Raw genomic sequence first — 288,358 nt, forward strand, 5'->3', positions numbered from 1 at the left:
CTTGCACTCGCAATAAAACACACCAAACCTGGTAAGAGTCCAGGCCCAGATGGCCTGCCACTCTGCTACTATAAACGCTTCACGGACATACTATACCGACCACTGCTGGCCTCGTTTAATGCAGTGAGAGAAGGCCATCGCTTCCCCAAACAAGTGTTGACGGCACACATAACCATCATCCCAAAAGAGGGCAAGGACGCAGAGCATTGTGGGAACTACAGGCCCATCTCCCTTATCAACTGCGACCTCAAACTGATGGCAAAGATCTTGGCCATGCGCCTGCAGCCGCACATCCCCACGCTGGTCCATCCTGACCAGGTCGGGTTCGTAGCAAATCGCGAGGCGAGGGACAACACCATCAGAGACCTCACCCTCATGCACAACAAGAACAGGGACACCGAGGGCCTCCTTTTGCTGTCTACTGACGCAGAGAAGGCCTTCGACAGGGTGGGATGGGAATACCTGTTCCAGTTCCTTACCCATGTGGGACTCGGACCCCACATGCGCAGATGGGTCGAGGCCATGTACGACAGGCCCACGGCCCACGTGATAGTGAATGGAGCACTGACAGACGAGTTCCCCATACATAATGGCACCCGTCAGGGGTGCCCACTCTCTCCGTTGCTCTTCGTCCTTGACCTTGAACCCCTCTTGACAGCTATCAGACAACACCACGACATCACAGGCATACAAACAGGGGACACACACCACAAAGTGGCCGCCTACGCAGACGACCTCCTTTTTTTCGTTTCTCGACCAGAAATCTCCCTCCCCAACATACTCCAGGCCTTCAAATCATTTGGAGTCATCTCCAATCTAAAAATAAACTATTCTTAATCATACATCCTGAACGCCGACCTGCCCAGCGGCCGAGCCTCCCCTCTACGCGCTAGCTTCCCGTTCCAGTGGGCTGAACATAAATTTTGCTACCTGGGTACGTGGCTGACCAAACAGAAGGAGGATTTATAGAGGGAAAACTTTACCCCTATGCTAAACTTATTCAAGACAAAACTAGCAGAATGGTCCTACCCACACATATAGTGGCTGGGTAGGATCCAAGTTATTAAGATGAATCTCCTCCCACGCCTACTCTATCTGTTCCAGACACTCCCCATCACGGTCCCCAGAAGATTTTTTACCGCTCTACGATCAATGACAGGTAGCTACATATGGAATGGGAAAAGACCGCGGATTAAGTTTCAGGCCCTCACACAACCCAAGGAGAGGGGAGGGCTGGCCATACCCGATTTCCACTTATACTACACGGCAGGACACTTACAGAGAGTCATGGAATGGATCAAGACCAACGTCCACAAACTATGGAAAGTGGTGGAAGAAACGGAGATGGCAGGACCAGTTTCGGTCCTACCGTGGTGCTCTGGGGGTGGACTCAGCCGAGGCTGCTCCTCCTTAGGACACACGGACTAACCCAACACCCTTCACCTCTGCTGCCCTTAATTCACAACCATGACTTCCCCCCCTGGCCTCAACCCAGGTGCCTTCAGGGACATCATCCGCACACCCACCCCCAGATTACATCACATCTACACACACACGGGCCGAAAGACACTTCCTAACCTGACAGAGAACGCACCCCCTACATTCCTGCAAACCTTTAAATACAAACAACTGACAAATTACATAGACTCCCTCCCCGGGGGACGAGCCCATGCCAGAATCCCGACTACCTTCGAAGAGTGTTGTATGCACCCAGACCCTCTGCCCCATGGCATTTCATTCCTATACTCACTACTACAAAGGGACTCTGACAGAGACTCCTGCATTCAAGGGCACTGGGGAAGACATTTACCGAGACAGAGTGGGAAAAAATATGCTACCTCACGCACCACTGTTCTACCTTCACCAAGACACAAGAGACGGCATTTAAACTAATGAGCTACTGGTACCGAACCCCAGATAAACTTCACGCAATAGACCCCGCACACTCCGAATTATGCTGGATGTGTGGAGTGGCACAGGGCACTACACGACACCTATGGTGGGAATGCCATATAATCAAACCATTCTGGATGGGCATACACGCCATCCTTGAGAAATTCTCAGACGAACCAGCAGCAATGCTACTACACCACACGACCGTACCCAGATCCCGATACAAGAAGTCCTTGACCATTAGAATCCTTAATGTGGCCAAACAGGTAATACCCCAATACTGGAGACAAGATAAGCCCCCTCCCCTCAGGACATGGTTCAACCAAATGGAAGAGCTCAGGGCGATAGAAGAACTACACTCTGGGGCGACCAACACCACCGAGAAATACGCAGAGATCTGGACACACTGGATCATATCCACCACACAGGCAGACTTCACCGCCCGACTGGACGCAGAGGACCCACCCGACAGAACTGACGCCCACGACTGATCCCGCCACCCAGCCCACTCACTTCCCACACCGCCCGCGACCTCCCTCCCCCACCCTCTCGGCCTCCCCCACTCCCTCCTTTCCTTTTCTTCCCCGCAAACCTCATTTGGGCTACAGACCCATACTCCACAGAAACTAGGACATAATTAACCACTTAATAGAGGATTCATGAGTCCGATAGGCAAACATCACATGGTGGTGACTCACGAGCCACCGACGCAATACCCACCTGTCACCGCCCTGACTCAACAAGACAAGGCTGTACACACACTAGACCTACACGCCCTGATGGGCAATCGAGGGGAAGCAGTGTACACTCAAACCGGGGGGGACATGCCTAAATGACAATGGATGCCTAACCACTGTATTTCTGAACGGGGACCTGCGAGTCCGTCATTGCCACGGGCCTGTTGCCCGAATATCTACTTGTATTTTCATTCATGCCAAGGCACATGTAGTGCTTCAGTTACAATACACTCGAAGAGACCTGCGAGTCTCACTGTGGAAGTCAAATGTGCTTCAGTTACAAACCGCTCGAAGAGACCTGCGAGTCTCACTATGCATGACTATTATGCTTCAATTACAGTACTCATGAAGTGTGCTATAAAATATGTTTAACGTAAAATGATAATAAAAATAAATGTACAAAAAAAATAAAAATTAAAATTAATAATCTACAAATGCCCCTCCCTAGATCAGGCTCTGGATCCGCCACTACATGAGGGACATCTTTGTACTTGTGGGACATCACACCATACAAATATGTGTTTTGTTACAGTAAAAGCTAACAATATTATGACAGTTAAAATGCCATGCACAACTAATAACAACACTTTAAAGTTTTATTCATGTTAAATTTTGTTTCATACATTAATATTTGATGTGCAACAAAGGTTTCGGAAACAAACTTATGGTTAACCCTTTCAGGACCGCTGACGGTTCAGGACCGTCAGCGGTAAAACGTGCGTTTGGACCGCTGACGGTCCTGAACCGTCATAACGGTCTGGGGCTACTTACCTGATCGCCGTCGGTCCCACGGCGGCGATCAGTGCTCCACCCGGTCCAGGGGGGTTGCCTGTCTGCCCGGGCAGTCCCCCCTCGGCAGATTAGGACCCCACGGCCATGTGATCACTCGATCACATGACCGCAATAGGTGTCTGTGTATCTGCCTGCAGGGGGACTGTCTGTGCTGACAGGCAGTCTCCCTGCAAGTGAAAAATCAAAAAAATAAAGTAAAAAAAAAAACCCAGTGTAAAATCAGTGTAAAAAATAATAATAATATGTGTATATATATATATATATATATATGATATATGTACATGTATTATATCTATATATAATATATGTATATGTATCATATATATAATGTCATTAAGTGTATTTTTATATTTATATATACGTATATTAATATAAAAATACACTTATATTTAAATTACACACGAATATATACAATATATATAATTGCTATATATATGGTATATATATATATATTATTATAAAATACAAATAATATGTTAATAAAAATAAATAACAAAAAATAAAAATAATTTTTAATAATTATAAAAAAAATATTTATATATGCAATTTTATTCTAACAGTATTTTGATATATATATATATATATTTATATCAAAATATACTTAGAATGTAATGATATATATATCTATGTATAAATAAATAAATAAATAAAAACAATACGAAATATACATATGTCCATATACATAATTACATAAATAATTTCATAAATATACACGTAGACGTCAAATATATAAATATGTATATATATTAAAATTCTACATGTGTATTTATGTAATATTTTTACCTAATTAAGTAATTTTAATGATTGCAATTTGAGGGACCTGCCTGCCAACCCAGGCCGAAAGTCCAGATAATTTAATTTGCTAGCACTGTGTTTAACCCTGTAACTTTCTATGACACCCTAAAACCTGTACATGGGGGTACTGTTTTACTCGGGAGACTTCGCTGAACACAAATATTAGTGTTTCAAAACAGTAAAACATATCACAGCGATGATATTGTCAGTGAAACTGAAGTTTTTTGCATTTTTCACACACAAACAGCACTTTCACTGAGGATATTATTGCTGTGATACATTTTACTGTTCTGATACACTAATATTTGTGTTCAGCGAAGTCTCCTGAGTATAACAGTACCCCACATGTAGAGGTTTTATAGTGTTTGTGAAAGTTACAGGGTCAAATATAAGGCTTGATTTTACTTTTTTTTTATTGAAATTTGTCGGATTGGTTAGGTTACCTTTGAGAGCGTATGGTAGCCAAGGAATGAGAATTAGCCCCATGATGGCATACCATTTGCAAAAGAAGACAACCCAAGGTATTGCAAATGGGGTATGTTCAGCCTTTTTTAGTAGCCACTTAGTCACAAACACCGGCCAAAGTTAGCGTTTCTTGCATTTTTAACACACAAACAAATATAAACGCTAACTTTGGCCAGTGTTTGTGACTAAGTGGCTACTAAAAAAAACTGGACATACCCAATTTTGAATACCCTGGGTTGTCTACTTTAAAAAAATATGTACATGTTAGGTGTGTTTCGGGGATTTATGACAGATAACGGTGTTACAAGGTCACTATTGATACATTTAAAATATATATATATTGAAACAGCAATTTCCTACTTGTATTTATAGGCCTATAACTTGCAAAAAAAAGCAATAAAGCATGTAAACACTGGGTGTTTTTAAACTCGGGACAAAATTTTGAATCTATTTAGCAGTTTTTTTCATTAGCTTTTGTAGATAAGTAAAAGATTTTTCAAGTAAAAGTCCAAAAACATGTTTTTTTTTTACATTTTTCACCATATTTTTTTTTTTTTTTAAATACAATATATGACATAATACAAATAATGGTATGTAAAGAAAGCCCCTTTTGTCCTGAAAAAAACAATATATAACTTGTATGGGAACCGTAAATGAGAGAGCGGAAAATTTCAGCTAAACACAAACAACACAAAAGTGTTAAAACTGCTCTGGTCCTTAACGTACAAACATCACAAAAACAGGCCGGTCCTGAAGGGGTTAACCCTTTCAGGACCGCTGACGGTTCAGGACCGTCAGCGGTAAAACATGCGTTTGGACCGCTGACGGTCCTGAACCGTCATAACGGTCTGGGGCTACTTACCTGATCGCCGTCGGTCCCACGGCGGCGATCAGTGCTCCACCCGGTCCAGGGGGGTTGCCTGTCTGCCCGGGCAGTCCCCCCTCGGCAGATCAGGACCCCACGGCCATGTGATCACTCGATCACATGACCGCAATAGGGGTCTGTGTATCTGCCTGCAGGGGGACTGTCTGTGCTGACAGGCAGTCTCCCTGCAAGTGAAAAATCAAAAAAATAAAGTTAAAAAAAAACAGTGTAAAATCAGTGTAAAAAAAAAAATAATAATATGTGTATATATATATATGATATATATACATGTATTATATCTATATATAATATATGTATATGTATCATATATATAATGTCATATTAAGTGTATTTTTATATTTATATATACGTATATTAATATAAAAATACACTTATATTTAAATTACACACGAATATATACAATATATATAATTGCTATATATATGGTATATATATATTATTATAAAATACAAATAATATGTTAATAAAAATAAATAACAAAAAATAAAAATAATTTTTAATAATTATAAAAAAATATTTATATATGCAATTTTATTCTAACAGTATTTTGATATATATATAAATATATATTTATATCAAAATATATTTAGAATGTAATGATATATATATCTATGTATAAATAAATAAATAAAAACAATACGAAATATACATATGTCCATATACATAATTACATAAATAATTTCATAAATATACACGTAGACGTCAAATATATAAATATGTATATATATTAAAATTCTACATGTGTATTTATGTAATATTTTTACCTAATTAAGTAATTTTAATGATTGCAATTTGAGGGACCTGCCTGCCAACCCAGGCCGAAAGTCCAGATAATTTAATTTGCTAGCACTGTGTTTAACCCTGTAACTTTCTATGACACCCTAAAACCTGTACATGGGGGTACTGTTTTACTCGGGAGACTTCGCTGAACACAAATATTAGTGTTTCAAAACAGTAAAACATATCACAGCGATGATATTGTCAGTGAAAGTGAAGTTTTTTGCATTTTTCACACACAAACAGCACTTTCACTGAGGATATTATTGCTGTGATACATTTTACTGTTCTGATACACTAATATTTGTGTTCAGCGAAGTCTCCTGAGTATAACAGTACCCCACATGTAGAGGTTTTATAGTGTTTGTGAAAGTTACAGGGTCAAATATAAGGCTTGATTTTACTTTTTTTTTAATTGAAATTTGTCGGATTGGTTAGGTTGCCTTTGAGAGCGTATGGTAGCCAAGGAATGAGAATTAGCCCCATGATGGCATACCATTTGCAAAAGAAGACAACCCAAGGTATTGCAAATGGGGTATGTTCAGCCTTTTTTAGTAGCCACTTAGTCACAAACACCGGCCAAAGTTAGCGTTTCTTGCATTTTTAACACACAAACAAATATAAATGCTAACTTTGGCCAGTGTTTGTGACTAAGTGGCTACTAAAAAAAACTGGACATACCCAATTTTGAATACCCTGGGTTGTCTACTTTAAAAAAATATGTACATGTTAGGTGTGTTTCAGGGATTTATGACAGATAACGGTGTTACAAGGTCACTATTGATACATTTAAAATATATATATTGAAACAGCAATTTCCTACTTGTATTTATAGGCCTATAACTTGCAAAAAAAAGCAATAAAGCATGTAAACACTGGGTGTTTTTAAACTCGGGACAAAATTTTGAATCTATTTAGCAGTTTTTTTCATTAGCTTTTGTAGATAAGTAAAAGATTTTTCAAGTAAAAGTCCAAAAACATGTTTTTTTTTTTAATTTTTCACCATATTTTATTATTTTTTTTAAATACAATATTGGACATAATACAAATAATGGTATGTAAAGAAAGCCCCTTTTGTCCTGAAAAAAACAATATATAACTTGTATGGGAACCGTAAATGAGAGAGGGGAAAATTACAGCTAAACACAAACACCACAAAAGTGTTAAAACTGCTCTGGTCCTTAACGTACAAACATCGCAAAAACAGGCCGGTCCTGAAGGGGTTAAACAGATTCTAGGTATTGTTTTGGTTTTGTTTTGGTCAGAACTTGTGTAATTGCTTCAGTCCTTAACCCCTTCAGGACCGGCCTGTTTTTGCGATGTTTGTACGTTAAGGACCAGAGCAGTTTTAACACTTTTGTGGTGTTTGTGTTTAGCTGTAATTTTCCGCTCTCTCATTTACGGTTCCCATACAAGTTATATATTGTTTTTTTCAAGACAAGAAGGGCTTTCTTTACATACCAGTATTTATATTATGTCATATATTGTATTTAAAAAAAATAATGAAATATGGTGAAAAAAAAAAAAAAAACATGTTTTTGGACTTTTACTTGAAAAATCTTTTACTTATCTACAAAAGCTAATGAAAAAAACTGCTAAATAGATTCAAAATTTTGTCCCGAGTTTAAAAACACCCAGTGTTTACATGCTTTATTGCTTTTTTTTGCAAGTTATAGGCCTATAAATACAAGTAGGAAATTGCTGTTTCAATATATATATATTTTAAATGTATCAATAGTGACATTGTTACACCGTTATCTGTCATAAATCCCCGAAACACACCTAACATGTACATATTTTTTAAAGTAGACAACCCAGGGTATTTAAAATGGGGTATGTCCAGTCTTTTTTAGTAGCCACCTAGTCACAAACACTGGCCAAAGTTAGCATTTATATTTGTTTGTGTGTTAAAAATGCAAAAACCGCTAACTTTGGCCGGTGTTTGTGACTAAGTGGCTACTAAAAAAGGCTGAACATACCCCATTTGCAATACCTTGGGTTGTCTTCTTTTGTAAATGGTATGCCATCATGGGGCTAATTCTCATTCCTTGGCTACCATACGCTGTCAAAGGCAACCTAACCAATCTGACAAATTTCAATAAAAAAAAAAAAAGTAAAATCAAGCCTTATATTTGACCCTGTAACTTTCACAAACACTATAAAACCTCTACATGTGGGGTACTGTTATACTCAGGAGACTTCGCTGAACACAAATATTAGTGTATCAGAACAGTAAAATATATCACAGCAATAATATCCTCAGTGAAAGAGCTGTTTGTGTGTGAAAAATGCAAAAAACTTCACTTTCACTGACAATATCATCGCTGTGATATGTTTTACTGTTTTGAAACACTAATATTTGTGTTCAGCGAAGTCTCCCGAGTAAAACAGTACCCCCATGTACAGGATTTAGGGTGTCATAGAAAGTTACAGGGTTAAGCACAGTGCTAGCAAATTAAATTATCTGGACTTTTGGCCTGGGTTGGCAGGCAGGTCCCTCAAATTGCAATCATTAAAATTACTTAATTAGGTAAAAATATTACATAAATAGGCACGTAGAATTTTAATATATATACATATTTATATATTTGACGTCTACGTGTATATTTATGAAATTATTAATGTAATTTTGTATGTGGACATATGTATATTTCGTATTATTTTTATTTATTTATTTATACATAGATATATATATCATTACATTCTAAGTGTATTTTGATATAAATATATATATATCAATATCAAAATACTGTTAGAATAAAATTGAATATATATATATAATTTTTTTTTAATTACCGGTATTAAAAATTAATTTTATTTTTTGTTATTTATTTTTATTAACATATTATTTGTATTTTATAATAATATATATACCATATATATAGTTATTATATATATTGTATATATTCGTGTGTAATTTAAATATAAGTGTATTTTTATATTAATATACGTATATATAAATATAAAAATACACTTAGTGTGACATTATATATATGATACATATACATATATTATATATATATAGATATAATACATGTATATATATCATATATATATACACATATTATAATTTTTTTTACACTGATTGTTTTGTTTTTTTTTACTTTATTTTATGATTTTACACTTGCAGGGAGACTGCCTGTCAGCACAGACAGTCCCCCTGCAGGCAGATACAAAGACCCCTATTGCGGTCATGTGATCGAGTGATCACATGGCCGTGGGGTCCTGATCTGCCGAGGGGGGACTGCCCGGGCAGACAGGCAGTCCCCCTGGACCGGGAGGAGAGCTGATCGCCGCCGTGGGACCGACGGCGATCAGGTAAGTAGCCCAAAACCGTTATGACGGTTCAGGACCGTCAGCGGTCCAAACGCACGTTTTACCGCTGACGGTCCTGAACCGTCAGCGGTCCTGAAGGGGTTAAGGGGTTCATGGTTACTACCAGGACAGTTTTAATTACATTGCTTCAAACACAAAGATAACATACAAACACGTCCCTTTAATAAAATACCAAAACACACCCCTGCATTCACATGCGAACACGACACACTAAAGTACAACTGCAAATAAAAGCCAACACTACATGCAAATGCACCCCTGCATTCAAATGCAAAGACTACACACAAGTACACCATTGCTTTCCAATATTCCAGTATTAGGATCCAACGATCTCTAGGGACTGATCCTCTCTGGGATGGCACACCGGAGTGGTACTATAACCACTCCACAATTGTGAGTGGGTTTCTTGTGAGTTATCATATTTTGTATTTTATCATGACAATATTGCACTATATTTGTGTTTATACTTATGTATTATAGATTTCTGAGACCTGCTACATAAGGAAAGTTCAAGTATACAATTTTGGTTTACCACATAAGATTCTGCACAGTGTGATTGTAACAGAATTTTTTTGCTTACTAATAAATACTTATATATATATTGTACTGGAAATTCCAGATACATTGTCACTTTTCCTGCACTGCTACTTTTTAAAGAGATTGTTTGCGCACCTACATCTTTTATTTCATTTAACGTTTTGGGGATGTAATATATCAGGGGTCCTTGTAGGTTGCTGCATCTATATACAATTGTTCTGAGTTTGCCTTTGTAACTCTTGATTTTATAATTATTTGCGCTATTCTAATTGGTTGGTTTTTGGATTCATTGCTTTCCAATGACAACAGTACACACATACTCCATACAAAAACCATGCTTAAATTCAAACGCACAACCACTGCTCACAAATAAGTCTTTGCAGGGATGAGCAAATGGTAGATCCCTAACTCGCATAGAATCAAGGGGATTGTGCGACAGATGGGGATCTACCTTTTGGCCACCTTTGTGCTACAGGGGGCCCAACACAGTTTCTTGCACTAGCACCCTCTCTTCATTAATTCTGACACTGGCTTTAGGTCTTCAACACGATTTCAGTTGAGAATGATTTATTTAAAGAAATACTATAGAGAGATGATTTCGAAAATTGACTCATGTCGTGATTAACTCTAACTAGCAGGTCAACAAGCCTGTGACAGTGAATTGCATGCATGTTGTTTGGAGCAAGGGTTTGTTGAGTTATTGCAAAACGTTGTCCACACTGCAGCTTCCTAGAACAAAAAGCTATATTTACAGAGGAGCACATTTCCTGTCTTAGAATCATGTCTGTTTTTTAAGATATGTTAGCTGATGAGAGTTAGCAGATTCACCTCAGTTCAACTCATCCTTTCAAGGTTGATAATATGAGTACTAATATATAAATTCCTAAAATGTATATTTTTTGGGGTACAAACATTGATAATATTTTACGTAACATGATCAGAGTTTAATTACAAATAAGGCAATTTATGCAGCTGATTAGCACCCAGGTTCAGACAGGGGCCCAGTGGGCCCCAGGTTAGGCCTGAATCTCTAGTTCTGGCTGTGATTGGGCCCTTCTTGAGCTAGCAGGGAAACCAAAATTATCTCCCTGCTTGGCCCTGTGCCACCTAACCTGCTCGAGGGAGCCTTGCAGTCCGCACCTCTGGGTGCAAATAATTTTTTGTAGCCCCATGTAACAAAAGCACAGCTTAGTGGAAAGGGGTCTTGACAGGGCTGGAAGGCGGGCATAGGAGGAAGCTATGTAGGGATTGGTGGTTTAGAGGGTGAGGGGCTGGGCTATATAAATAGGCAGCCATCTTGGGAAAATTCACTTTTAACTTGCCTACCTGGCTAAGTTTGCCCCTCACGTCCTGGGTTTTTCTGGTTGGGTTGTCCCATTCTGTCACAACGGCAGGATAGGGAGCTGAAGGATAGGAAATAGGCTCTCCTTTTTGGATGGTTTGGAAATAGTTTAAGATGGTTCTTGGTAACTTTGGTAGTTTTCAAGCTGGTCCGTGGCTCAGAATCTGGTGGGGTAGGAGTATCCAGGTATACCCCTACCAGGGCCAGCCTTAGGGGTGTGCGAGCTGTGCGGCCGCACAGGGTGCCATGGCAGCAGGGAGCGCCATGTGGCCGAAACAGCTCGCACACTCCCTGCTCTCCCTATCCTCTACCAGGGCTTAGCAGAGAAAGAGAGAGAGAGACTGTAGGAGGCGGAGCCAAGCGGCCAGAGGGGGCAGAGCTAATGGAGACCCAAATCTGCTGCCTGGTAAGTGAGACCATAGTGCCCCTGCTCCCCCTATAGTACCCCTGTTCCCCATCTATCCCTATAGTGCCCCCTCTACCCCTATAGTGCTCCCCTCTACCCCTATAGTACCCCTGTTCCCCATCTATCCCTATAGTGCCCCCCTCTACCCCTATAGTGCCCCAATCTACCCCTATAGTGCCTCTGCTCCCCCTAGAGTACCCCTGTTCCCCATCTATCCCTAGAGTGCCCCCTCAACCCTTATAGTGCCCCTGCTCCCCCTATAGTACCCCTGTTCCCTATCTATCCAAATAATGCCCCTGTTATATGTTATGTGTTTATATATGGGTCATTGCCTTTTATATCTAACTGTGAGGATCAGAAGTGGGGTGTTGGGCAATGGCTTTTCAATGTTAAGTTATTACTAATAATATATTTATTTAATAAAAGTTCTGAAAATTTTGACCCATATACCCTAGTGTCTGTGTTTTATTGGGTTAGATATGTTAAGATTCCACCTGCCCATATGGGACTATGCACCTGTCAAGAACTTTCTAGCGGTCCCCAATGAGAAAGATCTTAGTATACCCGATATTGGTGCAGACTACAACACTTTCCCCACCAGATGACTAGTGAAAGTGGTGTGCGGGTGCAAAATCAGACATTCTACCCCTATAGTGCCCCTGCTCCCCTTATAGTACCCCTGTCCCCCATCTATCCCTATAGTGCCCCCTCTACCCCTGTTCCCCATCTATCCCTATAGTGCCCCCACTCTACCTCTATAGTGCCCCTGCTCCCCTATCTACCCATATAGTGCACCTGCTCCCCATCTACACTTATAGTGCCCCCTATCTACCCCTATAGTGCCCCTGCTGCCCCATCTACCCCTATAGTGCCCCTGCTCCCCATCTTCCCCTATAGTGCCCATGCTCCTCGTCTATCCCTATAGTGCCTATGCTCCCCCTATATTGCCATTGTTCCCCGTCTACCCTATTGCCACTGCTTCCCTTATCTACTGCTATAGTGCATTGCTCCCCCATCTACCCCATTGCACCCGCTCCCCCATATACGGCTATAGCGCCCCTGCTCCCCATCTAGCCTAGTGCCCCTGCTCCCCCTATCTACTGTTATAGTGCACTAAAATCACACACGGTCAATACACACACATATCAGACACAGTCAATACACCCATTACAAATATGGCACACAGCCATCACATCACACAATCACGTCTGACACACACACGATAAATGTAGCTGTCTTCTAAATTCCACCAATCAGAACGTTGCCACGGATTACCACAGGAAAGCTCTGATACTGTAAGTGCCTGAGCTCATGAGACAGTTGCTGATGGTCTGCACCCAGTAAAGGCACCGACCAGATTCCCAGCAAACTGGATCACCAGAGATCAACATGCCCCCCTCAATGCAAGGTAATGACAGGGAAGAGGGGGTAAATATTTGCTAATTTTTACATTTTCATTTAATAAATCCCCTATACACATGGATGGGGGGGAGGGGGGTGCTGTTTAGATTTTTCGCACAGGGTGCCTGAAGGCCTAAGGCCGGCCCTGACCCCTACCATGGTTAATAAAAATGTTGGCACTTTAATTTATGTTCATGTTCAAATGATGTTATATGTTATGTGTTTATATATGGGTCATTGCCTTTTAAATGTAACTGTGAGGATCAGAAGTGGGGTGTTGGGCAATGACTTTTCAATGTTAAGTTATTACTAATAATATATTTATTTAATAAAAGTTCTGAAAATTTTGACCCATATACCCTAGTGTCTGTGTTTTATTGGGTTAGATATGTGGGGATTTTTGTTAAGATTCCGCCTGCCCATATGGGGACTATGCACCTGTCAAGAACTTTCTAGCGGTCCCCAATGAGAGAGATCTTAGTATACCCGATATTGGTGCAGACTACAACACTTTCCCCACCAGATGACTAGTGAAAGTGGTGTGCGGGTGCAAAATCAGACACTTTTTTTTTTTTTTTTTTTTCAATCTTTATTTTATTTGTGCATTGAGATAACAAACATGCTTGCACTGCCACAACAGCAAATGTAAGCTAATATGCAGACAAGTATAACAGTGTGGTATTAAGAAACTTTGCACATTTTTGTTATGAGAATCCGATTATGGAACATGGTAAACATTAAACAGTGAGTATTACCAAGCTGCGCCGTGTTCCGCTCACATGTTAAAGAAAACTAGTTACAGGTTAAGGGTAGGTTACTCGTATATCAGCGGTACGCTTATTGTACATTATGCTTTTTCACGGGCTAGGTTGTCACTCGGAGCAATCATAGGCACGGATGAGTACATCCTGTCATATCATGAACATACCCATACATGTGGCAATTGTTAAACTCAGGCTGAAGACGGTGCTGCACTATATAAAAGTAAGGCACCATAGCAGAGTTACAGTAAGGGAGAGGAAGGAAATACCAAGAAATTGCCAGGCAGTATACATTGTTGAAACTAAGCAATGGATAACACAGGGTTTTCGTACATATAATAGTAGTTATTTATACAGGCTATCGCGTTTGAATTGTAAGTGGTTTACAGGCCAGGTCTTGTGAGTCATTGTAACACAAGTATCGGTCAAGTGTGTTTACGTTATAAGCGGGCCCTACTGCATAACATTGGTTGTGGCCGTATGTGTAAACTATATACAGGCTAGAAGGCTTTAGGTTAAGAACAGCTTGAGTATTACAGGTATCTGTTAAGTAAGCAGTCAAAGCTAGTGGTGTTGGGCTTTTTGTCAGCAGCCTTAAGTCAGAACATGTGAGATTTACCCCCCAGCTAGCCTACCCTGCACCACCGAGCATCTATAAATAATAAGCAATTCAGGCATGTAACCTCTATGAGGGAGTGCTGTGCTGATTCCGATGAATATGCCAGCTAGGCAGTGAGTCCTGTTTGTTTCATGTCGGGTCAGTCTGGTTACCACTAGCATAGAAGTGTTACAGTCCCATATCAATGAACCACTTGCGGAGACCTGTCTCGTTGTAAGCTTTGTCCTGCTGCTCGGTTTGGCCATGTATAGAGTGTCCTGGTGCCCAGTTCGTGCTGTAGGGCGTGTATCTCACCCTCATTCAACCGACCCCTCTTGCGGGCCATGCCGGTGTTGTTGCCGTGTGGCAGCCGTCGTCTATTTCAGAGCTTTTTGGACGATCGTATCCCGGGAGGTTGTTGCGTCGGGGCTGCACCCACTCAGATCCTCCAGCCCGGGGTGTTGCGGGAAGCACTTCCCTGTGTCCTCTGGACCCCATGCCGTACGTGGTGGGGCCATGGACCCTCCAGAACCTCGCTCTCCCGAAGCCCCTTTGGGTGTGTGGACTGTGGGTCGGATTTTGTTCTGGTATGCCTCCCTGCCCAGAAGGAGGTTTGTTGTACCGAGTGGGGAGGTGGAATCTTCGTCGGTTATGTTGGGTTGGGCGGTTTCGTTGGCCTCGCGTGCGTCGCTGTTGTTTCGCAGTGCCCATTTTGTGCCGTCCTCGTGGCTGTGGTTGTGAGGGGGTGCCATGCTTAATTTCTGCGTGTGGTTGCAGGCGCCTCTCCAGCCTGAGCCAGAATGCTGCGAATATTGCGTCCAGCCGTGTTTTGTAATCAGCTTCGTCGGTAAGGCTTGCGTTCATTAACTCCGTGCTATCCCTGGGTTGCTCGAGTGCTGTCATAGCGGCAGACCCAGGGGCACAACAAGACCGCTGGGTTTCAGGCTGTGTTGCGGGGGTGTTTGCCCCCAGCGAGGACCGGGATGACCCCCACCGGTCCAGAGGGGGGGGTAGCAGGGCTGTGTTATTTTCACGCTTGTGAGCGGCTCCCGCGCCAGGAGATCGGCCGCTTCCCCCAGGCTGCAGGCTCCGCTCCAGTGTAGGCCTCATGCCCGGAACAGATGGTTTCATTGCGCATCGGTGCCAGACGGGTATCTGTCTGTTCCTCTTGTGGACCTGCATCACTCTCTGGGCATCGTGTGCTGCTGGCATTATTATTTTCGATGAGATTCGCGTTTATGTGCCAGCTAGTGCAGGAGCACTCAGAGAGCACAACCGGCCATCTTGGCTGCCAGGCCCCGCCCCCAAATCAGACACTCTTTAATTACACATACAAACTCCCCTACACACACTATTAAGACTCCTCTGTACACAAAATGCATCTACCACACACACACAACCAGCACTCACAAGCGCCTCCATACAGAAAACTCAGCCACTACACACTGTCCGTCTTTCAGCGTCCTCCACACACAACACTCAAGTGGCCCCTGTTGTCATCCAACCTAGGGTCCTGGACAGCCTTAATATAGCTCTGAACATGATGCAGTGAACTACCCCGTTGCTATGGTATTAGCAGAAGACTCCAGAGTGCTTTGCTTTGTCAGTGCAGTAGAAGCAACAATAACAACATCAAAACATCACTTGCTCTGACAGTTGGAGTTCTACCATTTTCCCATACTGTGAGGGTTGTATCTTTCACTGAGCAGTGTTTGTGTGTTTGAATGTAAGCATGCATTTATAGTGTTTGTTTTTGAATGCAGGGTTGTGGTTATATATAATTTTGGTGTTTAACCCCTTAAGGACGAGTGACGGGGGCAGGATCACGCGGTAAAATTAACCCCAGATCGCCGCAATCGCACGATCGCGGGGTTAATGGTGCTCCGGTCTGCCTCTGTATTAGAGGCAGACCGGGAGCACCGGATCGGGCTGTCCCAGCACATGTGCCCGCTCTGACAGCATGTCAGAGCGGGCACATGTGCTCAGTATACTCACCTCCGCCTCCCTGCACTTCCGGGTTCACTGTGAAGTGCAGGGAGACGGATCAGTGCTGATCCTGCCCCCTGGTGTAAAAAAAAAAAAAAGTTAATTTAAAATCCCACCCCCCTTTACCCATTTTAATAAAAAAAATTAACCCCTTCCCTGCCAATTGATCACTGACTACAGTGATCAATTGACAGGGATTACATTTTACTATGATCTGATTTTTTTTTTGAACCCCTCAGGGGTTAAATTTATTTTATTAATTAATTTAAATATTTTAAAATTATAAATTTAGCTAGCTGGGGAGGGTGGAAGTTAGTGGGGAATTGGGGGATTTAGTGTTAGGCTAACTAGGGGTTAACGTTAAAAAAAGTTTTAAAATAAGCTTTAAAAAGTTAAAAAATGACGTTAAAAAAAGTTTTAATAACGTTTAAATAAAAAATTTAAAAAAATAAACCCTTTACCCAGTCCAAATAAAAATTAACCCCTTCCCTGCCAGTCGATCACTGCCTACAGTGATCAAAATACAGATCACAGTATTATACTGTGATCTAATTTTTTTTAACCCCTGACGATTAACTTTTATTTATTTTTTAATACTCAGGGGTTAAATTTATTTAATTAACTAATTTAAATATTGTATAATTAAATATTTTGCTGGCTGGGTGGGAGTTATAGGAAAATTGAGAATTTACTGTTAGTGCTGCTTACTGCTAGTTAGGGGTTAACGGTAAAAAAAAAGCTTAGAAAAATGTTAAATCTGTAAAAAAAAGTTTTACGAAAGTTTAGGAAACTTTAAAAAAATTAATAAGCAAAACAAAAGTTTAAAAAATAGTTTTAAAAAGTAAAAAAAGTTTTAAAAAGTTAGAAAATACACCAATGGTACAAGCTAGCGGAAAAATGATCCCACGCTAAGGTTCAAAATATGCCTTTTGAAATACCCTGGGATGTCTTCTTTAAGAAATGGTATGGCTTTATGGGGTATTTGGATTATATAGCCTGGTAAAATACTCTAAAATGGGACATGGGCACAGCGTAAAAATGTAAAGTTTGAAAAAAAGGGAATGGCTGTGTCCCAAATACCGGGCAAACAGAGGCGGCTCTCTAATTAGGCGGTTTAGGCGGCCGCCTAAGGCCTCGCGCTGGCGGGGGCCTCGCGGCCGCCTAAACCGCCTGTTGGCAGAGTGTGTCAGGTCCTCGGTCAGTGACCGAGGACCTGACATCAGGAGGGGGCCCGGCGGCTTGCCCGGTATGCCGCCGGGTGCGAGGCCCCTCCTGGCTGCCCGGCCAGCCACCGCAGACACTGGTCTGCAGCTCCGCAGTGTGCAGAGCTGCAGACCATGTGACTCGCGAGAATTGGCCAATCAGAGCGTTGCCGCGGGTTACCACGGCAACGCTCTGAAATCTCGCGAGATTACACAGTCTGCAGCTCTGAGGAGCTGCAGACCGTGAGCAGTGGCCACCGGACCACCAGGGAGCCCACTGGATCACCAGGGAAAGGTAGGCTCTCCCTCCCCATCACCCCCCACCCCCCTCAGGCTCACCCCCACCACCCTCAGCCTCACCCCCACTACCACCATCACCCCCCACCACCATCACCCCCACCACCCTCAGCCTCATCCCCACCACCCCTCCCCACCCTCACCATCACCCCCACCACCCTCAGGCTCACCCCCCACCACCACCATCACCCCCACCACCCTCAGCTTCACCCCCCACCACCATCACCCACCATCACCACCCTCAGCCTCACCACCATCACCCCCCACCCCCCACCACCCTCACCATCACCCCTCCCCACCATCACCCCTCCCCACCCTCACTCCCACCACCCTCAGCTTCACCCCTCCCCACCCTCACCCCCCACCACCCTCAGCCTCACCCCCCACCACCATCACCCAACATCACCACCCTCAGCCTCACCGCCATCACCCCCCACCACCCTCAGCTTCACCCCCACCACCATCACCCCTCCCCACCCTCAGCCTCACCCCCACCACCCTCACCATTACCCCTTCACCCTCAGCCTCACCCCCACCACCCTCAGCCTCACCATCCCCCATAAACCCCCGCCACCCTCAGCCTCACCTCCCTCCACCCTCAGCATCACCCCTCACCACCCTCAGCTTCACCACCCACCACCACCCTCAACATCACCCCCCTCACCCCCCTCAGCCTCACCCCCACCACTCTCAGCATCACCACCCTCAGCATCGCCCCTCACCACCCTCAGCATCGCCCCTCACCACCCTCAGCATCGCCCCTCACCACCCTCAGCATTACCCCCCACCACCCTCATCATCACCACCCTTAGCATAACCCTCCGTCACCACCCTCAGCCTCCCCCACTCACATTACCCCCCACTCTCACATTACCCCCCACTCTCACATTACCCCCCCACTCTCACATTACCCCCCCACTCTCACATTAGCCCCCCACTCTCACATTAGCCCCCCACTCTCACATTAGCCCCCCCACTCTCACATTAGCCCCCCCACTCTCACATTAGCCCCCCCCACTCTCACATTAGCCCCCCCACTCTCACATTAGCCCCCCACTCTCACATTAGCCCCCCACTCTCACATTAGCCCCCACTCTCACATTACCCCCCACTCTCGCATTACCCCCTCTCACTCTCGCATTACCCCCTCTCACTCTCGCATTACCCCCTCTCACTCTCGCATTGCCCCCTCTCACTCTCACATTACTCCCTCTCACATTACCATCACCCCCCGCTCCCTCTCACATTACCATCACCCCCCTGCTCCCTTTCACCATCACCCCCCGCTCCCTCTCACCATCACACCCCCCGCTCCCTCTCACCATCACACTCCCCGCTCCCTCTCACCATCACACTCCCCGCTCCCTCTCACCATCACCCCCCCGCTCCCTCTCACCATCACACCCCCCGCTCCCTCTCACCATCAGCTACCCCATACACATAGGGTCTCAGACAAAAACGCAAACATGCTCACAGAGACATACATTCGCACACACAAGGATACTCTCTGTCAGACACACTCTCAGGCACATACACAGGTAGACAGTGCATCAATGTGTATATGTGACACTTTTTTGTTAGTGGGGCCTCATGTTTGTGTTTCGCCTAAGGCCTCATAAAGTCTAGAGCCGCCTCTGCTGGCAAAGGTACATACAGGGGTATTTTTGTACTCAGCAGACATAGCTGAGCAACATATGAAGTATTATACAGTGGTAGTACACATAAGGTTTGCAAAATATACTGTGCAAACTCACTTTGTGTGTCAAAAAGGCAGAAAAAACGCTTATTACCACTACACCTGGTACAAGCTAGCGGAAAAATGATCCCACGCTAAGGTTCAAAATATACCTTTTGAAATACCCTGGGGTGTCTATTTTAAGAAATGGTATGGCTTTATGGGGTATTTGGATTATATAGCCTGGTAAAATAATCTAAAATGGGACAAGGGGCACAGCGTAAAAATTTAAAGTTTGAAAAAAATTGGAATGGCTATGTCCCAAATGTGCCCCTCCAATGTCCACATATACCTGGCAAAGGTACATACGGGGATATTTTTGTACTCAGCAGACATAGCTGAGCAACATATGAAGTATTATACAGTGGTAGTACACATATGGTTTGCAAAATATACTGTGCAAACTCACTTTGTGTGTCAAAAAGGCAGAAAAAAACGCTTATTACCACTAAACTTGGTACACGCTAGCGGAAAAATGATCCAACGCTAAGGTTCAAAATATACCTTTTGAAATACCCTGGGGTGTCTATTTTAAGAAATGGTAGGCCTTTGTGGGGTAGTTTGAATTTAAAACCTGCGAAGATGCTTGGAAATTGCACATAGGCCCAGCGTCAAAATTCAAAGTTCGGTAAAAACTGATATGGCTTGGTCTCCTATATGGCACTGTAGCTTCACGAAATAGTGCCAAAGACATTCATTGGGGGTGTCTTTTTACTCAGAAGACTTAGCTGAGCATAATTTGGGGGGTTTGAACTTAGTGGCACATATGAAATATACAAAATGCCCAGCAAAAATGCAATCTGTATGTAAAAAATGCACAAAATTATTTTTTACCACATACTTTGGCATGTAATGGTAAAAAAATGGGGGCATGTTAAGGCACAATATGCACCTTATGAGATACCCTGGAGTGTCTACTTTTACAAATGGTAGGCCTTTGTGGTTTTTTTTTTTTGAACAGTCAAACTGTTATAATACCCCAAATGGAAGCATAGGCTCATTAAATCCGTCTCTCAAAATTCGACTGTAAATACTGAAAAGGACAGGTCTCCTATATGGCACTGTAGCTTCACGAAATAGTGCCAAAGACATACAATGGGGGTACCGTTGTACTCAGCAGAAGTAACTGAACACATAATACAACAGGAATAGCACACACCAACTTTACAAAATACACATGAGAAGTTCTTTGTTATAAGTTTGTGTGCGAAAACCCCCAAAAAACTAAATTTTACTCCAATATTTAGCAGAGGTTGGCGGTAAAATGGCTATGTAGAAAGTGTCAAAACAACCGTAGGTAAATAGCCTGTGGTGTCTACTTTATATAAATATATACTTTTGTGTGGCAAATTCTAAAATCGCTCCACATTAAAAGTTTATTTTACTCCTTGTGCTTTGTGACCTGTAACTACGAAAAAAAATGTAAAATCCCAGACACATTATATATTCTGTAAATCAGAACAACTAAATTTATTTATTTTTAATTACTTTCCTTAACCTGCACTAATTGTGCACACATTATTATTGCAAAAACTGTAAAAAAAACAACATTTTTCTTTTTTTTTTGCATTTTTCTGTATTTTTTTATAATAAATAAGCATGTATATATATATATATGTTACATCAAATTAAAGCCCTTTCTGTCCTTTAAAAAACGGTATATAATATGCGTCGGTGCAATAAATAAGTCAAATGCAATTTGCAGTTGAACGCAAACAGCAAAAAATGCAAATAAATTCCTTTGTCATAAAGTGAAAGACAAGCTTCCGAAGCTCTGTCCTTAAGGGGTTAACACAGAGGTGTGTTTACATGTAACATGTTAACATTTGCAGGACTGTGCAATGCTAAAAATGCAGGACTGTGTTTTTATTTAGTGTCAAAGTTTGAATGCAGGGGTGTATTTGTGTGTAGTATTGGGTTTTGAATGTTGAGATGTATGCACATATGGACCTATACTCAGAGCAGCTGCCCCGTGGGCCCCGCGATTTGAGCAGCCCCCATGTACCCGGCGGTGCGGCTGCACAGAGCCGCACCGGCCCGCCAACTAAGGATCCCCCCTGGGTGGCCCATGCACTAAGGGCCACCCGGTAAGCATGTGTGAGCAGGGGCCCGGTCGGGCGCTGTGACGCTTAAACAGCGCGACCGGGCCCCTTCCTGTACCGGCTGGGAGGAAGTGAGTGCCGCGCGTCACTTCCTCCCACCGGAGATAATAGCCGCACGGGAGAAGAAAGGCAGGAGGAGGGGAGTTCCAGAGGAGAACTCCCATCTGCTTTAGCCTGCCACTGGACCCCAGGGAAACCACCCTCCAGGAAAAGGTAAGAACCTGGAGGGTGTGTGTGTGTGTGTGTCAGTAGTATGTTTGTGTGTGTCAGTATGTCTGTGTGTGTGTGTGTCAGTATGTCTGTGTGTGTATGTCAGTGTCTGTGTGTGTCAGTATGTTTGTGTGTGTCAGTATGTCTGTGTGTATGTCAGTATGTCTATGTGTGTATGTCAGTATGTCTGTGTGTGTATGTCAGTGTCTGTGTGTGTGTGTCAGTATGTTTGTGTGTGTTTGTCAGTATGCCTGTGTGTGTGTGTCAGTGTCTGTGTGTGTGTGTCAGTATGTTTGTGTGTGTGTGTGTCAGTATGTCTGTGTGTGTATGTCAGTATCTCTGTGTGTGTGTCAGTATGTCTGTGTGTGTGTGTGTGTATGTCAGTATGTCTGTGTGTGTGTGTGTGTGTGTCAGTATGTCTGTGTGTATGTCAGTCTGTGTGTGTGTGTCAGTATGTCTGTGTGTGTATGTCAGTATGTCTGTGTGTGTGTGTGTGTGTCAGTATGTCTATGTGTGTGTGTGTGTGTGTGTGTGTGTGTGTCAGTGTGTGTGTGTATGTCAGTATGTCTGTGTGTGTGTATGTCAGTATGTCTGTGTGTGTGTCAGTATGTTTGTGTGTATGTCAGTATGTCTGTGTGTGTGTCAGTATGTTTGTGTGTATGTCAGTATGTTTGTGTGTGTATGTCAGTATGTTTGTGTGTGTGTGTGTATGTCAGTATGTCAGTGTGTGTGTCAGTATGTCTGTGTGTGTGTCAGTATGTTTGTGTGTGTGTATGTCAGCATGCCTGTCGGTGTGTATGTTAGTATGCCTGTGTGTGTCAGTATCCCTGTGTGTGTGTCAGTATCCCTGTGTGTGTGTCAGAATGTCTGTGTGTGTGTCAGAATGTCTGTGTGTGTCAATACATCTGTCTGTGTGTGTTTCAGTATATCTGTCAGTGTATGTGTATGTGTGTGTCAGTATGTCCTTCCTGTACCGGCTGGGAGGAAGTGAGTGCCGCGCGTCACTTCCTCCCACCGGAGATAATAGTCGCGCGGGAGAAGAAAGGCAGGAGGAGGGGAGTTCCAGAGGAGAACTCCCATCTGCCTCAGCCTGCCACTGGACCCCAGGGAAACCACCCTCCAGGAAAAGGTAAGAACCTGGAGGGTGGCTAAATGTGTGTGTGTGTCAGTAGTATGTTTGTGTGTGTCAGTATGTCTGTGTGTGTATGTCAGTATGTCTGTGTGTGTGTCAGTATGTCTGTGTATGTCAGTATGTCTATGTGTATGTCAGTATGTATGTGTGTGTATGTCAGTGTCTGTGTGTGTGTCAGTATGTTTGTGTGTGTCAGTATGTCTATGTGTGTATGTCAGTATGTCTGTGTGTGTATGTCAGTGTCTGTGTGTGTGTCAGTATGTTTGTGTGTGCGTGTGTCAGTATGCCTGTGTGTGTATGTCAGTGTCTGTGTGTGTGTGTCAGTATGTTTGTGTGTGTGTGTGTGTGTCAGTATGTCTGTGTGTGTATGTCAGTATCTCTGTGTGTGTGTCAGTATGTCTGTGTGTGTGTATGTCAGTATGTCTGTGTGTGTGTGTCAGTATGTCTGTGTGTGTGTATGTCAGTCTGTGTGTGTGTGTCAGTATGTCTGTGTGTGTATGTCAGTATGTCTGTGTGTGTGTGTGTGTGTGTGTGTCAGTATGTCTATGTGTGTGTGTGTGTGTGTGTGTGTGTGTCAGTGTGTGTGTGTATGTCAGTATGTCTGTGTGTGTGTATGTCAGTATGTCTGTGTGTGTGTCAGTATGTTTGTGTGTATGTCAGTATGTCTGTGTGTGTGTCAGTATGTTTGTGTGTATGTCAGTATGTTTGTGTGTGTATGTCAGTGTCTGTGTGTGTGTCAGTATGTTTGTGTGTGTCAGTATGTCTATGTGTGTATGTCAGTATGTCTGTGTGTGTATGTCAGTGTCTGTGTGTGTGTGTCAGTATGTGTGTGTGTGTGTGTGTGTGTGTCAGTGTGTCTGTGTGTGTATGTCAGTATCTCTGTGTGTGTGTCAGTATGTCTGTGTGTGTGTCAGTATGTTTGTGTGTATGTCAGTATGTCTGTGTGTGTGTCAGTATGTTTGTGTGTATGTCAGTATGTTTGTGTGTGTATGTCAGTATGTTTGTGTGTGTGTGTGTGTGTATGCCAGTATGTCAGTGTGTGTGTCAGTATGTCTGTGTGTGTGTCAGTATGTTTGTGTGTGTGTATGTCAGCATGCCTGTCGGTGTGTATGTTAGTATGCCTGTGTGTGTCAGTATCCCTGTGTGTGTGTCAGTATCCCTGTGTGTGTGTCAGAATGTCTGTGTGTGTGTCAGAATGTCTGTGTGTGTCAATACATCTGTCTGTGTGTGTTTCAGTATATCTGTCAGTGTATGTGTATGTGTGTGTCAGTATGTCCTTCCTGTACCGGCTGGGAGGAAGTGAGTGCCACGCGTCACTTCCTCCCACCGGAGATAATAGCCGCGCGGGAGAAGAAAGGCAGGAGGAGGGGAGTTCCAGAGGAGAACTCCCATCTGCCTCAGCCTGCCACTGGACCCCAGGGAAACCACCCTCCAGGAAAAGGTAAGAACCTGGAGGGTGGCTAAATGTGTGTGTGTGTCAGTAGTATGTTTGTGTGTGTCAGTATGTCTGTGTGTGTATGTCAGTATGTCTGTGTGTGTGTCAGTATGTTTGTGTATGTCAGTATGTCTGTGTGTATGTCAGTATGTATGTGTGTGTATGTCAGTGTCTGTGTGTGTGTCAGTATGTTTGTGTGTGTCAGTATGTCTATGTGTGTATGTCAGTATGTCTGTGTGTGTATGTCAGTGTCTGTGTGTGTGTCAGTATGTCTGTGTGTGCGTGTGTCAGTATGCCTGTGTGTGTATGTCAGTGTCTGTGTGTGTGTGTCAGTATGTTTGTGTGTGTGTGTGTCAGTATGTCTGTGTGTGTATGTCAGTATCTCTGTGTGTGTGTCAGTATGTCTGTGTGTGTGTATGTCAGTATGTCTGTGTGTGTGTGTCAGTATGTCTGTGTGTGTGTATGTCAGTCTGTGTGTGTGTGTGTGTCAGTATGTCTGTGTGTGTATGTCGGTATGTCTGTGTGTGTGTGTGTGTGTCAGTATGTCTATGTGTGTGTGTGTGTGTGTGTCAGTGTGTGTGTGTATGTCAGTATGTCTGTGTGTGTGTATGTCAGTATGTCTGTGTGTGTGTCAGTATGTTTGTGTGTATGTCAGTATGTCTGTGTGTGTGTCAGTATGTTTGTGTTTATGTCAGTATGTTTGTGTGTGTATGTCAGTGTCTGTGTGTGTGTCAGTATGTTTGTGTGTGTCAGTATGTCTATGTGTGTATGTCAGTATGTCTGTGTGTGTATGTCAGTGTCTGTGTGTGTGTCAGTATGTTTGTGTGTGTGTGTGTGTCAGTATGCCTGTGTGTGTGTCAGTGTCTGTGTGTGTCAGTATGTTTGTGTGTGTGTGTGTGTGTCAGTATGTCTGTGTGTGTATGTCAGTATCTCTGTGTGTGTGTCAGTATGTCTGTGTGTGTATGTCAGTATGTCTGTGTGTGTGTGTCAGTATGTCTGTGTGTGTGTATGTCAGTCTGTGTGTGTGTGTCAGTATGTCTGTGTGTGTATGTCAGTATGTCTGTGTGTGTGTGTGTGTGTGTGTGTCAGTATGTCTATGTGTGTGTGTGTGTGTGTCAGTGTGTGTGTGTATGTCAGTATGTCTGTGTGTGTGTCAGTATGTTTGTGTGTATGTCAGTATGTCTGTGTGTGTGTCAGTATGTTTGTGTGTATGTCAGTATGTTTGTGTGTGTATGTCAGTATGTTTGTGTGTATGTCAGTATGTATGTGTGTGTGTCAGTATGTCTGTGTGTGTGTCAGTATGTTTGTGTGTGTGTATGTCAGCATGCCTGTCGGTGTGTATGTTAGTATGCCTGTGTGTGTCAGTATCCCTGTGTGTGTGTCAGAATGTCTGTGTGTGTGTCAGAATGTCTGTGTGTGTCAATACATCTGTCTGTGTGTGTTTCAGTATATCTGTCAGTGTATGTGTATGTGTGTGTCAGTATGTCTGAATGTATATAAGTATATATTTTTGTGTCAGTGTATGTGTGTCAGTATGTATCTGCGAATGTTTTAATATATCTGTCTGTGTGTGTGTATGTGTCAGAAGGTTTGTCAGTGTGAATGGGGGTTGGGCGTAATTGGGGGGGGAGGGGCAGGGCCTAGGGGGCCCAAGAAAATGCTTTGCCCAGGGTCCTATTCATATTATAGACGGCCCTGCCTACACTGCCTGCCACACACACTGTGATAAACACACACACACACATGCAGATATACAGACACTCAGGGCCGGTGCAAGGATTTTTGCCACCCTAGGCAAAAGTAAAGTTTGCCGCCCCCCCCCCATGTGACATCACAATGCCCCACCCATATGATCTGCCATGTTAACTAACGCCAGTGCTGCAGTGCCACTGTGTTTACATTAAAAGGCCTGCAGGGACAGGCTATAGACACCAGAACCACTACATTAAGCTGCAGTGGTTCTGGGGACTATAGTGTTTCTTTAATGTGAGGTAAACTAGAGATTAGTGCCACGAATAATATACTAGATTGCCTACTTACAATCAGATGAGGATGGTGATGGGCTCTGGCTGCAGTCTGGCTCCACTGGTCTGTTGTAGAACAGGCTCTCTGGAGGCTGTTTGTAACTGTGGTCACAAAAATCAATGTTCTGGGAGAACGGGAAGCAGCTCCATTTTTTGGGGGCCCTTTACACCGCTCAAGGTCTGTGTCCCAGGGTCCATCTTCATGTTCCACCAATGAGTTTGTTCACAGGGGGTGGAGTGTGTAGGGGATGTCCTGATATGTGTAAGGAATGCATTGTGTGAATCTGTGTTTGTATGTGTAAGGGCTGCAAGGTGTGTCTCTGTGTATGTACGGGATGCAGTGTGTGCGTCTGTAAGGGGTGCATTGAGTGTGTGTAAGGAATGCATTGTGTGTTTCTGTGTGTGTAAGGGATGCATTGCTTGTGTGTGTGTGTCTGTGTGTGTAATGCATTGTGTGTTTTTCTGTGTGTAAGGGGTGCATTGTGTGTGTGTGTGATGGGTGTCAATCTCTCCCCCCTCCCTTGTCACTCTCTTCTCCCCCCTCTCCCTCCCTTGTCACTCTCTTCTCCCCCCCTCCTTTGTCACTCTCTTCTCCCCCTCCCTTGTCCCTCTCTTCTCCCCCCTCCCTTGTCACTCTCTTGTCCCCCGTTGTCACTCTCCTCTCCCCTCCCCGCTCTCATTCTCCCTCCCCCATCAATCCCCTCCCTGTCAATTTCTCCCCCCCTCCCTTTTAATTGCTTCCCCCCTCCCTTTCAATTTATCCCTCCCCTCCCTTTCAATTTATCCCCCCACCATCCCTGTCAATTTATCCCCCCCTCCCTTTCAATTCCCCCCTCGCTTTCAATTTATCCCCCCTCCCTTTTAATTTATCCCCCCTCCCTTTCAATTTATCCCCCCACCCTCCCTTTCAATTTATCCCCCCACCCTCCCTTTCAATTTATCCCCCCACCCTCCCTGTCAATTTATTTCCTCCCTTTCAATTTATCCCCCCCACTTTCAATTTATCCCGCCACCCTCCCTGTCACTTTATTCCCCCTTTCAATTCTCCCCTCCCTGTCAATTAATCCCCCTCCCTTACAATTTATCCCCCCCTCCTCCCTGCCACTTTATTTCCCCCCCTTTCAATTCCCCCCTCCCTGTCAATTAATCCCCCCCTCCCTTACAATTTATCCCCCCACCCACCCCTACCTCTATTGTAGTGTGGCCGAGCTCTGTATGGTCCGCGGGTACAGGGAGATTTTGTTTCCTGTACCCGGCCGGACTAACAGGAAGTGCACACTCAGTGCGCACTTCCTGTTAGTCCGGCTGGGTACAGGAGACAGATGCTCCCTGTACCCGCGGACTATACAGGGCTCGGCCACGCTACAGTGAGGGAGTGACAGGAGGGAGCGCTGAGCGCTTCCCTAGTGTCAGCCACTCTCCTCATGCTGTGCCCGGGCGGTGCGCCCTCATGGACGCACCAGCCCGGACAAAGCTGCAGCCGCCTGAGGCTCTCAGCAGAGCGCTCGGGCGGCTGCAGCATCAGGGGGGCCGGCACTCCTGTCGGCGCCCCTTCCCAAGGGGCGCCCTAGGCGGCTGCCTAGTCCGCCTGTCAGGTAGCGCCGGCCCTGCAGACACTTATACACACAATGACACACATACAGATGCAGACACACAGATTCGCACACTGACTACTTACAGATACAGAGATACACACAGATATGTACACTGACACATACATACAAATATACACATACTGACAACATACAGATACAAAGATACATGCAGTGACAAAATAAAAATACAAACATTGGCAACATACAGATACACAGATACACACATTGACAACATACAGATACACCCAATGATAACATACAGATACACAGACATATACACTGACAGATATACTAACACAGACAAACACACAGACAGACATACTGACATACACACTTAGACGCACACAGAAAAACATACACATACACTGATAGGCATGCTGACACATACAGGCACACTGACAGACATACTGATACACACACAGACACACACACTGACAGACATACTGATACACACACTCATATAGACACATACACTGACACAGACACACACTCATATAGACACACACACTTGGACACATGCACTTACACTGATAGATATACAGAAAGGCAGCATCCATGTTAACCACAAGTGCCCTACAAATTAAACACTAATTGGATGAGAAGTAACAAGTACATTTACTGGAATATTCCCAGAAAAGCAGGTTCTACAGTGGCATAATAAGCAGTGTGTGAAACAGGGGCACAAGTGACAGCAGGATGTAGGTTTCCTGACAGATCACGGCGTCCCCCTGGGTACCATTTACTGGCACTCTCCTTCCAACATTCTCAGGGCATCAGCCTGCATGCAACATGGTGGGATATCTCCTGGTTACGGGGGCCTTTCTTCAATGTCCCAGATGGTCAGAGGCATATTTTCCCATTGTCACGGCCCCCTCCTGTACAACAAAAGGCAGAGGGAGGGTGGTGATGTCAGGGGAGGTTCTGGACCTGTACAGGGGGTGGACCATGGACTTTTCTGCCAACCAAAAATAATAAAAGCAGAAATATAAAAGGAGAGGCTGGGGAGTTGTTCTAAAGGGTGCCCTGTTTAAAACTTCAACTGACTATATAGGTTTGCTAAGTTGTCTTGTTTGCTTCAGATACTTTGTTTTTGTTTCCCTTATATTCAGTTATTCATTTACTGGTATTGACCCATACTGTCTAAACGTCAAAATTGCCGTCAAAATTGATAAAAGGAATGGAGCATTTTAGTTATGAAGAAAGGTTAAAAAAATTAAATCTGTTTAGTTTGGAAAAACAGCACCTGAGAGGGGATATGATAACTTTATACAAATATATTCGGGGCCAGTACAAACCTTTATCTGGAAATCTATTCATAAACAGGGCTATACATAGGACATGAGGTCACACATTTAGATTGGAAGAAAGGAGATTTCATCTAAGGCAAAGAAAATGTTTTTTTACAGTAAGAGCAATAAGGATATGGAATTCTCTGCCTGAAGAGGTGGTTTTGTCAGAGTCACTACAGATGTTTAAACTGCAATTGGATAAATACTTACAAAAACATAACATACAGGGATATAATTTCTAATTAAGGGAGTAATAGCTGCTTGATCCAAGGAGACAATGACTGTTATTTTGGGGTCAATAAATAATTTTTTCCTAGTTTGTGGCAAAATTTGAAACGCTTCAGACTAGGTTTTTTGCCTTCTTTTGGATCAACAGCAACAACATATGTGAGGAAGGCTGAACTTGATGGACGCAAGTCTCTTTTCAGCTATGTAACTATGTAACTATGTAACTTGTCCGGAATATTGGCCTTAGGAGAGTGAATGGGATTTCTGACCATGGCACTCCTGGTACCATAACCACTACAGTGAGTTGTATTGATTATGGCGCTTGGAGTATTCCTTCAATAAGATATTCTTTATGTAACTTTTAGATAGCTAATGGATTGCTCAAAATGTATATTTCTTCTATATATTACAGTTCCACTTTAAGTGCCTTGTATCTGGGTTCATTCAAAGGTTGTAACTGGTTTTGCAATACATTAACCAAGAAAACGAAACACAATAAAGAATTGTTTCTTAATCCTAGTGAGGACAAACAGAGGATCAGCTTTTAAATAGCAACTGTCACTTGAGACACAATGGCATATTGACATAGCTAACAAGAAGTAAACTGTTTGCCATTATATATATATATATTTAGATATATACAAACAATCCATTTTGTGACACTTGGTTTTATTTTCAACATAAACAAGAACAAAAGAGAATATAGAAATAACATTTGGTATAGATAGCAAACGAAAAAATGACTGAGCGTGGCATATACTGTCCTATAACAGGAAACTGTAAATGCCAATGTCTCCTATGAAGAAGAAGGAAAAGAAAGAAGAGTAACTACAAATATTGCTGGAAGGATTTTGAGGGGAAACTGTGTTATAGAGAGAGAGATTGGGTTGGTGGTGGAAAATGCGGATCCAGAACCTGGATTCTGGTGGCGCTGTTGGATTTAGTTTCATATTTTGTCTTTAGAAAATTGACACATACCTGTACATTTGCACAGACACTTAGAAACATAGATTCAGTGACAAATACTTACATCTACACTCACACAGAGTTCCAAACGTAGATACCTATACCTACATACAGGCAGACGTCAACAGTCATACAAAGATAGATACACAGATTCATATATGCAATTTCACTGCAGACATTTGGTAAAATTACCCTTACTGCATGCCAGACATAAATGACCCTAACTTCTTAGAGTGAGAATTTGCCCTGGTGCTCGCCCCATGTACCCGCCAGTGGTGATGGAAAGAATTGGTGAAAAGATTTTAACATGCCTCATCGCTATTTCCCCCCCCCACCCCCCCCCCGTCTGTTTCAACCTTATAGTTGAAGCAAGTAGATATGGATCTGTGTTTCTAAGTAGATAATATGGATCTGTGTATATAGTCACCCACTTCTATAAAGCTATAATCTCTAAGTATTATCTTAATCTTATCTACCCATTGTTTGAAAAAACAAGCCGTCTATTTACTGATTTGCATCAAATGTAAGCCTAGTATGGCACAACCTACCATTCAATACAACTATCAAATGCCCTATAATTCTCTGTGCATAGATGAGTGCAGAATTTTTCAGATTATGCTGACTGTAATCTTTCTCTGACTGTCTGGGATTAATGCTTACACTCTGTAAATTGTTATTGGACCAAAATTAAGCATGAACGGCAGAACTTTCTTTATGGCCACATTATTATTTTTTTGTCAAATATGATCCTTAAATGTGTATCCTTAAATGTGTGCCAAACCTCTATATGTGACTTTTTTCGTCTTCTTAAAGGAAGGTGATTTATGTTGACAACCCTCGAATTGAAAATAAAAACTAATCCCAAGCTTCTGTTTCAAAAATTACTTATGACTTTTATATTGCATATATACCGTTCCAGATAATATTTTAATAATTATTACTGTACTTCAAGCAGCACTGTCACCATCTGGGGACTTTGCAAAATTTGCAAAGACCCTCAACTGTGACATCACCGCTGGGGATCCAGTGGCCAGAGAGACATGAAAAGATGAGTTCTACTTGCCTGAACATGTCCCTTACAGACACTGCCATCTTGTTCCAGGTGGTCCTTACCACATCCTGGCACTTCAGCGCCAGGAGTCGACGTCACTGCTGTACTCTTGCACATACGCGAGAGTACAGCATACAGTTCTATGGAAGATCCCGCGAGACTCTCCAAAGATAAAGTTAATTCCCTGCAGTCGTCACTAGTGAAGGCGGGGGAGAGGTTGTCCACTTTTAGACAGTGGTAGCTTCGCCCATAAAGTCCTTGGTAAAGACCGTTGCAAATGTGGAAACGGTGCTGTTTTACACTTTAGGCACCTGAATAAAGGGACACTACTTTCAATATTTTCAAAAGGAAGTGCTGGAATTTATTCTTATACTTTCCTGAAATTACACTGGTTTGGGTGGAACCAGATTCCTTGCACCCTTGTGTGGTTTGTAGGTGCTGTTCCTATTTCTTATTTTGCAGTGTCTAGAATTGTCAGGCATGGGAAATCAAAGTAGTCCCTTCTTTGTCTCCGTATATCTTTTGACTGGATTGGAATTTCAGTGAAATTCCAATACGAGTATAAAATGTTTATGAAACACTCCTATTTCAGGGAGGCGTGGCAGTATAAAGGGACACTATAGGCACCAAATCAGCTTTAGCTTACTGAAGCAGTATGGTCTATAGAGCATGTCCCTGCCGTCTCACTGTAGAACCCTCTAACATTTAGGAGTTAAATCACCTTGCTTATACAGTCCTAGTCACACCTCTTTGTACTTGATTTGCAAAACCTTCCTAAACACTTACTGAAAAATAACCTACATATTTTAGGTTTGTGTATTGCACAGTTTGTTTAATCTATCATTTCTTATGTCTTGCTCTGTGAATAGCCTTATAGACCCAGCTGGAGCATCCTGCGTGTGATTAAAGTTCAATTTAGAGAGCAGGATATAAAAACTTCTAAAGCAAGTTAACGTCTGATTGAACTTGAAACACATTTTTAATGCAAGATGCCTGATTCCCAGACAGGTGAGGTGTGGATAGAGCTGCACAAATGGAAACAACATTAATTTTAGCTTATAAATGGCAAATATGTAAGCAGTGGGACTGCAGTGGCATAATATATATATATATATATATATATATATATATATATATATATATATATATATATATATATATAAAAACTGCTTTATTAAGCTATTGTTTTGATACCTGTAGTATCCCTTTATTAAACTCACATAGACAATGTAAATGACAGATCATTTAACTAAAACAATGTCTCTGATTATTTATCTGAACATGTTAATAACACATTTAACCAAAATAATTCTCAGTCACTTGAAGGCCATATTGCTGGATGTGACCAAGTCATCTGCATGATCATAAAACTCATCAATATATCTAAACAGTAATTAGAGTCTGTAGTTTGAGTTATTCTGGAGTGTGAAGACAGGGTTGTGTTCGTATGTAATGCTTGTGTTTCATTGCATGTTGTCTTGGTGTTTGATTGCTGGGATGTTTGCACATACACTGCCACATACATACATACTTACACAGATACGTAAACATTAACACACATATAAAAACACTGACACACATACACACACACACATTCAAATACACAGTGACACATACTCTCACATACGCACACTGAAACATGCACACACACACTCACTGACAAATACACACACCCTACCACATAGATGCACACACTGATACATTGGCACTCTTTGACACACAGATACACACACTGATACATACAATCACACTCAGATAGACACAGTGACACATACACACACCTTAACACACAGACACATATATATACTGACACAAATACATGGCCGACATATTTACACTGATACACAGACTGGCTTATACACAGTGACACACAGATACACAGACTGACATACACACAAACACTGGCACACAGATAGACTGATACAGAGACTGACATATACAAACTAACACATAAATACAGACCAATTGACACACATACTTTTCATAAAGTTTTATATTTTGTGCAGGAGGATGACTTGCTTGGGGTCCTTCTGTTGGCTTTACTAAAGCTGACGGGAGTGTGGGACTGAAGCAGCTTTCTTTTTGCTCCTCTCTCAACTGCTGCCTGTGCTGTCTTCTCCTCCTCTACCTCCTATGTAGCACTCTCCCCATAGCTGATAGAAAGTGACAGGCTCTCTTCCTGCGGGCATCACCGATGTGAAAGGGACCCAGTCGTGTTGTTAAAGGGCCACGCGAAGGACCCTCTGAGCAGGTTGGCCCCGGTGTAGCGACACCGACTCCACCAGCTGTAATTCTGCATTGTATCGGGGGAACGGCGGTGATCGGTAAGTACATGGGAGAGGGAGGGAAGGGGATAATTTCTCACTGTTGGGCGCCACATGGGGCAACCCAGAAGTGATCGTTCCAGGGGAGCGATCACCCGGTGGGCCGGCAGTGAGAGGGGGTAACGCACGATTGCATCGTTAGAGCGTCTGGAAGCGATCATGATCCTTTCCAGCGCTCTAATTAGCTGCGGACGTTTCAGGTACGTCCGCGGTCTTTAAGGAAGGTTTTTTTCGGACGTACCTGATACGTCCGCAGTCGGGAAGGGGTTAAAGACACATTGTTATAACTATTATGGCTGTGCCGCTTTATTAACTCAGAAACTCCAAATGTGGAACTTTTAGGAAAGAGTTACATTGGGACAGAAAAGAGGGACAGAGGGTCTTGGGCCCAAAATAGGAACTCCCCCGCCCCCTAAACAGGCACACTTGGGAGGTATAGAGAATGCAGGATGCAGCCCTGCTTTAAAGTGCTTTGTTAGCTTGAGAACCACTGTGCCCAACCAGCTTGGCAACATTTGAACCACCTAATCACTGCTCTACACTATACAGCCTTTTATCACAGCTTAGTGTGTCGGAGAAACCAGAGTATCTCTGCTACATTCTCGTGGTGAGCACATCTGACAGATGTTGTGTCCTAGATGTCACAAACAAGCACCCACACAGATTTTCAATAGAAATGTTCCAGAAATACATGGCTTGAAAACATAAACCGTAAATCCCATGTAAAGTCCATGTTGACTTTACAAACAACTTCAAAAGGAATGTAAGGTCTGTGTCAATCTAGGCAGACTTCCAAATACTCACAGGGTTATTAACTAATGTGAGAATTGTTTAGAATTCAAAATTAATTTCAACTTTAAGGCCAATGTAGGCCTGTGACCATCTCTTTTATTTGAAGGCTGCATAGATGTGTACAGCACAATATATTATATGTTATATACAAACATAAACTGGGATAGAGGGACTAGTAGGTCAGCAAGGAGAATCCGGTATTTTAATCTGTTAAATGACATCTTTGTGTCACAACAACTGGTACAAGCACCAACTAGAAAGGATACTTGTCTGGTAGGGATGTGCATGGGCAAAAAATTTTGTTCGGTTTGTAAATTTGGGTAAGTAAAAAAATGTCTCTGCTTCGGCAATTTGGACCAATGGCATTTGGTTCGGCACCTCCAAACTACCGTACTTCGGCAATTTGGGACTTCGGCAATTTGGGATTTTGGCGATTCGTGACTTTGACACTTCGGAACTTCGTTAGCATCCAAATGTTCGAATGCATGAAACAAATTGCACATGTCTAGAGTGGTTGTGGTAACAGTCCGGGTACTGGGAGTCCTATAGATGTGTAAGTGGTTGTGGTGGCAATCCTGGCACTGGGTGCCCTACTGATGTGTAAGTGGTTGTGGTGGCAGTCCGGGCACTAGGAGCCCTATAGATATGTAAGTGGTTGTGGTAGCAGTCCTAGCACTGAGAGCCCTAGAGATGTGTAAGTGGTTGTGGTGGCAATCCTGGCACTGGGAGCCCTACGGATGTGTAAGTGGTTGTGCTGGCAGTCAGAACTACTGAACTTCGGCACTTCGGAGCTTCGGCACTTCGGACATTCGTAAGCATTCGAATGTCCAAATTTCACTAAATTCGCCAGAATGTACATTCGTACCAAACAAATTGCACATCTATTGTCTGGATCTGGTTATAACAAGCAATGTTGATCTTTTGACCAACATTCAAAGCACTTGGGACATAGTGATCACAATATGGTGTCTTTTTAAAATAAACTCAAAAAAGCAAAACCACATGGGGTATACCAAAACATATCATTTTAAAGGGGCCAATTCCAATAAGATAGGGGCTGTTATGAGAAAGCTAAGGTGCCTTACTAATAGGAATTTACAACATGTACAAAATGTAATTTACAACAAGAACAATGTATATCGTATATGAACAGACTGATTTCTAAACATATATATTGTAGTTTAAATATATATTACTGAGAGTATTATTGCTGTGGAACTCTGCTATACACTCGAACACACCAACAATATAGACAGGATAGAAAAGAGGGACATCAAGATAAAAAAGGGACAGAGGAATTTGGGCTTGAAATATGGCCTGTCTCTTCAAAATAGGGACACTTGGGAATATAACAAGCTAACCCAATCAGACTTACACAGGAAACAGGGAGGACAATTTTGCCCTACGTTAGAGTATAGCTGAGCACACCTCTTGCGCACATCCATGTAATACTGGAATGTACAGTGATCTAGTACAGTGGTTCCCAAACTAGTTCTCCTGCATCCATAATAGTTTAGTTCATAGTGGTTTCAATATTATTATTGCAGCAGAACTTAGAAATATGTACATAATTAAAGACACAGAACTGCTGGACCCACTGTTAATACAGTCTACGATGTAATTGCACCTCCGTACAAACCCTAATATTATGCAACTTATTTTTTTAAACTAGTGTGTTTCATGACCTAGGGAACACTTTCCTATTTGTTTTGGCACTTGGAGGCTATTTACTTTAACTTCTTTAGAATTGGACAGTCAATTGACTATGTTGCAAAAGGATGGAGGGAGTGGACAACAGATTTTAAAACTATTAGCAGACAAGCTTTGGTGTCATTGACTGAGAGTGAGTGGCTGATCTATTAGCGTTCCTTCCATTGCCCGAGGTAACAACTTCATATACTTTATGTTGAATGTCAATTTTTCGAATATGTTTATTTCGCTACTGAATTTTATTTCATTTAATAATTGATACAGTAAGGTGCATTTATTAGTAATGTTTCCTGCAGTAATGATTCCTGTTGGGCTTTGCATTGTCCCTGAGAATACAGTCTGCCTTGCTACTATTTTTTTTAGATTCAGAATGCATAGATTTTGTGTAACATCAGAACGTATTGAGTCTAACTTTACAATGCATGTAGTATATCTAACTTCAGAATTATAAATCCAGTTAACCTCAGAATAAACAAAGTATGTCTAATCTCAGAATAATGAATCTAGCTAACCTCAGAATGAATAGAGTCTAATCTCAGAATAATGAATCTAGCTAACCTCAGAATGAATAGAGTCTATCTAACATCATAATGCTGAGTATACCTAACTTCAGAATGATTCATCTATCTGTCCTTAGAATGCCTAAAGTCTATCAAGCCTAAAAATGCAGTGTCAATCTAACTTTAGAATGCTTCATTTATCTAACCTCAGAATGCATAGTGTATATCTAACTTTAGAATGCTTCTTTTATCTACCCTCAGAATGCATAGTGTATATCTAACTGTAGAATGCTTAGTTTATCTAGCCTCAGAATGCATAGTGTATATCTAACTGTAGAATGCTTAGTCTATCTAACCTCACAATGCATAGTGTATATCTAACTTTAGAATGCTTAGTTTATCTAGCCTCAGAATGCATAGTGTATATCTAACTTTAGAATGCTTCATTTATCTAGCCTCACAATGCATAGTGTATATCTAACTGTAGAATGCTTAGTCTATCTAACCTCAGAATGCATAGTGTATATCTAACTTTAGAATGCTTAGTTTATCTAACCTCAGAATGCATAGTGTATATCTAACTTTAGAATGCTTAGTTTATCTAACCTCAGAATGCATAGTGTATATGTAACTTTAGAATGCTTAGTTTATCTAACCTCACAATGCATAGTGTATATCTAACTTTAGAATGCTTCTTTTATCTAACCTCAGAATGCATAGTGTATATCTAACTTTAGAATGCTTAGTCTATCTAACCTCAGGATGCATAGTGTATATCTAACTTTAGAATGCTTTGTTTATCTAACCTCAGAATGCATAGTGTATATCTAACTTTAGAATACTTAGTTTATATAGCCTCACAATGCATAGTGTATATCTAACTTTAGAATGCTTAGTTTATCTAACCTCACAATGCTTAGTGTATATCTAACTTAAGAATGCTTAGTTTTTCTACCCTCACAATGCATAGTGTATATCTAACTTTAGAATGCTTAGTCTATCTAGCCTATATCTAACATCAGAAAGCATAGTGTATATCTAACTTTAGAATGCTTAGTCTATCTAACCTCTATCTAACATCAGAATGCATAGTGTATATCTAACTTTAGAATAGTCTCTATAGTATTTAAGTATCGTAGACTAGATGCTTAGAGTACTTAGAGTACTGTCAGGGTACCTGAGGTCTCTACCTCTGGGAGAGGTAGAGACTTAGACGTCTATCCATCCGGATGGTCTGTTTCCCATGTTCCTCGCGGTCCACCCGGTCACATAAACGCCGGCCGCGAGGGAGTCACTTCCTTTTGTAGCATGACGTCCGGAGACTAATCAGGACTCGTCAGAGGCGTGTCTACCCCTCTGAGCCAGGGTATTTAACAGTGCTTCTCTCATTTGCTCATTGCCCTGTCGTGGTTCTAGCCTGCCTAGTCACACAGTGCTCTGGTATTTTCTGTTATCCCTTTGGTTCCGACCCGGCTTGTTTGACTTACTCTGTTTACCTCTGTTATCCTTGACCCGGCTTGTTCCTCGCTTACCTGTCCTCTCGTTCCCTCGACCTCGGCTTGTCTCTGACCATTCTCTATATTCTCTGTACGTTAGTCCGGCCATTCTAAGGTCCGGTATACGTATCCTGTCCTGTTTGTACTCTGCGTGTTGGATCCCTGTCCCGATCCTGACATTACGACAGGGCCAATGGATCCTGCAAGTACAAACCGTCAGCTTGGTCTCTCTGATCCTAGGTTCGAAGCCATGGAACACAGAATGGATCAAATGGCCCTAGCGCTACAGGCGTTATTATCTCGTGCCAATAATCCACCAGAGGAGACACGTACTACTTCTATCTCCCCTGTAAGTTCTGGCCTAGAGGTAGCCACGGTAGGTGCCTCCTCCCGCATTACCCCACCAGTACGTTATGGTGGTTCACCTGAGAAGTGTCGTGGTTTTTTAAACCAGATTAGTATCCACTTTGAATTGCAACCCCGTTCCTATCCTACAGATAGGGCAAAGGTTGGATTTATTATCACCTTACTCATTGAGAAAGCTCTGAGATGGGCCAACCCACTATGGGAGAACGATAACCCGTTAGTATATAATTATAATGCCTTTGTAGCTGCCTTTAGAAGAACTTTTGACCCCCCTGGTAGAAAGGTCAATGCAGCCAGATTACTGTTGCGCCTGAGACAGGAGAACCGAACACTTGTGGATTATGCACTAGAGTTCAGGTCTCTGGCGTCAGAAGTTAAGTGGAATGAGCAGGCTTATATAGATGTATTTTTGAACGGGCTATCAGACGTAATCCTTGATGAGGTTGCTACTAGAGAACTCCCTGAAAATTTGGAGGATTTAATTTCGTTCATTTCTCGTATTGATGAGCGTTTAAGAGAGAGACAAAACACTCGAGAGAGGAACCTTAGACCTTCCTTTAAATTAGCTCCCGCATTTCAAAGTCCTGATTCCACTACCTCACTGTTTCCTGAACCTATGCAGATAGGCAATACTCGCCTCTCAGAAGAAGAGAGACAGTACAGGAGAAGAGAGGGATTATGCATGTATTGTGGAGTCAGAGGTCACTTACGCCTGAATTGTCCTAATCGCTCGGGAAACGCTCGCACCTAAGTTTCTCTAGAGGACAGGCCTTGGGTGTTTCTATTTTGTCCTCTACTCATAATTATAAAGATCACAGGCTTCTGCTACCAGTTTCTTTAACTTGGGAGAAGGGAGTACTAAAGACTATGGCTTTGATAGATTCCGGAGCTGCTGAGAATTTTATCGACCAAGCCTTTGCTACTAAACACACTATCCCATCCCAGTTAAGGGATACACCCTTGGCCGTTGAGGCCATAGATGGTAGACCTTTACTTGAGCCTGTTATCTCCCGTGAGACCATACCCGTTAACTTAACTGTTGGTATCTTACACGAGGAGGAGTTATCACTTATGCTCATTTCGTCCCCTTCTGTCCCCATAGTCCTGGGGTATCCTTGGTTAAAAAGACATAACCCTATTATCGATTGGGAGTTAGGGGAGATACTCTCATGGGGCCAGGGCTGCCAGGAGAGGTGTTTACGCAGGGTTTCTCCATTGGCTGTAATAAACACACCAGGTACTTACACTCAGTCTACAGAGAGACAGATACCGTCTCTCTACCAGGACTTACAAGCAGTATTCGACAAGAAGAAGGCTGATACCTTACCTCCACACAGGTCATTTGATTGTAAAATTAAGCTTCTACCTGGTACTATGCCTCCGAGGGGCAATGTATATCCTCTATCCACTCAAGAGAACTCAGTTCTAGAGGAATATATTCGTGAGAATCTAGAAAAAGGATTCATTAGGAGATCCTCTTCTCCCGCCGGGGCTGGTTTTTTTTTCGTTAAAAAGAAGGATGGCACGCTGAGACCTTGTATTGATTACCGAGGTTTGAATAAGATAACCATCAGAAATGCCTATCCGATTCCTTTGATTACCGAGCTGTTTGATCGTTTAAAGGGCTCTAAAATTTTCACCAAGTTAGATCTCAGAGGGGCGTATAACTTGGTGAGAATCCAGCATGGACACGAGTGGATGACAGCGTTCAATACCCGTTATGGTCACTATGAATACACGGTTATGCCATTTGGTCTTTGTAATGCTCCGGCAGTATTTCAGGATTTGATTAATGAAGTTCTTAGGGAGTTTCAACATGATTGTGTTATTGTATACCTGGATGACATACTTATACACTCTAGGGACATTGAGTCCCACCACAGACAAGTCAGAAAGGTATTGCACAAACTTCTGCAACATGGCTTATACTGTAAATTGGAGAAATGCAGTTTTGACCAGTCTCAGATAAACTTTCTTGGTTACGTGATTTCTGGGGAAGGCTTTAAGATGGATCCTGACAAACTCCAATCTATTTTAGATTGGCCATTGCCTAAGGGACTCAAGGCGATTCAGAGGTTTATTGGTTTCTCTAATTATTATAGGCGCTTTATTAAGGGATACTCTTCTATTAGTGCGCCTATTACCAATATGACCAAACAAGGGGCTGATACTAAGACCTGGTCTACTGAGGCCCTTGTTGCTTTCAAGACTCTCAAGGAACTTTTTGCTTCTGCCCCAATTTTAGTCCATCCTGATACGACTCTGCCGTTCCTACTCGAGGTCGATGCCTCTGAGACGGGAGTAGGTGCTGTTCTGTCACAAAGGTTAGGGGTGGACAAACCGTTACATCCTTGTGGTTTTTTCTCTAAGAAACTATTTGGTCCTGAAAGCAGATATGACATCGGTGACAGGGAACTGTTAGCGGTCATTATGGCCCTAAAGGAGTGGAGACATTTATTAGAAGGGACCTTACATCCTGTTACGATTCTAACGGACCACAAGAACTTGTCCTATATTGGGGAGGCTAAGCGCCTATCCGCCAGGCAAGCTCGTTGGTCCTTATTCCTGACTCACTTCAATTATGTGCTTACTTATAGACCTGGTTCTAAGAACTCTAAAGCCGATGCTTTATCTCGCCAATATGAACCGTCCACTATAGCTGAGCCAGTTCTTTCCTCGATAGTTCCTAAATGTAATATCATCGCTAACACGAATCTCAGGATTCATTCTCCGTTGCTTGCTGAGATCATGAAGTTACAACATCTAGCTCCTAAACAGACTCCTGGGGATAGACACTTCGTTCCCCCTGCTCTCCAACTGGAGGTGTTAAGGTGTTTCCACAACAGCAAGGTAGCTGGGCATCCTGGCATTCGCAAGACGTATGCTTTAATCTCCAAAGATTTCTGGTGGCCTGCTTTACGTAAGGATGTTAAGGATTTCATCGGTACGTGTGAGGTCTGTACTAAGACTAAGCAACCTCATACACTCCCATGTGGATTTCTGCATCCCTTAGAGGTTCCAGAGAAACCATGGTCCTGTTTAGCTATGGACTTCATTGTCGATTTACCTATCTCTAAAAAACAGACTGTTATCCTCACCGTGGTTGACAGATTCACCAAGATGGCTCACTTCGTTCCTCTGCCTAAACTCCCGTCTTCCCCCGAATTGGCAGAGATATTCGCAAGGGAGATTTTTCGTTTACATGGGATACCCTCCCAAATTGTGTCTGACAGAGGTTCCCAATTTGTTTCCCGTTTTTGGAGGTCCTTCTGCTCTCAACTGGGTATCAAATTGAATTTCTCTTCTGCCTATCATCCTCAGTCTAACGGAGCTGCTGAACGCACCAACCAAAAGATTGAACAATATTTACGTTGTTTTGTTTCTGAACACCAGGACGATTGGGTTGGTTTGATTCCTTGGGCGGAGTTTGCACACAACAATCTCGTTTGTGATTCTACTCATTCAAGCCCCTTCTTCATGAATTATGGCTTTCATCCATCTATTCTTCCCTCGGCTTCTCCTTCCCAAGGGTTACCGTCGGTTGATGTTCATGTTGCCAATTTGAGGAAGTTGTGGGATCAGACTCGACAAATTCTTCTGCACAATTCTATGCTGGTTAAGAAACACGCTGATAAATGTAGAAGGGCGGCTCCGGTGTTTGTTCCAGGTGATAGAGTATGGTTGAGTACAAGAAACATTCGTTTAAAAGTGCCTTCCATGAAGTTCGCTCCTCGTTATATTGGACCTTACAGGGTGCTGACTCGAATTAACCCAGTTGCGTATCGTCTAGCTCTTCCATCTGCCTTACGCATCCCTAACTCATTTCATGTTTCATTGCTGAAACCACTAGTCTGTAACAGATTTTCTTCCACGGTCTCCTCCCCTCGCCCTGTTCAGGTGGAGGGTCAGGAGGAGTATGAGGTTAACGCTATCATCGATTCTCGAATCTCCCGGGGGAGAGTACAATATCTGGTCGATTGGAAGGGATATGGTCCTGAGGAGAGGAGTTGGGTGCCTCAAGAGGCTGTTCATGCTCCTCGTCTCCGCAGGGCGTTTCACTTCCGCTTCCCATCTCGTCCCGGTTCATTCCGCCCGGTGGGCGTATCTGAGAGGGGGGGTACTGTCAGGGTACCTGAGGTCTCTACCTCTGGGAGAGGTAGAGACTTAGACGTCTATCCATCCGGACGGTCTGTTTCCCATGTTCCTCGCGGTCCACCCGGTCACATAAACGCCGGCCGCGAGGGAGTCACTTCCTTTTGTAGCATGACGTCCGGAAGTCGACGTCATGACGCCAACCTGGAACGACCTGTCACTCAATTGTTTGGAGACTAATCAGGACTCGTCGGAGGCGTGTCTACCCCTCTGAGCCAGGGTATTTAACAGTGCTTCTCTCATTTGCTCATTGCCCTGTCGTGGTTCTAGCTTGCCTAGTCACACAGTGCTCTGGTATTTTCTGTTATCCCTTTGGTTCCGACCCGGCTTGTTTGACTTACTCTGTTTACCTCTGTTATCCTTGACCCGGCTTGTTCCTCGCTTACCTGTCCTCTCGTTCCCTCGACCTCGGCTTGTCTCTGACCATTCTCTATATTCTCTGTACGTTAGTCCGGCCATTCTAAGGTCCGGTATACGTATCCTGTCCTGTTTGTACTCTGCGTGTTGGATCCCTGTCCCGATCCTGACAAGTACTTAAGTTAGCCATATGACCTATTATGCATTGTATAGTGTAGGCTAGGCAGTCCAGTGCCCACCATCTTTTTTTAAAGTGCTCAGTCACTCTGTAGCTGACACCTGAGACACTCATGGTGTCACTAGTTAAAAACTTGTGAAGCTGTGCACTGCAGAGCAAGCTCACAGTGCACAGTGTTAACACGGTTAAGAGCAGCAGGATACTGGTAGACTCTTTATTGTCCCTGCAGCTGTCAATATGATCTATCTGCAGTGGTAATAACGAATAAGAAGCAGCTAACATGTTTCATAGCACAAATTATCATACAAAAAAGTCCTCCACAGTGGGAGGGAGAGTACTTGAAAGGAATCCCTAACATTAAAAAAGTCTTTATTATTATTTATATACGATTTAAAATATTACCATGTGTATATGTGAACATCCACAATTATTCTCTCCACAAGATACAGAGGGAACCCACCTAAATATCCCAGTACACAATAGACATTGATCTTTATTGCTATACTTGTATGGTGAAGAAAATTCCACATTTACAACATATAACTTGGTGAATCAAATCTAAAGTAAAGAAAAAAACAAATTATGGGATAAGTTATCCCATAAAAAAAGGTATTTATCTCAATTGAAACAGGAGGGAGACTATGATTATCTGGACAGGTGATGCCCCTGGGGGAACGGGAGAAAAAGTTGTTACTATGTGTGTAACAATGATACACTATGTCTGTAAAAACATCCCAAAGATCCCCCCCCTCTTATTTCTATTTAGGACCCCCACCCGCCGCTCAGGGGTGGAGGCCAGGGGGGAGGACATTAGGTCCCCCCCCTTATTTTACTGTAGGGACCCCACCCACCGCTCAGGGGTGGGGGCCAGGGGGGAGGACATTAGGTCCCCCCCCTTATTAGTATTTAGGGCCCCCACCCACCGCTCAGGGGTGGCGGCCAGGGGGAGGATATTAGGCCCCCCTTATTCTGATTTAGGGCCCCCACCCGTCGCTGAGGGGTGGGGGCCAGGGGGGAGGACAATACATCCCCCCCATCATTTTACGTTAGGGCCCCCACCCACCACTCAGGGGTGGGAGCCGGGGGGGTGCTATTTTTTTTTTTTTAAACAGTGAGCGTCCACAGGCTGCTCACTGTTTACTAGACATGCCCCTACTCGCGGTATAGCTAGTAGGGGCAAAATTTTACTAATACTAAGAAATTTTTACTTAGTATTAGTAAATTTGTCTGAAAGACCAATTTAGGTCTTTCAGCCTTTTGGTAGATAACTCCCTAATACCGTGGGAATTAGGGAGTTATCTACCAAGCGGCTGCAAGAGAAGTCCCGAGGTGCCGAAGTCCCGAAATGTCGAGGTGCCGAAATTCCGAAATGTCGAAGTGCCGAAGTTGCCGAATTTCCGAAGTTTCGAAGTGCTGAAGTGCCGAAGTTCCGAAGTTGCCGAATTTCCAAAGTGTCGAAGTGCCGAAGTTCTGAAGTGCTGAAGTGCCGAAGTTCCGAAGTCTTGAATTGCCGAAGTCCCGAATAGCGAAAATCCCGAACCAAACCAAAAATTTTCCCCATGCACATGCCTAATGCTTGTGCCTGAGAAGAAATGGGGAACTTGAAAAAGAGGATGTTGGAGGAGGAAAAGAGTTAGATATAGGATAAAGGGGGATTATGCAAGTGAAAGGGATGAAGTAAGTATGACTAAGGAGAAAGGGTCTACTATAAATATGGGGTCAGAATAAGGAAATGAGGATTTGTTAAGGGAAAGTAGCGTCTAAGAAGAGATGGGATTGGGGTAAGCAAATGTATTTATTTATAAAATATTTTACCAGGAAGGATAAATGGAGATTAGGTGTGTGATGTAATTACACTGACTTGTCCTTAAAGGAACATTAAAGCATTATGAATACAAAAGTATATTCATAATGCTATAGTGTCCCGCTGCCTATTTCTGTAGGACCCTTTTTACACTTACCTCTTTCCAGCACCAAGATCCCTGAGTGCTGGATCGGTCTCCTTCTCCAGCAACGTCACACCAACAGGGTAACCTAAGGTGCATGCAGGGTGAGCACCCCACACGCATTAGAGCTTCCCCATTGGAAAGCATTGGATCAATGCTTTCCTATGGGGATTTTCAAGACGTTCGATGGCCTCATGCAAAGTTTCCTTTAGAATCCAGGAAACTAATTATGTCATGATGTATAATCTTAGATAGAAACATCATTATATTACACTTACTTAAAATAGCATTTGCACAAATTCATATCATGTTGCAACTTAGGTAATTAAAATGTAGAAAAGAGCAACTGCCTGTACAAACATCAAGTTTGTTATACACACACATTGTTTACAATTAAGTTTGTTGTCCCAATGAAAAAGACAATAGTTATCACAGCACACCCAGTAGGAATTCCTAGAGATAATTTGATAAACCTAGATAAAAGTGCTGAACACAATGGATGGGAAAAGCCTGAAGGGAAACACCTACCTCACACAGAGAGGGGATATTGAACCAGACAGGCAACCATCTTTTGCTGAGACAACGTAACGGATGCATTCATACTGAGGTAATTTATCTAGCTATCCTTCAGAGTGTCCAGTGTGCTTGAAAGGGGACCAAAGATATTATTGTTTCTCCTGAAGCATTCAAGTTGATTGCACATGGTGACTATGATAATCAGTGTATTTTGTTTTGTTTTTTGTTTATACAAAATGCAAGAACTTGTTGGCTCAAGCAATGTCTCTATATTGTCTTCTCCCACCAATCGATCCACTGAAAAAAAAAGTGGAAAAAAATAAGCTTTAAAGTAGTTTATATTTTCATGTATTAGCATATTGGTATGTTAACTTGTTTTAGAAAGAAAACAGATAATTGGCAGATAATTTTAGAATTCTAGAAATGCAGCCCTCAGCTCATTTTAAAATTTCACTTCACTTTTCTTCTTTAACTGTCCAAACAAACATTAAAACAAGTGTTCTCAAACCGATACTTCCCTTAATTGGAAAAACTTGGCTGAATAGTTGCAGTTTAAGGTGTTGCAAGTGTTGCATTATGCTTACTAAGTACAAGATATAAATACAGAAAAATTATGAACATTATCCTGACACAGATATTTTTAAAATCACAACACATATACAGCATTAAATTTAAAAGCAGTTAACCTTCTACTTCTCAAAAGCAATTAGATAGATCGATTCTGTAAAAAGGCAGTGTTTACATTGAGCTGTAAGACTGGCTGCAATATTTGCAGGGCTGACGTTTGGCAACCTCACGGATAGCATGATGATGCTGAATGTTCCCCATAGAGATGCATTTAATGTTGTTAAGGTCAGAATTGCATTCCGACTTTAAGGCCCCTAAGGCAGAGTAGGCACCTGCTTACCTGGACTGCAGGTGCCTACTCTGCTGAAGTATACAATGTCCAGGAGAGAGAGAATGGAGGCAGGCAGCCAGGAATCGCTCATGTTCCTGCTCTCTCTCATTGTCCCCTCGTGCAATGTGCTGTGATGACAGGATGTGATGTCACTCCGGCCTTTGCAACACTAAATGGCGCTCGAGGAAGGGCATAAAGATTAGAGCAGTCACTGGATCCCAGGGAGAGGACTTTCAGCAGCTGGATGGGCCTAGAAAAACTGCCCAAAAAAAAACAGCATAACAAATAAAATAAATTTTTGACTGTGTGTAAGAGAATGTGTTTATATGTGAGTGTGTCAGTATCAGTGAGTCTGTGTGTCTGTCAATGAGTGTGTTTCAAATCAGTCTAAATGCGCGTGCCAGTGAGTGTATGTCAGTGTTTGTTTGGAGGTGAGAATGTGCATGCCTAGCAGTGAAAGTGTATGTTGCTTAAACAGTGTATGTGCCATGTCTAAATTCCCTTTAAAATTCAGTGGATTATCACATCAAATTCCATTTTAAATCGCACACAGAGGGGACTGCAGCATACAGAAAATATTTGCTAAATTCGGAATATCAATAAATGTAAGTAATTAAAAATATTGTTTGCAGGACAGTAAGCTAGGGGCTGAGTTATATAGTTCTTAAAGATCTCACTAGTATTTGTTTTGTTTTTTTACTTTAAATGTTTTGCTTGGCACACTGAGTAAATTAGATTAATCCATACACTGCTGTAACCTCTCACCCTCCAGCTGTTAGGTATGTTGGTAGGAAGGGATCTGACATTCTAGCAACACTGCCATTCAGTCATTAAAAGAGGACAGTCAGTGTATATATATATGTATTTGTGGTCAGGGACAATAAGCAGAGTTATGTTAGTGGTGCACAAGTCGGTTGTGGTGTGCCAAAACCGACATTCATGTAGGCCTGTAAAAAGAGGGCAAAAAGTTAAAAGTTTAACACATTAATACGTGTCTACATTACGCCATCAACACTTTACATTTTATCAGCATTTATAACATACCAATTAGATGTCAAGAAAAAGAAAAACAAGCAGATATACAATGCAGGAATAAAATTACTCCATATTCAAATTATGTTAAAATGTGGTCATTCTAGGTAATCATTATTTGGGCATAACATTTCTTTATTTTACAGGTTCTAGGCTATTGTGCTATTCTGTTATAATTTAGCACAAAAGGAGTTGCAACTTGCCCTGAGTGCCAGAGACTTGCTGGCACTATTCATAAATTATTTATTATATTCTGTGCAGATACGTGCATGAGGGACCTAACGGAAATCAGTCCTAGAGAGACTGATGGAACTTAATAGATTTGAGGCCTTGTATTTTTATGCCCAAAGATATAAATAAGTAACTCATGATACCAAAACTGGACTTACTTGTGACCCATTGGCACCACATGAGTGCCCTATGAAGAAGGGGCACAAGAATGTAATCTTGCAACTCAAGCAGCATTTGTTCTCCACTCGAGAGTTGCCATGGCAACATTCCATGTGGCACGTAATGCATGCTGGGAGCATTGCCATGGCAGCCTATGGCAGCGCTCTCCAGGCTTGCGAGAGGAGCTGATGCTGCTCTAGGTGAAAGATTACACTCCCTTTGCATTGTGTAAGCCAGCATGGGCCCGGACCTGCATATATATATATATATATATATATATATATATATATATATATATATTGATATTCGCTATATGTATATGCAGATAGGTGGCCGGGCCCTTACAGTTGATTTCTTAGTGTACAGTGTTGGCAAAATGCCGCCCCTGTCACAGTGGCGCCTGGAGCCATGGCCCCACAGGGACCTATGGACGGGACGGCCCTGCTTAAGCTCCACACTTCGCCAAATATAGGAAAAATGCACAATGGCTTTGTCTCATGTTTAAAGAGAAATTGATAAGAAATTGATCCCCTGATGGCAGCCCTGCTGATGCATCAAGAAGTAGTGAAGTTAGTAAGTGCATTTTTTGATAAATGACCATAGCACTGTGCTTCCTAGTAAAAACTCTTACACTCTAACTTTGAGAAAACACAAGAAATTGTGTACAAAACAATAAAAAATGTATGATACATAAAATCCAATATTCCACAGATCAATTTAGGATATAATCTTAAAAGATAAATACTCGAGTATAAGCCGACCCGAATATAAGCCGAGGCCCCTAATTTTACCACAAAAATCTGGGAAAACTTATTGACTCGAGTATAAGACTAGGGTGGGAAATGCAGCAGCTACTGGTAAATTTCTAAATAAAATTAGATCCTAAAAAAAATATATTAATTGAATATTTATTTACAGTGTGTGTATGAATGCAGTGTGTGCGTATGAGTGCAGCGTGTGTGTATGAGTGCAGTGTGTGTGTGTGTGTGTGTATGAGTGCAGTGTGTGTGTATGAGTGCAGTGTGTGTATGAGTGCAGTGTGTGTGTATGAATGCAGTGTGTGTGTATGAGTGCAGTGTGTGTGTATGAGTGCAGTGTGTGTATGAATGCAGTGTGTGTGTATGAATGCAGTGTGTGTGTATGAGTGCAGTGTGTGTGTATGAGTGCAGTGTGTGTGTATGAATGCAGTGTGTGTGTATGAGTGCAGTGTGTGTGTATGGGTGCAGTGTGTATGAATGCAGTGTGTGTGTATGAATGCAGTGTGTGTGTATGAGTGCAGTGTGTATGTATGAGTGCAGTGTGTGTGTGTGTGTATGTGTGTTGCAGAGCCTTGGTGGGGGGTGGGCAATTTCATAATTTTTTTTAAATTATTTTAATATTTTTTTTAATTATTATTTTGTATTATTAATTTTTATTTAATTTAATTATTTTTTTTATTTTATTATTATTCATTATTTTTTTTCGTCCCCCCTCCCTGCTTGCTAGCGTGCCAGGGAGGGGGGCTCCTTCCCTGGTGGTCCAGTGGGATTGGCAGTTCAGTGGGGGGGAGAGGGGGGCTGTCAGAGCTGTAACTTACCTGTCCTGCAGCTCCTGTCAGCTCTCTCCTCCTCCGCGCCGTCCGGTCAGCTCTTCTGTCAGCTCACACTGTAAGTCTCGCGAGAGACTTACACTGGGAGCTGACCGAGGTGCTGAACGGACGGCACGGAGGAGGAGGGAGCTGACAGGAGCTGCAGGACAGGTAAGTTACAGCTCTGCCAGCCCCCTCTCCCCCAGTTTGTATTATGGCAATGCAAATTGCCATAATACAGACTATTGACTCGAGTATAAGCCGAGTTGGGGTTTTTCAGCACAAAAAATGTGCTGAAAAACTCGGCTTATACTCGAGTATATACGGTAATACAAATATAGTTCAGACCATCTGTATGTACAAACAATTTAACTATAAAATATGAGTTAGAAATCTTATGTATGACAACTCACAAGGAATGATCGTAAAGTGGAGGGATCAATCTCCTCGTAAGCATTGGTTCTTATAGTGACAGGTTAAGACCAGCTTCAGACCACAGACTTCTGGCTCAGTGAATAACGGTATACAGGGCCGCCATCAGGGGGTGACAACCATGATGGTTGTCACGGACCCGGTGGACCGGTCCCCATGTGCAGCTGCACTGGAGCCCGCACGCTGATGGGGCCCATCAGATGGCCCAAGCATTTAGAACCACCCGATGGGACCTATATCTTTGTCATGCAATTATACGGCCGCAGTGCTGACCGGGCCCCTTTAAAAATGTCAGCCGCAACTATTGTTTGGAGGAAGCCACTTCCTCCAAGCAATAGTCACTTCCTCCCAGCTCACTCTGCGCGGGAGGGAGAGCCACACCAACTCCCATCAGCCCCAACCACCCTCCTGCAATGAAAAGGTAAGAAACAGAAGGGAGCTGTGTGTGTCAGTATGTATGTGTGTCTGTATGTATGTATGTCAGTATGTATGTGTCTGTGTTTCTGTATGTATGTATGTCAGTATGTATGTATGTATGTGTATGTATGTGTATGTATGTACGCCTGTGTGTCTGTATATGTGTATATGTCTGTTTCGGTATGCATGTGTGTGTGTCAGTATGTGTGTATCTTTGTGTGTGTGTGTGTGTGTATCTGTGTCCTTTTGTATCAGTGCGTGTGTCTGTGTGTGTATTCTGTATTAATGTTTGAGTGTCTATGTATGCGTGTGTCTGTGTGGGTATATATGTGTGTATGTATCTGAGTATCCGTGTGAGTGGAAGTGTTTACACTACACACAAATGCACACCTGCATTTAAACACCAACATTCACACACATACTCCATACAAAAATATGCTTACATTCAAACACAAATTGTGTGCGTGTGTATATATATATATATATATATATATATATACGCACACACATGCACACACACAATATACACACATTGCATCCACTACACATGCATTAACACACACTGCAGCCAATACACAAATACACACTGCATCCACAAAACACACACCCTGTATCCACTCTAAAAACACTGCTTCCTTTTGGGTGGATTTGGAGGTGGGTCCTGTATGCGGGATTTGGAGGTGGGCCTTGGGGGCAGGCTTGGAGGCGGGCCCCCAGGGGGCCAAGACATGAGCTGTGTTAGGGACCCCAAAATTTCTAATGGCGGCCCTGATGGTATATCTTTATGCCATAATCTTTCTAAACAGAATATGTGGACAGTCTATTTGCGCTAATATTCGTGTAGTTTTCTGTACAGTTCTCTAAAGCATTGCCATAAATCAAATCGTATGTAGTTTGGGTTACTTCCTTCAGTGTAGTCTCATTCGCAGTCATTAAAAAGGTACTCTGTTTTAACATTATTTGCACATATTTGATCAGCAGCTTTGCACTGATATTTGAGAATCAAACTTGATGAAGACATTTCTACTCTGAACATCAAAACTCACATTCTGGGACACGTCAGGGTTGTCCGCTCTCACCAATACTGTACCTGCTTTCCATCGAACCACTGGCTGAGACCATAAGAAATAATAAAGAAATTAATGGTTATAAAGTACTTGATAGGGATCAGAAGATCAGTCTGTATGCAGACGACATTTTAATCAAGCTAACTAAACCTAGTGTCTCATTAGATACCCTTATGTTAGAAATAGCACGATATAGTCAGATATCTAATTATAAACTAAATACCAACAAGTCTATGATTTTAGATATCAATTGAGATAGAGCAACACAAAAGAAAATTAAAGATAAATATGACTTTTTATGGGTAGAAGATAAAATGGATAATTTGGGTGTTAAGTTAACTAGAGATGTAAATAAACTCATGGAGACACATTTTTTAGACTTATTACAAAATATTAATAGATGGCTAAAAGATCGCAGAAACCTAGAGATAACCTTTTAGAGAAGGATAAATGTAATCAACGCGTATGTCATCCCAAAGTGGAACTACATGTCTTTAAATGCTACCATTACATATTTCTAATTATTGGCTGGAACTGATTCAGAGAAGCTTTATGCAATACATATGGAAAGGCAAAAAAAAAGATTAAGCCAGAAAACGTTGGCACAAAAACTGAGTAGGGGAAGACTGGTTTATCTCCTTATACAAAATAATTACAAAGCAGCAATAATTTTAGATATATATAGGATGCAAATATCTGAGAATAGAAATGAAGGATGGTATATGATCGAAACTAAAGCTGGAGAGGTTCCTAGTTTGGAATCTTTAATCTGGAACACTATATAAACAGATAATAAAGCATATCCCAACATAATTCTAACACACTTGTTAAACAGTTGGAAAAAAAATAAAAAAAAAGCGTTAAATATCAATAACAAAGCTCCAAACTATTTAGAGCTGAAATTTATTGAACAGCAGGTTTGTGACATCAACTTGAACAAGTGGATACATTGGAATTATTAATATATCTCAGCTAGTAACAAAGGAAGTAATTAAACCCTTTGTTCAATTAACGCAGGAATATAATTTACCATCAAAAGAATTGTTTAATTTCTAAAGAATTAAAATTTAATGGAATCAGAGTCCAGTTTGTACAAATATATGAATACATTATTTAATTTACAAAAGCCTTATCTTTAAGCAGACTCTGTAACAAAGAAAAAATATCGACGGCTCTAGATGTTTGGAAGAGAGAACTGAATATTGATATAGATATTAAATATTGGGTCTCCTCTGTAGTAGAAGTTTCAAAAATCACACACTCATTGAATTTACTGGAATCCCATTTTTAAGTGTTATACAGATGGTACCTGGTTCCAGAAAAACTGAATAAAATGTACCCCACAATAGACCATTTATGTTGGAGATATGCACTAACCACTGGAACATACAAACACATATGGTGGGAGTGCAATAAACTGAACAATCTGAGGGATGCAATCCAAACTTTTATTTTAAAAAATCTAAACCTTGAGTTAAGGCTTTCCCCAGAAGTTGTTTTGCTTCATCTAAATTTGCCTAATTTATTTTTGGCAGCTAAAATTGTTGTTGCGAGAAATTGGAAAAATGGTAATTACATTCCTTGGGAGAAGGTCAAAGCTCAACTTACTTTTCAGATTAAAATGGAACTAGTGCTAAGTAAATATAATTTAAGTAAAAAAGCAAGTGTGTGGAACAAATGTTGGTGAACAGACTATCTGTCAATCTTATTCTTTATGAGGTTCTGAAAGAATTTTAAATATTGTTCATACTCTGGATAAATTAGGAATCATGAAATCTCTCATTTCTTCTTGGCAATTTGGTTTTCTTATTATTTTTGGGTGCATTGTATTGTATTTGCAACAAAGTACTGTAATATATTGTTAATGTCAAATGTTTGTGAATGAGGGATATATTATTATTATATTATATGGTTGTATATAGAAGGAATTAATCCCTGAGGATTGGTGTCTATGTATGTGTTGGTGTTATATATAAAATGCTTAATAAATATCATTATTAAAAAAAAAAAAAAACAACTCACATTCTAGTGAGCAGACCCCATAGTGGCAACATGTTTTTTCAAGACTGTGTTACAACACAGAATTGCATAACATGAGAGTGTTTTCACTTTTATTAGAAGTTTCAATATATTAAAAAAAATAATGTATTTCTGCAAAATTAATCATTTTAGAAATGAGAAATGCTTGAAATGCAGAAACGAAAAAAGAGAAGTGTTAAAAGTTCCTGAAAACAAGCTTATGTTTTGTGTGTTTAAACTATTTACTTCCATTGTGACTTTAGTTGCTCCTGATTAGACCCTAACTATTCTGTCTTTGACTGTCTGCCTGTCTATTTGTCTGTCAATTACCTTTATGTCTTTTAAGGTGAATGAGTTTGCTTCTTGAAACATCCCATAGCTCTGTTCTTTCACAGCATTGTAGAAGAATGCTATATTGTAAATAATCTGATCAACACTTAAAAGTAATTTATATGCCAGAAAAAACAGAGTTATATATATATATTTTTTATATATATTTGAAGGATTATACTTACCTCTTCCTCGATAATAAAAAAAAAAAAATGCAAAGCAGAAAAATAATAATTTAATGTTAGTTATCTATCTGTTTGTTCTACAGAATTCCCTTCTATTTTGAACACTTCACCATGATGCTGAGGTCCAAACTAAACTACTTTATCTTACTTAATTTTTACCTTACAATCGTGGTATTTGGCTATCAAGGTAAGTACTTTTTACTGTCAAATTATTAGCATTCTGCTTTTCTTCCATGTGTGTCTTTAACTTCTGGCTGGGGATACATGTAAATCGACAAAATGCTTTTTCCTAATTTTTTTTTACTGTGGCTAGTTGAAACAATTTAAACCTTGAGTGTTTTTTGTCATTTTATTAATTACTATTATTCATCATTTGTTATTGCTTTCACTAAATTGTGGCATTTCTGATAAGCAGGGATCAATAAAACCTTTTTTTTTGTTTTTCCCAAAGGGATAAATGCTCACAGAGGGTTAGCCCCCAAAACCACTAAAGATTGAACTTTTTTTTTTCAAAATTTCATCATTTTTATTTTGGCATTTTAACATTTTTGCCAATACATTTTCAATTTAAATTCTTTATTTGGGATTTTTTTTTTTTAAATTCGATTGTAAGTTTCCTTGCAAAGAATCCTCATCAACTTCTTGCTGTAGTTTGTCTTATTTGTTGTTAAGTTCCCACCCTCATAATGATGTAAAGCATTGCGTTACAAGCTGGTGCTATATAAATAATAATTAATCATGTTAGCGACGGTAAATATTTTTTGCAAATTTTTTTCTTAATGCAATGTAATCGGTACATGTAGGCGAAAAAATCCTCATAGCTACCATCATGTTGTCATCCTGGTCACCATCACTCTCAGCTGTGGGCAATTAATAAAAACATATTGAATTCATGTGAATATATACAACTGTATCACTTGAAGTAAAAGTTCATAACAATCCGTGAATAATGTAAGCTATGATAGCCTGTACCAGCTATAGATAAAACTGGATTGTGTAAAGCTGATTTAGCTAAAATAATCTAGTACAATAATGTATCAATCTGCATTAATAGCAGTAATGATTTATCATATAACTCTGTACTAAAATAAATGAATAGATAATAAAATAGCTAGCAGGTCATGAGTAATGGCCTGCAGTTTGATGGGAAATAAAACCCCTCCGTTCTTGCAGAGACTGATGGGAAAAATTCAATAGTGCTTTCTTTGTTAAAATGAATTGTATGAATGAATGAATGTTAAAATGAAAATTCATTTTAACAAAGAAAGCACTATTGAATTTTTCCCATCAGTCTCTGCAAGAACGGAGGGGTTTTATTTCCCATCAAACTGCAGGTCATTACTCATGACCTGCTAGCTATTTTATTATCTATTCATTTATTTTAGTACAGAGTTATATGATAAATCATTACTGCTATTAATGCAGATTGATACATTATTGGACTAGATTATTTTAGCTAAATCAGCTTTACACAATCCAGTTTTATCTATAGCTGGTACAGGCTATTATAGCTTACATTATTCACGGATTGTTATGAACTTTTACTTCAAGTGATACAGTTGTATCAATATAGAGACATTCCTTATACTATTTGACTCATTTTTATCAAGCACACTTATATTGTATTTATTTTGAAAATACAAGACATATTATGTTATTTTAGCATTGTTGCATGTTATTTGAATATTTAAAGGTATATACCACTCCTGAAATCACATTGGATTATTTATCTAATACAGTTTTTTTTCATTGCATCTATAAGGATTTTTTAGTGGAGTCCTTTCCTTCAGTTGAGAGGTTAACCTTTAATTGTGTTTTATTCTCTTCTTTTGGACCTTACTCTTCCACTTCTATGTGAATATATACACCTGCCTATTGCCTTCATTCTATTCTTCCCTGTCCTAATGGTAAATAATTTTATTATATGGCTCACCGCTTGTGTTTTTCTGTCTGCAGATCGTGGTTCTTTATTTTCTCAAATATCCCAACAACCAACCACTAGTTTTCCAGTTACTGAAAATGTAGATCATGCAAAATTATCTGAAATAGGTATGTGGTGTATAAGAGTATGCTTTTATTAAACTGTTACTAATGTATACCACGATTAAGGGCACAATATAGTGAAGTGGTTTTGGAAGATTGCATTTTTTGCCTGGTAAACTCCTTATATTCCCCTAGCATTTTGGTAAGCTAGATTCTAAACTTGCCAGTATTCTTACAAATTTCCAGGGTATTTGGCAATCTCTAAATATATTTAAAGCTCTAAACTGTCTATCCTACATAATATAAAAGTATGTTCCGTCTAGGCCCCTATGCTCTGCCGAAGACCTACGTCTATCCTCTGTCCGTACTCCCACCTCTGATGCTAACCTTTAACCCCTTAAGGACCAAACTTCTGGAATAAAAGGGAATCATGACGTGTCAGACACGTCATGTGTCCTTAAGGGGTTAAGACTTCTCTAGGGCAGCCCCATTCCTGTGGCACTCCCTTCCCTTCTCCGTTACACTTTCTCCAAGTCTCCACTCCTTCAAAAAATCATTAAAAACTAACTTTTTCATAAAAGCGTTTAAATTAAACTGATACTAGCTCCCCATTGATTCCTCTCCTGCAACTGACACACTAAGTCTTCAGTGAACACTAGTCTACCTATCCAGTTCTCTACTCCTACACTTACATTTTATGTCACTAGACCAGCTCATTGAGCAGGTCCCACAATTCCTCAGGCCCTGTGCGTCCAACTTGTCTGGTTACAATTACATGTTTGTTAGTCCACCCATTGTAAAGCGATGCAGGATTTGTTGGCGCTATATAAATAATAATAATACAGAAATTTATTTAATTATCAATGTATATCTAATTTGTCACAACCATCCCCTTGAGTGCTAACAAATAGACACTTGTGCATGCCTGTCAACATTTCAAATTGACAAAGAGGGACACTTTAATTTTAGGGGTGTGAGTGGGGGTTTGGCCAGGGGCAGGGCCGTTCTGGGAAATTTGAAATGACTTACTAAGAATTTATGTAGCTAAAATGTAATTTAGAAAAGAGCAATGTTTTTTTCGCTCTAACAGAGCGGTCACATGGCCACAATAGGTGTCCAAGTGTCTGCCTGCAAGGGGACTCCCTGTGCTGACAGGCAGTCTCCCTGCTAGTGTAAAATAAAAAAAAATGATTAAAAAAAGCAATCAGTGTTAAAAAATATATATATATATATATATATGTATATATATATACAAATATTTACAAATTCTGGCACTCTTCCCACAAATAAACTCTCAGAAGACTTCAGACCAAGGGGCTTCTCAGTGCAAAATATAAAATCCAAAAAAATGAGAGCACTCACTGGTTTTGAAAAACTGTATATTCAAATGCTAGGCAAACAAATCAACGTTTCGACCGTCAAGCGGTCTTTATCAAGATCTTGATAAAGACCGCTTGACGGTCAAAACGTTGATTTGTTTGCCTAGCATTTGAATATACAGTTTTTCAAAACCAGTGAGTGCTCTCATTTGTTTGGATTTTATGTGTATATATATACATGTATTATATCTTTATATAATGTGTATATATATCTCATATACATAATGTCATACTAAGTGTATTTTTATATTAATATATATATATATATACATATATTAATATAAAAATACACTTAGAATTAAATTACACACGTATATATATAATATATAATAACTATATATATTGTATATATATATTATTATAAAATACAAATAATAAGTAAATTAACCCCTTAAGGACGGCGGGCGTTCTATGCCATCCTTAGGGAATAGGCTCTAAACGCCAGAGGGCAGCATAGAACCCCCAAACCGTCCTTTCTACTTACCCGGTCGGGGCGATCCCATTCCGGCGATCGCGGTATGGGGACTTACCTGGGAGCCCAGGGAGTCCCCCTCCGTCCTCTTCGGCCCCACTGGGCTATGTGATAGCGAGGTCCTTGCGATCACATGGACGGCATAGCCGTCCAAGGCATTGCCAGCAAGGGGAGTGCCTGTAATGACAGGTACTACCCCTGCTGCCTGAAAAAAAAATAAAGGTTTAAAACAGTGTAAAATTAAATAATATATACTTAGATCATATATATATCTATTATATATATGATCTAAGTATGATCTATTATATATATGATCTAAGTATATATATATATATACACATATACACACATACACATAAATATACATACACTGTCTAAGTGTATTTTAATATTATATATATATATATATATATATATATATATATATATATATATATATAATTATATAAAAATCCAGACTCTGGCACTCAACCCAAAATAAGAATCAAACAATATTACCCGGGTGCCTCCAGGCCAATAGATAAACAAACTCAGACAGGAGCACTCGCTTGGATTTTCCTATAATGTATTATAAAGTGTTCATCAATCTACATCAACGTTTCGACCCTTCAGAGTCCTTATCAAGATCATTGATGTAGATTGATGAACACTTTATAATACATTATTGGAAAATCCAAGCGAGTGTTCCTGTCTGAGTTTGTTTATATAATTTAAATATATATATATATGTATATATATATATATATATATGTATATATATATACATATTAATATCAAAGTACACGTACAATGATATTGATTTTATATATATATATATAATTATATATATATATTTATATATAATATAAAATAAAAAATATGTGAATACGTTAAAAAATAAAATTAAAAAAATTAAAATTAAATAAATATTTATGTGTAATTTCGTTCTAACTGTATTTTAAAATTAATATATATAGATATCAAAATACACGTAGAACGAAATAATATATATATCTATATACATAAGTAAAGAAAAAATCCTTGCACTCACGCTGAAAGTTATCCCTTGTATGCCGGGTGCTAAAGCCAGGGCTTGGTTATGCAGGTATCCATTATTAAAAATTGCTATCAACGTTTCAGTCCTCTAAATTGGACTTTCCTCAGAATCAATAGGAATATGATCCTGAGGAAAGTCCAATTTAGAGGACTGAAACGACGTCGCAATTTTTAAATGACTAAATAAAGAATAGAACGTTTAAACTCCGTGAGTGCTGCTACCTCTTTGGATACCTATATACATAAGTATATACGTATATATCACTATATACATACTTATATATACATATAATAAAAATCATTTAAAAAAATTATATACATATATATATTATATTCGATATATATATATATATATATATATATTTTATATATATATATATATATATTCTACGTATATATTTATGTAATAATTTTACATAATAAGGTCATTTTATTAATTATAATTTGCGGGACCTGCCTGAAAACCCAGGCGGAGAGTCCAGGGTATTATATTTGCTAGCACTATATTTAACCTTGTAACTTTCCAAGACACCATACAACCTGTACATGGGAGTACTGTTTTACTCGGGAGACTTCGCTGAACACAAATATTAGTGTTTCAAAACAGTAACATATATCACAGCAATGATATTGTCAGTGAAAGTGACTTTTTTTGCATTTTTCACACACAAACGGCACTTTCACTGGTGATATTATTGTTGTGATACGTTTTACTGTTTTGAAAAGCTAATATTTGTGTTCAGCGAAGTCTCCTGATTATTAAAGTACCCCCAATGCAGAGGTTTTATAGTGTTTGTGAAAGTTACAGGGTCAAATATAAGGCTTGATTTTCCCTTTTTTTTTTTTACAAAGTAAATTATATGACATGATACAAATAATGGTATGTAAAGAAAGCCCTTTTTGTCCCGAAAAAAACAATATATCATTTGTATGGGAACCATAAATGAGAGAGAAGAAAATTACAGCTAAACACAAACACCACAAAGGGTGTTAAAACAGCTCTGGTCCTTAACGTACAACATGGCCAAAACAGTCCGGTCCTGAAGGGGTTAAACAACAATATACACACTAAACTACAGCATCCACTAGTTCATATTTTCAAAAACTGTTACTTTTTTTCCTCAAAAACAACTGCGTATTGAAGGGTAATTATACAAAATAGTGGCAACTGCTTGAAGCTATGTAATGAAGAAATAATTAATGGTGACAGACCATCAAGTCTTCAAGCCCCAGCTCAGATCTTGTGGGGAAATTATCCTTCAAAGTTGGATGGGTCTGAACAACTTTGGCCTAGTGGGCCCAGTGGGGAATCTCCCTATCAACACCATGGCCTGGCGTCCAAGGGTCCCAGAACCCAATTCTGTATGGCAATATGTGGGAGATTCATGTTCAGTAGAAAACTAGGTACCTCCCAAGGCAACCTCAGCTGGATCCACTAGTTATTATTGTTCTTGGCTTGGAGACTGACTGCGTACCCAAACTTGTACTGAATATGCCTTTCCTTTAGTGCGGCTGTGATCTATCCTTCTTTATTTATCATATTTGTCTTCCATTTGGCATGTTTTGTATACTGGTGTGACAAAGTTCAATGTCCAGTATATCAACATTTTTTCGTAAAAAATGTTTAAATATCTTTCTCTCCTGTTTTGCCTTAGATGACTGTGGCCCTCCTCCTGATCTTCAATATGGAGAGCTAAGAGAATTTTATATGGACACCAACAAATTCTCAAAAGACAACATAGTGTATTACAAATGCCGTCCTGGCTATGCACCTGTTCCCAACACCAAAACCTATATTACCTGCTTGGGAGCATCGCAGTGGTCTTCACCAGACGTATTCTGCAATCGTAAGTGTCCTCTATTATAAGATGTCGCAAACGTGTCCATTTCATGTTATGTGCTGGATACAATCATTGGTAATTTAGTAGCCATGTTAGCAGATGTTTTTAGAGAGTGTGGTAGTATGCTACTTCACATGCTGTGAATTTATACATTTGAATTAGTGCAAGATATATGTGCATATCATATGCATAATTAGTAATTATATTATTTAAGTGCAATTTAAACAGTAAAACTTTTGTGCTGCTGAAATTACCAAACGGTATACACAATACTACTGGAATCAATCTACCACTCTTCAGAGAGTATAAAAACATATATTTCAGCTGTATATACCATCACCTGTGTAATGTTCATGTCATGCCTAGCGAGATCAAAATATGTACATTCTGGTAATTTTCTGTCTCAATATCTGGGAAAGAGCCTGTTTTATACCTTTGTGCACGAGATGCCTCTTGCGCCTTGTTTTTTGCTCTCCCTAAGTTTAAAGGATAATTCAGATGTGGACCCCTTGCTCACGGTGCCTAGAGGGATATGGGCTATACCTCACTGACGATGCTTAACAAGGTTGAAACAATCGTCTGGGGTTGCTGTATCTCTCGTGCAGAGAGAGCCGGCCTGCATTTTGGATCTGTTCCGCCCTTTTGGTTGGGATCAGTCCAATATGCCAATGATATAAAACCAGCTAAAACCAGTTTGAGATCTGAGCGGGGACCCACCAAAGGGTGGGCTATTTGAGCTGTTGCCCGTTCTCAGAACTCTCTTGCGCCTTACTTTTTGCTCTCCCGAGATGCCACAGCTAATTTCAGCCTGTGCAATATTATGATTTACCTTTTCTGATGAAGGTTACTGCTGCCAAATACTGAACTGCATATCCTACAAAACTATACAGAGCACAGATTTTTTTTTTACAATATGTCAACCACTGTCTGTCATGATTATATGGGTTAGTTAAAACTGTCAGCTAGTCCTTAGCTTGAGCACAGCACCGGGAAATTTCCCGGTATCCCGGTGGGCCAGTCCGGCCCTGCTCACACACACACACTGCACTCATACACACACACTGCACTCATACACACACACACTGCATTCATACACACTGCATTCATACACACACACTGCATCCATTATATACACACACTGTAAATAAATATTTTTTTTAGGATCTAATTTTATTTAGAAATTTACCAGTAGCTGCTGCATTTCCCACCCTAGTCTTATACTCGAGTCAATAAGTTTTTAAATCCCAATATCTCCACTGGTAAAATAAGGTAATCCAAGGAAAGTGCTGAAAATTAAGACAATATCCCAAATCGCCCCAGTAACCGGACGAAACACAGTTCTGGGAGTCAACTGACGATTTTATTCACAAGCTCCAGTAATTATGTGGTTCCCCATGCAAGGGGTTTCCTTACTGACTTTAAAGGGGTTGTACATGGGGACTTAACATACAGAACATTTCTCCCACCATGCACTTCTGTACGAGAGGGATACTCCCACTAGAATATCCTGTTAAGTAGATATTCCCTCCATACAGCAGAACTGGCTTTTCACATAAAAATCCGTAACTTACATATTATTCGTGCCGAATAGCTGGGGTCTGAGCGCACACTTCGTGAAAGTACCGCTCAGATCCCAGCACAATCAGCCGAACGCCGCACGAAATACACTTCAGTATACATACCTCATAAAAGTCACGAATACACAAGTGGGGAAAAAGTACCACAAGACCGGCGCTCCCTAACGGTCTGGAAGTCCAGCGGTGTTCGTGCCGTCGAGTAGCTGATTTTAATTCCAGGCACTCGACGACCAAACACCGCTGGGCAAAAAGGGAATTCAAGATGGCCGCCGCCTTTTGGTCAGTAGCCGAACGACGGCCACCCTGTGAATCAATTAACAGCCGATGGATACATTGTTGCAATCGGTTAATGGGAGCCACACAACCCCCTGTGTGTGGGCTCCCATTCGGTACTTTGTTCGTTTCACGAGCAGTGTTGAAAATCACTGTTCGTGAAACTACCATATGAATGCTAGCGGCTTTCGTGCCACTAGCATACGAATTCCCTCTTTCACATTTTAAGCAAACACATCAAACATCATATATAAACCAGCCTTTCTAGGGCAACCCTCAAAGATAAACAAAATAGTCTGAAGTGGCTAGGTTTGCCACAAATTCACTTTGATTTTATTTTTCCTCCAGCTGCATGTGGACAACCCCCTGTATTGGAATACGGCGACCTTCAGGAAAACTTTGTGGAAGTAGCTTACTTTCCTGTGGGTGACAAGGTTTATTATAAATGCAAGCCTGATTACGTATATGTTCAAGGTGCCAAAACAGATATAACATGCTTGGAGGAATTAGAGTGGTCTGTTCCTGACATATTCTGCAAATCCGCACGTAAGTTTTAACTCCTTGTAATGTCTTTTTCAAGTTGGAGTAAACTGGAAGCCCTAGGACTGAATGATCATTACATTTAAGTCACTATGCTGCCATATCAGTTGAAGGGACACTGAACTGTAACTGCTTCATCTCACTGATGTGGTTTTAGTGTCTGGGATCCCCTGGCTCCATCCTTTGGTTCAGCGTTACACTGTTTGTAATAGTTTAATGATAAAAGAGGGTCCTCAGCTGTCCATCCCCTCTGTGCTGCTCAGGCTAATGAGGAAGCATTAAAAGAACACTATAGTCACCAGAAGCACTACAGCTCATTGGGTTACACTCACATAGCTTAGACGGCCTCCACCTCTTGGTTTCCAGTGCCATGCAATGTTTCAACATCTTAGAGGTATTTGTCAGACCTAAGATCAGAAATACACAGTGAACATGTTTAAAGTGAGCACACAGGTGCAACAAATTTCAAGTAAGTTAGTCAGGGCCGGCCCGTCCATATACCGCGCGGGAGCCACGGCTCCAGGCGGCACTCTGACAAAATGTCGCCCCTGTCATAATCTTAAACAGGGTTTCCCAACCCTTGGCAGCGGTGCAGCAGCACCACATGGGATGGGAACCTGTGTGAGGGTCCATCAGGTGGCCCATGCCCTTAGGGCCACCTGATGAACATGTGCAATGAGGGGCCCAGTTGTGAGCTGCGGCACTTTGACAGAGCGACCGGGCCCCTTCCTATCCGCATGGAGAGCTGGAGGAAGTGACAGCGTATTGCTGTCACTTCCTCCTAGCTGACACAGAGTCATCCGCACAGGAGGAGGAGGGAGCAGCAAGGATGGTGCCGGATTGGCAGAGCAGGCCCCCAACTCCCACCAGCCACAGCCAGCAGAAGGTAAGAACCTGCTGGGTGGCTTAATTTTTTTAATGTGTATGTGTGTGTGTGTATCTGTTTGTATGTGTGTAACGTGTGTGTATATGTATGTAGTGTGGGTATGTGTGTGTATCTGTGTGTTTGTATGTGTTGTGTGTGTATGTAGTGTATGTAGTGTATGTATCTGTGTGTTTTGTATGTGTGTATCTGTGTATGTGTAGTGTGTATCTGTTTGTATGAGTATAATGTGTGTGTATCTGTGTGTAGTGTGTGTGTATCTGTATTTGTATCTGTGTAGTGTGGGTATCTGTATGTAGTGTGGGTATCTGTGTTTGTATGTGTGCAATGTCTGTAGTGTGTGTTTGTATGTGTGTTTGTGTGTGTAGTGTGTATGTTTAGTGTGTGCCTGTATGTGTGTAGTGTGAGGTTAGTGTATACTTTATGTGTGTAATGTGTATCTGTGTGTAGTGTGTGTATCTGTATGTCTGTGTATCTGCATGCGTGGCAATGTGTGTATCTGTATGTGTCAGCGTCTTTATGTGTCTGTGTGTATGTCTGTATGTATGTGTATCTGCAAGCATATCAGTGTGTCTGTACATCTCTGTGTGTGTGTGTCAGTATCTGCATGTGTGTCCGTTTTTTGATACATATACTGACACATATACAGTTGCACAGACACACTGATACACATGCAGATATACAGACACACAAACACTGCCACACATGCATATACATAGACAAACAGATACAATCACTGACTCACATACAGATACAGACACACAAATACAAACACTGACACACATGCATATACACAGACACAGTGTATAGGTAAGTTTATTGGCTGCAGTGCATACACAGACACAAGCTACATCCCCAGCATACACACAGACACACGTACAACCCCAGCACACACACATAGACACATACTAGATTCCCCAGCACACACACTTCATCCCCAGCACACCCACATAGAGACACTACCATTGCAGAAGCATTTATGTTGAAGGGGGGAGAGGAGGGGGCAGCATTTCATACTTGGATCCAGGCAGCACAATGTTTTGGGCTGGCCCTGAAGTAAGTCATAACAAAAGTGTGAGCATGATTATTTTGGATTAATTACCAGACATCTGTTTAACCTGCATACACTACATCAACATATAGCAACAAAATGAACATACACATTCTAACAATATATTCAGTATCTGAATATTGATTCTGTGATAGATAATCAGGGCCGGATAGGCCCACCTGGAAAATATGAAATTCCATGGTGGGTTGTTGTAACATGGGACCAGTGAATACACACTACACAAAATGCACAAAACGTAGCTGAAGAGGGCTGCCAGTGATGGGGAGGTGTGAGGATGCACAAAGATTGTGGCCGCCAGGAAACATCATGACATGATATACCGGCGACTGACACTTGTACATCAGGAGAAAGAAGGGGAACAGGTTGTAGAGTTAGTGTTAGCCCATGAAGGCATCCAGACAGCTGCTTGTAAGGTCCCCCTCTCTGTTTAGTAGACATGCCCCTACCCGTGGCATGTCGGGTAGGGGCATGAGTGAGGGATTATTTATTTACTAATTCTAAGTATTTTTTACTTAGTATTATTAAAGTTGTCTGAAAGGCCAAAATTAAGAAAAGGAAGAGCTTTTTGTAACATTTGGTCTTTCAGCTTCTTACAAGATAGCTCCCTAAGCCTTGTGTGGGATTGCCAAGGCTACTAAAGATACCAAATAGGAGCTATGTACTAAACAGCTCCCTGATTTGTTACACTTAAATATGGTATTCCCACAAGGGTACCAATTTCGGGCGTTTTGTGCTAAACGACTGCAAGATGCAGCTGTAGCAGAGATTGCGGAATTTCATTTGTCCGAATGAAATTTCAAAATGAGAATAATAGAGAATTTCATCTGAACAAATGTATTTGGTGGAAACGAAAATTTCAACAGTGCCCAAGTCTAATTAGTTAAGTAAAAGGGGCTCAAACATTGGCTCTATTTTATACACATCTGCTTAAAAGAAAATGACATTAAAGTCCCATGATCTCTGTGCTGTTTGAATTTATGAAAATACAACATTATCCCAAGCAGCAACAGTCAGTGGAATTTGGGTGCCATAGTCAGCTGACCGTTATCAGCCTATTACATCTGCCCATTGCTATTACTGAATCTTCACAGTTTATATCTAGGATTGATACCCCCAGGTTATTAATTTGGTGCTTATCTGCTATACATTGGAGAACCCATATGGCACCATTTAATCATCCCGTATCATCATAGGGGTTGGGAACAAGTTCACTGACATGGTGTAATAGTGTTGATATGTTTGGATGTTACCTTCACTCGCCACATCTGGATTAATGCATTTTCGATGTTTCCTGAGAGATATGTTTAACTGTATTCATCAATCTGTAAAGCAATCTCTGACATATATTATTTTAATACTAATAGTAAAAATACAAATATGAATTCAACAAGACACTTTCTGCTATGGTATGCCCCTTATTGTGGCCTTCTGCATGGTGCCTGATGTTTGAATATGATGTGCATGTCCAAACTCATGGGGAGTTGGGAACCCATCTTTTGGGTCCTGACCTAAAAGAACCATTGTCTCAAAACATGTTTTATTATTTTTCACTCACAAGGATTATCTTAACGAAACAAAAATAATAAAGAACTATGCACGAGAATAATAATTAATATTCTGTTATTTTTCTTATTTGTACTTTAACAGCCATAAAACACAATAAAACACAATAGAAAGTTAAAGTCAATTGCCATTAAAATGTATTAAAATCTGTAAGGAAAATAGCATTCACCATAATTATATACACAATATCACTCACTAACAATTTATTAACAGTTAATTATTTTAAAAAAATATTAAATTGGTTATTGCTAATCCAAAGTGGATATTTTGTTTGTATAACAACGTAGGACAACAAATGAATTGCTGTTTCAATCTTTTATTTTTTTCAATTTTGTTCTCTTTGTACAGCTACCTGTGGGCCTCCTCCTAGGCTACAAGATTTAGAACCTAAGGAAGCGTACTTGAGTAGGACTTCATTTGCCGTAAAGGAAAAAGTGGAATTCCAGTGCCGCCCAGGCTACACTTTTTCTTTTTCTCGTTTTAGAAATATTGCTGCATCTTGCGAATCTAATCTTGAATGGTCTTTTTCTCATCCTAGTTCCAACACGTTTTGCAAACGTAAGTACAATTCTTGTTCCACAGTACTTGGATTGCATTTATTTTATGTGTATGAAAACTTTTCAAGAATATAAATACAAGTCATTTGTGATATTGGTAAGCAGGTTGTATTTACACTAACTTACCCATAGTTTGTCTTTCTATTTAACTTAAAGACACAATAAACATTTAATCTCCTTAAATTGGTTAAAGCACCTGGAGTCCCCTGGCACTGTCGCTCTAATCAGTGTTAAATTACATCATGCTGTGTCCCCCCTTGTGCCCCCCCAAATGCCAGCAACTTGCTGGCCAATTGGCCATGTGCTTGGATTCTATTCCCTCAGGCTGTAACAGTCTGTTACAGCCTGAGGGAATGCAGGGCAGAGCAGCTGGAACGGACAGACAGGCTCCCCGGCATAGGCCCCGCCCCCAAGTGAAGCCCTGCCTCCCGCACATAAGCCCCGCCCCCGCCGTTAAGCAGCAGACCATGCTCCTGCTGGAAAGGCAAGAAGATGGCTGTGTGACCCCCAGCAACAGGTAGGCGTGATATGCTCAGGTGTGTGTCTGTCTGTCTGTCTGCTAGTGAGGAAGCTTGTGTGTCTGTGTATGGACTCAGCAGTTTGTATGTGTGTGTGTGTGTGTGTGTATGGACTCAGCAGCGTTTGTGTATGGATTCAGCAGTCTGTGTGTGTGTATGGATTCAGCAGTGTGTGTGTGTGTGTGTATGGACTCAGCAGTCTGTATGTGTTTATGGACTCAGCAGTCTGTGTGTGTGTGTGTGTGTGGACTCAGCAGTCTGTGAGTGTGTGGACTCAGCAGTGTGTGTGTGTGTGTGTGTGTATATCGACTCAGCCGTTGGTGTGTATGGATTCAGCAGTGTGTGTGTGTGTGTGTGGATTCAGCAGTGTGTGTGTGTATGGCCTCAGCAGTCTGTGTGTGTATGAACTCAGCAGTGTGTGTGTGTGTGTGTGTGTGGATTCAGCAGTGTGTATGTGTGTGTGTGTGGGTATGTGTGTATGGACTCAGCAGTCTGTGTGTGTGTATGGACTCAGCAGTCTGTGTGTGTGTCTGGACGCAGCAGTCTGTGTGTGTGTTTGTACTCAGCAGTCTGTGTGTGTGTGGACGCAGCAGTCTGTGTGTGTGTGGACTGAGCAGTCTGTGTGTGTGTGGACTGAGCAGTCTGTGTGTTGATGTTATTTTCTAAGTAAAGGTACCATTTTATGTTTTGCTGATTAATATGTATATGTGGCTTTTTATATTCTCTGTGTAAAGTGTGAAGGGTCTGTATTCTCCAAATGGCCACGTATATGTACAGTTTTGTAACGTATTATTTAAACAGTATTGGTCAGATATTTAGCGTGAACCGGAGCCCAATATTCCGAGGTCAGAGTGGGACATGGGATAATTGGAGTGAAAAAAAAAAATCTAAAATTGAGAGAAACTCATGGATACCTGGTGGAGATCTGGAAAATATGTACCTTTTAGATTTTGGGTATGGAGACAAAAGATATAGGAACCAGGAAAACAGTGTCTTGCATTGGGAATGTAGATACCGGTACATGGTGTGTATGACCTCAGCAGTCTGTATGTGTGTATGGACTCAGCAGTCTGTGTGTATGGACTCAGCAGTCTGTCTGTGTGTGTATGGACTCAGCAGTCTGTATGTGTGTATGGCCTCAGCAGTGTATGTGTGTGTGTGTGGATTCAGCAGTGTGTGTGTATGTCCTCAGCAGTCTGTATGTGTGTATGGACTCAGCAGTGTGTGTGTGGATTCAGCAGTGTGTGTGTATGGCCTCAGCAGTCTGTATGTGTGAATGGACTCAGCAGTCTGTCTGTGTGTGTGTGGACTCAGCAGTCTGTGTGTGTGTGTGTGTGTGTGTGGACTCAGCAGTGTGTGTATGGACTCAGCAGTCTGTATGTGTGTATAGACTCAGCAGTCTGTGTGTGTGTGTATGTGTGTATGGACTCAGCAGTCTGTGTGTGTATGAACTCAGCAGTCTGTGTGTGTGTGTGTGTGTGTGTGTGTGTGTGTGTGGACTCAGCAGTCTGTGTGTGTGTGTGTGTGTGGACTCAGCAGTCTGTATGTGTGCATGGACTCAGCAGTGTGTGTGTATGGACTCAGCAGTATGTGTGTGAGTGTGTGTGTGTGTGTGTATGTGTGTATGGACTCAGCAGTCTGTGTGTGTATGGACTCAGCAGTCTGTGTGAATAGACTCAGCAGTCTGTGTGTGTGTGTATGGACTCAGCAGTCTGTATGTGTGTATGGACTCAGCAGTCTGTGTGTGTGTGTGTGTGTGGACTCAGCAGTGTGTGTGTATGGACTCAGCAGTCTGTGTGTGAGTGTGTGTGGACTCAGCAGTCTGTGTGTGTGTGTGGACTCAGCAGTCTGTGTGTGTGTGTATGGACTCAGCAGTCTGTCCGTGTGAATAGACTCAGCAGTCTGTGTGTGTGTGTGTGTGTGTATGGACTCAGCAGTCTGTATGTGTGTATTGACTCAGCAGTCTGTGTGTGTGTGTGGACTCAGCAGTGTGTGTGTATGGACTCAGCAGTCCGTATGTGTGTATGGACTCAGCAGTCTGTGTGTGTATGTGTGTATGGACTCAGCAGTCTGTGTGTGGACTCAGCAGTGTGTGTGTATGGACTCAGCAGTGTGTGTGTGTGTGTGGACTCAGCAGTCTGTATGTGTACATGGACTCAGCAGTGTGTGTGTTTGGACTCAGCAGTCTGTGTGTGAGTGTGTGTGGACTCAGCAGTCTGTGTGTGTGTGGACTCAGCAGTGTGTGTGTGTGTGTGTATGGACTCAGCAGTCTGTCTGTGTGTATGGACTCAGCAGTCTGTGTGTGTGTGTATGGACTCAGCAGTGTGTGTATGGACTCAGCAGTCTGTGTGTGTGTGGACTCAGCGGTCTGCGTGTGTGTATGGACTCAGCAGTCTGTCTGTGTGTATGGACTCAGCAGTCTGTGTGTGTGTGTGTGTGTGTGTGTGTATGGACTCAGCAGTCTGTGTGTGTGTGTGTGTGTGTGTATGGACTCAGCAGTCTGTGTGTATGTGTATGGACCCAGCAGTCTATGTGACTGTGTTTGTATGGACTCAGCAGTCTATGTGTCTGTGTTTGTATGGACTCAGCAGTCTCTGTGTGTGTGTGTGTGTGTGTGTGTATGGACTCAGCAGTCTGGGTGTGTATATGTGTATGGACTCAGCAGTCTGTGTTTGTGTGTGTGGACTCAGAAGTCTGTGTGTGTGTGTGTATGGTCAGCAGTCTGTGTGTCTGTGTGTGTATGGACTCAGCAGTCTCTGTGTGTGTGTGTATGGACTCAGCAGTCTCTCTCTGTGTGTGTGTAAGGACTCAGCAGTCTGTGTGTGTGTGTGTGTGTGTATGGACTCAGCAGTCTGTGTGTATGTGTATGGACCCAGCAGTCTATGTGACTGTGTTTGTATGGACTCAGCAGTCTATGTGTCTGTGTTTGTATGGACTCAGCAGTCTCTGTGTGTGTGTGTGTGTATGGACTCAGCAGTCTATGTGTCTGTGTTTGTATGGACTCAGCAGTCTCTGTGTGTATATGTGTATGGACTCAGCAGTCTGTGTTTGTGTGTGGACTCAGAAGTCTGTGTGTGTGTGTTTATGGTCAGCAGTCTGTGTGTCTGTGTGTGTATGGACTCAGCAGTCTGTGTGTCTGTGTGTGTATGGACTCAGCAGTCTCTGTGTGTGTGTGTATGGACTCAGCAGTCTCTCTCTCTGTGTGTGTAAGGACTCAGCAGTCTGTGTGTGTGTGTGTGTATGGACTGTATCAAGGGAAATGTGTTTGTTTTTTTAATAATCCTTGGTGGAAAATAATGAATTCTCCACCAGGGATTATTTAAAAAAAAAGAGGAAAAAAACACATTGTGTCGGGGCGGGGCTTAACATGAGACAGGGGCGGGGTCAAACTGCAGTGACGGCGCGGTTAAATGTGCCCCCCTACTTTTGTCCCTGGCCCCCCTAAAAATGAATCCTAGAGACGCCACTGGTGTTAATGCATTTTCAAACAGGCTGATCAGATGGCTTAATAGTGAATGGTTGTATAACGTGTCTCTTTAATAATGTAGTCTCCAGTTTTGCATACACTAGCTGATTGAAGCTTGCATAAAAAAGAAAGAAGTGAAAACTCCTTCTTTGCTAAATCAAAGCCAGGGTTGCTAACTTGTAGCTACAGAGAATGTTATATATTGCTCTCTCAACAGAGAGAGTCAATGCAGGGTATTTTTGCAGTATAACCTTTGCATTAATACACAGTAATGTGGTACTTGGAGCAATTGGTCTTTTTTCAATATGATTAACGGGCACGCTGCCTGATTTCCCTACACAAAGTTTGCAGCTGCTGGCCTCAACAAACCTCAGATGTACATTGCATGCTTGTCAGTGTGTATGGCTGTCTTTGTCTGTGCCTGCATGTGTCTGTCTAGTCCTGTGTGTACCTGTCTATTCCTGTGTTTACTAGTCTGCACCTGTCTGTGTCAGCTTGTCTGTGCCTGTGTATGGGTATTTGTGCCTGTCTATATTTGCATCAGTCGTGGATGGTGACTTATCAATTTGGTGGGGAACCAGACTGGATACGTGGATTTGACTCTGTCCCTAAATCTTTTTCATTACGGGTAGGAATATATCTATATGGAACAACTATGATTGCATTATGTATGGATATATGTATGTATGCCAGTATGAATGTATGTATGTCTGTATGTCATTATGAATGTATGTCTGTGTGTATGTATATCAGTGTGTATGTATGTATGTGTCTGTATGTCCTCATGCATCTGTGTCTGTATGTATGTTAGTATGTGTCTGTCTGTCACTATGTATGCCTGTGTGTCTGTATATGTGTGTATGTCTCAGTATGTTTGTGTATGCCTATATGCGTGCAGGGCCGGATTAAGAGCCCAGTGGGCCTGGTGCTGACAATTATGATGGGCCTATTTACAGAATCTTATCGGCCCAAAACACTAAAACGGTCATACCTCCCAAGCGTCATGTATCTGATGGAGATGGTGTTGGAGGGAAACTCATAGGATGCAGCCATAAGAAAACACATACTCTATGCTAATCTCTCTCTAATTTATGCTTTCATCTTTCAAGTAAATCCATACCCCCTAACAGCAGTGTCCAGTGAAGCAGGAAGTCAATGGGCGGGGTAAAAGGGTGGGCCACTGGTGCGAATCACGTCATCAGACCTGCCAAAAGGGGAGAACATGCCCAAAAAGGGGGCATGTCTGTCCAAAGAATTTGAAGGACAGCCTGGCATGAATGCATGTCAGGCTGCCCGCCAATCCTGCAGGCTGGCCAACTAAGGGCATACTATGCAGGCAGCATTCTGAGCTTGACATAAATGCGTCTAATGATGCGCTCACTCCATGCTTTCTAAGGACTGTCCCCTAGCACTCGCTGGTCCACTTGTCTCCTTATCTTCTTACTAGCAGGCAGAAATTCCTGGTATACAGTCTGAGACAGAGAAAATGTGTATGTAGTGAGTGTAGAAGAAAGGAGGGGACATACCACAGTGTTAGAGAGACCAACAGCATTACCTAAACTAATTTTATTGTCAGCCAGTCCACACAAGTTTTGTTCCCATACATCCCTCTTAAGCTTCCAAACTTAAAGGGACACTATAGTCACCAGAACAACTACAGCTTATTGTATTTGTTCTGGTAAGTAGAATCATTCCATTCAGGCCTTTTGCAGTAAACACTGTCTTTTCAGAGAAAATAACTCCACTGGCCACTCCTTAGATGGCTGCTAGAGGTGCTTCCTGGGGCAGTACTGCCTAGTGTGCAGCACTGCCATTCAGTGTCTCCACCCTCTGCATGCAGACACTGAACTTTCCTCATTGAGATGCATTGATTCAATTTATCTTTATGAGGAGATGCTGATTGGCCTTGTGCTGGCTCTGCCCCTGATCTGCCTAGTTAACAGTCTAGTTAACAGTCTCAGCCAATCCCATGGGCAAGTATTGTAATTTGCTCAGACCACCACTTCTGATGATGTCAGCAGACAGTCAGTTCAGAGGCAGAGCCAGCAGCTGCAGACTTGAACACACGTTATATTTTACTATACTTAGGGAGGCAAGAAGGGGCCAGGGTGATGGTTTTAACATAATAGGGTCAGAAATACATGATTGTGTTCCTGACCTTGTAGTGCTCCTTTAAGCAAGAGTATGTGAAGAGTAGTTAGGGTTGCCACCTTTCTTGGGAAAAAATACCAGCCTTAATCATTTGTATAATCACAAGGAGTGACATCAGAGAAAATTCTGTAAAATCACCAACAAACTACTCACAGTTTGATTCTGCTGTATAGATGGATTGCTCCCAATGTCTCCCTGTCTCCCAGTGTCTCAGTCTCGCAAGTCACCCAGTGTCTCAGTGTCCCTATGTATCACAGTGTCAGTGTCCCCATGTCGCCCAGTCCCCTAGTCTCCCAGTGTCTCAGTGTCGCCATTTCTCCCAGTGTCCAAATGTCTCTAGGATACTGGGGACATAGTGAGACCCGGGGACACTGAGAGACATGGAGACACTGAGAGACCCGGGAACACACAGACATGGGGACATTGAGACATTTAGGGAAACTGGGAGAAATGGGGACACTGAGACACTAGGGACACAGACACTGAGACATGGGGACACTGAAACATTTGGGGACACTAAGACACTAGGGACACAGAGACATGGGAACACAGACACTGGGAGACTAGGGGACACTGGCTGGGAGACAGACACTTGGGGACACTGGGAGACATGGGGACAGTTGTGGACATAGACATGGGTACACTGGGACATATAGGGACACTGGGAGACATTGGGACACTAGGCACACTGAGACACTAGGAACACAGACACTGGGAGACATGGGGACACTGCAACATTTGGGGACACTTAGACACTAGGGACACAGAGACATGGGAACACAGACACTGGGAGACTAGGGGACACTGGCTGGGAGATAGACACTTGGGGACACTGGGAGACATGGGGACATAGACATGGGGACACTGGGACATATAGGGACACATGGGGACACTAGGCACACTGAGAGACATGGGACACAGACACTGGGAGACTTGGGGACAGTGAGACACTAGGGACACTGGCTGGGGGACATGGGGACACTGAGAGAAATGGGGACATAGTGTCTCCGTGTCCCAATGTCTCAGTGTCTCCCAATGTCCCTATGTCTCACAGCATCTGCATGTGTCTCAGCATCCCCATGTGTCCCAGTGTCCCCTAGTGTCTCAGTGTCCCCATGTTTTCCAGTGTCCCCAAGTGTCTGTGTTCCCAGGTCTCCCAGTGTCTGTGTCCCCATTTGTCCTAGTGTCTCAGTGTCCCCTAGTGTCTGTGTCCCCTAGTGTCTGTGTCCCCTAGTGTCTGTGTGTCCCCATATGTCCCTTAGTGTCCCCTAGTGTCTCAGTGTCCCCATGTGTCCCCTAGTGTCTCAGTGTCCCCATGTGTCCCTACTATCTTTCCCCCATCCCTCACTTACTGTAGAGCTGTTGTCTGGACTCTGTGCTGTGTTGCTGCTCCCTCATGGGTCAGTGAGTAGTAGAGAGAGGCAGGGATATGCTGTAACTTCCTATACCTGCCTCTCTCCACACACAGTGACCCCTACTGGCTGGTGCTGGTATTGCAGAGTAATCTCCATTTATTCTGAGAAATATACCTGCATTTGTATTTCTGGTATTACTGCAATACCGGCACGGCCAGACAGCCTCAAATACCAGCTGTGCCAGTAAAATACCAGTCAGGTGGCAAACCTAAGAGTAGTGTGTAAAAAAAAAAAAAAAAAAAATTTTTTTTTTTTTAAATGGGCCTATTCCATGGGCCTGGGCCTGGAGCTGCAGCTCCATCAGCCCCTATGTTAATCCGGCCCTGTATGCGTGTATGTTTGTTTCAGTATGTGTGTCTGTTAGTATGTATCTGTGTCCTTTTGTATCAGTGTGTGTGTTTGTGTGTGTGTATTACTGTGGGCGGGATTTGGAGGCAGACCCTGTGGGCGGGATTGGAGGCAGGCCCCAGGGGGCCCAGACCCTGAGCTGAGTTAGGGGCCCCAAAATTTCTGGTGGCAGCCCTGATCGCATATATAGGGAATAAACCATACAGACATATTCATATTAATGAGTGAAACGAATAGGTTATTTTGAGGCAAAACTCAAATTACAAGTGCAACACAGAGTATAGTCACAAGATGCCGCCAAAAGATTACTTTAAAACGTAATTTCACAGTAAAATTAAATAGAACTTTTTTTAATAAGAAAAAAATATATTTTTATATATATTTTTTCGTGTATACGATGCCCTCATGTATAAGACGACCCCTATTTTTTTAGCCCAAAATTAAGAAATCAATATTTTAAACATCAAATGGAACAACTTTGATATTTTAGAGGAGAACAACACACTTCTGATTCTCATGCCCCCCTTGTGCTACGGTTCTCTGTCTTTTTTTTTTTAAACATTCTTTATTTTATCGTGCAAGAGTGTACAAGCATACTTATGATGCCACGACAGCATGGACAAGCGCAAACGTTACGTACGTACATGAAAATACAGTGCCATGGCTTGACATAATGCTTGGCTTGACATTTTAAGAGAACAGTAAACATAAGAGACAAAGGAGTAGACACAGGCTAAACTAACATGTCTGTACAATAATCAGGTGCTTTGCGTTTTAACAGAGCAAGCTAGCCAGTCATGGATATCATACTATGGCATGCATATAGATAAAAATATCAGAAGATAAAACAATGGTGTAAAGATGAAATGAAAAGAGTTAGTTGCTGGGCTATATAGCTAAACATGCTATTATTTGTGGTAGACAAAGTAAACTGGCTTAAGACTTGCTATCTAGTCTTAGAAATTGCTAATAAATCGACATGTTGCTGAAAAAAGGAACTACTGTATCTAGAGCGCTGTCACAACACCTCAACAAAAAAGTAGTTCTACACAGCTTATAATAACAGTACAGGTGCCTGGAACTACGTGACCCCTTCCTCAGTATAACTTCAAAGCAAGCAAATTGTGAGCGTTGTATTAAAAAAAATAGAAAGCACGTTATAAGAAAAGGCAAATACAAAGAAATACTTTATCAATCAACATTAGCTTTTTCTGGTAACAGAAAGACTCTCATGGCTAGCTGTAGAGTTGGAGAGAGATGCTTGAGAGCGTTCAGTCGATTCCCCTGCGTGGAATGCTGGATGGTATTCTTTGGGGGCTAGTGAAGGTATAGGCACAATGGAGACAGGCAAAAGCCCCAGGCTCCTGTGAAGGCTTGTATTTTCGAGCCGCAGATAGGGAGACTTTGTAAGTCCCAGTCCTTCCCTTTCAAGGAGACATAAAATGCCCTGATGGTTTTGCACAGCCAGCGGCATGTGGCCTTCTGTCTGTGTGGGCCACCCTTGGGGGTCTTTAGCCCAGGTGGAATATTGGGAGTGGGGTCAGGATCTGTACAGGGCCGGACTGGGGATACAAAGCAGCCCTGGAAAAAAAAATCTATGCCAGCCCCATAAGTCATTGCGCCATATATTGTCGCAATATATATATATATATATATATATATATATATATATATTGCTTTTTCTAATATAATATATTGGTCCTTTCAGAGTAAAACATTTAATTATACAGTAAGCATACTCACATGCAGACACAGACAATCTCACTGACACACACAAGCTCATTGATACACAGCCTCATAGACAAACAATTTCACTAATATACATAAGCTCATTGACATAAAAACACAAGCTCACTCACTAGCAGGCACACACACACACACATACACATGCAAGCAAGCTCACTAGCAGGCGCACACACACACAGCTTAATGTAGTGGTTCTGGTGTCTATTGCCTGTCCCTGCAGGCTTTTGAATGTAAACACTGACTTTGCAGAGAAAAGGCAGTGTTTACATTGCTTCCTAGTGACACCTCTAGTGACAGACACTCAGACGGTCACTAGAGGTGCTTCCTGTGTCAGTGCGGATTGGCTGAGATCATCAAGCTTGATGATAGAGGCAGAGAGGCAGAGACCAGCACGACGTTGGAAAAAAAAAAAAGGTGAGTAAAACATTATTTTTAAAAACACACACAGACACCACGACTGACACACACACACACACACACACACCACGACTGACACACACACACACCATGACAGACAAAGACACACACACACACCATGACAGACACACACACATACCATGACAGACACACACACCATGATACAGACACACCGTGACACAGACGACACAGCATGACACGCAGCATGACACATACAGACACACACACACAGCGTAACACAGACAGACACACACACAGCATGACACAGACCGACACACAGCATGACACAGACAGACACACACACACAGCATGACACAGACAGACACACAGCATGACACAGACACACCGCATGACACAGACAGACACACACACCACATGACACAGACACACACACAGCATGACAGACAGACACACACACACCATGACAGACACACACACACACACCATGACAGACACACACCATGATACAGACACAGCATGACACAGACAGACACACAGCATGATACAGACACACACACACAGCATGATACAGACACACACACAGCATGACACAGACAGATACACAGCATGACACAGACATACACACACAGCATGACGCAGACAGATACACAGCATGATACAGACAGACACACAGCATGATACAGACACACACAGCATGACACAGACAGACAGACAGACACACACACACAGCATGACACAGACACACACACACAGCATGACGCAGACACACACATCATGACACAGACAGACAGACACACACACACAGCATGATACAGACACACACACACACAGCATGACACAGACACATACACACACCATGACAGACAGACAGACACACACACAGCATGGAACACACACACACACACACAGCATGACACACACACACACACACTCCCACTGACATACATATTTTTTAGTACCTGTGGGTGGGCAGACTGGTAGCTGTGCTGGTGGCCGCAGGGAGAACTTGAAAGGCGGCCGCAGGGGAAGCTCTTCATGAGGCCGGGAGCAGGCTCTTCTGGGGGAGCAGGCTTTTCTGTATCTGCTCCCCCTCCCTCGCGCGCAGCTTAATGAGACCGGAGCCGGAATATGACGTCATATTCCGGCCCCGGTCTCTTTCTAGCGCGCGAGGGAGGGGGAGCAGAGACAGAACAGCCTGCTCCCCCAGAAGAGCCTGCTCCCGGCCTCATGAAGAGCTTCCCCTGCGGCCGCCTTTCAAGTTCTCCCTGCGGCCGCAGGTCACCCCGGCCCCAGGTGCCGACGGCCCACCGGGAAATTTCCCGGTATCCCGGTGGGCCAGTCCGGCCCTGGATCTGTATATGAGACTATGCCTGACGGAGTGCTGCTCACTTCCAGGCCACCTCCCTCCCAGCCACTCTCCTGTGATAGCTGCGGGATATTGCAATACTTTCCAGCATTGCCCAGAAATTGGTAAAAATATCAACCAGTCTTTGCAGGATTCGCTCCAAAGAGCCAGGCAGAACCCCATCTGGCTGTACAGAGAAGCTTGCAGAGAGGGTAGGCCAGGGCTTGACAAATTTGCTTGGAATCTAGGAGCCAACTAGAAAAATTAGGAGCCAGAGAAATCAACGCCAAAAATAAAATTATTAAAGGAACGCTGTAGTCACCAGAACCACTGCAGCTTAATGCAGTTGTTCTAAAGTCTATATCCTATCCCTGAACGCTTTTCAATGTGAACACTGACTTTTCAGAAGTGCTTCCTGGGTCAGTTTCCTATAGAGATGCATTGATTCAATGCACCTCTTTGAGAAGTTAAATTGGCGCAGTGGCATTTTACCGTGCATGTGCAATAGTCTTCCAATGCTTTCCTATGGGGAATCATCGGATTGGCTGAGATTGTCAAATTTGATAATCTCAGCCATGGAGGTGCGGCCAGGTGCAGTGTCATCAGCACGGTGTGGGAGAAAAAAGGTGAGTAAAAACACATTTCCCATGTGATTGGAGAGAAGACACACTCCCCGACACACACACACACTCACAGACATACACACATACACACACACACACACACACACACACACTCAGACATACAGACACACACACACACACAGGCATACAGACACATACTCGCAGGCACACTCACAGACAGAGACACACTCACAAGTAATTACTTTATTTAAATCCACCCAGCCTCCTTACTTCTGGAGAGCTGGAGTGGATAGGTATTCCTGGGCCTGGGGTCAAGTGGGGCTGTGGTCATCTCCCTACTCATCTCCCTCTCGCGCACTGTTTAGTGAGCCAGGGGCCGGAGTGACGTCATAACTCGGCATCACTTAAAGCTGCGCAAGGGAAGTGAGTAGGGAGATTACAGCTCTCTCGCCGTGGCATTAAGTCATGTTCTCTGCTCTCTTTATTATCCGGCCGCCCCCCCTCCCTCCGTCCCTCCCTCAGCAATACATGAGCCAGTCCACTCCCTCTGTCACCCGCTCCACTCCCTCACAGCTCTCCATGTGGGTCGCCCCTCTCCCTCCCTCAGCAATACATGAGTCGGCCTCCCTCCCTTACCTCTCAATGAGCCGTCCACGTCACTCAGTCAGCAGCCTGCCTCAGCCCTCCGTGATCCGACTGCCTGCCTCTGCTCTCAGGCAGACGGTGACATCGGGGGCTGAACAGGCTCACAAATCCCATGCGCCAGGACAAATTTCCAGGTCGCCATGGCAACCTGGTGCCTGGGATTTGTCGTGCCCTGGGGTGGGCGCATCCGCCATCTTAGCGGTACTTGTTGTGTGCCAGCTGTTTGTCCAAGATTCCGGAGGCAGCATAAGTAAGTGATAGTAGTGGGTTGAGCGTTGTGGCAGCATGGACCGGGATAATCCCCACCGGTCCAAGGGGGGAGGACAAAGGAATTGGCCGCGGATCAACCAGCAAGGGTACACCAGGGAGGTCAGCCGTAACTTCCAGCTTGTCCCACACTAGGCGCGGGGCCAAACAGCTCAGAGCACGGATGCAGCAAAAAGAGCACAACAGCTCCCTTACTCCGCCAGGTAACAGCTCAGCTCAGTTGAGTATTTACAGCAGCACGAAATGCAGAGTTTAAGGCAGTTAAATATGGAGCTCGTGCTTTCTGTAATTGCTCCACATGGCGGCCATTTCCTCCACCATAAACATAAATATAAAGCAAGACCTACCTGAGGTGGAGCAAACCTTAATATGGCTGCTCCATTTATAGTGTGGCAGGTCTCTGAGGCTCCATTGGTGGTAAGTGCTGATGTTTGCTGCAGCTCCCACGCATATAGGGACCTCTTCCTCCTTGCCACAGCATTCAGAAGTGGATCGGTGGGAGGGAGGCCAAGTATGTGTGTGGGCCGTGGCACACTGAAATGCAGCAGGCGCTATCTTAACTTAGGCCCCGTGCACAAATGTTTTTTGTTAACCCCTGCAGTAACATTCTGTGTATAAGACTATATATATATATATATACACACACACACTGAACAGAATTATAAACTGTGGCAAACCCACCCACTTATAGAATGTCCTTGTATATATCTTGCTATTACTGCATTGCTATTCCTATCTGTGGCCAAACCAGACACTTAAAGTGTAACCCCCCCGAATGTAATATGATGTAAAGTGTATTCCTGTGTACTGCTTGGTATCTCCTAAGGCGGGAGATTGCTATCTGTAACCCAACACCCTCCTGCCCAGAGACTAAGGGAAGTGTATTGTGTGGAATGCAGACCCTTCCGCGGAGGTCTGTACTTAAAGGAAGCTGTAATAATAAAGAGTGTGTCTCAGCCTGGTGAGATGCCAGTCTAAACCTCTAAGCTAAGGATTGTAACTACGCTACCTGCATTTTACCTACATGTTACCTGCTTCATCCTGTCTACCAGCGGAGATACCGTGGATAATACTACTACTCCGCTACATAAATGCAACACTTTTGTTTTTGCCCCCATTTTTCACGAGCTGAACTCAAAGATCTAAGACTTTTTCTATGTACACAAAAGGCCTATTTCTCTCAAATATTGTTCACAAATCTGTCATCTGTGTTAGTGAGCACTTCTCCTTTGACAAAATAATCCACCCACCTCACTGGTTTCGCATATCAAAATGCTGACTAGACAGCATGATTATCGCACAGGTGTGCCTTAGGCTGGCCACAATAAAAGGCCACTCTAAAATGTGCAGTTTTATCACACAGCACAATGCCACAGATGTCGCAAGTTTTGAGGGAGTGTGCAGTTGGCATGCTGACTGCAGGAATGTCCACCAGAGCTGTTGCCCGTTAAATGGATGTTTATTTCTATACCATAAGCAGTCTCCAAAGGCGTTTCAGAGAATTTGACAGTACATCCAACCAGCCTCACAACCACAGACCATGTGTAACCACATCAGCCCAGAACCTCCACATCCAGCATCTTCACCTCCAAGATCATCTGAGACCGGCCACCCGGACAGCTGCTGCAACAATCGGTTTGCATAACCAAAGAATTCCTGCACAAACTTTCAGAAACCGTCTCAGGGAAGATCATCTGCATGCTCGTCGTCCTCATCGGTGTCTCGACCTGACTGCAGTTAATCGTCGTAACCGACTTGAGTGGGCAAATGCTCACATTCTATTGCGTCTGGCACTTTGGAGAGGTATTCTCTTCACGGATGAATCCCGGTTTTCACTGTACAGGGCAGATGGCAGACAGCGTGTATGGTGTTGTGTGGATGAGCGGTTTGCTGATGTCAACGTTCTGGATCGGGTGACTGTGGGGTTATGGTATGGACAGGCGTATGCAAGGGCGTATTAGCCACGAGGCAAACAAGGCATTTGCCTTGGGCGGCATTTTCCAGGGGGCGGCAAAAAAAGCCACCCCCAAATGCCCAAGGCAAATGTCTTGTTAGCCTTGCGGCTAACAGACATGCTGGGCTGCCGGCGAGCTGCTGGGCGGTCGGGCGGCGCTGCTGGGCGGGCGGCGAGGGAGCACTTCCTCTGAGCTGTCTGCTCAGCTCCCTCGCGCGCCGCAGAGTGAGGCTGGGAGCCGGAATATGACGTCATATTCCGGCTCCGCCTCCCAGCCTCACTGTGCAGCGCGCGAGGGAGCTGAGCAGACAGCTCAGAGGAAGAGCTCCCTCGCCGCCCGCCCAGCAGACAGCCTAGCAGCGCCGCCCGACCGCCCAGCAGCCACTGGACCACCAGGGAAAAAAGATGACCCCCCCCAGCATTCCCAAAGGTAAGGAGGCTGGGGGGGGTTAAAGTAAAAAAAAAAAAAGTGTTAATGTGAGTGAGTGTGAGTGTCTGTTAGTGAGTGCGAGTGTGTGTGTGTCTGTTAGTGAGTGTGTGTGTGTCTGTTAGTGAGTGTGTGTGTGTCTGTTAGTGAGTGTGAGTGTGTGTGTGTCTGTTAGTGAGTGTGTGTGTGTCTGTTAGTGAGTGTGAGTGTGTGTCTGTTAGTGAGTGTGAGTGTGTGTGTGTCTGTTAGTGAGTGTGAGTGTGTGTGTCTGTTAGTGAGTGCGAGTGTGTGTGTCTGTTAGTGAGTGCGAGTGTGTGTGTCTGTTAGTGAGTGTGAGTGTGTGTGTCTGTTAGTGAGTGTGAGTGTGTGTGTGTCTGTTAGTGAGTGTGAGTGTGTGTGTCTGTTAGTGAGTGTGTGTGTGTATGTTAGTGAGTGTGTGTGAGTGTGTGTGTCAGTGAGTGAGTGTGTGTCTGTGAGTGTGTGTGTGTCAGTGAGTGTGTGTGTGTCAGTGAGTGTGTGTCTGTTAGTGAGTGTGTGTCTGTTAGTGAGTGTGTGTCTGTTAGTGTGTGTGTGTGTGTGTGTCTGTTAGTGAGTGTGTGTGTGTCTGTTAGTGAGTGTGTGTGTCTGTTAGTGAGTGTGTGAGTGTGTGTGTGTCTGTTAGTGAGTGTGAGTGTGTCTGTTAGTGAGTGTGAGTGTGTGTGTGTCTGTTAGTTAGTGAGTGTGAGTGTGTGTGTCTGTTAGTGAGTGTGAGTGTGTGTGTCAGTGAGTGAGTGTGTGTCTGTTAGTGAGTGTGTGTGTGTCTGTTAGTGAGTGTGTGTCTGTTAGTGAGTGTGTGTCTGTTAGTGAGTGTGTGTGTGTGTGTGTGTCTGTTAGTGTGTGTGTGTGTCTGTTAGTGTGTGTGTGTGTGTGTGTGTGTCTGTTAGTGTGTGTGTGTGTGTGTGTCTGTTAGTGAGTGTGAGTGTGTGTGTGTCTGTTAGTGTGTCTGTCTGTTAGTGTGTGTCTGTTAGTGTGTGTGTCTGTTAGTGTGTTTGCCTGTGAGTGTGTGTGTGTGTGTCTGACTGTGTGTGTCCGTTAGTGTGTGTGTTTGCCTGTGAGTGTGTGTGTATGTTAGTGAGTGTGTGTGTCTGCTAGTTTGTCTGTTAGTGAGTGAGTGTGTGTCTGTTAGTGAGTGTCTGTTAGTGAGTGTGTTTGTCTGTTACTGAGTGTGAGTTTGTCTGTTAGTGTGTGTGTTTCTGTTAGCTAGTGTATGCGTATCTGTCAGTGAATGTGTGTGTGTGTGTGTATTTAGAATGCGGGGTAAAGGTTGGGTGGGGGTGGCGCGCGGGGGGGGGGTGCGCGCCTGAGTTTTGTTCTGCCTAGGGCAGCACAAAACCAGGATACACCACTGGGCGTATGTTATGGACAACGAGCACAGGTGCATTTTATTGATGGCATTTTGAATGCAAAGAGTTACCATGACAAGATCCTGAGGCCCATTGTTGTGCCATTCATCAACGACCATCACCTCATGTTGCAGCATGATAATGCACGTCCCCATGTTGCAAGGATCTATACAGAATTCCTGGAAGCTGAAAACATCCCAGTTCTTGCATGGCCAGCATACTCATCGGACATATCACCCACTGAGCATGTTTGGGATGCTCTGGATCGGCGTATACGACAGCGTATTCCAGGTCCTGCCAATATCCAGCAACTTTGCACAGCCATCGAAGAGGAGTGCACCAACATTGACTATAATAATTATGCATCGCTGGTTAACTATTTTTATGACGTAGAAAATAAATTTAAAGAAAAAAAATACCCTTACAAGTGAGTAAAGACTGCTTCTATTTTCCCAATAATGAGAAGTCTAGTAAATTTTCCCAATCTCTTAATCCTCCTTAGTTCATCTCGTGCCCAATTTTTAAAAAGATTGAATGCAAAGGAGAGAAAGTAAAAAACAAAAAAATAAAAAATAGCCATAACATCAGATCCCTTATTTTCTTTCCACTCATTATATTTTTTCCAGTTTTGTTATACTTTCTTACTATATAACACTGTGTATTTTCTTTTCTTACTTCTTCCTTCCTCTATCTTTACTATATGTGGTTCATAATTGAATTATTATAATTGAATTATTTACCTAATGTCTAATATTGTGGTTATTTTCTTTTAGTGTTTAATTTGTGGTTTATATTCATTTCCTACCTTCATTCTTGCCGTATTTTAATATTTATGATATTTATCATTAATTGTGCATAAATAGCTATCTTTTTTCATTTAATCCTATGTAAATTAAACAAAAACAATAAGAAAAAAAAACAAGTGAACAACCACATTTTCCCAATATTATCCCTATAGGAACCTAATAAGTTTCCCGCTCTCTTTCCTCCTCTCCTCATTTATGCCCCCAAAAAAACAAAAAAAAACACAATAGTCATTATATAGCATAAGTACATATAGCTACTTGTAGTTTCCCATTACAGTTGCTATGGAGCATATATAATGTTATCTCTCATCCAGATTCTTAGTTTTTCAGGAGAGTCAAATGAGTATGTCTCATATTCGTATGTAACGATTATCTTTACTGGTGTCCCCCGTTTAAATCTGATGTTTTCCTTCCTGAATATGTCCGTCATTGTTGCATATATCCCTTTGATCTTGTATGAAATGATGAATCTGGAAATATTTTGATTTTGTCATATGGTTCTTGCAGTGCAATTGTCTTCATTGCTTTCATTACATTATCTTTCCTCCGTATGTTTGACAGGCTATCAGCACATCCCTTGATAGATCCCCTGCTGAGTCAGGAGGTTTTCCCGTTCTATGGCATCTGTCCCAGATATTTGTATGTCTTTCTTGTGTAATTTTCAAAATAGCCCATGCAGGAATTTTTCCAGATTTTCATTCATGATAAATTCAGGTATTGCTCTTAATCTTAAAATATTTTGTCTGGAACGATCTTCCAAATCCGCTATGTCTTGTTGCAGCAGCTCAATTTTTTTCTCGTTTTGTATATGGGATTCTCTATAAGTCAGGGCTTGCGGTTCAAGGTTTTGATTTTTTTTCTTAATTTTCTTTAATTCTGTTTCCAAGTATTGCAATATTTTTTTCAAATCTTGCATATTGGAATTAATTTCTCGTGTGATTTTCTCGAACTGAATATCAAGTGCAGTCATAAGATGTTCTTGTGATATAGATTGATTTATAGTAAGGGTTGTTCTTTCTTTCTCTGCTTCATCTAGCAACTGGGTTGGAATTTCTTCAGGTTCCTTTAAAATTGACTTTTTAAAACTTGTATTTTTATTTTGGGGAGAAAAGACAGATAAACGTTTTTCAGTTTTAGCTTCCTTTTGTTGTGTGTGGTTTGTTTTCAATTGGGTTTTTTCCCGCCATGTTGCATTTTTTTTCTTTACCCCTTAAGGACCAAACTTCTGGAATAAAAGGGATTCATGACATGTCACACATGTCATGTGTCTTTAAGGGGTTAAAAAACCCACTTTTTTTCTCTTCCTTTACTATTTTATTTTTGTATACTATTTGTATACAATAGTGGCAGTGAGTGGGATGTGCACATATAATCTTATATATGTAAGGCTGGGCCTGTAGTTGTGGGAGGGGATTGGTTTCCCTTTTTAAGGATACCAGACCTCTCCCCATTACCGTGTCTGTCTAGCGATTTGCATACCGTCACTTCCGGTCAGTGAAAATCGCCTTTACTTACCTTCAACTCGTGGGAATGCTTACCTGGTCTGGCAGCCCCTGGTCGTCTGTTTTGCTGTCTTCCAAACTCTCCAGAGTTTCAAACTCTCCAGAGGAACTCCCGTTCCTGCTCCAGTCACTTTGTTGACTGAATCGTCAAAACCATGAGTTGAGCCGCCTGTTGTGCCTCAGTCGCGGGCGCTCATTGTTATCCTGGGTCAGCTCTATACTTCACTCTCGTTCGGCTCAAACATACGAACACCAAGTTGTTGTATTTCTCATACTGTTATTTCGGGCAGTTTTTCATTAATCTCGGAACGTTTGGTTATATGCGAAAGTTAGCCCATCACAAGGGCCGTTCGCATATTTATAACCGAACACCCTATTTTCGCCGTAGGTTTCACACGATTTCATATGAATTGTTTTACTTCACTGTTTCAGTTAAATACTGTATGTTTTAAATGTCGGCATCTAGTGGTCAGTTTTGATATTGCACAGGAGTAAATTAGAAGTTTGTCTGTTATTTGAAATGATGATTTATGCAGGTCCAAGTTGTTATAGTTTTCTTACACTTATTTTGTGTAGTTTTTCAATATTCACGGAACGTTCGGTTATATACAAAACTTAACCCTATTTTAGCAGTAAGATTTACACGAAATCATACAAAATGTTTAAATTCATTGTTTCGGGTAATTACTGCATGTTTAATGTCGACCTCTAGTTATTTTAAAGTGATAATTAATTCAGGTCAAAGAAGCACTTGCTTGTTAATTATTTTTCACGTTTTATCAGTAAATCCTGACATTTCGCTTGTCTCTCTATATAGGGGGCTCATTTGTGTTATTCAGGTTAATTGCCAGTTCTTATTGTTCAAACCATAGGTGTGGTTATCGATCTTCTAACTTAAGTTACATTAAGGCCATTGGTCTTTCGGTCACGACTCTAAAGTTTTTGCTCTCTAGAAGCAATTAGGTGGGTTTATACGTATATATATTATATTCATATCATAGTGAGTGGATGCGGAATCACATGTATTATATTTGTTTCAGATCCACAGAGCACTCAGCATTTGAGCTCCGTCACTGCTACTATTCACAATTCACTGTGCATTTGGTTAGTGGTTACAGTTATTCCAGCCACATATGGCCCTCTTTCGTTTTTATAGTCCTTAATGTTTATTTTCTACATGTAATCTTATGGAATGTTTATAATTCTTTGTTTCGTGTAATAGTGAGTGTTAAATGACGTCCTCTGGTGGTCAGTGTTGATATTGCACGTGTCTATTTTAAGTTAGTCTAATGTTTTGTTGAATATAGGATTTAATTTAGGTAAGGCAAACACTTTGCTAGTTTTTTACAGGCTTTTTTCAGTAGATGCTGATTTTTTTTCACTCTACTAAGCCTCTAAATGTTCATCCGGTGCATTTCTATACTCATGTCACTAAGGTTTGATTCTTTAACCTATATCCAACATCACACCGTATAACCTGCACCTATGCTACTACTATTCCATTTCCAATGTAGAACTACGATTTCTTGTATCTGTTTCTATATTCAAGAGAGACACTTAACTGGGGATTAGATGTTATCACTTGTAATGTATAGTAAGTTACCTTAATTATTGCCTTGGTGCATAATTATTTTACTAAGTTTAGGATCCTTATCCTAATTCCCTTGTTGTGGTTTCTGACTACTCATTCTCAGATACGACAAATTACACGTACTTATTCGATACCCTGCCCTGCCTCCCTTAGTTAGTTTCATTACTGGCTAACAGGGCACCAGGAACCCGATAGCTTATACTTTCTCAGGCCTCTATGCCTTACGTTAGTGGTCCCGCGAGGCCAACACCCATCCTCATACTCTGAGGTATTACGCCCTGTGGCCCAACTCATAGTTAGTCGCCTTGCATGGTGGCATAGAGAGGGCCTCACCTGTCATTCCCATTCTATCTTATGCTTTAAAAGTGTCAGGGTACCTGTGGTCTCTACCTCCGAAAGAGGTAGAGACTTAGCTGTTCCTCCATCCAGACGGTCTGATGGCTCCCTTCCCCGCGGTCTATCCGGTCATGCTAGGCCGGCCGCGAGGGAGTGACTGCCTTTTACAGCATCTAGGCAGGAAGTAGTCATCAGGACACTCCCCCGGAACAACCTGTCAGTCAATGGCTGCAGGACCAATCAGGACGCCTTGGAGGTGTGGTTACTGCTCTGAACAGGGTATTTAACAGAGCTTCTTTCATTAGCTCATTGCCCTGTCGTGGTTCTAGCTTGTTCTAGTCACTCAGTGCTTGTGTATTCTATTATCCCTTTTGGTTTTGACCCGGCTTGTTTACCTCACTCTGCTTATCTCTGTTACCCTTGATTTGGCTTGTCTCTCGCTTACCTGTCTTCTGTTACCCTCGACCTCGGCTTGTCTTTGACCATTCTATACTGTACTACTTACGTTAGTCTGGCCATTCTAAGGTCCGGTATACGTATCTGGCTACTGTTTGTACTCTGCGTGTTGGATCCCTGTCCCGATCCTGACAAAAAGTCACTGAGAGGCAGACACCCCGCCACAACATTCAGTGGCCCCTCACACTAACGCATAGAGCCTCTCGAGCCGCTTGGCATCTAGCAGGGCCTCACCCATCAACAACCTTGTTTAATGGTTTCACCACTTGACAATAGCTAGTAAGCCAGTATGTTGCAAGGGTATACACAACTACTTCATGCTGTTTCACATATCTCAATGACAGAAAGGTGGAAAGTCCTGTCCCTGCCCAGTACTCCTACTAGGTCTGATACAATGTCACACAAGGGACATGGCTAGTCCTACTTCTATTTAATCTTGGCCTATACCTCGCATCATAGTAGAACCTTTGAATGGCACCTAAGGTACCAGCAACAGCTATTTTAATATATAAACCAATTTATCTAATCATATAAATACATATATATATATATATATATATTCGTATATATATATTCGTATATATATAGGTACTGCTAAACAGGCTTTTAGAAGGGAGGCAACTGCTTAGTATTAGAACTGTGTCTAGTATTGGAAACCTACCCTGTTGTATAATTATATTGAGCAGATTGAATTAACTTGGACGTAAATCTGTAAAGCCTGTAAAATTAAATGTGTTTAAAGTTATGTGGCTGGTACTATTAGGTAATGGTAAGTTCCTTCTGTTACAATAATAATGTATTAGAATATCACGTGATGATCTATATTAGGTACACACAGTAGTTTTGGCTATAAGTAACATGTATAGGCCTATCATTGCAAATATCAGTCAGGTAGAGGCTGTTAGCTGGTTAGATGCAGTATGATTAAAAAATAGGTTGTCCTATGAATTTGGGTTTCAGGTATTCAACATTACATTTCATTCAACTTCATATCAATTCAAGACGTCACTCCGTTCTCCTTTACGTCTTGTAAATACATTCGAACTCTGACTTTTACAAGGGGCTGTCTCCTTACGCTGACCATTGCAGGGTCCTTAATATGTATTCGAGCATACGTTACATAACTCAATATGCAGTGCATGTTTCGGTACGTTCGAGGTGTCCAACTGGTTATTGACTATCTGTCTACATCATAAGTAAATTAGGTTCCAGATAACATGCATTCCACTAATTCAGCTTCTCATCTAAACATAGTGTCACAGCATGCCTCATTTAGTATCAGGCCCCTTTCAGTATTAGGCCCCTTACGAAGACATATCGTTTTCTATATGGTAATTCACTCTAGCTCCCCTCAATAGCAGGTGTCACTACAGACTGAATCAGTTTTATGCCTGGCTCGCAAACTGTAGATAACCACGATATACATCCAGGGCCGGCCTTAGGCATTTAGACGCCCTGTGCGAAAAATCTTCACAGCGCCCCCCCCCCGTCATCCATGTATGCTGTTATGTTTGTGTTGTCTGTGTATGTAATAGTACGTGTGATGACTGTGTGTGATATGTATGCTATGTGTGATATTTGTAATGGGTATATTAACAGTGTGTGATATGCGTGTATTGGTTGTATGTGACACACACACACACACACAGAGTCAGACGGCCATACACACACAGGAAGACATCCACACACACACAAGCAGACAGTCATACACACACACACACAGACAGTCAGTCATACACACAGACACACACAGACATTAATACACACAGACACACACAGAGGCAGACAGTAATACACACAGACACACACACAGTCATACACACAGAGGCAGACAGTCATACACACACACACACACACACGCAGACAGTCATACACACAGACACACACAGGCAGACAGTCAGTCATACACACAGACACACACAGACAGTAATACACACAGACACACACAGAGGCAGACAGTAATACACACAGACACACACACAGTCATACACACAGAGGCAGACAGTCATACACACACACACGCAGACAGTTATACACACAGACACACACAGGCAGACAGTCATACACACAGACACACAGAGGCAGACAGTCATACACACAGACACACAGAGGCAGACAGTCATACACACAGAGGCAGTCATACACAGTCACACACACAGAGGCAGACAGTAATACACACAGACAAACACACAGAGGCAGACAGTAATACACACAGACACACAGTGGCAGACAGTCATACACACACACACACACACACACACACACACAGACACACACAGGCAGATAGTCATACACACAGACACACACACAGAGGCAGACAGTCATACACACAGACACACACACAGAGGCAGACAGTAATACACACAGACACAGTGGCAGACAGTCATATACACACACACACACACAGGCAGGCAGTCATACATACACACACACACACACACAGAGACACACACAGGCAGACAGTCATACACACACACACACAGGCAGACAGTCATACACACACAGACAGTAATACACACAGGCAGAGAGTCACACTCACCTGACAATCACACAGTTACCTGTGGAGTTCATTGTTGAGGCAGTGCAGCTCCTGGTGACTGTTTGGTGGGGAAGCAGGGACTCCTTCCTGCTTCCCCTGCAGCCGTTTTCCGGCGCTTTTAGCTCCGCCCCCGCCGCACGGTAAGCTCCGCCCCCGCTGCAAATTTTTTTTTACAAAAAAAAAAAATTTTTTTTTTTTAAGTGGCTGTGCGGCCGCACGGCGCCCCCTGCTCCATGGCGCCCTGTGCGGCCGCACAGCTCGCACACCCCTAAGGCCGGCCCTGTATACATCATACATATCTGTCTGTGGGTGGGGTTGTGTGTACGCAAATATTTATATTTTCATGTGCTCGCGTGTATTCACTCACACTCTGGTTCCATATTTCGAACTATTGTACTCACTGGTATGTTGGTAATATGCGATTAAGTTATCCTAGGTTCCTATGTCATAACTCTAGGGTCGTTTAATTATTTTGTCTCACCTATGGCATTTCTCATGTATCTCCATGTGCCTCGAACAGATCTTGTCATATGCACTTTGTGAGAATACTGACTTGGTCAGCTGCTAATTACTACTTTATCAATATTTATCTTGTTCTCTATTACAGGCTTCCCGCTGAGTGTCTACAGTTTAACAGGTTATGGCTAGAATTTTATGTTGTAATCAAGCTTCTTGAGTACAACAGTCGATTTTACTTCTTTTGCCACCTGTTACTTAAATATTTTAACACTACTAAATAATATTTTACAATTCTGTCACTAGTAATTCTGGATAATGACCTAACCTCTGTTCAAGGTTCCCTTGATCTGCTCTTTGTAGCCTTACACGGCAATACTCTAACGACAAGTAATTCAGTCTTTATCTCAGGATTTTACTGTATGGTCAGATAAGGTCTTAATTCAGGTAATTAAGCAGGTCACTCCTTCCACATTAGTGCTGACAACCATACCTCCAGGAATATTCGGTACATATTAATGGGACTTTGAGGCAATAGAGGCTTCCACTTACTCCAGATATATACATCAACCTGTTCTTAAATACTCCAAGTCTTCCATAACATGTATATGTAATATATAATAATATGCTTGATTTGTAGGCTGTATAATTTTGTATGGTATACTCCCCTCTTTTTTTTTTTTACAGGCCCACCGCATCGTCGGTTCCGGCACACCACAACCGACTTTTTCATATTACTATAGGTCTCATATAGGGACCTTACATACCTACTTCTAATATGCTATCATTAAGTTTTTTTGCCCCGTCCACAAATATGTATTTAAGATATTGGCTGTTCCCTGACTATACTGCTCTATGTTAAGTTCATCTCTTACAGCCAGTTGCAAAGAAATAAACCTGATTAGGTATTAATTTGTTTTGCACTTACACCTTTGATTGCATGTTGAGTGTGCCACCTATTGTTTTTCTGTGTTTTTATATGTACATGCACACCTACACATACATTCACACACAAGCACCAATACATGTACCTACACATATAGAAATGTGCCTACAGATACATAGACTCATATATCCTGTCTCGGTTGGAGTACCCCAAGGCTCTGTCCTTGGTCCCCTTCTATTTTCTCTTTATACAGCCTCTCTTGGCAAACTTATTTTGGATTCCACTACCACCTGTACGCTGATGACACCCAGATATAACTATCCTCCCTGGGCCTCTCCCCTGCCGTTGTGCAACTTGTCACTGCTTGCCTTTCTTCCACCTCTGACTGGATGTCCTCCCGCTTTCTGAAACTCAATCTCTCTAAAACTGAACTCCTTGTCTTTCCTCCTCCTAATACTGATCCTCCTCTCTTGCTCTCTCTTCATGTCAGTGGTATCCACATAAGTCCATCCTTGCAAGCTGGCTGTCTTGGCGTCATACTTGACTCTAGCCTCACCTTTGAGCCTCACATCCAGTTCGTTGCCAAATCCTGTAGATTCCAACTTAAAAATATAGCCTGCATCCACCCCTATCTTACAAAAGATGCTACCAAGGAGCTTGCCCATGCTCTAGTAATTTCCCGCATGGATTATTGTAACCCTCTCCTGACTGGTCTCTACAAAAGCCGTATTGCCCCACTACAGTGTGTAATGAATGCCGCCACCAGACTAATTTTCCTCTCTAGTCGGTCCTCTCACACCTCACCCCTCTGTCAGTCCTTACATTGGCTTCCTGTATCCTATAGGAGTCAATTCAAAGTGCTAATCCATACATATAAAGCACTGAACAATTCTATACCCTCTTATATCTCTTCACAAATCCACAGGTATGACCCTTCTCGGTCCCTCCGCTCTGCCCGTGACCTTCTCCTGTCTTTTGCTCGCACCCGTACGGCCAACTCTCGCTTGCAGGACTTCTCCCGGGCAGCTCCCTTCTTATGGAATAGCCTGCCTACCCCCATCAGACTCTCTCCTAGTCTTCAATCCTTTAAGAAAGCTTATGGCCTCCCAGAGTAACCTCTACCTTACACACTTGTCTCTTGCTCTCTCCTTTACTCTCTCCTCCAGCTCTGCTTCACTCCCATCTTATTTGATTGATATTTCCTGTCCTAATGTGTTTTATACCCCACCTCCTATAGACAGACTGTACGATCGTTTGAGCAGGGTCCTATTCAACCTATTGTTCCTGTAAGTTTTCTTGTAATTGTCCTATTTATAGTTAAATCCTCTCTCTCATATTATTGTAAAGCGCTACGGAATCTGTTGGCGCTATAGAAAAAGCGAAAATAATAATAATAATAATAATAATATTATGTATATATACACATACATCCAATATACATACAATATTATGTAATTCACATATACATCCATGCATGCATACATATACACACGTTATACCTACGCACACACAAATATATATATATATATATGTATACGCATACAAATAAACACATGAACACATATACATACATGCACATGAACTCATACACAAATATAAATGTAAAGTCACGTATTTAAGCATACAAGTGTTATGGTACTTTTTCAGTAAACCAAAATGTTTAAGTGTCTATCTGTTCCTGTCCAAATTAAAGAGAATTGAATTGCGTATATACGCTGAAGTAATTCAGTCTGACACACGGAGTTCAGGTTAAAATAACTTCGAGGAAATTTATTGGCAAGTGCAGAATCAGCGGGCGCGCAGGCCCTTTTAAGAGACATTTTCGTCATCATTGATTATCAAGATATCAGTGAATAAACATCATTAATTGGATTAATTGTTAAGTGTCTGGGTTAGTGTCCACCTATCAATATAATTAATTGGATCAAAAGCTAAGTGGTTAGTTCCGTGTCCACCCACCAAGAGGTGGTACTTTTCCGGACACGGGTGGGGGACAAGGGGTCTTGAGCGTCATTTTACTCGGTCGGTGATGTCAAATCTCGTGGTTAGGTGCAAGGTCTCTTATGAATAGAACATTTCATTACTACTGTGTTCTCATGGCCTTTAAATTATATTATGTTGCGAGTTAGGGGAAATTCAACAGTTCCTGGGTTAGTCATATCCTTATGGAGAATACTGTCCTTGTCTATTGTATTAGATGTGCTGAGAAATACTGTCATGTAATGTAGTTTTAAAATGAACAAGTCAGGTTAGGAGGACAAAATGGAGGATTGTCACAGTATAAGGTTAAAATGGAGTTAGTGCAATAATTGAATACAAGTACAATAAGGTTTTTTAATAATTCTACATCAGTCCCCCCTATGAAATGTTAGATTCTAAGAGATAAAACTTTATTAAGTTAGTACCAGGAAGACGTGTTAACCCAAAGGCACAGAAACCCTGTGGCCGCTAGCTAGGTGTTAATGCAAAGTGCAAGGCTGTCCCTAGTTCTGACCCTGATAGGCTAACTCATCCGTCAGTATGGCTCTCGAACACTTCACACCCATGGGTATCCCATGGCAGCTAATCCACCACTTCTCCAACACGGGGTCTTTACCATTCACTGACAGATGCTGTCCCTAAGTTAGTCCCTTCCTAGAATTCCTGCACTTTATCATCAAAAGGGATGGATTGCAGCGGCAAACAGGGTGAGTTGAGATCCTGGAAATCTTGGTCATAAACATCAAGTAGTGTGAAAGTGGGTGCCGCTTGGTCAATAGTCTTCGTGAGAGCTTTCCTTAGGCAGGGGAAGACACAACAAAAGAGAAGAGCAAAGATAAAAAAAGAAATTAGTATTGCCATACCAATATACATTAAAGCCTTCTTCCAACCTGTCATCCAACTAAACCATCTGTCCCAGGGATCTTTTATCCCAGAATTCCTTTTTAATTCTTCTGAGAGGTCATTTAATTTTGCTATGGCTAATGTAACTTTACCATTAGGACCTGTGTTTTCTGGGATGTAGGTACAACATGTCATGGTGTCGGGCAAAATTTTACATACCCCTCCTTTTTCGGCTAGGATCATATCCAGGGCTATTCTATTTTGGAAGGCCATTTGGGATGTTGCCTGCAATTGTTCGGCTAATCCCTGGAGGGCATCTCTGGTGTAATTAACAAAACGCTGTTGATTGTAATAAATGTAGTTTATCCAATTTAAGTTCTTGTTTGCAGTAACTATGGTAAAAATTGATTCAAATCCTGCAGCAACTTCATCTCTTGCTTTAAATTCATTGGGTACCCCCCTAGGCACCCCAATGGCATCAATGTAAATGTGAGGGTCAAAGCTTCCTTTTACTGGGGCTTCACGCTTGGCCTTAGTGTGGCTGGACTCATGGGTGTTGGTGTGTGTGTCAGAAATAATGTGTATAGGCATAATGGCCTTGGCCAATGTACACTCCCCCCACCACTCTGTGTCCATTCTGGATCTTAACTGTAAATCCCCACACAACCAGTAAATATCTCCCAGTGACCTAGTGTGCTGCTGCAGCAAACGTACAGGAACAGTTCTATATGTACTACAATAACCTGCGCGAAAGTTACCCACAAATTTACCAATCCCATCATGTTTGGCATAGCAAGTGTAATTACCTTTATATACAGTAACACCATGAGGAGGTCTTACATTTTTGGCTATAAGAGGATACTCCGTTGTCCATGCTTGACATTGAGACCTGTTGAAATTATATTGGTAGGCAAAAAGACTTAAAATGCAATTTTCTTCATTTACTGGCAGGGTTAAAGGTACAGTGCCCAGATGAGGCCGGGCACCACCACACACATAGCATGCGGTTCGGTTATGTTTGTTGGCATTATATTTCATCCATTCTAACCATAGGTTAACATCATTAAAACCTGTTTCAGCGGCCATAGTATCTTCAAAGGTGGGGTTAGCAATGGCCATCATGTCCTTAAAGGACTGGATGTGTGGTTTTAATGGGTTTGTGACCATATGAGTAGCTCCTCGCCACTCAGGGGAATTACACATATCTTTAAGGTAGAAATGCCCTAATTTAGTATAGTGGCCCTTTTTCCAGTACATTCCCAATACATACTGATCTGCATCTGTTGGGCTTGGATGTTCAACATTAAGAATTAATTTCATTGGTGTGCCTCCTCCAGGCTTTCTCAGAGTCATTCTTTGAAGGAGGGACCTACCATGATCATCTACTTTAGATAGGGCACTTTTTGGCTTGTAGCCCCAGGAAGGCCCGGCATTCCATCCCGCCGCCCCCCAATGGCCACAATCATGCCCCCATTGTTTGTCAACTACACAAACATATGGATCTTTTACATGAGGGATATCTCTATAGATATTCTGGATCTGTGTTGTAGTGAATGGGCATTCTACGATGTCACAATAATCAAAGGTATAGGTAGCCACACGGGTACATGATGAATTATACCAGAAGGTGTACCCACTAGCATCTTTAGTGATGGCTACTTGCTGGGCCTTAATTAAACTAACTAAGGAGACAATGTACCAGAGGTACATGGTTGTGCGGTATCTGCTTCCTCTGGGGCAGGAGACTTCTTGCAGTGGGAAGCGTGGATCCAATGTGGCCTGCCGGCCAATTTGACGGAGGTTGCGGTGATCAGGAGAACTTGAAATGGCCCGTCAAATCTTGGTTCCAGGGAGCTTTTCCGCACGAACTTCTTAACCAGAACCCAATCTCCGGGAAGCAGGTTATGGGTACCTGTGTTCAGATCAGGATCTGGAATTGAAGAGAAAACTTGGGCATGTATTTTGTTCAAGGCACTTGCAAGTTCAGTTACATAGTCTACTAAAACATCTGATTGAAGCTGTAACTGCTGTGGATAATAACAACCTAGCCTGGGTGCTGTCCCAAATAGAATTTCATATGGGGATAACGAGTGTTTCCCTCTAGGTGTGTGCCTAACGCTGAACAAAGCTATTGACAGACTTTCTGGCCAGGGCATTTTTGTTTCTTGTGACATTTTTAACATTCTGGCTTTTAGAGTGCCATTCATGCGCTCTACTTTACCACTACTTTGTGGGTGGTAAGGGGTGTGGAAGGCTAGGGTCACTCCCAGAGCAGTCCAAATTTCTTAAGTCACTGTTGCTGTAAAGGCTGGGCCTTGATCACTTTCAATGACTTCTGGAAGTCCAAATCTACATACAATGTCTGTAAGTAGGCGTCTTGCGGTTGTTTTTGCAGTGATATTGGCTACAGGGTAGGCTTCTGGCCAGCCTGAGAACATGTCCACTATTACTAGTGCATATTCATGAGACCCACTCTTGGGCATTTGGATATGATCAATTTGAATTCTCTGGAATGGGTACATGGGTTTTGCTAGGTGCTTTGCAGGCACCTTGATTGGTCTTCCTGGATTACATTTTGCACAAATGACACAGGCCCTGCAGAAGCTGTTGATCAGGGTTGTGATTCCAGGTGCTTCATAATATTTTTGAATGAGGGCGGCCATTAGGTCTTTTGACAGATGTGCAGGCCCATGGGCCCATTGGACAACTGCTGGGTATAAGCTTCTTGGAAGGCAAAATTTAGAATTGTTGTAGTAAATTCCGTCCCTTAGGACAGCTCCTTTCTTCTTCCATTTCTGGATTTCTTCAGGGGTAATTGCAGCTTGTTGTTCTCGCAAAATTCTTAGGTCAGTAGGAAGAGTTTGCAAGGTAAAGATAGGAACTTCTTCTTCTTGACCGGACACTTCTTCATCCACTTCCTGCAAATCTCTGGCCGCTTGCTTAGCAGCCTGGTCAGCTAAATGGTTGCCCTTTGCTTCATCTGAATCCAATTTCCCATGTGCCTTTACTTTCAAAACGGCCACTTCTTCAGGGAGTAGGAGGGCATCCATTAGTTCCTTGATTGCAGAGCTGTGTTTGACTGGTGTACCGGCAGTGGTAAGAAATCCTCTTGTCTTCCAAATGAGGCCGAAGTCATGTGCCACACCCAGAGCATATCTTGAATCTGTATAGATGTTGGCACGCTTTCCCTTGGAAATCTTGCATGCTGAAGTCAGGGCTTGCAATTCAGCTTCTTGCGCAGACATTGCTGGCGGTAGAGGTGATGACTTGAGAACTTCCTCTGTTGTGGTTACGGCATATCCTGTATGGTATTTTCCTTCTTCATCAGCATACCTTGAACCATCCACAAACAGAGTAAAATCCGGATCCGGTAATGGATTCTCATGCACAGTTGGTAAGTGTACTGTTTCCATTTTCATCTGTTCGAAACAGTCATGAGGAGTTTCTGGGTCATAGTCATTTGTTATAACTAGGTCTTTAAATTCTTTTTCTAGGAAGTGGCGTGGCCATGCTTCCAGAAGGTCAGTTGTTGGGTATTTGACAATACCATTTTCCTGTAGCTGTTCTTCATCCATGGTGGCCCATAACTTTGCCATGGGCCCAAGATCATTCCATGACTTTGTCTTCAATTTGGTAACAGGAATATGTGGGATAGCAGTATCCCTATGGCGGTAAAGGTAGTTAAGTTGTTGAGGTAATTGGACCAAGACCATGCTATTGCCTTCAGAGTCACAATAGAAATCTTGAGCAGTGAGCTTAACATCAGTCCAATGGTAGAGCTCATCTTCATAGCAAGGCTCGGGAGTAATGTCTGGTTTGTACCACATGGTACAGAAGGCGTAATCTGGGCCTTCACAGAGAGGCTTTTCATCTTCATAAAATGTCAAATGTGGATGCATGACTTTCTTGATACATCCACAAAGCAGGTAAATGTAGGTTTCATCTGTGATAAATCCATAATAGATACCCCCCTCAGGGAGTGGAAGAAGAGTGGAAGGGTTAAGAACTTGACATCTTTGGATGGAAATGTTGTCAGGTAGAAGAAGATGGCATTGCAGGCGTAGGTGTCTGGCTGGAGACACGTGCTTGAGCTGGACTTGGTTGATGATGGCAGAAATGTCATGAGGGGCCAAAACAACCAGGGGGTGGCCAAGGACCAGGTCTGAGGTTCTTTCTATGAGCTCTCTTGCAGCAAAAACAGCTCTGAGACAGGAAGGGGTCCCTCTGGCCACAATGTCCAGTTGACATGAGAAATATCCAATAGGCCTCTGGCGGCCTCTTAAGTCATTAGTTTGGGTGAGAACTCCTGTTGCGTGGCCTTGTCTTTCAGAGACAAATAATTTGAAAGGTTTTGAGTAGTCAGGTAGGCCCAAGGCAGGAGCAGAAGCAATGGCACGCTTAAGAGATTTGAAATTGTCCAGAGCTTCGTTGGTCAGGCCGAATGGATCTGACTTGAGTGCATCGTAGAGAGGTTGCATAAGCAGAGAGGCCTCTGGGATCCATGCTCTGCAGTAGGAAATGAGGCCTAAGAAGGCATGAAGAGATTTTGAAGTCCTTGGGGGTTGAATGTCCAGAATTGTTCTGACTCGGTCCCGAGTGAGATGTCTGGTACCTTGAGATAGACAATGTCCAAGGAAAATCACAGAAGGTTGACAGAATTGCAGCTTGAGAAGTGAAGCTTTGCATCCTTGTTCTGCCAAATAGCAAAGCAGACTGATTGAACATTTTTCAGTAGTGGGTATATCATCTCCACAGAGCAACAAATCATCCACATACTGGAGTAAAACAACTTCTGGATGTTCAGCTTGCCATGGGTCAAGAATAGTACACATGGCTTTGGCAAATTGACTTGGAGAATTTTGTGCCCCTTGGGGCATGACAGTCCATGTATATTGTTGCATTTCATGGGTGAAAGCGAACAGGTATTGACAGGATGGATCTAGTGGAACACTGAAAAAGGCATTAGCTAGATCAATGACTGTGAAGTATTTTGCAGAAGGTGGGACGCCAGAGAGCAGGGTATGGGGGTTTGGTACAAGAGGAGTGTCCAGGACAGTGGCTTCATTGACTGCACGGAGATCCTGAACCATCCTGTACTTTACTGGCTCACCTTTTAGAGTCTTTTTCTTCACAGGAAATAATGGAGTATTACATTCTGATTTACACTCCACTAAAGCACCCTTTTCCAGGAGCGCTTTGATGTGAATAGAAATGGCTGCAGCCTGTGCTGGTTTTAGAGGATATTGTGGTTTCCTTGGTAACTTAGCTCCTGGGATAAGCTTAACCACCACAGGTGGGACATTTAGATGACCTATATCCTCTGGACCTGAGGACCATAACTTAGCAGGCACCTGAGTTTTTAACTCATCTGGGAAATTGGACCTAGGTTCTGCTGCTTGCTCATTGGATATATCTAATTGCAGCATCAAAGGTATGGAGCACAGGGCTGAAGTGTCAGAAACAGATAGAGGTGTAGACATTTCTACCTGTCCATCTGGAGTGAAGGTTATAGACGCCTGTAGGCGTGAAAGGACATCAGCGCCTAACAGGTTAATTGGGCATGTGGAGGAAACTACAAAACGAGCAAGTAAGCTTGTGCCAACCCGCAGAGGGGTTGTTAGAGGACTGTGTCTCGGTTGGCCATCCACTCCAACACAGGAGACATCAATACTTGACAAGAAAGATGGGTCTGGCAGGTCTTGTTCTCTGAGAACACTTCGGGCTGCGCCTGTGTCAATAAGAAATGTGGTAGGTTGGCCTTCAATGGGTAAAGTTACTGTGGCAAGTGGCCCCCCTCCCTTATCCCCTGTAAACACTGCCATGACAGGGGTTAATGACACAGGTTTGCCAATTTCCTAATCATCATCTGGTTCCTCAACAATTGGAACCGTTTTCATGGTCTTAGGGGCCGGGGCAGGCTTGGGAAACTTTTTGGGCTCCCCTGTAGGAAACTTTTTGGGCTCCCCCGGTTCCCTTTTGGGTTCTGGACAGTCACTTCTGTAGTGTCCCTTAGCCCCACAATTAAAACATGATACGTCCTCTAACTTGACACCCTTGGTGCCAGGGGTGATGGGGGTGGCACGGGCCACCATGAGAGGAGCTGAATTGGGTCTTCTGGGGGTTTGGGCAGATTCCAAACCTCTAGCAACTAGGAGTAACGTATCTAGGGGAACAACCTTGTATTCAGGGCGTGCAGCAATGATTCCCTTGCGTATGGAATCTTTAACACCTTGGACAAACGCACCTGATAGCATTTGTGAATGAATTTTGTCAGTGAGATCAAATCCCAAATCTGTAAACATTTGATATAATCTTGCATGAAACCTTTCCACTGATTCTCCTTTGTCTTGCACAACATCAGTAAGGCCAGCAGCTTGATCTGCAAGTTTATCCTTAGCCCAATCTCTCAATTGATTGCAAAAGGTTACTCCGGAGGGATAATCAACATCACTTGTAAGCAGATCTGTACTGAGGTGGCGGGCCATGCTGGGCCAATATGCATCCCCTGCTTTAATAGCACAAATGCTCAGTAGGTCACGCCAGGCGGCGGAATAAGTCTTTTGTATCTGAACTATCCCTCGGTAAAAAGGCATAGGCTGTTTCTCTGGGTCAGGGAGAGATTTCATTAAAGCACTAGCTTGTGTGGGGTTAAAAGCGACATATTTAGGAGGGGCCTGTTCTCCCCGACCCTGATGGCCGAAGGGATCTTCAATAGAACGGTGGGCTCTCGCAGCCTCCATTGAAACCTGGGACAGCCTGTCATCCTCTCCCTCATCTAGCTCTATTATCTGGGACCTTCTGCGTGAGGGGATCACCTGAGGAGACAGGGCCGGGGGATAGGAGGGAGCTCCGGAGGCGGGAGTTGCCATTGGGTCATAATCTTGGGACCGGTAATCACCGGGAAGCACCGGCATCAGGGGTGCTGAATGGCTGGGGGCCGCCATATTGGAGGCGGGGAAGGAAGTTGCATTGGGGTTAAGGGAAGATGTGGCGGCCATGTTGGATGTGGGCACATCCGGGGCAGACTGAACCGGACTGGGCATGACCGGAACCTGGGGAGTGGCTTGGGGAAAGGGGTATGGCCAGTGAGGATAGGGGTATGGGAAGGGGTATGGCCAGGCCATTTGGGTGGGGGTTGGGGCGGAACCTGGAGTGGGCAGTGAGGTTGGGGAGGGATTAGCAGAGGGGGTGGGAACCTGGGCTGTGGTCGGGGCGGGCGAGGGAGAGGGTGGAGAAGAGTCAGTAGAGGCGGGTGAAGAAGGAGGAGCCGGAGTGGGATCAGCAAGATTGACAGTGGCAGGAGAGGAGGGGTTAGTGAACTGGGCAGATGCAGATGGGAGGGTAGGATTATCTACGGAGACAAAGTGTGAGGAAGGAATGGCAGATGAGATGTTAGCATTAGACTCAGAAGGTGGCTTGGGGATGGATGAGGATGATGGGAATGTTAGGGAAGGAGAAGGGGAAAAGTAGGATCCATCAGAATTTAGGACCGGGCAAACGGGAGAGGTGACGGGATGGGGATTGGGAGGATTGGGAGTGGGATACATAGTCAGCTGGCAATCTCCCATTGCTGACTGGACCTTTGGGATAGACATCCCCCGGGCGCCATTTTGGGGCGCTGGCTGAGGAAGAGCCCCAGCAACACAATTATTATGGTACACAAACAATTTCACACCCTTGTGAATTATTTCTTCCTCAACCCAACCTTCTTGCTGAATAGCCTTTGCTACTCTGTACCATGCTTCAGCTGTTTTTAATAAATTATAATTTGCAAGCTTGCCTTTCTTTTCCATCAACAATCTACGCCAACTTTCTGGTTGTAATCTACCACATGTCGGCACAGCAATTTTACAAACTTTTGCAATCTTTTCAACACCTTTAACCATCTCCTCACCCTCTCTGTCATCAACTAAATCACATGCTAACCAGCCCTTACTGGGCTTACCTAAATCCTGCCCCATAATCCCTTCTCCCCTACACCAGCGTCCCAGATATAGGGAAAGATAAGGAAAATTGAACCAGAACGTCTACAATGCTCGACTGCCACCTGAGAATCGTGGGTCTTTCTCAAGTGCGTCTTCCCAAAACGTAGACTAGTCACTGAATCCGCCTACCCGGGGTGGTAGACACGGATTGGAGCGAGGTGAGAAGTGTGTGACCAATCACTTCTCTATTAAGAGGAATGGGAGTGGATAGTACAATAGTACAGGAAGTGTAGAAAAGGTAAAGAGTAAGGGAAGGAAAATCCTTAGAGACAGATACAGGAGTTTAAATGACTCCACATTAAACAAACAAGACAACAGTACAGTTGAAATACAGTGCATGCATCACAGTTCAAATGAAATCAACAGTAATCCCTTTCTTTCTACATGTGCTTACTCCAAAGTCACCTTTCTCAACCTCGTAGTGTCCCCGCTCGGAGAATGACTTCCTCAAGTCTCACTACCAGCGGCCAAGGATAACAGCTAACACCGGTCCGAAATCCTTTCTAGCCTCCCTCGTTACAGCAGTCCACTTAAAGTGGCCACGCCACCCTCACTCCCGTAGTGCCCTTATAAAACCCACTCTATAAGTCTCACTACCACGTGATGCGGAAAACAAGCAATACCTGCCTGAATCCCCCCAGGAAACTGAGTCCCCTGCCACAAGGCTAAGTCTCCTATCACAGTTAAAATAATCAGTGGACCTTTCAACTCAACTAGAGCCGAAGGGTCCGGGTCAGGACGTCCCCAACTCAACTAGAGCTGGATGGTCCGAAAGCGCACAGTGAAGCTAGCTAGGCTATCAAAGTGACACAAAATTGGATCACAGGAAACTATGATTCTACACAGATCCCACAATTCCACAAACTCCTTTTTCCTTACAGCCACAGCCACGAGGCTCCTAAAAGAAGTAAACAGGCAAAGAAGACCCCCAGGAACACATCCACAGGTCAACCCCCCTTTTTCCCTACAGCCACAAACACGTGGCTCCTAAAAGGAGTAAAACAGGCAACAGGACTTCAGGCAAATCCCTCGGGTCCACCCCCCCCTTTATCCCAAAAAGGGGAAAACAGACACACACAGGACCCTCAAGCAAACTACCACTGGTCCACCACCCCCCCTTTATCCCAAAAAGGGGAAACAAATAAACATTCAGCCCGGGCAACCAAACTAGACACACCCAGGCAACAGATAGACTAAATGCAGGTAACAAATGGGTAATAAGACTCCGGGCAAGATATTACCTGTCTTTGATGTCCTCCCGGGAAGCAGTCACAGACACGTGGACGGGTCAATCAAAGGGGCCGGAACGTACCGGTGGCTCTGCAGAAGTCTCTACCGTGTAACTGGAGGTGATCAGTCTCCCTTTCCTTCCCCCTGGATTCCTCCGTCCACCCTTGTCTTCCTTAGGACGGCTCACCGGCCAGACATAGCCCGGAGTCCCTGTTCGGGCGCCAAAGTTGTTATGGTACTTTTTCAGTAAACCAAAATGTTTAAGTGTCTATCTGTTCCTGTCCAAATTAAAGAGAATTGAATTGCGTATATACGCTGAAGTAATTCAGTCTGACACACGGAGTTCAGGTTAAAATAACTTCGAGGAAATTTATTGGCAAGTGCAGAATCAGCGGGCGCGCAGGCCCTTTTAAGAGACATTTTCGTCATCATTGATTATCAAGATATCAGTGAATAAACATCATTAATTGGATTAATTGTTAAGTGTCTGGGTTAGTGTCCACCTATCAATATAATTAATTGGATCAAAAGCTAAGTGGTTAGTTCCGTGTCCACCCACCAAGAGGTGGTACTTTTCCGGACACGGGTGGGGGACAAGGGGTCTTGAGCGTCATTTTACTCGGTCGGTGATGTCAAATCTCGTGGTTAGGTGCAAGGTCTCTTATGAATAGAACATTTCATTACTACTGTGTTCTCATGGCCTTTAAATTATATTATGTTGCGAGTTAGGGGAAATTCAACAGTTCCTGGGTTAGTCATATCCTTATGGAGAATACTGTCCTTGTCTATTGTATTAGATGTGCTGAGAAATACTGTCATGTAATGTAGTTTTAAAATGAACAAGTCAGGTTAGGAGGACAAAATGGAGGATTGTCACAGTATAAGGTTAAAATGGAGTTAGTGCAATAATTGAATACAAGTACAATAAGGTTTTTTAATAATTCTACATCACAAGCATAGGTCTAAACATAGTACATATATATATATATATAGTTTGTGTCGGAGTTCAGGAGGTGTAATGTGTGTGTAAATGTGGACAGTGTGTGTGTAGCGTGTAATTGCAGGTAGTGTAATGTGTGTATATAATGGGGTAGGATAGTGGTGGCTTAATTTAATAATTAAAATATATATATGTAAAACACATTTACTCTCCCCTTTATTACTATGCCATTAGAGAAAGGGACACGATTATGATCCCTGGTGGTTCAGTGGGCTATTGATGTGGTCTGTACCTCCGCAGGGTACAGACCATGCTTTTCGCTCTAGTGAGCGCTGGTATTTCAGTGTTTCCTCTGGTTACCATGACAACACTCTGATACTATTGGAGCTTGAGCGCAGACAGATGCTGTCAGGCATGCAGGGTGTCCATCTCAGTTCCTCCCGTCTGGCAAGTGAATCATCTCTCGGCCCTTAAAGTTGGTCCCTCTTAGGGCCGGTACTACCCTGCATTGGATGGTCAACTTGGCCCACCAGGCATTTGCCTTGTTTGCCGATGGCCAGTCTGGGCCTGAACTCACTACAAATCACTGTTTAGTAAATATGTTCCTAAGTGAAATTTTGCTAATGCTGTTGTTAATTAATACTGCAAAGAACATCTATTTACATTTTTGCAGGAAAATCATGTGGGAATCCTGGAGATATTATTAATGGAGCTTATGAAGCAGCCGACTTTACATTTGGCTCCAAAGCAGTCTATAAGTGTAATAATGGGTAAGTGCTCTGTGATAAGTCCATATATTACAAACAGGATCTTTTAAAAGCCAGCAGACACTAGCATACATGAGTATTGGGCCACAGTCTCACAGCACAATTGTTATGCTGACAAAAAGAGGGTATTTGGTGGTGTCTATGATTTGAGTACTGCAGAGTGGGGCTGCATTCAGTAATTGTAGATTGCCTTTGCTAGCCCCATGCAAACTTAATGGAATCATCAGAAACAGTCTATGGGAGATATTTATTAAAGTGTTATGTTCTAAAAAGTAGAGCACAAATGTAAAATAGGAAACGTCAACAATGGACTGTGCCTGCTGGTCCCACTGGTTTGCACAAAGACTGCCACACTTTTTGTACTTTAGACGATTTGTTTAGAATAGAACATTTTGATAAACACTCAACACTATTTTTATGAATGATAATTTCATCAAGGTTTGATTCATCAAGGTTTCACCATCAGATTCCGTAGCGCTGTACAATGGGGGGACTAACAGACATGTAATTGTAACCAGACAACTGGACGTACAGGAACAGAGAGGTGGAGGGCCCTGCTCAATGCGGCCTGTGGCGCATAGAGTACAGCAGAGGTGCTCACCCGGCACCCCCTTTTCCAATGCGCCCTATCTCGCCAATAGAAAGCGCCGCCCCTGTATATGATACACTAAAGCTGGTAACACAATCAAAAGAGGGGATAAGGAACACAAAAGAAGGCAAGAAATTCAAAAGTTATGTTAAGAGAAACAGATGAAGATGCATTATTTTTTTTCATCTAATGCAAACAGGTGAAGATGCATTTTTTTGTATGGAATGCATCTCCACCTGTGTCTCCTGCTCTCCCTGTAACTAAGTTCTTCAGCACAGGAGTCTATGCCGAAGAGTTGATCGACAGGGGAGAGAAAGGCATCTTATTAAAGGGACAATGTACTCACCAGAACCACTACACTTTAATGGTGGTGTCTGTAGCCTGTCCCTGTAGGCTGAGCACTGTAATTTGCTGTCTAGGAACATCTCTAATGACAGTCCCTCAGACGGTCACTAGAGGTGCTTCCTAATACAGTGCTGTGCAGTGTGCAACACCTATGTTGAGCACCTCCACTCTCTGCATGGAGGTGCTGAATGCTCCCCATGATAAATTGTATGAGGAGATGCCGATTGGTGTGGTGCAGCATTTTGACACACATGCTTAATAGCCTCTCTTATTACTTATCAAAATTACCAAGATAACGTAATTTTTTTTAAAGCTGTGCAATGACATTCTTTCACCATTTCAGTCCCATTACCAAACTTTTGTTAATATATTAAGGTAGTTGGACCAAAACATTGATTATATGCAAATGCACGTCTGCTTGAAAAAAGAAGCCTAATCAGTGCTTTTTTTTCACGTTTTAGTAATAGTTTTTAGTTTTCAATTTTATGTTTTTTTCCCACCTCTATATCTGCACACTATGTTGGCTCGACGCATTATGGGACTGGTATAGAATTTTTTTCCTGGGCTGCTTTTCGTTCCAAGTCCGGCCCTGGTGCTGGAAGCTGGTGCGACCGCTTTTAGGCTGTTGGGGGTACTGTGAGAGTCCCTTCTCACTTCTCAGCAATTTGGTGCCTCTTATGCTCCAGCCCTGCCTCCTGCATGCAAGCCCTGCCCCCAGGTGCAAGCTCCACCCCACACTCAAACTGCTTTCCTAACCAGCAGAAAGCAGCCAGAAAATGGCAGCTTCACCTCCAAGTCAGTGCTCCCACAGCCTTCAGTGCCAGGTGGGCTTCAGCCCATGACAGTGATTGTGTGTGTATGTTCCTGCTACTGAGTGAGCTTGAATGTATGTGTGTCAGTTAGCTCGTCTGCAGTGAGCTTGTGTGTGTCAGTAAGCTTATCTGTAGTGAGCATGTGTGTCAGTGAGCTTGTCTGTAGTGAGAATGTGTGTGTCAGTGAGCTTGTTTGTAGTGAACATATGTATATGTGTCAGTGAGCTTGCCTGTAGTGAGTGTGTGTGTGTCAATGAGCTTGTTTGTAGTGTGAGAGAGAGTGTGTGTGTGTGTCAGAGTAAGCTTGTGTGTAATAAGCCTATGTTTGTTTTATGCGGCTGTCATATATATTTTTTTTTATGGCTGCTTTGTATCCCCAGTCCAGCCCTGTAGGAGTTCAAAAAAATATGAAGCCTCCTGTCATGCAATAAAATTATTCTAATGCACTTTGTTCTATATCTTTTAGATACAGAATGTTGACAAAACGGAACTACAGAGAATGCCTGGCAGATGGACAATGGAGTAACATTACCCCTGAATGTGAAGGTAAAATAAAGCAATGAAAGTGATAGGTTGAAGTCTAAAATGAGTTACTAGTCAGGAATTAAAATCTGAGGCTACAAATGCCAAATCAGAAATAATCTCCAAATCAGCAATTTTTTAGTTTGGCAATATTGCCCTTTAGTTTATATTTCACTGTAAATTCATTTAAAATCTAGTTTACAACCTTGTAATTATTTAGTGCCTTACATTAGTTATTTTGTGATCTGAGTATTACTTGTGAATTGAAATGCAAAGTTTAGCCTATAATTGCCACACTGGCAAATAGCTAAATTGGGGCAAATTCAGCTGAGTTGGTGCACATGTTTCAACTATCCTGCAGTTCATCACCAAATTATGGTTTAGTCATATGATATGATGCCGTCTGTCCCTTCCTCCCAGCAAAAGGGCTTTTAGAGCTTTCAATTCTGACATCGAGAAATTCCACGGCTTCAATACTGCATTTTTCCAAAAGTTGTAAGTGTTATGGTTTGCAAAAGAGTTATATAATCACCCGTATCTTTGATGCAAGTTGTGTTATACTGAGATACACACAATCTTCATCCCTACACACATGCTTGAAATAGATTTATCTTGCAGGTATAATTCCTAGGGAAAATTGTCTTTAATTTGGATAAAAACATAACATATCAATTTGTCTCCATGGCCTGTGGGGCCTGGAAGACGAAAGTGAGGGAATTGACTGGGAACATTTTGGGGGGGCCCACTACTAAAGCTTCATTATCGATTGTAAGAACAGTGATAGAGGTCATATGCATCGACACACCACGCCAGACAAACTTTTAAGCATGGGAGCCAACCTCAAAGACCGTTGTGAGAAAATCTGTGGTTGCCTTGCTGAAAGTGTTGTCATTTTAAAAATCTAACAGGTCTTAATCTAAGCATCCCATCATCATCCAGTTCTGTTAAATAGCCTTCTTTCTAGGCTATTTAAAGAGTTTATAAGACACACAAATAATTTTATATCTAACATACTCTAGGGTGCTTTTGAAAACACATGAAATTCCCCATTTTCTAAACTATTACACAAAATTGCTGATGACATGCTCATTGCTCCTGAATAAATTGACAGCTATATTTATACAATGAAATATTTTTTAGCAGTATGGTACCACATTTGTATGTAAACAAAAATCATATTGCTACAGTAGCCATTATTATCTCTGTGATAGAGTGTACTGATACCAGAGAAACTGACGGAAGCCAAGCACAGAGAGATGGACACAGGTTTCTTCAGGAAGGAAGAGATTCTTTATTCGGTTCACCGATCGGGACTCAGAGGGACTAATGTCACCAAAATACAGCAAGTTCTGAGCCCCGGACAATAGTGCAGGCTCCTTATATAGGCACATAACTCCTCCCATATTAAGCTCCACCCGCACATTCTCTTGACCAATCAATACAAATAAGAATTAACTTCCTGCTTAACCGCATGGCCTGTCCAGCACAATGGAGGAGGGGAATACTACATCCTGTATTCTTGCACATGCTCCGTACACTACTGATCGTATCTTGCCTCGTGCAACCAACTGATCGATACGTCAGCATATGCACGTACACATGCCACGTGGTAATCTCAGCCTACTAAATTTATTTTTACCGAGATTCCACCACATTCCCCCCTTTGATGCCTCTTGATATTTCACAATTACTTGAGGCATCACTTAACCTTGGTTTGCATACACCGCAAGTTTCCATGAACCAGACCAGACTTATCTATGATGTGAATCTTCAACACTCATCTTCCTGCATTGGTTCTCCCTGATCTAGAGCCTTATATTTATAAATTGCCATTATCTGTGCAGCAGCTTTCCTCTCTGCTATATTTTCTATCAGGCTTTGCACAGACCTAACTACTAAGGGTATAAGACATGGCAGGAGTAGACACAACATTAAAATCAGTAGGACTCCACCTACCAATGCCTTAAGCCCTCCAAACCACTCATACCAGCTACCAAACCAACTACTTGGATTGTACCCTTTCCATACCTGAGTAGGCACATGTGCTAGTTTAACCATATGGCTAGTAAGCTCAGCTATTGCTTGCCCTTCGTCATCTATTTGAAGACAACAATTGCTCAGGTTAAACTTCCCACATACACCTCCCTCTACTGCCAATAGGTAATCCAAGGCTAATCTATTTTGGTATACTGCTGTCCTCATCCTGGTATTATGCTTCGCTAGAAGATTGAGCGCTTGTGAGGTCTCATTAGTAATAATCTCAACCACTGCCTGTAATCTTATAATACGGTTGAGCATATAAATTGGGGTTCTATAACCAAAGGTACCATCCTCTGCCCATGTGGCTGGCCCATAGTAATCTATAATACGCTGGGTCCCCTTTTCTTCCTATGATTCACATCATACACTTTAACACCTAAAGTCTCACCTGTTTCGATAGGTAACAAGAAGAAGGATGGTTTGAGCATACCCAACACACATGCCCCCTCCCAGTCCTGTGGCAACTCCGAATAGGCTTTCTTACCACAGATCCAGTACAAATTTGCTGGGGCTCTCCAATTAGATGTGATGGATAGATCAAACCACACATCCTTTAAATTGGCGTATCTTGCAAACGGGTTAGATGGTTCTGAGACATTTGAAGCCGACCACCAAGTTGTATTCTTTGTATCATCATCATAAGCTTTTTGCCCTAGACAAGTTAATTCTCCTACAGAAGTATTATACATCATTCCTTTCCTCGCTATGCAAACATAACCTATGATGGAGGTCTTTAATCTCCACTCAGATTTACCTCTAACACTCATATGATAATCGGCTTGTGAAGATATTAATTGTTCAACTGCCTCAGAACCGGACATTACCTCCTTTGCTTCCCAAGGCCATTGGTCTCCCATGTTAGTACCTCCACACACATAGCAGTTGGTAACATTAAGACTACCGGCAATACTTTCGGCTAAATCAATGAACAGGTTTTTAGCATTATGGGGGATCTTATTATCTATGCTCATCTCTTCATAAAAGGAATGGTATACTTGATGAGTTTGGGAGGTTACCGTATCAGTCTCTATCCCCATAAACAATACTGTCTCAGGGTCTAAACCCGTCCCATATATTTGGAACCCAAATAAATTACCATATTTATCTAAGAACTTGTCAGGGTTATTTATAAGTATATGGATTGGATTGCATTCCATAGACTTACAGTATGGATTGGTAGGCAACTTAGTCACAATCATGTCCTTGTCTGCTGTCTGTCCCCAAGTTGCCCACCCCACACAAGACCAATATGGGCAAAAGTTATCATCTCTATTTGGGCATCTAGGACTCACATACTTATTTTTACTACTGGGACAAATATATTTATCGTTAGACCCATACGTTCTCTCCCATCTAAGATCCCCACATACATTCCACGTCTTTCTACCACTTGATATCGCTTTACACGCATCAAATAACAGAACACCTGAAGAATATACGGATTCTAATACCGTTTTGTTAATTAGGGTCCCCTGAGGATCTCCATTCCTGAGAGTCAACCAAATTGTACGGGGTTGATACTCTGGACTGAAGCACTTAGGTTCTCCTACTCCTAAATGGCACACACTATATTCTATATTTAAGTATCTACATCTTGATACATCTCCTTTACACTCGTATTGCGAATGCCAAATTAGGGTCTGGGAAATATGGTTACCTGTTCTTGTAGTCTTAATGCATACCTCACAGCTAGGAGTGTCGGTACCTCTACCTTCCTGAATATAAAAATACACATATAAAAACATTATTAGAAACACATCTTTCGTCGTCATCCTCAGTCTTCGTCCGTGCGAAGGCACCTCAGCTTCCAGGTGTAAGGGCTGCAGGGAATGGAGTTCTGCTCGTCTTCACAGGGGTCCCTTCGAGACTTTTCCTGACTTATACACTACACGTCGGTGAGCGGACAGGCTTTATTATGGCCTTCTCACTCACTTACCAATCTCTGAAACAATAAAATTTGTAATCCACAAGGTTCCTCGTCACTCCAACTGAATCGTGCGCTTTAACCGGATCTTGCAGGGATTCTCTGGATCTGCTGTAGCTTGCCAAGAATCGACTGCTGCTGGTTTAACCCTGGAGTGATGTATCTACGGAGTCACTTCGGCTACTTTTATCGCTGTAGGGGTAGACAAAAGAACAACATAAGGACCTCTCCACTTGGGCCCTAACGGTGCATTATTCCACTCTTTAATCCACACTTGGTCTCCTGGGTGGTAACTATGAACTGGGGGATAAATATTCACAGGTAATCTATCTTGTACCCATTTCTGTACCTCCTCCATAGTCTTACCCAACTCTACAACCTGCTGCCGGGTAATTCCTTCTCCCAACTGACTCAAATCCCCCCTTAAGTTACCAAGTACGGGAGGTGGTCGCCCATACATGATCTCAAAAGGAGAGAGGCCCATCCTTCTGGTAGGTGTACTGCGGATTCTCAATAGAGCTATGGGCAAGAGAACGTTCCACTTAAGTTGGGTTTCCTGACACATTTTAGCCAACTGATTCTTAATAGTTCTATTCATTCTCTCTACCTTACCAGAACTCTAGGGTCTATATGCCGTATGAAGCCTCCACTTTATACCAAGCATATGAGTCAGTTGTTGTAGGCACTGATGAACAAAAGCTGGACCATTGTCCGATCCTATAGAGCAGGGTAGTCCATATCGGGGTATTATTTCTCGTAGCAGGAATCTCACAACTTCTCCTGCTTTCTCTGTACGAGTAGGACATGCTTCTACCCAGCCTGAATAGGTGCACACAACTACCAGTAGGTAGCGATGTCCACCAGATTTAGGCATCACTGTATAGTCAATTTGTAGATCGGACATGGGGAGTCCCCCCATAAACTGGACTCCTGGTGGCTTTACTGGTCCTTGCCTTGCATTATTTTTAGCACACGTTACACATCTTCCGACAATGGCCTGAGTCAAATTGGACAATCTTGGTATGTAGAAATATTTTCTGAGAGATTCTTCTGTACTGTCTCTCCCGGAATGTGTCCCGTTGTGATAGTTTTGGACAATTTCTACCGCTAGTGATGCTGGAATGACTATTCTTCCATCTTCTAACTGATACCATTTGTTCTCCAAATACTTTCCAGGTTCAGTCATTAACCACTCCTCTTCTTGAGCTGTATAAACTGGAGTCCATTGAGACAGTGGAGTTGGTATCAGAGCAGCTATATGCTCCACATATTCCTGTCTTTCTGATTCAGCGGCACGCTTAGCTGCACTATCTGCCATCCGATTTCCTTTGGTTACATCACCATCTCCTCTCAGATGCGCTCGACAATGTATAATACCGACTTCTTTCGGCTCCCACACTGCTTCCAATAGTTGTAGGATTTCAGCTGCGTACTTGATTTCTTTGCCTTCTGAATTCAATAGTCCTCTTTCTTTATACAAAGCTCCGTGGGCATGGGTGGTTAAAAACGCATACTTGGAGTCCGTGTAGATGTTCACTCTTAAACCTTCAGCCAATTGTAACGCTCGTGTCAGTGCTATCAATTCTGCCTTTTGTGCTGATGTTCCTTTTGCCAGTGGCCGAGCTTCTATCACCTTATCTATCGTTGTTACTGCATATCCTGCATAGCGGATCCCTTCTTTCACATAACTACTGCCGTCGGTGTAATATTGAACATCGGGGTTCTGGATGGGAAAATCATGAAGATCTGGTCTACTTGAAAATACTTCACCCATCACTTCCAAACAATCATGTTGACTTTCAGTAGGTTGTGGCAAAAGGGTAGCTGGATTTAAGGTATTTACAGTCTCTAAATGCACTCTTGGGTTTTCACACAACATTGCTTGATACTTGGTCATACGGCTATTACTAAACCAATGATTTCCTTTGTAATCCAACAACGTCTGTACTGCATGTGGGACTCGTACATAAAGTTCTTGACCCAGAGTGAGTTTATCGGCTTCAGCTACCAGCAGGGCGGCTGCAGCTACTGCTCTTAGACAAGGTGGAAGTCCGCTGGCCACTGCATCCAGTTGCTTAGACATGTAGGCAACAGGTCTTTGCCATGATCCCAAGTACTGTGTCAATACTCCCACAGCCATTCTTCTTTGCTCATGTACATACAGGTAGAATGGTCGTGTGTGATCAGGTAGACCTAATGCTGGGGCACTCATCAAAGCCTTCTTTACATCTTCAAATGCCGTTTGCTGTTCTTGAGTCCATAAGAAGGGGTCGTGCTCTGTACCTTTGATAGCTGCATACAGAGGTTTTGCCAGTATCGCGTAGCTGGGAATCCATATCCTACAGAAGCCTGCTGCCCCCAAGAATTCTCGCACTTGTCTTCTATTCTTGGGTATCGGTATTTGGCACACAGCTTCTTTTCTCTCTGGCCCCATAATTCTTTGACCTTCAGAGATATGGAATCCCAGATATTTGACAGTTGGCAAACACAACTGAGCCTTCTTTCTAGACACCTTGTATCCTGCCTTCCAGAGAATGTGTAGTAGATCGTGCGTTGCTTGCTGACATATTTCCTTTGTAACTGCTGCTATCAACAAGTCATCTACATATTGTAACAATACACACTCTCCTGGGATGGACTCGAAATCCAGTAGATCTTGACTTAGAGCTGAACCAAATAGGGTAGGTGAATTTTTAAACCCTTGGGGCAGTCTTGTCCAAGTCATTTGGCGTTTTGAGCCCGTCACAGCGTTTTCCCATTGGAAAGCGAAGATACATTGGCTTTCTGCGGCAATTCGGAGGCAAAAGAAGGCATCTTTGAGGTCTAAAACTGTAAAATAAGTTGCCCCGCCCGGAATTAAAGCAAGCAGGTTATATGGATTGGGCACAACTGGATGTATGCTAACAACCGCATCATTGACTGCTCTCAAGTCCTGCACAGGTCGATACTCATCTGTACCGGGCTTTTGAACAGGCAGCAATGGGGTGTTCCAGGGGGAAGTACAGAATTTTAGGATACCATACCGTATGAACTTATCCAGATAAGATTGGATGTTCTTTTTAGCCTTCTGCGGGATGTGATATTGCCGTAGGCTCACTGGATAAACCCCAAGTTTTAGTTCGATTTTAATAGGTGGAATATTGCGGGCCAGTCCTGGTGGGTTGTTCTCTGCCCAAACTCCTGGTATGTTGAATAAGGATTCATCACTCCTAGGGTTTTGGCTAGTCAACGCTGTATAAAGTCGCCACTCTTCTTCCTTTGGTACGGATAATGTCATAATACCTGAAGGTCCATTAAACTTTAAGGATGTTGTTCCATTTGGTAGGAACGTAATCTGCGCTTGTAATTTGGATAGCATATCACGTCCCAGCAATTGGACTGGACATTCAGGCATGTAAAGGAATTGATGTTTTACTACGTGGCCTCCCAATGTACAGAGTCGACTTTTAAGAACCGGTTTTGCAGCACTTCTTCCAGTTGCTCCTATTACAGTAATAGTTCTTCCAGATGGAGGAGCAACTAGATTAGTCACCACCGAATGTTCAGCACCAGTTTCGATCATGAACGCACTCCTTTTTCCCCCTATTGATACATCGACCATAGGCTCCGCTCGACCAAGGGGGATGGAGCCCGGTCGGTATCAATAGTCCTCCATGACCGTGTCAGCCAATCCTACAAAGTCCCTACCTTCTCTATCGCGGGACCTTTGCGCTGCTGGATAGTACCTATCTTCCCTTACACTTCCTCTATTCCCATTACTTCCTCTATTACCATTGCTCCCTCCGGGGCCTCCTCTACCTCTCGCTCTGCCTCTAAAGTTTCCATAACCTGCCCTGGCTTGGTCTCTCTCATACTGCTCTCTTTGCGGACACTCACTTCTCCAATGCCCTTCTTCCTTGCAATATGCGCACTGATTCCTACTCAGGGGCTCCCTATTCCACCTACTATCGCCTCTATCTGTTCCCCGTCTATCTACGCCTGCGATTGCTACCGCTAGCATATCTGCCTTTCTACGCATCTTGCGCTCTTCCTCTTTCTTCGTCTCTGTTTCCCTGTTCATGTACACCTTATTTGCTACCTCCATTAGTTGGGTGATAGACATACCTGCAAACCCTTCTAACTTTTGTAGCTTGCGCTTAATATCTCTGTAAGCTTGGCTGACAAAGGCGGAGTTTACCATTCGGGAATTATCAGCGTCTTCCGGATTAAAGGGGGTATACAAGCGGTATGCCTCCAATAATCGGTCATAAAAGACACTGGGCGCTTCATCACTTTTCTGAATCACCTCAACTGTCTTCGACATATTAATGGCTTTCTTCCCTCCGGCTTTCATGCCAGCAATTATAGCGTCTCTATAGGCTTTTAGTTGAACCATATCTGCGCCATTAACATTCCAGTCAGGATCGGTATTAGGATAATGTGTTGCGGCCCATGCTGCTGGATTGGCTTGATTTAAAGCACAGCCTTCATCCTCTAGCGCTTTAATGGCCGCTTGGTTAATCCTAGTCCTTTCCTCATTATTGAACAATGTCATTAATAACTGCTGGCAATCAGCCCATGTCGGATTATGTGTCTGAACTATCGAGGTGAACAGATCGGTCATAGCTTGTGGTTTCTCAGTGTACGAGGAATTGTGGGTCTTCCAATTCAAGAGATCGGTAGTCGTGAACGGGACATATACGAAGACTGGGTCAGCATATACCATTTGACCTGCGGCATCGAGATAGGCTGACCCAGGATTCAGACGAAGAGGCATCTGGTAATGTTTGGGTCGTTGGGTACCAGTCAGTTGTCGGGTTAGTATAGGGCTACGTGAAGGGGCGTCGGTTAGAGGTTCCAGTCGGGGGGTGGTAAGGCATGAGGATGTGGGAGCTTGATTTTGGGAAAGGTCGGTAAATAGAATATTCCGAGCCGAGCTAGAAGAAGCTTGACCGGAAGTTTGAAGTGGCGCCAAATCAGGATATTCAAATCTAACGGGGGTTGGTTCCGGAAGGGAAGGTTTAATACGAGGGGGGGTGGATTCTGCACTGGAGGAGGAAGCGGAAGTGGATGGGGGCAATGGGGGAAGGGGTGTAGAGCTTCCTGTACTCGTACCACTTCCTCCTAAAGGGAAGTAAGGGGCCGGCAAAGGGATCTCGGACTCAGGGGGCGTGTCCAAAATGGGCCTAACCATAGTCCTAGTGGACAAACAAGTCCTGGCCACCATGAGGCGACATTGCTCCTCGTGGCATATCCGAATCCATCTTGGCGAGTCGTTTACGGCCTGTCTCCAACAATCAATATATGGAAACTGTCCGTAAAGTTCAGGCCTACCTGATACAGCCACGTGTACACGCTGTACCAGAGTTGGATCCAAACTGCCACGTGGTGGCCATGCCGCAACCAAAGTAGGCCACTCCCTAGTGCACAAAGTGACCAAACGTACAGGGGACATTTTACCCCAAAATCACATGTTTTAAATCCCTTTTTGAAATTCTTTACCATACAACCTAAGGGATCCAAAATCGTTGACTCCGACGCGCCCATACTTATCAATGGAGCGTCGTTGACAACGAATACTATGCACACGTTCTATTCAACAGTCACACCCGTTTCTTCCGGCAACAGCACCACGTGGTACGGTTACCAAGTGAAACGTACACAATAACACAATAAACACTCAAGGAATTCTCGTACACACACAGCTGTTACACCAGTCACTAAATAATCAATATTATGCCCTTTGGCGAAACTATACAGTCACCCACGCTATAATTCTCTATATATGAATTACCCGTCTATAACACACCCCAGTAACATCGTCTTTTACAAATAGCGGTTACAGTACGGTTAGCATAGGTCAAGGCACAATTTAAGGTCACAATACAATTATTAGTGGTTATGGTGTTAAACATGCAATAGACGACAGTGATTAGTACTTATATACAGTGTCAGTTAATATACAGGGTTATGGTACCGTGCACTATGATACAGCAACACACTATTAACACTCTCGCTAGACGGCTGAGCTCGCGCTATCTAACAAGATATACACTTTACTAACAATCTTTAACACATATACAATGCCAACTAAACTATTGGCCAGTACCTTGAATGGACTACCTAAAACTATCTACATCCGTTTTGGTTAGCCACACTGCCCAAGCACCACATATAGCGAACTAGAGGGCGGAATTTACAACAGAACCCTTTTAGTCTTTCTACTCTATCAATAGTCTAGTGGGTTCCAAATTTACACGCCTTCCCACTTAGCCAAGATAGGTTGAGATCTAGCGAACCGAATTTACACAGGCGCCGCTTAGTCTCCCGGTCCCTCCGACCTAGCGAACAAAATATACACCCTAGAACGCTAGTCTAGACAAGACACCGGTGTCTGGCTTGGGCTATTTACACAGGACCCCGCCTGACTCCAAACCAAATCAACTGGTCTTACTAAAGAGCATTCGATTGAGCGGTGCGCCTTCGCTCCTTCCCTCCGACAGAGGGGGCAGATTCCATACACAGATTTAAACCCCTTATGGGCCTACCGCACAATCGGTATACCCCTAGTGGGTCCGCCGTCTAAAACAGCAGTCGTCTTACCTCCTCGTTCCTGAACCTGAGTTCACACTCATCGACGGGGACACCCCAGCACTTCTTACGTAGAGGCCGATGATCTCCTGGACAACAGACCAGTGGCGCCGAGACGAAGGGAGGTCCACGCAGAAGTTCAGGGGTGCAGCCGTAGAGAACGTGGGCAAAGATAGACCGTCTCACGCCTCTGCCTCTCAGCTACCGTTGAACGATGAGCTTCCCGGTGTCACGGTAATATACCCCAACACGCAGGAATAGTTCACAGTCAAGAGGCAAGAAACAGTGTTCGTCTTACCGGACCTTAGAATGGCCGGACTAGGACGAGAGAAAGACAGAGTCAGAACAAGCCGAGGTCAAGGGAACTGAGAGACAGCGTAACGTAGAACAAGCCGAGGACTGGTACACAGAGGACAAAACAGCGGATAAGCAAGCAAGGATAAGGAGAGAGCGGAGTCCGGAACAAAGCCAAGGTCAAGCACCAAAAAACCAACTGAACGATACAAGCACTAAAGGGAACTGGACAGAAACCACGATAGGGCAAGGAGCAAGGGGAAACAGGTGAGTATAAAAACCCTAAGGTTCACTTTGATTGGCTCCTGTCATATCCACGCCCCCAAAACGTGAGTGAATGGGGAATGTGGCCTGACAGGGGCCAATGGGAGACTGATTCTAATTTAGTCTCCCACTGTCCCTTTAAGAGCGCGCCCGAGACGCGCGGCGCGCTCTTAGTGTCGGGCGGAACATGTGACCGCTTCTCGCGGTCACTGCCCGCCTGACTGATCCCATCGTTGGCTGAGCCGCGCGCGGCTCGTGCAGGAGCAGGACCGCGCGCGGCGAGAAGGGAGGACCCCGGCCGGCCCCTGGAGAGGGTAAGTACCGCTACAGTACCCCCCCCTGAAGACACGCCCACCGGGCGGGGAGGAGCAGGCCTGGCAGGAAAACGAGCGTGGAAAGAACGCACAAGGCGAGGAGCGTGAACAGCGTCAGCGGAAATCCAACTGCGTTCCTCAGGCCCATAGCCCTTCCAATGTACCAGATATTGGAGGCGACCCCGAAGCAAGCGAGAGTCAATTACAGCCGCCACTTCAAACTCCTCATGGCCCTCCACCGAAACCGGAGGAGGAGGAGGGACATGCCGAGTAAAACGGTTGCACAGGAGGGGTTGTAACAAGGAGGTATGAAACACGTTAGGAATGCGTAGATTCTTTGGAAGATCCAATGCATACGAGACAGGATTAACCACATGCAAGATACGAAAAGGACCAATAAAACGAGGGGCCAACTTCATAGAAGGCACACGAAGACGAATATTGCGAGTAGAAAGCCAAACCCGGTCTCCCACCGCATAGGATGGAGCCGCCCTGCGATGCTTGTCAGCGTGAATCTTCTGGCGAGCAGCTGAGGCCACCAAAGAACACTGAACCTGCTCCCAAGTATTACGTAGACTAGCCAAATGTTCGTCCAGAGCTGGCATGCCCTGTAAGGAGAATGCAGCTGGAAGAACCACGGGATGCCGGCCATACACAACGTAAAAAGGGCTGTTACCGGAGGATTCATGAGCAGCATTATTACGAGCAAACTCAGCCCAAGGAAGCAGGTCAGCCCAATTGTTCTGATGGTGGGACACGAAACAGCGAAGATACTGCTCCAGAGATTGGTTGGCACGTTCAGCAGCTCCATTAGACTGGGGGTGGTAGGCTGAAGAAAACGAGAGGGAGATACCCATCTCTGCACAAAACGCTCTCCAGAATCTGGAAATAAACTGGCTACCCCTATCGGACACGATCGAAGTGGGAATACCATGCAACCGAAACACCTGCCCGGCAAAGATAGAGGCAAGTTCCTTGGATGATGGCAATTTGACAAGAGACACAAAATGAGCCATCTTAGAAAAACGATCCACAATCATCAGGATGACAGTTTTACCATTAGAGGGAGGTAATTCAACAATAAAATCCATGGATATATTGGACCATGGCCTCTCGGGTATGGGCAACGGATGCAACAACCCACAGGGAACTCTGTGGGAGGACTTCATACTGGCACAAGTGCTACAGGCATTAACGTAATCGGTGACGTCCTTGCGCAAGGACGCCCACCAGAAATATCTAGAAACTGCTGAGACTGTCTTAGAAATACCAGGGTGTCCAGCAGTTCTAGTGTCATGATATAATGACAAGATGTCTCGTCTCTCTGGCATATCAACGAATAGCTTATCAGCAGGCCTCTCCTCAGGAGCCAAGTTTTGTTTAGCCTGAATAGTCTGTAAGAGAGAAGACGAAATAGAAAGAACAGTAGTCGCTATTATTCTGTCAGGCGGAATGACAGGGGTAACATCGACCTCGAGTTTGTCAGTAGTCTCGAATTGTCTGGACAGAGCGTCAGCTTTAGTATTACGATCACCCGGTCTGTAAGTGATTATGTAATTAAAACGAGACAAAAACAGAGACCACCTGGCCTGCCTAGAAGACAATCTTTTTGCTTCACTAAGGTATGAGAGGTTTTTGTGATCCGTTAAAATGAGGATAGGATCCCTGGTACCCTCTAGCAGATGTCTCCATTCCTTGAGCGCCAAAATGATAGCAAGGAGTTCACGATTGCCTACATCATAATTTCTCTCTGCTTTGGACATCTGTCTGGAAAAGAAGCCACAAGGGTGTAACGGCTTTTCAGGTGAATCTCTTTGAGACAAGATAGCACCTACCCCTATCTCAGAAGCATCAACCTCAAGAATAAAGGGCAGTGAAGGGACAGGATGCTGTAAAACAGGAGCAGAGGCAAATGTAGCTTTCAAGAATTCAAAGGCCTCGAGTGCCTCTGGTTTCCAGACATGAGTATTACCATCCTTCTTGGTCATTCTGGTTATAGGCGCTACAATGGCAGAAAACCCTTTAATAAAACGCCTATAATAATTAGAGAACCCCAGAAAACGCTGAATGGCTTTCAAACCCTGGGGCAGAGGCCATTCCATAATGGCAGACAGTTTCTTGGGATCCATACGAAAACCCTTGGCAGAGATTATATAACCCAAGAATTGGACTTCAGATTGATCAAATGAACATTTTTCGAGTTTGCAATAGAGACCGTTAACCAGAAGAGTTCTCAACACTAATTTAACATGCATGTGATGAGTCTGTAAATCATTAGAATAAATTAATATGTCGTCCAAGTATACTATAACGAATGTATGTATAAATTGACGTAGGACATCATTAATAAATTCTTGAAAAACTGCTGGGGCGTTACAAAGACCAAAGGGCATCACAGTGTACTCGTAGTGGCCACTCCTGGTATTGAAAGCAGTCTTCCACTCGTGATCCTTTTTGATACGTATGAGGTTGTAAGCACCCCTAAGGTCCAATTTAGTAAAAACTGTGGCCTGTTTAAGCCTATCAAAAAGTTCTGTGATCAAAGGTATGGGGTACGCATTTTTGACGGTGATTTTATTAAGGCCCCTATAGTCAATACAAGGCCTTAATTCGCCATCTTTCTTAGACACAAAGAAGAACCCAGCCCCTGCCGGGGAAGAGGATCTTCTTATAAATCCCTTCTCTAGAGATTCCTTGATATATTCCTCCATAACCAGATTCTCCTGAGGAGATAAAGGATATATTCTCCCTTTGGGAGGCATCGTACCAGGTAATAAATTAATTGCACAATCGTAAGGCCTGTGAGGTGGCAATCTTTCAGCCTCCCTTTTATCAAAAACAGATTTAAGAGACAGGTACTGAGAGGGTATGACCATAGGCACGGGAGGAATATGAGTAGAATTCAAAGGGGTGACTTTAACAACACAAGACTCTTGGCAAGAATCACTCCAAGAAACTATTTGTCCTGACTCCCAATCAATGGTGGGATTATGAGTACGTAACCAAGGATACCCTAACACGAGGTGAGAGGAAGGAGAAGTAATGATCTGAAACCGAATGGTCTCAGAGTGTAACACCCCTGTAGACATATGTAGGGGAACAGTCTCATGTGTGATAATAGGAGAGCATAATGGTCTACCATCTATGGCCTCAACGGCCAAGGGTGTCTCCTTCTCTCTGGTGGGTATGTTATTCTCTTTGACAAAACTGGAATCAATAAAGTTTTCGGCCGCTCCGGAATCAACCAGGGCTAGTATATTCCCTGCTATGCAGTTACTATCAAGGTGCAGGGAAACAGGAAGAAGTAGCTTATTAAGAGGCAAATCTGAGGACTGTGATGTCACACCCAAGGCCAGTCCTCTATACGGTCTTAGGTGCGAAAGTTTCCCGGACGCACGGGACATTCTTGTCTCATATGACCCCTCCTACCACAATAAAGACAAAGTCCCTCCTTTCTCCTATAAAGCTTTTCAGCGTCGGTAAGTTTAGCAACCCCTAACTGCATAGGTTCCTCCTCAGAACCTTTAGATCCCTCGGGAGTCTCAGCTCTAGGGGAGTTAAGGGGAACAAAATGTCTATTTCTGGACCTGGTATATAACCTGTCACGGATCCTGTTATCTATATCGATAAGATAGTCAATCAGGTCCTCCAGCGGTACAGGGAGGTCCTTAGCTGCTACCTCATCTAAGATAGTATCAGACAGACCTTCCATAAAGGCAGTAGTAAGGCCATTATTAGTCCAATCTACCTGTGAGGCAAGGGTCCGGAACTGAATAGCATAATCGGCTACAGATTTAGATCCTTGCTTTATTCTCATTAATGCCCTGGCGGCATTTTTTGACCTTTTAGTCGTGTCAAATGTTCTACGGAACGCTGTGAGGAAGCTATTAAAGTCGTGTACCATAGGCCCATTAGCCTCCCAAATAGGATTTGCCCATTCTAGTGCCTTATCCGTAAGCTGGTGCATAAGAAAACCCACCTTAGATCTGTCTGTGGGAAATGAACGTGGGTACATTTCGAAGTGGAATTCTACTTGATTAAGGAATCCCCTACATGTCTTAGCGTCCCCTCCATACCTAGGTGGCGGGGTTAGATGTGCAGAAGCATTAGACATATTAGCTGTGTCCGGTATAGGGTTTACAGGAGGCGTAGGAACAGGTACCGGAACAGATCTGGATAACAGTGTCTGGATGGCTTGAGCCATTTGATCCATACGGTGATCCTGTTCTGCGAATCTAGCCTCATGAGTGACCATCTGTTGACCTAAACCTGCGGGGTCCATGGCCCTATCGTAATGTCACGGTAATATACCCCAACACGCAGGAATAGTTCACAGTCAAGAGGCAAGAAACAGTGTTCGTCTTACCGGACCTTAGAATGGCCGGACTAGGACGAGAGAAAGACAGAGTCAGAACAAGCCGAGGTCAAGGGAACTGAGAGACAGCGTAACGTAGAACAAGCCGAGGACTGGTACACAGAGGACAAAACAGCGGATAAGCAAGCAAGGATAAGGAGAGAGCGGAGTCAGGAACAAAGCCAAGGTCAAGCACCAAAAAACCAACTGAACGATACAAGCACTAAAGGGAACTGGACAGAAACCACGATAGGGCAAGGAGCAAGGGGAAACAGGTGAGTATAAAAACCCTAAGGTTCACTTTGATTGGCTCCTGTCATATCCACGCCCCCAAAACGTGAGTGAATGGGGAATGTGGCCTGACAGGGGCCAATGGGAGACTGATTCTAATTTAGTCTCCCACTGTCCCTTTAAGAGCGCGCCCGAGACGCGCGGCGCGCTCTTAGTGTCGGGCGGAACATGTGACCGCTTCTCGCGGTCACTGCCCGCCTGACTGATCCCATCGTTGGCTGAGCCGCGCGCGGCTCGTGCAGGAGCAGGACCGCGCGCGGCGAGAAGGGAGGACCCCGGCCGGCCCCTGGAGAGGGTAAGTACCGCTACACCCGGCCAATGCACCAAATGATACCGGAGAAACTGACGGAAGCCAAGCACAGAGAGATGGACACAGGTTTCTTCAGGAAGGAAGAGATTCTTTATTCGGTTCACCGATCGGGACTCAGAGGGACTAATGTCACCAAAATACAGCAAGTTCTGAGCCCCGGACAATAGTGCAGGCTCCTTATATAGGCACATAACTCCTCCCATATTAAGCTCCACCCGCACATTCTCTTGACCAATCAATACAAATAAGAATTAACTTCCTGCTTGACCGCATGGCCTGTCCAGCACAATGGAGGAGGGGAATACTACATCCTGTATTCTTGCACATGCTCCGTACACTACTGATCGTATCTTGCCTCGTGCAACCAACTGATCGATACGTCAGCATATGCACGTACACATGCCACGTGGTAATCTCGGCCTACTAAATTTATTTTTACCGAGATTCCACCACAGTACTCCCTCTCTCTCCCTCTCGTTTCCCCCACCCCTACATCTTACTTCAACTCCTTTCTCTCTCACTTTTTTCTCTTTCCTTTGTCATGGATTGGACCTGAAGAATACAAAACCAAAAAGGTTACCTGTGCAATATCCCAAATCTGTATGTATATTTCAGTAAGATTTGACATGTTTTAATAAGATTTGACTAATTAGTGTATTTTCACAATTTTAACCCCTTAAGGACACATGACATGTGTGACATGTCATGATTCCCTTTTATTCCAGAAGTTTGGTACTTAAGGGGTTAAAAGGGAAAAGGCAGACATCCTTTTTGTAACGGTCATTTATTTATGACTTGTCTAAAGAAAGAATTAAACAAATGCATGATAATGATGGACTGCCAGCCCTGGGCTAAGCTTCTGCTTCTGTTAATTATGTTCAGAATGTCAGCAAGAGGATAGAGACACAAACCTGTATTCATAACGCTATAGTGGCCTTGCACTAGTTTTTCCAGTGCAAAGACTCCTTTGGCATGGCTCACCTCTCAGCCTCCCGCAACAATATCAAGGATGCGTCATTTCCGCTAGCAATGGTCCAATTCAATGCTCCTCATAGTAGAGCATTGGGCACCTGATGTGCATGTGCATTGAGTGCCAACAGGTACATCCAAGCTTCCCAGTAGGATAGCATGGTATTCAGTGCTTTCCTATGGACTTCTTCGGCATGTGACAGAGTTTTACATGGTTAGTCCTGCTGAAGCGCCCTTAGTGACTGTCAAGAAGACAATAACTAGAGGTGGATTTAATCCTGCAATGTAAACATTGCGATTTGTAACAAAAACTGCAATGTTTTACACTGCAGAGTTAAAAGGACAGGGACCTGGCACCCAGACCACTTCATTGAGATGAACTGGTATGGGTGACTATAGCGTCCCTTTAGGGAAGCCACAACCAGGCAGAATCTATGTGTGTTGCCTTAAAACATGTAATAAATGTGCAACTTTCATATTTTTTATTTCCAGCTGTAATCTGTGAAAACCCTTCGGCTCTAACCAACGGATATTATAGTCCAGACAAAGATCAATATGAGTATCTGGACTCTGTGAAGTATTCTTGCAACCAAGGCTTGGAATTAATCGGTGAAGCTTCTGTATATTGCACTAGTGATGGAAACTGGAGTTCCAATCCACCTGAATGCAAAGGTTAGAATTGTAGACCACTGTTAACCAATTATGTGCTGGGAAACTGAACAATGCACTGTAGTAAAGCTTTAGACACTCCTTGAGATAATATTTTTAGTCTATATTTTTCTTATTATTTTTAAATGTCTTAAAAACTGTACTCCGAAAACACTCAAATATGTATGAAAGTTTGGTGGGTTTTTTTTGCTGCATGGAGCTTTTCGTGTTAGAGAGAGAGTGTGGAGTAAAGGAAAATGAGAAAAAAAATGTAACCTACTGAGCCACATTACATAAACTAATTTTCTTGGCACTATAGCGTCCCCCTTTGTCAAAGCCCCTCCTCCCCTCCCCCCCCCCTCAAACTTCCCCCTCACCCAGTTGTGCAGAAGGGGTTAATAACTGTTATATCTAATAAGGGACACTATAGTCACCAAAACAGATTTAGCAGTTATGTTGTATAGATCATGCCCCTGCAGTCTCATTGCTCAATTCTCTGCCATTTAGAAGAATTGCTTTGTTTATGCAGCTCTAGTGTTGCTAAGAAGCAGCGATTGGCAGAGGCACCCAGTCGGGGTGCCAGGCGGTCCACCACACCCCCTGCAACATACACTGCCGCCCCTTGTCCTCCTCACACACACTCTGCCTCCCTATGTCCCTCTCACACACACTCTGCCGCCCCATGTCCCCCTCACACACACTGTGCCGCCCCATGTCCCCTTCACACACACTCTGACGCCTCATGTCCCACTGCGGTCCTATGTTCCACTCACACATTTACTGCTCATTGGCATGGTTTACATGGTTTTTGCATTTACTGCATTAGTAGCATTCCCTTGCCCCAGGGTGTGGGGGAGGGTGCATGCTTGTGTGTGTGTGTGTGTGTATATATATATATATATATATATATATATATATATATATAACTGGGGGGTTGGGGTGGGGATGGAGTCTTGGGCCAGCCCTGTGAAATTGAAAACAAATGAAAAGTCAGAAATGGTTACTAACATTTTTGAATCCCACTTCTGGTTTAATCATCAAATCTTTGATTCCAGCATCTAGTGGTGTACTTTTAGAGTGAGATATTTGACCATTTAGCATTGATGCCAAATCTGCCTAATAAATTAAAACAGAAAATAATTGCAATAAAAAACATTTACATTTGATTTGTTTTCTTCAGAAATTAATTATTGCATCTCCCATTTTCATAGTTGTGCGCTGCCCTGAACCTGGAATTGTTCCCAATAGCCGAAAGACATCCGGATTTTATGGTTCATATAAACTGAATTTTGTTGTGACATATGAATGTCTTTCTGGTTATCAAATGGTTGGATTCGCCAGTGTAAAATGTAATGTAAATAATGAGTGGGAACCTGCATTGCCCAAGTGTCTAGGTAAGTTATTGTTGCCTATCACTACAAACTCTATAGTATCCAGTATTTATTTTGAGGGACACTATAGACATCAAAACAACTTTAGTTTAAATGTATTCTATGGGCAGACTAGATGGGTTCTTATCTGCCATCAAATTCTATGAATACAAATCTGTATTCCTTTTTAATTTTTTTGTCAATCTTTGTTTTATTGTGGCATATATTGAACAAGAGATACAGTAATTAGTGATGTCCTGAACTGTCCACCCGAACCGTTCGCAAACTGTCCGCCGGCGAACAATAGCGTGTTCGCGGTGGGCAAACATACGCGATTTCCGGTCCGCCCCCTATTCGTCATCATTGAGTGAACTTTGGCCCGGAACCTCACTGTCAGCAGACACATTCTGGGAGGGAGGGTCTGCTGCTGATTGACTGGAATGTGTCTGCTGACTGTGAGGTTCCGGGCCAAAGTTCACTCAATGATGACGAATAGGGGGTGGACCGGAAAGCGCGTATGTTCGCCCACCGCGAACACGCTATTGTTCGCTGGCGAACAGTTCGCGAACGGTTCGGCGGACAGTTCGGGACATCGCTAACAGTAATACGTTCTGGATATATACAGTATAAGTCATATGGTAAAGACAAACATATTAGGACCAGCGTCCGCGTGCATACACGATATATATCACAGTATTGCATTATCAAGGTCACTTTGTGAGAGAGATGGCTCAGTTTCTTTAAAATTGCAATGTTTTACATTGCAGGACCAAGGGAAATAGGAACAGTGCACCTAGACCAGGGGCAGGCAACCTTCAGCTCTCCAGATGTTGTGGACTACATCTCCCTTGATGGTTTGCCAGCAATATGGCTGTAAAAGCATTATGGGAGATGTAGTCCAAAACATCTGGAGAGTCGAAGGTTGCCTACCCCTGACCTAGACCATTTCAATGAGCTGAAGTCGTCTGGGTGCCTATAGTGTCCCTTTAATGGAGTGGTTTTGGTGTGTTGCACAACTATGTAGACACACACTAACAGACATACAAGCACACAAAAATTTACAAAGACACATTCTAAAACACATACTAATACATACAGACAAATGAGAAACACACATGCAGACATATAATAATCTACAGATATAGTCTAGTAGACCCAAACTAAAACACATGCAGATACAATGCTCCTCAGTATCAGATCCTTTCCCAATCGCTTTTTCAGCTTTCTCAGCGTTTTGCCTTGCATGCGCAACAGCCTCCCTATGGGAAAGCATTGAAGTGGCTGAGATCAACAAAACTGATGGTCTCAGCCATGGAGGCAGGGCCAGCTATGACAAGACCAGCATGGCATGGGAAAAAAAGGTGAGTAAATAAAAAATGTCAGGGTGATTGGAGCGGAGCCAGTCACCTAAACAGCCCCACCAGCCCACACCAGCACTATATTGTCAGGAATACATGTTTATATAAATAAATTTGTTCCGGACACTATAGTGTTCCTTTAACCCCTTCCTGACCTCGGACATGCAGGGTACGTCCGACAAAAAACAGCAGTTAATGACGTCAGCGGCTAAAATGACCCGAGTACTCAACTGGACCAGCGATCCGCGGCGATCCCGGTCGGGGGGGGACTGCTCGAGACCCCAACAGCAATCAGGCAGTCCTCCAGACACCTAAAGGGTAAAAAAAATTATGTAATTAATATATTATACATATAGTATATATGTATAATGTATTATAATATAAAGAATTTTCTAATATATTATTCATATATTATTCATATATATTGCTGCATTATAAGTGTACTTTCAGATAAATACACATATATCTCAAAATACACTTATAATGCAATTATATATATGCATTATATATGAATAATATATTATAAAATGCTTTAATTATTGTATTATATATTATATATATAGTAAATAAAAAAGTGTGTATGTATGTATATATATATATATATATATATATATATATATATATATATATATTAATAATAAACACTAATATTTGTGTTCAGTGAAGTCTCCCGAGTATAACAATATCCCCCATGTACAGGTTTTATGGTGTTACAGGGTCAATATAAGGCTTGCCCATTTCATTTTTTTCATTGAAATTTGCCAAGTTGGTTATGTTTCCTTTGAGACCGTAAGTTAGTTAGTGTTCATATTAGTTTTTTTCATTTTTCACACACAAACAAATAAAAATGCTAACTTTGGCCAGTGTTTGGCCAGGGGCGGGGCTCAATACGGCCCTTACCCGCTGCTGTTACTGCTGCACATGGAGGTGCAGCAAAAAGGAATCTCTGCCTCTCCACCTAACAGGCTCCAAGGAAGGACTTCAGGGAATCCACTCCTCCTCCAGCTCCTGTCTGTAAGTAATAGTGTGTGTGACTGTGTCTGTAAAACTGTCTTCCGGTAACTGTGTTTGTGTGTGTGTCTGCATGCCTGTAACTGTGTTTGTGTGTGTGTCTGCATGCCTGTAACTGTGTGTGTTTGTGTGTGTGTGTGTGTCTGCATGCCTGTAACTGTGTTTGTGTGTGTCTGCATGCCTGTAACTGTGTTTGTGTGTGTCTGCATGCCTGTAACTGTGTATGTATGTGTGTGTGTGTGTGTGTGTGTGTGTGTGTGACTGCATGCCTGTAACTGTGTGTGTGTGTGTGTGTGTGTGTGTGTGTGTGTGTGTGTGTGTGACTGCATGCCTGTAACTGTGTGTGTCTGTGTGTGTGACTGCATGCCTGTAACTGTGTGTGTGTGTGTGTGTCTGTCTGCCTGTAACGGTGTGTGTGTGTGTGTGTGTGTGCCTGTAGCGGTGTGTGTGACTGTAACTGTGTGTGTGTGACTCTCTGCCTGTGACTGTGTGTGTGTGTGTGACTGTATATGGGACCGTTTGCCAATAACTGAGTGTGTGACTGCCTGGCTATGACTGTGTGTGTGTGACTGTAACCGTGTGTGACTATCTGTCTGTGACTGTGTGCATGTGACTGTCTGCTGCTGCCTTTTACTGTGTGTGTGACTGTATGCCTGTGAGTGTGTGTGTGTGTGTGTGTGTGTGTGTGTGTGTGAATGTATATGTGATTGTCTGCCTGTAACTGTGTGCATGACTGTCTCTGACTGTATGTGTGACTGTCAGCCTGTAACTGTGTGTGTGTGACTGTCTGCCTGTAACTGTGTGTGTGTGTTTGTGTGACTGCATGCCTGTAACTGTGTGTGTGCGTGTGTGTGTCTGTCTGCCTGTAACTGTGTGTGTGACTGTAACTGTGTATGTGTGTGTGACTCTCTGCCTGTGACTGTGTGTGTGTGTGTGTGACTGTATATGTGACCGTCTGCCAATTACTGTGTGTGTGACTGCCTGGCTATGACTGTGTGTGTGACTGTCTGCATGTGACTATGTATGTGTGACTGTCTGCCTGTGACTGTTTGATGTTGCCTGTAACCGTGTGTGACTGTCTGTGACTGTGTGCATGTGACTGTCTTCTGCTGCCTTTTACTGTGTGTGTGACTGTATGCCTGTGAGCGTGTGTGTGTGTGTGTGTGTGTGTGTGTGTGTGTGTGTGTGTGAATGTATATGCGATTGTCTGCCTGTAACTGTGTGCATGACTGTCTCTGACTGTATGTGTGACTGTCTGCCTGTAACTGTGTGTGTGTGACTGTCTGCCTGTAAATGTATGTGTGTGGGGCTGCAGGGATTTTGTAGAAATGGGCAGGGGTTTTGTATTGGGACAGGAGTCTTTATAAGGGGATTTGTAGACTGGAGGGGGGCAGTACAGGATTTGTAGACTGGGCGGGACAGGGGTTTTGTAGGAGGGGGTAGGGCACACAAGGGTTTTGTAGAAGGGGGCTGACAGCGGTTTTGCAAAGTTTCCAAATTTGTTCAATACATAAAAAAATAAAAAGGAAAACATTTTAAAAATGTTACAGTTTTTTTTTGGGGGGGGGGGGAGGTGGTGCCAAGCCCAGGATCCCCCCCGGGTGCCAAATGCTCTAGGTACGCCCCTGGACATACCCCATTTTGAATACCCTGGGCTGTCTACTTTTTCAAATGGTATGTCATGGCGGGGTTAATTTTCATCTCTGGGCTGCCATACCGTCTCAAAGGCAACATAGCCAATCTGGCAAATAGCAATTTACTAAAATAGAAATGGGCAAATCTTATTTTTGACCCTGTAACTTTCCAAATCACCATAGAACCTGTACTTGTGAGACATTACTCTACACAAATATGAGTGTTTTAGAGCTGTAAAATGTATTATACTGATAATGTCATCAGTGAAATGGCAGTTTATGTGTAAAAAAAATGCAAAAAAAACTAATATAACCATCCATTTTGGCCAGGGTTTGTGACTAAGTGGCTACTAAAAAAAGACTGGACGTACCCCATTTTGAATACCGTGGGTTGTCTACTTTAAAAAAATATGTGGTTTGATGGGGGTAAATTACATTGGCCGGCTTAAAAATGTCCCAAATAGGACATGGGTGCATGATGATCAGCTGTGAAAATTCGAAGTTGGAAAACTGGAAATTTGCACCCTCCAAATAAGGTATTTTAGCCCCCAGAGAACCCGACACACCTATACATGGGTGGTATCCCTGTACTCAGGAGATGTTGCTGAACACATATTGGGGTGTTCTTTGGCAGTAACCCTTAAAGTTCTTTGTACATGTATTCTTAAATTGCTATGTGTGTTAAAAAAATTACCAATTATTATTTATTTTTCTTAATTTGGCATAGATTGGTGGTAACATGGTTGCATGAAAAGAGCATTAAAAGAGTCAAAATACCCCAAGTTTAATACCTTAGGTTGTCTTCTTTTAAAAAATATATACATGTTAAGGGTTATTCAGGGATTCCTGACAGATAACAGTGTTACAATGTAACTTGCGTTAATTTTGAAAAAAAATGGTTTGGAAATAGCAAAGTGCTACTTGTACGTATTGCCCTATAGCTTCCACACAAAAAAAAGCTAAGAACATATCAACATTGGGTACTTCTAAACTGAGGACAACATTTAGAAACTATTTAGCATGAGTGTTTTTTGGCGGTTGTAGATGCGTTGGGGGTCAAAGTTAGAAAAAGTGGGTTTTAAAAAAAAAAAAAAAAATTTAATCATATTTTATAATTTCTTATAGTAAATTATATGATATGATGAAAATAATGTTATCTCTAGAAAGACCATTTCATGGCGAGAAAAGCGGTATAATGTGGGTACAGTAAATGAGTAAGAGGAAAATTACAGCTAAACACAAACACAGCAGAAATGTAAAAACAGCCCTGGTCCCAAACGGTAAGAAAATTGAAAAGCGGTCTGGTCACTAAGAGGTTAATGCTGAATGGAAGGTGGCTCCAGGGGACTTCAGACCCTTAAACCTATTCAATATCATGAAGCAGTTACAATACATGTAGTGTGCTTTTAAGTTGTACTAGTGTAAAATTTATTGTGTAGAAATTGCAGGTGTGTCCAGCACGATAAAACCTGTAGTGATGATGATATTATCAGTGAAAGTTCAGTTTTTGAGTGCAAAAAGCAAATATGAATGCTAATTTTGGCCAGGGTTTGTGACTAAGGGGCTACTAAAAAAGACTGGACATACCCCATTTTGAATACCATTGGTTGTCTGCTTTTGCATGATGGGGATTATTTTCATTCCTGGACTGTCATACAGTCTCAACGGCAACATCTGGCAAATTTCAATGTGTAAAAAGTGAATTGGACAAGCTCTTTTTTTACCCTGTAACTTTCCAAAACACCATGAAACCTGTACATGACAGGCATCATTATAATTGTGGGTCATCACAACATTTAAATATGTGTGTTTTAACGCTAACAGCATTATGATATTTATTGTTAAAATCTCATGCATAACTTGAAAAATAACAAAATTTCTCACACGTTTTTAGATTCTATTCATATTAAATTGTTTAATATATTAATATTTATGTGAAAAAAAATGAACAAAATTATATATAAGTGGGTACATTTAATATGAAAGGGTAAATTATGGTTGAGCAGACATATATCTCAAATTCTAACTTTTATTTTTGGTCAGAACTTGTACAATTGCCTTGGTAAGGGATTAAAAAACAATATTATATTAAACATAATATATGGGTGTATTTAATTGTAAAATAAAATTGGAACAAAATATAACAAACGTGCCATATAAATGCACAGACTGTTGGAAAAACATTGGTCATTAAAGGACCACTATAGGCACCCAGACCACTTCAGCTTAATGAGGTGGTCTGGGTGCCAGGTTCAGCTAGGTTTAACCTTTTTTGCTGTAAACATAGCAGTTTCAGAGAAGCTGCTTTGTTTACCTATGGGTTAATTCAGCCTCTAGTGGTTGTCTCATTGACATCCGCTAGAGGCGCTTCCGCACTTCTCACTGTGATTTTCACAGTGAGAAGACGCCAGCGTCCATAGGAAAGCATTGAGAATGCTTTCCTATGGACTGGCTGAATGCGCACGCGGCTCTTGCCACGCATGCGCTTTCAGCCAGGGACGTCAGAAGAGGGAGGAGAGTCCCAGCGCCGAGGGAGCCCGGCGCTGGAAAAAAGGTAAGGGATTAACCCCTTCCTCCCCCTTCATCGCCACGGGAGTGGGACCCTGAGGGTGGGGGCACCCTCAGGGCACTATAGTGCCAGGAAAACGAGTATGTTTTACTGGCACTATAGTGGTCCTTTAAGCTAAAGATCTGCATATTTTTGAACAACATTTTGTTAGTTATTAGTAGTTGGTTATTACATTGAATAACAATTACATTTCATTACTTTTAATCACGACAGGTAAATGTTGGTCATATCCTCCATCTTTAGAATATGCTGAGTTGGATAAAAGCATATTTGGTAAGATATACCTTGAAGATTCAGAAGTTTCTTACCGTTGCCGGGAAGGCTATGAACCAGTTCCTGGCACAGAGCCTTCTATTAAATGTTTGGGCAAAAAAGGGTGGTCTACTCCTCAACGATTCTGTACCTGTAAGTACATTTAATCTTTGGGTTTTTTTGCTTTTTTTCCTATGTAAAATAAGAAAGGATAAAATAAATGGTGTAGTAGTGTTTAACTACTTGGATGAATTACATTGTTCAATGAATGTAACCTTAAAAAATCATTTAAAGTATCACTAAAGTCACCCAGATCACTTCATCTCAATTAAGTGTTCTCAGTGCAGAAGCATTGCAGTTTTGTAAACAGCCACTAGAGGCGTTTCCTCTACAAAGGAAGTCTCTGCACTGGAGAAAAGGTAAGTAAAAAACTTTTTTCATGTTTTTACTGCAAACTGGGGGCCCGGGCTAAAATTAACCTGCAACTAGGACACTACCGCATTAGGAATACAGGTTTGTAATTCTAACGCTGTAGTGTTCCTTTAATATCATTGAAGAGTTTATTTACTGAATTCTGGGTTGTAGAAAATTTAAATCTGCAACGCAAAAAATTAAATCGGCTATTATTGATTACATTTTAGAGTTACATTCACAGCAATTCAAAGTTGTAAATAAGAAGGGCTGAACTAATTTTGTTGGAAATTGAACCAGTAGGATCAAAGCAACATAACCAGTACAACAAATTGTGCAAATAATATGTGGGTTCCATCCTATGGTTTTCTTTTTCAAGACAATTTGCATTATAAGTAATGTATTGCACTTTAGTAATTATGGTGGATTGAGTTCCCTTTAACTTGCTTATCTCGCAGGCAAAAACAAAATGTGTTATACTTAAGATATATATGTCACACATAAGAGATATTTTAGAGCAAAGAGAGAGGGAAAATGTATAACAATACAGTACTAAACAGAGAAAACTACACTTGTTGGTTGCTCATAAATGATGAACTGAATCTTATGATATAAAACCTGATGATCCTCAATACTATGGCAAATAGGTTAAAAAATATATCTTAGAAGAGACGTGAAATAAGATTATAATATGTATCTTCATAATTTGGCACAAAATTAGAAGGAAATGAAACTGTCTGGAAAAGAGATCGACTTTTCAGAGTTAGATGTGCTGGATTATGTTATTGAAAATGTGTCTATGGCCACTTGGAAGAATAGGGGTATTAATAGAATAATACATATCATGAAAAAAGGAAAAATAAGACATTTGCATCATTAGTAGAAGAATTTACATTATCAAATTCAGATAAATTTACATGTCTAAGGATAAAATCTTTTACATTGAGACACCTGTTCAAACAGGTCTAATGAAGTAAGGGTTTGGAGAGTTTCTTTGGTCAGTGGAGGACAGTGAGAATGTTGTCAAGATGACTAAGTGGCTACTAAAAAAGACCGAACATACCCCATTTGCAATACCTTGGGTTGTCACAGCGTATGATATGATTTTTTCCCCCCTGATTTTTCTTTTCTCTGTAACTACAGCAGTGGTGTGCTTTAATTCTAACTGTTCATTGAGGGGGTATTTATATTTAGTTCTACTTGTTAGACATATACAAAAGCCTGAATTGCAAGACAAAAGGTTATAAAAAATTGACAACGATATTGCAAAATGTATGTCAAAATGGTGAACATGCAAATATAGCTGAGAAGGAGAATGTGTCAAATTCATCTACTTTAACCTAACATTTTCCATTCCCTCCAATTCTCCATACTTTCTGGATTATAAAGTAAGCCTGTACGATATTAAATTGCCGCTAAATTAAATTGGCAAATGGATGGCATATATTGTTTACAGAACATACTAAACTGGAGGAATGCAATTAATTGATAATGCTCACTTTCCTTCTCCTTACAGTGAGATCATGTGGAAATCCAGGTGAAATAGAAAATGGTCATATGAATGCAACCAATAACTTTTTATTCAAATCCTATGTAATTTATAATTGCAGTAAAGGGTGAGTATAAATCAATGATATTACTATTTCATGATGTATGTGAGTATTATGATTTAACTATTGAAATAGCAGCAAACAAACATTTGGTTATTAAACAGGAAACAGCTAAAAAATGTATATATAATGACATCACAACTGACATGCAATCAGATCCAGTGACAGGTTATAAAATTAACATGCTATAGCCATCTTTCTTTGTAGCAAATGCACTAACCAGAATCCAGGATAAATCAATGACAGAAGCTATCCCTAATGGCAAATCTCGAATCTTCAATAGATTATGAAGAAAAAACTGTGATCAATTGGAACTTCCTGTGCTGCTACTTACCTCCTGGAGTCCATATGATTGGAGGGGAAAAGATAACAGCCAACAAAATCTGAAGAAAAGAAAAAGCTAACTACAAGAAATCAAACCACAAAAATCCAAATAGATAAACAGGAAACAAAAGCTATACGGAAAAATTCCTAAATTAAACTGAAAAATAAAATGAAAAATAAAGTATATAAGCAAAGATTACACAATCAAAAGATTATATAAATTAACTATATGCTGAAGCCATAATACTTGTTGTTTCAATTAAGGAGCCACAAAAAAAGAGGACTATGGAATGTCCACCAAACCTTTTATAACCAGTCACAGGATTTGATTGGTTGTCAGTTGTGATGTCATTATAGGTTAATTTGTATCTAAATTTTTCTTTCCTGCTGTTTCAAGTAATGAAAAAGTTAAAGCATAATAGGGACCTCCATGTCATGTAATAAAATCCATTTGTATGTATTTGTTTTGTGGGTTTTTTTTGTGGTGCAGAAGTGGTAAAGTTTCGATAGTTTTACTAATTATAATACTTATATAATATTTTAGTTATTTTACTTATGACAACAGACATATGGCAGCTATGTAAAGGGCCGGTGCAAGGATTCTTGCCGTCCTAGGCAAAGAACCATTTTGCCGCCCCCTCAGGAATGCAACTACAATCTCACAGAGGTTTACTCACTAAACTCTGAATTTAAGTTAGTTGAAAATCAACATTCAGGCACTTGGAGGATCAACCCAGCGCTGGGGGGGTGGGAGGGGCTGTTCAAGAGCCGCTTTCCCAGCACGCCAACCAGGAAACATCCCGGTGGGCACCCCCAGCAGGTCGGCAATCCAGCTGAATGCCTAATTCAACTAACTTTTGCGCCGGCCCTGGTTATGTAAAATGCAGACTGGGTATGCAAGATTCAGTCAATATGCAAGCTTAATGTGTACACTTCGTGGGCAGGACAACCTCTACTTAAATTATACCACATCAAAATAAACACATACGCAGTGTTTGATAAATAGTTTGTAACTGTATAGTGTGAAAACAGAACTGCAGAACAGTAACTATTACTAGTGGATGCAATGTACTTTATTTATATGTAAGAATGTGTCTTGACTGTGTCTGTCTTCTGCCCAGTCATCTGTGTTTAGCCTATTTACCTCTGCCTATTTCAGCTTGCCTATTTCATCCTGTCTCTTTCTGCTTTTCAGTTCTATGGAGGGAAAAACATAGATGTATAGTTTTAGACATGAATGTTTACTCAATATTTTGTTAGATGTCCCCATTCTATATTTATAAAGTGCAAAATGTTGGTGCTATATACAGACATCCCAACATGCAAAAGCTCATTTCAGGGAGGTGGCTTCACCAGCAACTGCACCCTCACCCTCTCACACACAACCATACACGCGCGCACATACACACAGCCACCAAACATGTATGAACAAGGACATGATATTTATCATGACAGAACACTATTATTTACACATAACAACTATTTACACATACGTTGACACATGCACATACTCACTGACACACAGATATAGACACTGACACATACACACACACTTGCACATACACACGGATACACACACTAGCACGTACACACACTCAGATACACACACAGACACACTCAGATATACACTGACATACAGATACACACACACTGGTAGATACACTCACTGACACATATACACACTTAGATAAATGCAGATACACACACTGGCACATACACACTCACTTAGATACACACACTAACACTTGCACATATAGAAATCCAAAAGGAGAGAGCTAGGTCTAAGACGAGTACACTCCAAATGGGGTTAACCCAAGGCTATGGAATTCAACAAAATTAGAAATATTGGAGTGTACTACTAGGGAATTGGGATAAGTGATTATGTATTGTGAAATATAAAGCTTACCGTATATACTCGAGTATAAGCCGACCCGAATATAAGCCGAGGCCCCTAATTTTACCCCAAAAAACTGGGTAAACTTATTGACTCGAGTATAAGACTAGGGTCGGAAATGCAGCAGCTACTGGTAAATTTCTAAATAAAATTAGATCCTAAAAAAATTATATTAATTGAATATTTATTTCCAGTGTGTGTATATAATGAATGCAGTGTGTATATAATGAATGCAGTGTGTGTGTATGAATGCAGTGTGTGTGTATGAATGCAGTGTGTGTGTATGAATGCAGTGTGTGTGTATATGAGTGCAGCGTGTGTGTATATGAGTGCAGTGTGTGTGTATGAGTGCAGTGTGTGTATGAATGCAGTGTGTGTGTATGAGTGCAGTGTGTGTGTATGAATGCAGTGTGTGTGTATGAATGCAGTGTGTGTATGAATGCAGTGTGTGTGTATATGAGTGCAGTGTGTGTATGAATGCAGTGTGTGTATGAATGCAGTGTGTGTATGAATGCAGTGTGTGTGTATATGAGTGCAGTGTGTGTATGAATGCAGTGTGTGTATGAATGCAGTGTGTGTGTGTGTATGAGTGCAGTGTGTATGAGTGCAGTGTGTATGAGTGCAGTGTGTGTGTGTATGTGTGTGTGTGTGTGTGTGTGTGTGTGTGTGTATGTGTGTGTTGCAGAGCCTTGGGGGGGGGCAATTTTATTATTTTTTTTTACATTATTTTAATATTTTTTTTCATTATTTTTTTTATTTACTTATTATTTGTTTTCATTATTTTCATATTTTTTTAATTATTATTTATTATTTGTAATGTTAATTTTTTTTTTAATTATTATTTTATTATTAATTTATTTTGTTTCGTCCCCCCTCCCTGCTTGCTAGCTGGCCAGGGAGGGGGGCTCCTTCCCTGGTGGTCCAGTGGGGTTGGTAGTTCAGTGGGGGGGCTGTGGGGGCTGCAGAGATGTTACTTACCTGTCCTGCAGCTCCTGTCAGCTCTCTCCTCCTCCGCGCGGTCTGTGCAGCTCCCTCTGTCAGCTCCCACTGTAAGTCTCGCGAGAGCCGCGGCTCTCGCGAGATTTACACTGGGAGCTGACCGAGGTGCTGAACGGACGGCGCGGAGGAGGAGAGAGCTGACAGGAGCTGCAGGAAAGGTAAGTACAGCTCTGCAGCCCCCAGTCTGTATTATGGCAATGAAAATTGCCATTATACAGACTATTGACTCGAGTATAAGCCGAGTTGGGGTTTTTCAGCAGAAAAAATGTGCTGAAAAACTCGGCTTATACTCGAGTATATACGGTAACTTTTATTTATACATAGTAAAATAGCATACTAGCTTAGTATTGATGCATGTACACACTTATAAACAGGGCCGCCAGCAGAAATTTTGGGGCCCCTAAACTCAACACAGGGTCTGGGCCCCCTGGGGCCCTCCTCCAATCCCGCCCACAGGGTCCGCCTCCAAATCCCGCCGACAGGAATACACACACACACAGACACAAAATCATACACTGATACAAAAGGACACAGATACACACACAGATACATGCTAACAGACACACATACTGAAACAGACATACATGCATACATACTGACACACACACATACTGAGACATACTAACATACATACAGACACACATGCATGAGGACATACACATACATACACCGACATACATACACACAGACATACATTCAGTCATACCGGCATACATACATATATACATACATACAGATATACTGACAGACATACATTCATACAGACAGACATAGAGACACTGACATACATGCACACATACATACATACAAAGACATACATTCATGATGGCATACATTCATACTGGCATACATGCATTTATACAGACATACATACATACATTCATACATACTGACATACATGCATACTGACACCCATACACACAGACATACGTTCATAATGACATGCAGACATACATTCATACTGACATACTGACATACATACATACATTCATAATGACATACATACATGTATACATACATACATAATGACAGGGATCCTCAAACTTTTTAAACAGGGGGCCAGTTCACGGTCCCTCAGACACTGTCGGGGACCGGACAATAAACAATATGAACGAATTCCTATGCACACTGCACACACACGCATAAGGACATAAATACACACACACACATGCATACTGACATATATACATATATAAACAGACAGACACAGACATATACATACATATTGAAATACATACAGATACATACACACAGACAGACATGCATGCATACACATACTGACTTACACACACAGACATACCTACTGACATACATACATACATACTGACACACATACATACATACTTACACACATACATACTGACAGACACGCAGACACACATACATACATACATACACACATACATACTGACATACTGACACACATACTGACATATTGACATGCATACACACATACATACGTACATACATACTGACATACATACATACATACATACTGACATACATACCGACATACATACATATTGACACACATACATACTGACATACTGACACACATACATGGATACATAGATACATGCTGACATACACACATACATACATACATACACACACACACAGACACACACACACACACACACATACATACTGGCACACACATACATACTGGCACACACATACATACTGACATACATACAGACATACTGACATACATACATAGATACATAGATACATACTGACATACACACATACATACTGACATACATACATAGATACATAGATACATACTGACATACACACATACATACTGACATACATACATAGATACATACACACATACATACATACTAACATACACAAATACAGCTAATTTTGCTTACCTTTTTTTTGCAGGTGGTAGGCTGTAGAAACAGAAGGCACCAAAGTGCTGGGTTCCCAACAGGGGGAACTAGAGTGTGTCTGCAGGACTCTATAGGGGATAACCCTTGTATATATATATTTGTATATATACAAAAATAGAGTGAGTAGGCGTATTCCCTGGCTAGAAAGCTTCAGGAGCGCCAAGAAAAGGAGTTCTGCAGCTGTTGTACTGCTTTAAATAATGGTCTAAAATTATTTCATCGCGGGTATCATTGAAAATATGATCCCAAATGAAAAATAAATAAACAAATAAAACTTAATATACCACAACCATTATATACACACTGGGGTGGGTCTGCAAAATATACTAGTAATATGAAGTGAGGCTGGTGCTGTGGAGGGACAGTTCAGCTGCTTGCGTGATATTGTGCACTAAGGACTTGCTAACCTGAGAGGCACAGGCAAATGGCAGCTGAATGTGTCCCTTGGCATCAGAGTGTAGAAAAAAATAGTAAATAAATCAATCAATCCCAAGTATCAGCCAGTGGGAAACAAAGTATCTCTGTATGACTAAGGAGATACAAAGTTGCAACTTAATGTGCTGGAGATTCAATGTATCAGCCCAATGGCTATTGAGTGCTGGCAGAGTCAGTTGTTGCAGTAGTTGCCCCTATTCCTGAAGGAGCTGTAATGAACCTGCTGAAGGAGAAAAAAGATTTCTACACTTGTAACAGCCCAATTCCTGTTAAGGGCTGGCTAAGGCAGCTTGTTGCAGTGGTTGCCCCTAATATTGAAGGAGCTGTAGTAAGTCTGCACTTGGAAAACTAATTGTAGCTAGCTCTAACGTCGGTTAGGCATAACACAGACCCACTCCCCTAACCCAGTGGTCACATCAAACCTGTGGTGAAATAAAAAAAAAAAAAGAGCAACGACCTAACGTACGTTTCGGCGCTATTGGAGCGCCTTTGTCAAAGGTGAGGTGGTAGGCTGTGGCTGATGGGAGTCTGCATGGCTTTCTTCCCTCCAGCGCGGCGCGGAGGGAACTGGGAGGAAGTGATGGCCACTTCCTCCCAGCAGTACTTTGCGGCTGCGAATGTTTTAAAGGGGCCCGGTCGTGCTATTGCACAGCCGCAGCGCAGACCGGGCCCCTGAAGAAATAGGGCCCATCAGGTGGCCCTAAGTGCGTGGGCCACCCGATAGGCCCCAACAGCGTGCGGCCCCGGTGCAACTGCACCGGCGGCAGTTCCACCGCTACACGTCACCCCCTGATGGCAGCCCTACTAATAAATAATCTGCAAAAACAGGAGACAATAGAGAGAAGAAAAAAAACTGTGAAAAGAAAAGAAGAGAAAGGTGCAATAAAAAATCTGTTAGAATGGAAGGGGGACTATCGCCTAAATATCACTATCCGATAACACTAATAATCAAAACTCCCAAGTATCAATAGATGTAAGAAATAGCAGTTCCAAGTTTCTAAATGATACTGTTAGTAGAATAAATTGTAGATATCTAGTCTGTGCCTTCGAGGGCATCTATTACTAATAAAAGTAACTCGCTATTCTGATCTAGTATACAGATATCCTGTCTGTGCCTTCCAGGGCACCTATCTATAGTTGTAGCGACTCCTTATACCAATATAGTCCACATCCTTCCACACCATTAATTAAAATTCTAGCAATCGAAATAAAGTGGATCCTATCTAAATATCGGACCAATCAGGAACATTTCCCTCAAAATTATACCGGCCACATACAATAGCCTATGGGAGCTCCGGCGACGCTGGAGGTCCTCAAGCTATGCATGGGGACCTCAAGAATCCCCATAGGAAAGCATTGAATAATTATTTCCTATGGGGAGGTCTAATGCGCGTGTGCGCACCCTTTGCCACTCATACGCATTTGGTCTCCCCCGCCGACATCAGCCGTGGGTGTGGGCGTAGCCTGAACCAGCGCTGAGGGACACAATATATTCCCCACTGTTTTAGAAAGATATATGCTTGTTATTGTGCCTATAGAGTGCTGAAGAACTACGTCATACATATGCAGTGAAAATAAATAACTACATCCATATATATATTGCAACATTTTTAAAAAGACAAAGAGGGGCACTTATTTTAGAGGTGTGGCTGTGGTGTGGGACCAGGGGCAGGGCTGTTCTGAGAAATTTTAGGTTACTTACAAATAATTTATCCAAATAAAATGTAATTTAGAATAAGAGCAATATATCGTTTTACAAACTGATTTATAAACACATTTATTGTAGTAAAAATGTACACATTAATGTAAGTATTAATGCTGTGGAGCTCTGGTATACACTCAGACAGGGCCGGATTAAGGTTATTAGGCCTGGTGCTGACAATTATGATGGGGCTAATTGCAGAAAACACTTATAAACACAAAACACTTAAACAGTCATGCCCCCCAAGCATCATGTATCTGAAGGTGATGCTGGAAGAAAACTCACACGATGCAGGTATAAGAAAACACATACCCTATGCTAATCTCTCCCTTTATCATTCATGCAGGCTGGCCAACTAAGAGAGTACTATGCAGATTGCGCTCTGAGCCTGGCGCAAATGTGTCTAATGATGCGCTCGCTCTACACTTTCTGGTGACTGTCCCCTAGCACTCACTTGTCCGTTCCTTTCCTTACCTCCTAACTAGCATGCAGAAGCTTCTGTTATACAGTCTGGAACAGAGAACAGGTGGATGTAGTGAATGTAGACTAAAAGGGCCATGCAACACTGTTAGAGAAACCAAAGCAGGAAGAAAATTAGCAGTGTGCAAAGTCAGCTTAACCTTAAAGGGACACTATAGTCACCTGAACAACTTCAGCTTAATGAGATTGTTCAGGTTAGAACTATAGCTCCCAGCAGCATTTCTCATGTAAACACTGCATTTTCTGAGAAAATACAGTGTTTACATTGAAACCTAGGAACACCTCTAGTTGCAGTCACTCAGACTGCCACCAGAGGAACTTCTGAGTTGATGGATGCATAATTCTCATCCATCCACTCAGATGTGATGCCAGCAGACAGAGGGTAGCACTGTGCACGAGTATCCTGTCTGCAGGCTGTCAGCACCGCGTGGGATTGTGGGAGACGGTGTCGGCTGGAGCTGACAGGCTGAAGACCGAGACCGAGCAGGAGGGGAGGATTCAAACTGTAAATAAACTTATTTTGTGACTGAGTGACTGTCTGACTTTGGACTAGGAGGGTTACAGTAGGGGGGCGGGCACACGCAGCGAGCTGCGCTGTCAGTCAGCTCGCGAACGCGCATACCGCGCACATACAGCGCGGTATAGTGCTGAGTGTCTTCAATGCCGCTCTATGAAGAACACGATTGGTGCAGAGCGAAGCCACGCATGCGCACCAGATCGCTATTGAACACTGCTGCTTCATCATTTTTACGAAAAAGGGGGCCCGGCCAGAAGAGGAGCTCGGCGCTGGAAGGGAGGTAAGTAAATAGACTTATAATCACTTTTTAAAGGGGAAGTAAATATAAAAGCAAGAAAGAAGGCTTGGTGACCTGTCTTTCTTGCTTTTATATTTTGACTAGAGTGATCCTTTAACTCACAACTTACACACTAAATGGTAGTGAATTAGGGATAACCACACATGCAGTGGCGTACATACCGGGGTCGCAGGGGTCGCGGCTGCGACCGGGCCCGGCCCACCAGGGGGCCCGGCCGCCCTGCGACCCAGGTATGTATGTCACTGGGCCAGCCTCTTCTCCTGGGGGGCCCAGGAGCCGGCCACCTCAGGGCCCCCCGAGGCTGGCCCTGCTGTCACCCGGCTGGCCGGTCCTGCGGGCGCGCGAGGGAGCACTCTCCCCTGAGTGCTTCCTCTTCAGCTCCCTCGCGCACCGCAATGATACCGGAGCCGGAAGATGACGTCATCTTCCGGCTCCGGCATCAGTACGCGGCGCGCGAGGGAGCTGAAGAGGAAGCACTCAGGGGAGAGTGCTCCCTCGCGCGCCCGCAGGACCGGCCAGCCGGGTGACAGCAGACCCAGCAACACCACTGGACCCCAGGGAATCCCCTCAGCTCTCCCACAGGTAAGGAGGCTGGGGGGATTAATAAAAAAAAAAAATGTGAGTGTGTGTTAGAGTGTGAGTGTATGTTAGTGTGTGTGTGTGTTAGTGTTAGAGTGTGTGTTAGTGTTAGAGTGTGTGTTAGTGTTTGTTAGTGTTAGAGTGTGTGTTAGTGTCAGAGTGTGTGTTAGTGTGAGTGTGTGTTAGTGAGTGTGTTAGTCTTAGAGTGTGTGTGTGTGTGAGTGTATGTTAATGTGTGAGTGTGTGTTAGTGAGTGTGTTAGTGTGTGTGTCTGTTACTGAGTATGTTTGTGTGCGTCTGTTAGTGAGTGTGTATGTATGTCTGTCACAGAGTGTGTGTCTGTCAGTAAATGTGTGCGTCTGTTCATGAGAGTGTGTGTGTGTGTGTCTTAAGCACTTACCTTTCTCCAGCGCTGGACTCCCTTGGCGCTGGGAATCTCTCCGCCCCGATCCGCCTCTCAACTCCGAATGCGCATGCGTGGCAAGTGCCACGCGCGCATTCAAACCGCCTATAGGAAAGCATTACTCAATGCTTTCCTATGGACGTTCAGCATCTTCTCACTGTGATTTTCACAGTGAGAATCGCAGAAAATCCTCTAGCGGCTGTCAATGAGACAGCCACTAGAGGCTGGATTAACCCTCAGTGAAACATAGTTTCTCTGAAACTGCTATGTTTTCAGCTGCAGGGTTAAAGGGACACTCCAGGCAGCCAGACCACTTCTGCTCATTGGAGTGGTCTGGGTGCCAACTCCCACTACCCTTAACCCTGCAAGTGTAATTATTGCAGTTTTTTTAAAACTGCAATAATTACCTTGCAGGGTTAAGTCCTCCCCTAGTGGCTGTCTACTAGACAGCCACTAGAGGGAACTTCCTGGTCCCTATCACAGATTATCTGTGCTAGAGCGTCGCTGGACATCCTCACGCTGTGTGAGGACCTCCAGCGTCGCTCTATTCCCCATAGGGAAGCATTGAAATTCATTTTCAATGCTTTCCTATGGGGTGCGCTAATGCGCATGCGCGGCATTACCGCGCATGCGCATTAGGTCTCCTCGGCCGGTGGGCGTGATCAGTCTTGCCCACCGGCCTACAGAGGAAGAAGGTGGAGCGACGGGGGAGGAGCGGGCAGCGACGTGGGACATGTCGCTGCCTCAGGTAAGTCACTGAAGGGGTTTTCACCCCTTCAGCAACTGGGGATTGCGGGGTGGGAGGGAGAGGGACCCTCCAGTGCCAGGAAAACTGATCGTTTTCCTGGCACTGGAGTTTCCCTTTAAAACTAGAGACCTGGCACCCAGACCACTTCATTGAGCTGATGTGATCTGGGTGTCTGTAGTGGTCCTTTAAGTGTATGTGTTTATGCATGCACTGGCGTACATACCATGTGTTGCGGCCCCAGCCCGCGCAGAGTAAGCACGCGCGCGCGGGGGGGCCCACGGATCAGTTTTCGCACCGGGGCCCCATAGGTTGTGTGTACGCCACTGCACACATGAGAAGGATTTGGGAATTGTTATAGACAACAAATTAGGCAGCAATATGCAATGTTAATCTGCAGTTGCTACGGCCAGTAAGGTTTTGTCATGTATAAATAGCGGCAAAAATTCTCGGGATGAAAATATAATTTTGCCTCTTTATAAATCGCTGGTAAGACCACACCTTGAATATGCTGTGCAGTTTTGGGCGCTTGTTCTAAAGATAGATATCATGGCACTAGAAAAAGTCCAGAGACTAGCTACAAAATTGATAAAAGGAATGGAACATTTTAGTTATGAAGAAAGGTTAAAAAAATGTAATCTGTTTAGTTTGGAAACACGGCGCCTGAAAGGGGATTTGACAACTTTATACAAATATATTCGGGGCCAGTACAAACCATTATCTGGAAATCTATTCATAAACAGGGCTATACATAGGACACAAGGTCACACATTTAGGCTGGAAGAAAGGAGATTTTATCTAAGGCAAAGAAAAGTTTTTTTTACGGTAAGAGCAATAAGGATATGGAATTCTCTGCCTGAAGAGGTGGTTTTGTCAGTCATTACAGATGTTTAAACTGCAATTGGATAAATACTTACAAAAACATAACATACAGGGATATAATTTCTAATTAGTGGGGTAATAGCTGCTTGATCCAAGGAGACATCTGACTGCTATTTTGGGGTCAAGAAGGAATATTTTCCTAGTTTGTGGCAAAATTGGAAGCGCTTCAGACTAGTTTTTTTTTGCCTTCTTTTGGATCAACAGCAAAAACATATGTTAGGAAGGCTGAACTTGATGGACACAAGTCTCTTTTCAGCTATGTAACTATGTAATTATGTAACTTATTTTTATTGTTAGCCAGCCCACACAAGGTTTGTTCCCCTACATCCCTCTTACGTTTCCATACTTATAGAAACACTCTGCTGCCCAAATACAAACAGAAACCACAGTTTAGTAGATATATGTCCCAATAAAATTAAATTGAAATCTGCCCTTTTTGTAAAATGAAAAGAAAGGCGACACACTCTTCCCACATAAAGCATTTCAGCAAGTTAAACTGCTCTAGGGTTCCAGTGCGTCCATTTATTTCCCCCTGCACAAAGCAAGAGCATGTGAAGAAGCTAATAAAAATAAAAATAATAAGTGTTTATATATATATACATCATTTTTTTATTTATTTTTTATCAGTGGGTTTATTCCATGGGCATGGAGTTTCAGCTCTATCAGCTTCTATGTTAATCCGGCCCTGCACTCAGACATATCAACATTATGGAAATCATAGAAAAGAGGGGCATTAGGATAGAAAAAAGGAACATAAGAGTTCGGGCAAAATAGGGACTGTCCCTCCTAAATAGGGACATTTGGGATGCATGATATATACATACACGGACGGCAATGTATGTTTAAAGTGCAACATTAGATAAACACTTTAACAGTATTTTATGCTTAGATATGCTGCCTTATAATGTGTATGCTTATAACTTTTTAAATCACAGGTACAAAATGATATCGAATTCTAAATTATATTGCCAAGCAGATGGGACTTGGAGTAGTTCACCTCCTACGTGTAAAGGTAGGTGACAAAGCAACAAAGTATTAATATTAAACTTCGCCTGGGATGTTTTTGTATTTTCTAGTGACATGGCTGCTTATAATAGCCTCTAACAAGGTAAGTGAATGTAGTGAAATGTCATCCCTAAATCTTCCTTCACTGGCAATTTCAACCCTCTTTCTTACTCCTGGCATGTCAGGCGTGGTATCATTGTTAAACTCTCACGCATGTAGGATTTCTGCACAAATTGGTCATAAAATGTGATCTGATCATCATCTAAGTCACAACAATAGACAATCACAGTCTGCTTAAACTAATAACACACAAATAATGTAATGTTGCCATGTTTTTATTGAACACACCATGTAAACATTCACAGTGCAGGTGGAAAAAGTATGTGAACCCCTAGACTAATATGAATAGAGTAAAGAGCACAACCAAATCTTAATATATACAAAAAAATCTTTATTAATATGGGTATATACTATAGGAATGTCTCTATAGGTATTCACAACAAGAATACAAAGTCATATTATAATAAAGTATATAACTGAAAGCAATTATGAGCATGTATAAACACGCAATGCGTGGTATATAGATGAAAGAAATGACAAGCAAACAGACCACTGTAATCCTAGTATAAGCAAACCCCAAACATATAACAAAATACGAAAAAGCATACCAAATTCAGTGAGAAGCAGGGACAGAGTCAATAAAAAAAAAAACGTTTGTCAAGGGTGCCATGCTTTGGGGCTGCTTTGCTGTGTTAGGGCCTGGACGGATTGCTATCATCGAAGGAAAAATGAATTCCCAAGTTTATCAAGACATTTTGCAGGAGAACTTAAGGCCATCTGTCTACCAGCTGAAGCTCAACAGAAGATGGGTGTTGCAACAGGACAATTATCCAAAGCATAGAAGTAAATCAACAACAGAATGGCTTAAACAGAAGAAAATACGCCTTCTGAAGTGGCCCAGTCAGAGTCCTGACCTCAACCCGATTGAGATGCTGTGGCATGACCTCAAGAAAGCGATTCACACCAGACATCCCAAGAATATTGCTGAACAGAAACAGTTCTGTAAAGAGGAATGGTCAAGAATTACTCCTGACCGTTGTGCACGTGTGATCTGCAACTACAGGAAACGTTTGGTTGAAGTTATTGCTGCCAAAGGAGGTTCAACCAGTTATTAAATCCAAGGGTTCACATACTTTTTCCACCTGCACTGTGAATGTTTACATGATGTGTTCAATAGAAACAGGGCAACATTTCATTCTTTGTGTATTATTAGTTTAACCTCTTAAGGACTGAGCCAAATGTACACGTTGTGAACAAAACAAAACGTAAACAAAACCTGGCATTTGTGCTACATGTCTGTCCAACCGTAATTCACCTCTTTCATATTAAATGCACCTACCCTTATTATAGATCATTTTATTCAGGGGAAACAGGGCTTTCATTCAATAACAAATATTTAGCTATGAAACATAATTTAATATGAATAAAATGGGAGAAAATAAGAATTGTTGTTGTTTTTTTAGTTCTACATGACATTTTAACTGTCAATGTCATAATACTGTTTGCTTTTACTGCAATAAAATACACATATTTGTATTCAGCAAAGTCTCGCGTGTAAAACAGTACCCCCTATGTACAGGTTGTATGGTGTTTTGGGAAGTTACAGGGTCAAATATAGCACATTACATTTGAAATTGAAATTCGCCAGATTGTTTACATTGCCTTTGACACTGTATAGTAGCACAGGAATTAAATTTAAACCCATAATGGCATACCATTTGCAATAGAAGACAACCCAAGGTATTGCAAATGGGGTATGTCCAGTCTTTTTTAGTAGCCATTTGGTCACAAGCACTGGCCAAAGTTAGCGTTAGTATTTGTTTGTGTGTGAAAAATGCAAAAACCGCCTATTTTGGCCAGAGTTTGTGACTAAGTGGCTACTAAAAAAGACTGGACATACCCCATTTGCTATACCTTGGGTTGTCTACTATTGCAAATTGTATGCCATCATAGGGGTAATTTTCATTCTTGGGCTACCATAGGCTCTCAAAGGCAACGTAACCAATCTGGCGAATTTTAATGTGAAAAAAATGAAACACAAGCCTTATATTTGACGCTGTAACTTTTGAAAACACCATAAAACCTGTACATGAGGGGTACTGTTGTACTCGGGAGACTTCGCTGAACACAAATATTTGTGTTTCAAAACTCTAAAAATTATCACAGCAATAATAGCGTCCATGTAAGTGCTGTTTGTGCATGAAAAATGCAAAAAACTTCACTTTTACTGGCGATATCATAGTTGTAGTACATTTTACTGTTTTGAAACAGTAATATTTGTGTTCAGCGAAGTCTCCCGAGTAAAACAGTACCCCCCCATGTACAGGTTTTATGGTGTCTTGGAAAGTTATAGGGTTAAATATAGTGCTAGCAAATTAAATTCCCTATACTTTCGGCATGGGTTGTCAGGCAGGTCCCGCTAATTGTAATTAATGAAGATACCTAATTATGTAAAAATATTACATAAATATATATGTAGAACTAATATATGTGTATATATATACGTATGTGTGTATATATATGTATATATGTATATATATATATATATATATATATTTTTATATTTTTATATTTAGGTATATATATAGTGATATATAAGTATATATTTATGTATATAGATATATATTATTTCGTTCTACATGTATTTTGATATAAATATATATATATTAATATCACAATACAGTTAGAACAAAATAACATACATCTACACTGTGTGCAGAATTATTAGGCAAATGAGTATTTTGACCACATCATCCTCTTTATGCATGTTGTCTTACTTCAAGCTGTATAGGCTCGAAAGCCTACTACCAATTAAGCATATTAGGTGATGTGCATCTCTGTAATGAGAAGGGGTGTGGTCTAATGACATCAACACCCTATATCAGGTGTGCATAATTATTAGGCAACTTCCTTTCCTTTGGCAAAATGGGTCAAAAGAAGGACTTGACAGGCTCAGAAAAGTAAAAAATAGTGAGATATCTTGCAGAGGGATGCAGCACTCTTAAAATTGCAAAGCTTCTGAAGCGTGATCATCGAACAATCAAGCGTTTCATTCAAAATAGTCAACAGGGTCGCAAGAAGCGTGTGGAGAAACCAAGGCGCAAAATAACTGCCCATGAACTGAGAAAAGTCAAGCGTGCAGCTGCCAAGATGCCACTTGCCACCAGTTTGGCCATATTTCAGAGCTGCAACATCACTGGAGTGCCCGAAAGCACAAGGTGTGCAATACTCAGAGACATGGCCAAGGTAAGAAAGGCTGAAAGACGACCACCACTGAACAACACACAAGCTGAAACGTCAAGACTGGGCCAAGAAATATCTCAAGACTGATTTTTCTAAGGTTTTATGGACTGATGAAATGAGAGTGAGTCTTGATGGGCCAGATGGATGGATTGGTAAAGGGCAGAGAGCTCCAGTCCGACTCAGACGCCAGCAAGGTGGAGGTGGAGTACTGGTTTGGGCTGGTATCATCAAAGATGAGCTTGTGGGGCCTTTTCGGGTTGAGGATGGAGTCAAGCTCAACTACCAGTTTCTGGAAGACACCTTCTTCAAGCAGTGGTACAGGAAGAAGTCTGCATCCTTCAAGAAAAACATGATTTTCATGCAGGACAATGCTCCATCACACGCATCCAAGTACTCCACAGCGTGGCTGGCAAGAAAGGGTATAAAAGAAGAAAATCTAATGATATGGCCTCCTTGTTCACCTGATCTGAACCCCATTGAGAACCTGTGGTCCATCATCAAATGTGAGATTTACAAGGAGGGAAAACAGTACACCTCTCTGAACAGTGTCTGGGAGGCTGTGGTTGCTGCTGCACGCAATGTTGATGGTGAACAGATTAAAACACTGACAGAATCCATGGATGGCAGGCTTTTGAGTGTCCTTGCAAAGAAAGGTGGCTATATTGGTCACTGATTTGTTTTTGTTATGTTTTTGAATGTCAGAAATGTATATTTGTGAATGTTGAGATGTTATATTGGTTTCACTGGTAAAAATAAATAATTGAAATGGGTATATATTTGTTTTTTGTTAAGTTGCCTAATAATTATGCACAGTAATAGTCACCTGCACACACAGATATCCCCCTAAAATAGCTATAACTAAAAACAAACTAAAAACTACTTCCAAAAATATTCAGCTTTGATATTAATGAGTTTTTTGGGTTCATTGAGAACATGGTTGTTGTTCAATAATAAAATTAATCCTCAAAAATACAACTTGCCTAATAATTCTGCACTCCCTGTATATATTTTTAATTATTTATTTTTAATTATTTTTTTAATTTTATTTTTTAACGTATTTATTTTTTATATTATATATAAATATATATATAACAATAATTATATATATATATATTTAATCAGTATCAGTCTACGTGTAATTTGATATTAACATATATATATATATATATATAATTAAATGGAATATACAAAAGGAAGGCTTGCACTCACGGTCTGTATAATGAAATATCTTCTTTATTCCAAAATTTTTAAAACATGATATAAGTCATGTGCAGGGCACCAATGGATTCTATATATATAATTATATATATATTAATAGTAAAATACACCTAGACGGTGTATGTATGTGTGTGTGTGTGTGTGTATATATATATATAATATATATATATGATCTAAGTATATTATTATTTTTTTACACTTATTTAACTTTCATTTATTTTATTTCCAGCCAGCAGGGGGACTACCTGTAAGCAGGCAGCTAACCCGGCCATGTGATTGTGAGGTCATCGCAAGAACCTCACTCTCACGTGGCCGGGGGGGGGGGGCTCCAGGAGGACGGATGTGCCGCGGGGGGCTCCCCGTGGGTCCCCCCAACCGCGATCGCCAGCGTGGGATCGCCGTTGACGGGTAAGAAAAAAACAAAACGGAGGGCTTTCTATTACGCCCAGCGGAGTTTAGAGCCACTTAGAATAGGGCGTAATAGTACGCCCTCCGGTTTTAAGGGGTTAAGCATACTGTGATTGTCTATTGTTGTGACTTAGATGATGATCAGATCACATTTTATGACCAATTTGTGCAGAAATCCACATAATTCCAAAGGGCTCACATACTTTTTCTTGCAACTGTATTCCCATAATACACTGCTATGCAGCTTTTAATAGTACTGCAGAGTTTCTTCTGGAACCATAGCTGAGAGAACTTACCCTTTTAAAATCAAATACAAAGAATATAACCTAAAACAAAAGTTAGGCCTAAGCCAAGAAGACAATTTAAAACTTATGGGTAACAACTCCACATATTAAATCACTAAAGGATAATATAAAGCAATTAATCCTAATGATTAAGAAAAATGAAATGAATAAATAAATACATTTTTAAAAATATATATCAAATTTAGACTTGGACTTAAAGGACATCTGTCACTTCAAAACTATTTTAAAGTATAATAATCCTTTCATAAAAGTTTGAATAAAAAATATATATTTTTAAATGAAGTAAACGTAAAAAATTGGAAAACCCATCCCAACCTTTAATATATGACAGTATCCTTCAGCCATTTACATACACCTTGGGTCAGACAGTATTTGTAAACCTACAGTTAGTCTCTATGGTCTTCCTTGCTTCACTCCCTGCACAGACGCATGGAAGACTATAGAGGCTGTCAGTTTGCATGTATATGGCTGAAGGATACTGTCATGTAACTAAAGGTATACTTCATATACTTCATTTAAAAAATCTATTTCCTTTCAAAATGTGATGAAAAAATTATTATATTTAAAAAAAAAAAAAAAAAGGTGACAGTCCTTTACACCGATCACCACTAGGTGACCTACTCTCATCAAACGATGGATCTAGACCAGGGTTCGGCAACCTTCAGAACTCCGGGTGTTGGGGACTACATGTCCTCTGATGCCTTGCTGACATTATGACTGTAAGAGCATTATGGCAGATGTAGTCCACAATACCTGGAGTGCTGTAATTTGTCTACCACTGGTCTAGACAGTTATAAGCCAAACATATAGGAAGAAAGTTGCGAAAATAATAGTAGAGATGGTGCTGCTTTACCTATATAATCTATCCTCCAAATTTTCCTAATTTGCACCATGTGACTAACCCCATCTCTGTACATGTGAGCAGGAAAGAAACTATTAGGAGAAGCAAATTCACACATGAAACACAAACCTCACAGCATAATCATACATCTATTAAGTATGAAAATAAAATTAAAGGGACACTACAGTCACCAGAATAACTACAACTTATTTTATTTGTTCTGGTGAGTATAATCACTCCCTTCAGGCTTTTTGTAGTAAACACTGTCCTTTCAGAGAAAATGCAGTGTTTACGTTACAGCCTAGTGATAACTTCACTGGCTACTAGAGGTGCTTCTCATTCTTCTTCACATTCAATACATCTCTATGAGGAGATGCTGATTGGCTAGGGTCGTGTTTGGCTCAGTGCTGGCTCAGATACTGATCTGCCTCCTTGATAAGCTCAGCCAATCCGATGTGAAATCATTGTGATTGGCTCAGAACACAACTTCTGATTATGTCAGCCAAGAAGGCAGATCAGGGGCCTAGACTAACTGTATTTAGGAGAGGGGGGTGGGGGCATTGAGGGCTAGATTTTTTAACACTATAGGGTCAGGAATACATGTTGACCCTTTAAAAGTAAATGACAAAATAAAAAATGAACAAGGATAAAAATATATAGGCAGCTCAAATGTCAAGAAAGTTTTTTGCAAATATATTTGAAAGGTTCCTGCAGAATAACACAGAAAATAGTCTTACATTTGAAATTTACTTTTAATTTCCAGCAATTCTCGCCTTAGAGAATATCCCTGATTGCTACATAGAACAAATAATGGTGTGTGTGTGTATATATAACTGTAATGGGATCTGAAGCTGAAAGAGAACCCAAAGAAAAAAACTGAAAATAATTTAAAGTCTAAATTGTTTAAAATGTATGTTTTTTCTAGAGATTATTTGTGCTACTCCTAGTATTACTGATGGAACATACAGCCCGGAAAAGATGAAATATTCTGAAATGGATTTATTGACATTTTCATGCAATGGCAATTTGAAACTTATTGGTGACCATTCTTTACACTGTGTGTCTCCTGGAGTCTGGAATTCTTCTGTTCCTGAGTGCCAAGGTTAGATATATATATACTATTCAGAAAAATATTAATTTGTAACTTTGCAATATTTCCATGTTGCTATTTAAAAAAAAAAAAAAAAAAAAAAAAATATATATATATATATATATATATATTGTAATTAAAGGAACACTATAGTCACCTAAATTACTTTAGCTAAATAAAGCAATTGTAGTGTATAGTTAATTCCCCTGCAATTTCACTGATCAATTCACTGCCATTTAGGAGTTAAATCACTTTGTTTCTGTTTATGCAGCCCTAGCCACACCTCCCCTGGCTATGATTGACAGAGCCTGCATAAAAAAAAAAACTGGTTTCACGTTCAAACAGATGTAATTTACCTTAAATAATTGTATCTCAATCTCTAAATTGAACTTTAATCACATACAAGAGGCTCTTGTAGGGTCTAGCAAGCTATTAACATAGCAGGGGATAAGAAAATCTTAATTAAACAGAACTTGCAATAAAGAAAGCCTAAATAGGGCTCTCTTTACAGGAAGTGTTTATGGAAGGCTGTGCAAGTCACATGCAGGGAGGTGTGACTAGGGTTCATAAACAAAATGATTTAACTCCTAAATGGCAGAGGATTGAGCAGTGAGGCTGCAGGGGCATGTTCTATACACCAAAACTGTTTCATTAAGCTAAAGTTGTTCAGGTGACTATAGTGTCCCTTTTAAATATTACATACATTAGTGAGCATTGTAAGGATTGTGTATGTAAGGGTTCTCACCAGTAGCATCAGGTATAATGCTACAAAATTAGAACTTTTTATGCACAATGCTAGAACTTGGTAGAACTTGTATTCCCAAAATGTGACTTGCCTGCAAAATAAGCCAAGTGTAGGATATTCCTCAATCACCAGGCACAACATTTTATCATTGTTAAAACAAACCAAAAAACTAAAAGCGAAATGCACAACTCTACTTCTAATTCAATATACTAGAAGTTATTTTCATAAAAATGTGTACTCATTGTGTGTTCCAGCTGTGTGCGATTCGCCTCCTGTCATAGAGAATACTGTCCTGGAAATACAATTAGCTGATTCAAGCTACTTTGATATTAACGCAACTGTACAATATGTATGCCAGCCTGGATTCTCACATATTCCTAACACAAGCAACACAATTACTTGTACCAACAACTTAACTTGGTCTACTCCTGAAACATTTTGTCAAAGTAAGTACAAATTCCTTTTTTTGTGTGTTCAGCTTTTAGATTTTCTTTTTATAAGGTATCAGTTCCATAAACTAAAAAAAAAGTTGAACTGAAGTTAAGTGCCAAATACACCGGTATATATACTCTATACCTTATTTTTTTTTTTTATAAGTGTTGTGGATATGGTATATTGTATATATTTGTCTATCATATCAAAATAATATAATTTAAGGGTAAAAAATAACACTTGTTATTTACTTATTGTAAACGTTTTATATTAATAATGATAACAGTAATAGAAACAACTGTAAATATTATTAATCACATTAAATTTAAACATGCACTTAAATATGGTTAAGTACATTTAAGCACATATATATTTGTCTTGCTTAAAATAATAATAATCAAAGTAATATGGTATTATCCATATAGGACGATCATGTGGGAATCCTGGAGAGATACCTAATGCACAAATGGAAGCAACAGACTTTTTATTTGAATCCAATGTATCCTACCATTGTCTTACTGGGTGAGTTTTATATGCAGAGCCAGTTTCAATGCGTGTAGTACTATTCTAAAGGTTAGTATATATTATTCTCATGTATATTACTCAAATAAAATCCTAAAAATGAAATTTTACATAAACACAGTTATATGAATTTGCAGTTGTAGATTGGATTTTTGTAATTAAATGTGTGTTTGTTTTTCTCAATATTCTATACACAGCTCATGGCTAAATTGTATGTTTACTTCTTTTTCAACATCTGTTAGGTATAAACTGGCAACTAGCATCAATTTCAGATACTGTCAGGCCAATGGAAATTGGAGTGAAATTGTTCCTGCATGCGAAGGTAAAGCAGTAAGACCAGTGTTTTCATGCTAAAAGTTCAGAGGATAGCTAGAGACAAAGCAAGCAAACAAATTAGTTTGCTAATTGATAATACTTGTTTGTTTTGCTTTAGCGTCAGGTTTATTCACTAAATTTTATTTTTTTATTTTTGTTTTGCAAATTAAATACAAATAAAAAAACTCCAGCACAAATAAGTGACTATGGCTGAGAAATTGTCCAGATCACCTGTCTTTGCCCCACTCGTTCCCTTTCAGATTCCTTTCACGTAATTTCAGAGTTTAGTGAATAATCCTGTAACTAATTCATTTGGTAGCTATGGCGCACTTTCAAAGAGTAAATTACAAAAGGTAAAAAAACAAATTTAGAAAAAAGAGAGAAGGTGGAATAAATCCCACCTAATGGGGGAGCTAAACGCTAGAGATAAGTAGTGTCCTATGGGAAACCAGACATACAAGAGATAATATTCTATAAAAACCCACCTCCCCTTCCTCTCAGTGAGACCTGGCAGCGATCATTCTGTTCTTGCTGAGGAGGAAATGGGTCGGGGTTTGGAAGTGATGTCACTTCCTTCCCTCTCCTGCAGAGCATGTGGAAAATGAGGAGCTGTAGAAGCACAACAGGTAAACTCTTTGCAATTTTTTTGTACATCCCCTCATGCACCCACCAGAGCCCCCATGTTCCTCTGCACCCACCACAGCTCCCATGTCTCACTGCACCCCCCTCACACAATATTTTGTGGGATCGGTCACGGACCTGCGGACATTGGTCGGCCACGCACCCCAACCACACAACAACACCCTCCAATCACACATAACAATACCTCAGTGACAATGATCAGACTCGTGCTCGAATTTATGACACCACCAACAAGCGTAACCATCCCCACACATATGACAATACCTGTTTCAAGGATGACAGGGATAATGAGATACTAGCCTCTGCACGGGTAACAGTTACTAGAGTTTTGATATGTCAAAACCGCAACCCTAACTGCTGACCGTATAAGCACCACCGCCCCTGCGTGGGCACAATGTTTCCAATTTAATGTTACCAATGCCATATCGTTATACCGGATGGAATCGATAGGAAATTTGCTGTATATGTTTTACCGCACTTAAGCAATCTATACCTCTTCGTAGGAGAACTAACGTCTCTACCTTAATTATTTTAGTCAGCATAACCTGCTCATCTATACGTATGCTACCTTGACTTACACCTGCTGTCAACATTATGCATACCCCCAGATGATGGTCTCTACTTAGGTCATGCCATACTACCGCTCCAACACATATGCAGGTAGTGGATTAGCCTTACAATGCTATCGAATTCAGCAATACCTTGTTTCTATATGGGCTGCCTAGGTCTACTCAGCTATGGTTTGCCAAACAACAGGACACTAATGGTTTGCATTGGGGCTATAGTGTTGGAGCAAACTAGGTTTGTTAATGCACAATACTATACAATTAGTTTGTTTTTATGCACATTACTATTATGGTCAGACCTGTAACGTTGCCATGCGTACTTAACCCGAAATGCTGCCTCCGATTGAATGGTCAGGAGGCTATCCCAAGCTTTATGGTAACACCCAATATACTGGCGCATTATCCATAAATATGCAGGCACTTGTTTAACACTCAGTCCACACTTTAGCCCAGTCCAGACAGATCGCTCTATTTGTTATGCTTCCCAGTGACGCGATTTCATGGCCTACAGCAAAATGTCCTATCTCACCTGTCCAAAAAATGTTCTACAATGCTCTCAAAAGTTTTATTAATTATGCATAATATGCGGTACCGCCACCAAAAGCTGTTATTCACACTACTGTGACCTGATGTTTATTTCTTGCTATGTACCCTGCCTTATCTCTGTTTGACACCTTTTTGAAACCTGTTATATGTCTGATGTCACTCTGCATACGAAATTAAAAAGAAATTTAACACAAAACCATCACATGTGCTCACATGTTAATTTTAATTTATTTTCAGTTCAAACCTGTCCTGTTCCACATACTGGGCCTAAAGAGTCTTACAGGCCCCAAAAGAAAAAATACCAATATCAAGACTCTATCTCATACAAATGTCATGACGGTTTAAGCCTTTTTGGTAAAACAAGTCTAACTTGCACAGAACATGGAAAATGGAGCTCTTTTACTCCTCATTGCAAAGGTTGGTAATTTTACTTTTATTAAATTACTCCGCTTTTAGGGGTGTTCTATGTTATTTGAAGTAAATAAAATGATAAATACTAAATAAATGTAAATACATTACAAAACCTGTATTGCTCGGTTAGTTACATTTAATGATCACTAATTCTTTTTATCATCATTCTATGGAGGTCATTCTTATGGAGTTGTTCCACTGCAGTAATCATTATCACACTATTTCACAGTATACATAGGATTCTATGGATTGAAACATACACAATCATCTCAATAAAATAGTAATAGTTGTAAGCGTAGATTTACATACTTTCCTACATTTCCAGGCAGTAGCGGAACTAATGTAGTGAGGTCCCGGGTGCAAGAAAGTTTCTCGGGGCCACCTCTAGTGCAAGAGTGGCCAACTGGTAGATCGACATCTGTCGTACAACTCCAACAATGTGACCGGGAACAGACACAGAGCAACATGGCAAACTGAATGATACCAGTCTGGTACCGGTGCGACCATGGAAAAACCTCCGTCAGCCATGCGGCCTAAACCAGAGCAAAGCCTGAGCGAGGCGGCCAATCTCCCGGCGCAGGACGAGCGCAAAAGCTCCGCTTAGGGGGGTCTGCCTTGACGTTGGCAGGCGGGCATCCCTCCAATGGCCATTGGAGCAACTAAATGACCTCCATTTGTCTAAATATACATAGGGATTAAGGAGAAAGCACAAGTAACATTTTCTTTTCTTTGGTTTTTACTATATATTGGGGCTGATGTGTGTTGTAGTCCTTGCTGCTTAAGCGCAGGACTTCTCTTTTTGTATTTGTATTTACTTTGTATCACACAGCCTGGTTACAATGCTGCTACCCATCCCATGTGTTCCCTATTAAGGGTTAATAAGTAAAGGGGTGTATATAAAAAATACCCCTTTCTGTCTCATTAGAGATATCTTTGCCAGAAGCTCAAGGAAGCAGGCTGAAGGGTCAGTGTTAGGACCCGCTTAGGGGGGTCTGCCTTGACGTTGGCAGGCGGGCATCCCTCCAATGGCCATTGGAGCAACTAAATGACCTCCATTTGTCTAAATATACATAGGGATTAAGGAGAAAGCGCAAGTAACATTTTCTTTTCTTTGGTTTTTACTATATATTGGGGCTGATGTGTGTTGTAGTCCTTGCTGCTTAAGCGCAGGACTTCTCTTTTTGTATTTGTATACATTTTGATCTTGATTAATACAACTTAGTAAGAAGACCTCAAGAGAAACACAAAAAATACAAACAATAGTGCAATATACTATAATTAATGGATACACATATGTATATTGCACTATTGTTTGTATGTGTATCCATTAATTATAGCATATTGCACTATTGTTTGTATTTTTGTGTTTCTCTTGAGGTCTTCTTACTAAGTTGTATTAATCAAGATCAAAATGTATGTATGATATATTTATTCTACACTTTTGAGCACTATTTAGGCGCGGTTTACCACCCTTTCTATTTTTGCATTTCTGTCCACTACAAGCAGGTATTGGGAAATCCTGCTGGTTCACTGCTGCCTCACATTTTCTGGTTATATAAAGAGCGCCTAATCCTCTTTATTATTTATAGCCATATAAAGCATCATTAGAGGCATCCTTTCCAACAGCTAGATATCTACCTTTGTCCACCCTGTAATAAATAAGATATAATATTTGTGATAACAATTTTGCTGATTTAATTCCAATTTCATTATGAGTAATATGTGATGTGGATAATATTATAGTGCGATATATATACCTCAAAACTGCATTCTTTTTACTTTATTCTAGAGTCTCAGTGTGATAAAATTTGGGCAGTACAGGAAGAAATGAGGAAATGTACTTCAACACCTGATGACTGGATCAAGTACCTGCAGATTGAGTATCTTCATCTGCAGATTGAGAATCTCAAGCTGGACATAGAGTGGAAGAAGAAGGGTCGAAAATACTAAATTGTGTAAAATATGACCAGTACAGAGAGGCTTTTGTATACTAACATGCAATCATTTTGAAATAAGGCAATAATGATTTACAACAAATAATACGCATTTATCATGGTCTTCAAAAAGTGAATATTTAGATTATTATATGGTTATGTTTATATTGAATAAATACATGCTTTACTTTAACTCCATGCCTATTGTATTAAAACTTTAAGGGATATACATTTTCATAATAAATTAGTTATTATATTGTAATTGTAGTCTGACAAAGGGGTAAATACACACAACGACATGTTCTATCTTTTATGTGTTGCTATTGTGCAATATATTATTTAATTGTACAGTCCTTTGTTTAGTTTTTTTGTGTGTTGTTTTCCCCATAAACTATACCAAAGCATAGTCAAAATAGCATAGTTTTTAGGGCTAGTGATATGTATAATGCCATTATATTGATGGTATTATCATCTACAAAATACCATACAAGACACCATCAAGAAAGACTAAATGTCAACTGAATGAGAGATTAATTGTGACCAAGCAAATAAGATATTACAAAAATGTTATTTTATGATGTAGATCTAAAACTGTACAGTAAAATAAATGTCAAAGCTTAAGCAAAATATCTTAATGGAAAACTGATTTTTCAACTTGATGTTACAAAATGGTAAGTAGTATAGTTTCTCCACTCAGGGCTCAAAATGCCATTGGGGAGTGACAATTAACACTGGCGAGTAGAAAATGCACCCCTGGTGAGTTTGGCATGGACCATCCAGACGTACTGTGGCCAGTCATTTTTAAGACCTAACTAGAAGTGAAAGATTTTACATTCAGTAAACTCCACTCATATGTCAATATACAAAAACGTACACTGTCAATAAGATGCGATTTCATGCGTCTAATATAAAACCTGAAGAAGAGTTTAGTTACCCCAAAATACTTTTAATGTATGTAACAGTTTGACTTCTTACATTGGGTCTGCAGGCACTGCTCCCCACCTTCACTTGTGACCAGTAGAGCCGCAACTTCCTGCTTAGGGGTGTGCATTAGCTTTCCTGAGCAAAGACCTGCAATACATCAGCTGCTTACTCTCAGCCAATGAGCTCAGCCCTGCACCGCCAAGCTTAGCTCAGGTAGAGAGCTTTCCACTCGCTGAAAGTTGTGGTGATGGTAGGGAGAGGAGCCCTGGGAACTCCAGGTAAGAAGTCAAACTGTTCTAAAACACTTTAATTATTTAGTTTGCACCATAACCACTACATAACACTCTAGTGGTTTTGGTGCTTGGAGTGTTCTTTCAAACAGTAGATTTTCTCCAGTAATATAGTTGCCCCTTTGGAAGGTTTTCTTTAAACATGATGCTGGTCATTCCATACAGACAGGAAATGCCCCCAGATATGTGCTCATGCTAGATGTCTGATATGCTAATCTAATCAATCTTATTTTCAAGAATCTAAGGTGTGCACTTCCTTTATGATGACCCTCATGTCATATATAAAGTATGTGTTGATTTGGTAATCCGCTGTAATTTTCACAAGAATATCCTCAATGGATCTGTTTGCTAATGTGACATCCACAATACGTGTTGCCATAATTTGATTTCAACCAATATTCTAAATAATATACAGATTAGATGAACATAGCAGTCTCCTATATGAAAGCGGATTCAATCAAAAAAGATAATAAATATTCAAACAAATTACATGCTATATGCACATATTCCTAAACCATAAATAAAAACAAACATGAAAATCCCGGCTTGGTAGGGATAGGGCTGAATTATCAATACAGGGCCAAGCAGAACAAAATATGCTATTAATACATGTTATGGCATGTGACTAGTATGGACTATGTTTGTAACAAATGTCCAACAACAGATGGCTAAAATATGCATCTATATGGAACAGCTAAACAACTTGTTTTTGTAAAGGAATTAGTGTACGATATTCATGACATTATTGCACAGTCGTTATTCGGCATGTGCCAACCATAACTTTAATAACACGCAGACACCAAAAGTTCTGTTGGAGTATAAAGTCCACAGCTTTATTAATTAATATCAATATATAAATTAACAATTTAGGGTCATTGTCAACAGTACTCCTTTCGTTACGCTCTCTCCTGTACCATACCCCCGACAATGACCCTACCAAAACAAACATTAACATAACCAATAATACATAACACGTAACTCAACGGCCTACCAAGAGGCCCCACCTCCATTTGTCTAACTGCAGGGATGTACCCAGACACCCCTACATCCCTTGGTTCGTAGCCACCGATGGGCTCGAACCTACCTCCACACTATTAACTTCCAGCCTAGACCTTGGCCTACCAATTTCTTAACCCACCAAACTTCCTGTTTAACCAAGACCTTGACCCCTTAAGGACATGTGTGACCCCCACCACACAGAAACAGGGCTTGTGCTATCCCGTCTTGCAAACCCAAATTAAATAGGTCACAACCTACATGCGATAAGTGCACTCCGTCTGCATGAAAATAACCGGGTAATCTTTCCTCCAATTCCCGATGCCGCACCACCACTCCTCCTAACCTACGAATGAACACCGCCATGGTCCTGTTCACCTTACCCCGACATCGAGAAACTGCGTTCGCATCCCTGGCGTATCTCCAGCATAACCGAGGTACCATCTCTGACCATACCACTTTCACGCCAGGGATAAGCCCCTTCAGTCTGTCAACATCCTGCTTCATACGTTTAACCAGTTCACGTTGGGGAACCAAATCTAAGTCGTTCCCCCCCCCCCTGAACTACCACCACGTTCGGTAAGGCCTCCTTCACTACCTTTCGAAACAGTGCCGCACTAATGTGCTGCCAATAGTGATGTACCGAACTGTTCGCTGGCGAATAGTTCCCGGCGAACATAGCGTGTTCGCGTTCGCCTCCGCGGGCGAACACATGCGCGGTTCGATACGCCCCCTATTCGTCATCATTGAGCAAACTTTGACCCTGTGCCTCACGGTCAGCAGACACATTCCAGCAAATTAGCAGCAGACCCTCCCTTCCAGACCCTCCCACCTCCCTCCCAGCATCCAGTTTAGATTCATTCTGAAGCTATCAGAGTATACAGAATGTGTTAAAGGATCACTATAGTATCAGGAACACAAACTCGCTTTCCTGACACTATATAACCCTTAGGTCCCCCCCACTCTATACTTACTTTAATCCAGCGCCGGGCTCCCGGCGCTGGTGACCTCTCCTCCCACTCCGACATCAGCTCCTGAGTGGAGCTGAATGCGCATGCGCGGCCAGAGCCGCGCACATTAAAAACGCCCGCAGGAAAGCATTTCTTAATGCTTTTCAATGGGCGTACTGCACGCTGAATGCAATTTATAGGGACCTGGCACCCAGACCACTTCAGCTCAATGGTCCTTATAGTGGTCCTTTAATGTAAAGTTAGAATGAAATCCTGCAACTGTTTCTTTGAAATTTTGTTTAGATTTTTTGAGAAGGCAATGTTAACATTAAAAAGTCTGCAAGGCTATGCTATAGACACCAGAACAACTACATTAAGCTATAGTTGTTCTGGTCACTATAGTGTCCCTTTAACCCCTTAACCCCTTAAGGACCAAACTTCTGGAATAAAAGGGAATCATGACGTGTCAGACATGTCATGTGTCCTTAAGGGGTTAAGGACCAAACTTTTGGAATAAAAGGGAATTCTGACATGTCACACGTCATGTGTCCTTAAGGGGTTAAATAAATATATAAGTTTACTGCACCCACATCTGCTTAACACAGCAAAGGTGCTGAGCACATTGGAAATCTGATGTAATCCCTTCCATTTTGGATTGGGTTGAGAGAGTTGGGAATATCAGAGCTATGGAGGGAGCAAATTACTCTTATAGAAATAACTACCATATCTATCTCAATTTCTGGACAACTTTTCTCAAATCTGCTCTGCAGTGGTACATCCTCTATGGAGGAGCTGGTCTGACCTCCCAGAGACGTGGCAATGACTAGTAAAATTGTTGCACTGCCTCATTGTCCATGTCTTCTTCTAAAAAATTACTATGTAAAATACATCTGCTTAACTTGCGATCACTACTGTTTAGTAGCTTTCTGTTACTGAGTTTCTCAACACAAATATATGTTACTCAACAATTGTAAACTTGTAAATTGTAAACTTGGCAGTGGCCTATTTTGTACTGAACTAATCTATTCAGAATCTGTGTTTTTATGTTCTGGTAGCCCTCAAGCCCACCTTGTTTACCAATTCAAAATGTTATACCTGTCATGTCCTATTTACACAAACCGATTGTTTAATTTCATGATACATTACCATAGTGTGTTTAATTTATAGATAATTAGATTGCCCAGAAATGTAGTTTTCTTTCTGTTTTAACATTTGTCATGTTTACATTTTTTTTTTGGCTTTAGGATTTGGACTACTGCAATGATGGAGCTTCCTCAATTACTAACCTCACCTAATGTGTATTTTCTTGCATTCGCTTTTTATACCTTTTGGTACCTGTGATGGGATCCCTGTTTCCCCATGTTCTATACATTTGATGTATTTTCCCACTGTGTTTCCCAACTATAACACAGCTCCCAGAGTCCCCCTGTGCCCCAGCTAAGTGAGCGGCCACTTAATAAAACAGTTTCCAGTGAGGGGCCTCTGATTTTTGGCACCTGGCTTCCCTGGTTGCGCCAGGGGCATCGAAAATATCCCTTGTCCCAGTCATACCTTTACCTGGGTGCCAATCGAAAATTATCCTCCAATCAGAACACTTTTTAGACTGGAGATAGCTGGCGGGGGAGAGCTGTCCAAAGACACCTTGGTTGTTGGATTACCCGTTTTCTGAAAAGGACATCAGGAGATGAACTCTTATCAGCCCAGACTTTATGGTGCGTGGGAGCACTCCGAATACTCTGTGCATTGTGCTAACAAAACAGTGTGTTTAGCCTCAGTAAGTCTTGACTAGTTTATGCTGAGGTAGGTGAAGGAGAGACCCTACTCTTGTCCAGTGCTCCGTAACAGTTCCTAGATGTATGGTCTCAGAGAGACGTCAACTTCCAGACCAGAGCCAGTGCCATGCTGATAAGATCCACAAGCACCAAACTGAAGTCCATTGGTTGGTTTCTGATCACTGATCCTTTTCGATCATAGTCCATTCTTTGGTGCATTGGTAAGGCTATTAACAGAAATGCAGTATGAAGTTTGAGACAAAATGCCTGCCTGTTCTCATTTCTATGTCAATGTGTTAATCCGGGGATAATTGTAGAAATATGTCCAACTTGAGATATGTAGGTGATGCATAGCAAAAACCACAATCTTTTTGGTACTTCACAACATTCTCTCTGAGAAACTTCAGCTTTCAGACCAGAACCGGCGTCATGATGATGAGACCCACATTGGTGAAACTGCAGTTCATTGGCTGGTCACTAACTACTGCTTTTAAAAAAAAATGTGTTTAAAATGGTGTGCATTGCTAAGGGTATCTAAAGACATGCAGTATGAAGTCTGAAACATGATACCTGTCTGTGCTTATTTGCATGTCAAGCGCGGAACTCTGGTATAGTTGTGGTTGCCTGATTACTATGCCAAAGAATGACCCTTCCATGTCCAAATTGAGATATGCAGGTGACACATAACAGTATTTTTTTTTTTTAGATTTGAGTGTTTCTCTGCTCTGTGCATATTAAATTATTGAAAAAAATTAGTGAAAAACAGGTAATAATATGTAGTTTGTGTACTTCTGTCACAGCCACGCTTACCTGTGGGCACCCCCACCGTGTCTCCATCCACTCCTGCAGCGGTCCCTCCTCGCTGTAGACATGTGCAATTCGGTTCAGTCCGAATGGAAATTCGGATGAATTTCGGACATTCGGACATTTGGATGCTTCCGAATGGGCGAAGTGCCAAATTGCCGAATTTCCGAAGTGGCGAATTTCCGAAGTGCCGAACCAAATTGCCAAAGTGCCGAAGTGTCGAATTTCGGAATTGCCGAACCAAACCAAATTGCCGAAGTGCAGAATTTCAGAAGTGCCGAAGTGCTTTGGACTTCTGAAAAGTGGTACACCGGGTAGGGTTGGATTGGGGTAGGGGTAGGGTTAGAGTAGGGTTAGGGTTCAGTTAGGAGTAGGGTTAGGGTTGGGTTAGGATTAAGCTAGACGTATGGTTAGGAGTAGGGTTAGGGTAGGGTTAGGAATAGGAGTAGGGTTAGTGTTGGGTTAGAAGTAGGGTTAGGGTTAGGGTAGGGTTAGGGTAGGGTTGGGAGTAGAATTAGGGTTAGGAGTAGGGTTAGGGTTAAGGTAGGGTTAGGGTTAGGAGTAACCTACTCCTAACCCCACCCTAACCCTACTCCTAACCCTAACCCTACACCTAACCCTACTCCTAACCCAACACTACCCTACTCCTAACCCTTCTCCTAACCCTACCCTAACCCTACACCTAGGCCAACCCTAACCCTACTTCTAACCCTAACCCTAGGGTTAAAACCTGCAATTCTCTAGTCCAGGGGTGTCCAAACGTTTTTTAAAGAGGGCCAGATTTGATGAACTGAACATGCGTGAGGGACGACCATTTTGCCTGACATTCTTCAAACTTTTTTATGCAAAATTTCTTGCAAGCGGCATACTTTTCATTTCATCTCTTTATTCTGTCTCTCTTCATTCTGTCCCTTCTCTCTTTTATTCTGTCCCTTCTCTCTGTCCCTTCTCTCTTTTATTCTGTCCCTTCATTCTGTCCCTTCTCTCTTTTATTCTGTCTCTTCTCTCTTGAATTCTGTCCATTCATTCTGTCCCTTCTTTCTTTTATTCGGTCCCTTCTCTCTTTTATTCTGTCCATTCATTCTGTCCATTCTCTCTTTTATTCTGCCTCTTCATTCTCTGCCCCTTCTCTCTTTTATTCTGCCCCTTCATTCCCGGCCCCTTCATTCTCTGTCCCTTCATTCCCTGCCTCCAGGGAGAAGGAACCAAATTCCGTGACGTCGATGTCCAAGAGCAGTGGCGTACATACCAGGGTCGCAGGGGTCGCGGCTGCGACCAGGCCCGGCCCACCAGGGGGCCCGGCCGCCCTGCAACCCAGGTATGTACCCACAGGGCCAGCCTCTTCTGCTGGGGGTCCCAGGAGCCGGCCACCTCCGGGCCCCCCGAGGCTGGCCCTGCTGTCACCCGGCTGGCTGTCGGGCGCGCGAGGGAGCACTGTCCCCTGGGTGCTCCCTCTTCAGCTCCCTCGCGCACCGCACTGAAACCGGAGCCGGAAGATGACGTCATCTTCCGAGTCCGGCATCAGTACGCGGCGCGCGAGGGAGCTGAAGAGGGAGCACCCAGGGGACAGTGCTCCCTCGCGCGCCCGACAGCCAGCCGGGTGACAGCAGGTCCAGCAACACCACTGGACCCCAGGGAATTCCCCCAGCTCTCCCACAGGTAAGGAGGCTGGGGGGATTAAATAAAAAAAAAAACGTTTGAGTGTGTTAGTCATAGGCGTGCGCACGGGGTGTGCCGGGTGTGCCTGGGCACACCCTAATCCCCGCGGCACGCCTATGGATTGAGTCCTGCAGGAACGGAGTTCCTGCACTTTTTTTGTGCAGGAACGCCGTTCCTGCAGGCACTCAGCGCCCCCCTTCCTCCCCCCATGTCCCCCCTGTCATGGATGGGAGGGGGGGGCAAGAGGTTATGGACCCCCCCCCGGTCGGCTCTCTCAATATCAGCCGCGGCGAGGGAGCTGTGAGCTCTCTGCTCCCTCTCGCCGCGCTGCTTGCTGATGCTGGGAGCCGGAATATGACGTCATATTCCGGCTCCCAGCCACAGCAGACAGCCCGCGCGGCGAGAGGGAGCAGAGAGCTCACAGCTCCCTCGCCGCGGCTGATATTGAGAGAGCCGCTGACCCACTGGACCCCAGGGACAAGTCCACGCCAGCACTCCAGGTAGGGAGGCTGGGTGGACATTTTTTTTATTAAAAAAATAATAATTTGTGTGTGTGTGAATGTGTGTGTGTGTCTGTGACTGTGTGTGTGTGTGTGTGTCTGTTTGTGTGTGTGTGTCTGTTTGTGTGTGTGTGTGTGTGTGTGTGTGTCTTTGACTGTGTCTGTGTGTGTGTGTGTGTGTGTGTGTGTGTGAATGTGTGTGTGTGTGTGTCTGTGAATGTGTGTGTGTGTGTATGTGAATATGTGTGTGTCTGTGAATGTGTCTCTGTGTGTGTGTGTGTCTGTGTGTGTGTGTGTGTCTGTTTGTGTGTGTGTCTGTTTGTGTGTGTGTGTGTGTGTGTCTGTGAATGTGTATGTGTGTCAGTGTATGTGAATATGTGTGTCTGTGAATGTGTGTGTCTATGAATGTATGAGTGTGTGTGTGTCTGTGAGTGTATGTGTGTGTGTTTGAGTATGTGTGTCAATGTGTGTATATATATATATATATATATATATATACACACACACACACACATATACATACACACACTGGAGTGTATATTATTTTTTTGGGGGGGTGGGAATCTTGGTTCCCACACTTTATTCCCCAGGACTTTATTCTCCCCTGTCGGCTCACGCAGAACCGGCGCTGAGTGTCGGCTCTGCTCTAAGCCTCCATGGGCCGGCGGGGAGATCAAAGATCTACCTCACCGGCCCACAGCAGCATGAAGGGAGGCAGGAGAGGACCCGGGGAGCTCTAGACAGCAGCTCCGCCAGGTTCCTCTGGCGAGATCTGAGCGTTGCTGCGGCAACGCTCAGATCTCACGAGAGTTAACTCTAGCCCCGCAGGCTAGAGTTCACTCTCCACTGGACCACCAGGGATGGCACATGGCAGCAAGGATCCCCCCTCCCTACATAAGGTAAGAAGGGAGGGGGGATATTTACTAATCTGCCCCCACCTCCACAATCTGTCCAAACATACAGCACACACACACAGGGCTGCCATCAGAAATTTTGGGGCCCCTGACAAAGCACAAGGTCTGGGCCCCCTTCCGGGCCCGCCAGGACCCGCCCACGCCCTACCTAGTCCGCTGACAATGATGCAGGACTGAATGTGGTGTGTATGGTGGAAGTAAATTAGAATGTGTGTAATGGATGTAGTGTTTGTGTGTATTAGATACTGTTTGTGCAGTGAATGCAGAGTGTGTGTTTGTGTAGCGGATGCAGTGTGTATAGTGAACACAGAGTGTGTTTGAGTAGTGGATGTAGTGTGTGTACAGTGATGTAGTGTGTGTTTGTGTAGTGGATGTAGTGTTTGTATGTACTATATGAAATGTGTTTAGTGGATGCAGTGTCTGTAGTGGATGTAGTGTGTGTATTAGACGCAGTGGATGTAGTGTTTGTATGTACTATATGAAATGTGTTTAGTGGATGCAGTGTCTGTAGTGGATGTAGTGTGTGTATTAGACGCAGTGTCTGTGTATAGTGAATGCAGAGTGTTTCAATTTATGGTGGATGTAGTGTGTGTACTGTGAATACAGGATGTTTGTGTAGTGGATGCTGTGTGTATAGTTAATGCAGAGTGTGTGTCAGTATAGTGAATCCAGAGTGTGTGCATAGCTTAGTGAATGCAGAGTGTGTGTTAGTGTGTAATGAATGCAGAGTGTGTCAGTGTAATGAATGTAGTGTGTGTGTTAGTGCAGTGAATGCAGAGAGTGTGTTAGTGTGTAGCGGATGCAGAGTGTGTGTGTTAGTGTAGTGAATGCAGAGTGTGTTAATGTGTAGTGAATGCAGAGTGTGTTAGTGTGTAGCGGATGCAGAGTGTGTGTGTTAGTGTAGTGAATGCAGAGTGTGTTAATGTGTAGTGAATGCAGAGGGTGTGTTAGTGTGTAGCGGATGCAGAGTGTGTGTTAGTGTAGTGAATGCAGAGTGTGTTAATGTGTAGTGAATGCAGAGGGTGTGTTAATGTGTAGTGAATGCAGAGGGTGTGTTAGTGTGTAGCGGATGCAGAGTGTGTGTGAGTGTAGTGAATGCAGAGTGTGTGTCAGTATAGTGGATGCAGTGAGTGTGTTAGTGTGTAGTGTATGCAGAGTGCATGTTGTATTAGTGAATGCAGTGTGTGTATTGTATTAGTGTATTAGTGTATGCAGTGTGTGTTGTATTCGTGTATGCAGTGTGTGTTGTGTCAGTGTTTGCAGAGTGTGTGTTGTGTCAGTGTATGCAGAGTGTGTTGTGTTAGTGTTTGCAGTGTGTGTTGTGTCAGTGTATGCAGAGTGTGTTGTGTCAGTGTATGCAGAGTGTGTTGTGTTAGTATATGCAGAGTGTGTGTTGTGTTAGTGTATGCAGAGTGTGTGTGTTGTGTCAGTGTATGCAGTGTGTGTGTGTTGTGTCAGTGTATGCAGTTTGTGTGTGCAGGGCCATCTTTAATAACGACTGGACCCTGGGCAAGCGTTTGCTTGGGCCCCGTGGGCCCTGCCGCCGTCGCCCCTCACTCCCTGGTATGCAATCACGGCATCCATCCCAATGCAGTGGCGGCACTAAAATAGAATGAATTTTATTGGGACACCCAATTGCAAGATTAGACTAAAGGTAGAACCCCATCTGTCGTGCAACTCCAACAATGCTTTGACAGCTGGTGCTCTACCAATTTCCCATGCTTGCAGGGTTGTATTTAGCACTGTTTTGTGTGTTTGAATGTAAGCATGTGTTTGTATGAAGTATGTTTGTGTGAATGTGTTTGTATGTGGTACTGGAGTTTGAATGCAAGTGTGCATTTATGTGTAGTGTTTGTTTTTTGAATGTAGGAGTGTGCTTGTATGTAGTGTTGAAGTTTGAATGGAGGGGTGTATTTGTATATAAAGTTGCGGCTCAGATGCACAGGTACATACTCTGACACACAAGCAGATACACAGATACATACACTGACTACATACAGATAAGCAGGCACATACACTGACAGACATACTGACACACAGGTACATATATTGACACACACAGACACATACACTGGTAGACGTACTGACAGACACACACAGGCTCATATACAGACATACTGACACACATGCACATATACAGACATACTGACACACACACTGATCAACATACTGACACACATACACTGACAGAAATACTGACACCCACACACAGGCACATACACTGACCGAGATACTCACACACACACACACACACTGACACACATACAGGCACATATACGGACACACACAGACTGATATACTGACAGACACACAGACACATACAGAGACTGACACATGCATGAACATGCACTGACAGACATAATGACACACACGCAGGCATACTGACACACACACAAATATATTTAACACACAGACAGACCTACTGACACACAGACAGACAGACACACAGACAAACAGACATACTGACACACAGACATACTGACACACATGTAAAATGTACATTTTTAAACCCACCCTCCAGTTTCCTACCTTTTGCTGGAGGGTGGATTCTATGGGGTCCAGTGTGGTGCCTGAGGATCATGGGAGTGAGGATCCCCCCATCCTCACTCCCTCGCGACTCCTCCTGCCACCTTCCATGCAGCTCCTCTCTTTATGGGAGGAAGTGACTTGCGGCTGTCACTTCCTCCCAGCCGGCTGCCGGAAAGCAAGGGGCCCGGTCGCGGTGTTAAAGGGAAAGAGCGCCCGACCGGGCCCCTGCTGATACAAGCCCTCCGGGTGGCCCTAAGTGCATGGGCCACCCGGTGGGACTCAGAGGACGGGGGAAAAATGTTTACATCATTTTTTTTTTTTTTTTTTATTTTTTTAATGTTTCTCCCCCTCCCTGCTTACCTTTGTCCAGGGAGGGGGGAGATTCCATCCCTGGTGGTCTGGTGGGGGGCCCCCCGGCTCCCTGTTACCGCATAGGGAGCCCAGGCAGCACACAGCTTCTCTTCTCTCTTCAATTACTCTCGCGAGACCCGCGGAGCGTTGCCATGGCAACCGGGTCTCGCGAGAGTTATTACAAGAGAGAAGAGAGGAGAAGCTGTGTGCTGGGCCCCCTCTGCGGTAACAGGGAGCCGGGGGCCCGCGGCTGCACACATAGATAGTGATATTCGCTATCTATGTGTGCAGAGAAAGAAAGTGGGGCCCAGGACTGCCAGGGCAGTCCGGGCCCCCCAGGGCCGCCGGGCCCGTGACAACTGTCACGGTTGTCACCCCCTGATGGCGGCCCTGCACACACATACAGCACCCACACACAAAAAGCACCTACAGACATACAGCACTCTCACACAAACAGCACACAAACAGCACCCTCACACACACAACACCCAAACAGCACCCACACACATACAGTACACATACAGCACCCTCACACACACAGTACACTAACCGCACCCTCACAAACACACACAGCACTTTTACAAACACACAACACCCTCACACACAGCACACTAACAACACCCTCGCAAACACACACACACAAACAGCCCCCTCAGAAATACATGACACCCACACACATCACACAAACAGCACCCTCACACACACAGCACCATCACACACACATCACACAAACAGCACCCTCACACACACAGCACCCTCACACAGCACACTAACAGGACCCTAACACACACACACAAACACCCTCACACACAAACAGCACCCTCACACACACACACACACACACACACACAAACACCCTCACCCACATAGCACACTACCAGCACCCTCACACATACACACACACAGCAGCACCCTTACACACACCACCCTCACACAGCACACAGCAGTGTATGTATATATGTGTGTGTGTATATATATATATATATATATATATATACATATACATGCGGCGTGTGTTTGTGCTTTAGGGTGCACACCCTAATGCAATAGGCTGCGCACGCCTATGGTGTTAGTGTTAGTGTGTGTGTTAGTGTTAGTGAGTGTGTGTGTTAGTGTTAGTGAGTGTGTGTGTTAGTGAGTGTGTTAGTGTTAGTGAGTGAGTGTGTTAGTGTTAGTGAGTGTGTGTGTTAGTGAGTGTGTGTGTTAGTGAGTGTGCGTGTTAGTGTTAGTGAGTGAGTGTGTGTGTTAGTGTTAGTGAGTGTGTGTGTTAGTGTTAGTGAGTGTGTGTGTTAGTGTTAGTGAGTGTGTGTGTTAGTGAGTGTGTTAGTGTTAGTGAGTGTGTTAGTGTTAGTGAGTGTGTGTGTTAGTGTTAGAGTGTGTGTGTTAGTGAGTGCGTTAGTGTTAGTGAGTGTGTGTGTTAGTGAGTGTGTGTGTTAGTGTTAGTGAGTGTGTTAGTGTTAGTGAGTGTGTGTGTTAGTGAGTGTGTTAGTGTTAGTGAGTGTGTGTGTTAGTGAGTGTGTTAGTGTTAGTGAGTGTGTGTGTTAGTGAGTGTGTTAGTGTTAGAGTGTGTGTGTTAGTGTTAGTGAGTGTGTGTGTTAGTGAGTGTGTGTGTTAGTGAGTGTGTGTGTTAGTGTTAGAGTGTGTGTGTTAGTGAGTGTGTTAGTGTTAGTGAGTGTGTGTGTGTTAGTGTTAGAGTGTGTGTTAGTGAGTGTGTGTTAGTGTTAGAGTGTGTGTGTTAGTGAGTGTGTTAGTGTTAGTGAGTGTGTGTGTGTTAGTGTTAGAGTGTGTGTTAGTGAGTGTGTGTGTTAGTGTTAGAGTGTGTGTTAGTGTGTGTGTGTTAGATTGTGTGTTAGTGTTAGAGTGTATGTGTTAGTGTGTGTGTCTGTTACTGAGTATGTTTGTGTGCGTCTGTCACTGAGTGTGTGTCTGTCAGTAAATGTGTGCGTCTGTTCATGAGAGAGTGTGTGTGTGTGTCTTAAGCACTTACCTTTTTCCAGCGCCGGACTCCCTTAACGCTGGGGATCTCTCCGTCCCCATCCGCCTCTCAGCTCCGAATGCACATGCGTGGCAAGAGCCACGCGCACATTCAAACCGCCCATAGGAAAGCATTACTCAATGCTTTCCTATGGACGTTCAGCGTCTTCTCACTGTGATTTTCACAGTGAGAATCGCAGAAAATCCTCTAGCGGCTGTCAATGAGACAGCCACTAGAGGCTGGATTAACCCTCAGTGAAACATAGCAGTTTCTCTGAAACTGCTATGTTTTCAGCTGCAGGGTTAAAACTAGAGAGACCTGGCACCCAGACCACTTCATTGAGCTGATGTGATCTGGGTGTCTGTAGTGGTCCTTTAAGTGTATGTGTTTATGCATGCACTGGCATACATACCGCGGTCGCATGGGTCGCAGCCCTGCGACCAGGTGCCCGCCGCCATGTGTTGCGGCCCCAGCCTGCGCAGAGTAAGCGCTCGCGCGGGGGGAGGGGCGGGCCACGGATCAGTTTTCGCACCGGGGCCCCATGGATTGTGTGTACGCCACTGTCCAAGAGATCACAAGAACTCAGACTGAGGACGAGCAGTGACTGCACGTCTGTCTGCGTTCTTCTGATCTCTTGGCCCCCAGTGAATCCCTGCGCACTGCTCAGGACCACGTCGTTCAAAGATCCAGGGATCCTGAGCAGCGCTCGGGGATTCAATGGGGGCCACAACAGATAGGATTAGCCAAATAACCTGTGGGCCGTATTAAACTGGAACATGGGCCGGACTTTGGAAATGACTGCTCTAGTCTGCACCTTTTGCAAGCCCTCCTCTTCTAACACCACCCAGACTTTCTGTGACTGTCCAATCACAGACTTCCCAATGCAGCTAGAATAGAAGTATTTGCAAGGCAGGTGCTCTAAGCAATTGCTGCCTCTTGAGTTAAGCTCTGCTGCGTTAACAAAAACCAGGAAGTAATATTACTTGTTGTCTGCTTGACAGCCAAAGGGGTGTTACCAGGTTAATTTATAAAAGTGTCAATTTCTATTGAAATATTCACTTTTTTTAAAGTGAAGAAATTGGACACACTCTCTACAGATAAAGCTTTTCAGCAAGCTAAAGTGCGTTAGAGGTCATGAGTAGTAGACAAACTCGAAGCATAATTAACTTCAAGTTAATTTTTACCTTGAATGTGTAGTTCTCTTTGAATTCATTTTAAATTTTAATTTTAGCGAATAATCCTGTGAATCTTTACATTTTAGCTTGGCTAATATGCAAAGTTAGTGCTTTTAATGGCTGGCATTTAAATAGCTGCAATGTATATTTTCTTTTTTGGGACGGGGGAGGGAAGGGGGAAAATCACCTTATTGGTCATATGTACACTTTGCTGTATAAAATATTTTTCACGTAACCTTCAAGTGGAGCTGAATGGTGTAGCTTTTATCTCATAACTACATGGAAGTCAATTGAAAGTGGCAGGGGAAAAAACTGGCTAAAACAAAGTGCAGGATTTATCTCTAGTAAGGAATTCTAACTGTGCTGCAGTGGTTATGGTGCCACATGTGCCCAGGCACCCAACCTATGTAAGTAGTCATACCAGCACAACGTTTAACAACTTACCTAGGGTCTACTAGGTGCCAGTCACCTCCTCCATCAAGAGCCAGAAGCTTCCATTATCTCTCCTGATATAACCCCTTAGCCCATGAGCTCAGTCCTGCACTGCCATGTTAGCTCAGATCAGATGGCTTCTGACTCTCAGATGAAGAGGTGACGGTGAACCCCAAGTAAGTTGGCAAACTGTTTACAAATGGTTTGACTATTTGCTGGGCACTCCTCTTCTAATAACCATTACAGTGCGCTGGAGTGTCCCTTTAATAATAGAAAATATGATACAATACTTATTTTCAGTCAGTTTTAAAAACAGGATGTAACCTTTACACAATGACTTAGAAAAGGGGGTAATGTTGAACCAACCAACTTTTTTACTTTCCATCTCACCATTTTCTCATTTTATTATGCATCTTGAAGTGAAGAGAAGAAAAAGAGTAAAAGCTTCTCTAAGTTCTCACAGGTCTTTTATTTTATTTTCTATTATTTTGCATATATCTAATTTCAAACGAGCAAAGGGAAGGAAAAAAAATAAATTTAATGGTTTATCAGTTTTTGGACATATGACATGTCTGTCTCTGAATTGATAATATACGCATTACAGAAAAAAAAATTGGTCTATTGTTAAAGAAAAGTAGAACGCATATTTGGTTCCAGTGATTCCAAAGAGGAGGAAGTTTCATGTAGTCCTTCATTATAAGTCTCAAAATTTATGATAGATCAAATATGATTTTAGATCCTATACAAGTAAATCAGTGATTTAGAGCCATCGTCAAATTTTTAAAGTGGCTCAGTCACCTTCTGGGGTCCTTCATAATTTGAAAAGACCCTCAATAGTGACTTTGCACTTCATTGCTTTGTGGATCTTCTTCACCTCCTAGCACTTCATCTGCGCATGTGAAAGACTACAGCACTGAGGTCTATGGAGGAGACCACAGAAGCCTTCATAGATATTGTCTTGCAATGAACGAGGCAACGCCTTGTCAAATGTAGATCAGTCATATCCAAGTTTTGTTCAGTGGTGGAAAACTTCATAAGGCAAAGCAGTCCCTCTCTACTTCTCCAGAAATTGTCGTAGTTACATGTATTAGAGATTCTTTGTGTTATATTTATGTGTGATGCATACACATAAGTAAATTGTTCTTGCATCCTTCCATGTGAGCTGTCATGCTTTCTTCCTCTCAATGTGGAATTGTCATACTCCATCTCCTCTGCTTACACTCTACATAAATTTACCCTGACATTCACAAACATTTTCATGATACACAAATACACCCTTCATTCAAATAAATTAATTCACATCTGCATTTGTATATTAAAACTCCATACAAGTACACTCCTGTACTTATACACATCTACTCAAATGCTCTATGCCAGAGGTGGCTCTAGACTTTGCGGGCCTTAGGCGAACCTTGAAGCCCATAATAAAAGAAAAATGCAAGTGATAATACATTTAACTAGCCACATGTGGCACAGTTTCCAGCCAGCAGGTGCCGGCATATCACCCGCTGCTACGTCTCTTAGTCCATCCTGCAGGGCCACATGCACAACACTTATTGCACCTTACCAACACATACTCACACACATGCTTTCAGACACATGGATACACACTCACACATATACATTCCAGACACACTCATGGGGATACACACACATGCCGAGATACAAACTCCCAGACAGACATACACTCACACAGTGACTCTCAATGCCAGGCTCGCTGACAAAAAGAAACACACATGCCTCACAGCTGTGCACAGGCAAATAAACACATACCCACTGCAAGACAAATTCTAAAAAAACACATACGCACACTAACACAGACAGATATACTGACAGACACCCAAACAAGCACTGATAGAGACACACACAAATGAAAATATTGAAATTTAAGGTGTTTTAGGCACCCTACTTTTTGCCAGAAGGGTTGCTTTCCTGTGGTCCAGTGGGGATCTGGCACTGTGGGCTGTAGTCAGAGGGCTGTTATGGGCAGTTTCTGTCTTCCCACATGGCCTTCTCTGGGCACTGGAAGGAATAGATTGGATATCACTTCATCGCAGTGTGGATGTGCATGTGGAGAGGCTGCACCTTATTAGGAGTCTGTGCCATCATGTGGTTCTTTGCCCAGCTCGACCCCTTGGCATTACACTGCCCCTTGTATACCCTAAAGCATGGCTGGTCCCCTTAAAAGATTATGGACTGTATTCTCCTGATAATGGTAATGCTGCCCCTTACCGGCAGTGTCTTCTTCTCTCCTCCAAGGTCAAACTTGCTCTTACCATTCCTTCTCTGTCTTCTTATCTCCCACCCAGCTCCATCCTCTTTTCTCTCAGTGCTCAATCTCCCTCTCTCCCTCAAGATTCATATCACTCTCTTCCCTTTCCTCCTTCTCTCTCACGCAACTTTATTTCCATCTCTCCTCCAGCATCATCTCCCCTCCAGCTCTACCTTTCTCTCTCCCCTCCATCCCCCTCTCAGCTCCATCTCCCTATTATCCCTCAGCTCCATCTCCCAATCTTCCCCCAGTTTCATCAACATCTCTCCCCTCCCAACTCCTTCTCCCTCTCTTCCCCAGGCTTCATCTCCCTCCTCAAAATTTCGATTTCCCGCTCTCGTCCCATACCTGTTTGTAACTCTCCACAAGCACAATAAATTGTTAGGTTACTTACCTTGGTGGTCCAGTGCTATTGACTTCTGTGAGCTACATTCCCTCCTCTTCCCTCCAGAAGAGAGCACCTCCCATGTGGTGGGATGTAAATGTCAAATGCTCATTGGTGCGAAAATCAAGAATCAGACAATTGCTCAGAGAACCTGCCTTGCAAAGACTTCTAATTGAGCTGCATCGAGAAGTCTGTGATTGGACAGACACAGAAAGTCTGGGCAGGGTTAGAACAGGTGGGCTGGCAAAGACTGCAGACAAGAGAGCTGCAGTTTTCGCAAGCCGTTTTTAGATAAACCATACCTCCATACCTTTCAAATGGACAATGAGGGACATTTTAATGTTAGGGCTGTGAGTAGGGGTGTGGTCAGGGACTGTTCTGAAAACATTTAGTTTACTTACTATGAACAATTTACGCATCTAAAATATAATTTAGAACAAGAACAATCTATCTTATTTACAGAGACTGATTTTTGAGCACATACGTTGTAGTTTAACCCCTTAAGGACACATGACATGAGTGACATGTCACGATTCCCTTTTATTCCAGAAGTTTGGTCCTTAAGGGGTTAAGGACACATTACAGTAAGTATTATTGCAGTGTGGCTCTGTTATACAATTAACACCAACAATATAGAACTCCTAGAAAAGCGGGACTATAGGATAGGAAAGAGGGACAAAGGTATTTGGGACCAAAACAAGGACTGTCCCTCCTAAATTGGTAAACGTTGGAGATATGGATAAACTCACAATTAAGAAATGCATTATTAAATGCAGGATGTTTTAATTGGGGAAATAGCTGCTAAACACAGTGACGTCTATTATTTATTTTTATTTTGTGTGCATTTGTCCAGTGGAAAGTTAAACCCAGCAAAGTGTTGGATAAGTAGAGCATTTTGATTATTGGGAATACACCCCATGTCTCAGAATCTTATTTTCTGATTAACTATTTAAAAAGTTGGAAGCTCCTTCCACTTACAACTTTCAAAATGTACAATAGGTTTCCATTACAGACAACCTTCATGACGTGTTTTCCCAGTTTTGGTCAGGATCCTGCTGTTACAGGTATTTACTTTAGATTGAACAAAAGTTATTAGAACTGATATCTTCATTGCAGAAGGACAGGGTACGTATACTGGACCTTAGAGTGGCCGGGCGATTGCAGTAAAGAGTCTGCCCCAGTGTTGGACTAAAGGTATATTTGTAAGCTATTTTTTTTAAACATGTTTTTGTTTTTTATTAAATACAGATGGTGTAGTAATCATTAAATAAGAACATGCTCACATTAAAAATAATTATATAGAATACCACTAGATGGCATCATATTCCCACATTCTACAGATGTTACCAGTAATGAAATTATAATTATTTATATAGAGCCAACATATCCTGCAGCGCTGTACAACTGCAAACAAGACAAAGATTTCAAACAAAACATTTCTGACAAACGGGAACAGTAGGTGAAGAGGGCCCTGCCCAAACAATAAAAAACTAAGAAAAGAGTTACCTGCACACTACCCCAAATCCCTATGTGGGAGTCTGAGCGCAGGACTTATTTTTGTGTATTTGTACCTGCCCAAACAAGCTCACATCTAATTTTACTGAAATGTACACTAGCTACATTATCCAGGATTTTCACCAAAGTGAGAATTCAAAGTTAATTTAAGGTGTACTTTAAATTTAAGGCCAGAGCTGAACTGAAAGCACAACTGATTATTAGAAGTTTTCCAGATCCTCTATTTTGACCATAAATTTTTAAATCACCTTGAATTCTCACTGCAGTGAATAACCCTGCATCTATAATATGTACTTTACTCTTGGCGTTTCAAGTTTGCCAGAGCTAATACATTGGCAAAGGTTGTTATTTTATAATTACTGAAATTAATTCGGATTTAAATATTTTTATTATGTTTAACCAGTGGCGGCTCTAAACTTGGCGAGGCTTGAGGCGAATCTCAAACATGAGGCCCCCACTAACACCATTAGTGGGGTAACAAAAGCAGTTGACTTGTGTGTGCATAAAAAGCTGTAGAAATATTGAATGGGGGGCTTGCGGCGTTGGGTATAGAGAGCTAGTCTCTGCATTCATCGTTCAGAGGCTTGCATTGTTGCGGCTCACTGTGCCGCTGCGTTGTGAGCTCTCTGACTATAGTCATGACATAATTTGCAATAAACACATTTAAACTTGCAATTATGCTAATTGTTTATACACAATTGCTAGGTATGGTTGCATAGCCTGTCAGTTATGTATACATAAGGGCTGGTGTAGAGGGGTTATTGGAAACAGAAATTTTAATTTTGGTTGGGCTTTTAAAAAAAAAACAGTCACAATTTGTATTTATCTGGTAGTGTGGATTTCTGAGTGTGTGCCTCAGAGTGTGTATCTGACAGTGAGTATACGTGTATCTGTATGTATGTTTCTCTGAGCATGTGTATGTTTGGGTCTGGAACTGTTTGTTTGTGGGGCACCTGCTTGCAGTGTTTTGTGTATAGGGGGATGTGCTGCCTGTGGCATTTGGGCACTAAGTTTATGGCAAAGCTATTTTTTATGACTGTGTGTATAATGATTGTCTTCAGGGGGTGAGTTTGACTAAAGGGGTAATTGTGGCAGGGTGAGTGCGACAGAGCAATGGCATGAATAAGACAGGGTAGGGGCGTGAGTGTGACAGAACGAGGGAGGATGATTGTGACATGGCTTGAGGAGAGTGTTACAGGGTGAGAAAAGGTACATGTGACAGGATTAGGGGGTTAATGTAATAGGGTGAATGTGGCATGCTTAGGGCGAGTATCACAGGGTTGGGGTGAATGTGGCATACTTGGTGCGTGAGTATCATAGAGGTGGGGTAAATGGGACATGCATGGTTGGAGGAGTGAGTGTGACAGGGCAAGGGGAGGTGAATGTGACAGGATTAAGGGGGGTTAATTGAGAGGGCAAGTGTGACAGGATTAGAGACGTTATTGTGACAGGTTCAGTGAGGAACAGTTAGGGGGGTGACAGAGCTGGGGATGAGTATGGCACGGTTGGAGGAGGGAGTGTGCGCTCGGCGGGCGGCATCCTCCCAGCCACGGATGCCGCCCGCGTCTTCCTCTACGTCCTCCAGCGGCAGCATCCATGACGCTGCACGCTGGGAGACCGCCCAATTTAATAAACGCCGGGGTCAGCCACCTGACCCGGCGTTAAAGGCACAGTGCCTCAATCACAGTGGGAGGTCTAGATATCTCCCACGTGTGATTGTTAATTCTGATTGGAAATTATCCAATCAGAATTAACCTATGGATTGAAATACTTACCTTTCCTGTTCCTCTCTGCCCTGTTTTGGTCTTTGCTTGCTAGTATTGCTACTGTTTCTGGTTACGCACTCTCTGGCTTGTTTATCTGACTTTGTGACTTTCTCCTACCCTTTGACCTCGGCTTGTTTCTTGTTATTCTGTCTTCTGGTTCCCCTTACTCGGCTTGTCTCCTAACTATTCTCTGTGTGCTTAGCCCGGCCACTCTAAGGTCCGGTACTGCACCTTTTCTGTGTGTGTGCTAGCGTGTTTGGTTCCCGGAATCGTGACACAGACACACAGACACATACAAAATATTTGTCACCCTCCTGTTTCCTACCTTTTACAGGAGGGTGACATCCCTGGGGTCCGGTGTGGGCTCAGCCTGATGGGAGTCAGAGTTCCCACTCTGACTGCCTCCTCATTCCTCCCGCGCGGCTCTCTGATAGCAGGAAGGAGTGACGTGCAGTCACTTCTGCCCAGCTATGTCTGACATCATCACAGGGGACCTGGTCGCGCTGTCAAAGTGCCCAGCGCTGACTGGGCCCCCTAACAATCCATCTCCATCGGGTTGCCCTGACAGCATGGGCCACCCGATGGACACCTTGGAGGGCGGCCCCGGCGGTTTTCCGCGCGGGCTAGGGCCGCAAAAGATGGTGTTAGGTACCAGGTCGCAGGGGTATGGAGTGTGTATTGAGGTTGGTGACAGTGTGTATTGAGGGGGGTGATAATGTGTATAGAGGGTGTGCCAGAGTGTATAGAGGGGGGTTCCAGTGTGTGGAGGAGTGACAGTGTGCATGGAGGGGAGTTCCAGAGTGTGGAGAGTGGGTGTGACATAGTGGGGAGGGTGGTGAAAGAGTAAGAAGAGGGGTGGCTACCTTTTTTTTTCTTTTTGTTAGACGATTCCCTGGTGGTCCAGTGGGCTTCCTGTGTCCCTGGTTGTCCGGTGGGATCCCTCTATCCCTGGTGGTTCGTGGGCCTTCAGTTCCACATGGTAAATGTCTCGCGATCTCCAATTAGAGGGTTGCCGTGGTAACCCGTGGCAATGCTCTGATTGGCTGGAGATCGAGAGACACTTCAGTCTGCAGCTCTGCACTCGGCAGAGCTGCAGACCGGAGGCTGGCTCTCCCACAGGGCAGACTGAGCGGAGGGGCCTTACACCCGGCGGCATACTGGGCAAACTGCCAGGCCCCCTCCTGTGTCGGGTCCTCAGTCACAGACCGAGAACCCAACAGTTCAGTCTACCCTATGGCGATTTAGGCAGCCGCGTGGCCCCAGACAGCGCAAGACTTTAGGCGGTCGCCAAAATCGCCTAATTAGAGAGCCATCTCTGATTTTAACTTTTATTGTATACTCCACTAAACAAAAATTAATGAAACTCCTCATGTCTAAAAGTGCTAATTATGTTTGTGCTAAAATGCTCTTTGGTGACTCACATTCGTGCATCTCACACTGCTGCTAAGTGTTGTTAATCCTCACTGTGCAGATGTTACAATCAAATGTGTCTCTCTCAATTTTGCCATATTCATAATGATGTAAAAATACTCATATTGACGCTGTTGGAATTTCATTGAAATTTCAACACAAACCAAAGATACCATTTGACAAAGTAGGCAGCAATGGAATTCAAACTGGGTGGAGGGGGGGTCAGGAGCAGTCTGCTTTGGGTGACAAGAGGAAGTGGGGTGCACAGAGTAGCCCCCCTGCCAGAGCAGACATTTACCTACTGGCGCATCGCTGGTGAGGGTGCTGTGTGGCAGGTGCCTGCTCTGCTGCTGTCCTGGAACTGAATGCGGAGGGCAACCCTTGGGTTATGCTGAAAGCAGGATGTGACATCACCGATCAGTAAAGAGATTGGACCAGTAAGAAACCAATGGACCTCAGGTATCAGGTTCCATCCCAGCTCCTTTTGATGGTAAAAAAAGGGAGACTATGTGTAAACCATCCTCTTCAGTCTTGTGCATGTGCAAGAGTACAGCACTAACAAAGCTCATAGCAGAAGAACTCATAAGTCATGAGGAAGAAAATGGTGACAACATGAGAGACTTTTTCATGTAAGTGTATTTACCTACTTCGCAAAATGTGCATAGACCTCCGAAATTGACAGACACTGTAGACATTAGCTAGGGGTTTGATTCCCTTTTATCTCAACGTAACAAGCCTGCCAGTCGCAATATGCTGAGCAGGAGGAATGGAGTTGCGCTGTGGAAAGTGATCAGGCTTCCAGGATTTCATGAGACCATAGTCACCTAAACACCTTTAGCTTAATGAAACAGTTGAAGTGTATAGATCATATTTAATTTTTAATCAGATGGTAACTTACTTTAAAAGTTTTTATCTCCTGTTTTGTAACTTGAACTTTGATCAGAAACCGGAAGCTCTTGCAAGGTATAGCAAGCTATTAACAGAGCAGGAGATAATAAATTTTAAATGAAACATAATTTGGCAATAAAGGAAGTGTAAGCATTAGATGACTCTTTACAGGAATGTTTAGGAAGGCTATTTATCGATATTCACGTCACATCCAGGGAGGTGTGACTACTAGGGTCCATAAACAAAGGGATTTCATCCTAGATAGCATACAATTGATCAATGAGACTGGAGGGGTATGGTTTTTACACCAAAACTGCATATTTAAGCTAAAGTTGTTTTTGGTGACAATAGTGTCCCTTCAACACAAACCAGTAAAATGGGCATCTAGGGGGAAGCTTGTGTGCACTCTTTTTGCAGAACACTCTGTGGAATCCTGCATATTTTTCACAGAGTACCACTGAAGAGGACATGGACAACATGTTACTTGGGCTCCGGCAGTAGAGGTACAGAATGATAAAGCAAAAGTGGCTGTAGCCTTGTTCTACTCTATAACTGGGTTGTGGGATTAAATACAGGTGAGCACCTAGGTTAGTGAAAACATGTGAGTCAAAACTACATCAAGTTCAGTGTTTCAGCATTCAGTTCTCTGATCAGGACAGTGATGGGAATGGTTTCATTGTGGATGGGACCTGTCTTGATGTGTGTTTCATCAATCACATTTAATAGCAATGGACATGACTTTTTCATAGTAAGGATGGACAATGTATTTGCCAGAGCTTGGTCTATGAAGCATCCATTGACTCAAAGGCCAACGATAACTGTAACAGGACATTTTTTATCCTCTCACTGTAGGGATAGGGAAAAAGACAGGTATGAGGAAATGGAGGAAGCACTGCAATTCCAGGAGAGACAGCATAGGGAGAACTGAGCAATTTCACAGTAAATGGTCAAATTTACCACAATAGACAGAGCCCCTGGGAGCTACGGCTCTTATGTTCTTCCTTGAATAAGTGGGTGATGAAGACTTTTTGGATGTCTTTGCACCTTAGTGCCTTGGTGTCTTTCCAGTCTCTGCTCACAGAAGCACGGATATAGCTGGGTAACCAAAACTAACTGCTCTTCTAGGGAACTGGAGTTACCCACCAGGGCCAACTCATCCTTAAGAGCCTCTGACAATCCAAGGTGGAATTATTCAATGAGATTTGTCTCATTGAAGTCAGTGTCAAACGCTCATTCCCAGAATTTGGTTATGTAGCCTTCCAATGACCGTCATCATTGACACAGATAATGTAGTGCAGCATGGGCAGTAGACTGCCTTAAAGGACCACTATAAGCACCCAGACCACTCCAGCTTAATGAAGTGGTCTGGGTGCCCGATCCATCTATAATTAACCCTTTCTGCTGTAAACATAGCAGTTTCAGAGAAACTGCTATGTTTACAAATGTATTAATCCAGCCTCTAGTGGATGTCTCATTGACAGCCGCTAGAGGCGCTTCCGCGCTACTCACTGTGATTTTCACAGTGAGAAGACGCCAGCGTCAATAGGAAAGCATTGAGAATGCTTTCCTATGAGACTGGCTGAATGCGCGCGCAGCTCGTGCCGCGCATGCGTATTCAGCCGATGACGGGGAAAGGAGGCGAAGATACCCCACCGCCGAGGGAGCCCAGTGGTGGAGAAAAGGTAAGATTTAACCCCTTGCACCCCCTAGAGCCGAGGGTGGGGGGGACCTAGAGACCCTATAGTGCCAGGAAAACAAGTATGTTTTCCTGGCACTAGAGTGGTCCTTTAAGGGATCATTATATAAGGCATACATGGCTACGGTGTAGGAAGACCATTATTCTATCTGTGCGGATTGGTATGTAATAACTACTGAGCCCAGGGCTGTGGTTGACTCTTGAAGGGGGAAATTGCTGTATGGACCTTGATGTTATTATTGGAGTAAATGCAAAGTTCCAAGGTGAATGGCAGCTCACAAGCAGCAATAAGGGACCTAAAATCTATTTTTTTCCCAGTGAATTTTTCAGACATAGGAATATCTAGTTCTGGAGTAGTAGATTGTAGCATTGAAGGAGCTTGATGTTGAGGTAATGGGCCAGCTTCTGCTCTTTGCCTTTCACGTTGGAGAAAGGTAACATGGCAGCCCTGTAGTTCCTGTATTGACTGGACCAAGGCAGCCATCAGATCGGTAAGGGGAGTAATGCTTCAGCTGCTCTCATGAGTACTATTACAAATTGGTTATTATGTTGTGACCCATTCATGTCTAATGTCCTGATAGGTCTGCGGTGGCATGGGCCTTTATTATGGAGCAAGATATCTGACATAGGGCAAGACCATAGATCAGGGAAGGAAGGCAGTGTAGTAGCACAGTTAGAAACAAGCCTAGGCTGATAAACCAAAGGATAATCACTGGGATGGGTCTCAAATGGGACAGCAGGACAGGAGCACGTAACACCAGAAGTGACAGCAAACTAAAAAACAAGCAAGCAACTACTGAGGTGCACCATGGGACTTTTGTAGGCTTCTAAGGTCACATGACTGGTTATTACCTGTAGGTGGGGTCCAGGATGCACAGGGACACATTAATTCCCCTAGCAGCATGGCAAGTCTGACCCAACATGGCTGCTCAGCCAGTAAAAGTAAAATGTTCTAAGAAAAAATCAGTATACATAATTTAAAAAAACAAAAACATTAAACGTCCAGTTTGGGCACCATAACAACTTCATCAAAATTAAGTTGTTATGATGCCACGAGGTCCCTGGAACTGGCTCATTATTAGGAACATACCTTTTCAAGACAGCTTTATGAATGGGGAGTCACAGCTTATCTGAGAGTGTCAGCTGATGACTTTCAGCCAATTAGCGGCGCTGCTGCCTTTTAGTTACTAGAATTTGAGCAAAGGGGTACTGAGATCCAGCGCTGGAAAACAGACTTTGGGGTTAAAACATTCAAAAATAGTTTAAGCCTCTGTAGGTCAGCAAGCACCAGGGTTCTCCTGGCACCACAACAACTTAATTTCAATTAAAATGCTATGGTGCCCAGAGTGTTCTTTTAGTTTTATTAAATGTGATAAACTGTTCTAAATTAAAAGTGATAATTTAATGACAGGTGTCCTTTAAGTTGGATGAGAGGTGTCCTCAGGGGTTTAATTTTGTATTTAAAGCAATTAATTTCTTTGTTTTACAAGCATTAACTCTACAATTATAGGTAGACTGTGATTTGAATAGATATTTTGGTTTTTGATAGAGAATTAGCTTGAATATCAAACAAGATTGTTTGTACAGTTTCTTAGTATAGTTTGTTGTGTTAAGTCCCAAGTGTCTTATCTAAGTAACGATTACTCAAGCATTTGAAAGTTGAAGGAACAGTGGTTACATTATCTGAATGGAGAAAATTGATAGAAGTGCACTCCACCCCTTGCCAAGGAATCCAGGGTGCTTTACTGGATATGTCCCAGTACCCAAATGGACCAAAAATAATAGTAGAAATAGAAAAATGAATCCAGGCACTCCAAATGAATTCCAAAAAAAGGCAATTTATTGGAACCAGCAGCTACAAAACGACGTTTCAACCCCTAAGGGTCTTTATCAAGCTACCTTTATGCTCCCGTTGTGCTGAACGCTCCTGGAGGAAGTCTCGTACCCAATCAGACTTTCTCCATTATAGATTCATATTGTGTTCATACATGGCAGCCCTTGCCCTTGCCAAACAGTGCTATTTTTCCTCTCTCATTAGTTCATGTTCCCACAACCCCTGGCGTCTCTTTGACACCTTTAATTTTCTTCTCCGCCCTGCTGTGGCCACCCCCAAAACTAACCTTACTGCTGATAACTTTGCATGTTACTTCACTGACAAGATTGAACAGCTAAGGAAAGAATTCTCCCCTCCTTGCCTTTCTGTTTCTCAATCACACATAGATCATGCCTTTCCTACCCTTCAGACATTCTCCCCAGCTACTGACCAAGAGGTGGCTGCTCCTCTCGCCCCACCACTTGCCCGCTCGATCCTGTCCCATCTCACCTTATTAGATCTCTCTCCACTTGTCTTGTGCCTTCTCTGCTACATCTTCAACTGCTTGCTCTCTTCTGGCATCGTCCCTGCTGACCTTAATCATGCCACTGTAGTACCCAAGGGCGGACTGACCTGTCGGGCACTTCGGACATGGTCCGAGGGCCCGGCCGGGAGGGGGGCACGCCATCAGGGGGCCCGGCCGCCCCTTTAAATGCTGCAGCCGCCTGAGTGCTCTCTTAAGAGCCTCAGGCGGCTGCAGCTTCTCACCTCCCCTCCCCTGTAGCGTGGCCGAGCTGCTCTCCGGTCCGCGGTGCCCGGCCGGAGTGATAGGAAGGTGCACACTGTGCACCTTCCTGTCAGTCCGGCCGGGTACAGGAAACAGAAACTCCTGTTCCACGCGGAACAGGAGTTTCTGTTTCCTGTACCCAGCCGGACTGACAGGAAGGTGCACACTCAGTGTGCACCTTCTTCCTATCACTCCGGCCGGGCACCGCGGACCGGCAGAGCAGCTTGGCCATGCTACAGGGTAGGGGGTAAAAACAGAGAGAGGGGGGGAGGGGGTGTGTGGTAAGAACAAAGAGGGAGGGGGTGTGTGTGGTAAGAACAAAGAGGGGGTAAGAACAAAGAGGGGGTGGTAAGAACAAAGAGGGGGGAGGGGGTAAGAACAAAGAGAGGGGAGGGGGTAAAAACAAAGGGGGAGGGGGTAAGAACAAAGAGGGAGGGAGGGGGGAGGGGGTAAGAACAAAGAGGGGGTGTGGTAAGAACAAAGAGGGGGGAGGGGTGTGGTAAGAACAAAGAGGGAGGGGGTGGTAAGAACAAAAAGGGGGGAGGGGGGAAGAACAAAGAGGGAGGGTGGGTGGTAAGAACAAAGAGGGAGGGGGTGTGGTAAGAACAAAGAGGGAGGGGGGTGGTAAGAACAAAGAGGGAGGGGGTGGTAAGAACAAAGAGGGAGGTGGGGTGTGGTAAGAACAAAGAGGTAGGGGGGAGGGGGTAAGAACAAAGAGGGAGAGGGGGAGGGGGTAAGAACAAAGAGGGAGGGGGGAGGGGGAGGGGGTAAGAACAAAGAGGGAGGGGGTGAGAACAAAGAGGGGGTAAAAACAAAGAGGGAGGGGGGTAAGAACAAAGAGGGAGGGAGGGGGGTAAGAACAAAGAGGGAGGGGGTAAGGAGAAAGAGGGGGTAAGAAGAGAAATGGAGGGGGGTAAGAAGAGAAAGGGAGGGGGGTAAGAAGAGAAAGGGAGGGGTAAGAAGAGGGAGGGGGTAAGAAGAGAAAGGGAGAGGGGGGTAAGAAGAGAGAGGGAGGGGGGTAAGAAGAGGGAAGGGGGTAAGAAGAGAGAGGGAGAGGGGGGTAAGAAGAGAGAGGGAGGGGGGTAAGAAGAGAGAGGGAGGGGGTAAGAAGAGAGAGGGAGGGGGGTAAGAAGAGAGGGGGGTAAGAAGAGAGAGGGAGGGGGTAAGAAGAGAAAGGGAGGGGGTAAGAAGAGAGAGGGAGGGGGGTAAGAAGAGAGAGGGAGGGTGGTAAGAAGAGAGAGGGAGGGGGGTAAGAAGAGAGAGAGGGGGTAAGAAGAGAGGAGGGGGGGTAAGAAGAAAGGAGGGGGGAGTAAGAAGGGGGTAAGAAGAGGGGGAGTAAAAAGAGGAAGGGGGGAGTAAAAAGAGGAAGGAGGAGTAAGAAGAGGGGGGTAAGAAGAGGGGGGAGTAAGAAGAGGGGAGGGGGGTAAGAAGAGGAGGAGGGGGGAGTAAGAAGAGGGGGGAGGGGGGAGTAAGAAGAGGGAGGAATAAGAAGAGGTGGGGGTAAGAAGAGGGGGAGGGGGGAGTAAGAAGAGGGGGAGGGGGGAGTAAGAAGAGGGGTGAGTAAGAAGAGGGAGGAGTAAGAAGAGGTGTGAGTAAGAAGAGCCGGAGGGAGGAGTAAGAAGAGGTGGGAGTAAAAAGAGGGGAAGAGTAAGAAGGGGGAGTAAGAAGAGGGGGAGGGGGGAGTAAGAAGAGGGGGAGAGTAAGAAGGGGGAGTAAGAAGAGGGGGAGGGGGTAGTAAGAAGAGGGGGAGAGTAAGAAGGGGGTAAGAAGAGAGTGAGAGGGGAGTAAGAAGAGGGGGGAGTAAGAAGGGGGTAAGAAGAGGGGGAGGGGGGTAGGAAGAGGGGGAACGGGGAGTAAGAGGAGGGCAATTGCCAGCCAGCCCACAGGCCACCAGTTAGGCTTACAGCCAGCAAGCCCACAGCCTGCCAACCGCAGCCAGCAAGCCACGGCCTGCCAGCCAGCAAGCCAACAGCCTGCCAGCCGCAGCCAGCAAGCCAACAGCCTTCCAGCCGCAGCCAGCAAGCCCACAGCCTGCCAGCCGCAGCCAGCAAGCCCACAGCCTGCCAGCCGCAGCCAGCAAGCCCACAGCCTGCCGGCAGTAGCCAGCAAGCCCACAGCCTGCCAGCAAGCCCACAGCCTGCCAGCCGCAGCCAATAAGCCCACAGCCTTCCAGCAAGCCCACAGACTGCCACCCAGCAACAGTAATTAAGGTAAGAGGAGCCAACTTGGCCTAGGTATCAGCGAGCTATGTTGTGTTGCTATATTGTGAATAGGAACCAGCGTGTTGGAGAGACCCCCCTCCAGGCCCCATTAGACTCCATTGTAGTCTCTAATGGGACCTGGAGGAAATTCTTTCTAACACACTCTCTAAAGGACACTGAGATAGCCTCTGCTAGAAAGACCCCCCTCCATGCCCCATTAGCCCTCAGTTGTAGTCTCTAATGGGGCCTCGAAGGGATTATTGCACTTTTGTTCCTTGTGTCTAAAGATTGTGTAGGGGGTGGCTGGAGGCGGTGCATGGAGGCGGGACATGGGTGGCGCTTGCTGCGGAGTATGGGTGGGGCCTGTAAGGGGGCCCTTGATTTATTTTGCCCGGGGTCCCTGAGGGTTCTCAGTCCGCCGCTGGTAGTACCTATACTAAATAAACCATCCCTCGACCCATCCACCCTCTCTAACTACCGTCCCATATCCCTGCTCCCTTTTTCCTCAAAGCTTCTGGAAAGACTTGTCTTTACCCGTGTGTCTCATTTCCTCAATTACAACTCTCTCCTGGACCCCCTTCAATCTGGCTTCCGCCCTCTCCACTCTACAGAGACTGCCCTTATCAAAGTTACTAACGACCTAATCGCAGCTAAATCCAAAGGCCACTACTCCATACTAATTCTTCTTGACCTCTCAGCGGCCTTTGACACCATTGATCATGCTCTCCTTCTTCAAACTCTTCAATCGCTTGGTCTCTGTGACTCTGTCCTCTCGTGGATTTCCTCTTATCTCTCCCAACGCTCATTCAGTGTCTCCTTTTCTAATGATACCTCCTCCCCTTGCCCTGTCTCGGTTGGAGTCCCCCAAGGCTCCGTCCTTGGTCCCCTTCTATTTTCTCTTTATACTGCCTCTCTTGGCAAACTTATTACCTCTTTTGGATTCCACTACCACCTGTACGCTGATGACACTCAGCTATATCTCTCCTCCCCGGACCTCTCCCCTGCCGTCCTGCAACGTGTCACTGCTTGCCTTTCTTCCATCTCTGACTGGATGTCCTCCCGCTTTCTGAAACTCAATCTCTCAAAAACTGAGCTCCTTGTCTTTCATCCTCCTAATACTGATCCTCCTCTTTCGCTCTCCCTTCAAGTTTGTGGTACCAACATCAGTCCATGCTTGCAAGCGCGCTGTCTTGGCGTCATACTTGACTCTGGTCTAACCTTTGAGCCTCACATCCAGCATGTTGCCAAATCCTGTAGATTCCATCTTAAAAACATAGCCCGTATCCGCCCCTTTCTTGCACCAGATACTACCAAGGAGCTTGTCCATGCTCTAGTAATTTCCCGCATGGATTATTGTAACCCTCTCCTGATTGGTCTTCCCAATAGCTGTACTGCACCCCTACAGTCCGTAATGAACGCTGCTGCTAGATTGATTTTCCTCTCTAGTCGTTTCTCTCACACCTCACCCCTCTGCCAGTCCTTACATTGGCTTCCTGTATGATATAGGAGTCAATTCAAGGTACTAACTCACACCTATAAAGCACTGAACAACTCTAGCCCCTCTTATATTTCCTCACAGATCCATAGGTATGTCCCTTCTCGGTCTCTCCGCTCTGCCCGTGACCACCTCCTGTCCGTTGTCCGCACTCGTACGGCCAACTCGTGCTTGCAGGACTTCTCGCGGGCGGCTCCCTTCCTATGGAATAGCCTGCCTACCGCCATCAGACTCTCCCCTAGTCTTGCATCTTTTAAGAAGTGCCTTAAAACCCATCTCTTTAGGAAAGCTTATGGCCTCCAAGACTAACCCCTACCTCACATACCTGTCTCTTGCCCTCTCCTAAAGGGCAGCCCACCTTATTTGATTGCAAATTCCTGTCCTAATGTGTTTTACACCCCACCTCCTATAGAATGTAAGCTCGATTGAGCAGGGTCCTCTTCAACCTATTGTTCCTGTAAGTTTATTTGTAATTGTCCTATTTATAGTTAAATCCCCTCTCATAATATTGTAAAGCGCTACGGAATCTGTTGGCGCTATATAAATGGCAATAATAATAATAATAATGTTATTGAACTGGAGGCCTTTGCTCATGAACAATGGACTAAGATTCCTCAGGAACGCTGCCAGAAGCTACATCTGGCCATGCATCTCATTTGCAGCAGGTCATAACAGCAAACAGGTGCTCTACTATGTACAAAAGATGCTTACCATGAAGTTGCATTTTCATTTGAATTTGGGGAAAACACTTGACGCATTTGTTGTGTTAAACTATTTCAATTGCTTTTGTTTGATTTGATCATTGGAGGTTGAATAATTTTGATTACAACTGTTTATCATGTATTAGAAAACTATGGATGAATTCTAGCCTGACATGTTCCTTTAAAGGCATAATAAATCAAAATGAGCTTTGCCACACTCTGCCTATTCTAGTACCCTCCATGACACTCCAGGGTGACGTAAATGACACATTAGAAATGTACCCATAATAATATTACCTAATCTACTGTATATAATTATTAGTCCTTGTTTAAGGATATTCAGAATTCATGCTAAGTGTTCATGTTACATGTGCATTCTGTATGTCAGACTGTATAACTTTTCATTTTGTCTAGAATTTCGTTCGTCTGCCATTTTCCTACCAAGTCCTTTGATTTATCCAAATCCCCCTGTAGATAAGTAACATCCTGCTTAGACTGTATTACATGATCTATTTTTAACATCTACAAATACCAATGTGACTTGTGATGCCCATTTCAAAACTATTAATAAACATGTTACATCAATAAACCAAGAAGAGAACCCGAGGTGCTTCACTTACCAAGTTTGACCAACTACTACTACTAGCTGCACTCTGTCTTTAAGCCAATGTGCAATCTAAATACTTTGTGTAGAACTGTGCAACATACCAAAATCTGAATAGATCACATTAACTGCAATACCCACATACTTTTACTGATTTATTCCAAGAATCCAAGTAAAGGAACACTCCAGTGTTAAAAAAATATAAATAATAATAAAAAGATTATTGCACACCAACCAAACTACCCTGAAAAATAGTTTACTTAACTCTCTGATCCAGCAGCGAGAGATTGTGTCATTCTACTCTGCCACCAGTGATGATCTCCCAGCCAATCCAGCCGACTGAAATACTTTAGTGGTTTTCATATGACCATGATGATTGTAATAACATAATAGCATATTAATTGAGTCAATTGTGTGTGAATATGTTTACTATAAACTTGTTGCATTACAGTTTGAAACTGTTACATTTAGCCCCTTAAGGACTGAGGCAATTGTGCACATTCTGATCAAACAAAATGTGAAGACATTTTTTATTTTATTTTATAACATGACAGGAGGCTTCATATTTGCTTAAGTCTCTCTTTACTAGAACTCCACAGCAGCAGATTAACATAGAGAGAAAACAACCAATCAGAAAAAAGGTAATGCAACCATAAAAGTCCCCTCCCAACCAACTACTTCCTCTTTCTTTGCTGCTCTGCATCAAGCACAGGTCAGAGTACCACTGCCTCCTATTGCTTTGTGGGTGACTGTGGGATTGAGTAGATCTATATCATAGTTGCCCACCTTTGCAAAAAACATCCAGGGACACTTTGCAGCACAGCTATCAATGATTACCTTGAAAATTTACCACACCCACTGCTGCAAAGCTCTGCCCACTATGTCCACCCCACATAATTAATCACTGCCTACGTATAGTGCAGAATATAGGGTCTACTCAATAAAGAGAGAATTGCAAGGAATTGAGATGGTAATTTTAAACAAGGCCAAAGTAGCCGAGTTGGAAAAATTCTCCCATTCAGCTGCACTATTGGTACCCCTGGTGGTGACATAGAGGGACTACACTGATGATTTTAAACTTTGATGTCAGTTATTAAATACTTATTTTGTACTTCACTCTGAGCGTGCATCTTATTTTTATTATATTTTCTTCTTGAGCACATATATACAAATACATCTATGGAGATTCTAACCCAGATAGAAGATTTGGAACTCCTATTCTGAAAAGAAAAATTTCAAGGCTTGCAAACTTCTGTGAAAGTGTGAGTGGCCATTTGTGAATGCAATTTCTACAATTTGCCTATATACACAGTTATACGCTATGTTGTTTTATTTGTGATTGGTTCAGCAGATCATCCCCTTTTTTTGTTTCTATTTCGACCTAAATTTGGAAATTCCCATCAAAATTCCCTGCAATTCTCTCTTTATTGAGTAGACCTTTATAACACCAAGTTCCCACCAACAGTACCGTGCATACTTGGTGTGCGATAGATGCATTCGCAGCAGAGCATCTATATCAGGCAGGTACATTTTATCACTACAAATATAGAAAGACCTTGGGTAGATGTGCTTCAGTCAGAGGGCTGTGTCTACACCATAGAACATACATAAGTTCACAAAAATAATTATATTGGGAAGTGAATACATAAAAATAAAAAGCTGAAAATGTGAAATGAAAGATATAGGAGTATGTACAGAATGGAATTAATGAGAGAAATGGGAGCAAAAGGAAAATATATGCACATTTTCCATTAGCCCCTTTTTATGCCCCTAATTCAACATGTTGAATGTCTCAGATTGAGGCTTCAGTCACCACTCCACTGCTTCTGATTCTTCTAGTTCCTGGAGTATGTGGGTATTATACAGAGAGCAGCACTATACAGGGAGCATTGACTATCCCAGGGTATTATACACAGACCTGTACTATACAAAGAGCAGCACTATACAGGGAGCACTGACTGTCACAGGATATTATACAGACACAGACCTGTATTATACAGAGTACAGCACTATATGGGAGCACTGACTATTCTGGGATATTATACAGACACAGACCTGTATTATACAGAGTGCAGCACTATACAGGGACAGGGCCGGACTGGCCCACCGGGATACCGGGAAATTTCCCGGTGGGCCGTCGGCACCTGGGGCCGGGCAGACATGTGGGTGTGCTGGCGGCCGCTGGAGGAACTTTTCTGGCGGCCGCAGGAGAAGCTGTGCTGTGTCTTCTCTCCAGCGCGCTACTGAATGAGACCGGGGCCGGAATATGACGTCATATTCCGGCCCCGGTCTCATTCAGTAGCGCGTGAGGGCGGGGGAGCAGACACAGCACAGCTTCCCCTGCGGCCGCCAGAAAAGTTCCTCCAGCGGCCGCCATCCCTGCACTGGCGGATCCAGGGGGGCAATTGCCCCCCCGAGAATCCAAGGTTCTCCCTCTCCCTTGCCGGCTAATGCAGGGCTGGCCTGTCCAAGCGCCAGCCCTGCAATGTGCCTTCATGGACCGGAGAGATCTCCCTCTCCGGTCCGCAGGCACTGTTTGCTGGCCGCCGGCAGGGGAGGGAGAGAGAGAGGACCTGGGAGAGCTCAGTCTGCAGCTCCTCCAGGTCCTTCTCTCACGAGCACGGAGCGTTGCCATGGCAACGCTCCGGATCTCGTGAGAGTGAACTCTAGCCCTGGAGACAGGGGCTAGAGTTCACTCTCACACATGGACCACCAGGGATTCCCCACCGGACCACCAGGGATCGAGAAATGTTCCCCCCTCCTCCCTAAACAAAGGTAAGAAGGGAGGGGGGACATTATGTATATTTGAAAAAAAAAAAACATTTTATCAAATGAAAAAAAAAACATTAAAAAAGCCCCACATCCTTATCACACACATACCCTACAAACACACACATACACTGCCCCCCCCCCCCACACACACACATTGTCCCCCACATACATAGACTGCCCCCATACACACACATTGCCCCACATACATACACTGCCCCCATACACACATTGCCCACCATACACATACACTACTGATCCCACACACATACACTGCCCCCATACACTACTGATCCCACACACATACACTGCCCACATACACACACATACACTTCCCCCATACTCACACATTGCCCACATACACTGCCCCCAATACACACACACCCTACACACACATTGGCCCCCCACACACTGCCTCATACACACAAACTTCCCCCCATACACACAAACTTCCCCCCATACACACATTGCCCCCCACTCACACTGCAACGCACACACACACACTGCCCCCCTAACACACACTGCCGTCCTCACGTGCACACTGCAACTTTCACACACACACACTGCTCACACAGTCCTTACACAAACACACACACACACACACTGCACCCCTGCTCCTATGCCCTACTACAGCCCCATTTCCAATCAGACCTCAGGTAAGTTGTCAAACTGTTCCTAAACGGTTTGACTACTTACTCTGGGACGGGGTACTGGCACCATAACCACTACACTGAGCTGTAGTGGGTATTGTGTCTGGATTATTTCTCTAAATAATCTGCAAGTGCCCCTCCCGAGGTCAGGCTCTGGATCCGCCACATCCCTGCTCCTCCAGCGGCCGCCATCACACCCAGCTCTCTGCCCTGCATGACCCCCCTGGCTGGTCACCCACAGGTAATATGTGTTATACTGTCAGTGTGTGTGTGTGTGTCATGGTATGTGTCTGTCTGTGGCATGGTGTGTGTGTGTCTGTGGCATGGTCTGTCTGTGGCATGGTGTGTGTGTGTGTGTCTGTCTGTCAGGGTGTGTGTCATGGTATGTGTCTGTGTCATGGTGGGTGTGTGTGTGTCATTGTGTGTGTGTGTGTGTGTATGTGGCATGGTCTGTGTGTATCATGGTATGTGTCTGTCTGTGTCATGGTGTGTATGTGTGTGTGTCTGTCTGTGTCATGGTGGGTGTGTGTGTGTCTGTGTGTCATGGTGTGTGTGTGTGTATGTGGCATGGTCTGTGTGTGTCATGGTATGTGTCTGTCTGTGTCATGGTGGGTGTGTGTGTGTCTGTCTGTGTCATGGTGTGGGTATCTGTGTGTCATGGCGTGTGTCTGTGTGTCATGGTGTGTGTCTGTCATGATGTGTGTGTTTGTGTCTGTGTCACGTTGTGTTTGTGTCTGTATCATGGAGTGTGTGTGTCTGTCTGTGTCATGGTCTGTCTGTTGTGGTATGTGTGTGTCTGTTGTGGTGTGTGTGTGTGTCTGTCATGGTGTCTGTGTGTGTCTGTGTGTGTTTTAAAAATAGTGTTTTTACTCACCTTTTTTCCCCCCCACGCTATGCTGGTCTCCCCTCGACTGGCCCTGCCTCTATGGCTGAGATCATCAAGCTTGCCATAGGATTGTGTGTGTGTGTGTGTGTTAGTGAGCTTGCTTGCTTGCTTGCATGTGTGCCCTGTACAGGGAGCACTGACTGTCCAAGGATATTATACACAGACCGGTATTATACAGAAAGCAGCACTATACCGGGAGCACTGACTGTACCAGGATATTATGCACACATACCTGTATTATACAGAGAGCAGCACTATTCAAGGAGCACTGACTGTCCCGGGATATTATACACACACAGACCTGTATTATACTGATACAGGACTATACAGGGATCACTGACTGTCCCAGCATATTATACACACATAGACCTGTATCATACAGAGTGCAGCACTATACAGGGAGCACTGACTGCCCTGGGATATTATACACAAACAGACTTGTGTTATACAGAAAACGGCACTATACAGGGAGCTCACTGCAGACAAGCTCACTTACACACTAGCTCACTACATACAAGCTCACTGACACACTAGCTCGCTACAGACAAGTTTACGGGCACACTAGCTCACTACATACAAGCTCACTGACACACACACAAGCTCACTAAATACAAGCTCACTGACACACACAAGCTCACTACATACAAGCTCCCTGACACACACAAGCAGTGCCATCTTAACAGGCAAAACAGCTTTATCGATTATCGATAAAAAAAATGAAGCTTATATTTATTGGTACCTCCAACAAATGCAATACATACATACACTACATACACATACACAGACTGCTGAGTACAGTCACAGACTGCTGAACACATTCACACACCGACTGCTAAATATACACACACAGACTGCTGAGTACTCACACAGACTGCGGAATTCACACACAGACTGGGGAGTTCACACACAGACTGCTGAATACACGCACACACAGACTGCTGAGTACACACACACCAACTGCTGAGTACACACAGACTGCTGAATACACACACACCGACTGCTGAGTACACACACACATACTGCTGCGTACACACACACTGCTGAGTACACACACACAGACAGCTGAGTACACACATACAGACTGCGGAGTACACACAAAGACTGGTGAATACACGCACACACACATATTGCTAAATATACACACAAAGACTGCTGAGTACACTCACACAGACTGCTGAGTACACACAGACAGACTATGGAGTACACACATACAGACTGCTGAGTACACACACAGAGACTGCTGAGTACACACATACAGACTGCTGAGTACACACAAAGACTTGTGAATACACGCACACACACATTGCTAAATATACACACAAAGACTGCTGAGTGCACTCACACAGACTGTTGGGTACACACAGACAGACTACGGAGTACACACAGACAGACTGGGAAGTTCACACACAGACTGCTGAGTACACACAGACAGACTGCTGAGTACACTCACACAGACTGCTGAGCACACACACACAGAGTGCATACACACAGTACACTGAATACACACACAAACACACAGACACCTGAATGCACGCACACACAGAATGCTAAATATATACACAGACTGCTAAATGCACAAAGGATGCTGAATACACACACACAGACTGCTGAATACACGCACACAGACTGCACACTGCTCACATGCTGTGAAACACACACAGATACTGATACCGGAGAAACTGACGGAAGCCAAGCACAGAGAGATGGACACAGGTTTCTTCAGGAAGGAAGAGATTCTTTATTCGATTCACCGACCGGGACTCAGAGGGACTAATGTCACCAAAAAACAGCAAAGTCTGAGTCCTGATCATACAGTGTAGGTCCCTTATATAGGCATGTAGCTCCTCCCATAATCAGTTCAACCTACACATACTCTTATCGAATCAACTGAATAGAGACTAAATTCCTGTTTGACCACATGGCTTGCCCAGCACAATGGAGGAGGGGAAATACTCGTATATCCTGTATTCCTACACATGCTCCTTACACTACTGATTGTATTGTTGCCACGTGCAACCAACCGACCGATTCATCAACATATGCAAGTGCACATACCACGTGGCAATCTTGTCCTAGTAAATTTATTTTTACTGAGATTCCACCACATTCCTTTGATGCTTCTGATATATATAATAATTCCAGATGCATCACCTAATCATCGCTTACTTACACCTCAAGTTGCCATGAATCAGAACAGACCTTGCGACTCCCTAAAGATACGAATCCCTCAACATTCCTCTTCCTGTACTAATTCTCCCTGATTTAGAGCCTCATACCTATATATAGCCATTATCTGTGCAGCAGCCTTTCTCTCTGCTATATTCTCTATAATGCTCTGCACAGACCTAACTACCAAAGGAATCAGACATGGTAGGAGAAGGCACAGCATCAAGATTAGCATGACTCCACCTACCAATGCCTTAAGTCCTCCAAACTGCTCATACCAGTTACCAAACCAACTACTTGGATTATACCCTTTCCATACCTGGGTAGGCACATGCGCTAGTTTAACCATATGGCTAGTAAGCTCAGCTATTGCTTGCCCTTCATCACCTATTTGAAGACAACAATTGCTTAGGTTAAACTTCCCACATACACCTCCCTCTACTGCCAATAGATAATCCAAGGCTAATCTATTTTGGTAAACGGCTGTCCTCATCCTAGTATTATGTTTCGCTAGGAGATTGAGCGCTTGCGATGTTTCATTGGTAATTATCTCAACCACTGCCTGTAACCTTATAATACGGTTGAGCATATATATTGGGGTTCTATATCCAAAAGTACCATCCTCTGCCCACGTAGCTGGCCCATAATAATCTATAATACGCTGGGGAGGCCACTCATTATCTTCCCAGGTACCTATCTCTAGGGGTCCCCTTTTCTTTCTATGATTCACATCATATACCTTAACTCCCAAAGTCTCTCCTGTTTCAATAGGCAACAAGAAGAAGGATGGTTTGAGCATACCTAACACACATGCCCCTTCCCAGTCCTGTGGTAACTCCGAATAGGCTTTCTTACCACAGATCCAGTACAAATTTGCTGGGGCTTTCCAACTAGATGTAGCAGATAGGTCAAACCACACATCCTTTAAATTCGTATAACTTGCAAACGGGTTAGGTGGTTCTGAGACATTTGAAGCTGACCACCAAGTTGTATTCTTTGTATCATCATCTTAAGCTTTTTGCCCTAGACAAGTCAATTCTCCTACAGATGTATTAAACATTATTCCTTTCCTTGCTATGCAAACATAACCTATAATGGAGGTCTTTAATCGCCACTCAGATTTACCTCTAACACTCATTTGATAATCAGCTTGAGAAGATGTTATCTGTTCAATTGTCTCAGAACCGGAATACATTACCTCTTTTGCTTCCCAGGGCCATTGGTCTCCCATATTAGTACCTCCACACACATAGCAGTTGGTTACATTAAGACTACCGGCAATACTCTCGGCTAGATCAATAAACAAGTTCTTAGCATTATGGGGGATCTTATTCTCTACACTCATCTCCTCGTAGAAAGAATGGAAAACCTGATGAGTCTGGGCTGCCACAGTATCGGTCTCTATCCCTACAAATAATATTGTCCCAGGATCCAAACCTGTCCCATATATCTGGAACCCAAATAAGTTTCCGAACCTATCTATAAACTGTTCAGGATTATTAATAAGTATATGGACTGGGTTACACTCCATAGACTTACAATATGGTTTGGTAGGCAACTTAGTAACAATCATATCCTTATCTACTGTCTGTCCCCAAGTTGCCCACCCTACACAAGACCAATATGGACAATAATTCTAATTCTTATTTGGGCATTTTGGATCTATATACTTGTTCTTACTACTGGGGCAAATATACTTATCATTAGACCCATACGCTCTTTCCCATGTAAGATCCCCGCATACATTCCACGGTTTTCTACCACTTGATATCGCCTTACATGCATCAAATAGCAGAACACCCGAAGAATGTACGGTTTCTAGTATTGTCTTATTTATTAGGGTCCCCTGTGAGTCTCCATTCCGAAGGGTCAACCAAATTGTACGGGGTTGATACTCTGGACTAAAACACTTAGGTTCTCCTACTCCTAAATTGCATACACTATAATCTATACCTAAGTATCTACACTTAGATACATATCCTTTACACTCATATTGTGAATGCCAAATAAGGGTCTGGTAAATATGATTACCTGTTTTTGTAGTCTTAATGCAAACCTCACAGCCAGGTGTGTCGGTACCTCTACCTTCCTGAATAATTAAAAACACACATATATACATTATAAAACACATCACTCCTGACATCTTTGTCCTCATTCTTCGACCGTGCGATGGCACCTCAGCTTCCAGGATGTAAGGGCTGCAAGGAATGGAGTCCTTCGAGTCCTCTCTTCCCTTCACAGAGGTCCCTTCAAGACACTCTGGCTATGTATCGTGGGTAGGTGGTCAGGCTTTATTATGGCCGTCAAAACACCTACTTGCTGATCTCTTTGTTTACTCTTGAAGTCCCAATATCTCCTCGTCACTCCGCCTGAGTTACACGCTTTAACCGGATCTTGCAGGGATTCTCTGGATCTGGTGTAGCTTGCCAAGAATCTACTGCTGCTGGTTTAACCCTGGAGTGATGAATCCACGGAGTCACTTCAGCCACCTTTATAGCTGTAGGGGTAGACAAAAGAACAACATAAGGACCCCTCCACTTTGGCCCCAACGGTACACTGTTCCACTCCTTTATCCAAACTTGATCTCCTGGATGATAACAATGGACAGGTGGATAAATATTCACAGGTAATCTATCTTGTACCCATTTCTGTACCTCCTCCATAGTTTTACCCAACTCTACAACCTGCTGCCGGGTAATTCCTTCTTCCAACTGACTCAAATCCCCCCTTAAGTTACCAAGTACAGGAGGTGGACGCCCATACATAATTTCAAAAGGTGAGAGACCCATCCTTCTGGTAGGTGCACTACGAATGCTATTGGCAAAAGAACTTTCCACTTAAGTTGAGTTTCTTGACACATATTTGCCAATTGGTTCTTAATAGTTCTGTTCTCCTTTCCACTTTCCCAGAGCTCTGAGGCCTATATGCCGTATGAAGTTTCCACTTAATACCAAGCATATGAGTCAGTTGTTGTAGGCACTGGTGAACAAAGGCTGGACCATTATCCGATCCTATAGAGCATGGTAGTCCATATCGGGGTATTATTTCTCACAACAGGAATCGCACAACTTCTCCTGCTTTCTCTGTACGAGCAGGACATGCTTCTACCCAACCTGAGTAGGTACACACAACTACTAGTAGGTAGCGATGTCCGCCGGATTTAGGCATTACCGTATAGTCTATTTGGAGATCGGACATAGGGAGTCCTCCCATATACTGGACTCCCGGTGGTTTCACTGGACCTTGCCTTGCGTTGTTCTTGGCACATATCACACATCTTCGTACAATGGCTTGAGTCAAGTTGGACAATCTTGGTATGTAGAAATGCTTCCTAAGAGATTCTTCCATGCTATCTCTTCCGAAATGTGTCCCGTTATGATAATTCTGGACAATTTCTACGGCTAGCGATGCTGGAATCACTATTCTTCCATCTTCTAACTGATACCAATTGTTCTCCAGGTACTTCCCAGCTTCAGTATTTAACCACTCTTCTTCTTGAGCTGTATAAACTGGAGTCCATTGAGACAGAGGGGTCGGTATGAGAGCAGCTATACGTTCCACATACTCCTGTTTTCCTGATTCAGCGGCATGCTTGGCTGCATTATCTGCCATCCCATTTCCTTTTGTTACATCACCATCACCTTTCAGATGCGCTCGACAATGTATGATACCAACTTCTTTCGGTTCCCACACGGCTTCCAGTAGTTGTAATATCTCAGCTGCGTACTTGATTTCTTTACCCTCTGAGTTCAGTAGTCCTCTTTCTTTATACAAAGCTCCATGGGCATGAGTGGTTAAAAACGCATACATGGAGTCCGTGTAGATGTTCACCCTCAAACCTTCAGCCAATTGTAACGCTCGTGTGAGTGCGATTAGTTCTGCCTTCTGTGCCGATGTTCCTTTTGACAATGGCCGAGCTTCTATCACCTTGTCTATGGTTGTCACTGCATATCCTGCATAGTGAATACCTTCTTTCACATAACTACTGCCGTCCGTATAGTACTGGACATCAGGGTTCTGGATGGGAAAATCACGAAGGTCCGGCCTACTTGAAAACACTTCATCCATCACCTCCAGGCAATCATGTTGACTCTCAGTAGGTTGTGTGGCAAAAGGGTAGCTGGATTCAAGGTATTAACAGTCTCTAGATGCACTCTCGGGTTTTCACATAACATAGCTTGATACTTAGTCATGCGGCTATTGCTAAACCAATGATTGCCTTTATAGTCTAGCAACGTCTGTACTGCGTGTGGGGCTCGCACGTAGAGTTCCTGACCCAGAGTGAGCTTATCAGCTTCTGCTACCAGCAGGGCGGCGGCAGCTATGGCTCTTAGACAAGGTGGAAGACCACTGGCCACTGCATCCAATTGTTTGGACATATATGCAACAGGTCGTTGCCATGATCCCAAGTACTGTGTCAATACTCCCACAGCCATTCTTCTTTGCTCGTGTACATATAAGTAGAATGGGCGTGTATGATCAGGTAGACCTAATGCTGGGGCGCTCATCAATGCCTTCTTCACATCTTCACATGCCTTTTGCTGTTCGGGGGTCCACAGGAAGGGATTGTGTTCTGTACCTTTTATAGCCACATAAAGAGGTTTCGCCAATATCACATAACTGGGAATCCATATCCTACAGAAGCCTGCTGCCCCCAAGAACTCTCGCACTTGTCTTCTATTCTTGGGTATTGGTATTTGGCATACAGCTTCTTTTCTCTCTGGCCCCATTATCCTTTGACCTTCAGAGATATGGAATCCCAGATACTTGACAGTTGGCTGACACAACTGAGCGTTCTTCCTGGACACCTTGTATCCTGCCTTCCAAAGAATGTGCAGTAGATCATGTGTTGCTTGCTGACATATCTCTCTTGTAACTGCCGCTATCAACAAATCATCTACGTATTGTAATAGTACACATTCTCCTGGGATGGACTTGAAATCCAGTAAGTCTTGACTTAAAGCTGAACCAAATAGGGTAGGTGAATTCTTAAACCCTTGGGGCAATCTTGTCCAAGTCATCTGGCGTTTCGAGCCCGTTACAGCATTTTCCCATTGGAATGCAAAGATACACTGGCTTTCCGCAGCAATTCGTAGGCAAAAGAAGGCATCTTTGAGATCCAAAACAGTGAAATAGGTAGCCCCGCCCGGAATTAAAGCAAGCAGGTTATATGGATTGGGCACAACTGGATGTATACTTACTACCGCATCATTGACTGCTCTCAAGTCCTGCACAGGGCGATACTTATCTGTACCGGGCTTTTGAACAGGCAACAATGGGGTGTTCCAGGGGGAAGTACAGAATTTTAGGATACCATACCTTATGAACTTATCCAAATAAGATTGTATGTTCTTCTTGGCCTTTTGTGGAATGTGATAATGTCTCAGGCTTACTGGATAAACCCCAAGCTTTAGTTCGATACGAATTGGTGGGATATTACGAGCAAGTCCTGATGGGTTATTCTCTGCCCACACTCCTGGTATATTGAACAAGGATTCATCACTCTTAGGGTTTTGGCTAGTCAACACTGTATAAAGTCGCCACTCTTCTTCCTTTGGTACAGATATTGTCATTATACCTGAGGGTCCATTGAACTTCAAAGATGTTGTTCCGTTAGGTAGAAATGTTATCTGTGCTTGTAATTTCGACAACAAATCACGTCCTAGCAGTTGGACTGGACATTCAGGCATATAAAGGAACTGGTGTTTCACTATGTGGCCTCCCAATGTACAGAGTCGACTTTTAAGAACCGGTTTAGCGGCACTCCTTCCAGTTGCTCCTATTACAGTGATAGTTCTTCCTGAAAGAGGAGCGACTAGGTCAGTCACCACCGAATGTTCAGCACCAGTGTCAATCATGAAAGAACTCCTTTTTCCCCCTATTGCTACATCGACCATAGGCTCCGCTCGGCCAAGGGGGATGGAGCCTGGTCGGTATCAATAGTCCTCCATGACTGTGTCAGCCAAACCCATAAAGTCCCTATCCTCTCTCTCGCGGAGTCTCTGCGCTGCTGGGTAATATCTATCTCCACTAACACTTCCTCTATTATTCCCACTATTTCCTCCAGGACCTCCTCTACCTCTCGCTCTACCTCTATAATTACTGCTATATCCTGCCCTAGGTCTGTCTCTCTCATACTGTTCCCTTCGTGGACACTCACTTCTCCAATGCCCTTCTTCCCTACAGTACGCGCATTGGTTCCTACTCAAAGGTTCCCCATTCCACTTATTCTCACCTTTATCCATTCCCCTATATACTTCCTTTTCCCTTCTATCTACGCCTGCGATAGCTACTGCTAGCATATCTGCTTTCCTACGCATCTTTCGCTCTTGCTCCTTCTTCGTCTCTGTCTCCCTGTTCATATAGACCTTATTTGCTATTTCCATTAGTTGGGTTATGGACATCCCTACAAACCCTTCTAACTTCTGTAGCTTGTGCTTTATATCTCCGTAGGCTTGGCTGACAAAGGCAGAGTTAACCATTCGGGAATTCTCAGGAGCCTCTGGATTAAAGGGGGTATACAAACGGTATGCCTCCAATAATCGGTCATAAAAGGCACTGGGCGATTCATCACATTTCTGCAATACCTCAGCCATCTTAGACATATTAATCGCCTTTTTTCCTCCGGCTTTTATGCCAACAATAATAGCGTCCCTGTATGCTTTTAAATGGGCCATATCTGCGCCATTGACATTCCACTCCGGATCAGTATTTGGATAATGTGCTGCGGCCCATGCTGCTGGGTTGGCCTGATTTTGTGTACGGGCCACTTCTTCCAGCGCTTTAATTGCCGCTTGGTTTATCCGTGTCCTTTCCTCGTTGTTAAACAATGTCATAAGCAGTTGCTGGCAATCAGCCCAAGTGGGATTATGTGTCTGGACTATGGAGGTAAACAAATCCATCATGGCTTGAGGTTTATCGGTGTATGAGGAGTTATGGGTCTTCCAGTTAAATAGATCAGTAGTAGTGAAGGGAACATAGACGAATACAGCATCAGCGTGTTGTAACTGGCCGTCACCGTTAATGTGTGTCGGCCTGGTGTCAGTCGGAGAGGCATTTGATATTGTCCCGGTTGGAGGGTACCGGTCAGTTGTCGGGTTAGTATGGGGCTTCGTTTAGAAACGTCAGTTAGGGGTTCCGGTCGAGGGGTAGTAAGACGAGGGGAAGGGGACGCTTTAGTGAGAGGGAGATCAGTGAGTAAAATATTCCGGGCTGGGCTAGGAGGAGCCTGACCAGGAACTAGATATGACGTCAAATCTGGATAGGTGGGGTTAACGGAGGTAGGTACCGGAAGGGGAGGGTTTAAAACAAGAGGGCTGGGCTCTGAGCTAGAGGAGGGGGTAGGTGGGGACAACGGGGCAAGGGGAGTAGCGTTACCAACAGCTCTTCCTGTGGAGGAGGAGAAAGGGGGCGGCATGGGGATCTCAGATTCAGGAGGCGTGTCCAAAATGGGAGTAATTACGGCCTTAGTGGACAAGCGAGATCTGGCCACCATGAGGCGACATTGTTCCTCGTGGCATACCCGGATCCATTTTGGCAAGTCATTTACGGCCTGCTTCCAACAATCAATATACGGAAACTGGCCGTAAAGTTCAGGCCTACCTGATACAGCCACGTGTACACGCTGTACCAGATTAGGATCCAAACTGCCACGTGGTGGCCATGCAGCCACCAAAGTAGGCCATTCCCTACTACATAAAGTAGTCAGGCGTGTTGGAGACATCTTTACCCCAAAATCATACACAGTGTATCCCTTTTTAAAGTTTTTCAACATACATCCTAAGGGATCCATAACCGTTGAATCTGACGCACCCATACTAACAATGAAGCGTTGTCTCCAACAGAAACTAAACAAACACACTTCCAACGGTCACACCCGTTCCCTTGGCAACAGCACCACGTGGTACAGTTACTAGGTGAAACGCACACAAGAAAACACTCAGGGAATTCCCGTACACACACAGCTGTTACACCAGTCACTAAATAACTATTACTGTGCCTTTTGGCGAAACTATACAGTCACCCACGCTATAATTCCCTATATCTGAATTACCCATCTATAACATACCCCAGTAACATCGTCTTTACAAACAGTAGTTATAGTACGGTTAGCATTGGTTAGAGTACAATTTAAAGTCACAGTTCAATTAGTAGTGGTTATGGTGTTCAACATACAACATAGATGACAGTTATTAGTAGTTATTTACAATATCAGTAGTTATTATACATGGTTATGGTACCGTGCGCTATAATACAGTTACACACTATTTACACTCTCGCTAGACGGCAGAGCTCATGCTATCTAGCAAGATATACACGCTACTACAACAATTTTTAACACGTTTACAATTCCCAACTAATCTATTGGCCAGTACCTCGATGGACTACCTAAAACTATTTACATCCGTTTTGGTTAGCCACGCTGCCCAAGCACCACATATAGCGAACTAGAGGGCAGAATTTACAACAGCACCCTCTTAGTCTATATACTCTATCAAAAATCTAGTGGGTTCCAAATTTACACGCCTTCCCACTTAGCCAAGATATGTTGAGATCTAGCGGACCGAATTTACACAGACGCCGCTTAGTCTCCCGGTCCCTCCGACCTAGCGAACGTAATATACACCCTAGAACGCTAGTCTAGACAAGACACCGGTGTCCGGCTTGGGCTATTTACACAGAACCCAGCCTGACTCCAAACCAAATTAAACGGGCTGACTACAGGGCGTTTAATTGAGCGGTGCGCCTTCGCTCCTTCCCTCCACTGGAGGGGGCAGATTCCATACACAAATAACCCCTGATGGGCCTACCGCACAATCGGTATCCAATACCCCTAGTGGGTCCACCATCTAAAACAGTGGTCATCTTACCTCCTCGTTCCTGAACCTGGGTTCACACTCATCGACGGGGACACCCCAGCACTTACTACGTAGAGGCCGATGATCTCCTGGACAACAGACCAGTGGTGCCGAGACGAAGGGAGGTCCACGCAGAAGTTCAGGGGTGCAGCCGTAGAGACCGTGGGCAAAGATAGACCGTCTCACGCCTCTGCTTCTCAGCTACCATTGAACGATGAGCTTCCCGGCCAATTGCACCAAATGATACCGGAGAAACTGACGGAAGCCAAGCACAGAGAGATGGACACAGGTTTCTTCAGGAAGGAAGAGATTCTTTATTCGATTCACCGACCGGGACTCAGAGGGACTAATGTCACCAAAAAACAGCAAAGTCTGAGTCCTGATCATACAGTGTAGGTCCCTTATATATGCATGTAGCCCCTCCCATAATCAGTTCAACCTACACATACTCTTATCTAATCAACTGAATAGAGACTAAATTCCTGTTTGACCACATGGCTTGCCCAGCACAATGGAGGAGGGGAAATACTCGTATATCCTGTATTCCTACACATGCTCCTTACACTACTGATTGTATTATTGCCACGTGCAACCAACCGACCGATACATCAACATATGCAAGTGCACATACCACGTGGCAATCTTGTCCTAGTAAATTTATTTTTACTGAGATTCCACCACAAGACTACTGAATACACAGGCTATTTTATACACACACAGACTGCTGAATACATACAGACTGCTGAATACACACACACACACTGCTGACTTCACAGACATACATTGCTGAATACACACAGACGGCAAAAAGGGGTGCAATGTATGTGTTGTGTCTGTGTAGGGGCTTCGTGTTTGTGTGTAGGGCTGCAGTGTGCGAAGAGTGCTGTGTTTGACAGGTGCTGCGTGTGTGTGTGAGGGGTGCAGTTTGTGACAGGTGCTGTGTGTGTGTGTAGGGGGTCCAGTGTGTGTTTGGGGGTGCAGTTTGTGACAAGGGCAGTTTATGATGTCTGCTGTATGTGTGTGTGTGTGAGGGGTGTGTGTGTTTGGTGCTGAGTGTGTGTGAGGGATGCTGTGTATGTGTGTCAGAGGTGCAGTGTGTGAGGAGTGCTGTGTGTGTGTGAGGGGGGCTTTGTGTCAGGGGTGCTGTGTGTGTGGTGCTGTGTGTGTGGTGCTGTGTGTGAGAGAAGGGTGCAGTGTGTGACGGGTGCTGTGTGTGCATGAGGGGTGCAGTGTGTGCGTTTAAGGGGTGTGTGATGGGTGCTGTGTGTGTGCTGGGGTGCTGTGCCATTGTGGTCTACAGACATGCTCAATGACACACACAAACACACACACACACAGAAGCTCACTGCAAATAAGCTCACTGACACAGACACACAAGCTCACTACAAGCAAACTCGTTGAGAAACACACAAGCTTTCTCACTAGCAGACACACACACACACACACACACCTGAGTGTATCAAGCCTAACTGGCACTGGAGTCTGTTGCAGGTTGGCCAGGTAGCCATCTTCTGGCCTCTTCCAACTGCAGCAAGGTCTCCTTCTTAACGGTGGGGGCGGAACCTGGGGGCGGGAGGCGGGGCTTGCATACACTTGTGGAGCTTTCATTGTGGGGGCGGAGCCTGCATCCGCAAGGCAGAGCAGGAGCCTGTGTGCCGAGGAAGCTGCTTGGAAATCGGAAGGGAGACTGCTCCCTCCGACCCCCAGCAGCCTCAATGCAGCCCCCAGCACCTCTCTCCAGGATTCCCTTGGACTGTAAAATAATAAAAGCACATGGCCAGCAAGTTGCCGGGACTGTCCCAGGAAGGTGATTTACCCGGGACAGATTCCAGCTTGCCGGGACTGTCCCAGCAAAAACGGGACAGTTGGCAAGTATGCTATATTTTGTTTATATTTCTGTTTTTATTGTTTTAGCTCATTTACTAAGTAACTTGATTGTATCTCGTTTTGTGCCTGTTTTCTGTATCTAGGCTCTACTTATCTCTCCCTTTTGCTTTATTTCCCCTTTCCTCCATTTGAGGGATTCCGTTTTTCTTGTTTCATCCCACTGCTTGTTTTGTACTTTGTATTCCTTTTTTTTCTTACCATCCAAGTTGGCCTCAGCTGGGACATCTCGGGAGATGGGGCCACGGAGTACGTCTCCGGCGGCCCCACTGTTGTGCATCAAATCAAGTGTTTGATTAATTGAATATCTGTCCCTGTCCAAATTATTAATATAAGTGCGTGCACGCTCCAGAAGTAATTCACACCAGACACAAGTTTTAGGTTAATGAAAGACTTCAGGAATGTTTATTCAGGGGGCCGGCAAGGCGCTTATAAAGCAAGAATACATCATATGCAAAATTATAGATAACAGAGAAAATACATCAATAATTGGTTAGGTGTTAAGTGTTTTATGTAATGCACATCCTACAAGGCGTGATGGCACTGTCATCACAGGATTCTCCTCCGGATTCCAGCACCATCTTGTTACACGAGGTAGTTAGTCGATGGGAGGGGTTGTCTCTAGCGGCCATTTTGAGTAAATATTGAATATGAGTATATATGAGTAAATAGACATTTTACTAATTCTAATTTACGTCCATAACACCACATGTTTGGACCCCACGGCTTATTGGCCTCCCGTTTGCCGGGACCTCTCTCCCCATATTGCCTCCATTATCCCGTAACCGGGTGGTAAAACCCCGGTCGCAGCCCACGTACACCTGAGGCGGAGGGGGGAGTGCGGGCTTGCCACATGGGAGCGGCAGCTCCCAGTCCACCTTGTGTTTACATGCACTAACCATCTTGCCTCTGCAGCAGTATTTGGGGTGCCGCCCCGGTTATTCTGCTTGTGACACTTGTCCTGTTTTACCCTAGGTGTTACACTACAAGAAGGTCCTCCTCTACGATGGATCCCAAGAACAAAGCCTGCAAGCCATGATTAATGCGGCGGTGGCCGCCTCTGTGGAGAAAGCCCTGGCTAGGGCCCTCCCACAAGCTCCACAGGATAGGGGCTCTAGGGGGACCCCCCACATGGCAGAAGACTCTGCGGAGTCAGACTCTCCCAGGGGAGAACAGGCAAGAGCACGCAAGCACTATTGGAAGGGTGAAGACCCTGAGCCATGCCCCCAAAAGGACAAGGCTCCAGCGAAGTACCCGAGACCATACTCACCCACCCGGCAGAGGCGCCTCTCCGACGAGGAGGTGGACTTCTTACCCCACCCCTAGCCATCTTAGACGAATGGCGGGCAGACCAGTCACCCTCGGATGAGGAAGACATGTGGGGCGAGGACAAGATGGACGACCCCATGTGGCCCCAAGACTCCGGAGTCCTTTCTATGCAAATGGCACCCATTTCTCTGCTGAGCCCGCGTCCATCAGGCACCCCAGATTCTCTGAATGGTCATTACCTGACCACCTGGCACAGTTCGTGCACTATTGGGTCCGCAGACCTCTAGACTGGGAGGTATGGAAGAAGTTACGGGAGGAATGCCACAGACCCCCTTTGCCGGATAAAGTCGACATGACCCTGGAATTTGACACCATGGTCTCCACTTACATGACTCGTACCTGGCGTGACCCTAAGAAAGGTGCCGACTAGTGCAGGATAAGCTGTTGAATATGCTGGGCCTGCTGGCCAGAATCCTCTTGCTGGCAGACGAGGCTTTCTCTCAGGCTGCCGCCCTGAACGCAGCTAACTTATGAGACTGGGCCCTGCACTGCATTTGCCTGCTGGGCAACACCAATGTGGCGCTCTGCACAGAGCGGAGGAAGGCGGTCCTCTTACGCATGGATGCAAAACTATCAGACTTGAGGTCGAAAGAACTAGGATCCCTGGCCAAGGGTCTGCTCTAAAGAGAACCCTTCATCAAGGAGCTTCAAAAGCTACCCTGAGCAAAGCCCAAAACTCGATGAAAAGGGTCTTCCGACCACAAAGCTCATGTGTTTTTGGCAGGGCTGGACGACAGCGGGGTCGTGTCGCCAGCCATTTCTGGCCCTCTGGCCATCGAGAATCCCAGGCACCCTCCTTCTTCCGCACCTACCACTCCAGGTTCTTCACCTCCCAAAGGTCGGACCGCGGTAGAGGGAGCAGAGCCCGCGGACGTGCAAGGATGCCCACAGGTGAGCCCTGTTCGGTCAGTTATTTTTTCCACTTTGTTACATGCGGGCAGGTTGTATCACTGCATAGACAGGTGGCAGGAGGTCTACTCAGACGCGTGGGTGCTTCAGACGGCTAAGGGCTACGTAATAGACTTTCATTCCACACAGGTTCACCTTCCTCCAATCCCCGTGTCTTCAAGGGTACGTCAGTCTCAAATAGATACCGAAATCCAGCCCCTCTTCAAAAAGGGCGCAGTCCAGTGGGCACCAGATGGCGAGGATTTCTTTAGCTCCATATTCTTGGTGAGTAAGAAATCCGGGGACTACCGCCCGGTGATAAACTTGAGGAACCTGAATGCCTTCGTCACTTACCGACATTTCAAGATGGAGGGCATCCATCTACTGCGGGACCTCCTCCGCTCCGGGTATTGGTTCACACAACTGGACCTGAAGGACGCCTATCTGTCTGAACCGGTGGATCCAAGGTGCTGATGATTCCCCCGATTTCTCTGGAGGGGCAGAGCTTGCCATTTTACCTGCCTACCCTTCGGCCCCTGCTCAGCACCTTGGTGTTTCACCAAACTGCAAAAACCAGTGACAGCACAAATTTGGTTCAGGGGTGTCTGTTGTATCATCTACCTGGATGATCTACTAATATTTTGCGAGGAACTCTCCAGAGTGAAATCTCAGACACTCTCTGCGATCTCCTTGTCGAGTTGCTGGGTTTTGTGGTCAACCGGGAGAAATCGTTCCTCACACCGACGCAGGTGATTGACTTCTTGGGTTTTTAAATAGAAGCGACAGAGTGCATCCTACGCCTTCCTCAGTCAAAGATCTCCTCCATCTGGAAAGGATTCTGAGGCAGGACCAGATCCCACTCCGAATGTTGGCTCGCGTAGTGGGTCTCCTCTCCACATCGATCCAGGCGATCTATCCTGGACCCCTTCACTACAGGGCCATGCAATGCCTGGAGGCCAGTTTTCTGTGCAGGAGGCCCTCCTATGACCAAGTGATCCCTCTCACACCGGAGGTAAAGATCGACCTTTGCTGGTGGCTACTGCACATGTCAGCCTGGAACGGCAAGGCGATTTGCGGCCCGACCCCGGATTTTGTACTGGAGTCCGATGTGAGTCACTGGGGTTGGGGATCAACTTGTCCAAGCGCCTCCACGGGAGGTCCCTGGTTGGAAATGGAGACGGAATACCACATAAATTGCCTAGAACTGATTGCGGGCTCATTTGCAATACAGAGCCTTGTGAACCACCTATCGGATTGTTGCATTCTTCAGAGGATGGACAACATCTCGGCGGTGCAATACATCAACCACCTAGGAGGGGCCCGCTCTCGGATACTTTTGGAGGTAATGAAGGAGATCTACAGCTTTTGTTTCCAATTCAACATCACTCTCCAGGCAGGGTATCTCCCGGGAGTCTCAAACCTGATGGCAGACATTGGAGGTCATTGGAGATGGCAGACATTTCTTAGAGGTCACGGACCGGAGGGGACCGTTCACAGTGGATCTTTTTTGGCTCCAGGGCAAACTTCCAGGTCCCATCTTACTTCAGTTGGCTTCTGGACCTGGAGTGCACGGCGGTGGATGCTTTTCTTCAGGAATGGCCATCTCAGGGAGCTTATCCGTTTCCTCCGTTCGCTATGATCTCCAGAGTCCTTCTGCAAGTATGTCATCAACTTGTGTCATTAGTGTTACTAACCCCCCTTTGTCAAGGCCAGACCTGGTACCTGGAGCTTCTGGAACTCTCGCATCAGGACCCACTTCTCCTGCCATCCCTACAGGCACTCCTCTCGGACCCGCGAGGCAACCCTCATCTCCTCGTGGAGGACAGCCGCCTCTCCTTAGTGGCCTGACCTCTTTCAGGGGAACCTGGAATGTCGACAACCTATCGCATTCGGCTAGACTCTCCTCTAGGACTCCTGGGACTAGGAGATGTTACTTATCCGCATGGAGAACTTGGTGTCGTTGGTGCCTGGAACGGAATACCGATCCCTTTACAGCACCTGTATTCAGTGTTTTGAACTTCCTCTCTCACTTTTTTGACCAGGGAAGTTCGTATTGTTTGTTAACTTTGCCAGGTCGGCGATCTCTGCGGCTCATGCCCCTTGGGCATCAGACTAACACGTCCTCTGACACCTAAGTACTCCTTACTCTGGGACGTGCGCACAGTCTTATCATTTCCACAGGATTGGCCGGACAATCAACCTGTCCCTCCGACAGCTTTCGGCTAAGTTCGCTCTTCTGCTATGCCTCATCTCCTTTCGCAGGGTCTTGGACGTTAAATGTCGACGCATTCTCCTTTTCTCCAGAGGGGTTGAACTTCTCTGTGTCTAGACGTACCAAGTCAGACTCGACGGCTATTTTCTACCCATATTTCCGGGACTCACCTAAGCTCTGCGTGGTGGCAGCCCAATCTCGTTGTGTGGCGATTACGACTCCTCTTCGCTCTTCTCGCTCGGGACAATTGCTGGTCTCTTACGTGCGACCTCACAAACCGGTTTCCTCTACAACCTTGGCGCGATGGATCAGATGGTTGTTGTCTTTGGCAGGCGTGGATCCAGCTTTCGGAGCGCATTCGGTTAAGGGGCGCAGCAGCATTTGGCGTCCTAGTTGCTGGCGCTTCACTGCAAGACATCCTGCGTTCGGCGGACTGGTCTCGAGAAAACACTTTCTGAAAATTTTATTTCAGACCGGCTGTTTATGCTTCGTTTGCCTTGTTGGCTGAGCGTTAAAACAGCAAATATGATAAATGTCAGTATGTAACTCAGAATTAGTACCTGGTCTGCCATAACTTGTAACTGACACGTGGTTTAACTTTGATGCAACTACATTACCTTAAAATATAAAATGTGCTATGCCCTGATATGCCAAACAATTACCGTTGAATGTTGACTGACATGCTGGCAATAGCTGTTGTGGCATTGCTTGCCTCACTGTATTTTTTGTGCACAATAAAATAAAGAATTTAAAAAAATAAACAGCAAATATAAAGCCTCCTGTCATGTTTTAAAATTGTAGATTATGCTAGCTTTAGTGTACCTATAATCTTAATTTTATCAATGACAGGAGGCGAATATTTCTGTCCCAGTTTTTCACCCTACCCTTTTTCTGTTTTGTCAGGTGATTTGGGTCTATCAGGTAAATATACTGGGGTTTTTTTTGTGGCTGGTGTTCACTTCTGTCTGTCACAGTTGTTTTTGGGGTATACTTCTGGAATGTTCGGGTGAAATTCCTGTTGATTTTTTATGTTCAATATTTTATTGAGTTTTAAAGTATTTTACAGTTACAGCAGGTATGTCGTACATTTAAGCATGTCATGTTGTACATCAAACGAAAAACAGGTGATATCAGTCGACTTTACTATGCTTGTGGACATATAACCCAGTGTCATACAAATATCTCTGCAACTGCTTCATGTTTATCAGTCTGCTCACCCAATCTTGTGGCTAGGTGGCTCTGATTTAAAAAAAATTGTAAAGGTTTGTAAGAATTGTAAGCTTGTAATATAACGGGGGGAGGGGGAGAGATAGGGGGGAGGGGGTTGGTCATGTACTTGAGTAGAGGTTGTTAGTGATCGTGATCGTTTCCACGTAGTAGGTTTTAATTTGGGTAGCGGTTCATGTTTCGCCATTGATCCCATTTTTGCCATGCAGTTGGCCAAGTTTTATTTGCGGTCCGCAACCGTCTTGCTTCCATTTCATATCTCTTAGTGGTATCTATTGTGTCTATGCATTGCTCAACACTAGGTGGGTGTTTATTTAACCAAGTTCTACTGATTGTCGTTAACGCTGCAATGATGATGTGGTACGTGAGATATTGGTCAACCTTATGCAGTTTATGTGGTATTGCTAATAATAGGTATGTTTCTGGCGTGTGTGGTACTGCGTTACCCGTAGATGCTGTTATGACATTCGAAATGCCATCCCAAAAAGCTTTGAGTGCCAGGCAGGACCACCAGATGTGGACCATTGAACCCGGTTCTTCTTGACACCTCCAACAGGCCGCCGACTTGCGACCGTCGAGTTTGTGTAGCTTGGCCGGCACCATATGCCAGCAGTATAGCACTTTCCTACTGGTTTCAATGTGGGATGCATTCAGAGTGAGGTGCTTGTGTGCAGTTAAGGTCTTGGACCATACCTCACTAGGGATGGTTTGGTTTAGTTCTTTTTCCCATGCCCTCATATAACCTAGCTTCTCTGTTTGTTCGCATTTCTTGAGCATTTTATATATGACAGCAGAGTGACAGCATCTTTTGGGGTGGTTTTTGAGTCGTGCACAGGTTTTCTAGCTCGGTTGGTGAGTAGCTCTGAGTTTGTGTTGTATTTGTTTTCATGTGTTTTTTCGCCCAGGATTGTAGCTGCATGTATGAGAAGAAGGCCTTTGATGGAATGTTAAATGTGTTAGTTAAGGTTGTAAAGTTAGTCAATTGGCCATTTGTCAGTAGTTGGGAGAGATGTATGACACCACTCCTATTCCATACCCCGTAGTCAAACCCCGGGATGAGTAGTTTGAGTGCTTGGATCTGTAAGGCTGGGGATATATGTGTCGCCGGATAATGTTTTTTAAAGTATTTGTCCCATGCTTGGAGTGTTGCTGCCGTTGTGGGGCATATGTCTTTATATTTTGGTCTTTTGTGTTTAGGTATCCAAGCTAGTGTGGACAGTGGGCAGCCCTGCCTTGAGCCATTAGAGATGTGGAATGGTTTGGAGGAGAACCCCCCATTGATTATTTTTGCCGCTGGATTATCATAGATTGTCGAGACTAATGCAATGAAACTGTGGGGAAACGCGAATTTCCGTAGTATTGCTTCTAAGTATCCCCAGTGTAGTCTGTCAAACGCTTTTTCCGCGTCTAGTGACAGTGCCACACTGGGTTCCCCTGTTTTCTGGACCCTGTGGAGGATGTTGATTAGTTTCCTGGTTCCATCTGAACCCTGTCTTCCCCGCACAAAGCCTACCTGATCATCGCTTATCAGGGACGGTATGATGTTCCCCAGTCTGTTAGCGTAGATTTTCGCTAGCATTTTTAAGTCCGTGTTTAGTACTGATATGGGGCGTAAGTTCTGGCATTTGTGCGGGGGCTTCCCCGGTTTTGGTAATGTTGTTATATGGGCCAGTAGCATTTACCCAGGTATAGTTCCTGTAGTTAGTATGTTATTGTATAGTTTTTCCAATTTAGGGATCAGTATATGTGCAAAGGTTTTATAGTAGAGATTTGTAAAGCCATCTGGGCCTGGTGATTTCCCCTTTGGGAGGGCTTTGATTGTGTTTGCAATTTCAGTTTGGGTGATGGGTTCTTCTAATAGTTTTTGGGTCGTCAGTGGGAGTTGTGGCAATTGAACTTCGGTCAGGAAATGATCAATGTCTGTTTCGGTAGGTTGGTGTGTGTGTCTGTCTTTCCGTAGGTTGTACAGGGTATCGTAATAATCTGCCATCATGTCATTTATGGTCTGTGGGTTATATACTTTGTTCCCTTGTGGGTTTATGAGGTATGGTATTTTTGCATTTTGTCTTTTGTGTCTCAAGAGTGCTGCCAGAGCCTTTCCTGCTCTGTTGCCCTGGGTGTATGTATTCAGTTTTAGCTTATGTGTCATGAAGGCTGTGGTGCGCAGCTGTATGTCATTCAATTTCCCTTTTAGCTGGTCAATGTGGAGTTGCGATGTAGGGGATGGGTTTCGTATGTGTGTGGCGGTTTCGTCCCTCAGTGTTCTTAAGAGACCGATGTATTGTCGGTGTAGGTAGGATGCTTGGCTAATGAGAATGCCTCTCATGACCGCTTTATGAGCTTGCCATATTGTGGCTAGAGAGGTGTCAAGTGTTTCATTTGTGGTAAAGTATGAGGTCATCTCTTCTGCAAGTTTGGTGCGAAAGTCCGGGTTGTGTAGTAGAGTATCGTTGAGACGCCACGGGGTTGTCCCATGGAAGCGAAATTTATCTCTCAGGGTCAGGTATACTGGGGCATGGTCTGACCAAACAATGTTTCCTATCCCGCTATGTGTTATGTTTGGTAGCAGGTCCCCTGATGTGAATAAGTGGTCTATTCTGGTGTATGTTCCATGTACTGATGAGTAGAATGTGTACTCTCGGTCATTAGGGTGTTGAGACCTCCATATGTCATATAGGTTGTATTTTGTTAGAAGTTTTAAAATTTCTGTGGCCTGTTTGCGTAATTGTTTGAGCCTGGGTGACTTATCTGTCAATGTGGTGTCTAATTTGGGTTGCATTATGTGGTTTAGATCTCCACATAAAATCGTGGACTGATGTTGGGTGGTCGGGATTTTATTTAGGACCTTGTGCAGGAAGTTTCTCTGATTGTTATTGGGTCCGTACACTCCCACTAGGGTGTATAGTGTGTCATTGAGTTTGCAGTGTAGCATCAGGTATCTGCCCTGCGCGTCTTTTTTAAGGTTTAGGAGTTCGAATGATACTGAGTTGTGTATAAAAAGGGAAACACCTCGTGATTTAGTGGAGTAAGTCGAGTGATATTGTATGGGGTAGTCTCTGCTGGCAAAGCTGGGTATCCTGTTGTGTACAAAATGCGTCTCCTGTACGCATAGTACATCTATTTTTGTGCATTTTGCATCGTCAAGGAGGAGTCTCCTTTTGTGTGGCGTATTCAGGCCACGTACGTTAATGGTTTGTATTTTCATACTGTATACAATTTATGTGGTATATTCGCATATGTAATGGGGTTATGTGCCCGTGTTGTGCCCTCTGTCGTTTGAGGGATTGCTGTGCCTCTATGTTGTACAGTGCTATATAGGCGTCGCCAATTAGGTGGTATAGGGTGTAGTGTATGAGAGGTGAGCTATGGTCAATGTGGGCAGGGAGGTTGTGGCTTGGGTTATTTTGTGGGTTTTCCTTAAGTTCATGACCGACCTTGGGTGTGTTGGGTTCGAGGGGGTGTAACTTGGGAGAGGTATGAGAACTATGTACATAGTGTCTCCTTCGGAGACCTTGTGTGGGTTTTCCACACTTGGGGGATTGGAGAAAGGAAGTTCCTCCATTAACGTGGCTATTGGCACAATTCTGATATTGTTGTGTTTTGCTGCATCCGTTGAGTGCGTGTTTCACGCGGGCATGGGCATAGGGCTGGGTTATAAGTTACACTGATGGGGTAATATTGGGTACCTCTTCCCTTTTGCATCGTGTCGTATACTAAGGGATTCCCCATCTGTGCGGCCTATCGGTCTATGGTGTGTAGGTCCTGCAAGCATCTGCATATGTAACTTAGTGTGTGGGGGTTAACAGCATCATGTTATATACATTTACAACATTACTACGGCATATCATTCAACAACTGATATCATATCATTCTTGCTTTTGTCAGCCTATCTTACTAGTTAGCACCCCCACCCCCCATCCCATTCTAATTTTCTCTTGTTTCTGCCCTGGCTCTCAATAGTGGCTTGCCTTCTCCCTAGCCGCCAACCACCATACCCCATTACAGTTTGGAGGCCCCGTAGACCGCATCGCTTGTGGGGACTCTCTGGTCGTGGGTCCCAGGGTATGTTTGGAGCTCTCTTGAGCCTGCTGGCAGAGTTTGTAGCGTCCCTGTTTGTGGCGCGGCTCAGATTCTGGCGCCCCAAGCCGCAGGGAGAGGAGTGAAGGAAAGCGGTGAGATAGACAGCGCTGTCCGCACTTGTTGGTCCAGACTGGGGACCCATGGGATAGCCCCTGCTCTGCTTACGCCTCGTCACAGGGATGGCTGGAGGCCCCGGTCCAGTGATGCTTGCTTGTGTATGTCCTTTTTGCGGCCTGCATGCTCCTCTGTTCGAGAGACAGACAGCGCAGTCTGCGCTTGTTGGTCCAGACCGGGGACCCCCGCATTGGCCCCTGCTCTGCTTGCGCCTCGTCACAGGGATGGCGGGAGGCCCCGGTCCAGTGATGCTTGCTTGGTTATGTCCCATTTTACGCCCGCTTTTTTCTCTGTTTCGAGCATGTCTCACTACTGTGAACCAGCGGGCCGACTGGTTTTAGTGTTTCTTGTGGTTTTTTTTCCATTCCGGCCTGAGATTCCCGGTTTGCTGTGTCGCGTGTTCAGCAGGCTCCACTGGCATATCCCAGGCTCTTAGCTGTTTCAGACCTTCTTCAAGGGTGGGTATTACTGTTGTGTCGCCATCTTTTATGATTATTAGTTTTGTGGGGAACCCCCATCTATACCGTAGGCCATGAGATCTTAGCGTGTTGGTGATTTGGTGGAAATCTTTTCGTCTCCTGAGAGTCGCCGCCGAAAGGTCTGCATAGATCCTCACATTGGGGTAGTCTGCTGGAGGCTTAGCTCTCATCCTGCTACTCCGGAAGATAAGTTCCTTTATGTGGAAATAATGAGCGCGTAGCAGCACGTCTCTCGGTACTGTTTGTGGGAGGTAACGGGGTTTCGGGATGCGGTGCACCCGGTCCACGAGCAACATGTCCGCTGGTACGTCTGGGGCGTGCGCATGCAGAAGTGTTCGAACGTATACTGGAAGGTCGCTGCTTGTGATTTCCTCAGGGATTCCTCTTAGACGCAGATCTTCCATGTCCGCCATTTTTTCTTCCATAGAGGTCAGTTTTGCCACCAGTTGTTCCACGTTTGTGGCCAGGTCATTATGGGCTGTTGCGAATTCATCACATTTGTCTTCCATGTGCGATGTCCGTTTCCCCAGTTCCTGAATGTCCCTCCGCATGGCGTCCGCTGTATGTTGCCCTGTTGTGACCAATTTGTTGGAGAGGACATCCAGGGCTGCTGTGAGGTCGGCTTTTGTAATTTGTGTGGCTTCTGTTTGCATACTGGGTCCTCGGCTTTGCACTCTGTCCTCTGATTCCGGGTTTCTGGGTTCGCTTGAGGCCTGCGGCGCTTCAGCCGTTTGGGCCTGTTCTTGGCTAAAGAAATGTAGTTTGTCCGGTTTGGCCGAGTTCTTTTTGCTTTTGTGTTGAAACATTTTGTAATTTTGGAGTTGGATGCAGCTTTACTCCTTCGGATTATGCTGGATTAGGTGCCCAGGGTGCCGAAGCAAGGATTTATGCGGCCATCTTGCTCCGTGGTTAGCCACGCCCCCCATTCCTGTAGATTTTAGTAATGGTTAGCTTTACTCTGGGTGGCTGCATTTTCTTTTCTAAGAACATTTCACTAGTTAACCAATTTTTCGATTCTGTTTATCTCATTTCAGTTTAAAGCTGGTACAACGTTTGAACCACTTCTCGGGATGATGCTCATCAGTTGGCTCCAGCTTCTTTTGGGAATCCAGTTATTTTGTTTAGTTTATACTGTCATTTGTTTTTGTTGCAGCTTGAAAGAGGAAGTAGTTGGTTGTGAGGGGACTTTTATTATGCATTACTTTTTTCTGATTGGTTGTTTTCTATCTCTGTTAATGTGCTGCTGTGGAGTTCTAGTAAAGAGGGACTTAAGCAAATACTCGCCTCCTGTCATTAAGAAAATTAAGATTATAGGTACACTAAAGCTAGCATAATCTACAATTTGACTATGTGCCTGTTCAACCATAATTCACCTCTTCCATATCAAGTGCACCCACACTTATTATATATAATTTTGTTCAGGAGAAACAGAGCTCTGGGGGGCGGGGCCTGGCTGCTGAGCTGAGTGGATGCCTGTAGACACAGCTCCTGCTCTCACTGGCAAATAAAGCGACGAAATCACCAAACTACAGCATGTACTCGACTCACAAGGGCCACTGAGCTACTGGTGACACCCGGGCGAATCAACGGGTAGTAAACATGCCACAATTGAAGCGAGAATCGCCTGAGTACCGTATGCGGCCTACAAGCATGGCCGGCGCGGAGGAGACCGACGCTCCTCTGATGCCATTCACGACTGGACACTCGATATTGGGCCCTCGTTCCCCCCCTTTGGACCGGCGGGGGTCATCCCGGTCCCCATCGATAAACCGCAGGTTCTCACTCACACCCTAACAGCCTGCAAAGACCCAGGCCCAACACAATACGGGCCCAGCATGCACGCCGCAACACGAATGGCGCCTACAGATGCAGGCCACGGCGACGACATGATCAAGCGCTCCCTCCGACGCATAGACAAGGCATTCCAGCGCTTCTGGCAGCATTTAGAGCAGCGTATGGCACTGCAAGCACCGAGGCCGAGGTGAGGGAAGCCGAGAGGACAGGGCCGAGCGAGCCCCGCTCGGGCAGACCCCAGCCTGGAGCAAACGCCACCCAGGCTCCCTGCCTACCTGGGCCGAAGGTCAAGAGGGGTAAACCCCCACAGCATCGCCCACGACACCGGAGAACCGCCCGCCGCTGGCGTCGTCGCAATATCGGGGTCCTCCGCTGCGCCCATAAAAGGGAAGACCCGGCTGCACTGCAAGTCCGAGTCTGTGGAATACAGATGCAGACCTTCCATGAGGCCTGGGGCTGGAGCGGGAGCCGTCGCGGCCCATGAAACACCTACATGCTCATCACGCAGGACCACAGAGTGGATCACCTCATACAGCACACCAGTGGCATAGGGTGAGAAATCGCAGCCCAGCTACCAGCCTGGACACAGAACAGGATTTTGGACGCTCCCTCACTACTATAATAGACTGCACACCTAGAGTCATGAATGCCTCTTTATTTTAAGTACATAGGCCTGGTCGTTTACTTAGTTTTATTGGCTGCCAAGCATGTCGACAACTCCATAAGCTTGCCCTAGTAGTGTTGCAGGTTCCTATGAGGATCTCTTTTAGTTTTTACCATGCAAGCAATGTGACCTAATGCTGCCTAAACCAACAGCCAGCCTAACCTGTTAAATATGCCTATCTTATACCCAGAGTGCACAATATGTCTATGCCTTACTACTTGGTATCTTGCATAACACTTCTGACATCCCTATCACGCTTGTTTTACAATATACGCCAATCTACCGAAAATGGCACTGTTGGCAATAGCCCTACAAAAGTCTGATATGTGATATATTGCTAGCTTGTACTATTTCCTAGGGCAACACAAACCTGCTTATAGATCGCAGACACTGTTGATAAATACCTAACATGCTCTACACATAGCTTATAATAATAATAAGCTTGTCTCTTCTCAAACTTGCTTTAGAATAGGAGCAGTCAGAGTAATCTTTCACCATAGCACGCTATGGCTGAGTTTAGCCCGTGTGAATATGTTTAACATTATTAATCTGTGGCAGAATCCTGTTACTTTAATCAGAGCGCTTGACCTGCTGTGCCGTAAGCTACCAATGCCATGCTGACATGTACTGAGCGAGAGCCAGAGCTGCATAACACATAGCATGACTAACCTGTTATATTGTACACATGAAACATACCATTTGAGCAATTACTAACTGACCGTTACACCCCTTTCTTCAATAATTGCTTGTAATACTATGTTTACTTGACGTTTCAAAAACAAAAAATATATGTCAGTCCTTCGTAGGAGTGTACTATGTACCATCTTGTTTTCTTCAACTTGTATCTAGTTACAATGGATATGCCACGTTTGACTCATATCTCATTTCAGCCTGTTTATAAAACGCTAGCCTTAATCGACATACAAAAATAAAAAATGAGGCATTAATTTTCTGGAAATGTAATCAAACTATGCTTTTGCTGTATTAACCCTAACCTGTAAATCACCCGTGCATTTCCCTTTCTTTATTCTGTACCCATCACATATGCCTCAATAAAAGAAAGATTGAAAAAAAAAAAAGAGAAACAGAGCTTTCATTTCACATCGAATATGCATATATGAAATATAATATATTATAAATAAAAATATACAAAAGTTTGAAAAATGAAGAATCTTTTTGTATTTTTTTAGTTCTGCATTGCATTTTAACAGTAAATGTCATAATACTGTTAGCTTTTACTGCAATAAAATACACATATTTGTATTCAGCGATGTCTTACAAGTAAAAAAGGATCTCTCATGTACAGGTTTTATGGTGTTTTGGAAACTTACAGGGTCAAATATAGCATGTTACATTTTTCAGTTTATACACATTGAAATTTGCCACACTGGTTATGTTGAACTTGAGAACGTATGGTAGCCTAGGAATGAGAATTACCCCCAATGATGGCATACCATTTGCAAAAGTAGACAACTCAATGTTTGGCAAATGGGGTATGTCTAGTCTTTTTTTAGAAGCCACTTAGTCATAATCACTGGGCGAAATTAGCGTTCATATTTGTTTGTGTGGGAAAAATGCAAAAAACTAGTTTGAACGCTAATTTTGGCCAGTTTTGTGACTAAGTGGTTACTAAAAAAGACTGGGCATAGCCCATTTGCAATACCTTGGGTTGTCTAATTTTGCAAATGGTATGCCATCATGGGTAATTAATTCTCATTCCTGGGCTACCATACGGCCTAAAAAGCAACATAACCAATCTGGCAAATTTCAATGTAAAAAAAACTGAAATGCATGCCTTATATTTGACTCTGTAATTTTCAAAAACACCATAAAACCTATACATCGGGGGTACTGGTATTCTCCGGAGAGTACGCTGAACACAAATATTATTGTTCCAAAACAGTAAAACGCATCTCAACAATGATATAGTCAGTGAAAGTGCCGTTTGTGTGTGAAAAATGCAAAAAACTGCACTTTCACTGCCTATATCATCGTTGTGATACGTTTTATTGTTTTGAAACACTAATATTTTTTGTTTAACGAAGTCTCTTGAGTATAACAGTACTCCTCATGTACAGGTTTTATACAGCCAAATTTAGGCTGTAATACTCAGTTACACCCCCTTAAAAGAGCCATGCTAATAGTGAAACACGCTTTGGTGTTCATTAGGATAGAAAGAAAGGCAATACAATAGAAAGAAAGTAGTGCCCTTTATCATGTCAAAGGTCATAGAATGTTATTAACTACGGTAAAAAATGTATTTACCGTACTGTTTTGTATATTTCATGGGATAAATGATTAAATATTACGTTTTCACTCACACTCCCGACACATTTGTAACTGCTTGGAGTTCTAAGATTATTTCTATAACCCTGTGGTCAGATAATCACCATGATCACTAAGATCACTGCATAACAGTAACAATTACGCTGACTATATGCTTTATCAATACAAAAGAAAAGAGAGCTGCATTCTCTTTAAGTTAATAACACTACATCATTCATCTCTATAAAACCAGCTATGTTACTTCTGAGTATTTCATAAACATAACATCTTTATCATGTTGACTAGTGATGTACCGAACTGTTCGCTGGCGAATAGTTCCTGGCGAACATAGCGTGTTCGCGTTTGCCACGGCGGGCGAACACATGCGCGGTTCGATCCGCCCCCTATTCGTCATCATTGAGCAAACTTTGACCCTGTGCCTCACGGTCAGCAGACACATTCCAGCAAATTAGCAGCAGACCCTCCCTTCCAGAACCTCCCACCTCCTGTACAGCATCCATTTTAGATTCATTTTGAAGCTGCATTCTTAGATAGAGGAGGGAAAGTGTAGCTGCTGCCTATTAGATAGGGAAATTGATAGCTAGGCTAGGGTATTCAGTGTCCACTACAGTCCTGAAGGACTCATCTGATCTCTGCTGTAAGAACAGCACCCCAAAAAGCCCTTTTTAGGGCTAGAACATCAGTCTGCTTTTTTTTCCTGTGTAATCTAATTGCAGTTGCCTGCCTGCCAGCTTCTGTGTCAGGCTCACAGTGGATACTGTGCCCACTTGCCCAGTGCCACCACTCATATCTGGTGTCACAATAGCTTAAGCTTGACATTTAAAAATAAAAAAAAATGTCACTGTAATAGATTGAATAGCAGTTAGTTGTCTGCCAGCTTCTGTGTCAGGCTCACAGTGGATACTGTGCCCACTTGCCCAGTGCCACCACTCATATCTGGTGTCACAATAGCTTAAGCTTGACATTTAAAAAGAAAAAAAAGTTTTTCACTGTAATAGATTGAATAGCAGTTAGTTGTCTGCCAGCTTCTGTGTCAGGCTCACAGTGGATACTGTGCCCACTTGCCCAGTGCCACCACTCATATCTGGTGTCACAATAGCTTAAGCTTGACATTTAAAAACAAAAAAAAATGTCACTGTTATAGATTGAATAGCAGTTAGTTGTCTTCAAGCGGGTGTCAGGCCTTCAGCGTGTACTCTGCCAACCTCAGCAAGTGCACTTTGCCACTCATATCTGGTGTCACAATAGCGTGCATTTAAAAACAAAAAACTTTTTTCACTGTTATAGATTGAATAGCAGTTACTTGTCTTCAAGCGGGTATGTCAGGCCAACAGCGTGTACTCTGCCAACCTCTGCCAGTGCACATTGCCACTCATATCTGGTGTCACAATAGCGTGCATTTAAAAAGAAAAAACTTTTTTCACTGTTATAGATTGAATAGCAGTCAGTGTCCTTAAAGCGGGTGTCAGACCTTCAGCGTGTACTCTGCCAACCTCTGCCAGTGCACATTGCCACTCATATCTGGTGTCACAATAGCGTGCATTTAAAAACAAAAAACTTTTTTCACTGTTATAGATTGAATAGCAGTTACTTGTCTTCAAGCGGGTATGTCAGGCCAACAGCGTGTACTCTGCCAACCTCTGCCAGTGCACATTGCCACTCATATCTGGTGTCACAATAGCGTGCATTTAAAAAGAAAAAACTTTTTTCACTGTTATAGATTGAATAGCAGTCAGTGTCCTTAAAGCGGGTGTCAGACCTTCAGCGTGTACTCTGCCAACCTCTGCCAGTGCACATTGCCACTCATATCTGGTGTCACAATAGCGTGCATTTAAAAACAAAAAACTTTTTTCACTGTTATAGATTGAATAGCAGTTACTTGTCTTCAAGCGGGTATGTCAGGCCAACAGCGTGTACTCTGCCAACCTCTGCCAGTGCACATTGCCACTCATATCTGGTGTCACAATAGCGTGCATTTAAAAAGAAAAAACTTTTTTCACTGTTATAGATTGAATAGCAGTCAGTGTCCTTAAAGCGGGTGTCAGACCTTCAGCGTGTACTCTGCCAACCTCTGCCAGTGCACATTGCCACTCATATCTGGTGTCACAATAGCGTGCATTTAAAAACAAAAAACTTTTTTCACTGTTATAGATTGAATAGCAGTTAGTTGTCTTCAAGCGGGTGTGTCAGGCCTACAGCGTGTACTCTGCCAACCTCTGCCAGTGCACATTGCCACTCATATCTGGTGTCACAATAGCGTGCATTTAAAAACAAAAAACTTTTTTCACTGTTATAGATTGAATAGCAGTTACTTGTCTTCAATCGGGTGTGTCAGGCCAACAGCGTGTATTCTGCCAACCTCTACCAGTGCACATTGCCACTCATATCTTGTGTCACAATAGCGTGCATTTAAAAACAAAAAACTTTTTTCACTGTTATAGATTGAATAGCAGTTACTTGTCTTCAAGCGGGTATGTCAGGCCAACAGCGTGTACTCTGCCAACCTCTGCCAGTGCACATTGCCACTCATATCTGGTGTCACAATAGCGTGCATTTAAAAAGAAAAAACTTTTTTCACTGTTATAGATGAATAGCAGTTAGTTGTCTTCAAGCGGGTGTGTCAGGCCAACAGCGTGGACTCTGCCAACCTCTGCCAGTGCACATTGCCACTCATATCTGGTGTCACAATAGCGTGCATTTAAAAAGAAAAAACTTTTTTCACTGTTATAGATTGAATAGCAGTTACTTGTCTTCAAGCGGGTGTGTCAGGCCTACAGCGTGTACTCTGCCAACCTCTGCCAGTGCACATTGCCACTCATATCTGGTGTCACAATAGCGTGCATTTAAAAACAAAAAACTTTTTTCACTGTTATAGATTGAATAGCAGTTACTTGTCTTCAATCGGGTGTGTCAGGCCAACAGCGTGTATTCTGCCAACCTCTGCCAGTGCACATTGCCACTCATATCTGGTGTCACAATAGCGTGCATTTAAAAACAAAAAACTTTTTTCACTGTTATAGATTGAATAGCAGTTACTTGTCTTCAAGCGGGTATGTCAGGCCAACAGCGTGTACTCTGCCAACCTCTGCCAGTGCACATTGCCACTCATATCTGGTGTCACAATAGCGTGCATTTAAAAAGAAAAAACTTTTTTCACTGTTATAGATGAATAGCAGTTAGTTGTCTTCAAGCGGGTGTGTCAGGCCTACAGCGTGTACTCTGCCAACCTCTGCCACTGCACAGTGCCACTCATATCTGGTCTCACAGTAGCTTGCACGCATAGTACCACTAATCCAAAAAAAAATGACAGGCAGAGGCAGGCCACCCCGCAGGGGCCATCATGGTCGTGGTGCTGTGATTCCCTTTGGCCCTAGAATAATGCCCAGTTTTCAGAGGCCATGTACCCTGAACTTGAAAAGTTCTGAGGACATAGTTGACTGGCTAACACAGGACACCCAATCTTCTACAGCTTCCGCTCGGAAACTTCACGCACCATCCTCCTCCAGCTTAGCTTCGGGCACCTCTCAAGATACCACTCACCCACCTGCCGCCACCACCAACACTAGCACCACAGCCACTTCACTTGGTATGTCAGAGGAGTTATTCACACATCCGTTTGAAGAAATGAGTGATGCGCAACCATTATTGCCAGAGGATGTAGATAACAGGGATATGTCTCAGGCAGGCAGCATTACACACATGAACGTACGGTGTGATGATGATGATGTTGTACCCGCTGCTGCTTCCTTTGCTGCGTTGTCAGATACAAGTGAAGCAGTTGATGATGACGATGCGTCCATGGATGTCACGTGGGTGCCCGCTCGGCAAGAAGAAGAACAGGACGAAAGTTCAGATGGGGAGACAGAGAGGAGGAGGAGGAGAGGAGTTGGAAGCAGGGGGAGGTCGTCGCAAGGAGCTAGTGGCACAGTCAGACAGCATGCATCGGCACCCGGGGTCAGCCCGACAGCACGCCAATCAACGCATGCTGTGTCTACCACCAGAATGCCGTCATTGCAGAGCTCAGCAGTGTGGCATTTTTTCTGTGTGTCTGCCTCTGACAACAGCGATGCCATTTGCAACCTGTGCCAAAAGAAACTGAGTCGTGGGAATTCCAACACCCACCAAGGTCCAACTGCTTTGCGTAGGCACATGATCGCACATCACAAACGCCTATGGGATCAACACATGAGTACAAGCAGCACACAAACTCAAAGCCGCCATCCTCCTCCTGGTCCAGCATATTCAGCCATGTCAACCACTGCTGTCCTCCTTGCCCCCTCTCAACCATCCGCCACTCCGTCTCTCGCCTTGAGCAGTTCCCGCTCATCTGCCCACAGTCAGGTGTCTGTCAAGGACATGTTTGAGCGTAAGAAGCCAATGTCAGAAAGTCACCCTCTTGCCCAGCGTCTGACAGCTGGCTTGTCCGAACTATTAGCCCTACAGCTTTTTTTTTTTTTTTTTTAATTCTTGCAGTGCAAAAAAATCATAACAGCAGGCGTAAGGTGCCCCAATAGCATTCCTCACGCTGATCATCAACATTTTTAACAATGGGGTTTTCATAAATCCGAGCACATATTTTAGTTATGTATGTCGAGATTGTCCACGTTTACACATTACACTGAGTATACGATTAAAATGTGGTCCTAGTTTAGCTGAGCAGGTCTAACGAAATCTTGGTGGCACAATGCGTTATAAACTTTATGGAGCATTCAATCTAGGCACTGGCTTATCTAACTGATCTAGGACACTTGAATACAAATGTAACATCGCTAACTATAGTATAAAATATTCAAAGATCTTGTTACCCTGACTAGGCACAGGAAAAGCATTGAAAAGTAGTTAACAGCTGACTGATGATTAATATAGTAGTACCTAGTTGGAATAATACTTATAAAAGTTAAACTATGTGTACACAGCTAGGGGGCGTCATACAGCAGTTAGCATTGCTAATTGTGCATAGGGAAATCACAGCTGGCTTTCAATACCATCGTTGAAATGCATTTTTATTTCTTCTTAGATAACAAAAAAATTCTGAGACGACATTGGCAGGGCTATTCACTTGTGTGATCTGTCATGAATTGTAATTTGAATGTTAATTTGAACTGTGGGGCACAAGAACTTGAATAGAAAACATCTTTAAGCCAACTATGTTTTCACTAAGCTTAGTGAATAACTAACATTAACGAGTCGGATTAAACGCACTCTGCACTCGAGGTATGATCTGTTTAAATGACCCCACTCTGGGCCCTAAATGGTAAAACGTTTCACATGGGCATACAAAAGGTACACATGGCAATTAAAATCAGAAAATATGTAAAACATTTTTAGATATACTGGAAATTAGTACACCAATACGATTAAGCACGTTGATTAATAAAATAAAGAAATGTTGCTCTATCAAAGCGGCTTGAGAAAATAAATGTTTCAAAAGATACAAAAATATCAAAATCTGCTTATAAAAAAGAAATACTGCCTTAAAATTCAAAATGCAAGTATGAATATTAGCACACACAAGCTATCTACCAAATGCGAAAACTATTATTTAGCTTTTCTGGCAACTAAAACTAACATACTACAGAGTTTACTATATTCAGTGCAATATCTAAAGGAAGTACTGGCTAAAAAATTCAATGCAAAACTAGCAAAGTTGTAAAAAACTGTCGGTTGTTTTCTTTTTATCTGGTGAATAAAATGTTTCTACATTATATCACACAGCTATTTGTCGTCTTCAAAAAATTCTTCTTGTGGTTTTGTCTTTCTGTACTTTCAGGATTCATGTTTGCACGTTTTTTTTTTCAGAATTTGCCAGGAATCTATTTTTGAAGCTGTTCCCCTCCTCTTGACACGATCAATGACCTGAGAGTCTCCGTAAGCAGGGTTGACCTGTTAGTCCCGTTTTCCATTCAAGTTGCGGATGATGTTCCGGCTTAGTTTCTAGGGACAAATGTTGGAGCCTCGGCGTTGCCCCAATATGGAGGGAGCATGGAGTTTGTTGGAGGCTTTGATGTGAGTAGCGAGTCCGGGGGGAGACCCAGTTGCCCCAGGATTCCCTCTGCCTCCTGCATGTTGCGTACGGTATGCCTGGCGTCATCCTTGGTAACCTGCAGAGTATGCGCTGGGTCCCAGCGGTACTTGATTTTCTACATGCGCAGGAGGGAGGTGAACTGTTGCAGGGTTAACATACAAGGATTAACATACAAGCTGGTGGAGTCTGAGGCGTTGAAAAAAAATTGTGGCTATTGGGATACCGCAGTGGAAGGTACCCGGACGAAATTTCTTTGCACAAAAGGAAATCCCCAACCTGTACTCGATTGTGCAAAAGGAAGTAATGGCATGTCTGGCACACAGTGTTGGGGCAAGGGTCCATCTGACCACTGATACCTGGTCTGCAAAGCATGGTCAGGGCAGGTATATCACCTACACTGCGCATTGGGTAAACCTGCTGACGGCTGCCAAGCATGGAATGTGTGGCTCTGCAGAGGAGTTGGTGACACCGCTGGGAATTTTTTTGCCACATTACTGGACGCTCATGCGCAATGCCTGTAGGCTCATGCATCCTTTTGAGGAGGTGACAAACCTAGTCAGTCGCACCGAAGGCACCATCAGCGACATCATACCATTTGTTTTCTTCCTGGAGCGTGCCCTGTGAAGAGTGCTGGATCAGGCCGTAGATGAGCGTGAAGAGGAAGAGGAAGAGTTGTGGTCACCATCCCCACCAGAAACAGCCTTATCAGCATCGCTTGCTGGACCTGCGGCAACGCTGGAAGAGGATTGTGAGGAAGAGGAGTCAGAGGAGAAATGTGGCTTTGAGGAGGAGGAGGAGCAAGACCAACCACAACAGGCATCCCAGGGTGCTCGTTGTCACCTATCTGGTACCCGTGGTGTTGTACGTGGCTGGGGGGAAGAACATACCTTCATTGACATCACTGAGGAGGAGGAACAGGAAATGAGTAGCTCGGCATCCAACCTTGTGCAAATGGGGTCTTTCATGCTGTCGTGCCTGTTGAGTGACCCTCGTATGAAAAGGCTGAAGGAGAACGACCTGTACTGGGTGTCAACGCTACTAGACCCCCGGCATAAGCAGAAAGTGCCTGAAATGTTACCGAATTACAACAAGTCGGAAAGGATGCAGCATTTGCAAAATAAATTTAAAAGTATGCTTTATATCACCTTATTGACACTTTATCATTCCGGTCTCCATAGTCTCTGCCTATACCCCTCTATTTAGAGGGAATTTCCTTGCCCCTGCCAATTTTATAAAACCAATATCTGCCAAGTGGATGGATTATATCAATCCATATCTGCCAAGTGACCCTTTGTAGGGGGAACAGTCTCTATTCTGCTCTGTGTCAGTGTGTATCATGGTCTCTGAGGACAGGTGTCAATCAATATCTGCCATGTGACCCTAGGTAGGGGGAACAGTCTCTATTCTGCTCTGTGTCAGTGTGCATCAGGGATCCTTAGGATAGGTGTCAATCCATATCTGCGAAGTGACCCTATGTAGGGGGAACAGTCCCTATTCTGCTCTGTGTCAGTGTGTATCAGGGTCTCTGAGGACAGGTGTCAATCCATATCTGCCAAGTGACCCTATGTAGGGGGAACAGTCTCTATTCTGCTCTGTGTCAGTGTGTATCAGGGTCTCTGAGGACAGGTGTCAATCCATATCTGCCAAGTGACCCTATGTAGGGGGAACAGTCTCTATTCTGCTCTGTGTCAGTGTGTATCATTGTCTCTGAGGACAGGTGTCAATCAATATCTGCCAAGTGACCCTATGTAGGGGGAACAGTCTCTATTCTGCTCTGTGTCAGTGTGTATCAGGGATCCTTAGGAAAGGTGTCAATCCATATCTGCCAAGTGACCTTATGTAGGGGGAACAGTCCCTATTCTGCTCTGTGTCAGGGTGTATCAGGGTCTCTGAGGACAGGTGTCAATCCATATCTGCCAAGTGACCCTATGTAGGGGGAACAGTCCCTATTCTGCTCTGTGTCAGTGTGTATCATGGTCTCTGAGGACAGGTGTCAATCCATATCTGCCAAGTGACCCTATGTAGGGGGAACAGTCTCTATTCTGCTCTGTGTCAGTGTGTATCATGGTCTCTGAGGACAGGTGTCAATCAATATCTGCCAAGTGACCCTATGTAGGGGGAACAGTCTCTATTCTGCTCTGTGTCAGTGTGTATCAGGGATCCTTAGGATAGGTGTCAATCCATATCTGCCAAGTGACCCTATGTAGGAGGAACAGTCCCTATTCTGCTCTGTGTCAGTGTGTATCAGGGTCTCTGAGGACAGGTGTCAATCCATATCTGCCAAGTGACCCTATGTAGGGGGAACAGTCTCTATTCTGCTCTGTGTCAGTGTGTATCATGGTCTCTGAGGACAGGTGTCAATCCATATCTGCCAAGTGACCCTATGTAGGGGGAACAGTCTCTATTCTGCTCTGTGTCAGTGTGTATCAGGGATCCTTAGGATAGGTGTCAATCCATATCTGCCAAGTGACCCTATGTAAGGGGAACAGTCCCTATTCTGCTCTGTGTCAGTGTGTATCAGGGTCTCTGAGGACAGGTGTCAATCCATATCTGCCAAGTGACCCTATGTAGGGGGAACAGTCCCTATTCTGCTCTGTGTCAGTGTGTATCAGGGTCTCTGAGGACAGGTGTCAATCCATATCTGCCAAGTGACCCTATGTAGGGGGAACAGTCTCTATTCTGCTCTTTGTCAGTGTGTATCATGGTCTCTGAGGACAGGTGTCAATCCATATCTGCCAAGTGACCCTATGTAGGGGGAACAGTCCCTATTCTGCTCTGTGTCAGTGTGTATCAGGGTCTCTGAGGACAGGTGTCAATCCATATCTGCCAAGTGACCCTATGTAGGGGGAACAGTCCCTATTCTGCTCTGTGTCAGTGTGTATCAGGGTTTCTGAGGACAGGTGTCAATCCATATGTCAAGGTGTCAATATGTCATATGTCAGGTGTCAATCCATATCCATTGTGATTTAGGAATGTTAGGTGATTTCTGCCCTTTATGGATTAAAACCAGACTCTGCATCAACTGTGTAATTTTCCATGGGAGTTTTGCCATGGATCCCTCTCCGGCATGCCACAGTCCAGGTGTTAGTCCCCTTGAAACAACTTTTCCATCACTTTTTTGGCCAGAAAGAGTCCCTGTGGGTTTTAAAATTCGCCTGCCCATTGAAGTCAATGGCGGTTCGCCCGATTCGCCGGTACGCGAACGTTTGCGGAAGTTCCCGTTCGCCATTCGCAAACCGAAAATTTCGTGTTCACGACATCACTAATGTTAACTGCTCTGGAATCAGATATCATAAAACAAAGTAGGTGTGACAAACGCTCCTTCCCATGAACGTTTGCCACAAACTCCTAGAGGAGTGTGGAAGCTGGCCTCCTGCCACCAACTATGGTCCAGGTCTCAGACACTGTTCGAGAGTTTCCCTGACCAGTCGCCATTGGCAGCTATACCTGGGTGCCCCTGGTTCAGCACTTTCTCTTCATTCGAATGGAACCGAACAGCCGTACGCATGAACCAAACCCACAAATGGTCCTCAGCGGTACTCAGCCGTGACAGCTATGGAACTAATTTCGACAATAGGGCTTCATGAGTCCCCGGTCACCTCAGCGGTACTTAGCCGCAAATATTATGGAACTGTTTTCGGCATGAGGTGACCGTGCTATTTGGACAACTTGGGCATTCAGATCAGAGCCTTTTGGATGTAAAATATGTGGGTTATTGTATGTTTTTATTATGTTTTGGGGTACTTTTATGTTTTTATGTTTGTTGGGCTCTCTGTTCCTGGGAGATAATTAGATTACTGGTCTTTAATTCAATTATCTCACACTGCTCTGTGTCAGTGTGTATCATGGTCTCTGAGGACAGGTGTCAATCCATATCTGCCAAGTGACCCTATGTAGGGGGAACAGTCTCTATTCTGCTCTGTGTCAGTGTGTATCATGGTCTCTGAGGACAGGTGTCAATCAATATCTGCCAAGTGACCCTATGTAGGGGGAACAGTCTCTATTCTGCTCTGTGTCAGTGTGTATCAGGGATCCTTAGGATAGGTGTCAATCCATATCTGCCAAGTGACCCTATGTAGGAGGAACAGTCCCTATTCTGCTCTGTGTCAGTGTGTATCAGGGTCTCTGAGGACAGGTGTCAATCCATATCTGCCAAGTGACCCTATGTAGGGGGAACAGTCTCTATTCTGCTCTGTGTCAGTGTGTATCATGGTCTCTGAGGACAGGTGTCAATCCATATCTGCCAAGTGACCCTATGTAGGGGGAACAGTCTCTATTCTGCTCTGTGTCAGTGTGTATCAGGGATCCTTAGGATAGGTGTCAATCCATATCTGCCAAGTGACCCTATGTAAGGGGAACAGTCCCTATTCTGCTCTGTGTCAGTGTGTATCAGGGTCTCTGAGGACAGGTGTCAATCCATATCTGCCAAGTGACCCTATGTAGGGGGAACAGTCCCTATTCTGCTCTGTGTCAGTGTGTATCAGGGTCTCTGAGGACAGGTGTCAATCCATATCTGCCAAGTGACCCTATGTAGGGGGAACAGTCTCTATTCTGCTCTTTGTCAGTGTGTATCATGGTCTCTGAGGACAGGTGTCAATCCATATCTGCCAAGTGACCCTATGTAGGGGGAACAGTCCCTATTCTGCTCTGTGTCAGTGTGTATCAGGGTCTCTGAGGACAGGTGTCAATCCATATCTGCCAAGTGACCCTATGTAGGGGGAACAGTCCCTATTCTGCTCTGTGTCAGTGTGTATCAGGGTTTCTGAGGACAGGTGTCAATCCATATGTCAAGGTGTCAATATGTCATATGTCAGGTGTCAATCCATATCCATTGTGATTTAGGAATGTTAGGTGATTTCTGCCCTTTATGGATTAAAACCAGACTCTGCATCAACTGTGTAATTTTCCATGGGAGTTTTGCCATGGATCCCTCTCCGGCATGCCACAGTCCAGGTGTTAGTCCCCTTGAAACAACTTTTCCATCACTTTTTTGGCCAGAAAGAGTCCCTGTGGGTTTTAAAATTCGCCTGCCCATTGAAGTCAATGGCGGTTCGCCCGATTCGCCGGTACGCGAACGTTTGCGGAAGTTCCCGTTCGCCATTCGCAAACCGAAAATTTCGTGTTCACGACATCACTAATGTTAACTGCTCTGGAATCAGATATCATAAAACAAAGTAGGTGTGACAAACGCTCCTTCCCATGAACGTTTGCCACAAACTCCTAGAGGAGTGTGGAAGCTGGCCTCCTGCCACCAACTATGGTCCAGGTCTCAGACACTGTTCGAGAGTTTCCCTGACCAGTCGCCATTGGCAGCTATACCTGGGTGCCCCTGGTTCAGCACTTTCTCTTCATTCGAATGGAACCGAACAGCCGTACGCATGAACCAAACCCACAAATGGTCCTCAGCGGTACTCAGCCGTGACAGCTATGGAACTAATTTCGACAATAGGGCTTCATGAGTCCCCGGTCACCTCAGCGGTACTTAGCCGCAAATATTATGGAACTGTTTTCGGCATGAGGTGACCGTGCTATTTGGACAACTTGGGCATTCAGATCAGAGCCTTTTGGATGTAAAATATGTGGGTTATTGTATGTTTTTATTATGTTTTGGGGTACTTTTATGTTTTTATGTTTGTTGGGCTCTCTGTTCCTGGGAGATAATTAGATTACTGGTCTTTAATTCAATTATCTCACAGGCCCAGAAATTCCTGGGAGGGGCTTGTGTTGAATACAACAGAGACCCTATGTTGGGGTCTGTGCATAAAAGGCCAAGCTTGGCCCTTTAAAAGCAGTTGTAGTCCCAAAACTATGTGTCGTCTAGTTACTGGGAGGGGAAAGGGCTAATCACTGCTCAGCACCTTGTTTGAGCTCGGGGAGGATTTATCGTGGGAAGTCCTTGTAAGGACTAGAGCTCCCAGGACTGTGTGTTGTCCAGTCTCTAGGAAGGAATAGAGCTAGTCCCCTATCCTGTCCCAGGACGGAGAGGCTCCAGGAGGACCCTAGTCAAGCTACGGCTACTGGGGCAGAAGCGATTAGGTTTTTTTCCCGGTTCCAGCTAGGAAGTGATCCTTGGTGGAGGTACCCAGCCGGGGTGCAGGGAGCTCCGCTACTGTAGGGATTTGGCAAAGCCAAGGTTGACAATAGTCACTTTTTGTAATTTTCCAACCAACACTAGACATGGCTATGGGAAAAGGTACTTTTTCACATATCTCATGTGGTCTTCCATAAACCTCTGTCTTTTTGGAACTCCAAGGACTCCTACAGGATAAAGAGCCAAAAGCAGAATGCAGTAACTACAACAAAGATCAGAAGATGGTGGTGCATGTAAACAAGAACATCAGGTATGTATCTCCAGGGGTTGCAGTCTCTTGTAATCTATGAAGGTTTCTGCTAATGTACCAGAATCTTATTTTTATTTAAAGTAATCTTTCTGATGTCTAGACTATTCCACTAACTATCTTTAACAAAGATATTTGGTAGAAAAAGTAAGTATATCTCTCATTAGCTTCTTCACAATGCCACCACACATCAAGCCAGTACCCGGCTGGGCATCATATATGCAAGACCCTGTAAGTGACAGAGCCACTCTAATACTTATTACAAATGCTTTATAGTGTATCAGTACATTTTTCATTATTTACTCTATAGTCTATATATATTTTTTTAAGAATATGGGGCCAGTGAAAACAATTAGTAATAAAATGAATGAATAAATAAAAACAAAATGGAATTTGACCACCAGAAGTTAAATGCCAACTTACAGCCCTTTATAAAATAAATTGGAAGCAGCATCAATTTATATATATTTTTCCTTCTAAAAGTTTAGCACATAAGAACACACAGAACATGTGAACGTGATGGATCTTTGTGTTTTAACAACACTATGTAACCTGAGCACTAAAGAATCTTGTTCAAATCTTTCTTCACGTGGACATTATGTTCTCAGCAGCTTAGACCATGTCACATGTGTCGCTGTCATGTGGATCACTGTAGGACCTTTCACTATTTTCCTTTTTACCGCAGATGAAAATGCTACCTATTGAATGGATTAGATTATAAGAACACAGTGCTTTTGATCATGTATGTAAATTTGAACTAGAATCTTTCTCATCTACTATAACAGATACAAAAAAAGTACTTGATGTATATTTTCTTACACAAAATATTACATGATTTCCTGAAAGTCATCTGTGTCAAAAGGACCTGGTTGAACCTTGATAAAACAAATGTGTTTTTCATGACGGAATGACATCTGATCACATCCAAATATTAACAGGTCAGCCTGTTCGAGTTCAAAGGCTTTGAATTCTGAATATGTGCCTGACTAGGTCAGCTTACCCTAATCGACATTGTTTAGTTGGCTGGTTCTCCAATGTTACATGTTGACTCTATAATAAGAAAACAGGTGTTGGTTTTCATAACTTTTTTATTTCACAATTACCTGGTCAAGGTCGGAATGTTGTAATGTTACAGGTCAGGTAAATTCCAGTAATCCGGGAAGGCAGTGAGAATTGGCAGTCCAACAGGCTATCCAGATGTTGGATATTCAGAGGAAAGTACAGAAATAAAGAATGCAGGTAAGTGGGTACATGAACAGAAGAGAATGCTGAAAAATAACAGGTTTCAAACTTTGTTCTTCAGGCAGTAAGACAGCACAAGCTGAAATGTGATCTAGAATTGTATAAGCTAGGCCTGGTCAAAGGCACATATACAACTTGAGGAATGACCACATAATCAGGGTTCTGTTTCTTGACATAATTTATTTTCAAATATTATTGATTAAATCTTTGAAACAAAAATTGGGGGGGGGGGAGAGGGAGAGAAGGATAAGCAACAGGCCTTTGCTTTGCGTTTGTTGTCTGCTTGGGTTGCGTGTTTTAACATTGATTTTTTTTAAATTCTTTTTGTGTGTTACATTTCAGTGCTGCACCCAAAAGCTGAACTTTGCTGCTTTTTAACTGTTATTTTGAAATGAATAGGTTAGGTACGTCACATTTACATAATAAGAGTTTATAGCTCAGATAACTGATGATTTCAACAGTCTGTGTTCTAATTCATTTTCTGTTGATGTTGGTTCAACCGAGCCAGCTTAGTGCATAGCAGAACAATCATAAACACTAGCCATTTTTACAGAACATTCAGGGCTGCCATCACCTGGTGACCTTCCAGAAAGAAAAGAAATTAAATGCCTCTGAAACACAGAAAACTTGTTATAAAAATGTTTGACTAAGAGTAACACATTGATTGGGCTACTGTATTTTGAAATTAAATTTGCAATAAATTCCTTTACAATTCAAAAATGAAGTAGGCAGGAATGTCCCCTGCCTCCTCTCCTGTTTGCCCTCACTTTGGAACCTTTTCTGGCGGTCAGACAGGAGGGAAATGTAACAGGGTTCATTCAGGGTTCAACGGAACACAAATTAGTGCTATACGCAATTTTTTCTTTTGTCAAACCAATGATCTCCTTACCAAACTTGTTGGCACTGTTTAGGGAATATGGACCGCTACCTAACTTTAAGCTTGATATGGACAAATCTGAAGCTATGGAGATTTCACTCACAAAATGACTGACCAAACACCTTGGGCCCCAGTTCCCTTTTGCCTGGTGGGAGTACTGCCTTAGATACTTGGGGATCTGGGTAACAAATGATCTGGGTCACCTGAATCAAATAATTTCCTTCCCTTGCTGAGAACGCTTAATACAGACATGACATGATGGGTAGGGCATATCATATATTGGTTTGGCAGAATTAATGCCATTAGGAAGAACTTGCTCCCTAGAGTGCTATATATTTTTTTCAGACAATTACATTACAATGATTCCAATAAAGAGTTCTAGGACATATATTTCCGGTCACTGAACAACTCCATCCTCCGATTTATTTGGCAAGGTGGGGAGTCAAACAAACACAACTTAAACTCCCAAAATGTTTAGGTGGAGCTGGGATGCATTTTTTGCAGAAAGATCATCAAGCAACCAATCTCCCTTGGATAATTCACTTGCACGTGACAAGATCCCCTAAACTTTGGGTCCCGATGGAACTCTCACAGACAGACAGATTATGCTTCCCTTGCTAATATGGTCAGCTGGGCAGTGGTCAAATGCCTGACCATTCAACATCCATTATTAGGGCCTTCTCTGAAAGTGTGGCAAACAATCCGACATAAAACTCAACAGACCACTTTTCCCAACCAATTACAACCAACATCCCACAACCCGAGACTAACAAGGTGGGATCCTAACATTACAGCTTTGGGGGTATGACAAGTGCTTCCTATGTTCGTATCAAAGTGGGAGACTAAGATAGGGGAGACACTCAGCGAGAAGCAATGGGAAAAAACTTTCATACTCTCGCACCAGAGCTCGATATGCTCAAAACCCAAGAAGTAAACTATAAATTGCTAACACATTGGTACAAAACACCTGACACGTGGGTCTGTGCAGGTGTTAGTTAATTCTGCTGAAGATGCGGAGAGGAAATTGATACAAGCTGACACATTTGGTGATCATGATCAGTGATAGCCCCATATTGAAAACTGTTCCATTCCAAGATAACAGAAATCATAGATACTAAGCTCTTACTTCAACCACTGCCATCATACAAAAGCTGACCTACGCTATGGAGTCCCTGACTGCACTGATAAATGGCATCAAGGATAAATGTCAGCAGACTCGGACTCTATGGGTTGATTACGTAACTCGACAGGCTCAAGATGCATTATCCCTTTTTGGAGACACGTGTTGGGGTTGTGATGCTTGGGGGAGGACGGCCCTAAGGCTTTTTACTGTGCAATTTGCTATCTCCTATTATTCTTTGTATTTACATTAATCTTAGCAATAAAGTTTATTTATTTTACGTTTATTCTATATAAGGAACCTTTTGCTAGAATGATGAGTTCTTATATCATTTGTTTAATATTATATTTATTTCCATAGATTTTGTGGGTTATCCCCACTTGAGGTCTCCTTAGCATGCCATTTAATTCCTTTTTGGAACTTCAGCGGGAGTTTGTTAGGGGGTAAAGAAAAAAGGAAACATGTTAGATCTATGTGTGCTGTACAAGATTTATGTGTTCAGATATTAATTTCATGGTAGTAAGTCGGATGTTACACTGAATAAAATTATAAATGCAACACTTTTGTTTTTGCCCCCATTTTCCATGAGCTGAACTCCAAAGGCGTTTCAGAGAATTTGGCAGTACATCCAACCGGCCTCACAACCGCAGACCACGTGTGACCACACCAGCCCAGGACCTCCACATCCAGCATCTTCACCTCCAAGATCGTCTGAGGCCAGCTACCCGGACAGCTGCTGCAACAATCTGTTTACATAACCAAAGAATTTCTGCACAAACTGTCAGAAACCATCTCAGGAAAGCTCATCTGCATGCTCGTCGTCATCATCGGGGTCTCCACCTGACTGCAGTTGATCATCGTAACCGACTTGAGTGGGCAAATGCTCACATTCGATGGTGTCTGGCACTTTGGAGAGGTGTTCTCTTGGATGAGTCCTGGTTTTCACTGTACAGTGCAGATGGCAGACAGCGTGTATGGCGTTGTGTGGGTGGGCGGTTTGCTGATGTTAACGTTGTGGATCGAGTGGCCCATGGTGGCGGTGGGGTTATGGTATGGGCAGGCATATGTTAGGGACAACGAACACAGGTGCATTTTATTGATGGCATTTTGAATGCACAGAGATACCGTGACGATATCCTGATGCCCATTGTTGTGCCATTCATCCACAACCATCACCTCATGTTGCAGCATGATAATGCATGGCCTCATGTTGCAAGGATTTGTACATCATTTCTAGAAGCTGAAAACATCCCAGTTCTTGTATGGACAGCATACTCACCGGACATGTCACCCATTCAGCATGTTTATCGGCGTATATAACAGCGTGTTCCAGGTCCTGCCAATATCCAGCAACTTCGCACAGCCATTGAAGAGGAGTGGACCAACATTCCACCTGCCACAATCAACAACCTGATCAACTCTATGCTAAGGAGATGTGTTGCACTGCGTGAGGCAAATGGTGGTCACACCAGATACTGCACATTTTAGAGTGGCCTTTTTCATTGTGGCCAGCCTAAGGCACACCTGTGCAATAATCATGCTGCATCTTGATATGCCACACCTGTGAGGTGGATGGATTATCTTGGCAAAGGAGAAGTGCTCACTAAACCAGATTTATACAGATTTGTGAACAATATTTGAGAGAAATCAGCCTTTTGTGTATATAGAAAAATACTGAGATCTTTGAGTTCAGCTCAGAAAAAATGGGGGCAAAAACAAAAGTATTGCGTTTTTAATTTTGTTCAGTGTATATACTATGAACCTGGCATACATGCGATTGTCTTCTTATGAAACTAAATAAAGATTGTAAAAAAATTGCAGTCAATATTGAATAACCCTAAATATAAGTATAGAACAGGTTTAGTTTTTTGTATTTTTAATTTTCACAATTACTGCATTCACTTTTGCTGCACACCATTGCTTTTTGTTCTAGTTTAGAAGACACCGTTTGTGAGCACAGTGTTCTAATAGATTGATGGATGCCCCGTTAATACTTACACCTTTATGTACGTTGTACTAATAAAAATATTTAAACATTTTCCCCACCATTAATCTACCTCCTAATAGGCTATAGTACGTGTTATTCTCAGGTCACAGTCTGGCTGTGTCTTTGTGTCAGATAACTCTGGTCTCATGTCACTGAAATATATACGAGTGACAACGCTGTACATGCCAACTGCGAAGTAATATATCATATTATAACACCTAGGTCACGTTCTCTGGGTGCCTCTGAACCTTTCCATGTGGGGGTGAAAGTGGGAATTCCTGTAACCAACAACTATTTTAGCTTGTGGGAATAAGAATAGGATTGTAACGTGGACTTCTGAGTAATAGGATATATATAGTAAAACAAAGAAGATATAGACAGAGCTCAATGTAGGGTGGTATATAGAATAGTCCCTTCAGAGGTAAAATGGGTCCAGGGCCTTTGCTTGCCAGGGGACCATATCAAAATTGCAGTTTTCACCACAGTGTAACTAGCCAGTCACATGCAGGTTGGATTTTATAAGTTGGACAATTATTAGCTGACACTCTGTGGACATCACAGGGAATTTAAAAGAGCTGCCAAACCCCCACTTACACCGTAAAATTAAAGTATCCCTGTTTGTCCTTGCGAAATGTTGGTAGGTATGCCATTGCACCCATATGGGATAAAGTGGTCTGGGTGACTATAGTGTCCCTTTAATATTTGTGTTTATTCACTAAGCTCCAAATTGTACCAAATTAAAATTCAAATGGCAAACTTTGTGGGAAAATAGTTGCAGGGTTATTTACCTATTTAAAGTGAGAATCCAAAGTGAATTTCAAATTTTAGGTCAGAGCAGCAGATTTGAAAGCATGGCTGACTTAGAGAATTATAGTGATCTTAAAGGGACACTTTAGTCACCAGTACAACTACAGCTTATTGAATTTGTTCTGGTGAGTAGAATCATTACCTTCAGGCTTTTTGCTGTAAACACTGTCTTTTCAGAGAAATGCAGTTTACATTACAGCCTAGTGATAACTCCACTGGCCACTCCTCAGATAGCTGTTAGAGATCCTTCCTGGGTCATGGCTGCCGAAAATGCATCCAAACATTCAGTGTCTCCACCCTCTGCATGCGGACACTGAACTTTCCTCATAGAGATTCATTGATTCAATTCACCTCTATGAGGAGATGCTGATTAGCCAGAGCTGTGTTTGAATCATGCTGGCTCTTCCCATGATCTGCCTCTTTGTCAGTCTAAGCCAATCCTATGGGGAAGCATTGTGATTGGATCAGACCACCACTTCTGATGATGTCAGCACACTGCTTGTTTTTCTGAGTCTAATAGCATGCAGAGTTACAGCTTCAGGCTTGAATACAGTACGATTTTTACTATATTTATGGAGGCATGAGGGGCTCAGGGGGGCTAGATGGTGGTGTTAACACTATAGGGTCAGAATTACATGTTTGTGTTCCTGACCCTATAGTGATCCTTTAAAGGAACATTATAGTGACAGGAACACAAACATGTATTCCTGACGATATAATGGTAAAGTAACAGTTTATGTTTTCGGCCCCCTTTCTTACTTTTTAACTCACTTTTTTTCTCACCTCGGCAGGCCCTGCTTTACTGCTGTGGCTGAGATCATTAAATTTGAATCAATGCATGTCTATGGGGAATTTTCAGCACTTCCATGCAGAGCGTGGAGACGCCGAATGCCAGTACCGTGCAGCACTGATTCAGGAAGCACCTCTAGTGGCTATCTGAGTGACTGCCACTAGAGGTGTTACTAGACAATCTCACACTAAGACAACCAGAAACCACGCAAACCTCAACCAACATTCAGTGTGCACTCTGGAACACCAGTTTCATCCGTAGAAATATTAAATCAACAGCTATACACAACCTCTTCATCTCTAATTCACTTACGCCACTGGCACTCACTGAGACCTGGCTGTCCCCCTCTGATACCGCTACCCCTGCTTTTTTATTTTTTGGTGGACTACAATTCTCCCACGCTCCCAGAATCAACTGTAAAGATGATGGTGGACCTTTCAACCTATTCTCCCTGCCTCTGCCCTTTCCTTCACTTCCTTTAAAGTTTACACTCTCCGCCTATTTAAGCCGACTCCTTTAAGAATCGCCACCCTTGGTCATCCCCACTTCCTCTCCTCTAGCACTACTTCCCTTATACTTGGGGACTTTAACATCCCAATCAACAACCTCAACTGCCCTGATGACTCCCGTCTGCTCTCTGTAACCTCCTCAATTGGCCTTACACAGTGGTCTACCTCAGCAACTCATACAGCAGGAAACACTCTTGACACCCTCAACTTACCAATCTCGCAGAAACCTCCACTGCTTTGACCTCCAGCTATTCACCACCAAACTCCAAACTCTCCTTTTACCCATCTCAAATCTCACCTGCCCAACTAGACATCATGGCACCTCCTACATTTAAATGCAGTAAGCGCTCCCAATTACAACCCTGCCACACCAAGCGGACCCGATACCTCCACAAATGTTCCAGAAGTTCTGACCGCTGCTGGAGAAAATCTCACTCTGCGTCTCCACTATAAAGTTATGCTGCGCTCCTACAGTTTGGCTCTTTCCTCTGCAAAAGTAAACTTCTTCAACACCCTCATAAGCACACTGTCCCGCCAACCCTAAATGCCTATTTCACACTTTTAATGCTCTTCTTCGCCCTGCTGCTCCTCCATCTCCTACCACCTTGTCCGCAACAAACGTTGCAACTTGCTTCACAGAGAAGATTTCTACTATCAGGCAAGAGATCTCCAATCACTCTCCCTCCCCAACCAATACTTCCCCTAACCCCACTCCCTCCACTGTTCTATGCTCATTAGCACCCGTTACAGCGGGAGAGGTTTCTGCTCTGCTCCGGTCCTCCCGCCCCATCACCTGCTCCCTCGATCTTATTTCCTTGTATCTCATACGCACTCTGTCTCCTTCTCTTGATCTACCACTAAAATTTTCACTCTCTCCCTTTCCTCTGGCACATTTCATACACCTTTCAAACATGCAACTGTAACTTTGATTCTGAAAAAAACATAACCTTGACCCCAACTCCCCATCCAACTACCGCCCTATTTTACCACTATAATTTGCCTCCAGGATCCTTGAAAGAGTAGTGTATGCGAGATTGACAGACTTCCTCTAATCCAATTCTCTGCTTGACCCGCCTCAGTCTGGATTCCGCACTCGTTACTCTGCTAATCGCTGCTAAGTCTTGCGACCACTACTCCAAACTAATTCTCCTTGATCTTTCTGCTGCCTTTGACACTGTTGATCATCAACAGCTTATTTTCATTCTCCGAAATCTCGATCTATGCGATACTGCTCTCTCCTGGTGCTCCTCCTACCTCACCCAGCGCGCTTCCTTTGTTTCATTCTCTGACTCTGACTCTTCTCCCCAACTCCTCTCTGTTGGTGTTCCCCAAGGTTCTGTCCTTGGTCCCTTACTGTTCTCTATCTATACTGCCTCACTTGGTGAACTCAGAAGCTTTTTGACTTCCATTATCATTTATATGTGGATGACACGCAAATCTACCTGTCCTCTCCTGATCTCTCTCCGCCCATCTTGACTTGTGTCTCTGACTACCTTTCCGCGATTTACAACTGGATGGCTGCTCACTTCCTTAAACTCAACCTGTCCAAAATAGAACTTCTGGTCTTTCCTCCCTCAAGTGTTGCTACTCCTGTGTCTGTCTCCCTCCAAATCAATGGCGTTACCATCACTTCTACCTTGCAGACTCGCTGCCTAGGTGTCCTCTTTGACTCCGACCTCTTTTTCACCCCTCATGTCCAGTCGATCGCCAAATCCTGCCGCTTCCATCTCAAAAACATAGCTCGTTTCCAGCCTCTATTTAACAGCTACGGTGCTGGTCTATGCCATTGTTCTCTCTCGCCTTTACTACTGTAATCCCCTTCTTAGTGGTCGTACGTGTTCCCAGCTTACACCATTGCAATCTATAATGAATGCAGCAGCGAGGCTCATCTTTCTGTCCGCCCACGCCTCTTATGCCTCCACCCTCTGTCAGTAGCTTGGCTCAATTTAAGATTCTGGTGCTTGCTTACAAGTCTCTACACAATGCTGCTCCAACCTACCTATCCTCCCTAATACACAAGTCTGTCCTGTATAGGCCTACGTCTATCCTCTGTCCGTACTCCCACATCTGATGCTCACCTCCAAGACTTCTCCAGGGCTGCACCTTTTCTGTGGAACTCCCTTCCCTTCTCCACTGAACATTCACCCAATCTTCATTCCTTCAAAAAATCATTAAAAACTTACTTCTCCAGGAAAGCATGTCAATTAAACTGTCGACAGCTTTTCATCACCGCACCCTGACTCCTCTCAGGTCAAAAATAACCTACTGAGCCCTCATTGAATACTTTCTAGCAATCTACTTTGATACTCATACTTTTACCATTTGTGTCACTATACCCCACTCCCTCAAGCATGTAAGATCATTGAGCAGGGCCCTCAATCCCTCTGTTCCCTCTGCGTCCAACTTGTCTAGTTACAAATACGTGTCTGTTAGTCCACCCATTGTACAGCACTACTGAACTTGCTGGCGCTATATAAATAAAATAATAATAACAACAATAATAATAATAATAGACAGTTATGTAAATACTGGCTTTTCTATGAAAAGGCAGAGTTTACATTAAAGTGCATTAAAAAGCCTGCAGGGACAGGATATAGACAACATAACAAATACATTAAGCTGTAGTTGTTCTAGTGACTATAGTGTCCCTTTAAATTTTAAATTCACTTTGAGTTTTCACTTTAGAGAATAACCCTGTTGACCTAAAACTCAAGTACAGTGACAGATGTATTTCATGTATTTCAGGAAATAATCCTGTTTAGACTACAAAATGATGCTAAGGGGTAATATATTCACCATTAGTTTGTTTTTCTGGACTAACCAGTATACTGACTGGCACAGAACACACCCTGGTAACGCCTACCAAATTATTTTCCAAATGATCTATTGTCCCAAGCAGAATAAATTGCAATCTATTTAATTGCTTAGTTCCTGGCACCCTACATTACAATACTAATATGTACGGTAGCAGTGTGATGAGTTGGCATACTGGGTCCCTTTTCTAGATCTTGTTCCGTCATTAGAGGATTCTATCACTCTGTTCAATCTCTAAAAACAAGGTGAGCACATAATATTTTGTCAGGCATTTACTAGAAGGGTATCCAGAGTTACCCTTGAAAGTAAACTAGATTCGAGTCCTCAAGAAGTTCTAGACTCTGTTGCCATAGCACCAGTCAATGTGCAAATGGTGAAGCGTGCAAACATGAAATAATGTATTATGTTAAAAAATCACCAAGGCTTAGATGTCTGTCACAGGGCCCTTTATAGAAACCTCATTCTCCATGGGTCTGCAGGTCATTTTTAATTTCATTCTTGTTGGATTTGGTCCAGTGGCTGCAGCCTGTAGGAAGGGTGCTGGATGTAGTGCAGCTGAGTGGACTATGGATACACCGAGAGCACACAGCTAGTTACATGGCTCAGTGAATACACCCAGTTATAAGTTAAAAAAATATATTTATGTTTGTTCATCTATTACTAATCTGCACACGGTGCACACCCAATACAGGGGTCCTCAAACTTCGCCCCCCCCCCCCCCCGATGTTGCTGAACTACAACTCCCATGATTCTTTGGCTATCTATGTAATTCAAAGAATCATAGGAGTTGTAGTTCAGCAACATCTGGGGGGGGGGCGGAGTTTGAGGACCCCTGTTCCAATATATACAAAGTTTAGGAGCCCATAATGTCTATCAGTATGCAACCCATTGTTATTAAAGGAATCACTACAGCGCTTGCAGTGCTTACAGTGCTCGGAGTGTTCTTTAACCCCTACTGCTTTATCCTTCTGTATAGTAATATACTATGATGTCCATGGCTGGCTCAGCCTCAGTCCGCCTCCTGATAGGCTGCAGCGTATGTCAGTCTCAGTCTGATAAGTCCCTGCCTGGCTTGGAGAGGGAGGGAGAGTTGGCCAATCACTTGCAGACTGGACTTCATACTGCCTGTGACTATTGGTGTAGTGTGTGCAGGATGCTGACGTCACGGGGAAGTTAAAGTGTTGCTGGTGCCTTGTAAGTGTTGCAGTGTGTGAGCTGCCAGACAGGGAAGGTGAGTGTTTGCTATAATTCCATGGAATGCATGCTGTATTATCCTTGGGGTTTATTATTATTAGGGGGCTGTTTGCTCTCTAATGGCACATGATGATTAGGATATAGATAGCCAGTGTGGGAGACATTGCTTGCTCTCTGTACTTTAGGTTTTAGCTTAAGCCTGTGTGTCTTTGAGCCTGTGTGTCTTTTACCCTGCAATAGCTGTGACCATTACCACTGCTGCTGTTTATGTACATGGTATTTCAGAAATCTTCAGGGGTTAAAATAGACTGTTTGTTTCTCTATGTACCTTCGGTGGGAGTCCATAACAACAGCTGACTCCATTTCCCTGACTCCTTTCTGGTGGTATGTTGCACAGGGGTGGTTGGTTACATTGCTATGTGATTTCCTTACATGAAAGGGAGGGGGGGTCGATGTGTGTTTGTTTTTTTTTTGTTTTTTATTTTGTGGGTTTTGCACGTTGCAACACAAACTACCCAATCCTCTGACTCTTCTGGCAGTACGCATCCTTAAAAGATCTGTCAACAGCTGCGGTCAGAGATTAATAATCTAAAATAAAGTTTTTAGTATGTACCGGTGATCCATAATCTAAAATATATATATATATATATATATATATATATATTTAGGCCATCTTTTTGCTTTGTACGTTATTATTTTTTACATTGTATTAATCTCCTAATGAGTATCTAGACCCCTCCGACCTGTCTTGCCATGTGTCAGATCCCCCATTCCCATAGTTGTCATGGCCAGTAGCTGAGCCCCTATCAGTTGGCACTGTGAAGGTGGCAGACACTGCAGTAAATTTTGCAGATAGCGGATACTTAGTAACTGCTGTGCTTTGCTCTGCAGGATGTAGACTGTATATTATCTCTTTGTGTCAGCAGAACTAGGAATTCCTGTGGCTAGGTCTCTTCTAACATAGCCCTTTCCTCAAACAGTGCAAGCCTTGTCTTTTCACTTAGCATGTGCATTGCAGCAGGTAAAGTGGGGAGTTGTGTATGTATAGTAGTTGACCGAAACCTTTAACGTTTTTGCCACTTCATATTAATTAAATCTGCAGTGCAGGATTTTTGTGAGTACCAGCTTTCTGCAGAATACTTAAATACTCTCCCCATGAAGGGGTTCAGGCTGACCCACGTTATAAGTTTAGGGGGTAGGGGGTAAGGATGGATCAGATGATGATCTCTGCATTATGGGTCAATTTTTGAAAAATGTTGAATGGTTTTTCTCTTGCCACTGTTGTATAAACTTTTTGAGTTATCACTTAAAGAATGCTGTTTCGAAATACTTTCAAGTGTATGGGGAACAAAAATAGTCAGATCGTGAAGCATTTTGTAGTTATTGTATTTAAGCAAGTTTTTGTTATATATAAATAAGTAAAAATATATTATTTTTACACGTATTTCTATAAAATATTCTAAACGGACTTGTCTTTCAAAGATTTATAATGTTCTGTTCTATTAAATATGTATATTATGAGCTTTAAAATGTATAAATGGAAGTAATTCACTTCTCTTTAACCTGAAACCAGGTACCTCGTCCTTGGTACCCTGGGAATCATTTTTAAAAGCTGTCTTTGCACCTGACTTCATAGGAAGATAAATTCAAGTGTTTGTTTTTCCTATTCATTAGCGATGTGCACCCAGGATTGTAATGTAACTTGCTAAATCTTTTAAAGGAAAACGCAAAGCACCATAACTGCTACAGCATGTTGTGGTTGGAGTGTTCCTTTTAAAAGATATATTTTTAAAAGTAAACTGAACTTCCCTGGGAAAAGGTGAACACCGGTTATAGATGACTTTAATTGCTGTAAGTGACCACCTTTCAGCCAAGTGGGGTATATGGCCATCTGTGAAATAAACTGTCTGTGCTTGTTTGCCTGTCTGTGGCAATGCATTACATACCATTGCCTGTGTATACCTATATAATAATGGGTCCGAATCTAGCCCTCAAGGCCCCCCAATGGTGTAGATTATAGCAATATATAGATATGTGATAACACAGAAAATCGTGCATACATTCCAGTGGCTAAAAGTAGCAAATTCAAGCTAGCTCATTATCACATACACATATTCTAAATTTAACTGTTCTTAATGTCTGAGAGTAACCAGTAGAAACAAACATAGGGTTTGGCAAAACATGATTCAACTTTGGGCCCTTGAACAAGCCCCTTTATCGAAAGCTAAAGGGACTGTTTGGTCTGTATAGTGCAGGGTTGCCCAAAAGGTAGCTCCCCAGATGTTTTAAAACTCCAGCTTTCATGATGCTTTGTCATTCTAAAGCATCATGGGAGTTTGAGTTCTTACATCTCGGGATCTACCTTTTGGGCACCCCTAATATAGTCGTAGATCATCTTATAATTCTTTTTGCATGTGAAATCCCAAGGTTCTAACAGATGGTTACTGGCCCACAGTGCTTTAGAATCATTTTAGAGATCTGCTCTACATTCCAAATAATCTTTATCTGTTTTTTTATTTATTTTTTGTTTTTTTTAGGAAGAAGATGCCATGGTGCAAGTTTTCCCTCTTGCCCACATTTAAATTCTTTTCTCAATCCCTAATTATCAAAGTAGAAGTAAATCACAAGTTAATTGCTTAACTGCTTACTTCCTGACTTTCTACATTTTTATACTTTGGTTGTACATTGCTTCCATACTGTGTCAATGTTTCAGATCTTTTTCTGGAAGATTCTTTGTGTTCTCTGAGATCATTTGAAGATTCCAGTACTCCAAAATTTTGTCACACTGGGTACTTAATGGGGAGCACTTCTATCTGTTCATTCTTCACAGTCAAGGGGGGCGCAGACTATTTTGTAGGCCTCTCCTTGAAGCGGTGGCCACTATCCCCTCTAAGCGAAATTTATTTGTTAACATCAGGAAAATCTAGAGATTGCTGTCATGGCTCCTGTCACTGAGCAAATGGATGAGTGTGCAAGTAATGGGGTAGCTCATCATGTTCTAGAAAGCCACCAAGTCTTGGATGTGGAGCACAGCCCACTAATGGCAACACCTGGTTTTGTGGGGCCTAAAGAAACTCAGCTAATTGGCTTAGGATCCCGTGCAAATACCAAAGGTGTACAGGAGGAGGATTCCTTGCTGGAAAATGGAAGCCAGAGCACAGAAGGTGATGACCACACCGTGGACCCAGCTTCTGAAATAGTAGCCCCCCTTAAAGAGACCTCATTCTCCATAGGTCTGCAGGTCCTCTTTCCTTTTCTCCTTGCTGGATTTGGCACTGTGGCAGCTGGAATGGTTCTGGATATAGTGCAGGTGAGTGGAAGTAATCTATTGCTTTAAGCTCTTAAGCTTCGTGGCACCGTGTGATAATACTGAGAAAACACTGCTTGTTTAAGCAGTAATGGCAGCAGAACTGTTTCTTGGTATAACTGGTATTAACAGCTGAACTCTGTTCCTGTGCGTCAAACTTGTCTGGTTGTAATTACGTTTGTTTACATATTTTTTTTTTTTTTTTTTTTTTATATATTCTATCTATATCTCTATCATTGTAAGGGGTGTGATCTAAAAACAACCAGGTGTGTATGTAAGTTGTCTGCCATAGCTTTTAGTCTGCCATAGCTTTCTAGTGAAGAATTATTTATTCTTTTTTTTAATGTCATTTATTAAGAGTTCATGGGAGGCCTTTGAAGCAAAATAAACTGGCATTTGGTATACAATAACTGGTATTTGCCTACCTCAGGTTTCATTTAGGCACGTTTACGAGCTTAGAACACACACATACACACTCACATGTTCTTGGCACAAATGTTGTGATTTTGTTCACAGACCACAAAGGGCAGTTCACCGCTAGTATGGACCATGTAGGTAGTACCAGCTCCGGAAGCATGGAAGTTATTGTGGCATGCAAACTGTCATCTGAGAAAGCTTAAGTATAGACCTCCATGGGTGCCATCTTGGTAGTTTTGGGCCTACAGGTCTGTTTCAGGAAAGTCTCATTATCATGGGGTCCAGAGCCCATATCTGAGCTTTACTTTTTAAAAAATTTTCCCTATCTATTATGAAGTAAATAGGACCACAAACCAGGACTGTAGGTGGCCGATTTTTCAACAGAAATACCGCCAGATTCTGCCATTCAGAACAGAGCTAAGATCACGTGCGTCACACACACACTATGTTTGCATCTACTAAAAAAACAGAACATTTACATACAGTGTGTATGTATATTTAGCGGGTGTGTATTATTTTTTTTTTTTTTTTTTTTTTGTAATTTAAAAAAAAAAAAGTGTTTCCTGTCTGCGGGAATCCAAGCATTATTAAACACTTGGAGGGCTCCCATTTATTCCTTAAACCTGGCATGCTTGTACAAGATGGCGCCCATAAGCTGTTACAGTGCACTCCAACCGACTGCAGTTCAGTTAGGGGGAGATATTTCCACACGCACATACTGCATCATTCACAATCACAGCTGTAGCCCACTAGTTGGGATCTGCTGATTGTGTCTGTACGACCACAACTAGTAAGCTAAAAGAAACGTGGAGCTGTAGTTTTCTATTTAACGTACGTTGTCAACAAGTTATTTCAGAAGTAAACCGCCTCATTCTACATAACCAAAATTTTATGCTGAATAGCTTTCAATAATGGATTCCATTAATCCAAAGTTAAAGGGTTACTCCAAGCACCACAACCACTTCAGCAATCAGGTGACTCTCTCTGCCAACAAATGGCAACTGCATCGTGCTTCTGTACACATCACCTGTCTGCATGGACCAAAGTAAAAGGGGCAAACCATTGTAAATAGTAGTAGTGGTTTTAAAGCTTGGAGTAATTCTTTAATTGAACGTGTCTGCTGAGATGGCATGCAGTTTTTCATAGCAATAAAATAAATACAAAGTTCTGAAAGACCTTTTTGTTAATACCATTTTTCTGTAAATATATGTATACCCTGATTCTTACAGAATTTTTTTATTTATTTTTTAGTTTAAATAGACTTGATTTAAATCTACAAGAAATATATAATGGTGAGAGCACTCAATACATGCAGTTAAATTGTTACCAGTACTGTCTTTAGTGTATATCTAGAACAAGATATAAAAAAGAAATATATAGGGTAATATTGTCATATATGTATATATTGACCAGAAATTACTGGTTAAACTCGCATGCTTCTGAGTCACTTATACAAGCTGACTCAGACTATGAACTTGTAATGGAGATGAAAAAGCCTTTTAGACAGGACGTCTTGTAGTTGATATTGATGAGTCTTCCCTGGATGTAGACTTTACAATTATTCCAGGATACAGGATCAAAGTAAAACTTATTTATTTGATACAAAATCAAAAAATATTAAAACTCAAATACAAATTAAAAATTGTCCATAAAATATACCACTACGCGTTTCGGCAAGGAAGCCTTTCTCAAGTGGTGCTATCTGTCTATCTCCAATGTTTCCATTTATATTATGAAAGGTTTGGCGCTCTTTTTCGCAATGTCCGGGTTCTTTTACTTCCGCATTTGTCGTCATCGGTCGTCCGACGTGTTCCGCACGTCATGACGTCATTTCGGCAGCTGTATACCGGAAGTATAGCGGGCACCATTTTGGAATGTCCTTACATTGTATAACTTGCCAGTGCTTGGTAAAAATCAATCGTTTGGACATAAATGTAAATATAAACCCGTAATAAAAACTTCTAAAGGGGGGAATAGAGGAAAGATGTTATTAGGTTAGAAGAAAAAAAGCCATAAGATATATGTAACAAATTATATATATATATATATATATATATATATTTAATCTCCTTTAAATAAATATCCCAAAATGGTTAAAAAGAAATTAAAAGCTCCAAAATAAAATTTTAAATATTATCATATATAGTAATTCACCTCAAAATCCACATACAAACCATATGGAGACAAAGTTTCCATGTTAAAAATCCATTTCATTTCAGTTTTATTGAGGAGGTTTTCTATATCCCCTCCAGTGTACTTTAACTGCTTCTATTCCCATAAATTCAATACCCTGTGTGTTGCCACCATGGTCTTCTAAAAAATGTTTTGACACATTATGTAGGGTATATTTCCTAATGATATTATAGATATGCTCCCTGATTCGTATTTTAAGTGGTCTCAATGTTCTACCAATATATTGATATCCACAGGGGCAGGTAATCATATAAATTACATTTTCATCTCCATTACAAGTTCATAGTCTGAGTCAGCTTGTATAAGTGACTCAGAAGCATGTGAGTTTAACCAGTAATTTCTGGTCAATATATACATGTATGACAATATTACCCTATATTTCTTTTTTAAATCTTCTAGATATACACTAAAGACAGTACTGGTAACAATTTAACTGCATGTATTGAGTTCTCTCACCATTATATATTTCTTGTGCACTTTAAATTTGTGTGGTTAAGTGATTCACACCAGGTGATGGTAGCACCAAATTTTGCTCTTTTTCCCAAACTTTAGTTTTTTATTGATTTAAATCCAGTTCATACTGCTAGAAAGGTAGGTGTATGTATGCCTTATACCTTGTTCCATGGTCAATCTAGGTAAACTGATATTAAAGGCATACTCCACACACAAAGCAACAAGCTTGCTGACATTTTTGAGTCTGTCATATTTGTCACCAATTCCTAACGTGCTGACTTCAGCATCTTTTAAAAACTAAATTCTGTGGAGTGTTCTTTTAGGAGTAACTACTCTTGGCAGTGACTTTCCAGATAAGCTGTTCCTGATCTGTACCTTCCTTTTAACTGCCCTACCCTCCTCCTCATTCTAGAATACTATCCCTTGGAAGAAATCTGAGCCTTCTTCTAAATTGCAGGAGATGACTGGGCAGTAGGCTCTGTCAGTTTAGAAACAGACTGAAATAACCTTTGTAATGCAAGGCACTATTCGTGAAAGGTTGCGTTTCTCGCTATACGTTTATGAACCATGCAGTTTTATCTTGGCAGTGGACATTTTACCCTAGTATATAACAATATACCAGGCTTGAGTTTACAAATTGTGGTTTATTGTTTTATTTATTTTTTTCTTCTTCCCTCTATTTTAGTTGGTTATTTAGAGTGGACATCTTCCATAGTGCACTAGAAGTTTTCTCTGTGGTTATTGAAACCTTCAAAAGGTGAAGGCTCAAACAAGCCATATTTGCAAAAAAATTTATAAAAAAAGTCCCAATTTATCAAATTATTACATAGTTACATAGCTGAAAAGAGACTTGCGTCCAAGTTCAGCCTTCCTCACACTTGTGTTTTTTTTTTAGTTGATCCAAAAGAAGGCAAAAAACCCCAGTTTGAAGCATTTCCAATTTTGCAACAAACTAGGAAAAAAAAATTCCTTCTTGACCCCAGAATGGCAGTCAGATTTATCCTTGGATCAAGAAGCTATTACCCTACATTGAAAAAATTATATCCTTAAATATTCGTTTTTTTATTTATTTATTTTTCAAGTATGCATCTTGTTGCTGTTGTGAACATCTGTATGGACTCTGATAAAACCACTTCTTCAGGCAGAGAATTCCACATCCTTATTGTTCTTTCAGTAAAAAAAAAACTTTCCTTTGCCTTTTAGACTAAATAATAATTATTTATTTTTGACCTTGTGTTCTATGTAAAGTCCGGTTTGTGAAAAGATTTCCACACAATGGTTTGTATTGGCCACGAATGTATGTTATAATTTCCCCTCTCAGACGACCTTTTCTAAACTAAAGAGGCTTAAATTTGTTAGATTATTTATATAGCGCTGTACAATGGGTGGACTAACAGACACGTATTTTGTAACCAGACAAGTTGGACGCAGAGGAACAGACGGGTTGAGGACCCTGCTCAATGAGCTTACATCTTAGAGGGAGTGGGGACGGTTGCCTTCATTTTTGGAGTGCTTCCAGTGACAGGGCTGTCTGAAATCTTAGGTGACTTGCGAATAACAATTTATGCAACTAAAATGTAATGTACAACGAGACTAATGTAGTTTATTGACTTTTTTTTTTTTTTTTAAAACCATTTAAGACCATTCTGACGTACTATGCCACCCTGCACAATTTGGGCTTAAACAAAGTTACGGCAGCATGATACGTCATTGCGTTCAGCAGACACTGGCAATTTAAGCCTTGCTCGACAATCCTGATTTGTGGGACAACCGTTTGTGTGTGTTTTCTCCCTCTCCCGATAATTTTTATTTATTTTGTCTTATTTTCATATATAAGTATTTGATGTAAAATGAAAGCAATGTTTCTCCTGAACAAAATGAGACGCGAGATATATATATATATATATATATATATATATATATATATATATATATATATATATATATAATTTTTTTTTTTTTTTTTTTTTTTTTTGGGGCCATGAAAATCTGGTTAAAAAAAAAAAAAAAAAAATATGCCCTTTACCTGTGTCTATCTAAACTAACTGATAAACTTGACCCCACTCTTCAGTGTCCTGCAATGGACAGTGACGGCACTGGCTATAATGTGTATTGCACAAAAATTTGTAGTTTACAAATTGTCCCTGCTCTACCACCATTTCAATCAGTGGGTTAGGGCAATATATTGCTGGAAATCTAATGGCTGCACCTACAGTGGAGTACACAAAATGTTAAAAACAAACTATATGGAGAATCTTAATCAAACACCCACAAACCCATGTCCGAGCTATGTTGGATTATGTTACAGTAAACCTGGACAGGCAGCTTGGACTGGATCTTCATGCGTCAGTCTGACTTATTGGAAACATTCGTCTGTAACCATGGGAGACGTTATTCCTCTTAGTGGCCTTTTAACACTTTAAGGCTCTAGACTGCACAATGTCCTGTATTTCAGCCCTGGAATGTGCTATGCACACAATCACATGGCCATTCTTATAGTTTGTTTGGAAGCTATTCCTATCCTATAATTGGATGTTACTGACAGGACAACATTGTGGCAGTTCTTTGGGCAAGCAATTTTCCCGACTGACCCTTTTTAATTGTAATTCTACCTCCTTTTAGAAGACCTTTTTATGCTTCGATCACAAGTCAGCTGATACCCTACTCTAAAAGCAGCAAAAGCCCAAAATAGCCATTGCAAACTGTAAATGACAAGTAGCATGAAATAAAGATTTTTCATTTTGTTTAGTGTTGACCTTTTTTCCAACTTTCAATTTAAAACGTGACTAACCTGTTTTTCTTAGAGGGGTCTCATCCAGGTCCTAAAGTTAGTAAGGTTTACTATAGAAAGTACAAGTTTTTGGTACACTTGAATGGGTCACGTGGTTAATTTTTTTTTTTACATCTGCATGGAATAAGTGTGAGTAATAACACAATATACTGTATTTTATTCTGCTACCTGACAAAGTAAGGTTAAGAACTGGTCTAGTTGTTTTCAATTTAAGATTATTTTTGGAAGTTTGTGGCTTCACTGGTTGTCTGTGTACGTTTTCAGGAAGAAGGGATTTAGCCAAACTCTTTAATTTCCTTGTGGTTGAACTTCTCTTCCTTGGCTTCTTGCCTTCACCCTTCTGCCAGGGAAGGGGTGAGGGGAACTCCGTAATCTAGGCCTTACTGTTTTCTCTGGGTGTCTGCTTTTATCAAACTGAACACCCTTTTGAAAGCAAATGCCTTCTAACAAAATGACACCCATAGTGAGATTATTTTTTTTTTTTAATGCATTGACTTTTAACACTTGGGTTGCCCTTGTAACTGAAAATGGTTGGAGCAAGGGCATCTCATTTATTGGGTCCTAGTCACAGCCATAAGAAGTTAATTGATGAAGCAGCACTGCTTACCACATTTCAGTTAAAGCTGTTTGTAATGTTGAAAACGTCTAATGAAGGGGTTTTCCTGAAGATCAAGAGCTCTATATCGAGGCAAAAGTAGGTGCTATTCTTTAAAGGATATCATGGCTCACAGGGCTTTCTCTACACTATTTTGTGTGTATGTGTTTTACCTGGAATCCAGTGCTGGGCAAGTTCACAGCGCTACCTTCTACGCTCTGTCATTGTTTAGGTCCAATTAAATGATTCTCGTACAGAAGGTTTTGATTGTACCACTACTATGTACGTTCTCTGAGGCAGGAAGGGGAGGGTATTTATAATTTAATACATCAATACAGAGAGGTAGGATGGACTGCTCAGAGTAAACTTCCACACGCAGACCCACTGCACAGAATTGACATTTGGCCCCCAGAACACAAGTGCAAGTATCCCTGTATGTTCAAGCAGAAATACTGCACATACTGACTTCTATTGCCATGTAAGTTAACGGTACTGTTGTCAGCCCGTCCTTACAAGCTCGCTGTCTTGGTGTTCTCTTTGATTCTGGCCTCGCCCTTACATCTCTTGTCAAGTCTGTTGCCCCATCTTATCGATTCCACCTTTAAAAACATTGCCTGTGTCCACCCCTTTCTTAAAGGACCACTACAGTCCCAGGAAAACAAACCTGTTTTCCTGGCACTATAGGCAGGGCCGGTGCAAGGATTTTTGCCGCCCTGGGCAAAAGTAAAGTGCAAAGAAATGCATTGTGTGAATCTGTGTTTGTATGTGTAAGGGCTGTAAGGTGTGTTTCTGTGTATGTACGGGACGCAGTGTGTGTGTGTGTGTGCGTCTGTAAGGGGTGCATTAAGTGTGTGTAAGGAATGCTCTGTGTGTAAGGGTTGCATTGCTTGTGTGTGTCTGTGTAATGCATTGTGTTTTTCTGTGTGTAAGGGGTGCATTGTGTGTGATGGATGTCACTCTCTCCCCCCTCTCCCTCCCTTGTCACTCTCTTCTCCAGCCGCGCCCCCCCCCCCCCCCCCCCCCTGTCAATTTGGCTTCTGGTCTCTAAAATAAACTTTCTAGAGCAGAGGTCAACAACCTATGGCACTCAAAGTGCATTTGCATGTACTCAAGGCTGCCAGAGCCAAACAGTCTCTGGCCTATTGGGAGTCCAAGTGGGACTTCAGATATCGGCTAGTGCAAACTGAGCGGTGACTGTAGGTAGTAAGGGATAACCCTCAATTTAAACTTTGCAGCACTTGGTTTTCTGAGATCACTTGCTCTATCTCTCAGCACAAGAATCCACACTGAAGTAGAGCAGCTCCCGCCCTTTACCTGTACCTGGCCACTGTCCACAGTGGACTACAGGGAAGCCACTCATACTGCCAGATATACACAGAGCTGCCCCACATATACACACTCTACCAATCATACAATGTGACATATCATCCACACACACTTCACAATTAGCCCGCATACATAGTCCACATTCATAGGTATCATACACAATACCACAAACTAATTTATTAACCTATACAATATAACAGCCCACACACGCACAAATACAATGCTGCAAAGCAACTGCAGCACCCATACACAATATAAGCAATATACATCCCCCTCAATTTAAAAAAAAAAAAAAAAAAAATTCTGACTGGCACACCAAGGGACTTCAAGATCTTGTTTTGGCGCAATACTACAAAAAGGTTGCCTACACCTGTTCTAGAGGTTCCTTTTTTATAGAGGAAATGTCTAAAGGATTTCAATAATGTTCAAGTGAACACTCTCTCTGGATTATTCACCTGAGTGGGAATTGCGGGGGAAATTTTAAAGTGAATTTCAAACTTCAGGCCACAGTAGCTGAACTGGGAACAGCTGATTTAAATGTTTCCAGTCCAGCTATTTTAGCGCTTTAAATTTGAGGTTCATTTTAATTCCCCACAATTCTTAAGTGAATAACACTGCATTTTTAGCCCATGCACTAGATCCCATCCAAGGCACTGTAGATTTTTATTTATATATTTTTTTTCATTACTTGATGCTATGTGATAAAAACCAGGACTATTGCTCCAAAAAAAAAAAATGCTTCTAACAAAATTTTTCCTCTCCATGTAATCTACACGTGTGTATGATGAAAGACGGATTGAAACTAGAGTGCCATTTGAATTCATGGTTCTCTGTTTTTCTCTTTCTTGCTCCAGCATTGGGATGTCTTCACAGAAGTAACAGAAGTTTTTATCCTTGTGCCAGCTCTGCTTGGGTTGAAGGGTAACCTGGAAATGACACTGGCATCTCGTCTCTCTACTGCCGTGAGTCCCTCAAAATGTCATGCTAACTAATGTCACGTGAAGAATAACATGCCTGTGATAACTCCTTTTAAAACAAACTTATTTTAGATGTGCTGCGTGACCTTCTCTATAGAGCAGCGGCATAGCTTTCTTTCTAATTTCCAGTCTTACAAGTTTTTAATCACTCTCCCTATTTGACAATGACATTTTTGTTTCTATACTGCTGTCAATTTGCCTGTGACATGGCATGTTTATTTTAACTTTTTTTTTATTTTTTTTTAAGCTTTGCAAGGTATGTGGGATTTTTTGTTGTTGTTGTTGTTCTCTGCTTCCTGTTTGTGTTGGTATCTTAAACTTTTGTAAAACTTATGACTAATTAATTGAATATTTTGGTTCTTGTTCTCCAGGCATTGTTGAGCAACAATTTCCATGATCCTTGGTTAGGCTATGGCTTGGGGAGGGAATCTGGCCGATCTTTCTGCCGGTAGAGTGCTATATCCACACTTTCCACCATCAAAGGAATTGGATAAATCGTAGTGTAGTGAGATTTTCTACCTTTATGTCACACGCAGCAGCAGAAGAGTAACAGTACTCCGTATTCAATTTTTATTTTATTTTTTTACTTCTGGTGGTTTTTACACTACACACGGTGTGTGTGTGTGTGTGTAGTGTTTGATAGGTTACCAAAGGGTTTCCATGCTGTGGATTGATATAGGTTTTTTAAATTTTTTTTAATACTTTTGTTTTGATTAGTGGGCCTTTTATTTAAGCTAAGATGTTCCAGATGCTCGACCATGGACATGCATAGCATCTGCTGTCAACATACTCTCATGCTGACACTAGACAGCAAGTAGATAGCCACAGGTAAGTTAAACTATCGAATCTGTCTCCTTGGCCAGTAGTAGGCATGGAAAGTGTGTGATCTAAATGGGGCCTTGCAAATGAAATGAGACATTTGCAGGGCTGCAGAGGCCGCATCTATGCTCCAAAGTAACATAAGACTTATGTCTGTCTTCTGTCCTTACTCCCACCTCTGATGCTCGCCTTCAAGACTCGAGGGCTGCACCGTTCCTGTGGAACTCACTTCCCTCCTCCGTTAGATGCTCACCCAGTCTCCACTCCTTCAACAAATAATTAAAAACCCACTTCTTCATAAAGGCACATCAAACTGTTAATAGCTCCCGACTGATTCCTCTCTTGCAACTGTCATTAATCTAATATTATCCTTACCTTTTTGTGTCACTTTACCCCACTCCCTCTAGCATGTAAGCTCATTGAGCAGGGCTCTAAACCCCTCTGTTCCTGTGTGTCCAACTTGTCTGGTTACAACTACATGTCTGTTCGTCCACCCATTGTAAAGCGCTGCGGAATTTGTTGGCGCTATGTAAATGGTAACATAATAATATGAATTTATTTTGGTGCCTGGAATGTATCTTACCACGTTTAGTGTGTGTTTTCATTGGGCAAACCACTGTTACAATGCTAAACATGAACCATTATGTTTACGATCCACATACCTGTTCAAAATATTGAACACCTCTTATAAAATGCCAGAAATTCCCAAAAAACCTGTACAAAACGAATGCACTCTGCACTGATCCATGTTCCCTTATCATTTAAAGGGACACTATAGTCCCCAAAACCACTCAAATTTAATGTAGTGGTTCAGGTGTCTATATCCTGTCCCTGCAGGCCTTTTAATCTAAACATTGCTTTTTTCAGAAAAAAGGCAGTGTTTACATTGGTACCCAGTAACACAGATTGCCACTAGAAGTGCTGCACACTGTGCAGGAAAGGCATTCATTGTCTCCATGCAGAGGAGGAGCTGAACATTCCTTATAGAGATGCATTGGCGCAGCGTTGGAGAAAAGGTGAATAAAACATTTTTAAAGCGAGGCACAGGGGTTCTGGACATCTATACAGCCATACCAGGACTATATGGTGTACATGTTCTCGTGCCCCTCCCCCCCCCCTTCCCCCCCCCCCCCGCCAAAAAAATCCAAACAATTAGTATTTCAGATAGACTCTTTATGAAATACTCATCCCAGTCAATTGTTCTACAGGGACTGCTTTGTCTCTGTATATTTTCTCCGCCTGAATTTCTTTGACTCTGGGCGGAGTCTAAGTGTCAATCCCGAGAGCAGTCACCAGTGATGGCTGCAGGTAATTGGCTCTGTCTAGAGTATCCTGCACAAATGCAGAGTTTCATTTGTCCACGCTATTTCCAATTTCTCCACTTCGTGATCCGTCGTTCTAATGCATACCCAGCTGGGAAAGTTAGTGATACTTGGAAAGTGTCTGATTTCTTTCTAGTAATCTACAATTACACTATAACTTACTAACATGACCATTTATTGTCTTTCTTTCACAGTAGAATACAAAGGCTAAGTGGTGTTTTTACCTTAACTTCCCTTAACTTATTTTAATTTACTTTACAGGCAAATATTGGGCAAATGGAAACTTCCAAAGAAAAATGGGCAATGATTATTGGCAACATGGCATTGATACAGGTAGGTAATACAAACATTCATTGTAGCAGGAGTGTGTGTGTGTGTATTTGTAATACAATTGATTTCAATTTGTTATGTTTAAAAGATCGTTTTGCCTTGCCTTTTTGTGCAACACATTTTCTAGTAGTCTCTGATCCTTCTCAAGTTCATGATTTGACACATTGTGTGATTTTTTCATGGTTATACATTTTTAAGCTTTTCTGAAACTCTTTGCTGCTTTGGTCTCCTTTCTGATCTGCAGTAAATCAGCATTTTTCAAAACCGTATAAAATAAATTTAACATTTAAGTGACGGCAGACGGGCTTTCACTGTTCTTGCAGTGGACTTTATTTTGCCATGAAATTAAAACCCAACGAGAGAGATGTCTCCTTCTATAAATTACCTGTAATAAAAAGTAACTCCCTGCAGTTTGCAGCGGGTGACTGGCAATGACCAGCATTCCTTACTATAATGCTCTGTGGTGGCTTGCTTAGTTTAAATGCTGTGTATCTTGAAATTAATTGTGGGTTTGAGTATTTTTGTTTTCTTTTCTGCAAGTGATGTTTTTAAATAAATATAAAGTGTGTGTGTGTGTGTGTGTGTGTGTGTGTGATATAATCCAAAAGAATGAGACCAATCACTGGCTTTAGAAAACAGTGAATTTAAATGTTAAGCAAAAAAATCAACGTTTCGACCGTCAAGCGGTCTTTATCAAGATGCCTGGACAATGCACACACAAGCAATATATAGCATAACATAAGTTAAACTTACCCTATCACCAAGTGAACCCTATTAGTGGTGATAGGGTAAGTTTAACTTGTTATGCTATATATTGCTTGTGTGTGCATTGTCCAGGCATCTTGATAAAGACCGCTTGACGGTCGAAACGTTGATTTTTTTGCTTAACATTTAATTCACTGTTTTCTAAAACCAGTGAGTGGTCTCATTCTTTTGGATTGTATACATGCACTGAGAAGCACCTTGGTCGGAGATTGTTTACAGCATTGGTGGGAAGAGTGCCAGAGATTCTGTATTATTATTATTATTATTATTATATATATAATATTATTATTTATTCATTTTTCTCCTGATGTTATGCATGGTTGCCCATTCCTTTTATTGTACATTACCACTCGTTAAGATAATGGCAAACAAAATTTTGCCTAGAAATATATATCTGTAAACGATCTCCAGCTCATATTGTGGCCATATGTGTAACTACTTCCAGTAATTTTTCAGTTACTTTGTCCCCAAGAGAGCAATCATTCTCCAAGGAGAATAAGTCTCTGCTATGTAGCATTTCTCTCTCTCAGCATGGAGACGGCTCATTTATACCGGGAGCTAACGTCTTCCACTCCTTTCTCCTATTCTTATTTAATTTTTTGAAAGCTAAAGTTTCAAGGTAAATACACAATCTTTCCTGTTATTGACTTGGTCCTTATCTAATAAGGTAGTTAATTCAAAGGAACAATGTACTTGCTATAACAACTTGAGCTTATTGAAGTTGTTGGTGTCTAGTAGTCTACCCCCACCCCACAACTTGACTACATCCCCAAAATGTTGTATTTTAATAATTAGACTTGGAAGCTTAGGTTGTAGACCTCTGTGTAGGAGAGCTGTGACTGGTACTTCCTGGTTCTCATGTCCAGGCATACTGGCCTATTATTCAGGGTTATATTGATCCAAGGAAAGATTTGACTGGGATCTAGGGTCAATGGGATTTTTTTTCTCAGTTTGTTTCAAAGTTTGAAAGCGCCTCAAATTAGGATTTATGCCTTCTTTTGGATCAACAGCAGAAACAGATGTGATGCTGAACTTGGACACAAGACTCTTCTAAGCCTATGTTCCAATGTAAGATCCATTAGGGCAAAACTGGATAACTTTCAAATAAAAATGCAAGAGGTAGAAAAGTGAAAGACAAATGTAACGCTATAGTTACCAGTACAATTACAGCTTAGTCTGTTCTGGTGAGTATAATCATTACCTTCAGGCTTTTTGCAGTAAACGGTCTTTGCAGCGAAAATGCAGTGTTTACGTTACAGCCTAGTGATAAATCCACTAGTCACTCCTCAGAGGTGTTTCCTGTGCAGCACTACAATTCAGTGTCTCCATCCTCTGCATGGAGACACTAAACTTTCCTCATAGAGATGCATTGATTGGCCAGGGCTGTGTTTGGTTTGTGCTGGCTCTGCCCCTGATCTGCCAATCATATGGGAAAGTTGTGATTGGCTGAGAACAACACTTCTGATTATGTCAGCCAAGGAGGCAGATCAGGGGCAGAGCCAGTAGCCGCAGACTGTGGGGGAGGGGGTTGGGATAGTAAGATTTTACTATATTTAGTGGTGGGAGAGGGGCTAGATGGTGCTTCTAACACTGCAGGGTCAGAATTTGTGAACATGTTTGTGTTTCTGACCCTATAGGGTTATTTAATGTAAGATATGAGCTGCAAATGAAATTGTTGGTCTATGTTTTAAACCTGCTAAGATTGGAATCAATCTCTCGAAGATGTGCGTACTCTTGTTTTATTCCTCATGGTTGTCTTAATCTTCACACTTTCAGGTCCAAGCTACAGTTGTTGGATTCTTGGCTTCCATAGCAGCAGTTATTTTTGGCTGGATCCCAGATGGAATCTTCCGCATTGATCATGCTGTCTTGTTGTGCGCAAGTAGCGTTTCCACTGCATTCATAGCTTCTTTGATTCTTGGTGAGAAACTCTAATGTAATTTTTTTTTTTTTTTTTTGAAATGTGGTTTTTTTTTTTCTATTTATTTGTTTGTTTCCATTGCGGAGATGGTGTATTTACATAGAAAATATGGCTATGTCCTTAATGATCTTCTCTCTGTTTCTGACAGGACTGGTGATGATCGGTGTGATTATTGGTTCGAAGAAGTTGGGCATCAACCCAGATAATGTAGCAACGCCTATCGCTGCAAGTTTAGGAGACCTGGTTACTCTGGCATTGCTTTCTGGAATCAGCTGGGGACTCTACAAGGAGATGAGTAAGTGGCTGAACCACGACAAAATGTCCTACTAGATAGTCTGTGTTTCTTAAAAATAGGCGATTTTATTCTGTGCTCTATAACTAAGAACATTATCTTTCGCACTGTCCACTTGACTTGGTGTAAGTAAAAAAAATGTTGCAACACAAAATGAGTTGAGGGACCCATCTTGTGTGAACTTGGTCTAAATCAAGGGTAGGCAACCTTTTGGCACTCCACATGTTGTGGACTAAATCACCTTTAAAGGAACACTATAGTCACCTAAATTACTTCAGCTAAATAAAGCAATTTTAGTGTATAGATCATTCCCCTGCAATTTCACTGCTCAATTCACTGTCATTTAGGAGTTGAATCACTTTGTTTCTGTTTATGCAGCCATAGCCACACCTCCCCTGGCTATGATTGCCAGAGCCTGCATGAAAAAAACACTGGTTTCACTTTCAAACAGATGTAATTTACCTTAAATAATTGTATCTCAATCTCTAAATTGAACTTTAATCACATACAGGAGGCTCTTGCAGGGTCTAGCAAGCTATTAACATAGCAGGGGATAAGAAAATCTTAATTAAACAGAACTTGCAATAAAGAGAGCCTAAATAGGGCTCTCTTTACAGGAAGTGTTTATGGAAGGGGGTGAGAAACAGGAGCTGGGGACTGCCGAGGTGAGACTGATAAGAGTGAGATGAGGGTATTTATTGGTTAAAGGGAAACTCCAGTGCCAGGAAAACTATCCGTTTTCCTGGCACTGGAGGGTCCCTCTCCCTCCCACCCCCCAATCCCTGGTTACTGAAGGGGTGAAAACCCCTTCAGTCACTTACCTCAGGCAGCGACATGTCCCACGTCGCTGCCTGCTCCTCCCCCGCCGCTCCACCTTCTTCCTCCGTCAGCCGAGACTGATCCCGCCCACAGGCCGAGGAGTCATTCTAGATGAGGTTGCTGCCAGAGACTTGCCAAACAAACTTAACAAGTATATAACTTATATGATGCATATCGATAACTGGCTAAGGGAAAGCATCAGAAACAAACCTAGAAGAAATAGCACTTTTCTCGCTCCCCACTTCTCCAACTCTGTTGTTCACAAACCCCCTATTGTAGCTGCTGAACCTGAACCTATGCAGTTGAGTTAGGTCATCTGAAGCAGAAAGACAATTCAGGAGGGTTTGTGTATGTATTGTGGCAAGAAGGGACATATAAGGGTAAATTGCCCGATTCGTCCGGAAAACACTCGCAACAAAATACCATTCTGGGACCAGCCTTAGGTGTTGTGTATATGTCCCCCACTATGCCTCTTTCAATACTACTTTTTTCTGTTACACAACCTTGAGGTTAATTGCATAGCCCAATTAGACTCGGGAGCAGCAGAAAGCTTTATTGATGCACACTTTGTGTCCACACACAATACCTCTAAGGGAGAGGTCAACACCTTTTTGGCCGTTGAGTCCATAGATGGTAGACCTCTTAGGAATACGCTTATTACCCATGAGACCTTGCCTGTTTTATTGCAAGTAGGGGCCTTGCATAAGGAACAAATCACTTTTCAGGTTATCTCCTCACCCTCTTGTCCCATTATACTTGGTTTTCCATGGCTAATCAAATATGATCCACGTGTAGATTGGAGGAAAGGGGAGATACTAAAAGTTTACGATAATATTCCCGATCACCAATTTGACACATAAGACGGTTTAAGGTACATTATGGCCAAAAGAGGCCATTAAGGCCTTTGAACAATTCAAGGCTTTGTTTGTTTCAGCACCTATACTTGCTGATTCTGATTCCAGCAGATCTTTCATATTAGAAGTGGATGCCTCTGAAACCAGGGCTGGTGCTATACTGTCCCAGAGAGAAAGTCATGACAAAAATCTGCACCCATGTGGCTTCTTTCCTAAAAAGCTATCCCCAGCGGTAAGAAATTATGACATATGTAACAGAGCTATTGGCCATCATATTGGCACTTGAAGAGTGGAGACATCTAGTGGATGGATCCAAAGACTGATCATAAAAAACTGGAATATACAGGGGAGGCTACAAGAATGTCATCCAGACAGGCTAGATGCTCTTGGTTTCTTTCTCATTTAAATTCTATCATCACTTATAGGCCTGGTACTAGGAACATAAAGGCTGATGCTTTATCTAGACAGTATGACACAGAGGAGGAACAGGAGCAAGAGAACACTCCTATTATTCCTCCTGAATGTATTTTGGTGTCCACGCCTCTTTTTGGTGTCATAAACGCGGCTCAACCTCAGACACCTAGCAATAAACCTTCAGGTCTTCTGTTTGTTTCTGGAACTGAAAGAAGGTCGATTTGTTGCTGTTTCATAATAACGTTACAGCTGGGCATCCAGGTACATGCAAAACCATTTCGGTAACCTGAAAGTCCTGGTGGCCCTCTCTTCAGTTTGATGTGATCACTTATGTTAATACTTGCCAGATTTGTGCTGTCTCTAAGTTTCCACACAAATTGAAATGTGGGTTGTTACAACTGCTGCCTGTGCCTCTCATTCCATGGTCTCATATAGCCGTGGAGTTGCCTATCTCAAAGGGATATAACACTGTACTCATGGTCATAGATCGATTTCTCCAAAATGGCCCATTTTGTCCCGCTTAAAAACATTACCTTCATCATAAGACCTTGCTCAGATTTTTATTAAGGAAATTGTGAGGTTACATGGGATTCCTCAAAACATTGTTTCGGACAGAGGTTCACTTCTCAATTCTGGAAATCTGTTTGTAAGGAATTGTGTATTGACCTGTCGTTTTCTTCATCTTATCATGCCCAAACAATGGGGCTGCTGAAAGGGCAAATCAGTCTCTGAAAGTATTTCTACTTTGTTTTGTTAACGTTTCCCAGGATAATTGTGTTGTATAATTCTTCTCTCACCACCAATACTTCCAATTGGTATCCTTTTGAGAGAAATCCACTCTGCGTTGTGTATTAATAGTGAATGTAATATCCCTGTGTCACCTCTTCCAAGAACTAACATATATCTTTATCCCCTTGTCCAGATAAATATATGACTAGCACTACTAAGGTATTCTACCCGATATTACAAATACACAGCCAACACCATAGTTCTTACCAGAGAGAAATCTTTACTTAGAATCTGCCCAGTTAAATATTACAGAAGAATGTTGGTTATAGTATTACAGAGTTACAATACATTCATAACACTCCTACATTCCATCTATCTAATAATATCTGCTACATTGTGTATGTGCTGTGAGATGTTGGGTGCAGCGTGTGTCTTACCAACCTAGTCTAATGTGATGTCAGTATCTTCTATTTTTAAAGGAATTGGTTCCCATGTTGTAAATGGCAAATTCCTCAGCTCAATTGATATGTAAATGTGATTTACTTTCACAAGGCCCAACGTGTTGTCTATCCTGTTATTTTATTTAAGTGTGAACTCTCCCAGCCATCCCTTTGCCTCTAACCTAAGGTGTGTTTTCCTAGATAGACTCCTTTGAAGACCAGTTGATATGTAAATGTGATCGGTGCCTTTCAGGTGCTGTATCTTTCCAATTATCTAAACAGAAACTCCCTTTGAAGATAATTCCCGATCTCCCATACACACAGACTTAATCAAGCACATATTAAACAGATCTATAATCATAATATTTTCCCCCAACAAATTGGGTTGACCTCCTGCCCTGGGCGGAATTTGCCCGGAACAACACTACGCATGACTCTTCCAAACGTAATCCTTTTTATGTTGTATATGGTCTCCACCCTACTGTATTACCTTCTGTGTTCTGATACAGATATCCCCACTCAGGATGAGCATCTGACCTCTATGAGGAAAACATGGGATCTAGTTCATTCTTCCTTAGCTGGCGCTTTTCCCCCCCTTTTTTTTTTTTTTTTCTTTCTGATAAGCGACATAGTGCTGCACCTTCTTATCAAGTAGGAGACAAGGTTTGGCTATCCATTAGACACATTAGACTCCGGGTACCCTCTATGAAGTTCGCTCCTAGATACATTGGTCCTTTTCCGTAGGATCAATCCGGTGTCTTATGTCCTTGACCTCCCTGCCAACCTTCGAATACCCCGTACTTTTCATGTTTCTTTATTAATAGATACACTACTGCTTCTGCGCCTCCCTTGGTGCCCAGTACCCTGTTAAGCATGGTCCTGCCGGCCTGTCTATGTGTATATTTATGAAATTATTTGTGTAATTATGTATATGGACATATGTATATTTCTCATATATATATATATATATATATATATATATATATGTATGTATGTATGTATATATGTATGTATATATATTCAAAATACAGTTAGAATAAAATTATATATATTTTTTTTTTTTTTTTTAATATTAATGTGTGTGTATATAGTAATAAAAACAAATACTTTGTATATATCTTGTGCATAATGTCATACTTATTATATATAGATATAATATATGTATATATCGCCTAATATTTTTTGGGGGGGAGGGGGGGGGGGGGGGAGATGGTGTATTGGTTAAATTTATTTTTTTATTTTAAAAAAGCCGCTCTGCCTGTTTGCAGAGTAAAAAATTTTTTTTTTTTAAATATCAGACGCACCTGGTACGTCTGCAGTCACTAAGGGTTTAAAATAGGTTGTTTTTTTTTTTGTTTTTTTGTGTACCCCATGTGATTTTTGAGTTTATTTTAAGACACCATATTGTGATCACTATTTCCCAAGTGCTTTTCTACTTTAATGTTGATCAGAAGGTCAACATTGTTTGTTCTAACCAGATCCAGAGAAGCGTCCTTTTTAGTTGATGCTTGTACCATTTGCGACATTTAACAGGTTCAAAAACCGGATTCCCTTTGCTGAACTAGTTCCTCTATCCCAATTTTATGTTGGCGGTAAAGTAAGGTCACCAATAATTAACATGTTGCCCAATTTGATATAACAAATTCCTCATCAATATTAACATTAGGTGGTTTATAACCCATCCCAACCAATAAAGGGCTTCCATTGTTTTGACCCAAGCAGATATCTACCCATAAAGCTTCCACACTCTCTTTATAACATTCCACTTGGTTAAGATTTGGCTTTAACCTATGGTTGACATACAAACATAACCCCCCACTTTTCCTTGTTTTTTCTATCCTCCCTCTGCTTTCTTTTGTGGTTACTGGGGCCCTAAATATAAAACTATAGGAAACTATTCAACATTAGAAATATGTATTTTCCTTAATATTAGTTTTCCTCTTCAAGTGTGGTTTTTTTTTTTATGTTTGTGTCTGCATGCTATGGCAGAATATAGGTGCTTCGTTTGCTTGCATTCCAAAGCTCTGTGCTCACGAGCAGTGCTTTCATGGTTCTGACAGTCCAGTTCAAAACCCCTTTTCCCATTCTCTACAGCTTGCTGCTTTAAATTACATTTATTTAGAGCGTGGTTTTCTCAAAGACTTTGCTATCTATGAATAAAATAAAAAAACTGTTTAAGGTTAATCTAGAAATGTTTATAATTAAACTTTTCGGCGCTTTGCCTTCCATCCCTCCTGAGGAATGCAGAGCGTTGAAATGTCAGGGTTTTGTGAGTCTTCAGCTCTCGGTTCGTATAAACTTTGTGGCCTTACCTTTTTTTTTTTTTTTTTTTTTTTTTTTTTTTTTAACCTGATAAAGTGAGCACTTTAGTGCCTGGGCAATATTTCATGGTGTTCTTGAATGTATTGCATATTTATTTTCCCTTCCATTGCTCCCACTGTTTGTAAGCCTTAATTGCTCATACTACCAAATTCTGGTGGGTAAATAATTATAGGTCACTGTTAAGCAAAGCAGAATGTGTTCTTTTCTTGGAATGTGAGGAAACAATTACGCGGTGTAAATGGCAGGAGATCTTCTTTTCTGGTGCATCATGACGTGTTGATATGCGCCTCTGTGTCATGCTAAACTAACTTTTTTATATTTGTACATTCCTGTAGAAAATCATGTTTTCATGAACCCAATTGTCTGTGTACTGTTCATCGCTCTACTACCTATATGGATTGTGATCGCGAGGAGGAACCCAGCAACACGAGAGGTGCTTGCCAATGGGTGGGAGCCAGTCATCATTGCCATGGCTATTAGCAGGTCTGTATTTTCAAAAAAAATGTACTTTACAGCAAATGCACATGTTCCTTGGCTGCTATTTACAGCTCTAAATCGTGTGGTAGACCTAAACTGCGATCAAGCCGATCCATGGAAAGTCTACCACTGGGTTTTCCAAACTCTGTCCCTTCACATGTTGCAGAGCTACATCTCCCATGATTCTCTGGCTATCTATTTCATACAAAGAATCATGGGTATTGTAGATCAGCAATGTCTGGAGGGCCAGAGTTTGAAGAACCGTTGTTCTATTCAATAACGGTGCTAGTGCTTTTTCTCTATAAACTCCAATCTTCTGTAAATTGAAATCTGAATGGTAAACATAAGCAAGCTGTAACTATAGCTTAGAAGGAGAATGGTTACTTCAGGTATGCCAAAAATTCACAGGCAAAAAGAAATACCTTTTTATACAGAAAATAGTACTATTTTAAAGTTCTAAGTGCTGTCCTCGTTCGGTAATTTAACCGTATAAGAGACCGTGGTCTTTTAGCCACTTGTTTCCTTTTGATCACCCTGCTTTTGTAACGCATGTCAAACTCGTGATTAACAAAGGGGGTGGGTAGTGATGGGTGGGTGGTATTTCAAGGTAATTTGTTAACCCCTTAAGGACCAAACTTCTGGAATAAAAGGGAATCATGACATGTCGTGTGTCCTTAAGGGGTTAAATAGAGAAATGTGTGCCTGTTGTCTAAACATTTATACCTCACACTGTATGTTTTTGTTTTCCAGTGTAGGAGGATTGATTTTGGATAAAACTGTATCGAACCCAAACTTTGCAGGGATGGCTGTCTTCACACCTGTTATCAATGGTAAGTATGTTCATATGTTCCCCTCCATGCCTTGTGATCTTCAGATCTAGAACAAATGTGTGTTTGAACCTGCTGCACTTATCAGATGGTCACATCTTTCCTAATTTCTATACGCACTTTTATCTCTTCCATTTGTATCCCATCTTTGTCTGCTAAGGAGATCTGAAATATAATTTTTTGCATACTCTCCATTGTGGATTACATTAAAGTATTTTACTACGTGCCGCACAGTACAGCTATATATGCTCCAAGTCAGCAGTTTTTAAACTTGTACTCAAACCATAAAGATTTACGAACTATTGTCTTTAAAACCTGTTACTTGGAGGTCTTTATAAAAGCTGTTCCATATTAATCCATCGAGATGTGTTCTAGACCTATAACAGCTGGAAATAATCAAATAGTTTCAAACCGCTTGATAAAGAGAGATTTCTTTGGTCTAACTGTCTGCTGCTGTACGTATGTAGAGGTGTGCTGAAGCATTTATCAGTAAAATGCATATCATAAGCAGTGTCCATACAGATATGTAACATCACAAGCAATCTACTCCTACTACACCGCAAGTAGTCTCCGACCACACGCAACAGGCAACCTCCACACAAACAACTTTCCCAGCCCTATCTCTCAAATGTCCTCTGGAACCCACACAAAAAATATATACTTGCGCGCACGCGCGCCTCCCCCCCCCATGCCACTACGCATGTCATTATAGGGTCTCTAATTGAAGCTTTGCCTTAGGCCTCAAAGTTTACAGACACCTCTGTTTTGTGTTTTAAATATTATTTTTTTTTATTAAAATTTCAGGGTATATATACATGTTCTCTGGTTTATACTCTTATTGGAATATGAGTGTGTTTTTTATTTATTTTTGTTTCTATTTTTTAAATCGTATTAAGGAGTCGGAGGGAACCTTGTTGCAGTTCAAGCAAGTCGCATATCCACCTACCTCCATATGTTGGGGACACCAGGAGAAGACCCAGGGCTTGGCATACGCAAGTGTCCAAATCCATGCTGGACATTCTTCAGTTCTGGTAATTCATTTAACTTTCTCAGCTTACTTTCTGCGTTTTTACATTGCACATTGTGGAGAGCAAATGCCATGTATAAAGAGTGGAAGATTGCAAAGGAAAAACTAGTTACTTTCACTATGAGGCTTTGTGCCACAAACATATGGCTCAATACAAACTGCTGTTTGAAGTGTTTTTAGAATGATACTATTGATTCTTGAGGAAGAGCAACTTCATAATTCTATAGTGCAAGAACAATGCATACATGGAAATAATTGGAGGATAGCACCATGAAACTTTACACTTTTTATTTCCTCCTTTTCTGTAAGGCAACATCAGGCTATAAAAGTTACATGTGACCTGTAATGTTACATGAAGGGTGGGGAATCACACAACACACTTGACACCAAGTAAAGAGAGTATGCATGTAAGTAAGTGGAACCATCCATGGAAGATCACATAGAACAACATTCCAGCTGTGTAGTCATTGCAAGAGGACCAGACCTGCTCATACCTAGGCAATGAATTTTGTACCAAGGCAGTGGCGAGCCTGTCGAGAAAGCATGTAGCATGTATCATGTAATTTTAGTGGTAACCTCCTGTAGGAAAGGGGGTATCTGTCTGCAACCATTTGGAAGCCAAGGTCCTACAGGGAAACAAACATGATCTTCTTATAGAGCTTCTGTAGGTGAATGAGGAACCCATCCAAAGGCCTAGATGGCAAAAATGGCCAGTGATCTAGCTAAAAAGTGTCTATGAAATGCTTGGGTGCGGAGGTTCTGCATAGAACGGCAAAATTAAACCACCTTAAGACAGGACCAGCACATGTGTAGATGTGTGCCGTTTGTACCACATAAGCTTAAACATGGATCCGTGGTTTACTTCTCCATGCAAAAGAGCTTAAAAGTAGTGTCTGCCAGCGTATTAAAGGACCACTCTAGGCACCCAGACCACTTCAGCTTAATGAAGTGGTCTGGGTGCCAGGTCCAGCTAGGGTTAACCCATTTTTTTATTAACATAGCAGTTTCAGAGAAACTGCTATGTTTATAAATGGGTTAAGCCTTCCCCCAAATCCTCTAGTGGCTGTCTCATTGACAGCCGCTAGAGGCGCTTGCGTGATTCTCACTGTGAAAATCACAGTGAGAGCACGCAAGCGTCCATAGGAAAGCATTGTAAATGCTTTCCTATGCAACTGGCTGAATGCGCGCGCAGCTCTTGCTGCGCGTGCGCATTCAGCCGACGGGGCGGAACGGAGGAGGATCGGAGGCAGAGAGCTCCCCGCCCAGCGCTGGAAAAAGGTAAGTTTTACCCCTTTTCCCCTTTCCAGAGCCGGGCGGGAGGGGGACCCTGAGGGTGGGGGCACCCTCAGGGCACTCTAGTGCCAGGAAAACGAGTGTTTTCCTGGCACTAGAGTGGTCCTCTAATGTTTTGTACATTTTTCCTGATGATCGACACAGATGGCTACCTTTTTGTTACATCAAGTATCTCCTATCAAACCCACTCCTCCAGGGCCCTCCCTAGGTCCCTTTCCCATTGCTAACAGTAATTGAGTTGTCCCCATACCCAAGAGTGTGAGCAGGCGGTAAAGTAGAGTTCAGTCTTTTTTACAAATGACCCTTGGTCACATAGGATCTGAAAGCTTATCTCCCTTCTGGAAGTCCATCTGACAGATGACAGAGCCCTGAAAAAATCCTCCATTTTAATTAAGTGATCATTGACCGTCAGGGGGACCACCTTCTTGAGGTCATGAAAAGTAATAATCAAGTGACCCCCCTATAGGGGTCTTGAGGATGTCCGTATCATACGAGTTTAACAAATCTAAAGTCCAGTGGTGTCATACCTGAAGGAAGGTCCTTGTTCCTGAGAAATGTCATTAGAGACTGAGGGGAAGTCTGGGTAAACTCACATGAGGTTTGTAAACAATCCCGCTTGCTGTATGTGGAAAAATAACAATGATCGGACTACTCCTCACTTCCTCTTCCTCCAGACAAGGCATCAACTGCACTCTTAAGGGTATCTAGACCCGTTTTGGGGAGAGGGCAGGGAAGAGGCTGGAAATGGAACAAGAAGCAAGGTAGTATAGAGTGGATGTATCAGTTGGGTAGATTCTCTAGGAAAGCCCCAAAAATCCAGCAGGCCAAAATGAAAAGGCTATTCAACCCTATCGCAAATTTTCTCTGCATAACTGCCCACCTTTTTAATAACCGCCACAGTAGCAGACTTCCAAACATTCAAAAAGCACCATAAAATTATTATTTCCGGTGTACAGCCTTTCATACATCCCTGTTACATCATACTACTGGATCATTGTATAAAATCCATTGCAATTTTCAAGAAGCATAGAATATTTTGGCTAGTTTCTTGCAGATGGTGGCTACACTGATTTTTTTTTTTTAGATTTCTATCTCCTTCAAAAGGATTATAAAGGCAAGTAGAAAAGATGTGCTATATTTGTTTCCGTTTTTAATAATGAGTGCATTGGCAATTTAAACTGCCAATTTGAATCACTTGGATCTGTCAAATGGTGTCTGTTAGGAGCAGGGTCTGTGGACCAAAAAGTCTACAGTCAGTAAATTCCCCATACTAGACAGGGGGAGGCCTTAGGAACATGGAGTTACCAAAGGGGGAAATCTAGAGGTGTCTTTATATATTTGTAATAGATTTTTTTTTTTTTTTAATAAAGGGACATACATGCTTTCTAAGAAAATAAAAATCTTATTTTAATATGTATGTTATATGGGGGTTTATAGTTAGACCTCCATAGTGATCTATGTAACATCTCTAGACCGTTTTATTGAGCAGCTTATAGACTTATTTCTTTATCATTTTCTTTTCCTCTTCCCTCAATTCAGATGTGAATTCACGATCCACCCGTGTGCTTTTCTTGCTTGTGGTCCCTGGGCATCTTGTTTTCCTGTACACCATAAATTCTATGCAGGGTGGGCACACTACTATGACTCTCATCTTTATAGTTTTCTATATGACAGCAGCTCTGCTTCAGGTACGTGTATGTGTGTTTTTTTGTGTTTTTTTTTTTTTTTTTTTGTGTATCTATAACTTTGTCTGTCTCGTCCTGCAATTCAGCTTGTCTGACCTCCTTAGATACAAGTAGTGAGCATGAAAATGATCAGTGAGAAAAGCCACATCTTTATTTTGTTCTTGTCTGGGTTTTTTTTCGGGGGGGGGGGGGGGGAAGGGAAGGGAAGGGTTTAAGAACATTTTGAATATGCATATTGTTTTGTCACTCTGGAACCGTACAGCACTTTAGCTTGGTGAAAAGCTTCATGTGTGAAGTGTCCTCTTTTCATTTTGTAAATAGTGGAGATTTCAACTGAAACTTTTTATTTATTTTTTTTAATATAAATTATACTGGTTATTTAGTTATCTTAGTTAGTTGCACTGAACTCAAGAGGCAGCAATTGCCCTGAGCACCTGCCTTGCCAAAAAAATTAAAAACCAAAAACCTCATTGAGCTGCTGTGGGAAGTCAGATTGAACAGTTACATAGTCTGGGCAGGGTAAGAAGAGGAGGGCTTGCAAAGGCAGCAGACAAGCGAGCTACAGTTTTTGCAAACTGTTAAGATAGAACTCTGAGAGGATTATTAAAGGCATAAGTGTCTTCATTGGGGCATATCTACCAAACTGACTTACAAATATTTATCTGTATTTGGGCAGTGGAGTGTCCCTTTAAGTGCTCCACCATCACACAACACATCAGATATTTTTAGGATACTGCAAGGATATACTGTAGGTGATTGAGCAGCTAAGTCAAATCACATTTAATTAATTCAATTAAATCAAAAGTAGAATGAAATGATTTCTTAGCAGCATCTTTTACATGTACAACACATTTTTACAGGGCTATGGTTTTTTCTTTTCTTTTGTGTTTTTTTTGTTTGTTTTTTTTAACCTGCTTTGTTTCACTGTTTGAGACACTGTTACTCTGTGCACTGCAGGTCCTGGTTCTCTTGTACATCGCTAACTGGATGGTTCGTTGGATGTGGGGCCGAGGGATGGACCCTGACAACTTTTCAATCCCTTATCTCACTGCATTGGGTGATCTTTTAGGAACTGGATTGCTGGCTCTAAGTTTCCATGTGTTGTGGCTCATTGGGGACCGAGATACTGATGTTGGCGATTGAATCTAGCCTTCCATGGGAATGTCTTTCTTAACCTGGATGCTGGATTCCCTGGTTAAAGAAATGGGGACCACTAAACTGCCTGGAGGACCTCATACCTAAAGGACCAGTGCAATTTCTCTGCTTGTCCATTTCTGTATGCAAAGGATGCGTATGCAAGCTGCTTCTAAATTCAAATTGAATAGCAGCTCAGGCTTAGTATTGCAGTAGAATCTGTTAAAGTCCTATACATTGTATAGAAGGACTGGTTTCCTAGAATGTTCTGTCTTCCCGTTACAAATGACTTATTCGCTCCTCTGCAATGGGAATGTGTAATAGTCCACATTAAAGTGCAGATACCGATGACCTCCTTAATTACATACAATCTCTGCAGGAATGTTGTGGGTTTTTTTGTTTTCCCTTTTTTTTTTTTTTTTTTTGCATGTTTAGGTTATTTGTCTATTTGAAGCCTTTTTCTACAGATGGCCATATTGTGCTTTATGATGTTGTTGTACAATTAGCCATTGTCTGCCTTAAATCCTTTACGCACCATATAGGTTTGCAACATCGCCTATCCTTTTTGCACTTCAGATATTCTCTCATGGTTATTTTTGATCTATACAACATCTAAATAATTTGCAAATTTTTGGAGACCTGGTTCTTCTACCATGACAACATCAAATGGCATGCCTTACTATTGCAACAGTCCCTGCTGATTGCATGGGTCTTTTTTGATCATTTGTACTAGTTTAACCCCTTAAGGACACATGACATGTGTGACATGTCATGATTCCCTTTTATTCCAAAAGTTTGGTCCTTAAGGGGTTAAAGTAATGAATTTTAACACACACTCACTCACCCACCTTTGGTGAGAGGGCAAATTTGAAATGGTGTCTAGTCTTATATGGCACAAAGCTAAATATATATTGTTGACAATATGGGACATTTAACCCTGGGTCAGAAATGGTGATAAGTGGTTGACACTTCGACTACAAGTCTTGTTCTGTCTCTGCTCCAAAAAGTGGAGAAAAACCATGGCAGAGTAAACGCCATAATTGATGAATAGAGGTAAAAAAACTGGCTATAATCACAAACCCTGGTCTGTGGATATGTGGAGGAGGTGTTCACCCAATTTTTTTTAGACTCTGCTTCAAGAGTCTAAATTTTGGTTTTCTTAACATCTGCTAATTTTCTAGCAGGATCCCTGTGAATAGGTCATTTAAAAAAAAATATATATATTTTTGGGTCACATGTTACACTACAGTATTACAGTTTAGTGGGCTCCTTACACGTTTAAATCTTAATTATGTTGGGACTTACAAAAGTCAAGTCACAGAACACACAAGATGGGTTTTGTTTTTCTACCAGATGACCTGACTTTGGTCTTGCATAAATTTTCATATGCCCTTGCATTAATGTGTTTGTTTATTAAACTGGAAAACCAAGAATTAACTTATTGGAATTTTTTTTTTTTTCACTACCGCTACAAATACGCTAAACAAATTCTGTAAATGTTGAGAACAAAAGTTGGACACTCTGCATTCAACTCAAGGACAGCAGTGGCCATCTTCCACAAATTGTGGAGCTTCTAAATTAAAGAAATTGTCTAAATTATATTTGTCTAAAGATATTTAATAAAGTTATTTAATTAAATCTGGTGTGGAAAATGTACTTGTGAACTTGTGTTTATATTGGCATTTGGTTCTTTATGTAATCCTTCCAAATATTCATATTTATTTGTAAAACCTTCAGCAAGTTTGTTTGATTGCTGTCCAAATGGTCACCATATTACTGTTTGACCTATACCGTACCAATTGGTCTGCAGTAACACTGAAATGTTCAACCAGAAGGGGGCACACTATGATGTATGTTTGTTAGCAATAGCATTGACTGCATCATGTACATTCTGTATACTGTCCATAAAGAGATGCATTTCATTGTCATGCCAATATACTGTACTGTATTTAATAAACCTAATGGCATTTATTATAATGTAACGCCCTAAATATACATATAAATTGTTCAAATTAAGCATGCATTTAAATCAAAGTCCCAAAAAGATCAAACTACTATATAAATATATTGTGTAAATTTATATATTTACACACAATTAAACATGGGAATAAAGGAATAGGTCGAAGCAGACACTGGAATAACAAGATTTGTAGATCAGGGATCGCAAAAAAGATCTTGATCTTTTGGATGACTAAAAGGACAATTCATGCACCAATACCACATTCTCTTACAAAGACACTCCTCTGCCCAAATACAAATATCACAATTTAGATATAATCCAATGAAAACATGCATGCATTTGAATAATTTATTTAAAATAAAAAAAATTGTGTTTGGGAATATATCTAAAAAAAATTTAAAAAGCTAAGACTCTCTTGTCTGAGTCCATTGTAAGACCTCCCCTTCTAACCCAGCTCAGGCTTTTTGTGGGTGTCCAATCACAGGCATCCCAATGCAGCTCAATGAGAACTCTTTCAAGAGTCAGGCAGTTTTCCAGGGCACTTGCCTTACAGTTCACTGCACTAAGCAAACTATCAAGAATAGCAGGGCCGGTTGTGTGACAGTCAGGGGGTGTAACAAGGTTCCTTTGTAAAAGTGGCAATTCCTATTGAAATATTTTTGAGGGGAGCAGGAAATGAAAACTCCTTGACACACAAAGCACTTCAGAAAACTAGAGTACATTAAGGTTTAAGAGTGTCCCTTTTAATTAACGGACATATGAGGCATAAATACTGCCCCTGTAGCATTACTGTCGTAAACCGAGCAGTTGCGTTTAAAAAATTTTTTTTTTTTATGTTGGCTTAAATTTTGTACTTTCCAACTCCTACTAATAGAGCACTAAGGACTTCAGATGAACAATTATTGAATCTGTTTGACATTCAGCATCCGCATGTAAAGTATGCCGACTGTTAGTCGTGATGGACAAAATCCTGTGAAAATGACCCACTTCTGATTTTCAATGACCGTTCTCAGATATACTAAAGCTAAATACAGTCAGTTTCCCTGTGCAAATCTGCAGCAATTGTTCAAATGCATTCAGTGTCGAGGTCAAAAAGAGATTGTTGTGAAATTATACAACGTATAGGATTCGGAGAATTCACAAAGCTATAATTTTAAACAAAATAAGGAACCAAATGCAACCAGCAGAATACAGGTCCTGCATGAAAGCAAATAAGCGATAATATGCAAACCATAATCTTAGTGCTCTTTGCCTGCTAGCAGTCAGTGGACGTATAGTTAAAGGGACACTCCAGGCACCCAGACCACTTCTGCCCATTGGAGTGGTATGGGTGCCAACTCCCACTATCTTAACCCTGCAAGTGTAATTATTGCAGTTTTTTTATAAACTGCAATAATTACCTTGCAAGGTTAACCCCACCTCTAGTGGCTGTCTACTAGACTACCACTAGAGGGCACTTCCTGCTCTATAGCACAGAAACCCTGTGCTAGAGTGTCACTGGACGTCCTCGCGCTGTGTGAGGACATCCAGTGTCGCTCAATTCCCCATAGGAAAGCATTTTCAATGCTTTCCTGTGGGAAGCTCTAATGCCGGGCATGCGCATTAGGTCTCCCCGGCCGGTGGGCGAGACTGATCCCGTAATGACTGGGAGGAGCGGTGGCGAGAAGAAACCACCGCCGAGGGACATCAGCGGGGTCTCGGTTAAGTGACCTGATGTGGTTTTCACCCCTTCAGCGACCGGGTGATGGGAGGGAGAGGGGAGCTGCAGTGCCAGGAAAATGGATTGTTTTCCTAGCACTGGAGTTTCCCTTTAAATAATCCTGGAAAAAGCCACATTAAATAAAATGATACAAATATAGTATATTTATATTACTATAAGGCTAGTGGGTTTTTTTTTTGTGGTGGGGGGGGGGGGGGGGGGGGGGGTTTGCAAGTGCATAATTAACTCTTGTGCCAATGAGGGTTTTTAACTTTATGCCTGCTGGCTGCTAGCAAATTGCCCGGATTAAATTTAACCAGGTCTGGATTTAAGCCGTCTGGTAAATTGCAAAATCTGGGTAATATTAAATAGTTTGTACAATGTGTGGATTTTGCAGTTCAAATGGCCCTAAATAGTTAAAAAAAAAAAAAAAATTGTCTTTTTGCCGCTTTCGGTATTGGGCAATTCGGACTTTAGTGAATAACCCTGTGTATGTGTCGATCCAATGCTTGTGCTGTTTTCTCAGTGAATAGATTATCAATGTTCATGCTTTCCCAGCACTAGATTATAGATAAATGTGTTTGGTTTTTGTAGCATTTTGGGAATTGTTCTTTTTGTTGGTGTTCCTTTTTAAGACTACCAATGTCAGGTGGAGAACAAGGTTTTGCTCAACCCATCACAGCTGTCATAGTTTCTCGTAAAAATAAATAATATTCAGACTTCTATTTGCACACTGCTTAATGTCAGAGGATACTTTGATTTTTATAAAAAGAAAAAGTAATGGGGAGCGAGGCTTGACTGCCGAGACAAGCGGTCGCACGGACAGAGAGCTCCGTGACAAAAACGGGAAAAAGCCTAGGCTGCAAACCCCCAAATCACAGCAACGACACTCTACACTCCCCTGCATGCCATGGGGCGAAAAACAAAAAAACTACCTAAGGAAAAAACCACCCAGGGACTTACAATTGGTGACAAGTGGAGACAGGCCCGCAAGGCAAATGAGACCAACATGGCGGCGCTCCACGGCGGCTGCTCCGACTTTTCCGATGATCTATCCAGGGAGGAATATCTGCCAGCCCCCACACTGGGCAAGCCGACACAGCCGATTAACGCTAACCCAGACACCGCTCCAGTGACTATATCGGTCCTCACGCGGCTACTTGCAGGCCATCACAAAGACTTGCATAACGATATCACGGCTCTAAGGGGCGACCTGAAGGGTCTGACAACCCGCCTAAACACGCTGGAATGCGCAACCGAAACCACCGCTCGGGACCTCGGGGAACTTAAACAGACTGTACAAGATCTTCAACGGCAACAAAAGTTACATGAACACCATATGGCGGAGCAGGAAGACGCCGGAAGACGTGATAACCTGAAAATCAGAGGGATCTCTGAAACGATCCCCGACACAGATCTACCACAGGTTGTCAAGCGCCTACTTGCAGCTATACTACCACCTGCACAGGCTAACAAGATGGTCCTCGCCAACATATTCAGGATCCCAAAACCGCCTAGGGCGCCAACCGAAGCCACGCGAGACATTATACTTTCCAAACTAGGAGGGATAAAACAGCGGTCCAAGCCGCCCTGAGGGAAAAGACACCGTACCAATTTGATGGGATGGCGGTGAGCTTCTGCGCCGACCTCTCGAGAGACACCCTGGCATGGCGGCGTTCCCTCCAGCCACTTACTACGCTTCTCCGCCAACGAGAACTTAAATACAGATGGCAGATGACCCACATACGCACCGTGCAGCTGGGGCTGGACTCCCACCAAATCAGAGAACTGGCCGACGCTCACTCAACATGGCTCACTCAGGCGGGCCATGAGAGGGCAACTCCCCAACAACTCTCGTGGGACCTGGAGAGATCCATCCCGTTCTTGCCGACAGGAGGCACGCCCGACCCGTACGTGGCACTCACCACCTGAATGAATACACGGCCCAACACAGAAAAGAACTGCTGACCTGATAAGCTGCTTGCCTTAGCGAAAACACCTTCCAATGAGGGACTTTGAACCGAGAGACTCTGGTATCAGGGACTCTGATAGGTGCCCCGAAAGGGTCTCAACCCAAACACCAAACCCCCGCTACCTCAGCATACATATTCCAGCCGACATACACACCCAGCCATGGCCTCCATTTGCCCCCAGCACATGGACACACGACTCCTTCCGCACACAACACACTAAGCTATACACTAACTCTCTTTTAACCAGCGAAGAATATATAACACTCATGGCACAGATAAGACCTGCCATATTGATCACATAACGGGGTGCACCCTGACGTAAGGACGGAAATGACTAGGCCCGATAGACCATGCACTGCCTCAACATATCGGCTTACCGTAGGGTAGCCACGGGGTAACGCGAGCTTACGAGCGACGCAACAGCAATCACAGCAGCTCTGAAATGCCGAGGGTTCATGGTCCCACATAACAGTGCTTCCGCTCCTATAGCCGCTACTCTCAGGGGAAAAACCTTACTTCCCCGCCTTACTCACCGAAGACACACAACACCGCTTCACCACTAAATAACCCACTTCACCTGCACTACACATTACCCAACGACAGCAGTTTTGAAAAACTCTTCTCTCCCACACAGTATGATAGCTCAGCTCAGGTCCCACTATTATTATGTTTAATTATCCCAGCATGTTACACTATATATGCAAGGTTCCATTAGCCGGTTGTTTTCCTGTTTAAAAACAAAATGTACAAGTTATCTAGCATTATATATGATACGTTAAAATGTACACCTTGTCTAACATACTATCTGCTACATTAGAAAATGTGAAAGTTATCTACAATGCATGCTCACCCAAGCAGTGCTAGCACTGCCAGCCTGCTAAGCAACATTTTAAGCTTTGATATCTATCCTATGTTAACCCATGTTTTACTGTTCCACCTAACCATGTACCACATCTCTCTACTACTGTTGTACTGTACAACTACTCGACAAGTGATAACAACACATATAAAAATGTGCAGCCTCCTGTAATGCCTAGCAATTGTAAAACTATGTTTTGAATAACTGCTTACCCTCGCTGTTGGGGCATCGTAAGCCTGATGTGACGTAACCGTGCACAAATAAAATAAAGAATTTTAAAAAGAAAAAGTCATACATTCCAGTAAACTACAATTTCTTTGCTAAAAGCAAATTATGAATCTTTCGCTACTGAACCCTCCAACCACACAAACACTTCTCCCGTTTATTAGAGTATTCATTTTAGCTAATAGAAAGTCTATCTGGAGACTCTCAGTTTGAGTACATTTAAGCTGACATGTTTGTAATAGAACAATCAAAACCTGTATAAAGTGGTGCTGTGATGTAATTCCAGTAAAATACAAGTTTAGCAGGCTAAGATTGCCACAAGGCATATGTATGTATATGTGTTTGTAGTATCAGCTAGTTAATTATACGTAGCTAAGATACTGTCATCACTGTACTGACCAGGTGCAGGAATGTAAGAACTGGAATTACGCGTCCCTCTCCTTTGTATCAGATGAGCCACGTGGTTAGACCGGATGGATGAGTTTAGACTCTATTCATTAAATAGGTTAAGGGTATGTGTGGGTGTAGTTAATTGTGGGAGGAGCTACAGTGCTATATAAGGAATGTACTCTATGTATTCAGTACTCAGACTTTGCTGTATTTTGGTGACGCTAGTCCCTCTGAGTCCCGATCGGTGATCCAATAAA

The 288,358-nt window shown here is 42.8% G+C and overlaps 2 protein-coding genes across 3 annotated transcripts; both read left to right on the top strand.

The window, feature by feature from the left end:
- Positions 1 to 36,912: 36,912 nt before the first annotated feature.
- Positions 36,913 to 162,866, top strand: LOC134608456 (zona pellucida sperm-binding protein 3 receptor-like). Of its 2 annotated transcripts, none has more exons than XM_063451282.1 (19): positions 36,913 to 36,977; positions 54,736 to 54,839; positions 56,609 to 56,701; positions 61,177 to 61,368; positions 63,561 to 63,758; positions 67,619 to 67,828; positions 106,677 to 106,773; positions 108,983 to 109,062; positions 126,861 to 127,040; positions 128,228 to 128,410; positions 135,172 to 135,363; positions 137,138 to 137,237; positions 149,326 to 149,402; positions 156,396 to 156,572; positions 157,560 to 157,751; positions 158,163 to 158,259; positions 158,502 to 158,581; positions 160,566 to 160,745; positions 162,529 to 162,866. In XM_063451282.1, exons 2-19 carry the CDS (start codon positions 54,764 to 54,766, stop codon positions 162,687 to 162,689), a joined length of 2,565 nt encoding a protein of 854 aa, XP_063307352.1. In that variant the 5' UTR covers positions 36,913 to 36,977; positions 54,736 to 54,763; the 3' UTR covers positions 162,690 to 162,866. The 2 variants fall into 2 exon arrangements, with proteins under 2 accessions (XP_063307352.1, XP_063307343.1); XM_063451273.1 differs by lacking the exon at positions 36,913 to 36,977 and adding an exon at positions 54,405 to 54,483.
- An 88,515-nt stretch (positions 162,867 to 251,381) lies between these two features.
- SLC41A1 (solute carrier family 41 member 1) lies at positions 251,382 to 281,365 on the top strand. The gene is made up of 11 exons (XM_063451295.1): positions 251,382 to 251,503; positions 254,004 to 254,776; positions 263,403 to 263,510; positions 265,928 to 265,999; positions 268,538 to 268,682; positions 268,831 to 268,977; positions 274,888 to 275,035; positions 275,780 to 275,859; positions 276,753 to 276,887; positions 279,716 to 279,864; positions 280,819 to 281,365. Exons 2-11 carry the CDS (start codon positions 254,405 to 254,407, stop codon positions 281,002 to 281,004), a joined length of 1,542 nt encoding a protein of 513 aa, XP_063307365.1. The 5' UTR covers positions 251,382 to 251,503; positions 254,004 to 254,404; the 3' UTR covers positions 281,005 to 281,365.
- Positions 281,366 to 288,358: the final 6,993 nt, after the last annotated feature.

The sequence above is a fragment of the Pelobates fuscus genome, chromosome 1 (assembly GCF_036172605.1).
Source record: "Pelobates fuscus isolate aPelFus1 chromosome 1, aPelFus1.pri, whole genome shotgun sequence".
NCBI classification, from domain to species: domain Eukaryota; kingdom Metazoa; phylum Chordata; class Amphibia; order Anura; family Pelobatidae; genus Pelobates; species Pelobates fuscus.

Bases quoted from the DNA above. Each gene is read 5' to 3' on its own strand.
- LOC134608456 (XM_063451282.1), top strand. From the start codon at position 54,764: ATGATGCTGAGGTCCAAACTAAACTACTTTATCTTACTTAATTTTTAC. The intron at 128,411-135,171 runs GTAAGTTATTGT...TAATCACGACAG, and splicing joins TGCATTGCCCAAGTGTCTAG to GTAAATGTTGGTCATATCCT. The intron at 149,403-156,395 runs GTAGGTGACAAA...TGTTTTTTCTAG, and splicing joins TTCACCTCCTACGTGTAAAG to AGATTATTTGTGCTACTCCT.
- SLC41A1 (XM_063451295.1), top strand. From the start codon at position 254,405: ATGGCTCCTGTCACTGAGCAAATGGATGAGTGTGCAAGTAATGGGGTA. The intron at 254,777-263,402 runs GTGAGTGGAAGT...TTCTTGCTCCAG, and splicing joins TGGTTCTGGATATAGTGCAG to CATTGGGATGTCTTCACAGA. The intron at 276,888-279,715 runs GTAATTCATTTA...CCCTCAATTCAG, and splicing joins CTGGACATTCTTCAGTTCTG to ATGTGAATTCACGATCCACC.